General features: G+C 43.6%; 3 protein-coding genes and 2 long non-coding RNA genes across 21 annotated transcripts in view; 2 read left to right on the top strand and 3 right to left on the bottom strand.

The window, feature by feature from the left end:
* Nucleotides 1-93,629, top strand: part of EML1 (EMAP like 1) — a 136,242-nt gene extending 42,613 nt beyond the window's left edge. Inside the window, exons 1-24 of one of the 5 annotated variants that reach the window (XM_079948202.1) lie at nt 28,706-28,978; nt 43,448-43,630; nt 45,123-45,255; nt 52,031-52,078; nt 54,079-54,213; nt 57,394-57,422; nt 59,037-59,063; nt 63,344-63,473; nt 65,027-65,176; nt 67,320-67,389; nt 72,606-72,716; nt 73,533-73,628; nt 73,937-74,071; nt 75,367-75,466; nt 76,538-76,692; nt 78,558-78,683; nt 79,411-79,542; nt 83,220-83,287; nt 85,581-85,669; nt 87,328-87,425; nt 88,715-88,802; nt 88,999-89,094; nt 89,400-89,530; nt 91,373-93,629. In XM_079948202.1, the coding sequence (XP_079804328.1) occupies nt 28,909-28,978; nt 43,448-43,630; nt 45,123-45,255; nt 52,031-52,078; nt 54,079-54,213; nt 57,394-57,422; nt 59,037-59,063; nt 63,344-63,473; nt 65,027-65,176; nt 67,320-67,389; nt 72,606-72,716; nt 73,533-73,628; nt 73,937-74,071; nt 75,367-75,466; nt 76,538-76,692; nt 78,558-78,683; nt 79,411-79,542; nt 83,220-83,287; nt 85,581-85,669; nt 87,328-87,425; nt 88,715-88,802; nt 88,999-89,094; nt 89,400-89,530; nt 91,373-91,498 (2,526 nt within the window). In that variant the 5' untranslated portion in view covers nt 28,706-28,908 and the 3' untranslated portion in view covers nt 91,499-93,629. Of the gene's footprint in view, nt 1-28,705; nt 28,979-43,447; nt 43,631-45,122; nt 45,256-52,030; nt 52,079-54,078; nt 54,214-57,393; nt 57,423-59,036; nt 59,064-63,343; nt 63,474-65,026; nt 65,177-67,319; nt 67,390-72,605; nt 72,717-73,532; nt 73,629-73,936; nt 74,072-75,366; nt 75,467-76,537; nt 76,693-78,557; nt 78,684-79,410; nt 79,543-83,219; nt 83,288-85,580; nt 85,670-87,327; nt 87,426-88,714; nt 88,803-88,998; nt 89,095-89,399; nt 89,531-91,372 lie in introns of those variants that run through there. The other 4 variants (XM_079948204.1, XM_079948205.1, XM_079948203.1 and 1 more) reach the window with 4 other exon arrangements.
* A 15,283-nt stretch (nt 93,630-108,912) lies between these two features.
* EVL (Enah/Vasp-like) lies at nt 108,913-257,801 on the top strand. 13 transcript variants are annotated; one of them, XM_079948327.1, is made up of 15 exons: nt 108,913-109,376; nt 189,569-189,737; nt 192,782-192,962; nt 234,073-234,136; nt 238,605-238,663; nt 239,269-240,144; nt 245,229-245,443; nt 247,127-247,242; nt 248,884-248,944; nt 250,849-250,912; nt 251,594-251,663; nt 251,763-251,825; nt 253,844-253,910; nt 255,154-255,211; nt 257,146-257,801. In XM_079948327.1, the coding sequence occupies exons 1-15, from the start codon at nt 109,372-109,374 to the stop codon at nt 257,181-257,183; spliced, it is 2,106 nt and encodes a 701-aa protein (XP_079804453.1). In that variant the 5' UTR covers nt 108,913-109,371; the 3' UTR covers nt 257,184-257,801. The 13 variants fall into 13 exon arrangements, with proteins under 13 accessions (XP_079804453.1, XP_079804448.1, XP_079804447.1 ...); XM_079948322.1 differs by lacking the exon at nt 108,913-109,376 and adding an exon at nt 127,723-127,985 and having other exon boundaries at nt 248,887-248,944; nt 251,597-251,663; XM_079948321.1 differs by lacking the exon at nt 108,913-109,376 and adding an exon at nt 127,723-127,985 and having other exon boundaries at nt 248,887-248,944.
* On the bottom strand, nt 225,423-227,009 carry LOC307200814. Its single transcript, XR_013832438.1, has 3 exons — nt 226,403-227,009; nt 225,935-226,043; nt 225,423-225,793 (listed from the first exon to the last, which is right to left on the bottom strand). It is a non-coding gene; the product is annotated as an uncharacterized lncRNA (long non-coding RNA).
* On the bottom strand, nt 257,291-258,269 carry LOC307200805. The gene is made up of 2 exons (XR_013832436.1): nt 258,162-258,269; nt 257,291-258,022 (listed from the first exon to the last, which is right to left on the bottom strand). It is a non-coding gene; the product is annotated as an uncharacterized lncRNA (long non-coding RNA).
* A 1,283-nt stretch (nt 258,270-259,552) lies between these two features.
* DEGS2 (delta 4-desaturase, sphingolipid 2) lies at nt 259,553-287,122 on the bottom strand. Its single transcript, XM_079949393.1, has 3 exons — nt 286,993-287,122; nt 272,597-273,339; nt 259,553-259,776 (listed from the first exon to the last, which is right to left on the bottom strand). Exons 1-3 carry the CDS (start codon nt 287,072-287,074, stop codon nt 259,630-259,632), a joined length of 972 nt encoding a protein of 323 aa, XP_079805519.1. The 5' UTR covers nt 287,075-287,122; the 3' UTR covers nt 259,553-259,629.
* Between the last annotated feature and the right edge of the window lie 1,236 nt (nt 287,123-288,358).

The following is a 288,358-nucleotide window of genomic DNA, read 5'->3' as shown; positions in this document are numbered from 1 at the left end:
CAAAGCCATTTTCGTTTGCCAGGGAAAAGTTCAGCGACACAACACAGCACAGTCCTAATCATGCCTACTCAGAAGTAAGTCCTAATTAAATCAATGGGGCTTGCTTCGAGGTAAGTGGGGTTGTTGTTGTTTAGTCATGTCTGACTCTTCGTGACCCCATGGACCAGAGCATGCAAGGTACTCCTGTCTTCCACTGCCTCCCGCAGTTTGGTCAAACTCATGTTAGTAGCTTCGAGAACACTGTCCAACCATCTTGCCCTCTGTCATCCCCTTCTCCTTGTGCCCTCAATCTTTCCCAACATCAGGGTCTTTTCCAGGGAGTCGTCTCTTCTCACGAGGTGGCCAAAGTATTGGAGCCTCAGCTTCAGGATCTGCCCTTCCAGTGAGCACTCAGGGCTGATTTCCTTCAGAATGGAGAGGTTTGATCTTCTTGCAGTCCATGGGACTCTCAAGAGTCTCCTCCAGCACCATAATTTAAAAGCATCAGTTCTTCTGCAATCAGCCTTCTGGGGTTAGGTTTGCAGCTTTAAAAACAATGGGACAGCCCTGGATTCCACCAGAACTTTATTTACCGTGAATATGGTAATTCAGATGAATGAAAATGAGCTTTCTTGTGACAATTACATTCTCCAGCTAATTGACTGGCAAGAGATGGCCTGGGAATATATGGGGGGGGGGGAGAGATGACTGGCTATTTTGCATTCTGCATCGTGAGATTATCTGGATCCTAAAATACTTTGGGGGCATATGTGGAAATTTGATTCACAGGGTGCAGTGATCCAACGGAGGCATCTCAGTTTAAATGAAAGAATGCTGTCTTTGAAAATTAAACTTCTCGTAAATATCAGCATTAATTTGAGAGAAGGAATAGGGAGAGAATCCTGTTGACCTGGACACTTTTTCTGTGGTGTACTTATTTCTCTGAATGATTTATACTGTGGCATGGATTCTTTGGGTTAATCCACAGAGGCTGGCAGGAGGAAAGCCTGGCCTTAGGCAGGGAGTGGCGTTTGGTTATATTTGACCCATTCCCAACATATCCCAGCTCAAAAAAAACAGGGGAACTCCTACCAATTTATTATGAAATGTTTGAAATAAAAATAAAGCACAACTGTCCTTCATCGGACTGAAAACAGTTCACACATGCTATAAATACATGTTTAATATTCTCCCTCAAACCAATACCACCCTTAAGAACAAAAGAAAAGGCAAGCCAAAAACATAAAATTGAGGAAGAGTAGAAGCCATTCCCACTAAAATTTCATCTATTATTTTGTTTACTTATAATTAATCATATGAACATGAAGAGAGATGTCTAACCCCCCTAAAAAAACCAAAGACAGAATTATAGGCAAAAACAACAGCAAAGCCACTGATGGTTTTTTATATTCAGAATACAGTAAATCCATAATCTATATTTGGGACTTATTTCCTGATCCTGTTACACTGAACAAAGTTTTATCCATTTCCTCATAAATATGTTCTCTCTCTCTCTCTCTCCTTGTCTACTTCTCATATAATAAGCTGTTTTTGCCATTGTAGCAAATTCCCAGACCTTCTCCTACCATTCTCTGATAGGAGGCAAATACCCGCTTGCCTCCACTTTTTTCTTTTTTGCATATATTATCCTAGCAGCTGTTACCCATACAGGATGCTAACTCTCTATGCTCTCTCCTAAATTCCATCTAAAATTGTCATGCTGTTTTTTTTAATGGGCTTACTTTATCAGACATTTTTCATTGCGCATGTTTATTTTTATAGCATTTGAAGGAACAGTTTCATTGTCTGCTTTAATCATGGGTGTTTGTATGTATTTTTGTCATTGGATTTTACACTTGTAAACTGCTTAGAATCCACTTTGGCAACTGAGTTGTATACTAGATAGATAGACAGATAGATAAATAGATAGATAGATGATAGATAGATAGATAGATAGATAGATAGATAGATAGATAGATGATAGATAGATAGATAGATAGATAGATACAGATAGATAGATAGATGATATAGATAGATGATAGATGATAGAAAGATAGAAAGATAGAAAGAAAGAAAGATAGATAGATAGATAGATAGATAGATAGATAGATAGATAGATGGCATGTGCAAAAATAGCATGGAATGCTGAATTGAATGTTTCTCCTTGGGGAGAAATTCTTCAGCTAGGATCTTAAACTAGGAAAGGATTGATCCTCGTTTGAGATCCTAGTTAGTAAACCGCAATTAAATCACACTTTCCCATTTTGGATATAAAAAGGAGCCATGGCTTATTATAACGGAAACTGCTGCACTGAAGTGAAGCGTCCTGAGACCTCCAGGTATAGGGCAATATATATATTCAACAAACAACAACAACGGGAGCATGTGGACCCAAAGCTCATTCACACCTTCCTAAACCATTGTTTAGCAAGGCAGGATGGTTATGTGCAACAGTGGGCGTTGCGTTCAATTAAACATTGTTATTGGTGGGGATGTATTCTTATAGACACTGCTACATCTAAATTAATTATTTTAATTTTAAGTGGGACTCTTAAGTACTGTTCTGATAGAACCCTAAGGTTCAATAGAAACAGTGCTGTAAACACGAGCCTAATGAACCATTAGGTAAATAGCCTCCAAGGTAGACCCTGGGAAACTGTGGTTACAGGACAATATGAGAGTGTGTCTCTATCCCTTTCCCCTTTTCCTATCACCCTATTGCCGTGAATGTAAATTATTGTAAGAAATCAAATAAATCTTGATTGTAAACTTGAAGCTATTTTAACCCTCTGCCCCTGCACAGCTGAGAACATGGTAGCTGTTTCTGTTTCCGCATGAAAGTGGAAGCACTGGTTACATTCTTATCTGGAGAGAAATTGTAAGTGTTTGTAACCTGTGCAGCAAGCAGAACAAATTCACTGTTTATTTTGTGATGGGTGGTGCAATATAAGTTTAAAATAGCCCCCCCCCCAAACAATAGGTGACTTGACTGCATGATTTAGTCAAGGAAGAGCGGTTATCTTCACGATGTAACCTCAAAACACCCCCTCTGTGGTTTGAACACGCAACCACAATCCATGTATTGAACAGAATACGGTTCAAAGCAAAAATCAAGTAAAAATCAGGGTTGGTTTTTGGTTTCGGGTGGGCTATAATTGACTTGCTTCCTGTTGAGATGCCAATGGGCACATTGCAAGGATGCCCCCAAATCGGCATCCATTATTTATGAGTCGGCAAGGCAAAATACAGTATTTTAAAAGATTAATGAAGCTCCCAGTTTGCACTAGAGTTTCGTGTTGCCGGGCAACAGTCCTGACGGCTGGTCATTTTGAGTTGGAGGAATACTTGTATAATCATATTGATGCCAAAGGGGCTCCGTTGTACCTTCTGCCACCAAACCCCATGGGAGGTGGGATCAGACAGTTTCCCTTGGCGACAGGCTCATGAAAAGGCCACACCAGGGAGTGCGGAACTTAAGCTGGAAAAGCAGTGGGGGGGGGGGGGAGTAAGCCTCACCCATGGGATATGAACCAAAAAAAGAGAAGAGACAGTTGCGCCATTCCAGTGCAGGAAGTGTTTCTTGGGTGAGAGAGGAGGCCAAACACAAAGATAAAGCACGGTTTTGATTGTAGGAGGTTGTACTTTGTTGTTGTTGTTGTTTAGTCGTTTAGTCGTGTCCAACTCTTTGTGACCCCATGGACCAGAGCACACCAGGCACTCCTGTCTTCCACTGCCTCCCACAGTTTGGTCAAACTCATGCTGGTAGCTCGAGAACACTATCCAACCATCTCGTCCTCTGTCGTCCCCTTCTCCTTGTGCCCTCCATCTTTCCCAACATCAGGGTCTTTTCCAGGGAGTCTTCTCTTCTCATGAGGTGGCCAAAGTATTGGAGCCTCAGCTTCAGGATCTGTCCTTCCAGTGAGTACTCAGGGCTGATTTCCTTAAGAATGGATAGGTTTGACCTTCTTGCAGTCCATGGGACTCTCAAGAGTCTCCTCCAGCACCATAATTCAAAAGCATCAATTCTTCGGCGATCAGCCTTCTTTATGGTCCTTCTTTATTGTACTTAAAGAAGTACAAAAACGATGCAGAGGAGATCGATTAAAGGTGAACCTAGACAGTGCTCATCTGAGCATCCTTTTCATTGCAGTCTACATATCCTCTGTCATGGAAACCAGAAAGCGGTACTTAATTAAATGTATACACCAAAGTTGAGAAACCTTCTCAATGTCGTTCCCAGCATTCCTGGCCATTGGCCATTCTAGTTGCATTGGAGACCAGCAACACCTGGAGGTTCCCCACTTCTGACATGCCCCTTTATTTAAAGTGCCAGACCTACAGCACACAGACTTGGGTGTAAGATCCATAGGGCTGGCTCCAGAAAAACACGTTTGGGGAGAAAACAGGTGACCAAAACTGTTGCTTGGGGAGCATGGGTGTGGAACGAATGGAGTAGTGGGCAATATATTGGTGGAGTTAATTCTGGGAGTCCCATTGAACACTTTTGATTATAGGTGCACAGAACTGGGAAGCACATGTTCAGGGTTCAACTGAAGTCGCTAGAGGATGAGAAGAACGGGCCTGCGCTCGAATCTCTCTACCTTCTTTCTGTCTGTGCCCTTTGTAGCACACCCATGACACCACAGAAAGAATAACGGATTATTTGGCTTATTAGCCATTTCCTGCAAAGAAGTCTCTCAGTGACCCGAGAAAAGGTTAAGAGCCATAAGGGCATTGCAGGATGTCAAAATGCTGGTTCAGCAATGGTACAACCCCACCAATCTGCTATTCCCCACCTGCCTGGCTTCTGTCTTACAAGCAGTGAGTCTGTGGCTATACCTGCCATAAGCAGTGATGAGATTGCTTCAACCCTCCTGATAGTTTTCAGCTGGGCTAGTAAAGGTAAAGGGACCCCTGACCATTAGGTCCAGTGGTGACCAACTCTGGGGTTGCGGCGCTCATCTCGCTTTATTGGCCGCGGGAGCCGGTGTACAGCTTCCGGGTCATGTGGCCAGCATGACTAAGCTGCTTCTGTCGAACCAGAGCAGCACACAGAAACGCCGTTTACCTTCCCGCTGGAGCGGTACCTATTTATCTACTTGCACTTTGATGTGCTTTCGAACTGCTAGGTTGGCAGGAGCAGGGACCAAGCAACGGGAGCTCACCCTGTCACGGGGATTCGAACCGCTGATGTTCTGATCGGCAAGTCCCAGGCTCTGTGGTTTAACCCACATCGCCACCCGCGTATATGCCTGCTTTTCCTGCTCTTGTTATATTTGTGTATGTTCTAATTGTTGGTTTTAGCTGTTTGGGTGTGGGGTCCCCCCTCTTTGTTTCCTAAGTTGCCTTGAGTGCCTTGGAACTGGGTGACTGTTATTTTCTAAGCAGATCACTTTCTACTATCGGGTCTCCCCGAGTTTAGCTTCCAGCACCCCCAGTTAAAAGGATCTCAGGGGGGTCTCAGGGCTGGGAAACACCTCTTCCTGAGACCTTGCATAATCACTGTCAGTCAGAGAGGAGACAGTCCTAAGCCAGAACGGCTATTGGCCTGATTTAATATAAGACAGTGTGGTAAGAGTGGCAAGAGTGCTGGACTAGGACCAGGGAGTTGTTGTTGTTTAGTCGTTTAGTCGTGTCCGACTCTTCATGACCCCATGGACCAGAGCACGCCAGGCACTCCTGTCTTCCACTGCCTCCCGCAGTTTCGTCAAATTCACGTCAATAGTTTCGGGAACACTGTCCAACCATCTTGTCCTCTGTCGTCCCCTTCTCCTTGTTCCCTCCATCTTTCCCAGCATCAGGGTCTTTTCCAGGGAGTCTTCTCTTCTCATGAGGTGGCCAAAGTATTGGAGCCTCATCTTCAGGATCTGTCCTTCCAGTGAGCACTCAGGGCTGATTTCCTTCAGAATGGAGAGGTTTGATCTTCTTGCAGTCCATGGGACTCTCAAGAGTCTCCTCCAGCACCATAATTCAAAAGCATCCATTCTTGGCAATCAGCCTTCTTTATGGTCCAGCTCTCACTTCCATACATCACTAAGAAAACCATAGCTTTAACTATATGGATTTTTGTCAGCAAGGTGATGTCTTTGCTTTTTAAGATGCTGTCTAGGTTTGTCATCGCTTTTCTCCCAAGAAGTAGGTGTCTTTTAATTTCGTGACTGCAGTGATCATGGAGCCCAAGAAGGTAAAATCTGTCACTGCCTCCATTTCTTCATCTTCTATTTGCCAGGATATGATGGGGCCAGTGGCCATGATCTTAGTTTTTTTTTTATGTTGGGCTTTAGACCATATTTTGCACCCTCCTCTTTCACTCTCATTAAGAGGTTCTTTAATTCCTTCTCACCTTCTGCCATCAAAGTTTTGTCATCTAGGACCAGGGAGATCAGGATTCAAATCCCTGTTCAGCCATTAAACTCAGTGGGTGACCTTGGGCCAGACACTCAGTCTCAGCTTAATCTACTTTACAGGGTTGTTGTCATTGGGGGGAGGAGACTATGCATGCCACCTTGAACTCCTTAAAGGAAAGGTGGTATAAAAATGGAATAGAATAAATAAATGAAATAAAAGGCAGCTGGACTAGGATATCGGCCGTCTCTGAATTTGTGCATTGCTGTTGAAACATGCTGGTGTACAATTTGCCCAATGAGACTTTGAATGCTCTTTCTGTTCTTTCTGAATCATAGCCTCATAATTCCTATACATCACAATATTTCCCCATTGCCATAGTGACTGCTTGGTAGAAAGGCAAAAAACTTTGAGTTGTGGCAGGGTTTCAGCGCACCCAAGACCACCCCCCTCCCAAAGACTGAAGCTTGGCTCGCATTATTTGTTTACATCATCAAGCTATTTATTGCTCCCATCACCTTCTTTAATGAGATCATTTAGTTAAGATGATGTTCTTTATTGGAGTAGCCTCAGCAAATTACAGAAGCATCTGTTTCTTTGGGGGGGGGGGATTTCTCTTAGTTGCTGGAACAAAACTAGCCAAAGAAAATTTTGTCACCCGAGGAAATAACCTTGCTTCAATACACTGCATTTAATAATTATTATTTTTTTGCAGTTATGGTTTTCCCTCTTCTCCCTTGTTCTTTTCTTAAAAACAACAACTCCACAGAAAAATAATGAAGGTGACGTATGCAGCTAAATATACAGAAATGAGAAAACAATATTAACAGATAGCAGGAATGACATGAAGCAATATGATGGTGCACGATCACACTGTTTTTCTTGTATTTATGAGTTTTGGCTGGCTTGATCACTGTGAATGTGTGGTCAGGGACAAAACTAAAATGTTCATTTTCACCTGCAGGGGGTAGGATCTGAAACAAATTATCTGCAAGGGAGGGGGCATGTGAAATACAGTAGTTTGGGGTTTGAATGGACAGAGAAAAATAGAACAGGAGAACTGAGAGTTATAGCTGGACTTAGCAGAAACCGAAGGTACAGACTTTCATAGGTCTCTGGAAATCTATTTGCTGCCTTTTTTTCTTTCCTTTTTAAAAGAAAACTGGTTTATTCCAATAGGCTCTCCTCGTTAATATTTGCAAATCTAGCAAATACTTCAAAGGGACCGTAAGTCCCCAGTGTTTTCATCCTGAAGAAACTAAAGAACAATTAATTAATATATTACATTATAATTATTATTATCATCATTATTGAGTCATTAATCATCTCAGGGGAGCACATGAAAAACAGCAGTTTGGGCTTTGAATGGACAGAGAAAGATAGAACAGAACTGAACTTGCATCTAGATTTAGTGGAAACTGAAGGTGCAGATTTTTGGGGGTTTGTCTGCTTTCCTTTTTTGAAAGGAAACTGGTTTATTCCAATAGGCTTTGCTCGTTTATACTGGTAAACCTAGCAAATGCTTTAAAGCAAAGTCTCCAGTGTTTTCATCCTAAAGAAACTACTACTATTATTATTATTATTATTACACATAACACTTAATATAATAATAATAATAATAATAATAATAATAATAATTCATTGTCGTCATCATTTATTTAGTAGTAGCTTTCTATACAAGAGGGACGCGGGTGGTGCTGTGGATTAAATCACAGAGCCCAGGACTTGCCGATCAGAAGGTTGGCGGTTCGAATCCCCGCAATGGGGTGAGCTCCCATTGCTCAGTCCCTGCTCCTGCCAACCTAGCAGTTTGAAAGCACGTCAGAGTGCAAGTAGATAAATAGGTACCGCTTGGGCAGGAAGGTAAACGGTGTTTCCATGCGCTGCTCTGGTTCGGCAGAAGCGGCTTAGTCATGCTGGCCAAATGACCCGGAAGCTGTTCACTGGCTCCCTCGGCCAATAAAGCAAGATGAGCGTCACAACCCCAGAGTCGGCCACGACTGGACCTAATGGTCAGGGGTCCCTTTACCCCTTTACCTTTAACTTTCTATACAACTGTCTTAAGGGTGATATAGGAAAAGGTAGGGAGGAAAGACTGGATGAAATCTGAAATGTTTCCCAAAGGGGTTCAGTTTTTGCAAGTGTTCCAAGTATTCACCACCCCCTCCCCCAAGGCCCCAAACAAGTCAAGATGGCAACAGTGGGTGATCCCAGAATCAAGCCCAAGAATCCCTGGCAGGAAACTGATGTAATGCACATCATTTCCACAGAGGGGAAAGTGTCCTGGGGCAGAGGAAAGTACAGATGGAGCCAGAACCCTACACAATTGAGACAAGCACAACGTTGCCAGCAGTCTACCTTGATCCTGCTCACAAGCATTTGGGCAGGCGTGCTCCTACCTGCCAACGTCCCTTTTTGAATGCTTGCAATGATGTCATTATAAATAATTGCTCGGAAATAGCTGCTTGTATCCTCATCTTTGACTTTACCTGTTCCAAGGCTTCCTTTGAAGCGATAATCATTTTCATGCCTGACGGCTTCATATTCAGCTTCAATTCTCTTCAGGCATTTTTTTGCTTCAGCGGCTGCTTGTTTTACGTGCCCTCCCACCTCCTCAACCTGGGTTCTTGGCATTTCTGCCACTGCCGTCTAGGAATTTAATGCATAGTCTCTGCTCTCTTACTCTCTGTCTCCTTCCCTCCCTCCTTACACTGAGCTGGTTTGCTTGCCGATTTGTATTTATAATGCTTGCATTCATACTTCTCTGGAATCAATTCCAGAGGATCACAGAGGTTCTTCCCAACACCTGTTTGCAGATGATTATCCGCACTTGTGAAACATAGATGAGCAGGATATTTTCGGTAAACTTCCTAATTTGGTTGCAGCCAAAGAGACAAGCGAAAGGTAGATGAGCTTGTTCTGCCGCCCAATTGTATCTTTTCCCTACAACGTCACACACTGTGACAATTGCAAATTGCGACTCACATTGGCCCTTTGTAATCATAAGACTTTACTTTATTCCTCAGTCTTGGATAGCAGCCAAGGGAAATGTAAAGCAGCAGAACTGTGAAACATGCCATTCACTGGAGTCTTCTGATGGGTGACCTCTTTGATACCCAGTGGTTGGTGAGCTGGGATGAGTGTCAAATTGGCACCATCCCCTCGTCTGAAAAAAAAAAAAGGCCTTTGCTTATTAAGCTGCTGATTTATGCTTCTGTTCATTGATGCACTGTTTGTTTGGCGCTAATTGTGTCGAGGCTAAGAAAACAATGGCCATTCTTCTGTGTTTGAAAATAGCATATGAAGGAACAAGAGACACTAGGAATGGGTCTGGGGCAGAAGTAAAATCCAGGTCATTAGGAACCCTTACTGCTTGTTCCAGGCTCACACCAGTTTTGTGTGCAAGAGAGATGGAATGCCAGGAAAACACAGGAGTATCAGGGGTCACATTAGAAGGGCCTAAAATAGTCACTGCCTGTATACCCAAATGAAAAGGAAGTATGTCATACAGGGGTTTTGTGCAGTGTTTTTTTTTTTTTAAAAAAAAACCTGACTGAAGTTTAGTTCATTATTTAAAATGCCTCCTTACTAAGAATAACGCCCGCTGCACCGGTGACAGCTTTTGCAAATTCCCCACTGTCCCGCTACGTTGATTCTGCTACCACCACCCCGGTTTACAAAGCAAATCCCTGATTATGCAGCAAGCAATATCCCGAAGAATGCAAACGTTTATTGTTAGCAAACACAGAAAGACCACTGTTCTTGGTTCTGCTTCAGTGGTTGTCAGGCAGATATCAGAAAGTTGGGACACTTGCAGTGTTCAGAATTGTCGTCGTTGATAGGGCTGAGCAGTTGTATACAGGCATGCCTTGTTTTATTATGCTTGGCATTATTGCACTTCACAGGTATTGCTCCTTACGAGGATGCGGGTGCAACTGCAGGCAGGTCGGCCACTTCCAAGGGAAGGAAGCCCCCCGCAAGTGATGCCCCTCTTCTGGTCATGGGAGTGCAGCTGGCTAGGGCTGGAATTGGGTTTTTCCCCTCCCGCCCCGGCTTAATCGATGCAGGGTTTCCCAAAGTGGGGTCTCTAGCTGTTTTGGGGCTACAATTCCCATCATCCCTGACCACTGGTCCTGCTAGCTAGGGATGGAAACCCTGGACTACAGTCAGTGTACACATAACTTTTATATGCACTAGAAAACAACAACAACAACAACAACAACAACAACAACAACAACAACGTGTGATTTGCTTTATTGCAATATTTGTTTTATTGTGGTGGTCTGGAACCGAACCCACAATATCTCCAGGGTCTGCCTGTATACCCTTCTCGGCCTTCTGTTCTGCCTCCCAGTTTAATTAGGAAATTTTCCAGAACTAATTTCAGAATGGGAGCATGTGCTGTTCACTGTAGTTTTCAGTTTGCGTCCTTCCCCCCACCCTCAGAGGTTCTCACCGGAAGGAGCACATATAATGCAATCTGAACCGTGTCTACTCCCAAGTAAGTCCTGTTGAATTCAGTGGGGCTTACTCCATGGCAAGTGGGGTTAGGACTGCAGCCTTAAGTGCATCGCTAATAAACATCCAGACAATGAATCCTGGTAGGATTACAGGAGCTGGTTCTTTTTGTTTTAATTAATGCACCTGTGTTTCCACGTGTAAGAAATCTGTATGGAAGAAAGAGGTGAACACTCCATATATTTCTGGCAGCTCAGCTATTACAACCCATAATCGCCCCCTCATCTTACTTAATCAGAGATTTCCAGCTTGGAGGAGGGAGGATGGCCACCTGCTTGCAACCCATCACCATAGCTGGAACCAGATGAAAGGAAGAAAGTGAGGAATCCTTGGAGTGTTTCAGGGCTCAAGCTGGGGGAACAGATTTGTCTTTGAGCCAAGCACTACTCTCTTATTCTTATTTTGGAAGCCGCTCAGCTTATTTCCGAGCCAACCTGTCAGAAACCAGGGTTCAGACTCCCTGGACCAAATCCGATGATTTTTTAAAAAGTGGACAAATGAACGAGAAGGCAAATTAGGATGGGAGAAACTTACTTAGTCACATTTGAAATTTTTTTAAACTCTCTAGTAGAAGATGGAACGGCTTCATTTCATACTTTGAATCCAGGTTCCTTGATAGAAATTCGGTATCCGTAGGTGGAAAAGCTCATCATACCATTAAAATAAAAGAGCAAAGAGCAGTGTGGTTGTATATGCATGGATCACAAGAGCACATGCGGCTGAAGCTTTCTTTGTTGATGGTGACACAGCAGTCCCCACCACTGAAACAAACTGCTGCTCAATTCCCGAACGCCTCTTTGGCAGCAAAACCAGCTGTGGGACCAACATGAAACGAAGCTTTGGCTTGTGTGCGCATATTGCTTGGATTTTGGCCAAATTTGAGAAGACAGAGCACCCCTTTGCCACATGTTAACCAACCTGGCTGCGCAAACAAAAGGCGGACAGAAATACATGAGAGGGTTAACTAATCCACATTAATTCGCCCTGCGAATGCATCCTGATGTGCGGAAGACTAATTGTAAGCCATGCTTATAATTGCAAAGGTATAAAAGAAGATGGTGGGCTTTGTGGCACTGTTAATTGCAAATAAGTGAATCCTTAAGGTGGGGCGCTTCAGCGGCTGTACCAGCACAACCCTAGAAAAGATGGCATGATGCAAGGAGGACAGGTAGGTTTCCCCAGCTTCCCAGGCGGGTACAAAGTGGCACAAATATCTAGGGTTCAAATGCTAGTGAGGAGAGGGAACTCGGTAAAAAATTTCAGGTGAAAATGATTAAAATCAAGGAAGGCAAAAAGCTGCTTCACACTGAGCTATACCATTGATTCACTCAGCTCAGTACTGTATTGTTTACACCAAGGTGAGGAACTTTTTGTCAGTTTGCATTTCTTAGTACAGTGGTACCTCGGGTTACGTACTTAATTTGTTCCGGAGGTCCGTTCTGAACCTGAAACTGTTCTTAACCTGAAGCACCACTTTAGCTCATGGGGCCTCCCACTGCTGCCGTGCTGCTGCTGCGCAATTTCTGTTCTCATCCTGAAGCAAAGTTCTTAACCCGAGGTACTGTTTCTGGATTAGCGGAGTCTGTAACCTGAAACGTATGTAACCCGAGGTACCACTGTACAGAAAGTATTGATCTAATGTGTAGAGATCTTTCCTATTCCAATTAATTCAAGAGGGTTCTGGAAGCTTCTCTGTATGAAGGAAAGAAGCAGAAGGTTCATGATGTTTAGGTTATTCCGTCAGAGAAGCTGATTACAGCTGATTTAAGCTGGTTCTGTTATCTCTTCAGTCAAGGTCATGGTGACTATAAAAGTAGGGCCAGAAGGAGCCTGGGTTTCACTCCCTTCCTTCCTTCCTTCCTTCCTTCCTTCCTTCTGGTGTGGTGTTCTGCAAACAGTATGCTTAGTGTTAAGGTTTTGTTTTATTTTATTATAAGTACCGTAATTGTAAGTTTAAGTTAAGTCTGCTGCAACTGCATTTCCTATGGACAGTGCCAATCCTGAACATATTGGATTTGTGACCATTATGCTCATTTGCCTTCAGTAGCAGTAAAGCTCTGCTGGATGAAATACAATTGCCTCAGGTCTATTTTGGGGGGATCTTGCAACATGTTTAAGTTTTTACTCTGCATACTATATGTCGGAGTTCTGCTCTGGATCATATTGAGTAGAATTCCATCACATTTTTTGCAACGCAAGGACCTCATTCCCTCATGGGCAAGCATCCAAGGCCCACATGCAATGAGTGGACGGAGCCAGAGTCACATCTGTTCCCTTAAAAGCAAGCAGCATGGCCTTGGACACTGTCTCCATTCCATACCCAAAGTGTCATACATTGTGTCAGAACACTGGTCTCAAGTCTCCATTCTGAGTGTAGGTATGACCTGTATTCCATCAACATCAACTGCTCCATAAATTTCAACTTACCACAAATGCCCGACAGGAGGGAACCAGCAGTAAATCACACGGAGCAAATTGGAGTTAACTCTTTCCTAGCAAAAACAGGATCAGAACAGGACTGTTAGGCCTAAGGAGCACAGCAACTCATCTCCAGTAGGTCTTGCCCCCATGAAGCAGTTGCTGAGACCGAAGGCCCCTGTCTCCTAACAGTTGCCTAATTCCCGCCACCCTAGGGCTTTCCCCAAGCAATCTGAGACTGTGTCTTCATGAAGTTAACTTCTCCTCCACCTGCCCTCTTCATCCCTCTCCTGGTTCTGGGAGAGCAGCAGGGAGGGGAGCTTGTTGCAGCAGCAGGAGGAGACACTTGTGACTCTTCACCAGCCAGACCCATATCTGCCTCTTGGCCTCTCTCCTCTCCAGCCTCTGCTTCTGCCTCTGATTCTGGACGTCTCTCTGCCACAGACTTCCTCAGTTTACTAAACCCTGTTACCTCTTCAGCTTCCGATACCTCCTCTTCCCAATCTTCTCCCTCTGACTGCTCATCCTTCTCTGAGCCTTCTTCCCTTGGGGGTTCCCCATCTGGTTCCTCCCACCATTCCTCTGCATCCAACCAGTCCAAAGAGATGGCCCTTTCTTCACTTATACAACAGAATGCACATTGCTTTGAGGGTGAGCCATGATGAAGGCAGCTAGCTCTACCCTTGTTGTAGGTAAAAGGTAAAGGTAAAGGACCTCTGGACGGTTGAGTTCAGTCAAAGGCGACTATGAGGTTGCGGTGCTCATCTTACTTTCAGGCCAAGGGAGCCGGCCTTTGTCCACAGACAGTTTTCTGGGTCATGTGGCCAGCATGACCAAACAGCTTTTGGCACAACGGAACACCGTGATGGAAACCAGAGTGCATGGAAATGCCATTTACCTTCCCGCTGCAGTGGTACCTATTTATCTACTTGCACTGGTGTGCTTTTGAACTGATAGGCTGGCAGGAGCTGGGACAGAGCAAGGGGAGCTCACCCCATCGTGGGGATTCAAACTGCCAACCTTCTGATCGGCAAGCCCAAGAGGCTCAGTGGTTTAGACCACAGCGCCACCCGTGTCTCTCACCCCTGTTGTGTACTATTCTAAGCTCTCTAGAGGGAAGAAAAATATATAAATAATATTTAAATTGTGAATATGATGAAATGATGCTCAAATTATTTTTTAAAAAGTGCTCACACTGTTGCATTTTCTCACAGCTAACCAAGAAAATATTGGTTTCTTTCCTTCTTGCTTTGACAGTGCCTCTGCTTCATTCGGTTCAGCTTGCTTTTTCTTTGCTTTAACCACAAGCCACGGAAATGTCGAGCCACGGAAAAGTTGCCACATTAAATAATGCATAAATCCAAGCAATTATGGAGAAGAATCATAAGCAGCAACTCTTAAATGCACATAGCAACGGATTTAAAAGGAAGAACATTCTTTTAGAGGCTGTACCTCAATTATAATCCACTACATGCAAGTCATAATGGATTTACTGTTGTTTCGCAATTGCCTCGGCAAAAATTGCCTCAGCTGTGTCCATGGAAAGTTTTACCTGCAGGCAAAGAGAAGCGGAACAGCTAATAGCAGAAAGGAAGGCATCTCATTGACACCAAGGGAATAGAAAGATAAGGCCTCAAGGTCCATTTACCTTGTCGTGTTTTCTGTGTGGCACAACAGCCATGATTCATTTTGTGGTACAAGGCTGACATCATCCATTTCCCTGTGGTTGCTCTTGAGACATTCCTTAATCCTGTGACAATGTTGTGGGTTGCCTTGATGGATGTTTCTGCCCACAGAAAGAGTCTCAAATATTCTGATTTCTCCAGTGTAGCTGGGAGCAGTTTAGAAGTTCTCCAACATAGCTGGAAATGCTTTGATGAAGTATCTGTACAATTCTTGTTAAGTGCTTGTACATTTCCAAGCACAATTCAAAGTGTTGGTGCTGACCTTTATAGCCCTAAATGGCCTCGGCCCAGTATACCTGAAGGAGCATCTCCACCCCCATCATTCTGCCTGGACACTGAGGTCCAGTGCTGAGGGCCTTCTGGTGGTTCCCTCACAGTGAGAAGTGAGATTACAGGGAACCAAGCAGAGGGCCTTCTTGGTAGTGGCACCTGCCCTGTGAAACGCCCTCCCACCAGATATCAAGGAAATAAACAACTATCTGACTATCTGAAGGCCGCCCTGTTCAGGGAAGTTTTTAATGTTTGATGTTTTATCGCTTTATTATTATTATTATTATTATTAATAATAATAATATTCTGTTGGGAGCCACCCAGAGTGGCTGGGGAAACCCAGCTAGATGGGCAGGGTATAAATAATAAATTATTATAATATTATTATTATTACTAAGCAAAAACAGACATGCAAAATTCCAGATCTCTTGCTCAGGGGTGGGGGACCAATGGCTCTCCAGATGTTGTTGTACTCCCCAATGCCGATCGGCCCCAGCTAGCCAGACCAGTGGTCAGAGAAGGTGGGAGATGCAATCCAAGAACACCAGGAGTATTATAGGGTCCCCGTCCTTAGCTGATGTTCATTGACTATGGTTAGCCCTGGTGCATTGCAAGTAAACACAATTCTGAATTCTAAGTTTCCGTGAGAAAATAACCCTCATACTACAATACCAACGGTCCCTCATTCTTCAACACAAATGATAGCTTGCTCTCACCGGGTGGATAATTTACAGCATATAAATGTATCCACGCGGTATTATTTATTGGCACTGATTGCTAATTTAACCAAACGTGCAGCTGTTCCCCGGAGATGGCCCTATTTACCTTAATTGCATTGTGCCCTAATGAGAAAATTATTTTACAATAACCTCAGGAAGCTGCAAAGTGGCACACGCTGGCTAGTCATAACCCTTTATATTGAGCTTGCGGGGCCTGCTTGCCAGGTGGGCAGAGAAATCCTGTGCTAGACTCTTGAGAGTCCCATGGACTGCAAGAAGATCAAACCTCTCCATTCTGAAGGAAATCAGCCCTGAGTGCTCACTGGAAGGACAGATTGTGAAGCTGAGGCTCCAGTACTTTGGCCACCTCATGAGAAGAGAAGACTCCCTGGAGAAGACCCTGATGTTGGGAAAGATGGAGGGCACAAGGAGAAGGGGGCGACAGAGGACGAGATGGTTGGATAGTGTTTTCGAGGTTACCAGCATGAGTCTGACCAAGCTGCGGGGGGCAGTGGAGGACAGGAGTGCCTGGCGTTCTCTGGTCCATGGGGTCACGAAGAGTCGGACAGGACTAAACGACTAAACAACAACAAAGAGATATGGGGAACGCCAAAGTGTGATCAGCCCTAGAAGGGGATGGGAGGGGGGAAACATCCCACCAGCAGCAGAAGATATTAGCAAAGTGCTATAAAAACAACTCACACACCTTTAGAATCTCTGGAAACACAGTCAGGGACTGTAATGGCACCCACTTGCTGCCCTCACACAGAGGGAACCCTCTCTATTAAAAATACGCAAAGTGGAGAACAACATTTAAAAAATGAATGCAATGAAAGAGAAACTGCAGAACCAGACAAAAAGAGCCAGATCTCCCCAAATATGGTGTTAACTGATGACTCCCCCCAAAGAATACTGGGAAGTGTAGTTTGTTAAGGGTGTTGGGGAAAGTAGCTATATTAAGGTAAATTACATTTCCCAGGATTATTGGGGGGATAATGTGGTTTAAATGTATGGCATGTGTACTGCCTAAGCATAAGTAAAATGAATACATATTCACACTGCTATATCTGGTTCCCTCACCTTCCTGTGTTGTCTCCATGCTAAGTTTTAGACCAGGCATAGGCAAACTCAGCCCTCCAGATGTTTGGGGACTACAATTCCCACCATCCCTGACCATTGTTAGCTAGGGATGATGGGACTTGTAGTACCAAAACATCTGGAGGGCCAAGTTTGCCTATGCCTGTTTTAGACTGTAAATTCCACAGGGTGGGGACCTGTTCTTTTGTACTTTGGCGTCACGCCTGTTGATGGTGCCAGCTTTCGTATGCTTACCTGTTGCTGGTGAGACTATTCCATAATTGTGGCACTGCCGCCATCAAATCCTTACTGTGCATTTTGAATGGGTGGCACTCAGAACAGCACTTCCTTGGCTGATCTCCGAGTCCAGCTAGATGACTGCAGGAGCAGCTTTGAGTTAACTTGCTGTCAAGAGTTCATAAAGGAGCCTGGTTTGAATACATTAAAATATATATTTTGCAGTTCCCACAGGTCCTTATTTACAGGAATGGTTGCATTTTATCAGATAGGCAGTGGAGCACCAGGTATGTAGATATATTGCCATATGCCTTTGTATCTAATTTGTTTCGGAGTAGCTATGGTAATAATGAAAGATATGAATCTAACTCGGAATGAATTACTTTGAAAACGCTGAATAACAGTACAGCTCGTCTGAGGCACTTGCTCTAGACAGACTGTTTTTAAGCTGAATGCTCAAGGAAATGTTTGCTGAACCTAGTTGTGTTTACTCTGAAGTAAGTCCAGTGTTCAAGTAAGTGTGGACAGGAGCACAGCAATTTGACGTCCCCTTACTCAACTCTCTTTGAACTCAGTGGAACTAATTTCTGTATAAACATGTGTCGGGCTGGGTGGGTTCGGTCTGCTTCTCATGCTGCTAAAGGCTAGTGATGAAATTTACGGCTAGGGAAATTTGATTTAAAAGGAAACCTACCGAATTCAAAAGGCTGATTTTGATTCATTGGAAAGATAACACTATGGCCCCCTTTGATCAATGGATAGAACATATGATAACCCTTGCAACATACGAATGGATTGCTTTTAGATGCAGATCGTGTATGGATAAATAGAACAATATTTGGTATGCATTTATAAAAAATATAATGACTTGTTAATCATTTCATACTTGTCAAAATAATAATATTGCTCATATACCCATATTTCGTATTGTAGCACAGTTTTAGGCACTTTTTTGTATTTGTTTTTAATTTTGCATTTCCTTCACTTTATTTTTATACTGAAAAATTTCAAATATATATATATATGAATATTTTAAAAACCCCATCCAATTCACACAGTCCAAAACACAATGCAAACTGAAACATGTGCATCCTTTGGCGTCTGAAGCTCTCCAAATTTTGGATTGCAGTTCTGCAATCAAGTAAGGTGTACAAAAATGCACGTACAAAAATGTGTGCATATAATGTATCTATAAATAAAAATAACATCCTATGCAAAAATGCAGTACAGTGGTACCTCTGGTTACAGACTTAATTCGTTCCAGAGGTCCATTCTTAAACTGAAACCATTCTTATCCTCAGGCGCGCTTTCGTTAAGGGGACCTCCCGCTGTGTGCGCGCCTATGGCACATGATTTCCATTCGCATCCTGGGGCAAAGTTTGCAACCAGGAGCAGCTACTTCCGGGTTAGCGGAGCTCATAACTTGAAGCGCTCGCAACCAGAAGCGTTCGTAACCAGAGGTACCACTGTATATTAAGGGAAACCAGCACCAAAATGCTGATAAATTTCCATGAGGACTTGAAAAAGAAAACTTATGTTTGATTGTGGAGAACTAAAAGATCGAAAGGAGGACAAATTGTGAGAAACTGAGATTGACAGATTTATCCATCCCCGTTTGAGATTAGCCCAGCTTAAAAGGTAGTGATTCATAATCAATTCTGGATTTGAGCTGCAAACTTCATAAAGTTTACTACTGTGTAGATAGGTCCATAAGGCCTCCACTTCCTGCATGTCTCCTCCCCACCCCTTACAAATGGACCTTGAGCTGCTTTGGAGGCTCTAGCAGGAAAGCATAGCTATCATAAACTGTAGTTTCTTTCTACCTGGAATGCTCAAGCTCTTCAGGACGGAGTGAAGTGGGAAAGACCTGCCATGCCAACCCGTTCAGCTGAATCAAACCTGGAAATCCATGTGATAACAGGTACCGTAGCCAAACAGTAGTTCTTGGATACAGTATATCTTCTCCCATTGAGCTAAGAGTAGCTTTTAGGGGGTGATTTATATTGGGGAAATAGCACAGCGGGGAAGATTCATCCTGCACTGCAGTCCTGAGCCAATCCTCCCCAGCTCCTACTGCTTTTATCTTTTGGAATCCAGCCTGCCTTGAGGGACTTCTTTCCTTCTTGTGTCTCAGCCTGGCTTCCAACCTGGGTATGCATATAAATTTTCACAAACCACATTTTCATCTAAAATATTGCAAGGCAGCACACAACTTTAAAAAAAACCCAGTCAAAAACATACTTTAAAAGCCAAGAATGTCAGATACATCCGTAAAAGCCAATGGGCAAGGAATCTCAGGTTTGAAAGGCCTGTCTGAATAATAGTTCCCAGAAGATGTCAAATGCGAGCGGGAGCAGCTCCTGCTGAACCTCTATTGGCAAGGAGTTCCACAGGACAGGACCTGATACGCTGGTGAAGGCCAGATGAACTTTGGGGGCATGTGGGATCGCCACAAGTGCCCCATCACTGAGAATGCTTCAGTGCAGGGTTGGGGAGCCTGAAAATGTTCTTGGATTACTGCTGCCATCGTCCTTGACCACTGGTCATGCTGGCTGGGGCTGATGGGAGTTGGAGTCCAACAACATCTGGAGGGCCACAGATTCCACACACCTGCTTTAGTGGTCAGGTTGGGTGTTCTTTATAAGTCAGCAGGACCAGCCCCCTCCTCCCCGTTGATTCTTTTAGTCTTCTTGATGGCTACGTCATGCGCCCTGCCCAGTGATATAACTGATTTGTTGTTGTTGTTTAGTCGTTTAGTCGTGTCCGACTCTTCGTGACCCTATGGACCAGAGCATGCCAGGCACTTCTGTCTTCCACTGCCTCCCGCAGTTTGGCCAAACTCATGCTGGTAGCTTCACGAACACTATCCAACCATCTCGTCCTCTGTCATCCCCTTCTCCATCTTTCCCAGCATCAGGGTCTTTTCCAGGGAGTCTTCTCTTCTCATGAGGTGGCCAAAGTATTGGAGCCTCAGCTTCAGGATCTGTCCTTCCGGTGAGCACTCAGGGCTGATTTCCTTCAGAATGGAGAGGTTTTATCTTCTTGCAGTCCATGGGACTCTCAAGAGTCTCCTCCAGCACCATAATTCAAAAGCATCAATTCTTTGGCGATCAGCCTTCTTTATGGTCCAGCTTCTTTATGGTCCACACTGATAATTTTAGCAGCTGCCAAAATTGGTGGGAGAATTGAATTTTAAAACAAAACACAAAACAACACCGTACCTAAATGCAGGCATATGAGCCACCCAGACTTGTTTGATTTTTGGTTTCAAATGGATTTTGTTGCGGGAAACTTGTTATGAATGACATGATGAAGATGTTTGTTGCATTGACTTCCAGGTATTTAAGCATTTTAAAAGATATAATTTGCACTTGCAGCTTCGTAACGGCGCACAATGGAACTCCTTGCTCTTGAACTAAAATTACATATTTGTCGCAATTTCGTGTTACAATGCCTGTGGGGGATCCCAGAGATATGAATTACCATGCTTTTGATGTGGAAATGCTAAAGTGTATCTTTCGATACGCAGTACATAGTAGTTTTGTTAATCAGTCATCTTGCAACAAGGTTAGGGATAATGAGGGAATATGGGGAACAGCACACTCTATATCCAAATGCTCTTAACACCGAATTATGAAGGGGGTAGGGTGGGAGAAAAAATTCCTTTGCCTTAAAATCAGAATCAATTATGCACTCGCATTAAGCTATGGAGACAATTCTTAATCATATTGTACCAGACTTTGCAGAAGATCTTTGAAAGGAGAGAGAGGGCCTGAGCATTGTTTGCATTCTGATCCTTCGCACTGAAAAAGTTTTAAGCTATGACATTTAACCACTTATGTGTATACCTCAGAGGTTTCGACAAGACATGTTCATATTGCTCTATTCATAAGGCTTTCAACATACCATAGTTACAAAGCAGAGTTTCTCAGAATGGTTTTCCTCAGAGATACAGTGGTACCTCGTGTTAAGAACTTAATTCGTTCTGGAGGTCCGTTCTTAACCTGAAACTGTCCTTAACCTGAGGTACCACTTTAGCTAATGGGGCCTCCCACTGCCGCTGCACCACCACCGTGCGATTTCTGTTCTCATCCTGAAGCAAAGTTCTTAACCTGAGGTACTATTTCTGGGTTAGCAGAGTCCGTAACCTGAAGCGCCTGTAACCTGAAGCGTCTGTAACCCAAGGTACCACTGTAATGTCACATTTTCTATAATTCCAAGGCATATGTTTACAGTCAGGTGGCTTCCAATTCTCTCTACCTCCTCACCCCCACTTAACTAATTTGGGCTTGTACAAATCTATCAGCTATGTCATTTACTGAACAATGGGTTACCCAAGGCTGTTTCAGTGATCTTTCCCTAGTTCTGAAAGATCCATTAAAGATGCTTTCAAATCTATCATACTGCTGTGCGCACTTGTGAGCAAATCATTTCTTCTTCTTCTTCTTCTTCTTCTTCTTCTTCTTCTTCTTCTTTTCATTTTGTGCTTCAGTAGCCTAACAAGATTGTAATGCATCAAGCAGTTCATGCAGCTCCCATAATCTGGAGTCAGTTTAGCCAATGATCAGGGAAGATGGGCGGAGTAGCCCAGCAACATCAGAGGACCTGAAGAACAAATAAGTGTGCACACTTATTTGCACATAATACTATGTTGTGGTACATTTAATCCTATTAAATGCATTTATATCCCCACTTCCCCTGAGCTCAAAGTTGCCTATCCAAGCAGGCTTCCATTAATATACTTATCAGACCTGAATTTGTTAGCTTCTGCAAGGAAGTTGCATCATGTGCCTTCAAACCACTCACTGGGCCCACATGAAAGTCAAACATTTGTGAGATACCACCCAATTCTAGTTCCAAACCTGTTCTGGTGTATAGATTATTAGCCCTTGAGAATACAGGTCAGCTACATAGAGGAGGGAGAAAGGTTGTTTTCTGCTGCTCCAGAGAAGCGGACACGGAGGAATGGTTCCAAACTACAAGAAAAAAGATTCCACCTAAACATTAGGAAGAACTTCCTGACAGTAAGAGCTGTTTGACAGTGGAATTTGCTGCCAAGGAGTGTGGTGGAGTCTCCTTCTTTGGAGGTCTTTAAGCAGAGGCTTGACAACCATATGTCAGGAGTGCTCTGATGGTGTTTCCTGCTTGGCAGGGGGTTGGACTCGATGGCCCTTGTGGTCTCTTCCAACTCTATGATTCTATGATTCTCCTCCAGTCTGAGCTGATCCTGTGTTGCACCATTCCTCCTCTCCTACTTTTCAGAATATGATGAAAAAAGCCTGTTTATCAGCAAACCTGCTGTAACCCTGGAATTCTACTGTGCTTGATCTCGGCAAGAGGGCATCTTTTACTAAAAGGGTAATGTTTCTCGATGCAATGATTCATTAACCTCTCGCTGCAGTAGGATCTCCACTGGTACACACAGAAATTGTTTTGTCATCAAAATCAGACATGATAATGAGATTTTCATGGATTTATACAAAAAAGTGTTTGACATCTTAATGAAATATAGATTACACGTGCATTGACATCTCACCAAGAGTGCTGTAATTATATTAAATCTTACTCTACTTAGTGGGAAATTATCCTACTTAACCATTATGCAAGCAATAGAAAAATATCACCCAAATTCAGCTCTAGCAGTTTTAAAAAGGTTTGTGTACATCGTACCAGGATGTGAACAGGGATGTGTGTTCAGATGTGCATTCCATTGAAATAAATTAAGTGAAGGCATCCACGTTCGAAAGCTCATTCAATTTGTACCTGTGGTTTCAGAGCCAGCCAGGAAGGGACCTTTTGCACAGATACCTCCTTAGCTGCACTGGGGAGATATTTAAAACCAGAAGGCCAAAATGAGCAGCTTTGTTTTCCATTAAGAGATTGATGACTGTGTATTAGAAGCAACAGAAGAAATTACAGCCCCTAACATCCTTGCAGTATGTATCATTTTATAACTACCCTGTCATACTTTAGCTTTTGTCATCTATGGCCGGCATCCAAACCATGTCACTGAGCAAATCTGCAGAACTGTGAATTATGCCTTTTTGTTAAGATAACATTGCTTTGACAAAAAGTTGTATGAACGACTTTTATTGGATTGTCAAATGAACACTGGGGAAACTGGGAAGTACTTGTTTGTTCTTGCAAGTACTGCAGTCTGCAAAGCTCAGAAAGCTGGACTGAATAAGCAGCAACGATTTAAAATACTGTAAATATCACATTCACTTGTACACTTTCTGTCCTAATCCTGAATATTTGTGCCAGCAAATCTTCCAGCATCTCTGGTGTAATGTTTTAGCAGTGCCAAGGCAACATCTTATTTTGCAAAAGCAACCTGGCATTGTTTCGGTGTAGCAGTTCACTCTAAAAACATATTTGCAGAAGTTAGGGTTGCAAGCTCTGGTGTGCAAGGTCAAGGAGCAGAGTCACTGCAAAGCTGAGAAGGGAAGCTGGGGGTCCAGGGGGTGGAGCTGGACCTAATAGGATGGGCTATTGCTGGAGCACAACCTGGAGGGTCAGGGAAAAGCCAGTATGAATGTGAGAGTTTATTGCAGGCGCAGGAGGAACTTTGAGCCTCTCTTGTGCTATTAAAGCCACATCTGACTATTGTTAATGCAGGCTGGAATGCACAAATAAATCTAATGCACATTGTCACCTATGTTTGTTTTGAATTCATGTTACAGATAAAGTGAAAGGCTCAAAACAGCTTATGGGTGAAAATGCTCAGAGTCTTGAGATGAAGGGTTTCACTTCCAGGGTAATCGCCACTGCCTCTCTGTTGTTGTCATGCTTGCGCAAGATGGAATTTCTTCTATAAATCAGCCAGCTGGTCTCTATCTGCATGCAGCTGTTTGTTTCCCAAATGGCCTACCTTCCTCCTCTGAGAAACTAGGGTATTGCTTGCTTCTCTGCTTCACCAGGTGTCTTTCAGGACAAATAGTTCACAAACTGCCATAATAATAAAGTGATGATACATTTTTGAGCGCTTTGGACTTTTAGGAGTTGGAAGGCAAAGCTGTGAGCTCCTGAGAGGCATCCAAAGGTTGTGGGTTCACACTTCACTGTATTCATAGATTATTTCTGAGTAGCTATGGCTAAGATTGCATGTGCATTGCCCCTACATGTGCAACTGCTTTGGTTTTTGCCTAGTCGTAGTCTGTGTAACATAGGGAGGAACTTTTTATTATTATAAAGAAACCCAGACCTTCTGCCAGTGCTTTTACATGAGATCTCAGTAGTCTCTGTAGTTGTATTTATACATTTCCAAGAACAAATCTAGCCTGCTCCTGGTCTTGCATGTTTCCCCCCTCCCTCTCCAATGTAGCAGTGAGATAGGAAGTTTCCAGTTTAGACTAACAGTAGTTTAGCATGCCATCAAAGCCCTAAACTGTGGCTAATTTTAACTACAGCTAGTAAGAACAAGCTACCGTCATAACCTAAGGTTTGATGTTGGCGTCTCCACTAACCATAGTTAAGATTAATCAGTTAGTCTGAGTTCAGATAAAATGGTTATAAAAAATAGAAGTGACTTCTTGCAGCTATGTCAGAGGAATGCACAAACCTTGGCAAGTTTTCTGCACCCAAATTCTGTGTATGTCAGTAACAGCCCAAAAGCTATTTGAACAGAAACTAGTTTTCTACTAGCACAAATTATCCAGGGCATAATAGACTACAGATATATTATGTTTGTTAATCAGCTTCCTGTGCTACTACTGTATAGTCTTGTTTGGAAGTTCATATAACATGATCTCTATTGCAATAGGGAATCCCTGCACAGAGATTCCCTGCATAATTTAGAACTCTGCACAGTCAGGAGGATCCAGAGGAGATTGATGGGGCCAAATGATCCTGATCTTCCTTTTATGCAACAGGAATTGTGTGAGCTACAAGCACCTGAACAGGGCATGTTTTCGTGGGAAATGTGAAGGAAGAAATGCTGTTTCTGCATTTCACATATAAAGGCACAAGGGTTTTCTCACCCACAGTTATGTTTGATATTTTGGAGATCCTAACGAGGATCTTGCTTTAAAGAAGAAATGTTAGGGATTGCCGTACTTTGCTTGTACGGCTCCAAGTCTCTCATCTAAATTGAAGCAAGCATTCTTGGCTGCATCTTCTCTTTTCATTAAAAACATTTCCCGAGGGCTGTAATCCAACCCTGGGACTAAGCCCAGTTTTAGGTCACTTATGCTGGCCTAAGTGCGTTGTTGATTCAGCACCACAGTGCCTTCCAAGTATGGTGACTGCACAGTATCTTCTGATGAGATAAGACTAAGACAAAGTCAGTATAGTGGTACCTCAGGTTACAGACGCTTCAGGTTACAGACTCCGCAAACCCAGAAATAGTACCTTGGGTTAAGAACTTTGCTTCAGGATGAGAACAGAAATCGTGCTCCGGCGGCGCGGCAGCAGTGGGAGGCCCCATTAGCTAAAGTGGTGCTTCAGGTTAAGAACAGTTTCATGTTAAGAACAGACCTCCAGAACGAATTAAGTTCTTAACCCGAGGTACCACTGTAGTTCATTTTGTCATATACTAGAGAAAAGAGGACTCAAGCTGTACCCTCTGATGCAGAACCTTGTCCTTCAACTTCAGGGACATTGGTGCTCATTAGTAAGAGGAAAATGTTTAGTGCATGCTCAGAAGCTATCTCTTTCTTACGCCATACGTTCCAAGACTGATATGTATCCTTCAAAACAGGGCGTGGCATTTGCTGTGCCTAAGCTATATAGCTCATCTGAACTTCATAACAGAACCACACCTTTCTTCTTTACATTACTGTGGAATTAAACTTCCATCCTTTTGTTTCTCTGTCCACATTCTTGTGGACTAGAACCCGCACTCCACAGTCCTGTCGTACATTGAAAGAGTAAAATAGCTTCACCGGTTTACTACCACTCTCGCATCAAAGAGTGTGGTTCAAGTGTGTGCCCCGATAACGAACAAACCTTAAGGCTGAGATGCTATACTGCACACACTTACCTGGGAGGAAGCCCCACTGAATTACATGGGTTTATTTCTGGATAAACGTACCATACATGTGCTTAAACTGTGTACACGTTGCTAGCTTAAAACGTTGTTAGGTCATTCTTTTCCTCACTTCGGATAGCAGCTGGTAATGAGGGAAAGCACATTAAAAAGCAGTATTTTGTAAAAAATGACAGGTTAGATACAGGACAGATATGTATTATGGCTGATAATGTACACCACTTCGCAAACCACAAATGGGATCTCACTGGATGCAGAATAAACAGGCTTTTGCACACTGACCGAAGCTATGCAGCCCAGTCTTATGCATACTGCTTAATGAGGCTTATTGCAATTTTTTAGAGATCCTCTTTCCCCCTTTCCCCTTGTAATAGGCAGAATCAAACTTTGGATGGGGAAAAAACTCATCAGCAGTACTTTCATCTTTGTCCATGGTACAATAAATAAATTGCAGCATTCTTTTCTAAGTGAATAGGCAGTTTTATATTGTCTTGCAAATAAATAACCCACTTTGAAGGAAGACTCACTGTCTCAGCTGAGGTTTACTTAAGAGTAAATACGCAAGTAATTGATCTCCACCGGCTGAATAGCGTTTTTAAAATCCATGCCAGCCAAGCACCCCTCAACTCCACCCATTCCCCAGATCTACCGTATTTTTCGCTCTATAACACACACCAGACCATAACACGCACGTAGTTTTTAGAGGAGGAAAACAAGAAAAAAAATATTCTAAACGAAATAGTGGATATATGATTTTTGTGGTTCATGCTGTGGCCACAGACATGTGATCTGACAGTGAGTTTGGAGTAGCCCAATGCAAAAATCCTGAGGATCCATGCTTTGTAACCACGGAGGAGGGAAGGAAGGGGAACCATGGATCCTCGGCTCACGACTGCAGCAGATCCCCCCCCCCCCCGCCACCCACAGGCATTCGCTCCATAACACGCACAGACATTTCCCCTTACTTTCTAGGGGGGGGGGAGTGAGTGTTATGGTGCAAAAAATACGGTATTTGTTCGGCTCTTCCTTCGGCAAATCTCTTTCCTCCTTTCACTTTCCTTCCTACTGGACTTCGCTCGGCCCTTCGGCGCCTCCCCATCCTCTCGCCCCCTTCTTCGCTCCAGATCCTCCCTCCCATGCCTGTATCTTGAAAGCGGGGTTGCAAATCACTCGCCCCGCGCGGCTGGCGGGGTCGAAGGGAGGAGCCGCTCGGCTGAGGCTGAGCTCGATCGGGCCAAGGGGGGCGCGGCCAAAAAAATGGGCTGTTCCTATTTCCTATAAGGAGGCCAGGATTTCTTTGGGAGGGAAGTCCGTGCATGTTGGAACCTACGTTTGCCGTTCTGGAAGTGCTACTCCTCGACGACCTAAGAAGTGCGCGTGTAATCATGGTGCGAAAAGGCACTCTGCGCATGCTTGGGAGCGCGGTTTTCATTCTTCAGCGCGATTTCACGCCCAGCCGGCTCAGAGTAATTAGCGCAGGCTGCAAAGCTGAGTCGAATCCACACGCAGTCAGTACTCGTGGGATTATCGCGCGTCGTCCCTTGCTCTTGGCAGCCCAGGCTGGATCGTGACCCGTCTGGCAAAGTTGGAAAGTGCCTCCAAAGCACAGCTGCTTAGGCTTCCCGGGTAATTTGTGGAAGCCGGGCCCGTTCACACGAGCCCAAGACACGGCACGTGTCTTGGGCTCGTGTGAGCGGGCCTGGCTTCCCCCGCCCTTAATCCCTGAGATAGAAAGCTGCCAACCTATTACGACTCCCATCGTCGGTTTCATCCCCGGCGACTTTTACGGGGCAGAGGAAAAGAAAAACGGAGAAACCTCCTTGCCCAGCCACGCATGCATTTCTCCCCACCAGCCTCCAAAAAACGCCGCCTTTTGGCCATTACCGGCCTTACCAATGTCCCCCCCCCCCCATAACCATTGTTTGGAGGGAAGTCGTCCTCCTCCTCCTCCACGCGCGCTCGGGGCTCCCTTTCCTTCGGCGTCATTCAAGAGTGATGAATGGGTCGCGCGAGCCAGGCAGCGTCTTCCTCTCCCCAGCGCCACCATGCTCACCCCAAACACCACCTCCCCAAAGGATGCGACCCCAAACCATAACATGGGCGCACCCCGCCCCCCAACCATACATAGCAAAAAATACATAGCAAACTGAGGTGTCCCCCCCCCCCAGTCCTGGCTACGCCCTTGCCTCCAAAAAAAGAATTCCCCCCGCCACCTTTTATGTTAGGTGGTCCCAAATTTCGGAAAGCAGCGAGGAGGCTAAAAGCTCGCTAGACTGGAGAGAGAAAAAGCGCGTTCTTAAATATATACATATTAAAATTTCAGAGGGAAGCCGGCCGCCTGCCCCATCCTCTCTCCCCTCGCAGTGGAGGAGGAGGAGGAGAAGCGGCGGCGGCGGCGGCGGCCCAAGCCACGGTGGAGTGACTGCGTTGCCGTGGCAACCGGCGGAGGCAGGCGGGCAGGCCCCAGCCGCCTCGGCGCGGGGTGTGTGCGTTGTGTATGTGTGGGTGGGCGAGCGAGCGAGAGGCAGGGAGCGGGAGAGGCGGCAGCGAGAGGCAGCGAGAGCGAGAGAGGAGCCGGGAGAAAAGGAGAAGGGAGGCCGGGGGCTGGGGGGCGACGACCCCTAAGTGGGGGGAAGACAAGGAGGGAGGAGGCGGCGGCTGAGCTGGCTTCAGGATGATGGAGGACGGCTTCTCCAGTTACAGCAGCCTCTATGACACCTCCTCGCTCCTGCAGTTCTGCAACGGTAAGAAGAACGGTGGGGAGGGAGAGGGGGGAGAGAAGTGGGGTTTCTCTCTCAGATGCACACACGCCCATGGGTTGTTTTTTTTTTTTGGGGGGGGGGGTATGTGTGGCAAAGAAGCCCCCGCCGTCCTGGCTCCGGTATGTCGCCTTGCATGCAAAGTCCGGCTGCTGCTGTCTCCGCCGCCTACTTCTGGCCAAGTAAGGTGGATTGTGTGGGGCGAGAGGAAGAAGCTGCCCAGGGGAGGAACCCACAAGCTACCCCACCAGCTCCCCAGTTATCCGGGTGAAGCGGGGCCTTTGCTCGACTCGCCTATTCCCCCCCCCCACCACGAAACGGGGGGACACGGGAAAAGAGGAAGGGAGGGAAGGACTTGGCTCCTCCAGAGCCACAACCCTGTTTTTGCCTGACAGCACAGCAGAGAAATAGTTTTCTGTTCCTGTGTGTGTGTATGCATGCACATATATATATATATCTTTGCATGCTTGGGAGAAAGCTCATGTCTGCTGTGCAGAACTCCCCCCCCCCCTTTCTGCTTTGCAGGAATGTGTAGACGTGTGTAGTGGAAGATGCAATACAGAGTTGGAAAAGAAAGTGAAAACTCCCCATGTTGTGTGTTTGGAAAGGGATTCGCTTCTTCTGGGGTTGACTTGTAGGGACCACCACTTTGTAAACCGAAAGGCTTGTCTGGGGCGACCTGTTTTCTGGGTTTTTTTTGCAGACCTTTTGGTTTTGAATGAGCAAGGGAAAAGCCTTCCAAAACCTCTGAGGAATGTGTATTTGCCAAACCATATTTTTCATATGAATCGTTGACGTTTTGTGTAATTCTGGTGATGGGTTCAGTTTGTTTCGAAGGCAGCACAGTGTGGAAGAGGTGTCGTTCCTAGTGAGGCTATTTTCAAAGTAAACAGAAGACAGCTTTGAGATGGAAGAATGCCTGTTTCTAAGTTCTGTAGATTCTGGCATGTTTCTTTGGGATTATGTTAAGTCAGCTAAATTTACAGTAAACTTTTGCAGTAAAAATTTACAAGGCAGGGAGAGTCACTTCCATTGGAGGAATTAATGTTCAGTAACTGGCTCTATATTATTTATGTGGATTGCTACTTAGGCAACATCAGTGGGATCATTATTTTTTTTAAAGGACTCATTCTAATAAAATATTCTTACACTGAAAGAAAGCCTCACTGAACTCAGTGGCACTTGCTGCTGAATAGTCCTGGCACTGTTAATTGCAGAGAGCTCTGGACTTGTGACTTTAGAGCTTGTTTCTCTCCCCCCACCCTAAACCATGATCACTAAATAGCAGCAGGTATCTTATAACTCTTAGTAAAATGTAGGCAATTTTTTATTGCTATATATAATTGTGTGCCTGCTGTCTGGACAAGAAGATATGTGAAATACTGCATTTGTATAGTACATTATTAGATTCTATATTTTTCTCAGTATTAGAAAACAGGAGGAGCAGATCTTCTAAGACAGAGACAAAGGATGAGATTCCATAATCAAGGTACAGGCAAGACAGCTCCCTGTATCAATAGCATGGAAGCCCTGTTGCAGAATAAAAATTCTGGAATACATCTCTGTAGATGTGCTTCATGAAGTCTGCTGTTTTCTAAAAACACATTAGCTAATTAGCATTTTTTGATGGATCATTCTCCATGCCTATGGTTTTCCTCTCTCGCAGAGAGCACAAATAGTCTGATTCACCCATGCCTTCCTCACGTGTGTTTGGTTACAACAGGATTAGCTTGTATGATAAGATGTTGCAGAACTGGACCCACAGGCACTTCCCTGAAGAGATTGGATGATAGGGTACACAGAGTCTGGTCCCTGACAAAACAAATCAGAGGTAATTTGTTACAGGGCTAGTTTAGAAGGAAAATGGTTGGCAGGTGGGAACTTTGGGAAAGTGTTCTAAGTATAGAGAATTGTGTGAAGGACGGTAGAAAGTTGTGAATGCAGAGTTAGGGATTATCCACAAAGCCTCTTGTCCCATTCCATCCCCGCCCTGGAAAATCACACTTTTGAGCAAACAGCAATTTGGGTTTTCTCCAGATTGATGTTTGTTCCGATATAGAGCAAAAGAGCAGGTTTTCCCTGGGAAAAATGTGGGGCAAAGGGGAAACTGCTCAGTGGGAGTGTGGACAAGCTCTTAGCTTCAGAGAGTTTTGTTATTTAGTATGAGGAAACAAGGGATCCTGGTGGCGCTGTGGGTTAAACCACAGAGCCTAGGACTTGCCGATCAGAAGATCGGTGGTTTGAATCCCCGCGACGGGGTGAGCTCCCGTTGCTCAGTCTCTGCTTCTGCCAACCTAGCAGTTCGAAAGCACGTCAAAGTGCAAGTAGATAAATAGGTACCGCTCCAGCGGGAAGCTAAACGGCGTTTCCGTGCGCTGCTCTGGTTCGCCAGAAGCAGTTTAGTCATGCTGGCCACATGACCCGGAAGCTGTACGCCGGCTCCCTCGGCCAATAAAGCAAGATGAGCGCCGCAACCCCAGAGTCGGTCACAACTGGACCTAATGGTCAGGGGACCCTTTACCTTTATGAGGAAACAAATTTGAATGAAGCTTTTGCAGAGAATCATAACGTTTTTAGAAGCTGATGGAAAACAGCTGAAGGAGAATTCAGAAGGAAGTGAAGCTGAAGGCCTAGTTCAGACATCTCAGTTCAATAAACCATGGTTTATTGGACTAAGAACTACGGTAGCTTTGTGTCCAGGTCCCAGGCTTGTGATTTGTTTAACCACAGCTTCCTGTAGTATTTGAACTAGGAAACTATGCATTAAGCACTACTTGTAAACCAGTATATGTGGGGTTATGTGGCAGGAAGAGGAAGGTCAATGAAAGGTGCACAAGCAATAGTTTATCAGACAAAAGTTCCTTATACCTGAACTGGTTGTCTGTGGATCAGCAGTAGGACACAGAGGGATGTCGTCAAGTTTTTGTGTTGTGAACAAAAATGGGAATATGCTTGAGCAATTCAGACTGAGGGAGAGAAAGGCATTAATACGTTTTGATGGAGGATATTTTAATAGCAAGAATTATGAGAAAATGGAGAGAAGTTGGCTTTAAATCTTTAATGTTCAACAATAAATTTTCTTCCTTGTAGTGGGGTAATGTAATTGCATTCTTAGTATTATATGTGGCCTATCATCATGAGGTGTTTCCCTTAACATCTCAGTCCTGTCTGGCAGGTTTACAAAATACTTCATTCTACAAACCATCCAGGATGGCAAAGCAAGCCTTTGTTTGTTTGCATTGAGTTCTAAAACGAAGACTCTTGGGAGTGTGTGTATGTGTCAGGAGGCACAGTTTCCTACCCCCCCTGGGTTTTCTGTTGCTTTACAATTTTTCATTTGTCACTTAAGTAATCATTGTTCACTTTAGCTTTATAAGTAAGTTTATATGACACTACTGTGAATACTCAGCTCTCATATTTTGGGAGGGAGGGGGATAGGAAGACTTACTTTAAACCACACCAGCTTAATATTATGAATATTAGGGTGAATGTAGGTGATTCCTAATTGAATGTGCAGGTGAAAAATTACAAAGAGATTTATTGCAAAACAAAAATCCAAGTGAAAAATCAGATATATACACGCTAGTCGCCAAATGGCTCCTTAAACAAGGGTTACAGTTGCCAAAGTGGAAGGCCTAGTTGCCATTTTTGGGCCAAATGGCTCAAAAGCCGTATTTTTCAATACAGTACTACTTTTTGGTTCCTCAGATTCATTCTGATTGTGCAGATAAAATATATCGGATAGAATTTCTGCTCTCCCACCTTAAACTAGTAAATCTTGCATTGTAAATAGACCATCCCTGTTCTTTTGAGAGAGGCACAGGAATGCTGCTGCACATGTATGTCTGCTTGCCTGCCTTCGCCTGAGAATGCAACAGGTCCTCTGTGTGTCACTTTTACTTTATAGTACCAGAGCTATGCAGGTGCTTTGCTGATTTTATAGCGACAGAGTGTAGCACTGAAAGTCAAGAATGCTGGCCAGAATTTCCACTGGCCATCAGTAATATGCTGTTCAGCCCACTGCAGAAGGAACAGCTGCTTGGGTCTCCTTCAGTAAGAGGGCCATCTCTTCTCTTGGTTGTGAGTCGAGGCCCCGTCCCCCACTTTATGATGAAATAAGACACATGGACACAAGTATTTTAGGTTAATGGGCTAAAAAAGGCCACAACTTTATTGGTTACAGAATTTGAGTGGTATTGGCTTAGGCATTGGATCTGAACCGACTATACTTGACTCCTGCCCACTCTGCAGGAAGTCACACAAGGGTTAACAACCTATAGGGGGAGCTTGTTGATGCAAATGGTCCTAGCCACCACCTGGGCTTCAGACAGGAACCACGACCACCAGATTCCTGTAAAGGAATACCCTTCAAGGGGAAGAGTAGGTGATGGCCACAACCTCTCCTCCAACACACAACACATTTTCCAATGCCTAACTGCCAAACCTTACAAAGTTGTGATGATTTGCTACGAGGTAGGCAAAAAACCAAGTGGCTGGTGCCAATCTGCCAAGTGGAAGAACTTTCTACCAGGCCCCTTCAACATGCGACCAACCGAGGTCCATAGCAAGGTCAGGTGTTGAATGCACAAGGAGGGAGGGAGGGAGGGAGATCTGTGTGTGCAGGAAACAAACAGGCTGAGCCACAGTGCCACGCTCGCTTAAGAGCGGCAAACCATGCCCCCCCCCCCAGCCAGCCATGTAGGCTGGCTATGGGCATGATGCAGGCCAGGGACTCTCAGTGATGCAGGGGGCTTGTGTGCCAGCCATGCCCCCCTGCGAAGCGCGGGAATCAAGACTCGCTCACAACCCCTCCCCTTGGGGAAGAGGAGAGACTTTGTCTTTTCAACCTGTATACAAATGGCATGGCTGTGGCAATGAGTGGCAAGTTGCTGGCTAATTTTTTTGCAGTATCAACATTTTGGATCTTGAGGAACTCTCTTCCTCTCTGTACGAGGCAAGAAGATCCAAGATTCGGCATTCATTAAGGGATCATCCGCACTTCCGCTTGCCCTGATGCTTCTGTCCAGGAAAACCTGCTGTTTACCGCTGAATCAGAGCAAAAGTCATTTTGGTTGGTGTTTACTCTGATTTACAGTGGTACCTCAGGTTACAAACACCTTGGGTTACAATCACTTCAAGTTACAGACTCCGCTAACCCGGAAGTAGTACCACGGGCTAAGAACTTTACCTCAGGATGAGAACAGAAATTGTGCGCCGGCGGCAGCAGGAGGCCCCATTTGCTAAAGTGGTACCTCAGGTTAAGAACGGTCTTAGGTTAAGAACGGATCTCCGGAACGAATTAAGTTTGTAACCAGTACAGTGGTACCTCGTGTTATGGACAGGATCCGTTCCGTAGGCCCGTCCGTAACGTGACATGCCCGCAACTCGAAACATTGTGTCTGTGCAGGCATGTGACGTGATTTGGCACTTCTGCACATGCGCGATTTAGTGCTTCTGCGCATATGTGAGCGGCGAAACGTGGAAGTAACCCTTTCCGGTACTTCCGGGTTACAGTGGGATGTAACGCAAAAAGACGCAACATGAAGCAGGTGGAGCACGAGTTATGACTGTAGTTCTAAAGAGCAGGTTTTCTGGGGGAAAGCAATGGGACAAGTGTAAGTGTGGACGAGTCCCTAGTTACCTCAGTGTTTGCTTCTGATGGCTGTATTGAAATAGCAGTGTTAAGCGTGCTTCCAGATGGGAACTTAATTTGCAAATAGGCCGTTGAGATACTGCAACAGAATCAGCAAGGCTTTTCCCCCTTTTTACTTATCGGATTTTTCTTGCAAAAGGTCAGCTGAAGTTGGGGAATAATGGGCAGGCATTTTGATGCCAACAACATTGTATGAACACTGTGAAAAACTAGCGTGAGGAGCACTGATCCCACAGTAAACACCCATCTGGAAGCACTCTTGTGTGTTGGCGTGCATAAACAATGCAGAGCTGTACATGGGAAAGAGGAAAACTGGAGAGAGAAGTGAAGATCAGTTGGTTGTTGCTGTAGTCAAGCCGTGAAAATGAAGAACATGAGCACAGAGGAGCATTACACCATTTTTTGTAATGACCTATATTTAGTTACTTATTAAAACATTTATGTGCTAGATTTTATACCCTTCACCTGGAGTCAATCCATGTATTCTTTACATAGCAAATGGTAAAGAAATATGTTCTTAACCAGAGGAGATGAATACAATCACTGACCAGCAATGCCACATGCAACAAATTCAGAAGTTACCAGAGTCAAATGTATAACTGCAGTACATGTGACAGTGGAACATTGATTAAATACTAAAGAGTGTCCAGGAAACCCAAGTTTTCCAAACGCTCCAAAATAAATGCAACTCTGGAAAACGGATACGGTAGCAAGCAACGGTAGCAAGTACTTGAAGGCTTTTTTTTCTGGAATGACTCTTGTCAGGACTAGGCTGGAGATACTTGAATCTAGACCTGGAGCCTGTGGAGAAGCTGGAAGCAGCAGAAAACTGGAAACATCTGGAGTCTGAAGGTCAGCTAGCATTCCTCTGATGAACAAGTAAGGGCAGAAATCCACACTCCTAATATAGGAGATCTTCTCAATCCAGAGCTCTTGGTTTGCTTGCCAGGCACAGGGGCTGATGTTGCACATTTTCTGTAGACTCTTTCTGTACTGGAAGAGATCTCAGGTTTGAGTGCACAGCCTCACTTAATTAGAACAGCCTCTAACCAAGAGGTATCTTGTTTAAGCTCCATAGTCCTTGACAGTCCACAATGAATGGCTGAACACATCGTTTATTTGATAAGGCAAAACCCTCATATGAAGATGCCCCATATGGAAGCAAGAAGTGTGGCCTGGGAACATGCCAGGTATATGCAGAATGGGGTCATGAAAGACAAGACCTGACTCTTGTTTCAAAATAGAAACCACGCAGAGGCAGAGGCACATTTAAACTATTGGAAAGGTTTTGGACACTTCCGGTACCAGGCCTGTGGGAGACATTCTGATATCACACCAGGCAAATACATTGGTAAAATTTTGCATTTTTCTGTTGACATTCCTATCCCTTTTCCAAAACATGAATGTTATATAGCCTAAGGGTTGTATTCAGCGTAGCACTAAGAAGATGGTGCTGTCAGCGCAAGCATTTCTGCTTGACCCAACAGAACAATCGTCCCTCTTCTGCCCCTGCCCGCTATTCTGGGGGTTCTCCCTATCCTCCACAGGAGATTTGGGGAGAAGGGAAAGTCCCCTTGTGCTACTGGGAGTTGTCGTGATGGCTTCTCCTAGCATAACAGTTTAACTGAATGTAGCCCTAACAGCTTTTTCTTTAAAGTAACCATCAATCATCGACTATCAGTTTCCACATAGGCAAGTGTGTGTGTGTTTAAAAAAGTCCGTTTGTCTTGTGAAAGATTAGATATTTAGATCATTTTGGACTTTGGCTTGGAGACGTTTCCTAAAGCTAGTATAACTTAAAATTATTATATACTGCATAGTATATATTCAGTTAACTGCCAGTGTTGCTGAATTATTTAGCGCAGTGGGGATCCAGAAGCTTCTCTCGGCATATAAAGTGGAGTGGAAGACGTGTCTTTATTGTTGGCTGCCAAAAAACTTGTAATTCAGCTTTTTCAGCAAATGTTGGTTTTGATATGGGAGGGGAGGTCTACGGCCCAAGCTGACCAACACAAGAAATGTCTATTATCGTTGCCTGCTAGATTGTTGTCAGGCATTGCCAGGTTTCTTTTGTTTTTATATGGAAATATTTCCTTAGTAGGAATCACAAACAGCATATTCTCTCTAAATGTTTACATTTTAGGGCCAAACTAGAGGCAATGCTAAATACATCACTTGAATTTGCATATTTGGTTGTTTGCGAATGTTTTTTTTTTTTTTTTTTTTTTTACAGTTAGTAGCAGTTACAGGATATGGGATCATAGTGAAAATATTGACCTCTTTCTCCCCCATTGAAGTCTGAGGAATTCTTCAGTGTTGTGGTGGAAGAGGACAGGGATAACCAACCCAACCCTGTACACCACAACCCTGATAAAAATCATGTCCTCCCAAGGTTGCTATTAAGTATGAAAAACAAAAGCAAAAAACAAAGATGGAACTTCCAAGTGATGCATTTAGCGTTTTGTCTGGTTTGGTCTTAAGAACAGAATTCCACATATACGATTAAACCAAAGTAAAGTACTTTAATAGACTTGTTGCTTATATGGGGTGGCGGGTGTGTGTGTGCTAAAAGCAGGTGCTTAACTCTTCTCTTGAAACTCATAGAAAGATGCTTAAGTCTGGCTGTATCACATGTGATAATATTGCTGCATGGCGCCCTAATCTCCAAGCTGTACAAGATTCCAGGCACTTACCCAGACTTACCCAGGCCCCGTGTTTCCTTTTGGAAATGAGGCACAGCGGAGACCGTGGTATCCTTAATATACATGGTTTATTTACACATATATGCAATATATATATATATATACAGAGAGAGAGAGACTTGGATAATATGTCGCCCTGAGCAAGGACAAAATCTGGCCCTCCTTTCTTATTTTCAAGCTCTCCTTCTCCTTCTTGCCTTCTATTTTGGACTCCATGGGCTTGTCGCCCTGAGCAGGGAAACCGCCTGCATTGCCCTAATTCTGGCATTGGCTGCAGCCTTGGATTCAATCAGAAATCAAACAGAAATCAGACTCTCTGGCTTTCCAGCTTGCTGCTTTTTGCATCCAGCTTCTTACTCCCTTAACTCCCAGCTCTACGTTTGTCTTCTAACTATGAATTGAAGGAGCCCTAAACATTTGTAATCTCTCACAGAGCTCCCTTTCCTTAATGGCCCATCAGGTAGGTGATCGTCTGAACACACGAAGGTAGCCTGGCTTAAATAGCCTTTAACATGTACTGGAACCAGAGATTTAGAGGGATCTGGCACCCTCAAACTCTTAACAACATTTTGTGTATTTATATACATGTGTGAGTGTATTTTCACTTGTGAGTATATTTTGTATAGTTAACTAAAACCCTTATACAGAAAACCCCAATATTTGATGACATACAAATAATTAAATGTTGGGGAGTGGAGGAAACAAGCCCCCCACAGCTAGTGAAATTCATTCATGTCTGTTAAATACCGCAGAAGAAATGTATGTAATGAAGGAATGATACTACTACTCTAACTCATTCCTACATATTGATTACATTGCATTTAGAGTTCACTGTAGGTTTTTAAGAACAAACATGCTTTTGAGTGCTGTAGGCTAATATCATGCATCAACATGTGTGGGAATTTAATACTTAAGCTATCCTTCCCTAAGAAAACTAGTAGGAAAAAGATAAGCATTTTAGTTATGAATAAAGCAACATTCAGAATTCTAAATTAAACCATTGGATCTTCACTAGGAAATCATACTGCTGCTGCTATTCAAGGGACTCTTTAAATAGTAATTGTACTTCATTATGCCGGTAATATATTTGTTACTTTTTAATTAAGTATGCCATGCTTCTGCCCTCTTCCCTTTTAAATAGTTTACATAAAAATCATACAAGCTCCACAGTTCACCCTCTCTATAGATTTAAATTTAATAGAGTTTTGTAGTTCTATTTTGATGTAGTTGGTATTTCTTAAGAGTGTGGCATGGGATACTCTCAGGAAAGGTATAAACTACCTTGCATGTCTTATTGGGAGTAGGCCTTTCAAGAGCCAGGGCTTAAGGTTCCCCAAAATGCAAGTTGTGCCACATTGGGGTTACTGAGATGGAGGAGTAGGTGACAAATTACCGTATGCAGCACCAGGATGTGTAGAAGCTTCTGGGGGGGGGGGGGAGAGAATTAGCATAGGAGTTTTAGATGCTGCATTCAGTTTCTAAGAGTTGGGGCATCTGATTTTGAAATGTTTGGGAAACAGTGGGCCAGGTGATATATCTTAAGTTTGATGTTGGCTTATGCACAAAGGTGTGTGCATGTGTATCTATTGCTTTGCTTTTCGGAGGAATAAACAGCAGTGTCTATTCAGAACTACATTTTTGCAAGCGGAAGTAACTAAAATCGTAACTAAAATTGTGTGTGTGTGTGTGTGTGTGTGTGTGTATTTGTACTCCTAACTGCTCTGTAGTCCTCCGAACACTGAAATACTTTCCTAAACAGTGGGATTCTTTGGCTCCCAAGGTGGCTTACAGCATTAGATGTGTATCTCAATATGACAAAAACCAAGACCAGCAATTAAAAATAATACATTAAGCCTGCATTTCAATGAGGTCTTTTAACAAACAATTTAAAAGCTGTTAAAGGTTTGGTGGGATAAAAAGACATTTGCTGCCCATCTAAAACCATCAAAGACAGCATTAGTTGATCTTTCCTTGAGAGAAACTTCTCTAGCTTGGGTGCTGCCATAAAAAAACCCCCCACATATGTCTCGTGTCAATGCCTAGTGGGCCTCTCTTAGCAGCAGAACACACAGCAGGGCTTCTGCTGATTTCCACAACTGTTGGGCTGGTTCATATAAGAGGAGGTGGTCCTTCAAGTACCCAAGTCCTAAGCCATTTAGGGTTGCGTAGCACCTTGAAAAGGCCTGGACCTAAACATGAAGCCAGTGCAGATGGAAGAGGGTGGATGTAATGTGGTCTGAATAGTGAGGATCCAAAGGCATTCTGCCCCTTTAAAGGCCTTCTTAATGTGTACATGAGTAACACTAGCCAAATGGCTGCTCTGTGTGGTGAAAAGCAGCTTCAAGTGGGGCTTAGAGCAGAGAAACAATAGGGGTGTATGTGTGAACAGAACAAAATGTTTGGATCCAACTCCTTGTACTATACTATTTATCACTTTCAGCAGTGTGAACTTTGGGTGAAACTAAGCATTATGAGATACATAGGACTACAGCTGAAAATGTCAGCCCTAAAGTAAACTCCCTTCTCTCTAGTATCGGGATAGTAACACTGGATTTCCCTTCCCCCATGAGTAGAAGTCACTGATGTGAAATGGGCGGTTAAAACATATCTGCCTGCTAACTGATTCCAGAAAGCTGCAGCTGCAACACTAAAGACCCAGATGAGTGCATTTCATGAGTGCTTAAAAACACAGGCTGCAGACAATATTAGGGGAGACCTCCCCTGCAGAAAAACACCAGGCACCCTTGGTTAGAGAACCATTTTGTCCACACAGTCCATTGTGCCTACTTTCAGTGGTAACTGTTGGCTTCAGATGCCACAGTGAGTCGTGGTAGTAGCAATGGGGAACCTATTGCCTTCCAGATGTTGGTAGACTCCAACTCTCATCAATGTCAAATGTTCCATAACCCTTGAGTTGTAGGATGATACTGAGTTTCCTACAAAAAGAAGCCCAAGTTCCCACAGATGCCATAGTTCAGTCTCCTCTCTCTACCTGTTCTTGAGCCTGTGTAGCCATGAGACCCCTGTTTGAAATGAGGCATCTTGGAATACTGTAAATATTCCGCAGGTTTAGCTACTGCGGATATTAGTTTCCCGGTGGCTGCTCAAAAAGTTTTCTTGCTCTTGTGTTCTTAAAATTTATCTGCCTGCTCAAATAGCAGTGGAAGATATTTCTTCTAAACTACCTTTCTTGGAAAGCCTTGATTTTATCTCCATTATATATAAGTCGGGCCTCCTTGTGGAGAGCACAGCTTTTGTTAGTATCACATTTCTGATACATCTTCATGCCCTGCTCAGTTCAGCAACAAGATGGCTTAAAATTGGAAGGTACTGTGGGGATGGATTAATCACCCTGTATTGTCCTGGAGAGAGTCATGCGGAATCTTTCCAGTGAGATCATGGATTAATTAGCAGGGAAAGAAAAGGAGCAGCGTGATGAGCATTCCCATTTATACAGAACACTCTTTTGGGAACATATGGTCCTCAGCGATGAGCTAAATGTCAAGAGCGTGTGCTTTATGTCTGTAAAACAAAAGCCAGGAAATACTATTTTTTAAAAATTTTGTCTAGGCAGTATTTAAATTGAAAAACTTTTTTTAAAAAAATGAAGACATTCTACAGCTATTGACAGCTTATACGGTGTATCCAGAGATACCTGGCACACCTCTCTAGTGGGTTTTTAAATAAACATGTGTGATTCTCAAACGTTATTTGAAGAATATTTCTTGCTATATTATTTATTGTTTACTAACTTGTGAATTGCCTACCACATAGATCTCCCAAGGCAATTTACAGGCATACATCATATGACTCTTATCATTCAGGCTTCAGTCCCGGACATACGTGCCGTTGAACACAGTTGGAATTCATTCCAAGGAAATATGTTTAATTCCTCCCAACTTGGCTTGGAAATTGTCTTCTGGGGTCTTAAAAACCTTTCCCCGAAGGAGAGCTTGACTCTAGGACCCATTAATCCCCCCCTCCCCCCGCATTTTGGATTATGATCAGAGGATGTTTCCCTACCCATCTGCCCAATCCGATCCCCAAAACAACCCTCCTCTTTTCCTGGAGTGGTGTGTGAAAAAAGTGGGGAGGATGTTCTTTCCCCCTGAACATCCCAGTGACTCGCTTGTAGCAGTGCAACAGTGTGTCTGGACTTGGTGGCTCATTGGAGACATAGTTCCCTCAAAGGTTCCTGCATAGTAATAATGATGATGATGATTTATTATTTATACTCCGTCATCTGGCTGGGTTTCCCCAGCCCTCTAGGCAGCTTCCAACCAAATATGAAAAACACAATACAGCATTAAACATTCAGAACTTCCCTAAACAGGGCTGCCTTCAGATGTCTTCTAAAAGTCAGATAGTTAATTTCCTTGATATCTGGTGGGAGGGTGTTTCACAGGACAGGTGCCACTACCGAGAAGGCCCTCTGCCTGGTTCCCTGTAACCTCACTTCTCACAGTGAGGGAACCGCCAGAAGACCCTCGGCGCTGGACCTCAGTGTCCGGGCTGAACAATGGGGGTGTAGACACTCCCAAAGTATTGTTCTTTGGGGGAGGATTCCTAATGCGTGCAAATCTAGGAGGAACGATGCACAAAGGTGAAACTTATGAAGATAAGTACAAGAACAGAAGGGAGGAGAAGGGATAACATTAAAATGTATTGGATAGGACTCAAGACATAACCTGTATTGCTGTCTCATTGTTTTCAGTAGCTGCTGTCTGGCTTCAGTTCTTACAATAAATTTATTTCTCATTTAGACCTGCATTTGTACTGCGCCGCCCTTAAAAAAGTAATATGTCTGCTGAGCCGCCACTACAGCTTAACTTCACGCTGGCACAACTTCTGTTCTGGGAATGAAAAATGTTGGATGTATGTGAGCTTCACGCCCACCCAAATATTTAGTATAAAGGGTTGACCTAGCACAAAGTACAGTCCGCCTCCCTTGTTGTCTTTTACCCCAGCCATTTTTGCAGAGGGTGTTGGTATCAAGGAATTAGGGAAGGGGGCTAAATTGACAATACTGATGTATTTCATTTCAAGGTAAATTTTGAATCTAACCCATGCTTGTGTCTGTATTTTTGCTGTGGACAAGGAGAAGGCTGTGAAAAATGCATTAGGAAGAGTCAAGTGCATAGGGACCACTGTTGATGGAATTGCTGGAGTGGGGGGGGGGGAACGACCAAATTCCAGTCAAACTCATGTAAAGTCGTATTGAATTTAGAAGGATGCTTGCTAAGTTGAGTTTGTTTTATGATGTTTTACATCCAGTCTGTGATGGGGTTGTCTGTCCAGTATGCTAATTCTTGTTACTTCCAGCTGAGTTAAAGTACAAGCTTATTAGATCAGTGTAGGCCTTATGTCTCTTCAAGGCATGCTTCATGTCTGTGGAATCTTATATGAATGCCAAAGTGCCTGTTAAATCTTAATTTTGGGATTAATACCTCATACAGCTATATTGCAAAATGATCTGCTGCTGAGCCCCGTGGCGGTTTCTAAATGCAATTAGATTTGGCTGAGGAATTTTCTTTTACTTCACATTTCAATCATTGGGGCCTGTTTTAGTATCAAACCCTGATGACTAACTGGTGGTCAGTAAGGTTGCTCCATAATCTCACTATAACTGTTCCTATATAAAAATAGCCATGTTTTAATGTTTTGTTTGCATTTGTATTGGGCTCTTGAACATGTACTGTGTTGACTTTTGACCAAGGTGAAAAATACCTTGCTGTAAAGTCTTTCATTTCATTTTGTCATTTCACATCATGTCGTAGATTTCCTGCTTTTACACCTTAAAGGAAAGAGAAGTGATGCTGGATTGACTTCTTTGTTACAATCTAGTTCTCCTTTGAAAATAAAAGTTCTGCATAGCAAAGTACAATATAATGAACAAAACTCTGAAGGTTGATTTTGTAGGTTTTTAAGATCTAAAATTTAGCTTGGCTTCTGACAACTTGCTGCAATTGAATCCTAACATTGATAATAGTGGAAAAATAGTTTGTATCGTTAGTAAAAGTTCTCAGGTGACGATGTTTCCTTATACCTCATGACAAATTTCCAAAATAAAACCCCATCTTTCTAAAATATTCTTTTTAGATGACAGTGCCTCTGCCGCTAGCAGCATGGAGGTGACAGACCGCATTGCTTCACTGGAGCAACGTGTTCAGATGCAGGAAGATGACATCCAGCTGCTCAAGTCTGCTCTGGCAGATGTTGTTAGGCGCTTGAACATTACTGAGGAGCAACAGGCCATGCAGAACAAGAAAGGACCTACCAAAGGTATCGATTTCAAACACTCCCTCTCAAATTCATTCCTTAGACCTGAGCAAATGTTGCAATAATTTTGATATTTTTCGGGCCAGTCAAGTATATTGAATCCTTGGAATTATCTGACAGCAGTTTGTGGTCTGAACTTTTCATGGTATATAGTTGATCAAACTTGCAGTTTGATTTTGAAATGTTTAGTCTATCTGTAGCATGCTGTGGCTAGGAAAGTGTTCCTTTCCCTAAGGTACCCGACAGTGTCATGCATAGTATATGAAGAAAGCTTGTTCAGCATTCCATATATGGAAAGACCTATGTATTTGTGGCTGCAACACTCTTGCAGGTTGACCACATCATTTTTCTTCTTTTCTGATGTCTCAGAAGGTGAGGCATGAAATACTGATAATCTAGTATATATCCTTGTACATGCTTTGAAAAATGAATCATTTTCTGGATGAATCAGATCTATGAATGACAGTTCATTTAACAAATTTTTATTAGGTAAACTGTTCATTATTACCTTCTGAGGGACATCTTTGGGAGAAGAAACAACTAAGGAGTAAACCTTACACAAATCTTGTACACCTCCTTCTGGCAACTTTTGCCGCTAAGCAGATGTATTGCTCTGCTTTCCTTTGGACCACATCAGCGAGGCCGAAAGGGGTGTCTTGTTGTCTCCATACATACGGCCCAGGCTTGTGCCCCAGAGATTTTCAGTTGGAAAAGTCGGGCAGTTGCTTGATAAATGAGTTGATCTCATTGACAAGGCTGGGACTGAAGGGGGCATAGCTGCTGCATCCTTCTCATGCCATCCTGTCAGCCCTGAACCACTTTATGAGGCTGGGATGATCCAAGGACCACATTGACAAGCCGGGCTTCACCCTGCTAGGGCGGGCAGATGGCACAGTACAGCCCCATTTGGTTCCAATCAGGGTGGTGCTCTGGCAGCAGTGAGGGTTGGGCTGGTGTGGCGGGCTTTGTTCACCCTCTGCTCCCCACCTGCCCTGGCGCGCATGTGCACCTGTCTGCCCCGGAATCTGGCAAACCATGCTATGCCACCGTCTAGAGCTAAGGTCTCCTGTGCAGCCCCCAGCGAAGACCCACTCCACTTCCTGCTTTCTGTGCACAGAGCACGTAGGATTGCAGTTTAGAAAGCAATTTCTAAGGCTACTGACTTGCACCCTGAATGTAGACTGAAATAATCCTTATTTCTCATAATGCGGGGGAAGTGTCATAGCCCAGAGGTAAAGGTTCTGCTTTGCATGCATAGGGTCCAAGGTTCAGTCAGCAGGTAGGGCTGGGAGAAACTTCTTGGCTGAAACCCTTGAGAACTGCTGTCAGTCTCTGTAGACAGTACTGGGCTCGATAAACCAGTGGTCTTACTCAATGTGGGCAGCTTCAACTACGAAGACACACAGAAACATTTGCAAACCCTTTATTTTTTCCATCAGACAGACTGTATACTTGTAATCCTCTATTTGATCATCTCTTTTTCTTTTTTTAACAGCAAGACCCCTTGTACAAACACTGCCTTTAAAGACTACTGTTAATAATGGAACTGTGCTACCAAAGAAACCCAGTGGCTCTCTACCTTCTCCATCAGGAACCAGAAAAGAAATTGTGTCACCAGCAGCAAAAAGGTATTCAATATCTATCTATCTGGTGTATGTATATTACTGCCTGCCTTCAGCATCTAAAACTGCTCCTCTGAGTATTTTTTGCTCTCTGGGTGAAACTTTCGAGATAAATTTCTAGATAATTAAGCCAAATTACAATTGGAAACCTTGTAGAAATATCTTCAACTTTATTCATGCTAGATTAATTAATCAGGATTAATGTTGTTGCAAGAATTCTAAAGGAGGGCATAATTAGGCTGTTATTTTCTTTCCTCTGTAATTTGAGGTTAAGAGCAGGAAATGTCTACTTAGGGATTTTGTAATCTATTCTGAAAATGAGTCCCTTTGTTTCTTTACAGAACCAACAAAAGTAGCAAATACGCTTGATAGGTAGCTCCTCCAGTAGTTTTCTTTCTACTGGCAAATTGTATAAAATTACGGTTCCTGTTCTTCCATTACTTTCATTTTCTGAAGTTTGCTTATTTTCATCCATGACAAGCAGTTAGTGAAGCCCCTCGAAAGCATAGTGAGATCAAAATCCTAACCCTTTCTTCCCACTGTTCACATGTGTAAGGGTACTTTTTAAAGATCCTTTTACAATTCCCAGTCATATCTTCTAAAAGCACTTATGCTAAATTGCCACGTTGCTTGACTAGCCTCTGCCCAATATTTTAATCTGGAAATGTATATATATTTTTAAATAACGAATGATTTCTTTGAGTGGCAAGTGACTGTAATGTTCTTTGGTTCTTGTGCCAAGCCACTTGGCAATGTGGTCGTGTTTTGAGCAGGGCTTCTTTTGGGATGACAGTAAGATATTCATAGATGAAGGATTCTCTGTGGTGGGGGGAGAGTTGAGAGTCTGTACAGCATAGAGATGGTACACTAACCAGAAAGTGAGCCTGCAATGTGCTATAACAATTGCCCTGGTGTAAAAGGGGTGTGTGTGATTCCCCACAGGATTCAAGTTTCTTGCCAGCACAAAGGAACATGCATATGCATGTTGGTGCTTCTTTCTCTAATATGGCAGGCAATGGGAGGCAGATTCATGAGGCATGTTGTGTCTGTAAAAGCAGGAGTAGTGTTAACACACTGGACCCTCCCATCCAGTCTAACTTACCATGGGCAGTGAAGTCAGATCAAGAACTCATCAGTGTAGTCATCGTGCACCTGCCATACTATGATAGAGCATGTTTCAAAGTCCACGTGAGCATTCACACTCTACAAATAATGAAATAATTTTGGTAACTAATGCAGGCGCAGGCAATGCTTACACTTTCAAATCCACCTGAATCTATTAGGAGTGAGTCTCTCTGTAACCTTGCCATCATCACTTGTTTTGTACATTTTTTTCTGAGGCTCAGAACACTTTGTCAAAGAGGCAGATATAAGTGTATGCTAAGAACTTTAGTTTACAGTAGGCTGTAAAATGGTGTCTTCCCATCAGCGCCAGCCAGGAAGGAGAACACCAGTTAAGAAAGGTTGGTTTAGAGTAGGGGTCAGCAAACTTTTTCAGCAGGGGGCCGATCAACTGTCCCTCAGACCTTGTGGGGGGGCCGGACTAAAATAACCCAGAGATGCATTTTAAATAAAAGGGCACATTCTACTCATGTAAAAACGTGCTGATTCCTGGACCGTCCACAGACTGGATTTAGAAGGCAATTGGGCCGGATCCAGCCCCTGGGCCTTAGTTTGCCTACCCATGGTTTAGAGGAATGATAGTAGAATATACAAAGACAGATGCAGCAAAACATGCATTTCAGAAAACAACAACTTATTTTTAACTTCTGCTTTATTTATGAAGTTGTGTGTTAGCCAATACACTATTCATAATATTTTGTGTGCGCACAGTGGGTTAGGAAATAACTTCAAATGGTAATAGTAAAACAGAATTATTGACACTAACCTGGACAAATTCCTATAAATATCTACATCCATAAATAGCCTTTTTATATCTTAAATACAAAGATTGGAAGGAAGAGTATGTTCACCTTGCTCTGACCCTCTGAGCAACAGCAAATGTCGTTTCCCACTAAAATCTCTTTAAGAGTCAGGGAAGCTTCAGAGACTGCAGATTCAGCCATGGGGTGCAGAGCTAAAGCTAACAGCAACTCCCTGCAGCTTGTACAGATGGTGAAATAAACAAATGCATCCACTTTGCACATTATAGGGCACACCAAGGGTAAATGCTCTGTGCCTGTTAATTTGTAATATATTACATGGTCCTCCAGAATTAAGACAGCCAAACTCCTTGTGAAAATGTCCTCCACAGTTGAAGCTTTGCTGTAGATTGTAACATTGAGAATACTTCCATGTTTTCAATCTTGTCTATCACAAGATTTGGAGATGAGCTCAGTCGTAGAGTACCTTGCTTTGAATACAAAAGGTTCCAGGTTCAATTTTTCCCTGGGAAATACTTCTGGCTAAGGTGATGCTCACACAGAAATTTAAAGCGTATTTGTGCATATGTGCTTATTTTTTTGCATTGCCCACACAATGTTGTCCTCATCCAAGTGGCAACCTGCTCTTCTCCCCCCCCCAATTTAATGTGGTAAAGGGGAGGGGAGTACATCATAAACTTGCATGCTACTCAATCAAAGCACATGGTGTGGCAAGCACTTTTTTTTTCATATGTGGTGACATTTTGCTGAGTGCCATCTGTCACCGCACCCCCTCCTTCTGCTGGCAAGGTGCTCTTTGGTTGGCTAGTGTTGGTCCTGGCACACACTACTTATGCTTTTTAATCAGCTGTTTTGTACAAGTCTGGCACATATATGTGTCTGTGTGTGTAGTAATATATATATATAAACCTTGTATTAAAAACAGCACTGTACACAGGTCCGTGCACTTGCCTACAATGGACCTCAGGTTTCTGGAATTCAGGGAGGGCGGAAGAGCAATGCAGCGGTACCTCTGGTTGCGAATGGGATCCGTTCCAGAGCCCTGTTCGCAACATGAGCAGAACACAGCCTGCGCGTGCGTGGGCCGCAATTCGCCGCTTCTCCGCATGTGCGTGACGTCAGTTTGCGCATCTGCGCATGCGTGAGTGGCAAAACTCAGAAGTAACCCTTTCCGGTACTTCCGGGTCACCGCGGGACGCAACCTAAAAAGATTTAACCTGAAGCAAACATAACAAGAGGTATGACTGTAATTGAGAATCAGGGACAACAGCACACAGTGCAAATGTATCCCACCAAGCGCAGCGTATCTGTGTGGATGGGAAACATTAAGGCAGAGTTCAGCTGAAAGCACTTGTGTGGTTAGGCATGCACAAAAGAGCACACAGAAAAATCAGATATGTGCAACCCAAATGTGCGCTAACAGTCTGGGAGTGTTGACGTTCTGAAACCCTGGAGTGTGGCTGATAGTACTTGTGTATACTGCTGCTGATATAGTAGTAAATAATAGTGAGGTAAACGGATCAACGGTCTGACTGAGTACAAGGCCGCTTCTTATCACAGCTGATATCATATACTGTGTTTTCACTTTTGAATAATTTATCTGAATAGAGGAATGGGGAGTTGAGAAGTGCCCCATGGGTAATAATGACACTTCCTGTCGTTCTTAAATCGTTGGCTCTAGGCAAGTGTTATTAACCTCGGCTTGAATCGGTGCAGATCTTTCATTTAGTCACCTTAGGGAGCGCAAAGGTAACTTGGCTAGAAAACATCATTAAATCAGCAGGGGGTGGGGGGAACCCTACGATATTTGGCGTGCTCATGCATTCTATGTGCACGGCAGTTTTTAAGTATTCAGTTCTTATTCAAAGCTATTTAAGTGATTATCCTTACAGGTTATAAATGTTTGCAATCGCAACCATGCTTAATTACTCTGGGAGCAAGTATGTAATGAGACAATGCTAAGCCTGTTTCCTTCTCTCTCTTTTGTGTGCTGTTTGCACACTCTTATGTGCTGTTCTGTGCTCTTAAGCACTTGGGCGTCCCTTCCCTTGTTCCATAGTCTATTGCAGGGGTGGCCAACATGGTGCTTCCCGGACATTCTTGGACTACAATTCCTACCTTCCCCAGCCAACATGGCCAATATTCAGGGTTGATGGAAATTGTAGCCAACAACAACTGGAGGTCACTTGGCTGACCCACCTGTGGTCTATAATGGGACTAACGAAATGATGCTAAATTGCAGAGTTAATTGCAAAGAGATTACATCTGCGGGCACATTGGAAATCTGAAAAACAGCTGTGGGTACCATTTCACAGAAGAAAAAGTGGGGATGCTCGGAACCACTAGCACCACCACCCCAAAACAGACAAGGAAAAAAACCCTGCACCCACCCCAAGACAAATAAAGCGGGGCGGGGGGCGGATTAAGAGGGGCAGGAAGACCAAGATGTCTCTGTTTAATACTTTAGCCTTCATTTTGTATTTCAGCCTCCTTTCAGGTTACTCAGAGTGACATTTTAGTCTCTTAGCAATCTTGTGGAATAAGTTAACCTGAGAGATAGGGAGCTGATTAGGGTGAGCTTTGTTTGCTGCGTTTGGTTTGAATGTTTTGGGCTTGCACACAGGACATAGATTAGTAGAAGTAGAAAAGGCAGAATTTATGCATGTCACACAATCCAGCTTTAGTGTGGAAGTGGGGGTTGTGGGGCAGGTAACACAAAGTACATGCAGCCCCCTCTGTGATGCATGTCTCTACTGCAGTTTCTTTGCCAGCACCGTACACATCCCGTGAGTTTGTTAACCCAGTTGCAGAAAAACGCAAAACTGATCTTATTCTGGTTGCCCAAGTGTGAGGAAGAAAATCGAGGCTCCAACGTGGTGTCTTTACAATATTCAAAATTATGAATTTTGTGCTCTGTATCAGGAGTACGCGATTGCATGGGGCAGTCAGGTTGTGCAGTCTTGGGATGCCTGCTACTTTGATTGCACGTAGTTCAGGTTTCCTGAAGCATATGCATGCGCTCTCTCTCTCTCTCTCTCTCTCTCTCACACACACACACACACACACACCTACACACGCACACACACACACACCCTAACTAGTATAGCAGCCGCTTCCACATGGTGCAGTCCCAAACGTACCCACCACATTCACACACACATATGCATGCACACTCTTCCATGGTTTGGGATCAAACTTTGGGGAAGCATCTGCCAGCTGCTGTGACGGGGAGGAATTTGGATGATTATACCCCTCTTCACTTATTTAGCGTGCAAAATGGGAGGGTGGGAGATGGAACATCATCCATGACAACTTTTACAGATCCAGCAGGTAGGATACGTAGTTTGAGCCTTCAGCACCCCAAGAAATCACTAGGTGGGTCAAATCTGCCCCCGTCAATACCCTCAAGAGTGTGGCATGTGGTTCTTAGAGGAAACTAACAGGCGTATTGCCTAAACTGGGCCAGAAAAGAAAAAGGGACAGCACTGATAACTAGAGTGATCTTAAGGAAATAATATAACTAAAGTATTCAACATAAATATGAAAGAAATTATTGTCTTCAAAGGAACCCCAAAATGTAAATAATTTCTTATGTGTTTATACGAGGAAAAAAACGTGTTGGTCCACAGAGGGGTCAAACTTAAAACCCCCAAAAGTCATACAAATACAGCATTTGCCTCCCTCTTACTTAAATAATGCTAAATTTGAGAAGAGATGGTGGTATATGTTCCTAGAAAACAGCACTGTCAACTGTCCCTTGATATGAACTATACTGATCATACAGAAATTTACTCAAGCTAGGGCAGATTTTCTCTTGGTTACGAAATGTTCCTCTTTTTTATATAAAAAAACATGTCCCTGTGTGCTGTTGATTCTTTAAAAACTTAACTCCTGTGTATGGTTGTCCCCCTTTTCATCTCATTTCCCCCCCAATGACCTGAATTCTATCTTTAGCTGGAATGATTGGAGAGTATTTGCTTCCTTTCTTGCCTGACGTACTGTGAAGATATTTTGAATGTCTGGCATTTCAAATAATTATACACCACCATTCATTATTTCTATGTCTGTCTGTGTGTATAACTTATCCTGTCCTCCTTGTCTCTCCCCCAACCCTTTACTGCTCTAGTATTGAGTTTCCTGTCTGTCCTCCATTGATTACTGCTGGCTGTATTCACCAGTTTTTGTTGTTGTCTTTTTTTAACTTTTTAAACCAAAAGATCCTGAGATGTCTACATACAGAAAGCATTGCTTAATGTATTAAAGTGCTTTGCAAACTCTTTGTGGGGCTCTCAGAATCTTTTGCTCAAAGTGCTACAGTGGTACCTCGCAAGACGAATGCCTCGTAAGACGAAAAACTCGCAAAACGAAAGAGTTTTTCGCTTTTTGAGTTGCTTCGCAAGACGGATTTCCCTATGGGCTTGCTTCGCAAGATGAAAACGTCTTGCAAGTTTGTTTCCTTTGTCTTGCAAGTTTGTTTCCTTTTTCTTAAAACCGTGCATTCACTTCGAGGAGCAACTCATAGCACGCGGTGTGGTAGCCTTTTTTGAGGTTTTTGAAGACTTTGGTGATTTTTGAAGCTTTTCCAAAGTCCGCAAGACAAAAAAATCGCAAGACGAAAAAACTCGCGGAACGAATTAATTTTGTCTTGCGAGGCACCACTGTATGTTTATCGGTTAGCTTGAGCAATCAAGGTAGCTGAACAAGGAACTTGTTAAATGATTCAGTTCCTTAATTCTGCTTCACATAATATGCAGGATTGTATATTGATTGCATGAAAAATGTATACGTCTTGTATTTTAACTTTTTTTTTATATGAATGTTCTCTGTACATTCTTATTTTTACTGCATTCACTTTTATTCTGCTTTGTTTATGCACTTCTCATTCATGGATTAAGCAGGTCTGTGAGTCTTCTCAATGCATGCAAACTGAAAAAAACTGCTCTAAGGTGAGGGAATTCTTACAAGTATTGTAACATGTCATTTTCGTTAGTCCATCTGTCTCCCATCATTCATAATGAAATTAGCAGTTTGCATCACCAGTAGTATGTATTTGTAGTAATAAGTAAAAGCTTGAGTAGTTGAAAGAAAGAAAAAGGAAGTTCCCATAACCAGCACTTTTCATATTACATTTTAAGGAGTATTAACTTTGTTTCCTCTGTTTCTGTACTAACGTTCCTATACTAACGTTTCTTGCTTCTTTGTGAGGATTTCTTTATGATCCGAATGCCTTTACATGCAAACATTTTATGTGCAATGAAACTGTGCTTGTTAACATAAGAATATAAGAATAACCTGCTGGATGGGGCCAATGGCCCGTCTAATCCACCATCCTGTTCTCACATTGGCCGACTCGATGCTTGGTGGGAAATCAGTGAGCAGAACATGATCCCAAGAGCACTCTTCCTTCCTGTGGTTTCCAGCAGATGCTATTTCGAAACATTGCTCCCTCCATTTGTGGAGGTAGAACAGCAGCCATCATGGCTGGTAGCCCTTGATAGCCCTCTCCTACAGGAATTTGTGCTTCTGTTGGCTTTGAAGCCGCTTTGAATCTGCTTGCGTTTTTTTATCCAAGTCCTAGATGCAAATGTATGGGAGGTGTGCGGCCTAATCGGAAAACCCAAAGGTGCCATTGCTGAGCTATCCCACAAGGGCAAAACCCAGGGAAGCTCTCTGACCAATTCTGTAAAGGTTTATCTAGTTTATATATTCTTTATTTATACCATATGTAAGGCCTTCTCAGTTCATTTGTCTGGAAACTTTTGGGTACCCGAAGAGGAATTTGACTACTACCAATCAGTATTGTGAATTGTTTTTGGAACTTCTCCCCATTTTCCAAACTGGTTTGCTAAAGGAAATAACCGCTGTTCTCAAAACAGAAATCCAAAGTCCTACTGAGCTTTAAGAGTTTGTTGCATGGGTCACTGCATCGTGGTCTCAATTGCCCTAATGAGAGCAATCTAAAGTGTTGATATATTTCAGCCAATTCACAATATGACTATGTTTCAGCAAAAAATATTGAACTGTGACTGAAATATTTATGACCTTGAACTAAACCCAGTTAAATGACTTACGACACAAAACATTTAACTTGAGTTTAGTTTCAGGTAAAAATACTTAGAAGCATAGATCCATATGTTATATATTCTTACGTAACATGCCTGTTGACGTTGTATCAGCATGACTAGGGACGTCACCAAAAATGGCAGAAGTGAGTGCCCCTGTTCCATTGATTGCAAGTAGGTTCCAGAGGGCTTGATTCAGTCTTCCTTTTAGTTATAAACATATTAATAATAAACAACAAGACTGAAAGTACAAAACGTTCCAAAAGAGTCAAGTCAGTTCTGTTATTTTTACAGACTACCTGTTGATGAAAAAGGCAAATGACCTGTTAAGACATGAAACAAAGTATGAAGGAAACCGCTTCCCCCACCTCTATAACTTCCTTTCCTCAAAGAGCCACGCAACATGTCTCTGGTGATGGGAAAGTTGATGATCAGTCCGCCAGATCCCTTGTGAAGCATACTTTCTGAAGGTCTGGAACTGTGATAACAGATCCCAGCACCCCCAGTGGGAAAATGATGCCATGTGTATCAGTTTCTGCTGGGGTGAAGACCCTCTACACACCCACACAGATTCTACATTTTCCCCACAGAATATTGGGTTGCTTGTGCATCCCTGAGAATGACTGAGACCAGGATGTGGTCCTATATTTGCATTTATGTTTATAAATTATTTTTACTCTTGTTAAAAGTTATGCATCCTGAAACAGTGAAATATAAACCTCTGCATGTTTGCCCATGTTTCTTTTCTTTTCTTTTTTAAAAGGATTAATAATTTCAGCTCACCATAGATTACTGTTTGGGGATTGTACTTCTGAAGAGCTTGACATGTAGACTCAGACTAATGTATTATTTTCCATAATTGGGTATGCTTCCTTTTCTATTAGCACTGTCAAAAGAACCAACTCAGCTGAGCGTGTATCTCCTGGAGGCCGAAGGGAAAGCTATGGAGATTCCAAAATCAGCCGCAATCGAGCTGGATCCACAAGCAGTTCATCTAGTGGTAAAAAGAACAGTGAAAGGTAGGGAAGGAGCTCTTGTTCTTGGCTCTTAAGGCTAGTCACAATGTTTGGTGGTGCTGCGGTTATTAAAATACTATTAAATCCCATGTGCATGGCACTTTAAAGACTTGGCAAAAGCAAAAAGACTGACCCCTTGTCACAAGAAAGTTGCAAACTACATGTTGAAAGTAGGAGGAGACAAAAATGTGGTATGGAATAAATAGGGACAAATAGGGATGGGGAAGAAATCTACTTTGGTTAGGATTTGCATTTCTCAGATTTTTGTGATGTAGTTCTCCAGCTTAAAAGAAATGTATTTAAGGAACAAGTGTGCATAATAATACATATATTAGGGAAATAGGATAGAAAGTGCATTATATCAGGGGAGATTGCTTGCAAAAATGTCTGTGTCAAGCAAAATGGCATAGAAAAATGGAGTACATTAGGAGAGATGTGCAATAAATGCTGATGAATTTTCATGAGGACTTTTTTAAAAAATTGCAAATGTGGAGATCTGAACTGGAAAAAAGCAGAAACTGAGAGAAACAAAAACTGATGGATTTGTCCATTCCTAGTGAGAAATGAGGGGGTGGGGAAGGAATGGGAAGGGCAAGGATAGATTCGGTGGAAGAAGACTGGAAAAAGTTTAAAGATTATTTACGGAAATATTGTAAAATTAATGAATGTTAGGAAAATGTTGGAATGAAGCTATATGGCTTTAGTAGAAATGTTATAAGGAATTAACTATAAATAGATTAATAGAGTATCAAAGGAAAAAATAAGGTTAGAATGTGTTAAGATAATTATAGGATAGAAAACAGAGAAAGATGGAAAGGAATTGCTGAAACAGTTAACAGAAGTGGAATACAAAAAGGGAGGTGTGAGGAGGTTGCGGAAATAAGTGAATGAAAGATAAGATACTGAAATTATTTGATGTGTTTTAAATTGGTTTTTTTGTCTGTTTTATTAGTTTAAATGTGTTGGTGTTGTGTAGTGTTTTTGTGTTGTATTGTATTGTTCTTATTTTTTGTAGTGTTTAAATTGTTAATAAATATTATTTAAAAAGAAAAAAAAGGGCAAAGATAACCAGCAGTGAACATAAACAAATGCAGAAGAATGCAGTGCGGCGGGGGAGCCTGAATGAGCAGCAGCATTTTGCAGCATGCATAGCCCTGCGCAAATAAGCTGGCACCCCACTCCTGCCATCCTTGCTAGTCTTCCCTCCATCTTCAGGGAGGGGAAAAAGCCTTGCCTTGAGGAAGGGGGAGAGGGTAGCAGCTGATAGAGGGTTCCAGTGAACCCAGGAAAGGCCTGGCAGGCTGCTTTGCTGGTGGCAGATGATCTCATTGCATCTTTTTTTTACTGGGGATTGTTGATGCTTGTAGCCAAGCAACTATTCTTGTCGAATGCTTGCAAAACCGATTGAATTGTTTTCACTGAAAGGGCTCGATTGTTTTTTAGGGCAAGCACTTTGGTGCTTTCCCAACCCTAGTTACAGGCACCCAATCAGCAATCTTACCTGGTCTTTCATATTTAGTGAACTTATCCCAGAGAAAATGTTTAGGCCACAGTTCTACAGCAAAAGGTGAAGTCAGATGCTTCAGAGATAGTTTCTGAGGAGGGAGCTGGAGAAAGATAGAAGTGGTACCATGCAGCTGTGTAGAGCTGAGTTCTAGGCATGTGGAGGTGCAGGGGTTGAAATTTAATAATGTAAGACAGCAGGATACTTCTTGGCAGTTATGGGGTGGTCCATTTGGAGACTGGCGTGCTCTGGTCCATGGGGTCACGAAGAGTCGGACACAACTAAATGACTAAACAACAACCATTTGGAGAAAGGAAAGTCCCAGCCATGGATATAAAAGTGAAACTGGCAGAATTGCAGGCTGGGAAGAGTCCATGAAGAACTTTGGTGATAACGACAAAGTGCTTGCCTTAAGATGCAGAAGAGGATGGGAAGCCTTTGTCTGGGGTTGAGGAGAAGCGTCCCGTGGTCTCTGTGATGAGAAATGTGAATGATTTTGGCAGCAGAGTTTTGAATGGAAGAGAAATCACTAGGAAGTGACAAGGGAAGTCGAGAGAGAACTTTAGTTGTCAAGGCAAGGGAGCACAAGAGCATGAACCAGAGTTTTAGCTGAAATGATGGCGAGGAAGAAAAATATTTTTACAGTTTTGTGCACAGATGAGCAACATGACTTGGTATGATTTATAAGTTGTATTCAGTCATTCAGGGCCATGAGACTATAATCACATGAGGGAGGAGAGTAGGGCTGTGCAATTTGCCCTGCATGTGCCCGTCGCTCTTTTCTGTGAGCTGCAGACATGCTCCCCAGGGCTGAATTAGTGTTAGGGAGCGGAAAGGATGGAGGTTAAATTTGATTCAGTTCACATTTAAAGGTGAATGTACCTCATCTGCACTTTCCAAATGAATATGTGAACCGAAACAGCCATTCTTTTTTTTTTTTTTAAATAATTTCTCTGAATTTTGCAGTGCTTTTCTCCAGCCAAGAAAGATGTCAAAGATACATGTAAGCTGTACATAGAAAAGCATATGTTCAGTAAAATAGCATGTATTGTATTTGTGAAAATTGCTATGAAAAGAAGTTTAGATTTGACAAAATTGCATACAAAAACGTGCATATTAGGAGAAATTCACACTAAAATGTTGGTGACCTTTCATGATTTGTTTATTTTCAATTGCACTGAGGTGGAAATGTTGAGGAGCAACGTTACGATTGGGAAAATGAGAAACTGAGAGACACTGAAATTGTCAGATTTTTCCATTCCTAGGGAGGGGCCAGTGTGGGACACTGGGGATGGACAGACATAGGACAAACATGTACAGCTCCATTCTCTTGCCTCATTCAATTATAGTTGCATGAATTTGAACAGTGCAGGGGGGCAGCTGGGTACACCTTGCACGGAGGGCAAAGCTGGCCAGGGGCCCCTTCTGAGTCCCGCCTTAGTCATGCCAAGAATGCCCCATGCCTCCCAGCCATCCGGGGATTCCCACCCTGGGCCTCAGACAAGCTGTGCACGGGCCTGCCAGAATCAAAAACAAAGCCAGTACTTCATCCCTGCTGAACTGAATGGATGACAATGTTGTTTTGTTTGAGATGGATGGTCATGAAGGAGAGTAGGGCTTGGGAGGAAAGATGGGCATGCAAGTCTTGTTAAAAGGATGTTTCTTGATTATTTTCACAGCAAGCCTAAGGAACCAATGTTCAGTGCAGGTAATTGTTTTGTTTTCTTTATTCTTATGTAAATGGTGTTTTCATGATGATATAACCTTTTTCTAAACATGGTTTGAATGTTTGTAGCTAGCTAGGCTTTCTACTGAGTTAACTGGTCAACAGAACTGTCAACAGAACTATCACTGTTAATTTCCTAAAACACGGCCTAGTCCTACTTTACAGTGATTAACAAATGGTAATAAACAGTTTCACATTTTCTGGAAATGAACTTGATATGCTGGTTTTATCAGGTAATACTTTTCTTTTAATTTTATCTTTTTCAAGAAGCATGTACAGTGTCCTTAATTCAGTAATTAATGATGAATTTTGGGGGGTTCATTTGGGATTCAGAGTAGCATCAAACATTTACTTGTGCCTCAGTTTTAATGATCCTCACTTTAGCATCTATTGGAGGGAAGGCGAAATACAAATGTAACAAGTACAGAAATTAAAAAGGTCTGCAGGTGTGTTTTTTGTAGGCAGGTTAATCCTCCCTACAAATGCAGGCACACGGGAAAGAGCCTCATTTCCAGTTACACACCCACCACACTTGACAAAAAGCAGCACACAGCAATATTTCTGATTTGTGACCGCCCACCCGACAAAACCAAAGCTCCAAGGAGAAAATGGGGTTGAGGTGGAAAGGACAGTGTTAGAACCTGTGAATACTTTCCTTGAATCAAGCAGAATCATTCCCTAAATCAATAACAATGCCTTTTTTCTACTTCTTAGGAGCCAATATTGGGGGGGGGGCATACTTTTTAACATACTTCCCTGTGTTTTCTATCTATTCTGCTTTTAAAAAGAGGAGTACACGCTACTATTGTTGTATAGAAGGATTGGCCATTAAATGCATTCAATCTGTTGAGAGCATCAGCTACTAAGCCCCGCACTAATGATCATTTTACTACATCCAACATGTGGTAAAATCTTCCTTACTTCTTGGCACAGTGAAGTAGATGTCTTTATGTGAAGTTCTGATTATCTCAACTGTGAGCATCACATCTGCCGTTGCAAATAGAATAAGCAAAAGTACCCACAGTCCTCCACTTTCAGCCTCTCTTGCAAGAATGGTTGCATGATGGTGTGGTTCAGGCAAACCATGATTTATTGTGATACCTGAACCAGTACCATCCAAGAAACCATGTTTTGCAAGTGGCCTCCAGGCAAGAAGCATGGTTTGAAGCTGGTCGGCAAACTACAATTTGGGGAAAATATTCTGGGTTAAAAGATAAATAGTTTGGGATATTCCTTTGCGTCCCCGTCCCCCCCAGCTACTATTTGGAATAGCATCCTGATATTGTTCTGGATGGTAGGAGATGATGGAAACCGAGTAAACCCATGGCTGGTCTGTACATCTCAAACACAACTTGTCATTTGCAGTCTAAATTGCAGTTAGTGCAAACAGCAACATGTGAATCAATCTAGGGTCATCCTGTTCACTGGTTGTCTGTGGAAGATTCAGACCGCTTGCATGAACCAAAAATGGTATTCCCTGAACAGGACATCAAAGAGGACGGTTGGGGAGTCCATAGAACAGGGATTTAGGTGAGCCTGACTGTTCTTGAATGCATCTTTATCTAGCCCTTCTATCTCTGTCTCTGTAACCACAAGGGAAGCGCCGTGTGACACATTGTAAAGGTAGGTAGGCCTCGCTTCTGAAACCTCATAGCTCTCTAAGCAATCTTATTAACAGAGCCAAAGGAGTTTGTCTCCATTGAGGCAACATCTTTCTTCTACTGCTACAACGCTAAACAAGTTCGGTTTCTTCTGACCAAAGTTCTTGCAGGGCGCCTACTGGGTTGTAAGCCTTGTAGAATAATCCAAATGGATTTTCGCTTTGATTTTTAGTTGATCTGGTCAAATAAATGGCCAAGGAAAGAGACAAATGTTAGAGAGCTATATGGCAACACATGAATGTACCATTGTGTGATAATAGTTGCTTGGCACTTCAGCTGAGAAGCCATGTGATAGAGCCTGCACTATATAGTTTGTTTGGTTAGTCTCCTAATGTGTGCCTAAATAAGCATTTAGAGTGGCATTGCAGTGCTTGCTCACTTCCTTAATTGTCCCTGGTAAATCATAGACTTAACCTGAATTGCCAACGAGCATACAGCAGTGGCTAACAGATATTTCAGTGCTGTTAACGTATTAGGTTGTCTCCAGTTGTGTCCCTCTGCTTATGCAAAGACTGTTAGGTCCATTAGAGTCTTCTATGAATGGAAACAGGTGACAAGAAGCAATTTTTACTGATTTCCCCGCTTCTCTCTGCAGCTCCTTGCAAATCTGCACTAGAGGGTTTGGGGAACTCCCCCAAACAGAGTGGGAGGTGGGCCGCAGGCCAAAGGGGAAATTGGTGAAAATCACCTCCCTCCTCCTTCCATTCATGGAAGCTTCCATTGGAGCAAAGAGCCTTCCATGAGCAGAGGGATACGGTTGGATATGTATGAATGCCAAATTAGGGTTATTGAATGTATTATATTGGATGTGCTTGCTCATAATTAACATTTAACCAAGTTTTAATCGATGCACAATTGTTTTCATTGTAGCTTGTGTAAACAGATTTGTGTTGCATTTGTACAAATGGTTTATTCCTAACTAACTCCTCATTAATCCGCATCTCCTAAATATTATGTGAGGCTAAGTTCTTAATCATGGTTGCTTCTATTCTCGTGGTTCATATTGTTCAGCAAGCCGCATGTAACTAATTTTGCAGTCTCTCATGGAAGCAACTTGAGGCGTTGCTAGTTTCAACCTTTCTGCTCAGTTCTGTTTCCCACCTGTTCCTGCAGTAGTATAAGAATACTGCAGGTGCTTTATCCAGCCTTGCTTTTAACAATTTAACAGTCTTTCACCTTTTTATATAGTGGCTTCACTTCCATTAGCCAGTATCTTCTCTTGCAGTCTGTTATTCTAAGACATTGGCCGTCTGTTGTTCTTTCTGTGTCTTTGAATACTAAAGCAAAAAAGGCTACATAAATATTTTAAGTGATGGTGGGCATGCCACTGTCTGAATTAGCCTATCAGTATCTATGTCTGCTGCCACACACCTGTTATGAACGGGTGGTCTGGACAATAAGTTTGGGTAGATGTTTGCCTGGAAAGGATTATTAATCATTCCTGGCGTGTGACTGATAGCAAGGTTGTTTTGAGTTAATTGTGTGTTCTGTGGACAAGAGTTTAGTACCGTACCTTGGTATTCGACCAGCTTATTTCTCGAACGTTTTGGCTTCTGAATGACGCAAATCTGGAAGTGACTGTTCTGGTTTGCAAACTATTTTTGGAAGCCAAACGTCCAATGGGGCTTCCAATTGGCTGCAGGAGCTTCCTGCAGCCAATCAGAAGCCGCACTTTGGTTTCCAAACGTTTTGGAAGTCTAATGGACTTCCAGAACGGATTCCGTTCGACTTCCAAGGTACGACTGTACCCTGATTCTAAATGCCTGTACCCATAATGTGTAAAGTAGTGATCTAGTGCAACAGTGATTGCTGCTTACCCATCTAAGCATTTACTTGCTTACATGGTAAATGTTAGGTTAGCACAGGTTCCCCAAAGGCAGCTGTCTCACAATGCTTGGATGCAATTAGTGGTTGTGTGCTTACGCTAAGTGGATGCCTAACACATTTCAGAAGAACAATACGCTAGTAAGCATAAATTTAAAACCCAATCCTCACATTAGGTGGGTGCCATGCAAATGTAGCGCTGCCAGTGCCTGAGAACTTGGAAGCAGGGCATATACTACTACTCCTTCTTCCCAGTGCCAAGTCCCCCCCCCCAAAAAAAATCTCCTGTTGGCACTAGGGAAGGAGTAGTCAAAGTGATGCCCTCCAGATCTTTTGGACAGCAATTCCCATTAGCCCCAGGAAGCACAGCCAGTAATAGTGTGTCATGGGAGTTGTAGTCCAAAACATCTTGTGTTTAAAACCTGATGAAGATAACCGTGGTTCTTCTCACCTGGCTTCCTGATTAAGAGTGGAAGCCAGGTGAGCAGAATCAGGGTTGTCATGGTTTAGATGGGGGTTGAGGACCTCCATGAACTCACAGCCTCTTGATTGTGCTTTGGAGATTGGCAGCGTTCCATCAGCATTGGACTTTAACATTGGCTACCCGCATTATTTTCTGATAAGTGATCTTTTGAGCTTTTGATGTGTGCTACATAGTCCATGTTTAAGGACAGGTGTGCTTTGTTTTGTTGTTGTAGGCCTAGAAATGTAGCTACCTGTAACTTTCCTGTACAGCTCGGGAACTGTCAAGTATCCAGCTATTCATTGTGTACTTTGTTTTTCTATGTGCAGCTGTAAAGTACTGTAGCAACTTTTCATGCTTTGAAAGAATCTCTAGCAATATGTGCAAAGTACAGCTTTGTTAAGCTTGCAGTTATGTGTTCGCTTCAACACGTTTTGTTGCTCTTCCTTAAAAAAAAAGAGAAAAGAATTAGAAGGTGTTTAGTTAAGCTTCGGTTACATTCCATATGTGCATTGCGGGTTTTAAAAAAACACTAACCACTGCAACAACTGTTAAATTGTTATTGGCAAATAAGCTTATAACATGATATTGTTGTTCTGTGAATTCTGATTAAAACTACAATGACAACACATAAATTACCGTATTTTTCACTCTATAAGACGCACCGGATCACAAGACGCACCTAGTTTTTGGAGGAGGAAAACAAGGAAAAAAATATTCTGAATCTCAGAAGCCAGAACAGCAAGAGGTATCGCTACGCAGTGAAAGCAGCAATCCCTCTTGCTGTTCTGGCTTCTGGGATAGCTGCGCAGCCTGCATTCGCTCCATAAGACGCACACACATTTCCCCTTACTTTTTAGGAGGGGAAAAGTGAGTCTTATAGAGCAAAAAATATGGTATCTTTGTCTACTAAAACAAAGCCTTCCTCCTTTAAACACTGGCTCTTTTTTAAAAAAAAATGTGTTTGAAAATCCTTAGCAATGCTTTTAGTAGACCTAAAATTCTCTCACTGATTTACATAATGTTATTGCTTCTGCCCTTCCATTTTCTCTATGCCCACGATTATTCCGTCTAGTAACTCTGCTGATGTCATTGACTCCAAAACTGCCCGATTTGGATGAGAACAAGGCTGGATCCCTTGATCTGCCGATGGAGCAGCAGGAGGCAGCAAGTTCTGAACCTCGAAAAGCTTCACCAGCTGTTCGCAAGAAACCTCCTTTGGCTTTGCCATTTCCTAAAAGTCCTAGTCAGACTATCATGACATTTCCTAGATCACCTAGCTTTTTAAGCCCCATGAAGTCCCCAAGTCAGTACTTCCAGATCTGTTATTAAAGTTCCTCTGGCTTCATACTTCACTTAAAGCACCGTTGACTGGAGCATTTCTGATGTTCAGGGTGTTTACTTAATGTCAGCAGAGTTCAGATCTGTCATTCTTTTATGTTTCTCTCTCCTTTCTCTGTGCTGTCATTGTTGCTGCTTCTGTTTTAAAGCTTAGCCTTCTTCTTTCTTACATGTACTTCAGCGCAGATCTTTTACTAATTGCCTGTCCTCGTTGTGCTTCCAGTGTATCTCTAACAATATAAACCGAGTGCAAAGTTTGTCTTTACACTAAGATGTCGTGAATGTTAAAAATTGTAGATGCTGACACCCAGATGTGTAAATATCCAATAAAAATAAATAAAAGAATTTCATGTGGCATTTTTTTTTTTTTTTTGGTGTTAATTGTAATCTTTGGAGTTTATTCTTCAGTATTGTAAAGAGATTTAAAGCAGAAGGGGACTTGGTGTGTATAACTGATTATTTCACATTTTGCTTGCCAGGGTGGGGTGGGGAACAGCATCCCCCCCCCCAATGTAACTTCAACGTGTCATTAGGCAACATATTAGTGGGCTGGGATTAGTACATGACTAATGGTGTATGTGTGTAATTCTTTCTGTCTTTTGACCTTTTTGTAGAGGAAGGATACGTTAAAATGTTTCTGCGTGGACGCCCTGTTACCATGTTCATGCCCAAAGATCAAGTGGAATCTTACAGTCTGGAAGCAAAAGCAGAACTACCAGCCAAGAGGCTAAAACTGGAATGGGTGTATCCTTTGCTTATGGCTGCATGTTAAACGTAGAAACTGCTCATTTATTGGGTTCGGTTATGTGTTGTTGTTTTTTTGTAATGTATCTTGGAAGGTTATTAAACATAGCGGGCATCTGGGGGTTTTTTTGGAAGCAATTACCATTTCACTGATAAAACAATCAAATGAGTATTAATAATATGAAACTTCTGCTGCACATCTTTATCCCATTAAGCAGCTCTAGGAAGGCTTCAGCTGAATGTAGCCTGAAGGTTTATGTTTAAAACCAGTTAATTATCACACGGTTAAATTAGGCACATTGCAGAAAAGTAGGGCGCTATGGTTACTAATTATAATGTACTTAAACAGCTTTTCTCTTTTACTGGCATATCAAAGGGTATTTATATGTCTCTGCAGTTTTTAAGGAACAGAATTCTTAGAAAATACATCATGATTTTGAGCACATCCATTTAGGTTGTATAAATACCGTCATTGCTTGGTCATATGCTACACAGAAAGACAGTTTATGCTGGTTCTCTTTTTATTTACTCCTAGAATTATTTTTCAGATTCTTTCTTAAGCACACAAGTCACTGTTGGCCAGTCTTTTGAAGACAAATCAGAAGTACTGTACAGGGCCTCTGCCTGTCTGTCTGTCTATCTATCAATTTATCCATCCAAAGTTCATCTTGGCCTTCAATAAGCAAGAAACCATGTATGACAAAGCATGCTGCTGCATGATTTTAAATGTTAAATAGCATCATGTGCCAAATAGTACCATTTAACATATAGATTAATTCCCACGATTAGATTAGATCTGCCCATGATTGGCACTGGTGGTTGGAGAATGAGATTCACTGCTTCTGTATTGTTGTAGGCTCCTTCAGTTGCATCATTTAAATTATTTCAAGGCAGATCTGTACAACAGACCGAATACAGGGGAAGGCAGGTGAACTGTACATTGCAAAAGTCCAAAAGGGGAGCTATACTCATCTGTGTTGTGGTTTGGGTGATAAGTCTATAGGTACACTGTGCTAGCATTTCCCGAGGGGGTGGGCTTATACCTTCTTGCTTTGTGGCTGTGGAGTTGTCTCCAATGAAGAACAGCAGCAGGATATTCCAGGTCTGAACTGCTTAAAGGTGAGGAGATCTGTTCACTGGGAAGGTCCCAGTCTCTTGTTTGAAATGGAGGTTGCCCCACCTGCAGGCTTGATGGGGGAGGGGGGAATCCTGTTTCAAATGGCAAGCTCTCCTTCTGCCACTTGAAACCAAACCCACCTCAACCAACAGGGAGGGCTCCCAGACAGCATACCTGATGTTGTACATCATGTCTGCTGAGATACAGCACAGAACATCTGAAAGGAAAGCCCATCGCTCCCCAAAAAAGAAATCTGTCTCCACCAGATTCACCAGGAAATGGAACAACGGTTAGTGAACTGTGTTCAGCATCTGGTGCAAATAAACTAGCGCAGTCATAGAGCCTTACAGTATGGACCCAAATTACCACATCAAATGGCGCTTGCAATTTTTGAACGGCCGCTTGCAAACTACTATGATCTTAACTAAGATGTCAGCTATGGCTACAGGGGTCGGGACTGCCGTAGTAACCTGTACCTCCTTCCGACGGGTGAAACCGTGTATTTCATTGCGTCTGTTGTTGTGTTGTACAATGTTGAAGAGCAACTACAGCGGCATTACACTGCTCACAATGACGATGTCAAGTGGTAAGCTGTGTAGGGCATTGATACCTTGGCAATAAAACAAGGTGGAGGAATTGAAACTATAGCGTGTCCCATTTCTCATAAAGCAGGGGTGGGCAGAAAGTAGATTGGGATCTACTGGCAGATCTCTAGGTGGTTTGCAGAAATCTGCAACAGTTTCTAACCCCTTAATAGTCTTAATAATGGCAGCAACTTAAAAGCCCTGTCCGTCCAGTTAGATTGCTTGTGATAGGACTTGAGAGCTTGGTTCTGGTACAGATCACAAATTGCTGGGCTGGGCATTTGTTCAAAGGTCCCATATTCCTTAATTCTTAGTGTATGGCCATCTCGCTGAAGCACCATTTTGCACCTGCCTCTGGCTGGTAGATTTTGGTGTTCCAGTAAAAACAGAGTAGCCTGAAGTTTGCCCACGTCTTGTAAATACAGTCGTACCTTGGTTGACAAACGCCTTGGCACTCGTTTGGGCTTCTGAACGCCGCAAACCTGGAAGTGAGTGTTCTGGTTTGTGAACGTTCTTTGCAAGCCGAACGTCCGACGCAGCTTCTGCGGCTTCCGGTTGAGTGCAGGAAGCTCCTGCAGCCAATCAGAAGCCGCGCCTTGGTTGTCAAACGTTTTCAGAAATCGAACGGGCTTCCAGAACAGATTCCGTTTGACAGCCAAGGTACGACTATAATGTACAGCAACAGAGCCATATTTTTTTGTGGGGGGGGGGCAGACACAGTACCCACATGGGCCTCCACCTGGTGATGCTGGTGATACTGCACCTGCCTTGCCTTAATTTTCCAACAATGCAGTGCCTAGGTAGAAATGAGAGCACAAAAGTTAAGCCATTCATACTTCTTCCATTACTCATGGAACTGATGTTGTAATGAATGGGAGATTCCTGGCTAACAGCCCACAGTTGTAACTACTACCACCCTGGAGCTGGAGAGCAGGAAAGAATCACATTCTGGCTCCATGAGAAAGAAGACCTAGGATCACTATGAGGCTGCACTACTGCCTTCTAGGAATCAAGGCAAAAAGGAGACCAGCCTAACCTCATCCAGGGGCCAGAGAAGGAGCAGCTTCAGGGAACCTCACTTCTTGCTTTCTTCCCTGAAATAACACACTGCTCTAACTCCTGTTGCCTTGCTGTTTTCTTAGTTTTAGATTTTATGATTTATGTGGAAATGGTTTTCCATTTGGTTATGTATGGTACTTTTTGATGTTTTATTTATTGCTCATGGCTTTTGTTATGTTGATAATTATGTAAATCTTGTCATGTTGTAAGCTTGAGCATTGTTTTAACTATGGAAATATGGCATACAAATAAAATGTTGGAATACAAATGATGGCATACAACTATGGCATACAAATAAAATGATGATGATGATGATGTTACAGATGTTGCAGAAGCATGGGGAGCCCCCCTTATCTTTTTAGTTTATAAGTCTGGTGCATGGCTTTTCCCCTTTCTTTTTCTTTGGGCCACTTTGGGAGACAGGCATCTGAAAAGCAGGACCACAATATAGGGTTGCAGCCAATTATTAATATTATTATTATTTATTTTACCCCACCCATCTGATTTTATTGCCCCAGCCACTCTGGGCAGCTTCCAACAGATATAAAAACAACTAACTTTTACTCAGAACTAGACCCATTCAAATTAATCGCCACAACTCATTTGGGCCAATAATTTCAAAAGGGAGTTGAAAGCGACCCATAGTAAATAATACCCCACATCAGTTCTCATCACCAGCTTTGCATGATTACAAGAAATGGAACAAAGAGCACTGATGCAGGCATAAATCTAGTCCTCAATAGTTGGTGCATTTAGTGTTAATATTGATTTGGTTATTGCAAAAGATTGCAGGTTGGGGACAGTGCAACTTTGAGCATTTGTCATGGGAATTAAATTATCAAATTTAAATAGTTTATGAAAAGCATGTGCAAAATATTGTAATTGTTTGCACCCCTTCAGTGTCTTGCGATACTTGTCTTCACACATTAGACATGGCAAGGGCTGAAATGAGAATGTTTCCGTATGCATTGCAATAAATGTTTGGGAAACCATCCAGTCCAGGGTGTTCAAAATTCTTTTAGCTTGCATTGTGAACAGTGTTTGTAATATGAGATTTGACAAAGGTTTTTTCCCTCCCTCCTTCAGCCTAGCTGTCCATCCTGACAGGATCACCATAGCAACTGGTCAGGTTGCAGGAACATCTAAGGATGGGAAAGTAAGTCGGCCTATTCATCATGTTCAGAATTTTGCTTGTTAGAAATCTGTTGTTTTTATACTAACGTACTAATGTGCTAATAAGGAGCAGGTGTGTTAAAAGTAAACCTCCAGGATTATATGTTGAAAGGAACTAGAGCTCCAATGTAGTGGAAATGATAGAAGAAATGATGTTAGTAGGGATATATAAATGAGGATAAGTTTGTTTTTTTAAAAAAAAAAATATTTATTAAGGTTTTTTAAGTACAAAATGCAAAAATTATAAACAATATAACATATATCATAACATATTTTCAAAGCTTCTTTGGACTCCCTCACGTCTCCCGCTCCCACTTACATCATTATAAACTTTTACCAGCAATTTATCATCTTGTTTAAATTCTTAAATCCCGTTCATTTAATTTAGTCTAATAGTTCTCCCAAAGGTTTATGTTTCCCTCCATCACACTTGTCATCCAGATTACATCTATTTTAGTGGTGCTCAATTATTTATAGTCTGGCATCCTTCTTAACATTCAACCAAATTACAATATTTTTGTAAATAAATTCTAAATTTCTCCCAGTCTTCTTCAACCCTTTCCTCTCCCAGGTCTCGGATTCTGCCGGTCATCTCAGCCAGTTCCATATAGTCTATCAGTTGCATCTGCCATTCTTCCAGTGTGGGTAGATCTCGAGTTTTCCAATGCTTGGCGATGAGTATCCTTGCTGCTGTTGTTGCATACAGGAAAAAAGTTCTGTCGTTCTTTATCACCCTCTGGCCGACAATACCCAGGAGAAAAGCTTCTGGTTTCTTAGGGAAAGTATACTTAAATACCTTTTTCAACTCATTATATATAATTTCCCAGAAGGCCTTCACTCTAGGGCACGTCCACCAGAGGTGAAAGAATGTTCCTTCATTCCCTTTACATTTCCAGCATTTGTTATCAGACAAATGGTATATTTTGGCAAGTTTAACTGGGGTCATGTACCATCTATATATCATTTTCATTACATTTTCCTTCAAAGCATTACATGCAGTGAAGTTCAACCCAGTGGTCCACAACCTTTCCCAGTCCTCAAACATGATATTGTACCCAATGTCCTGTGCCCACTTTATCATAGCCGATTTAACCATTTCATCTTGTGTATTCCATTTTAACAGCAAGTTATACATTCTTGAAAGTACCTTAGTCTTAGGTTCTAACAGTTCTGATTCCAATTTCGATTTCTCCACCTGGAACCCTAACTTTTTGTCATTTTTGAAAACTTCTTTAATCTGAGCGTAATGTAGCCAGTCTCGCACTTTATCCTTCATTTTCTCCAAACTCTGCAATTTCCAATTGTCTCCATCTTTTTCTAAAATTTCCCAATATTTTGGCCATTTGGCCTCCATATTGGGTCTTTTTCGGGCCTTAGCTTCCAGAGGTGATAGGAGTTTTATTTTCCAATAAGTCTTTATATTTTGTCCAGACATTAAACACTGCTTTTCTGACAATATGGTTTTTAAAGGCCTTATTGATTTTAACCTTATCATACCATAAGTATGCATGCCAACCAAAAGCATTGTTAAAACCTTCCAAATCCAATACATCAGTGTCTTCGAGAAGTAGCCAGTCTTTTAGCCAGCAGAAAGCTGCGGCCTCATAGTACAATTTTAAGTCCGGCAGGGCGAAGCCCCCTCTCTCTTTCGCATCAGTTAATATCTTAAACTTAATTCTGGGCTTTTTGCCCTGCCAGACAAATTTAGAGATATCTCTCTGCCACTTCCGGAAGCACTCCGTCTTGTCCACAATCTGTAGTGTTTGAAACAAAAACAACATTTTTGGCAATACATTCATCTTGATAGCAGCAATTCGGCCTAGCAAAGAAAGTTTCAATTTTGTCCAACTATCTAAGTCTCTCTTAATTTCTGACCAACATTTTTCATAATTATCCTTAAATAGACTCAGATTTTTTGCTGTTATGTTTACCCCTAGGTACTTTACTTTTTTAACCACATTTAATTCTGTCTCTCTCTGAAACCGTTCCGACTCTGTAACTGTCAAATTTTTTCCCAATACCTTGGTTTTCTGTTTGTTTAGTTTGAATCCCGCCACCCGACCAAAGTCTTGAATCAATTGTAATACTCTTTTCGTACTAGATTCTGGCTCCTGCAGGGTCAAAACTAGGTCATCTGCAAAAGCTTTAAGTTTATATTGTTTCGCTCCGACCTGAATTCCTTCCACCAACCTGTCCCCTCTAATCATATTCAGGAGCACTTCCAGAACCGAAATGAATAGCAAAGGGGAAATAGGGCAGCCTTGTCGTGTTCCTTTTTCAATTTTAAACTCTTCTGTAACCACATTGTTAACTATCAGTTTAGCCTTTTGTTCTGAATATATTGCATCAATCCCATTCTCAAAACCCCGTCCCACTCCCATTTCTTTTAAGTTTCCCTTCATAAATTTCCAGGAGATATTGTCAAAGGCCTTCTCCGCATCTATGAAAATTAACACTGCTTTTGTATTTATGTCTGTTTGCAAAAGTTCCAAAATGTCAATAATATTCCTTGTGTTAGCAAACAGGTGTCTACCTGGGAGAAAGCCCGCCTGGTCCTTGTGAATTACTTCATTTAAAACTTTTTTAAATCTACTTGACATAATATCTGCAAAAATTTTGTAATCCACGTTTAGAAGAGAGATGGGACGATAGTTCTTAAGTTGTGTCTTTTCAGCTTCCGATTTTGGTATCAATGTGATAAAAGCTTCCTTCCACGATTCTGGCGCCCTCTTCCCCTCCATAATTTCATTGCTAAAATCCATCAGTGGTTGTATCAAATAGTCTTTTAATGTCTTATAATACTTGGAGGTCAGCCCATCTGGTCCTGGAGATTTGCCCAATTTCATATTTTGAATGGCTTGCTCCATCTCTTGTCGTGTTATTTTACAGTTCAGGATTGATCTATTTTCTTGTGACAATTTTGGCAGTCCATTTTTTTCCAAAAATTGTTTAATCTCATTCTCATCTTGCGGCCCTTGGGTATATAATTTTTTGAAATATCTCTGGAAGCACTTTCTAATATCCACAGGGTTCTGAATGTTTCTTCCTTCAATCTCTAAATTTGTAACTGTATTTAGTTTTTGTCTCCTCTTCAACTGCCAAGCTAGCAGTTTTCCACATTTGTTCGCCGATTCAAAGGTTTTTTGTTTCATTAATTTAATCTTCCACTCTATTTCCTGGTTTATCAATTTAGAATATTGTGCTTGATGAAGCTTAATTTCTCTCAGCGTCGGCTGTGACTTCGGGTTTGATCTTAGCTTCTTTTCTAATTCTTTAATTTTCTCCAGAATTTTATCTTTCCTCTCATTTTGTGTCCTTTTCTTTACAGCATTCTGTTGTATCAAGAACCCCCTCATCACTGCCTTGCTTGCGTCCCAGATGATTCTTTTTTCCACCGTAGTATTCAAGTTTATCTCAAAATAGTCCTTTAGAGCTTTTTGGGCCTTCTTAATAATCTCCTGATCTCTAAACAAATTGTCATTCATCTTCCATCTAAAGGAGCCGGTTGGTATTAGTGTCAAGTCCATCTTTACTGCATTATGGTCGGAGCAGGTCTTTGGGCAGATTTCCACCTTCTTGACCTTGGGTGCCAGACCTCTAGATATCCATATTTGGTCGATTCTTGTCCAAGTCAGTTGGGCTTCAGAGAAAAATGTTCCCTCTCTTCCCAAGGGGTTCTTTGTCCTCCAAATATCAATCAAATCTTTAAATCTTCCAAAGGATTCTCCCTGCAGAGATCTTTATTGATAAAAAGACCAAGAACAATTCTGGCTAATCCTTTTAGTATTTATTCAGACTTTGCGTGAATAGATTTTCTTGCTTATAGACAGAACTGCCTCTCTGCAACTTGGGACTGCAATCATCAATAGGCAAATACTGTCTGTCAGTTGGCCATGGCTTTTGCTATTTTAAAGATTTGCAAAGATTGCTCTCTAGCGTTCTGACTCTGCATTGCAGACGTTATATAATCCTGTCAAACTCCATTAGCTGTCATTGAAGGGAGCACCAAATGCAAGTTGGATAGGCTGTGCATTAGTTATAAATTGAAGCGTTATAAGACCTGTCTTTTTCATCTGACTTTTAGAGGGCAGAGTGAAGCTGTCAGAAGGTTAAATCTTTTTATAATGTATTGGACCATTTTGGAAGTTTTGTATGGTTTTGTAGTTGAATCATACTCCTCACTTTCTGGGAACAGCAAGCATGCCCCTTGCCCCCAATAATTCCAGGATGGGATCTCAAAAATGCTTCACGTGTACATAGGGAATTGATCTTTCCAGATTTTTCCCGGCATGACCTGACCTAATCCACATTTCCGAGGCTAGTGTGCAGGTTGAACCACAGCTTTCTATTGGGTTTTGTACCTCTCTGTATGCTGTGACACAGTTCTTCGCTAAAAAATTATCAAAACACATTCGAAAATTATATATTTTAAGAGAAAATTAGAAAGGAGTAGAAACAGAATGGAAGGAACTTACACTTGCAAAAGTGACATGCACTAGAAATAGAGTAAAATGCCCATCTGCATATCAGTGTCTCAGTAACCCCGACAACCACACTATACGTTAGACCACTATTACCCCTATATTGCAGATGAGAGGCAGAGGTTGAAAGAGAATTGGGCCTTTTCTCCTGTACTTATGTGTTTCCATGAACGGAAGAAGTTAAATATGGCTAAGATGCATTTGCAGGTATTTTCACATACTCTGATTATACAGTGGTACCTCAGGTTAAGTACCGTATTTTTCGCTCTATAACACGCACCCGACCATAACACGCACGTAGTTTTTAGAGGAGGAAAATCTGTAGGCATGCCACCCGTAGGCATTCCCTCCATAACACGCACAGACATTTCCCCTTACTTTCTAGGAGGAAAAAAGTGAGTGTTATGGTGCAAAAAATACGGTACTTAATTCGTTCCGCAGGTCTGTACTTAACCTGAAACTGTTCTTAACCTGAAGCACCACTTTAGCTAATTGGGCCTCCTGCTGCCTCCGCGCCGCCAGAGCACGATTTCTGTTCTCATCCTGAAGCAAAGTTCTTAACCCGAGGTACTATTTCTGGGTTAGGGGAGTCTGTAACCTGAAGCGTATGTAACCTGAAGCGTATGTAACCCGAGGTACCACTGTATTCAGATTCCTGCCGCACCCCACCCCTAAATCTAACTGCAGCTGTTGCTTATTGTTTGTTCCATTTCTGCAGCAACTCCTGCCCCATGTCCGCATTTGGGACTCTGTTACTCTGAACACGCTGCATGTCATTGGGATGGGATTCTTTGACCGGGCTGTCACTTGCATTGCATTTTCCAAATCGGTAAGTGATATCTCTTTATGTATTGTTGATGCGCTTTTTGCCGTATTTGCAGTTCTAAAATCTGTTGTCATAACTCAATGGGACAGCTTCCTCTGTAAGCAAATGCTATTCACTTCTGTGTTAGGTTGTCCCCAGTGGAATGCACCAAATATTATTTTACTGGATTCTAGTTTTGCTGAGATAGTTTTGCTTCAGTGAAATCTTTTTCTTAGGCAAGAAGGGTTTAAACAAACAAAGAAACAAAAAAGGAATTCCCAAACATTTTTACTTCTTCTACAAGTGGAATTTTCATTTGTTTGCTGCAGATCTGTCTGTCTGAATTTGTGACCAAGAAGTCTGCTCATTCTTCCCCTTTCTCCCCTTAAAGTTTAGGGCCAAATTAGTTGTAATAAAACAGCAGAGGGCCTTCTTGTGATGCCCTCCCATCAGATGTCAAAGAGATAACCAATTGCATGACTTTCTGAAGACATCTGAAGGCAGCCCTGTATTAATAAGTTTTTAATGCTTGATGTTTTGTTGTGTTTTTATGTTGGAAGCCACCCAGAGTAGCTGGGGCAACCCAGTCCGATGGGTTGGTTATAAATTTGTTGTTGTTGTTGTTGTTGTTGTTGTTGTAGTAGTAGTAGTATTTTTGCTAAACAATTTTTTGTATATTTTCCTCAAACCTGCCAATAACACATCTTCTGTGTGGATGATGTTGTTTTGGTTTCATAAGGACTGGCTCGTAGAGAACTGCCTTTCCAATTAGAATCTGTGGTGATATTAAATCACTTTTTGGTGCATTCCTCCAGTGAGATATTTCATGTTCTATTTCAGAATGGAGGGAGTAACCTTTGTTCAGTGGATGACTCCAACGACCATGTGCTTTCAGTGTGGGACTGGCAGAGAGAAGAAAAGCTAGCAGATGTCAAGGTATTTTGCAGTGAGATTGCTTTTATGCTACTTGAGACCCACCAGGTTTGTTCCCTCGCGCCTACCCCATTGGTGCCATATTCAGTGTAACATCTTGTAAGCATTGCTGCTAGCCTCCATTGTGGTCCAGCAGCCTCCCCTTATCTTCTTATTTGGCCTATATCTATACAAATTAATGTATTGCAAGGCACTTAACATCCCTCAGCAGCATATGAACTGACTATTGATGCTCTTAATGTTGTCTGTGGGCATTTTGACATGTCTGGGTTTTTTTTGCAAATGTTGAAATAATTTTTCCCTCCTTCTAGTGCTCTAACGAAGCCGTATTTGCCGCTGATTTTCACCCTACAGACACTAATATAATAGTTACTTGTGGGAAATCGCATCTTTATTTTTGGACGCTTGAAGGCAGTTCTCTCATTAAAAAGCAAGGCTTATTTGAGGTAACAAGTGCTTATGTTCATGGGGGTTACATACGGAAGTTACATAGAAGAAGCCTATAGCCAAAGAATGGGCTGGCTGGTTCAAATCAATGTATGAACTTCACCCGTCTTTCTCCCAGTGTTGTATCTCTGGTCTTGTTGTCCTCCTAGTGTCACCAGGTCACAGTGCTGAAGGAGAAGCTGCCCATGGCAGGATTCATCCAACAGGGTGTAGACCAGGGTTTCCCAAACTTGGGTCTTCAGCTGTTTTTGGACTACAGTTCCCATCATCCCTGACCACTGGTCCTGCTAGCTCAGGATGATGGGAGTTGTAGTCCAAAAACAGCTGGAGACTCAAATATGAGTTGTTGCTCTCCGTTCTTGGGTAAAAGCATCACGTTACCTACTATTGCAAACATGACTCTGATTCATCACACTTGCTCTTCCTTCTTCTAGTCAAAACTTGTATATCTTTCCAGCATCTTAGAATATTGGCTGTGATGGTATCTTTATAGTGCACAACCCAAGATCTCCATAGAGCCAGTTCCACAGGTCCAGTGATACTTTGTGGCTTGTGTTTCTCAAACAGCTGCAGACTGCTACCATTGCTGCATTGCAAACTACTGTATTTTTCCGTCTATAAGACACCCCCTATTTTGGGGGACTCAGATTTAAGAAAATGGGGAGAGATGTATCCACGTATAAGATGCCCTCTAATTTGTGACATTATTTTTTAGGGAAAATACCTAGTCTTATACATAGAAAAATATGGTATTTGTCAAACTGAGAGTTCAAAAGCCACATGATTTTTAAAAGCGTTCAAAGGGAAGTGCTGAAGATCCACTGGTCATTTGCATGACTTTGGGTCTACCTATAGTTGACTGTTGAGTCCAGGCCAAGCATGTGGAATGTGGAATTTCCCCCATATTTTTAGGGACACAATCTGGAATGTCACTACTTTAAAATAACAACAAAACCTTACATTCCACAACCAGGTATTTTAAATGCAGTTTTGATTGAAAGGGATTTCTTCAGAAAGGAAGATAGCTTTGAATGCATTATTAAACAGGTGTATTATGGCATGGATAAGGCATATGTGCAATGTATTCTATTTAATATACTTCAAGAATTTGTAAACATATGTTGATGTAATCTGTAAAACTTGCAATCTCTTGAGTGTTACTTATTTCTCTTGATTTTTATCTTGTGGTAAGCATGCAGTTTTGAAATTATCTAAATTGAATAAATAAAAATATATCATAAATATGTTATTCCCCTGTGATTATTATAAATATATCAAATCTCTTACCATACAGAAACAAGAAAAGCCAAAATTTGTTTTGTGTGTGACGTTTTCTGAAAACGGTGATACGATTACTGGCGACTCAAGCGGAAATATCTTAGTATGGGGGAAAGGTAAGAAGAGTAAGCTTATAAAACAGTAAATGACTACGTATGACAGAGATTTAACAGTTATTTCTTCTGGATTTATGCAAGTGCTTATTTAATTTTCCCTGGAAATAAAATGAAATAGAATTTATTCAGAATCAATTGGGGGAGGGGTATATTCTGTGAGCGTTATTGCCCCTGCAAAAAGTATGCTACTTCTTCGTAATGGAAGGTTTGAGTAGAGCGAAAAATGCTTCCCTTTATGAGGGAGGGGAGGAAGCATTGCCCTGACTCGGAAGCCATCTTGTGAAGTGGTTCTGGCTACGTGGCCTAATAATTACATCATGCTGGCTATGGGATTCCTGATTAGCTGGGATTATGTTGTCAGCCTTTTGATGGTGATTGGCAAAAATGGCGTTAAAATACCTGCCAAGAGGGGGTAGCGAACAGGCATGAAAAAAACAAGATGTGCAAGGAGCATTTCAGTCCCCCGGAAGCAGAAAATAATCACCTGCAAAACATTTGACATGGTCCTAGATTGATAGCAGACACCTTGCATGTTTCAATCTTTACTACAAACATGGTTTAACAAATTAAACAGCTGATTAAGTTCTGTGGCTACATTTAAGAAATAAGCTCCAAGACTCACTGCAGCCACAAATATCTACTGGCCAACTTAAACCTGTTGGTTTAGACGAAAGGTATCGTTCAGTGTCCACAATATTACTTATTTACTTACGTTTCTGTGGTTTATATACGGCCGTTTGCACAAGCCCCCAGGTTGGTTTACAACCAAATAAGAAAATCTGTATTAAAATACATAAAGGATATAAAACATTACAGTTCTTAAAATGCATAGCATAACAACTTTAAATAGCAGCTAATCCAATTATCTAATCAGGTCTTTCCTCCTCCAGACACCCTCTGAAAAAGGTGTGTCTTAAGCAGCTGCCTTAAACTACAGGGTGAGACCAGATGAACTTCAGAAGGGAGGGAGTTTCATATGTGACAAAACAGGCTTGCCATAATAAATAAATAACTGAATCACCAAATAAGATATACTGCTTGGTTAATAATTTGTTTTCTTCCCATATCTAGGTACCAACAGAATAAGCTCTGCAGTTCAAGGAGCCCACGAAGGTGGCATTTTTGCACTTTGTATGTTGCGAGACGGAACGCTTGTGTCTGGAGGTGGAAAAGACAGAAAGCTAATATCTTGGAATGGGAATTACCAAAAACTTCACAAAACAGAGGTGATGTCATCAATCCTTCAAAAGCGACATCTTAGCATTTCCTGTTTGAGAAGAGAATTGTTTTGCAGCTCGAATCCTGAAAAAGCTTTTCCCCACCCTGTCAACTTTTAATAGACATCACTGTTTCTCAGACTAAGAATATGAATATCAGAAGGGTCATACAATGCATAGATTTTGAATACATAGATACAGATCCCAGACATTTGCCCAGCATAGTTCTCTACCTTGAAATACATTACATTGCTTGAATCATGAGAGGGAAAGGAAACAAGAAAACCCTTCAATGCAACCTCTCCTTCTTGTTAACCTCACCAAGTTGATACCTTTATTTTTCTCTGCCTGCCTTCACTAAACAGCCCTGGACTGTAACTGGTCTCACATACTTCCAATACTTGGTAGAGTGGTATGGTACTTGAGTAGAAAGAATAATAGAGCCCCAAACTATCCCCAACAAAAAATACCCAATTACGCTTTTACTGAATAGTTTCGTAGAATAAGAAATTAAGCAGGTTTTGAGCAAATGGTTTTAAGTTACTCATAAGAGCAAATTGAAAAACCAGGTAGAGGAAAAAACTCACCCAACCTTGCGTATTCTGGACTGTTCCCTTAAATCAGCCAATATTTATCAGTTTGCACCCTTCCTGGTCATCTCCTGGTTTCTTCCTTCCATAGTTCCCAACTGTGCTTTCTTTTTAGTATTCCAGCTCTCTTACAGCATTTAAGCCCCTTTTCTCTCTTTTGCAGCTCTTCAGGTGTCTGGCTCCACAACCTTCTGTCTACCCCATTTTCTAGCTTATCTTAATACAAGCTAGGCTGTGTACACTCTCACCATTTTCATCAAAGATTCATAGGAACATGTATTATACTGAGCCCAGGCTATTGGTCCATCTGGTTCATTGTCAACACTTACCGACAGCAGATCTGCAAATCTTCCAGCCCTGTCTGGAGATTCTGGGGATTGACCCCTAGGACATCCTGTATGCAACGCTGATGCTCTACCGTGGAGCTACAGCCATTCCCTGATTGCATCCAGTGTGCTCCAAACACTGGTTAGGGGAAGCAGTGTACACACAACTTCCGCCGCCACCCATGCCTGTCCTGTTGTTTCTTACAGAATGCTGTGGTTTCCCCAACCTCAAACCAGCTTTGATCCAAATTGAGAAAAGGGGCAGCCTGTCTCGTTTTAAGCTCATAATGTGTATGCAGCTTTAGCCAGTCTGTATTGTTTCAACCATGGGTCTCGCAACAGAGAACAAGGTGTAAAAAAAATAATAGTAATGACAGCAAAGGAGAATATTGGCCTGGGGGTGGGTAGCTCAGTCGGTAGAACACGAGACTCTTAATCTCAGGGTCATAAGCTCAAGCTCCATGTTAGGCAAAAGAATCAAGCCTTGCAGGGGGTTGGACTAGATGACCCTCATGGTCCCTTCCAACTCTATGATTCTGTAAAGGGGAACAAGGAGCAGGAAGTGATGGCAAGCCCACTGCTGAGCAACTCAAGTGTTTAGATGAATTACTGAATAAAAATGAAAATCACTACTTTTTTGCAACACTAGCACAAGACACTTCCCTTAAGTGTCTCATTGGAGGAGGGAAATGGCCGTTACACAACAACAAACCATGCAAAGAAAACAATAGATATCTTTCGTAGAATTGTAGAACTGGAAGGTACCCCGAGGGTTATCCCTTGTGATGCAGGAATCTCAGCTAATGTATCCATGGCAGATAGCCATCCAACCTCTGCTTAAAAACCTCCAATGAGAGTCCACCACCTTCTGAGGAAAGCAGTATAGAAAATGTACACTTGAGGGGGGAAACTACATGCCAGCTTGATTAACCAATATGCTTTTGAATTTTGAAAATAGATTCCAGAGCAATTTGGGCCAATAAGAACAATAGCAGAAGGGAAAGGTGATGTTGTGTTAATCGGCACCACTCGAAATTTTGTTCTACAAGGTTCCCTCTCAGGAGACTTTTCTCCCATTACCCAGGTAAGTACTTTTTTGAGCCCATTCCTTCTTAAGACCAAAGTTTTTAAAAGACAAAATCATAGCGTTCATTTTTTAAAAATCTGAATTACAGTGGTGCCCCGCAAGACGAATGCCTCGCAAGACGGAAAACCCGCTAGACGAAAGGGTTTTCCGTTTTGGAGGTGCTTCGCAAAACGAATTTCCCTATGGGCTTGCTTCGCAAGACGAAAATGTCGCTAATAGCGCTAAGCCGCTAAGCCGTCAATGGGCTTGCTTCGCAAGATGAAAAAACCGCTAGACGAAGAGACTCGCGGAACGGATGAATTTCGTCTTGCGAGGCACCACTGTATAAGAGGTTCCTTGATCTCTACTCTGGAGGAGCTGAGAGCTTGCTGAATGCGTAATTGCTGCTGTCACATGACGTACGAAAGGGGAGGTGGACAGGACGCTGTCCCTCAAAGCTTACGAACTCCGTTTGGGTAGTAGAGAAGGAAAGGGGAGAGGAGAAGGGCAGTGGGGCAAATATCAATAAGCGAAGTTACATCCGCATAGGTTTCATTTCAGTTGTGGGTGAAAGTCCTAGAGTTAAGCAAAGCTATTAATGAAAAAGAGGAACCAGAAGGGGGATTTGAAGGAAGAGGGAGAAGGATTCTATGTGCCCCCCTCCCATTATTACCAATAAAATGTTAGAGAAACTCACAGTGTTCTGTTGTTCATGTTCTGATGAAACATTGCTGTATTTATTAAGGGTCATACTGATGAGCTTTGGGGACTAACAGCCCATCCTTCCAAACCTCAGTTCTTCACTTGTGGGCAAGACAAACACATTACACTCTGGGATGCCATCAGTCACCGTCCGATCTGGAACAAAATTATAGAGGTATGATATCCTTTTTTCATAACCCCACCACCACCACCTTTAACAACTACAGTGGCAGTGTTCAGACATCAAGGTAAACTGTCGTTAACGGTTTACTCTGCACAAGCTGATCGTGCGCTTCACTTCTTCTATTTTTCTAGTACTGGAGAGCAACGTCTCAATTCCTGGTTTAGTTTAACCTCTGAAGCAGGGGTCGTGGATGCTTTAGCTTGGATGTAACAGGAAGTCAGAGCTTGGAGGAGAAGCAAACCATTAACAGTGTCTTAGCATAGCAAGGATACAGTTTTGCCTACAAAACCTACAAATGGGGATTTATACTGGTCCTTGAATGTGTACTGATTGACAAAAACTAAATAAGACTCTGATCTAAACTTGTAGAAAAGGTACTCTGATATTAAGTGGAAATGGAATTAATGTTGTGGTATTGCTTAGGCTTGTCAGTTCCCGTTTAAGAACTTACATCTTGCTTTTTGAACTTACTCTTCAGAATGCAGAATTATATTGGTTTTATACCAAGTTAATAGTCCTGACTTCCCCCAAAGAATCTTGAGAATGGTAGCTTGCTGATAATTTTCTATCACAAGCCTCTACTGCACCTTCTCACAGTTGGCTTAGCAAAGGGAATCTGTAGCTGAGCTTGGTGTCAGAAAGGCTGGAATGAGGTGGCTCATTTGTTTCCCCCAGCAATAATGGCTTCTGCCCCTGTCTGCTTGCGTAGTCTACGTGACCGCTTGGAGCAATAGCCAAACGCAGTTCAAGCAAATATCATGTTACTGGCAGTGAGTCTGATGACACGGATGAGTTTTTATTTCAAGAATGGTATGCTTCAACTTGAGAGACTCTTAACATTTGAAATCCCATCCAGTGCAGCACTGTGCAGGCATTCCTCCAAGCTGGATATACCTGCTGAGCCTTGGTCATTTCTGAAGTTACATTTCAGCCCGCTAATGGCAAATTTCAGTTTGGCAAATCTCAGTTTATGCTGATGAGGGTGACCTTCCATAGTCTGTGAGGAATCAACTGCTTTTACAGATGAGAAATTATCTGATCAATTATGGTTTGGTGCCTGGATGATAATAAATAGGTCTGCTCCAAAACTGATCTGTGTTGCATTGGGACAAAGGTGGGAATAATATTTCTGTTGTGAAATAATGGTGGTCGTTAGGTATGGTGTTGTATCTCGTGCTCACTGAACAAGCTCATTCCTCACTGGGCTGTTTTGAGGGTGGGGGATGCTCCTGAAATTTGTTTGTTTTCCTCCTGAACATATTTTGCACTTCTGTAAACCTTGGGGTTCCTGTGCATCTGCTGATCATATATACTGTAAATATTAAGTGGGCGTGTTTTGGAGATAACCCAGCACATAAACACTGTCAGTACACTGGTGGAACAACAATATAACAGAATAAAAGCTCCCAATTCTCAAAGTGTTGGGGGGGGGGCAGGACCATGGACATAGCAAGGATTCTTGTTTGGGGACGCAGGACTTTGTTGGGGGGCAGGACTGACATGTTTGGTCAGTTAGTTAAGTATTTCTATTGTTTTACTTGATGTTGGGGGGGGGCAGCTGGTCCCCCTGGCCCCCCTTAGCTATGCCCATGAGCAGAGCTGGTGACCGTGTTCGTAGTCCCCGCCATGTGTGTCTGACAAGAGGGCAGTTGAAGTCACTGGGTTTAAACAGGCTTACTCTGTCGCAGATTGTGGCCGTACATTTTCAAAGTGGAAAAAAGCACTTCTCTTATAGTGAATGGACATAAAAACAAGCAGGAAGAGATTAATATTTATTAACTCTTATTTCCCATTCCTCTTGATTATCACTTGTACCTCTTAGGTTGAGTTCACCTCTTACTCTATAAGAATAAATGTGCATCAACTGCTTTGTGAGCATGGTGCTGATGAAGGCAAATACAGTGGTACCTCAGGTTACATACGCTTCAGGTTACAGACTCCGCTAACCCAGAAATAGTGCTTCAGGTTAAGAACTTTGCTTCAGGATGAGAACGGAAATCGTGCTCTGGCAGCGGCAGTGGGAGGCCCCATTAGCTAAAGTGGTGCTTCAGGTTAAGAACAGTTTCAGGTTAAGAACAGACCTCCGGAACGAATTAAGTACTTAACCCGAGGTACCACTGTACTTAATTTGCTCTGAGCAGCAGAAGCCAATTTTGTGTGGCGGTCGGCCTGTTGTTTGTTAGGCATCACTTCACCTGAACATGAAAATTAGCACCTTCAGGAGATACTGGGGTAGATTCCCATGTTCTCTCCCAAGCACCACTAGGGGTTCCCAAGGCCTGCAGAGGTGGCTTTGTCTTAGAGCCCTCTTAAGTATATTTCTGAAACCCTGGCACCTCCACTGCAGTCTGCTTCCCAAGTCAGTCACTTTTTAAAAGAAGGAAGCATTTCTTTTCTTAAATGGCAGATTTCCTGAAAGATGTTCTCATTTTTGAAAACAGTTCTACTACTATTACTATTGCTATTACTATCACCAATAATGACCATAATATTCTGGTCGCTTTATGCAAAAGTCTCTTAAGCGAATTAACAAAAGCAAAGCAATGAAATCAATTAAAATACATTACGCTTTGTTGTTATTGCTAACAATTAGATCTCCCTCCTGCCCCTAACCTTCACCCAGGGCAGGTTACAACAACGAAAACAGTGCAATTTAAAACAAACTAAAGCCATCGAACTATTAGCCAAGGGCTCTTCATCCCAATGTATTACATATTGTGTATATTTCATATACACAGGCGGAGAGCCTTCTCGGTAGTGGCACCCACCCTGTGGACCGCCCTCCCTTCAGATGTCAAGGAGATAAAGAATTATACAACTTTTAGAAGACATCATCATCATCATCATTATTAATAATAATTTATTTATTAATGTGTTTTTATTCATTTGGTCAATTTCTGTAGCGCTTAATATCTAACAATATCTCTGTGTGGTGTACAGAAAACTAAAACAGTAACAGCAAAATAGTACAAAAATGCAAGTTGGTAATAAATAAATAAATAAATAAATAAATAAATAAATAAATAAATAAATAAGGCTAAATTCCTTCTTCTGACACACTTCCCCACTCAACATCTCTCAGTCTCCTGGCTCTCACCCTCAGGCTGCCCACAACTGTGTCCCACCAGCTGCATTGCACACACCCAGTTTCAGGCAGGTTGTAAATTTTGTGAATTTACCAGGGGCTCCCAAATTGGACTCTCCTCCACTCTCAGTTCTTTCTCTGGCCTCTGCACAGGTCTCCTCTTCCAGCTACACACACATATATCATGGATGCCACATCTGTGTATTTCTTTATATATCTAAAATATCTTACATTATTCATTTCTCAGTGTGTATTAAACATCTACATTGTACAATAATAATATTTCTTTACACCATCATGTTTCGGTTTTAAAAAATAGGTTAGGTTTTTGTTCAGATTCCCCATCCCAGAAGCAAAACAGCCTTTGGCATTTGACTTGGTAACACTGAGGCTCAGCTTCTGCATATAGCAAGGGTACAGACCATGCCTGCTGTTGCATAAGCCCCACTCCTTTCAAAGAGGACTCACAGGTGACGTGCCTGGTACAGTGAGCTCTTGGAAACTTAACCATTCCAATATGCATTATTGTTACAGATTGCTATAACTGTTGCTGTAAATATGCAATTTCTTTGAAACTTCGTAGGATCCAGCACAGTCTTCTGGTTTCCATCCTTCAGGGTCCGTGGTTGCAGTAGGAACCCTAACTGGAAGGTAAGAATAAGAAGAGCAGGGGCATTTGCTTTGGGGGTAGTGGGCATTCGTAAACCCTGGATACGTATTCATATAACCCCTCATGCAGGCGTGCGGTGAAACTTTTCAAAGGGGAACAGTGAGAGCCAGATGCTCTAGCTTGCAAGCCAGATAGGACAATGTCGCATGTGTGAACACCACACCTCTCTTGCTAAACCAGGCAAAAGCTTCCTGGGCTTTGGGAAGGAGGCGCCAGGCTTTAATATTGTAATACTCTAATTTACCAGGAACATTTAGGGGACTGGCTTAGTCCCCCTAATCCACTGACTGCACACCACTGCCCTCATGGGGACAGCCTTCATAATTTTTCATCCAAAAAGTTCTCTTCCTAATGTCCATCCACTACTTGAAGTGTTTTATTTCCTGGTGAAATATGCAAAGGATGGAGCAGAAACTGAGTTCCCATCGTCAAAGTCCACTTCCTGTCTGCCCCATCTCCCTGGCGTCTTTCTTTCCAAAGGACCACATAAAACCAGTGATGTGGGTTTTCTGGGAAAATTTCCCATACAAATTACCATAATTTGAAGAGGGTACTTTGCATAAGACGTTTGCGATGCTTTGGAGAGTAATCTAGTATAGCATGCTTATGCTACATGTTTTTAGCAAGTAAGGCTAAAAATGCCAAGCTTCCCTAATGTTGCATTTGGAAATTGACATACGTTCATTATATGAAGCACTGGAGACTTTCCCACCCCATAGGGTCTTAGTACAAGGTGCAAAGTGGTTTGCATTTGTAAAAGGCAAATATTCCACACCAGCAAAATATTTCCCATGTGTCAGATGATGTTAATCCTGACTGTCTCAAAGCAGTAATGAGCTACGGTTTAGTAACATTTGATAATATATTTTGATGCTATAATGATGAAAACACTTCTCGTTTATCTTCTGCTTAACAAAGCCTTCTCGCCTTTCATTGTTCAGTTTCTGGTCCCCACACAAAGCTACTGTTCGGAAATGGAGAATGGTTTGGTGGGGGCAGTGGGCTAAGGGGTGGCATGATCAAGGTTTATAAAAGATGCACATGGTTTGCAGAAAGACAAGTTTTTCTTGCTTCTCATAATACTTGGAACTTGAGTTTGTTCAGTAAAATGTATCCACAATGGATTCAGGACAGGTATGGTGCTTGCTTATCCCATCATCCCTATCTCTGCCCACTCTAGCCTTCCTGCATAATAATAATAATAATTTATTATTTATTATTTATTATTTATTATTTATTATTTATTATTTATTATTTATTATTTATTATTTATTATTTATTATTTATTATTTATACCCTGCCACTCTGGTTGGCTTCCCCAGCCACTCTGGGTGGCTTCCAACCAAATATTAAACTACAGTAATACATCAAACATTAAAAGCTTCCCTAAACAGGGCTGCCTTCAGATGTCTTCTAAAAGTTTGGTAGTTGTTCTTCTCTTTGACATCTGGTGGGAGGGCGTTCCACAGGGCAGGTGCCACTGCCAAGAAGGCCTTCTGCCTGGTTCCCTGTAACTTGGCTTTTCGCAGTGAGAAAACCACCAGAAGGCCCTCAGTGTCCGGGTAGAATGATGGGGGTGGAGACGCTCCTTCAGATGTACTGGACCGAGGCCATATAGGACTTTAAAGGTCAGCACCAACACTTTGAATTGTGCTCGGAAATGTACTGGGAGCCAATGTAGGTCTTTCAAGACCGGTGTTATATGGTCTTGGCGGCCACTCCCAGTCACCAGTCTAGCTGCTGCATTCTGGATTAGTTGTAGTTTCTGGGTCACCTTCAAAGGTAGCCCTAAGTAGAGGACATTGCAGTAGTCCAAGCGAGAAATAACCAGAGCATGCACCACTCTGGTGAGGCAGTCTGCAGGCAGATAGGGTCTCAGCCTACGTACCAGATGGAGCTGGTAAACAGCTGCCCTGGACACAGAATTGACCTGTACCTCCATGGACAGCTGTGAGTCCAAAATGACTCCCAGGCTGCGCACCTGGTCCTTCAGGGACACAGTTATCCCATTCAGGACCAGGGAGTCCTCCACACCCGCCCGCATTGAGGGGAAAGTACTGAAAGGGGCTTCTGCTGTTCAGCTGAACATGCTTAAATGCCTCTCGTTCGTTGGAAATTGTGAATTAGATCAGAATCAGAGATGGACCCTTTGTCTTATCCAGCAGGGTTGTTGCTATGTTTCTTTGTATTGGGATCCCTGACTGTCCCACTTCACCCCCTTGCCGGTTCTATCTTATACGGCTTGTTGACTTTTCCTTCCACTGTTTTCAACAGGTGGTTTGTGTTTGACACCGAAACAAAAGATTTGGTCACCGTACATACAGACGGAAATGAACAGCTCTCCACAATGCGTTACTCACCAGGTTTGGCATTCTTTGTTCAGCTGTTTGAACAAAAAAAGGGGGGCACTGAATACTGTATAAAAAAGTGTTTGTCAATCCCTAAATATCACAGTCTTATATTTTTATGCTTTTCTGTCAGCGTATTTAATCACTGGAGATTAAAAGGTGCATAGCTTAATGATGGATTCATTTTTAAATCTTCTCTTTCTTGAATAGAAAAATTGAAGCCTACTTTGGGCCAGCTCAAGTGACCTGTGGTTCCCTTAATTTGCCAATTTACAGGAGCAGTTTTTAATATGGCAAAGGTGCCATGAGTTGACCTTTTCAGTCAGCTCGCTTAATTTTAGTGTGGTGCCAGGATGCAGCTCATGCATTGTGTTTAAGAATACATTTGAAAAGCATGTGAATCATGTACCGTGTCACAGTGTCGGTGTACAGAAAGAGAAATTTGTTTAAGGCTTTAGGGGAAAGTATTCCATCTTGTTCTATATACCATGTTATTGTCACCAAAAGTATAAATTTATATTCTGCCTAATCGCCCTGACAGGATCCTTAACACAAAATATGAACTAAAACTCCCATGTGTAAAACAGATCAAAACCCCAATTAAATAAATTTCATGGCTAATATTAGCAAAAAAATAATAATCATAAAATGGTGGCATAGAACAAATTAATAATGTATTTAATAGGTTTTTTTAAAAAATTGTGATCCACCTTGGAATTTTCTATGAAAGGCAGTATTAAAACACTTTAATTAATTGATTAATACATCAGTCACCTTAGCCCACAATTTGAAAGGCTTCCTGAAACAGCTTATATAGAGAATCCCACAACACAGATTCCACCACAGAAGTCCTGCTTTTTATAGATACTGGTATAAAGGCCAGGCTGTGGCACCTGAAACAGGGCTTTCTCGAATTCTTTCTTTTAAGCCCATGTGGAGAGGTACATACGTGAGAGGGCAGCCTTGCCACTATCCTGGTCCATGTATCCTATAAAATTCATGTAAATTTATGTAAATTTCAAATGTTCTTAAAATGCTTGGTTGGGACTAGAAAGAGGACATTTCTGTGGCTAGGCCTAGGCTCTGAAATTCCCTCCCAAGAGTGATATGTCATTCCTCTTCCAGGAGCTAGTGGAAACCTTATTTTAAGAAAGCTTTCGGCTTGTAGATATGTGTCTTACAATACTGGTTTTAACCAACCTCATCCAATCTGGTAGCCCAAAATATCCAGAGGCCACAACTCCCATCCAGCACAGCCAGTATGAGGCGATAGGAGCTGTAGTCCAAACTTCTTCACTTACTAATAATAACTTCTGATGCTGCTAATGCTGTATTGTTGATTTTCTGATGCTGCACGTAGTATTTTAAATATTTTGGTTGCTGATGTTTTAGATTATTAATCTTTTGTTATTAGACTTTTGTGAGGAAATGTAGGGTGCGGATGTTTTCAGTCGGGGATAGGAAACGTGGTCCTTCAGAGGTTCTTGGATTCCAGCTTGCAATTCTGACATCTCTAGGTCCACAGGTTTCCCATCAATGTTTTGAATAAATAAACAAGGAAGTAGTTTTGCATTTAATCTTATTACTGAAATTCCAGTCCGAGGGGCATTGCTTCTTCCTAATCAGTCTGATTTCAGCCTTATGGTAAAATATGTATTCTCTTTGTTTTGCAGATGGCAACTTCTTGGCAATAGGTTCTCATGACAATTGCATTTATATATACAGTGTTAATGACAATGGGAGGAAATACAGTAGAATTGGCAAATGCTCAGTAAGTGATCACATAACTGTTTAAAAATCATCTCCAGCCTTTCCCTTTTTTCCCCTTTTTTTGTAAAGTTGTTTAACATTCTCTTCGTGATTTAATTTAATATCCCTAAAGGTTCGGAAATGGCAACAACCCTTTCAAAACATTTATAAAATAACTTTAACAAATAATATTCTGTAGACACACTGCTCATTCTCCAATGTTAAATATTTATGCAAGCATAATTATTTCCAAAACTTGCACAATATATTCTTGTGGAAGAGTATTGCGTGAGAAGTTTGGTAATATTGAAGACATATTTTTAATATATTTTTTTAAAAAACAACAACAACAACAACAACAACAAAAATACACCATCTGGAAATGGATTTTGCCCTCCACCCAAGAGGTGGAAGAGAGTCGAGGAACACAGCATGGAAAAATTCTATCAAGGACCACACATTGGTCTGGATAGGAAACAGCAAAATACCTACAAAAGCCTAAGGCTTAAAAAAGGAGTGTGTGCAGCTCACATGCCATTCACACAGATAGAAAAATCAGTTCTGGATGACCTGCTTGCAACACAAAACTCCTGTCTGGAAGCATCCTTCGTTCTTTTAGCTGCAAGAGACTAGCCCACAGCTATCTCTCTGAGAGATGTGAACTGATCTCAATTCCGTTCCAGTAAAATTACGAGCAACTGAGAGACTGAACCTTTGACACTTATTCAATATACCTAGTTTACAGTCAAGATGGCTACAAGGTGGATCTATATAACAGGCAAAAAAACCTTTCTTTGACATTGATAGAGGGTCTAGAAGCTCCTAGTTCCCCTGACAATTCCACCAGTGGAAGGATAGGTTGTTAGGGTTGTAAAAGGTAAAGGTAAAGAGACCCCTGACCATTAGGTCCAGTCGTGGCCGACTCTGGGGTTACGGTGCTCATCTTGCTTTATTGGCCGAGGGAGCCATATCTAAATACTGATGCCTATTACCTTTTTGTGCTTTGATCTGTAGCCCAGATGGCATTTGAGCCACTACATCCTCCCCTCTGGTTATATTACATGTGAACTGAACTTTGGGAGGCATGTACCACTATTTTCTCCCAGCCCAAAGAGCACCTGGAACGTTGGACTGGAGCCTATGCTTCCAATATGGTGACCTGGGTTGCTACCAAACACAGGTCACCCACTGCTTTGAATGTAAACAAAGCTTCAGTGTGCCTTTCCATGCAGCTTTTTATATGTGCTCCAGTGTAATTCTATTAGGGGATGTTATGTCGCTGGAATTAATATAATGCATCTCTCTCTACAGGGTCATTCCAGCTTCATTACTCACTTGGACTGGTCTGTTAATTCTCAGTACCTTGTGTCTAATTCAGGGGACTATGAAATCCTATACTGTGAGTAACAAATAGTATTCTGCCCTTGGTACAGGGTTCATGCTTGGCTGCTAATAGATTCCTAATATGAATCACAAATCACTGCAGAGCAGACATTCGTTTTTGTCTCTTAAGTTTCTTTGCTGTACAAGTTAATAATCGATGTCACCCCCCCCTCTCTCTTTCTCTCTCTTGTGCTCCTCCCCTTATTTTATAGGGGTTCCGTCAGCTTGTAAACAAGTAGTAAGTGTTGAGACCACTAGAGATATAGAATGGGTTACTTACACCTGTACTTTAGGATTCCATGTTTTTGGTAAGTATATAATAATAATAATAATAATAATAATAATAATAATAATAATATGTTATTGTTTGTACCATGCCCATCTGGCTCGGTTCCCCCAGCCACTCTGGGCGACTTCCAGCAAAATATTAAAAAATATTTAAAAACTTCCCGATACAGAGCTGCCTTCAGATGTTTTCTAAAAGTTGTGTAATTCTTTATCTCCCTGACATCTGATGGGAGGGCATTCCACAGGGAGGGCGCCACTGCCGAGAAGGCCCTCTGCTTGGTTCATCCCAAACATTTCAATAAAGAAGTTCTCACTCTTGTTTCAGGTGTGTGGCCAGAAGGTTCAGATGGCACAGATATCAATGCTGTCTGCCGCTCGCAGGGGAGGAAACTGTTATCGACCGGTGATGACTTTGGCAAAGTACACCTCTTCTCTTATCCATGTTCACAGTTTAGGGTAAGGTACCAGCCACGTTATCCTTGCAGTTGTAAAAAGGATTATTTTGTAAATAGCCATCAAGTAAAAGGATTAATTATTGTAATTTGATTTTCTTGATGTTATTGCTGCTAACCATTTTATTGGCGATTTGAGGGGAAAGTTAATCTATAATAAAACATATAATTATCATAATTAAAACTTTCATGCAAGTTAACCTGAAGATTATTGACAAATTGCTTCTGATATACTGTATTTTTCCATATATTGGATGCCCCCATGTATGGAACGCCTCCTATTTTTGGGCACCCCAAATTAGGAAAATGGGGGAAATTGCCCTGACTTGTTGAAATTTGGGGGTGGGGGAGGATTGCCCAGAGGCTAACAGCCCCACGCATCTAACAGGCCATCTATCAGCTGTTCCCTCGCCGGCAACTGCTGAGCTTTGGGGGGGGGGCAGAGCTGAAATTTTTTTTTGGGGGGGGGGAGAGTGGTGAAGCTTTTTCTTCAATTACTTTTAGCACTACTCGCCTTTCCTGCAAAGCCTCCGTATAGCATTCTGCTTGCCTCCTCCCACGCTGCCCGCCCTACAGCTGGGAGGGAGGCTGTTGGCAGTCCGTTTTTGCTGTGCGGTGTCTTCGCACGTCTCCATTTGTGCATGTGCGGTGCGACGTTACACAGGAAGAGCGCGGTGATTGAAGTAATATCCCCCCTCTGCGCCTTTAACATCAGTGAAACATTGCGCCTTATGCTCCTTCTGTGTAGCGTTGCACTGCCGCACACAAATGGAGCCGCACAAAAATGCCATGCAGAAAAAACAGACCACACACGCAGCCTCTGCCTGTAGGGTGGGCAGAGTGGGAGGAGGCAAGCAGACTGAGAATGCCCCACAGGGCATTGCTAGAGCAAGTTCCGTATTTATTTATATATTTAATTGCTATATTCTGTGGATAAGACGACCCACGTTTTTAGACCTAAAAAATGGGGTAAATTAATAATAATAATAATAATAATAATAATAATAATAATAATAATATTTTTTTATTTATACCCCACCCATCTGGCTGAGTCTCCCCAGGCACTCTAGGCAGCTCCCAATCAAATGTTAAAAACAGTACAGCATTAAATATTAAAAACTTCCTTAAACAGGGCTGCCTTCAGATAAAGATAGGATAACTGCTTATTTCCTTCACATCTGAAGGGAGGGTGTTCCACAGGGCGGGCGCCACTACCAAGAAGGCCCTCTGTCTGGTTCCCTGTAACCTCACTTCTCGCAATGAGGGAACCGCCAGAAGGCCCTCGGCGCTGGATCTCAGTGTCCAGGCTGAATGTTGGGAGTGGAGACGCTCCTTCAGGTATACAGGGCCAAGGCCGTTTAGGGCTTTAAAGGTCAGCACCAACACTTTGAATTGTGCTCAGAAATGTACTGGGAGCCAATGCAGATCTCTCTGGGAGCCAATGCAGAAGACACCCTTGTCTTATAGACGGAAAAATACGGTACATGCCCCCCCCAACCAACTAAGCCCAATAAGACATTATCGCTTCATGTGCCTGCTGCAAACAGCTGGATAAAATCTGTGAGCACCTTGTCAAAGACAGCACGGATTGCTGCCTGTATCGCCCCCAGTTAGACCACACAAAATGAGTGTTGTGCAGAGTGTCTTTGTTGGGAAGTGCAGTTAACAAACACAGGACAAATAGCTTTCTCCCCCCCCCCCCCCATATTGTGGTTTGATTGATTGAAGCAATGTGACATTACTTCTTTGTCACCAGGCATACAGCTATTGGTTACCGTAACTTCTTGTGTTGTCAGTGTTTACACTTCCATTGCTAATGACCCTCTCTTTTCACAATGTCTTCCAGGCTCCAAGTCATGTGTATGGTGGACACAGTAGTCATGTAACCAACGTCGATTTTCTATATGAAGATACTCATCTCATTTCCACAGGTGGAAAAGATACCAGTATTATGCAGTGGCGAGTCATTTAGAGTAAACCTTGTACGAACATACATGTGTAACCAAGGACTGGCTGTGAACCTAAGTTCTGTACGCACTGTATATGTAAGAGTTAACAAATGGTTGCCGTCTAGCCTAGTCACTGTGATTTTTAAGTTTCAAATCCTTACAAACCTCAGGAAAGCTAAGTTCTTGGCTGGCTGCCGTACTTATTTCAGTAATTCATAAAGTATCACTTAAAAAGAAAAAACAGCAACAGCAGCAACACATCATTACTGCTCTTTTTGTTGTACAACCTATGAAGCAGTACAAGTCTAAAATGAAGTATTGACTTGGATGCTTATGCAATATATATGAACAGGACTTTTCTATTAAATAGTCACAAAAAAGCTTATTGTAATATTACATATATGTGCTTCACAGTTTCATTATTTATACTTTGTGCTGTCTAGCTGCGTAGTTAGAATATCTATAGTCGGAAAACTGATGGCATTCCCATAGATGGCAGCAGCAAAGAATTTGTATGGAAAGCTTAACCCAAGCTCAAAAAACAGAGTGAACACGCCACTCAGCGTGGCTGTTCCGTGGTAGTCATTTTAATGGGACTTGCGTAAGTTTGTCATATGAAATGAAACAGATGTTTCACTCAGCAGTACTTTCTGGGTTTTCTGGCTCCCACAGTAAAGAACTTGTTTAAATAATGTGAATGTTGGAATAGTCATTAACTTGCAATTTTTCCTGGCATAGCAAAATATTAAAAGTTCAAGGATACAATCTAGCAAAAGTTGGTTAAGACTTGACTTCCATAGAAAAACTGGAATGGGGTTTACTTGTAATCGACTTGAGTCTTAACTGGTTTCAGTGGAATAAGCATTTGCTAGATTGTACCAAGATTTTCTCTCTCTCTTTGAAATCGAGCAATTTTAACTTGAATATCTCAGCAGGGATTACAGCTTCAAGGTGGAAGCTTTTCTCACATATATGTTCACAATTCCTTATTGAAAAATAACGAACCAATATGGCCACATCTCCGTTATTCAGTTAATAGAGTGAACCCTAATCTGTATATTGATCAGCATGAATGCAACTACCTTATACACGTGTAAAAAAATAAACAAATTAGCAATTCATAAGAAATAGTAAAGCATTCTAAGCTTTACTTGCCTGTTGCTTATGGATATTGTATATTCGTATTATAAGGTTAAGTAGACAAAAATATAAAGGGATCCTTTGAAGCGTACCACTCACCTACAGAGGAGAGATGGGGAAGTAAACACAAATAACTGCTAAGAAGACCAGCTGGACTGCACAAGCAACCCAAGTCTTCTCTTGGGGCTGCAGTGTTTTTAGGACTATCAACAAAGTAATGTGCAGGTCATGACATGTGTGCCCCAGGAGCCTTTGCAGTGTGGCAGAGGGTGCCTGACTTCAGATCATGTGCTGGTCATAAGAGTTGGATCTGCAATGGAGGGTGTGACCACAGCTTCCCTGAGAGATGCCTGTCCACCTTTTGCTTGGATAGTTCCACCGAAGGAGAGGCCACCCACCTCCTGAGGCCATAGTTCCACCCTTGAGCAACTCTTGCTGTTAGGAAATTTCTCCTAACGATCAGCCAAAATCCGCTTTGCCGCAATTTCCACCCGTCGGTTCTAGTCCTTTCCTCTGGCGAAGCAGAGAGCAAGCTTGCTCCATCTTCTGATGCAGCCATTTGGGACAGCAAAACGTGGGGGGGGGTGCCCACCATCGCAGTGCATGTTCCACCATACCCCCCCCCCGTGTGTTTTGCATGGACCAATATTTATAATATGAAATAAGATTGTGTTTTGCAATGAAGTAAGAGAGGAGGTAGCATAAAATAGTTAAGAAGGCCTTATTCGTTTTGATTGTGACACAGACTGAAAAATTATTGTTTACATTGGGGAATGTATCTAAAGACTTTAAATGAGCAGTGTTGTTGTAAGCAGGCTCTGTAAAGCTCAATAGGAAAGTTTTTCTTTTTCTTACAAAGGATAGGAACATGCGAATTAATTGAGCTCTGAAGCACGGGTTGTTGAGAGTTACTTTGATGAAGATTTAATAAGTTTTTGAAGCTTTTTTTATTACATCTTCAACCTGCTACACTGAAAGTGCAGGACACCAATAAACATCATGTATCAAGAAAAATTGTTCTGATTCGTTTATATCGCACGACTCAGCGTGGTTTAAATTCTGCATTGAAGCTGTGATATGCCACAGCAACAGCAAGAACATTTCCTTTGTGTTTTCAATTACAAATTGGGATAAAATTTTCTGAAAATATCGATGTCAGATTTACCATCATGGATTATATTTTCAAATTCCTGTTCAATCCTTGATTTTGACAAGAAGCAAGTTTTTTTTAGGGGGGGGCGGGAATAATTTTTATTTGGTTTTACAAATCTGTTCACATTCACATTCATCCATAGTAAAAAAACAAACAAACAAAAACCATTCACAAGAGTCTTCAGAATGTCAAGACTTCCCTTCTTCCCTCTGTGGGTTCTTTAAGTACCTTTTAAATCTATCCAGTTTACTGTCCTCCATTGTATCCAAAATCTATGTATCACTGCAAGAGTTATTTAAGACCTGCTAAAGAGTTTAAGTGTTTACAATGGTCTTTCAAATATAATATAAATTTGTCCCAATCTTTATTGAAGTTTTGATCCTCCTGTTTTCCGGTTTTGCTGGTTAATCTTGCCATCTCTGCATAGTCCAATATTTTTGTCTGCCAATCCACCCTGGTAGGTTTCGTATCATCTTTCCAGCAGCCATAGTAGCACATATAAAAAGTTTTTTCAGCTCTTTCAGTATCTCTGCCCCTACAATTCCTAACAAAAAAGCTTCTGGTTTTTTATAACAAAGGTTATTTTAAACATTTTCTTCGATTCATAATATATCATTTCCCATAATTTCTTTATCACTGTACAATTCCACCACATATGATAAAAGGTCCCTTCCATTTCCTTCCATTTCCAAGAAACATTTGAGCTTGTCCTATACATTTTTGCTAGTTTGGTCGGGGTTAAATGCCAGCGATACATCATTTCCATATAATTTTCTTTTAATGTATAGCACACTCTAAATTCCAAATCTTCTCTTCATAATTTTTCCCATGCTGTATAAACAAGTTTTTTTAAAAAAACAACAACCAGTTCTTCTAAAAACACAAACAATTCTCACATATTAAACACACACACACACACATATAAAACACATATACACTCCAGGTTTCCTACTGTAACCAGCACATAGTACTGGATACAGGAATATAACTGTATAAATATAACTTACATATTCATAAAAAAATAAGCTGCAGAATTACAGAGTATTTTTTGGTCTTTAATTTTGCAAGCAGTTTGCATATAATTACTTGGGCTTTTTTTTTTAAACAAAACAACAATGCATGAGCATAAGTGAATGCTCAATGCAGGAAGTACTGCAGTGTGACCAAGGAAACAAAAACAGAGACAAACTCTCAGAAAAATGCTAGAAATGTTTGTTTGTTTTTAATGTGCATTTGGGAAAATGCAATTTTCTAAAGAAACCAGGCACATTAAAAATGCCTTTTGAGGAGAGAAGAAACTGAGAGCAAAACCAAAATCACAGGAGATCCTGAAAGAGATAAAGTTATATCAAGTACAATATATGAAATTGATGAATCAAGAGATAGAATGGAAGATTAAACAGATGAGACAAAAGACATTTGAATCGGCAAATAAGTGTGGGAAATTGTTGGCCTGGCAAATGAAAAAAAGACAAAAAATACTATTACGAATTTGGAAGTGGAAGGAAAAAATATACAGAATCCAGTGGAGATCAGGAAGTGCTTCCAGAGGTATTTTAAACAACTCTATACACAGGAGAAGCAGAAAGAAATGGACATTGATCGATTTTTGAAAATAAATGGTCTACAGAAAATCTCTCAGGAAAATAAGTTAATGTTGAATTATAAAATAACGGATCAGGAAGTGGAAGGGGCCATACAGAACATGCAGTTGGGTAAATCTCCAGGACCGGATGGTTTGACTTCAAGATATTATAGATCTTTGAAAGAATGGCTAATACAACCATTGAAGCAAGTCTGTAATGAAATATTGGAAGGGAAAAGGGCACCAGAGTCGTGGAAGGAAGCCTATATTACACTTATACCGAAAACAGAGACTGAAAAGACACAGCTTAAGAATTACCGCCCCATATCGTTGCTTAATGTGGATTATAAAATTTTTGCAGATATTTTGGCTAAAGATTAAAAAAGGTGTTAGTAGAAGAAATTCATAAAGACCAAGCGGGCTTTCTCCCGGGCAGACATCTGTCTGACAATATGAGGAATATAATTAACATTTTAGAAAAACTACAAGTGAATATTAATACTAAGGCAGTTTTGATATTTGTGGACGCGGAGAAAGCTTTCAATAATATTTCTTGGAGCTTTATGAAGAAGAATTTACAGGGGATGGGGGTAGGTCAAGGTTTTGAAAATGGTATAGGTGCAATTTATTCAGAACAAAAAGCAAAATTAATTGTGAACAATGTAGTTACAGAAGAGTTTAAGATTGAGAAAGGAACACGACAGGGTTGCCCAATCTCTCCATTGCTTTTTATATCAGTCCTGGAGATATTGCTAAATATGATTAGAAAGGACCAATTGGTTAAAGGTATACAAGTGGGAGCTAAACAGTATAAACTGAAAGCATTTGCTGATGACCTAGTATTGACTTTACAGGAGCCAGAATCTAGTACTAAAAGGGTACTGGAGCTGATCCAAGAATTTGGACAGGTAGCAGGTTTTAAGTTAAACAAAATGAAAACTAAGGTTTTGGAGAAAAATTTAACTGTGAATGAGAGAGAGAAGTTCCAGGAGGAGACAGGATTAACATTGGTCAAGAAAGTGAAATATTTAGGGGTTAACATGACTGTCAAGAATGTGAATCTGTTTAAGGATAATTATGAAAAATGTTGGATTGAAGTGAAAAAGGACTTAAAAATATGGTCAAATTTGAAGCTATCATTGTTAGGTCGAATTGCTGCGATAAAAATGAATGTATTGCCAAGGATGTTGTTCTTGTTTCAAACATTGAAAATTATAGACAAGACGGATTGTTTCAAGAAGTGGCAGAGAGATATTTCCAGATTTGTCTGGCAGGGCAAGAAGCCTCGAATAAAATTTAAGATATTAACTGATGCTAAAGAAAGAGGTGGATTTGCCCTGCCAGATCTTAAACTTTACTATGAATCAGCTGCTTTTTGCTGGCTGAAAGAATGGCTGCTTCTTGAAAACACGGATGTGCTGGATTTAGAAGGTTTTAACAATGTATTTGGTTGGCATGCATATTTGTGGTATGATAAGGTAAAAGCACATAAAGCATTTAAAAACCATATTGTTAGAAAAGCATTGTTTAATGTTTGGATAAGATATAAGGATTTGTTAGAAAATAAAACCCCAAGATGGTTGTCACCAATGGAAGCAAAGGCACAGAAAAAACTCAATATGGAGGCCAATTGGCCGAAATATTGGGAAATTTTGGAACAAGATGGAGACAGAGTAAAACTGCAGAGCTTTGAAAAATTAAAAAACAAACTGCGAGATTGGCTTCATTATTACCAAATAATGGAGGCATATAACTTGGATAAAAAAGTTGGCTTCCAGGTGGAAAAATCAAAATTGGAAACAGAATTGTTAGATCCCAAAATTAAGAATTTGTCAAGAATGTATAACTTGCTGTTGAAATGGAACACTCAGGATGAAACGGTGAAATCTGCTATGATTAAATGGGCACAAGATGTTGGACATAACATAATGATGGCTGACTGGGAACAGTTATGGACCACAGGTATGAAATTTACGGCATGTAATGCCCTAAGAGAGAATTTAATGAAAATGATTTACAGGTGGTACATGACACCAGTCAAGCTCGCAAAAATTTACCATTTGCCCGGAAATAAATGTTGGAAATGTAATGAGACTGAAGGTACATTCTTTCATCTTTGGTGGACATGCCCAAGGATTAAGACATTCTGGGAGATGATTTATAATGAATTGAAAAAGGTATTTAAGTATACCTTTCTGAAGAAACCAGAGGCCTTTCTCCTGGGCATGGTCGGCCAATTGGTGCCAAAGAAGGACAGAACTTTCTTTATGTATGCAACAACAGCAGCAAGAATACTCATCGCGAAGTATTGGAAGACACAAGATTTACCCACCCGGGAAGAATGGCAGATGAAGTTGATGGACTATATGGAATTGGCGGAAATGACTGGCAGAATTCGAGACCAGGGAGAAGAGTTGGTGGAAGAAGATTGGAAAAAAATTAAAGATTATTTACAGAAATATTGTAAAATTAATGAGCTATAGAAAAATGGTGAAGTTATATGGCTTTGGCAGAAATGTTATAAGGAACTAGGTACAGTTAGATTGTTAATGTATTAAAGGGAAAAATAAAATTAGAATATGTTAAGATTAATTACAGGACAGAAAACAGAGGAAGATGGAAAGGAATTGCTGAAACAGTTAATTGAAGTGGAATACAAAAAGGGAGGCGTGAGGAAGTCAATGAAACAAGTGAATGAAAGTTAAGATTGAAAATATTGGAAGTGTTTTTAATTGTTTTTGTTTTGTTTTGTTAACTCAATGTTTCATGTAGTGTTTTTGTTTTTGTTTTTTGTATTTTATTATATTGTCATGTTTAATTCTTTTTCTTTCTTTTTGTAATCTTTAAACTCTTAATAAATATTATTTTTTAAAAAAATAAAAATGCCTTTTGATACTACTGTACATTTTCCCTTGGCTTCTAAACGGTAGTTACAGAGTATCTAGGCAAATCTCAGTCAGGAGTGCAGGCAACACCACCAAATGGGCACTCAAAAAATATCTCCAACTTGGCGCCATTAAAAGAACCTGGGTCTTCAGACAACCTTTGAGACCAGGTAACCTAGTTATTATCAGATGGCACTGGTCTTTTCCTTTAGTGTGTATGGTTTTGTTTGTTATACAGTGGTACCTTGGGTTACAAACACTTCAGGTTACAGATTCTGCTAACCTGGAAGTAGTACTTCGGGTTAAGAACTTTACCTCAGGATGAGAACAGAAATTGCGTGCCAGCGGCGCTGCGGTAGCGGGAGGCCCCATTAGCTAAAGTGGTGTCTCAGGTTAAGAACAGTTTCAGGTTAAGAATGGACCTCCAGAACAAATTAAGCTCATAACCAGAGGTACCACTGTATTTCTTTTGCATTAATGTTTTGCTTCCAACTTGAGTCTCTCTCTCTTTTTATAAGGCAAAAGTGAGGTACAAGCATTTAAATGAATAAAAGTGCAGTGACTTTCCTCCCAGGACTGAAAGCCCCCTCCCCAATACCCAGACTCGAGAGAGTGATGCTGAGGGCAGTGGTAGTCTTGGCACTGTGCCTAGTGAACTGCCAGGTGGAAACTTTTAATGTTCCAAGTTTTGATTTTTATTTTTTTAAAAAAAAGAAAGATTAAAAAGATGAATTTCTCTGTTTACTCCCAGCTTCTGTATTCCAGTATTATATTGGACCAATTAGGCATTACTGGCATATTTCTGTATTATTTTAACAACCTTTTTATATAAAAAAAAGAATTAAACCATTTCCAGAGGAGGAGTAATAGTGCTCAAGCAAGCAGCAAAGAGGGCACAGGTCTGTTCCTTAAAGCTCTGTATCCAAGCACAATTTTTTTGTCGTGGAGTTTTCCCCACGGAAACCCACTCTTCAGCTAATCCAGAATGTGACTGGTGACTGGGAGTGGCTGCCGAGACCATATAACACCAGTCCTGAAAGACCTACATTGGCTCCCAGTACGTTTCCGAGCACAATTCAAAGTGTTGGTTCTGACCTTTAAAGCCCTAAATGGCCTCAGCCCATTATACCTGAAGGAGCGTCTCCACCCCCATCGTTCTGTCCGGACACTGAGATCCAACGCCGAGGGCCTTCTTGCAGTTCCCTCACTGCAAGAGGTTGCAGGGAACCAGGCAGAGGGCCTTCTCGGTGGTGGCGCCCTCCCATCAGATGTCAAGGAAATAGACAACTACCCGACTTTTAGAAGACATCTGAAGGCAGCCCTTTTTAGGGAAGTTTTTAATGTTCGAAGTTTTATTCTTTTTTTTCAGGTTTTGTTGAAAGCTGCTCAAAGTGGTTGGGAAAACCCAGCCAGATAGGCAGGATAGAAATAATAAATAATTATTATTATCATAGCACTCAATCAGAGCAAACAGCAATTCAGGTTTTCCACAGATTGTCGATTGTTCCGATTCAGCTTTAAAGAGTGGGTTTTCGTGAGGAAAGCTCCGAAGCAAAAACCACATTGCTTGGATAAGGAGCTTTAAAGCACGGACCATGCCTGGAAAGCACATAGGAAAAATGGATAAGCCCAGAGCCTGGTTTGCCTTTTCACCACTCGCTGTTTACCCACTTCAGATCCCCCTACCCCAGAATGTGGACAAATGCAAATGCTTCTCTTTGGATCGAGAAAATTGACAAAGGGTTTGGCAGTGCCCATCATTCAAGCAAGCTAGCCCAACAACCCCTCCACCCTGAAGTTAGGAATCAGAAATAACAGGGGGGTGGGATCATGTACAACATGGTTGCATATACCCGACAAGAAATATAATTGTTGGGAAATCCATATTCCATTGGAAAAAGCCATTGCCTGCCTGAAAGTGTGAAGTCTTTAACAGTGAAGAGAATCTTCCCTCACTCGTAAGTTGGTTCTGTATTGCGTTATGTGGCTTCCCATCCTATCCTTTCTTTTAGGATTAGTTTCACCCTTACTGATGAGGGTAGCCTGTATCTGTTTGGCTTTTTTAAGGGAAAGGGCCATAACTCAGTGGTGGAGAATTTGGTTGGCATGCAGAAGGCCCAAGGTTCATAGAACTGTAGCATTGGAAGGGAGCCTGAGTGTCGTCTCGATTTACCCCCTGGAATACTGGAATGTCAGTTAATTGATTTTCCAAAACAAAGATAAAAAAAAATATACTCTTACATTCAACATTTTTTTAAAAGTAATATTTATTAAGAGTTTAATGATTACAAAAAGAAAGAAAAAGATTAAACAAATCAATATAATACAATACAAAAACAGAAACAAAAACACTACATAAAACATTGAATTAACAAAACAAAACAAGAACAATTAAAAACACTTCCAATATTTTCAAGCTTATCTTTCATTCACTTGTTTCATTGACTTCCTCACGCCTCCCTTTTTGTATTCCACTTCAATTAACTGTTTCAGCAATTCCTTTCCATCTTCCTCTGTTTTCTGTTCTGTAATTAATCTTAACATATTCTAACCTTGTTTTTTCCCTTTAATACATTAACAGTCTATCTGTACTTAGTTCCTTATAACATTTCTGCCAAAGCCATATAACTTCATTCCACCATTTTTCTAAAGCTCTTACATTCAACATTTTTGTGTCTTCTTATTTACCATGCGCATTATCGCGCCCGGACTTCCTTCCTTCCCTACATCGGCTTTCACAATTAACATCCTCTCTTACAGATTCTTACTTACACTCTGTCCACGTCACAAGATTTATATTAACCCTGCTATGGTCTTTAAGCTTCTACAATTATTTCGTAGGTACTCAACAAATTTACTCCACTCCTCTTCGAACTTTGTTACTTTTTGGTTCTGAATCTTATAGGTCATTTTTGCCAATTCTACGTATTCAAACATTTTCGTCTGCCACTCCATTAAAGTTGGGATTTCCTGGGTTTTCCATTTTTGAGCCACTAGGATCCTAGCGGTGGTCGTGGCGTACATAAATAATTTATGGTCCTCTTTTCTTAATTCATCCCTATTATCCCTAGCAAAAAAGCCTCTTGTTTTTTTTTTTTTGGGGGGGGGGATGTATTTTAAAAGTTTTTTCATTTTGTTATAAATCATGTCCCAGAATTTTTTCATTTTTTTACATGTCCACCACATGTGAAAAAATTCACCATCTTTTAATTTACACTTCCAACAAGCTTTGCTACTCTATATATTTTTGCTACTTTAACCGGAGTGATATACCACCGGTACATCATTTTCATTAAATTTCATTAAATTGTAACACGCCGTAAACCTCGCACCTTCAGCAGTTAAAGCACCCATGACAGATGGCCATCCAACCTCTGCTTAAATATCTTCAAGGAAGGTTCGATTCCTGGGAGGCACCGTGGGTGCTGAGGTGGATAGGCCAGCAGAATGATTTGGCTTGGTATAAGGCAGTTTCCTGAGTTCCTTCGTAATGGCAACTTGTCTACTGGACAGTCGACATGCATGTATAAGTAGAAAAGCCATTAACATTTCACCTTCTGAAAGAAATAGCAGTAACAGCATGCATACGTTCAGTCCTGAGGAAACATTCCAGAAGCTTTGGAACAACGTCAAAATTGGCCGAATGACCTTGCAGACTGGAAGTTGGCTGGTGGCTATGCAGATTCCTGCATGCGGTGACCTAGCAGCAAAGATAGGCACTAACTCTTGTTGAGTCTTGGCAAGGATTTTATTCTCTCTAGATTAGAATGTGCAGGACCACTCTTTTCTAAAGGAGCTGCAGGATTGCTTTCAAAAACATGCTTTTGGTCCAAGTAAGTTTTCTCAGAAGAGCATCTCTCGTGAAACTCTGAAGAAGAAGAAGAGTTTGTATTTGATATCCCGCTTTATCACTACCTGAAGGAGTCTCAAAGCGGCTAACATTCTCCTTTCCCTTCCTCCCCCACAACAAACACTCTGTGAGGTGAGTGAGGCTGAGAGACTTCAGAGAAGTGTGACTGGCCCAAGGTCACCCAGCAGCTGCATGTGGAGGAGCGGAGACGCGAACCCAGTTCACCAGATTACGAGTCTACCGCTCTTAACCACTACACCACACTGGCTCCACACTGAACCTGTGTGTATGAGCAAAGTATGCCCCAAACACTCTACTCCACAAAAGTTAATGCTATAATAAACTCACTGGTCTTTTAAGTTGCCACAGGGCTATTTGAAGTTTCCCAACCAGACAGTGACTGGTGTCATACGCCTGCCGATACTTATTTTATTTGGATGTATTTATTGAAAAAATATTAACCACCCTTCAACAAAAGGTTCCAGGAGGCGTGCAAGAAAGACGTTCACAAAATATGGTGCGCCAAAGTGAATAAAAGGAATTCACGCAACGTACGTGTTTATTTAAATCGAACAAACATTTGAATACTAGGGGCTGTGCTCCTCACCCCACTTGCCATCACTAGTACTTCCCTAGACAGCATCTTAAAAAGCAGACACATCACCTTGCCGACAAAGGTCCGTATAGTTAAAGCCATGGTTTTCCCAGTAGTGATGTATGGAAGTGAGAGCTGGACCATAAAGAAGGCTGATCGCCGAAGAATTGTTGCTTTTGAATTATGGTGCTGGAGGAGACTCTTGAGAGTCCCATGGACTGCAAGAAGATCAAACCGATCCATTTTGAAGGAAATCAGCCCTGAGTGCTCACTGGAAGGACAGATTGTGAAGCTGAGGCTCCAATACTTTGGCCACCTCATGAGAAGAGAAAACTCCCCGGAAAAGACCGTGATGTTAGGAAAGATTGAGGGCACAAGGAGAAGGGGACGACAGAGGACGAGATGGTTGGATAGTGTTCTCGAAGCTACCAGCATGAGTTTGACCAAACTGCGGAAGGCAGTGGAAGACAGGAGTGCCTGGCGTGCTCTGGTCCATGGGGTCACGAATAGTCAGACACAACTAAACGACTAAACAACAACAACACTTCCCTATTGCACCCTATGCAACTATTGAGCTTCCCTTTTCTTTTTTCCAACTACATTTCTGAAGCCATTTTTCTGCAATGTCACTTTGTACCCATTTTCACCTTCAATCGCATATGCATGCCTCCCCCTCCTTTTTGTGATTCCCCCTTGCATGGAGACACCCCCACCCCCCACTATTCTGCACCTTCCTCCTTCCATACATTGTAACTATTAAGCACTCTTTTCACCTTTTGACCAATTATGAAGCCGCCACACACACCCATCCCTTGACCCCTTTTGGACCCCTGCTTTCATCTTCACCCCCCATTTCCATGCCGCTGCCTCTCCTCTCATATTCTGCAGTTCTGCCCTTTTGCACAGACAACCATTATTACAATCTATGTTACTCGGAAGATGTAGAGAATCTAAATAGCAAACCTGCCAGTTTGCTTGTTCAGTTGGAGATGGTTAAGTTCCGCTGATGGATGTTGTTCCATGCTCACCCAAATAGTTTGATGCTCCCCCAAGCATAATTCTCATTCAGAAATGGAGGCAGCCCTTGGCCAGCAGGGGTGAGGTGCCTAAAATAGGGATCTCAATATAAAGAAAACCCATAGAGAAAAATTAGGGTTCCCTTCCCATTTGGGGAGCTGTCAGTTCTCCGATCCAGATATTTCCAAAGGTGGCAAATTATGGACAGGATTAAACTAACAAGTCCCATCAGCAGTAGTGTTGCACATGGAAGGAGAGGAGGATAATTCCATCTGTCTAGCTAAAATGCTTGCACTAATGAAATAATAAATATATTAATAAATAATAATAATAATAATAATAATAATAATAATAATAATAATAATAATAATTTATACCCTGCCCATCTGGCTGGGTTTCCCCAGCTACTCTGGTCTGCTTCCAACAAAATATTTAAATACAGTGATCTGTTAAACATTAAAAGCTTCCCTAAACAGGGCTGCCTGCAGTTGTTCTGGTAGTTGTTCTTCTCTTTGACATCTGGTGGGAGGGTGTTCCACAGGGTGGGTGCCATTACCAAGAAGGCCCTCTGCCTGGTTCCCTGTAACTTGGCTTCTCGCAGTGAGGGAACTGCCGGATAGCCCTTGGAGCTGGACCTCAGTGTCCAGGAGAACGATGGGTTTGGAGATGCTCCTTCAGGTATCCTTCAGGTAAAACGACCAGAAGAGCACGACATTGATTTCCTCCTTTTGGCTGAAACTCCACAAACATGGGGTGACTTCAATGCATTGGCATATATGTATTATGATCGATCATTTTTTTACGCATGCAAAGACTGACCTTGTACATAGTCTATGGATGATGCTGTAACTTCATCCTGGGGCAAGTGATGGTGGAAACGATATCTAACGCCAGCTCATAGTGGTATGCACTTGTAAATCCTGAGTTGATTTGCCGAAGAGGGAAGAAGTGCCCAACTAATGCACCTACTGACTACCTCCGCTGAGCATTGACAAAGCAAAAGAAGGACTTATCAATGTGGCAAGTAGGTTGTGATGCTCCACTGGCGCATTTTGTCATGTCCTCTTACCACCACACTCACACAATGGGGACAAGAGAATTGCCTTACTGGCTCAGACTATGGTCCACTGAGTCTCACATTCCCTTTCCAAAAAATGGCTGTCGCAAAGCCTTTTGGTACTCGAGCAGGGCATGAAGGTGATAAGTACAGTTGCTGTTTGTCCTCTGTATCTGCACAGCTAAGTCCCATTTAACTATTATGGCTAAGAGCCAATAGGAATATAAGGCCAGTCGTAAATTCATGCTAATACAAGATGACATCGTTCCCTACGGTGGCATTTTCACTGCAAGGAAGAGGCACTTGTGGGATTCTCTGCCCCGGGTGCCAAAATAAATTGGCTGTCCTTGGGTAGCAAAAGTGACCTATTGCATGAGGTGGTGTGTGCTTGTCTAATGCGTGTGTGGTGAATTTGGGCTCGGGCTTGGTAGTGGGAGGTGGAAATTTGCTCCTCCGCCTCAGGCAGCAAAATGTCTTCAGCTGACGTTGCAATAAGACTCCAAGTCCAGCGTCCAGTATTTTCACCTTAAGATGGCAATGGCTAACCTATGTCCCTCCCAATGTTGTCCAGCTCCTCCAGCTCCCATCAACCCCAGCCAGCATAATCATCATCATCATCATCATCATCATCATCATCATCATCATCTTTATTGTCATTGCCCCCTCTCGGGGACAACGAAAATTACTTGGCTGCTCCATCCACCCAGGTAGGGCACTCCACACAAAATCAGAACAACTATAAAAACACTAATTAAAACAATACAGTATAATACAGCAAGGAAGATTAGATAACTTTCAAAGTCCAGGTTTCCCATTCAGGGCCGAGATCGCTCTGGAGAAGAAGCTGTTCTTGAGACGGCTCATTCTTGTCTTCATCGTCCTGTATCTCCGTCCTGACGGCAGGAGCTCGAAGAGACAGTGACCAGGATGCGATGGATATTTTACTATGTCCAGTGCCTTCCTATGGCACCTTGTGGCATAAATCTGCTCTAAGGTGGAGAGTGGGCAGCCAACAATGCTCTCTGCTGCCTTAACAACTCTGCACAACCCCATCCTGTCCTGGGTAGTACAACTTCCGTACCACACACATAAGCCATAAGTGAGCACGCTCTCAATGGCACAGTGATAGAAGGCAAGCAGCAGTTTCTGCGGAAGATGGTTTTTCCTTAGGATTCTCAGAAAGTACAGTCTCTGCTGCGTCTTCTTCACAAGCCCCCTTGTGTTGACATGGCCTGTCATGGGAGCTGGAGTCCAGGAACATCTGCAGGGCTACAGGCTATTCACTCCTAGTTTAAAACAGGGAAAGGGAGGACCACTGCCTGAGACTTTGCAGAGTCTGAGAAGACAATGCAGTGGGACTACCAAGTTCTCAATCACCACCACTCAAGGCAACTGGAATTGTATTGCTCAGTGCAGTGGCAGACCTTGTGCCATAGTCCTGTGCTGCTAGCCAAGGCAGAGCTCAGCGGAGGGAGAAGCCAGCCAACCAGCCAAGTCTCAAGGAGGGTACTTGCCTGGTGGCAGAGTCTGTACACAAGGTCCAGTCCAGTCCTAAGTTCACATGGTCAGACGATCCGGGGGTTCAAGGAAGCCGAGGGTTCAAGATCATAAGAAGCAAGAAGCAGTGAGGTCTGGTCAAGAACAATGAATGTTGTTTCCAGCAACTGACCAAGGCTGGAAACCCTGCCTGAGAAAAGCTGGAGCCAGCTGGTTCTCATCAGGAGCAAGAAGGCTGATCAGCAGCAGGTGGAGTGTCACTTCGCCTTCTGCTCCTTCAGGCTGCTACTCAGCAGGTGAAGCCAACTCCTGGCCCATGACCTTGGGGTCTCAAATTTCAGCAGTGCCCTGTGTGACACCAAAATTTATCACCTTCACGACCAAAATGGTCACAGTCACCTAAATCTGCCTCTGTTCAGTTCCACAGGGGCCACTGCTTACATTATCAGGCTTTTTTGTTGGGAGTCATTCTGCAAAGAAACAGTAAATATGTTTGTACCTTTAAGAACTGTTTCTGTGAGCTTTGGGCAGATTGGGCACAGCTGGTCATGACTACGAAAGCAGGAAAAGTTGCAGTTTGGATTTGCCCGCAAGAAAAAATACCCACAAGCTTTGCTGTTTGTTGTTTTGTAATAAAACCTTTTATTTAATTTGGTTTTACACTGGCCTCGTGGTGTCATAGCTTCTGTCATCCGCCACCAGAGGAAAAAACCCCTCTAACATTTTCAATTTTGGCATCTCAGCCACAATCCTCCTTCCCAAAATATCTCCTCCCTTTTGAGATAAGCGTGTTTAGGTGACAGGTGTGGCTGATCCATGACCCAGGAACCACATGCAGTGCCCCCGCAAGTCCAGAGAGAATGATAGTCAATGGAGAAGAATGAATGGACGATGGATGAATGAAGAAGGGAAGAGTTTGGGTGCTTAAGAGTGAATGGACGATGATGATGAAAGAGGAATGAATGACAAGGAGGGGGACAGATGGGATGTTCCACCCACTTTTCACTTTGCCCCACCCACCATCAAGTGGTGTGTTGCCTCCACCAGTTCTCCCCAAGGGACTGCAGCCTTCAACTCTGAAAACGCTGCCCACACATGAATTAGGACTTTAGGCTTAAATGGATAATAATCAGGGACCTTTGAGTGACCCAAGACAAGACAGTCAATAAGGAGGAGTGCCTACAATTGTCCTAGAAATTCTTTGTAATTCTCAGGATAATAGTTCTGGGCTCACAAGCCTGAATTAAGAACATCTATGAACTTTACTTAAACAAGCCTGTTTAAAAATATGAAAGGTTTTAAGAAATGAGAGGGTTCCTGTCTATCAGCATTGGCACCTTTGTGATGTCCAAACAGAGCAAATGTGTTTTGGGAAAAGATGTATTTTGGCATCCATGTCTTAGGAAGTTTCTGCGAGTGGGCATTTGGGAGACCACCCCAAGGTCCTCTTAACAGAGCAAATACTGGGTTGCCCAGATGGGAATGTGTCCCTTGAGCTGGAAAATGTCCCCCACCCCAGTCTGAGGGCCCGGGACAAAAATTACTCCAAGAAATTGGTTTGTGTTTGTTTTTGTCACTGGGGTGTTTTGTTCTTCTCTTGGCAATGTTAATGTATTGGAATAAAAAAGTATATTTTTCCCCAAACAGAAACTGATCCAGAGAAGCAGGCGCTTCTGAGATATCCCTTGCTTGGTTTTGAGACCTTTCACTACTCCTAGGACACTTCCAAACACCAGTTTATTGTGGCACTGGTCCTTCTGAAGCCTGCAAGTTCCCAGCCTCTCCAACATCTCCATGACGTCACCCTCACCAAAGCGCCGCCCTACATTACCCCCTCCCCTTTAATCCGGATTAACTGCTTCCAGCTTTTATTATTATTATCGGATTTTCCTGAGAAACGGCAAATCCGGGTAAAATCGAGGGGCGGGGGGGGGGGGCGGCATGTGATGGCATTTTGATGAGGACGACGTCATACAGACGCCGTGCAATATGTCCATGCGTTACGCGGAGCAGAGTCCACAATAAACTGCCCCGTTACATTGCAACATACATTGCAACCACCCCAAAAGGGTTTCGTTTTTGTTGTTGTTGTTGTTGTAAAATAAATAAATAAATCTGGATTACTGATCATAAAAGAGCCCCAGCCCTCCCCGGTATGCGCGTGAATTTCCAGATTAGGGTCATAGGCAGGGACTTTCTTTTTTTCCATTTCAAAAAATAGTTTTTTTCCACCTAAAAGGCTAAATCGGGATAAAGGCGAAGAAGAGGGAAAGGGCTGCAATGTCGATGCCAAGGCGTCTGGTGCGCGCACGAGGAGCCCCCCGCCCCCACCCCCCAATATCCTGCAAGAATCCACGACCGCTCGGGGTGCGGAGGCGCGCCTCGCTTCGTGGTGGCGCGCGCACGCGCCTCGCCGCGCCCGGGCGCGTTGCATGGCCGCCTCGCGTGTGCGCTTTTCTTCCCCGCCCGCTCTGTGCGCGTGCCTGGACGGGCTCGCCAGGTCGGCGATGCCTCTGCGAGAGCCGTAGCGACGGCAGGCAGGCAGACAGACGGGCGGAAGTGTCTGTCAGCAGCAGCAGCAGTGGGCAGCCGAGCCCCGCGGGCTTTGTGCGCTTCCTCCTCCTCCACCTCCTCGTCGTCGCCGCCCGCCCTCCCGCCCGCCCCACGCCCACCACCCTCGCCTCGCCACATCCCGGGAAAGCGGAGCGGGAGGAGGAGGATGGCCGGGCCCCTGGACCGCTTGCCCGGCGCCGTGGAGAAGCTCCCCGGCAGCTAGCGCCCTTGGCCGGCGGGGACGAAGATGCCATTGCGCGCCAGCCGCAGGCCGCCAGCAGCAGCAGCAGCAGCAGGACGACTGAGCAGCGGATGCAGCGACGCCAAAGCCCGCCGGGCTCCTTCCTCCTCCTCCTCCTCCTCCTTCTCCCGGGCGCCGCTCCTCCATTGAGCATCTGACAGCCCGCAGTAGCGCGAGACGCCGACGACGCTTTTGCAGCCGCCGCCGCCGCCGCCGCCGCGCTGCCGAGCCCGGAGCCCGGGCAAGAGCTTCCCGCTGCGCAGTGGGAGCTGGCGGGGAGACGCCGGCCAGAGGCGGCTGCGCAGAGCTCGACTGCGGGGAAAATGAGGTGAGTCAGCCGAGCGAGCTGCGGCTGCCCGGTCCTTCTTTCTCCTCCTCCTCCTGCTGCTGCTGCTGCTGCGCGCCGAGCGCCCTCCTTTCCTCCCTCCCGGATGCTGCCGGGAGAAGGCGAAGGGAGAGAGGCGCGCTCGGGCAGGCGGGCGGGCGGGCAGGGACCCCTCACCTGGCAGCAGGCGGGCAGGTGCAGGCAGCGCCTCGGGAGGAGAAGAAGTGGCGGGCTCGGGGCAGAGACGCGCCGCTTGGGCCGGAATAGGCTGGGCATGCATTGCCTCTCTTCCTCGGGCCTAGTAGCTGCTTTCGTTGGAGCCCCAGCACCTACCTTCCTTCCTCCCCCCCCTCTCCGTATCTAGGAGGGGAGGGGAGTTGCCTGTGCCCCTTAACCGCTGCTGCTCTGAGCAACCTTTATTAAAAATAACCCTTTGTTTGCTGTGGCACAAGGGTCAGCTTCCCAAGGGAGGACTTTTCCTCGACTGTCAGAATATATGCCTCAGTTGGGTGCCAGGAGATGATCTACTTTTGGGGTGTTTCCTTGTGACAGGCAAACATGGCTTTGCCTCTGGGATCTGCCACATATCCTTGTTGATCTCTGTTCTGCTGTGGGAAGCTGGTTTCTGTGGATGAAGCTGCTGTGAAAGACACAAGAGTGAGCTAGACTCCAGCTGCCGCTGCCTCCCTCACAGTTAGCAACCCTAAAACTGAGATGATGGGATAATAGCCAGGGAGGGAGCCTCTGAACACATGCAGAGTGCCTTGTCCTCAGTACAGAGGCCTGATTCATGTGGTGCATGTCTTTCTGGCTCGCCCACTGCAGGAATTAGTGATGCCATAATTCGCCTAGTGTTGGACATTGCCTGAGCCGTGCTTGGAGTAGTCCCACTAATCTCAGTGGGTCTACTTTAGGCACGACTAAGTCTGGATCCAACTTAAAGTCTGGAGGCAGCAGAGAGGCATGTCTTGTTTCTTCAAACGATATAGGCTTCACACTGTGTTGGAATCATAACCAGCCCTACAAAGTCTTGAGTTGGTTGTAGGTAGTAAAACCAGCCACTTGGGCACCTGAGATTAAGGGGTGTGTGTGTGTGTGAGAGAGAGAGAGAGAGAGAGAGAGAGAGAGAGAGAGAGACACGAGGGTGGCACACTTCCAGGTGGGATTCAGCATCAGTGCTTCTCTTGGAAATGTAAGCAGAGCTATTCTGGCAGTGTGCATCTCCATCCTTCCTCCATTGAAAAAAAACCTAAGCGTCACTGCGCCTCCCAGCCTTTCACCAGAATGGATCCCATGCTGGTGGGTGGTGTGTTTTAGACACGATTGGCTGTCATTCCTCCAGCCTTCTGACAGATTGCACACTCTGCATCCTGACAAGCGGTTGTGGGGTTTTGTTTTTACATCTCATTTCTGCCCCAGCCCTTGTTTCTGCTCTCGTGTGCAGCTTCCGTGAATGTAACACAACGCCTTAATTTCTGTGCTGGAAAAAGCAGTGGTTTTCTTCTAGGTGCCTGTGCTATGTACTCTTGAGTATCCCCAGGAAAAGGAAAAAGCACTGGGGAAAAGTACTGTGTGTGTGTGTTGTGGCCTTTGTTGCTAAGTGTCCATGTCTGTGCATATGTATATAGATTTCCATCCTAATCCGCAAATAAATTTGGTGGCTTTCCAAGTAACACGAGGTCTTCCACCAAGGTGTTATGTGTGTGCATATAGGTGTACTAGCTCTCCCAATCCATGCAGAGGGAGACGGAATGGGCATCAGTATGCCAAATGACTACGTAGTGCATCATGTGGAGAAACACAGAGAAAGGTGCATAGCAACAGAGATGGAGGAAACGCGCAACTCCCCTCCATTGGCAAGAATGTGGGTGTGTTCATTCCTTCCGTTGCTGCAGCCTTGCACACCCTGTGCTTGGGTGTGTTTGTGTGTTCAGAGGCTTCTTGCTTTATCTCCGTGGTGTGATGTTCGTCTACGGCTTTTATTTGTTTACAGGCAATGTGTTGGGTAGAGGGGAACCTTAATCTCTCCCCTCCCCTCCCCCTTTTATAAAAATGTGTGTGTCAGATGGATTCTTGCCCAGCTGATTCTCACTCCTTTCCTTGCCCCTTCCACCTCCGTATTCAGTTCTGCTTTCTGTGCCTGTAAGATGCAGATGTTGGCTAGGCATATATTTGCATCTGGGGATGCAGGAAACAAAAACACTCCTGGGATCTTCTTCCTTTATAACAGTGTGGCTGTCTTGGTGTAGTTAGAGATACTGCAGCTTGTGTGATGGGAACACACTCTCCCCCACCCCCTTTTTTTGCCAGTGACTTTGGAAAAGATCCAGGAACAGAGTTCTGGCTGAGGCTACTGGTTTAGCAGTGCAAATTCTGTGCAGATGGTATAATTGCTCTTGTGTGCGTGGCATTTCATTATTTATATGACAACCAGTTGGGGAGAGATCAGAATAACTTGGGAAGGAAAGAGCCTATCTTTACGTGACCTTTGTCTCTCTGAGATAACTTCTTCTCCCGATTCGGAGGTCCACAATAACAGAACCACTCATATTTACAATGGCTGGGCCATGTTATGCTGAGATAATTATTCAGTGTCAGAGAATTTTGCTTCTTCCTCTTAAGGGCAGGTTATTTATTAGGGAGGAATTGGGCATCCTGGAAAAAATGAGATTGTCTCCCAGTCTTTCACCAGGATAAATTGATAGAATGCTAGTGGGTGATGTTTTGGGGGTTGTTCCCCCCCACCCATAATTGACTGTCATTACTTAAACCGATATGGCAGATTATGTCAGGGGTTATAAAAAGCTGCAGACAACACATCAAAATAGCTCACCACCAGCATGGCGCTGTGTGTGCCTGTGCACATTTTGTCTCCTGCTAATCCTTGACACTTCACATGCTATTTGGTGCGTTTCTCAACGCTCCAGTTTTACCCATGCCTTTTAGGGTTGTGGTCAGTAGAACTCTGTGTTACAGTGATCTAAAAAACGACCAATCTTGATTACAGCCAATTTAAGGATGTTTGTTTGTGCTCGGGACTTGAGGCCTCTTTCTGTTATACATTGTCCTATTTCGTTAAACCATGTTTAAGCTCAGTTCAGACATCACATCAAAGATGTGGTTAAGGAACCTTAATTATTGATTCATGTGTTGTGTGAAATAGACAAACTATGGTTTGTGATTAACTGCGGAACCAGAATTTGAAACCATGGTTTGAAGCGGCTTTGGAAAACATGGTTTGTGCTAACTGGCCTGTTGTTATTTATGAATCAACCAACTGTAGCTCTGGCCGCTGTTTTTTGCAGGATTGGACGTATGAAACAGGGTACAGAGACAGTTGAAAACCAAAGCCAGCAAGCTCCTCTGAGCCATATTTTGCCTGCTGTGCACTTGAAAGCTTTGAAAGCATGGTTTGGGCTCTTTAATATGGTTAGTGTGATATCTCTATGGTACTAGGACTTATATGCACAAGTATTTGGGATGGAGGCTTAAAAAGCTACAAAAAAGACATAGAAATAGCTGCTGTGTGCTCAACCATCATAGCTGCTTCCTGATGACCAAATTGCACTGTTTATCCTCTGTTGTCCAGGTCCATTGTGCCTGCCATAAAAAAGTGGTAGAACTTCAGGCAAGCCAGGTTATTCCACGTTTTCTGGTGGGTTCTGCACAAATAGATGTTTTGCACTGAAATTTCCTTGGGATCATTTCCCCTCCAGTTGTCTTCTTGTGAAACTTTAAGCAAAACTTTGGGGCAGAGAGGGAGGGAAGTGGACACTGCGCAACTAGATGTTCTATCAAATAAGTCAGTGATGTTATGAGCACAGTGAAGAAGAAAGATAATTGATGAGGGTGGGAAGCAAGAAAAATGAGGTGCCAACTGGGAAGAAGCTTCTTGGGATGGGATTAGCTCTCTGCTGTGTACACACCACAAACAGTTCACTTCTAATCCGGAAGCAAATCTCAAAAGTACACAGCCAGCTAACAGACCTTAACATTCTCCAAAGTGGAACAGGCTCAAAATAGTTCTGAGGTGGCTCAGGACTTCATGGCTGCCATGACGACCATGGGACTTTCCTAACATGCCATTGGCCCACACTGGACCTTGTTTTCACAACTGGGCAGGAAGAGGGTGATCCGAAAGTGGGGGGGGGGGTATTGACACCAGTCCCTTGTCATAGTCAGATGCTGAGATTTAGGCTTTCAGCACCTTTTCTCTGCAGAGGCAGGGGATATGTTAGGATGGTCTGCCCTTGGAGGCTGATGGAGTCAATGGGTTTCCAGTGGTTCTGGAGGATTTTCTGGTTGCTATCACTGGTGCTCCTGTTGAAGCTCTGGCCGACTTCTGGAACATCCAGATGGCTAGGGCTGTTGACCCTGTGCCTGCTACCGCTTGGCCCTCTGGTATACTCCAGAGTTTAGGAAACAAGATGGGAGATGGCTTGAACATGAGTGGAGGAAAACTGCAGTTGAACACTGGTGGGTTCTCATCAAGCAGTGGCAGTAAAGGCATCCAAGAAGGCACAAATTGGGGCTTAGGCCCAGTTTTTGTACAGAAACTGCTTTGATCGCCCTGTAGGATGACCTGTATTGGAAAAGAGAGACAGGGGAAATGCATCCTTGTTCATTCTCCTTGACCTCTCAGCCCTTTATGTCCAAATGCCATTTTTAAAAGTCATTCATTTTCCCTGATGGGCTGTGCTTATTTAGTGGAAATATTTTCTTTTTCTTTTAAATATGCTGCTTTTCTTAGGGGCTAAAGGGCCAGCAGTGTTCAAAACTCCCATCGTTCTAGGCGCATTTTGCGACAGGGAATTTCATTAGCGCGAGCAGTTTCTGAGCTCTGTGCCTAAGATTTCAGATTTAAAACTGCAGAGTGGAAGGAAAGGAGGACCTTTTTCTGCCTCCCCACTTCCAGCTACTCTCTGAAGACTGGAGAAGAGACCCTCTTAGAAATATTAGGGGGGTGGACAGGGGAAGGACTAGACCATGTGAAAAATGAACATAATATTTTAGCTGCAGTTCATTCATTTTCAGCTTTGTATTCTTGTTATAAAAAGCGTGCCTAGACATTCTATTGTTGCACCCATAATCTAGGTTTAAGGTGCCATTCAGCTCCTAACTTTCAGATTTTAGCTTCTAACACTGAGGGCCAGGTTATATATGGAAATGTAGTACATTGAAAGGTCCGCTGACTCTGAGTTAAAGCAATGAGTTTGCCTTATTGAACATTGGGATGCCTCCTACACTTTTGCGCACTACCTGTTCTACCCTGGTGTGTTCCCTGTCCTACGATTGACTTATTTCATAAGCAGTGCCTGCCCGGGTCAGATTAAGTCCCAACAGGTTGCTGCTTGCCCTGAATCCCAGGCCCGTTGCCTGTCCTCCTCCGCTGTTACAGAATGTCTTGTGCACAGCATCCAGCCCACTGCTAATTTATTTACCTCTGTCCTTGAGCTGCAAGAGCTTTATACACCAAGGCGGTACAGTATTTGGGAAGGGAATGTCCTGCCCATTTAAATCTGCAGCCAAAATGTTTCCCTGCCTACCAAATGTGGTAGGGCTGCAAATACCCAAGAATTTATGCAAGATACTACAAAGCAGTGGTGGGATGAGCAAATATTGTTTACTGTAGCCAATCCAGCATTGACCAGATTGCAAATGCTCTTGATGCATTTGGCCAATTTAATTGGGCTTTTTTTTTGGGGGGGGGGGACAGGGGACAGAGAGAGAATACCTCTTGGATATACATGCCTGCTTCTAGAAAGCATACTTGCCAGTACAGAGTTTAGTTCATTCTGCTTTTTCTGTTGTATGCTGCAACAGCATCAAGAACAGACTGTAAACCTAATTCAGCTTGTAATATATCAGAGAGATGGGGGTGTCTTTACATTTCAAGCCTGGTTTAGCTGTATTATGGAGCAATAGTATGCAATCCTATGGGGTTTACTCTCAGAGGAGCAACAAACTTGAGTCTCGTTAACTTTTGGTGGGCTAGTTTGCATTTGGGCCATCATCTGACTTTGTAGAGCTTGAAAACATACAAGAACAGGCATAGGCAAACTAGGCCCTCCAGTTGTTTTGGGACTACAACTCCCATCATCCCTGACCACTTGTCCTGTTAGCCAGGGATGATGGGGGTTGTAGTCCTAAAACATCTGGATGGCTGAATTTGCCTATGCCTGTACAAGAAGTATTAAATTGGTGCTGATGTAAGTCAGAGGAGACTGATGGATATGACAGCCTAGTTTATGTTACCTTTTTCCCATCACAAAACTCCTTCCATGTGCTTGATTGCATAACTACTTTCAATGCCAACACCATCAGCTGTCTTGATGAAGCCACTGGATTATCCTAGCTAGCTACCCACATGACACAAACATCCATATGGAGCATTATAATCTACCGTACCTTATACAGGCCATGACATTTATTCATCTAGCCCAGGACAGCATTGCCTGTTCTTACTGGCAGTGGCTTTCCAGGTTTTTGCAGACCAAAAGTCTTCCACATCACCAGTTACCTGCTTCCAGGAATTGAATTTGGGATGGTTTGCATTCAAAGCGCGCACTCAGCTACAGAGTTATGGCCCCTCCTCCACTGATATGGCATAGGAGCCATGCATGACTTTGCAGCAGCAACTGTATTGCAGAAATATTGTATGATTTGGGCCTGAGAAGGTTAAAGGTGCAATATTTGGTATTTACCCCTTTTACCTGGGAGGAGAACGTCAGATAATCTCAAGAGTCTTTACTTGATGATATGGGATCAATTGTGCAATTGGTTTTTATACCTGTAAACTGCTTAGAAGCCTGTTTTTGCATTAAGTGGCATGTAGCTCCAGGGTTGTGGGAGGTCAAAGACCTGCTTCTATTTCTGCAGCAGGGTCCGTACCTCCAGCCCCCTAGAGCTGCCCAATCAGCATGAAAGGGGAAATTGTTTAGCCTCTGAGAATATGTATCCTCACCCTTTATGCTGATTGGAGCCAATCAGAGCGAAAGGAGGTGAGTCGGCCACTGTGGATTGGCTCCTAGGGTCACTGTGTGGAAAGTACATGGGAAGAAGTTTGAGGAGTTGTTGTTCTGCATGCTCCAAAGCTAAGCATGTAATAACGTTGAAAATACAAGTTAATTTCAGTTTCAAGAGAATGGTGTGCAAGTTCTGTCACATACCACAGAATACCAAGGAGAATACAAAAGTCACGCCAAATAAAGATATTGGCACACTCCAAATCATTTGTCCGTGTACATGCACAGAAAACAATAGATCTGAAATCAGTGCTGAGAACTGTATTGATTTTTGCAATGCATCCCTAATTATTGTCGAATAATCTTAGAAGACTGTAGAATCTTAGAAAGGTGTGCTGGGGAGGGATGCCTATGGCTAGCAAGACAGGAGCCTGCACTTCTGAATTTGTCATTACGCTACTTGTGGCATGTAAATTAATAATAATATGGAAGAAATATTTACAAGCTGGGTATAGGTTAATTCTTTTGTGGCTGCCTTCTGATGCATAGTTAGGCACACCTGATTTTTCTCTAGTTGGCAGAATTTAAGGAAGCATTGCTGAGCTTAGAGTTAACAGCCCCTCGATGCCTGTTTAATCAGCCTCATTTGTATTACATTTTCAAACTGGCTGCCCTGCAGAACTCAGTATTAAAATAATAGTCATCATCATCATCATCAACTATTATAAAAGCTACCATTGAGGGGCAGCATCAAGCTTTTTAAAAAAAACACACACCAAAAACCAATGGTTTTTACAGTGATAACACACAAGAGAGTAAGAGTACAAGCAAACAGCATAAGCAGATAAACAATTGCCTCCAAATTTAAAAGCATTGTGATAACAAGGTGGCTGTGTTTGGGTTGTGGAAAGCTGTTCACAGGAAGAAGATTATGCAGTTGATCCCAGAGACCTTGTAACTGACAGCAGGATCCTTCCCTTTGATCAGAACTGAGCTATAGAACTGAAAGCAGTAATGAAGTCAGCTAATGCTGTGGCATTAATACTAGAGATTAAAACACTGGCTTGGCTTTAGCACACAGGGATTTAATGAAAACCAAGGGAATATTTCCCTTATGTTGCATTTAGACCTGCAGGAGAGCAGGTTTCAGCAGAGGACATCTTCTACAGCTGAGAGCTAGGAAAGGGAAACCTTTTTTAAAAAAATTGAGTGTCGTCTTGTCAGTTTTTAACTGGGCACTGAGAAACATTGAAGGATGCATTTATATGCTGGGCAACAGTACTGCAGATGCAATTCAGAGCAAGTAAGTATAAACTTAAGGGGGGAAACCCACACTGGGGCGAAATGATGATAATAATAAAGCCCCAAACCACACAATACACTAATGGGCTTTAAATAGGCTTCAGTTTTCCAGGAAAGAGATATGGAAATCCTAGTGCAAAGTTCACTAAAAATATGAAATATGTACTGTGGCAGTGTAATCAGTCATTTCAATTTTAGGACTTCTTAAGAAACAGATTGGAAATCAGTAGAACACACATTTTAGAATTATTACGTTTCTACTTAGAAGTGTGTTCATTATGTTCAATTGCCCTTACACCCTAGTAAATGTGTTTTAGGATTGCAGCCTTTTCATATACAGTTGTACCTCAGAAGTCAAACCCCTTGTGAGTTGAACGTTTTGGCTCCCGAACCCTGCAAACACGGAAGTGAGTGTTCTGGTTTGCTAATATTCTTTGGAACCCAAATGTCCGACATGGCATGCAGCTTCCGACTGGCTGCAGGAGCTTCCTGCAGCCAATCAGAAGTCACGCCTTGGTTTCTGAACATTTTGGAAGTCGAATGGACTTCCGGAATGGCTTGCGTTCGACTTCCAAGATACGACTGTATATGGCACTTTAGATGAGCCTTTCTCAACCTTGGGTCCCTGTATGTTGTTGGACTACAACTCCCATCATCCTTAGCTAGCAGGGCCAGTGGTCTGGGATGATGGGAGTTGTAGTCCGACAACATCTGGCCCCCCAAAGTCGAGTAATACTGCTTTAGAGAGTACCAAAAGGAAAATGAAAATAACAGTTTAAAACGGTATTATACCACTTTATAGTGCGGATGGGACCTAACTGAACAGGCCAAAGTCCACTCCCTGCTTTAAGGGATGATGTGGCTCCCTATTACTGTAGTAATGATCAGAAATTTCCCCTCCCACCACTGATCTGATCAGTTAGAATCTAATGTTCCTTCTTTGAATAAAGGTTTGACGAGAATGGTAGGTTAGGCTTGAATTCCTTGTGGGATGATCAAAGGAACTGTGATCAAATTGGAACTCTATTCTACATATGTCACCTGCAGAACAGGGAATTTTTGATTACCGGTGCCCTAAATATGACATAATGCATTTGCTGAGAAGGCTTTTGCTGTTGCCTCCAAGCTTTAAGATGGAACATCTGTGGAAGGAAAAGCAACAGCAGAGCAATACAACAGATATACATTATGCACTTGCTTGTGTCAGTGTGTACCTGGTGAGTTTTGTTGAATCAATAAGAATGCAGAATGAGCGCACCAAAGCCCATAGGGACACGTTTTTAGTAAAGAAGCAATTCACTACAAATGAATGAGAACTGGAGTAGGGAAAATCGCTGGTAAATTGTGTTACCTTTGCTTAGAAAAATAAATGGCCATGAAATTTTCTCCAGCTGTCTCTATTCATTATCTTTATTTCATAAATTTTATATACTGCTTGATTGTAAAAAGCCTCAAAGCCGTTTACAAAAGGAATAGAACAATAAGATTATCAGTAAAAACAGTTAAAAACAACATTGGGGGGGGGAATCAATATCACTGATAAATTAAAAACAAATCAAATTCCTGCATTTCAGGGGGTTAGGCTAGATGACCCCTTGGGGGTCCCTTCCAAATCTGCAGTTCTGTAATTTCATGATTCTGAAACGCACACCAGCATTCTACCTACTGGGGCAGGCTTGTCTAAACAAAAAATAGTTTTGACATGCATCAGAAAGGGTACAGTGAAAGTGCCTGCCTGGTGTCAGTAGACAGGGAGTTCTAAAATTTGAATGCCCGCTATGTTTGAAGACTGATTTCTTACAGATGCAGGATGAGAATTATGTGGCACTTGTAACAGTGCCCGTTCCTCAGATGAAAGCGGTTGAGTGGGTGCAGTGGCATAGCGTGGGTTGCCAGTGCCCGGGGCCTCCTGAAGGGGAGTGGGTGGGTTGGAGGGAAACGGAGTACGCATGCGCATTCAACTGCCTGATGGCTTCTGCATCACCCAGGAGATCACAGAGATAAGAAAAGAAGAGTTGTTCCCTTGTCTGGAGAGGTCACTTCCTGGTTCACATGGAGAAGCCGTTTTCAGCAGAGTCCAGCGACGGAAGTGCACAACTGTATTGAGGCAGCACCGGGTGCTGAAATTTCGCACCCCTAACAATTTTGCAACCACCCCATGGGCCCCCGCCCACGCTATGCCACTGAGTGGCTGTATAAGGAGTAAGGCAATTCTGCAGGTGAAATATACATACTTAGAGTCGAGTGTGGATTTCATGCTCTTTATTCAGCTCATAGTAGTGAGGAATGCCAGTTCCCCCAAAATGCCTGCTTTATATACATTATTTACACAATGGGCCCCACGTGATTGGCTAATTCTGGGATTCTCCTGTAGGCCAATCAGGTTGCGGATTCACTTCCACCTGGAGCTGGATTGGGTGGCTCCTGCGGACCAATCAGACTGCTGCATTCTGGATCCTATTGTTCTAGGACCAATCAGGCTGCTGCCTTTTGGATCCTATTCAACTCAGTACATAACAGCAGGTAAACTGGTCCCAAGTTGTTCAGGGCTTTATCGTAATAGTAGTGCCTTCAGCTTGGCCCGGTGCTAAATTTGCAACCAGTGCAAGTCACTGAGCACAGATGTTATATGCCGGCAAAGTCTCGCTCCTGTCAGCAATTGCGCTGGAGCATTGTGGGCTAACTGCAGCTTCTGGGTGAAGCACAAGGGAAGCCCCACATAGAACACATTGCAGCAGTCGAAGCTTGGCATCATCTGCACCATGCTCTAACCAACTCAGCTCTTCTCCATTGTGTACACATTGACTGGTGGTGGCTTTCCGGTGCCTCAGGTGGGTCTTTCCCAACCCTACCTGGTGATGGCAGGTATTGAATCTGGGGCCTTCTATTTGCAAAAGCACTTTCTCTTGCCACATGAGCTACAGCAGACAAAAGGAGTACGGGGCCAGAATTGTGAGAAGATAGGTCAGGCCCTGACTCAAATGGGAATAAATGGAAGCTCTGGTCAGATGCAGATTATGAAGCAGTGGCTGCTTATGAAGGCATTCTGGAAACTGCAGTTGATTCTGAAAATAGTAGCAAGGATGTTAAACAGTATTCACTGACAGATAGCATGTCTCACTAGTACTGAAAGGACTTCGCTGGCTACCAGTTTGTTTCCAGTTATAGTCCAGTTTATTATTATTACTATTAATTTATTAATGGCCTTCTAAACCACCACCTCAAGGTGATTTACACATAAGATAATTAAACACAGTTAAAAACACAAAAACAACAAATACAATTTTTTTTTTAGAAACCCTAACGGAAGTGGACACTCATTTATCCACCTGGGACAGTGTTTTCCAAACTTGGGTCTCCATCTGTTTTTAGACTATAACTCCCATCATCCCTAGCTAGCAGGACCCAGTGGTCAGAGATGATGGGAAATGTAGTCCAAAAACAGCTGGAGGCCCAAGTTTGGGAAACGCTGAACTGGGGAAAACGTGCTGGAGCAAAGATGTCTTCACTTGTTTCTGGAAAGTGCAGATAATGAGAGCCTCAACAGGAATGCTGTTCCATAGCACATGGGAAGCCACACTAAAAGCCCTGCTCTGAGCTGCTTCTGAGATCCTTGGAACTTGGCAAGCATAGGAGCCAACTCCTAGGGGGTGAGGGTTTCTTTGGACCCCCAATAAAATATTTGATGGGCATTGCCATTCAGATGGTGTGCGTGCACTGCATCATGTGACCTCTCAAGTGTTGGCACTAACCTGTGAAACCCCCAAAGTCTGGGACTGGCTTACCGGAGGACCCGCCCTGTTATTAAGATTTTGACCAGTGGCTTTGCTGAGGAATGATGTAAAACATGGGTAGGCAAACTAAGGCCCGGGGGCCGGATCCGGCCCAATCGCCTTCTAAATCCAGCCTCCAGACGATCCAGGAATCAGCGTGTTTTTACATGAGTAGAATGTGTCCTTTTATTGAAAATGCATCTCTGGGTTATTTGTGGGGCCTGCCTGGTGTTTTTACATGAGTAGAATGTGTCATTTTATTTAAAATGCATCTCTGGGTTATTTGTGGGGCATAGGAATTTGTTAATTCCCCCCCTCAATATAGTATGGCCCCCTACAAGGTCTGAGGGACAGTGGACCGGCCCCCTGCTGAAAAGGTTTGCTGACTCCTGATGTAAAAGAAGACAGAATGATGGCAGCCTAGAAGAAGAAAGCTTTGTTTTAAAAGCATTTTTTTTTTTTGTGGGTGGGTGTTTTTTTGTTTTTGTTTTTGCTGCACAGTCCTGTCCACTTAAGAGGGCAATTCACTTGAACACACGAACACACACACACACACACACACACACACACACGTGTAAAGTTCTTCATTTCTCCTCAGGGCGGGGGCACCATCTTCCCAGTTTTAAAAATACCAGTAGATTATATATTTCTAAACAGTTAGATTTTTTTCCCCCATGAGGCGATGACAGTTTGTAGGGCTTTAAAGGGATGAGTTGTTTAAAAAAATAAAAATAAATTCCCTATATGGAAAGCGGTTCCAGTCTTGGCTGCCTTCGCTGTGGAATATTTTGGCTTCCCAAGACAAAAAAAGGGGGGGTGAAAGCCTCTTCAGTGTTTGTAGAGATCTGATGTCTATAGTTTTCCTAGGATGTCTTTCAACTTATGGTCTGGCAACGGGATCTGAGGAGTCAAAAGCAGACACAGAGTTAAGCTGGAAACTCTGAGTGTCTCGCTTCTAACTTGAAAGTGTGTGTGTGTCGTACGAATTTCTGACGGAAATGTCACCTTAGAGACTCCTTCGCCTGAAAAGGCCACACGCATTCCAAAAGCAGCAAAAAAGTGGTTTTAGGGTTAACACTTGAAGTGCCTGTGCCGTTCTTAGCTGTAGGAGGCTGCCTTAGCCCTTCTAGTTTAGCATTTTAAAATCTTAATAGCTAGAATGTTCGAAAATGAGACTTTGTGTATTGCTTGGAACTCCATATTGTGCACCAGACTGTACGATTGCATGGTAGCTGTACAGAAATGTGGGCTATGATTTGGCAGTATCTCAGTTTCTCTCTCCCCACAACTGCCAGCCACCCCAGTGACTCACATGAATGAATAAAGCAAGGCTTACCCAGTTTCCATGTGGTTTTCTGGGTCTGCCGTTAAAGTACTGGATAATAAAGAACTGGATGGTGAATGTTTGTAACCTTCCAACATCCCCAAAGACGCACTCCTCCGCCGTCTCCCGAGACACACGGATGCCAACCAACAACGAATGATTATATTGCACGTAATGTTATTTATGTGCATCTTTTTTTTAATTGTTGGGGCACAGTTGTGGCAAAAGCAGGAGGGAGAAATATACAGGTTGTATTAAGCAGACCAAAATGCACATCCAGTTGGCACGTTTAAAAACCTAGGCAACCCAAAATGGTGGTGGAGCCTGTTAGCTATCAGCTGGGCACAGTTGATGTTTACGTATTAAGTCATCTTATTTCAGTGTCAACGTGTTTAAAAACCAGCAGAACAACATATAGACAACATGAAGAAAGGTGGGTGTGGGCAGAGACACATACATGATCTTACATTGTCTCGGTATGTCACATTAGCGGTTGGTTGGCGGTGTTGTTCAAGGAGGGTGTGGAGTGCAATGTGCATTTTCATTTTGTTTCATTTCTCCATTCCCTTTTATTACTAGAACCAGCATTTGCTGATCAAGAATTTAGGATCCTTCCTCTTATTATCAGTACAGTGGTACCTCAGGTTACACATGCTTCAGGTTACAGACTACGCTAACCCAGAAATAGTGCTTCAGGTTAAGAACTTTGCTTCAGGATAAGAACAGAAATCGTGCTCTGGTGGCGCGGCGGCAGCAGGAGGCCCCATTAGCTAAAGTGGTGCTTCAGGTTAAGAACAGTTTCAGGTTAAGTACGGACCTCCGGAACGAATTAAGAACTTAACCTGAGGTACCACTGTATCATTTATTATTTAGTAATTTTGTATACCGCCCTTCGTCCGCAGACCTCGGGACGGCTCACAATATAAAGCAGCCTTCTTAGCTGCTGCTACTGCTGTAGCGACCAATTTCTGTTTTGGATTAATGACCTGATATGGAGGACGGGGCGGGGATGGCGGGACTGTTGACTGTGGCCCAGATTTTATTTATTGTCACGGTGTGTAATAAGGTGAAACCTGAGAAACAGTGCAGCATACTAATTGATACCAATAAATTAATCAAACTAATCAAAACATCCAGCATACTAATTGATTTTGAAGGATCTTCAAGTTTAATTTTGAGACCTCAGGGGAAATTATCCCATTACTTTCCATTCATCGTTAATTACCATGCAGGAATATAAAAATGATAGGAGGACAATGAGGTTTTGGGGCTTCACGGGAACACGGGAAGCTGAGTCGGCATTGATCCATCTAGCTTAGTATTGCCTACACTGACTGGCAGCTGCTTTCTGGGGTTTCAGAGAAGGGTCTGTCCCAGTTCTACCTGGAGGTGCCAGGGATTAATCTTTTGCAAACTTTTTGTGTGTACAGCTATGGCTTACAAATAAAATTATGCATGTATATATGTAGCCATCCTTGTGTTAGACACAAAGGCTGCTAAAAATTACGTTAGGAAATCATTTTACTGATCTTTATTCATGTGGACGATATGGTGTTGCATAATCTGCACATGCTAGGAAGCACTTTAATAATAATTAATGACTATAAATTACACTATTAACCTTCTGTGGGTTGGAGACTATGCTTGCTTTGGATGTGTAATGGTTCTAGGGGTTGCTCGTGCGTAAGCCGGTGCAAACACCTGGCTGGGTTGCCTGAGTGAACCTTTTCTGTCCGGACAGCCACTCACCTGTGGCTACCTCAATCGCTGGCAGCATCCGTCAGTGGGCGTTTCTTAAACTTCTTCCAGCAAAGAAGCTCTTTGACGCCCAGTCTCCTCCTACTCTCCCTGCGCGAAAGCCTTTTGCGCGAGGAGGGTGTAGGCAGCGGAGGACCCCTACTCTCCCCGCTGGTCCCCGGCAAGGAGTCATGGGACCGCCTCACCGATTCCCCCATCTGCCCCCCTTCTCCACTGGTGCTACGCTGATTCTCTTCCCCAGAACATGGGCTGCCTCTCCCAATCCCAGGATGCTCTCTGGAATCTTTCTGGATTTTGCTCTCTCCCTCCGGCACTGATGGCAGTTCCCTGACAGGATGCAAGGCTCCTTTTGGTCTCACTGCAGAGACGTGAGGTTGAAATTTAAAATTTAAATGTTCCTTAGAATGTTCATGCAGCCAGACTTTTCTTATACAGGAAAGGTCCTTTCTGCTCCAGCTATTCAAGAGACGGTGCAGATTAGTTGACAGGACCAAGACTGTTGCATTTATCTGTTTCGTGCTCGCAGATACAGTCTTCTACACGGGGTGTGGGAATAGGCGCTATAGTTCTGTGGCAAGTAGAGCTGAAATTAATTTACTCCATTAGATCTGCCTCAGTGAATTTTGACAGCAAGTGCATTCTATGGGTGGATGTATATTTGGAAAATATTTGACACTGAACTTGCAGTAGGAGTCAACATATGACAAATTTCATCTGTGGCAATTAGTGTTTGACAATCTGGCCTGTGAATGCAACAAGGCCAACCTCTAGTAGTGTCTCTTTTTTTGTAGATGTTTTCTTATTTTTAGAACTTGTAGCTTATTTTTAGAACTAAGAACTGGTACGCGAGATTGCTTTGTTCCTCCTCCCTCCCAGTCTATTTTCCTTTCGTGTCATGTCTTTTTAGTTTATAATTCCAAGGGCAGAGGCTACCTTTTCTTTTAGTGATTTGTGACCTGATCTAGGAGCCTTTTCCAGCTGAGGGGTGGGATAAAATTTCTTAACCAACCAAACAGAACATCACCTGAATTTCTAGAGAACTAAGGGAATTTTTCACCTCCAAAGAATCAGCCTATGAACACATCTTGTAATTATTCGGGATTAGTCACTCCATGTGAGCAGATTTGGGGAACGCCTAATTTTGTAATCTTAGCTCTGGGGCATACCAGAAGGTTCTTGGTGCCAAGTCATTTGCTTCTCTTAGAACTGGCTTTCCAATTCCATTGGCTGAAGTAAAGTGCTAATTTTCTTTTATGCCTTTTGAGTTGGTCATACGCTCTGAGAAAACATATCTGAGCAGAAATAATGACTTCTGTGAAAAATGAAAAGGCTTAATGATGGACTTCCCTGTTCCTCAAAAGCCGGGATGGACAACCTCCGCGTCCCAGGTCTGGTTGGACTCCGACTCTCATCAGCCCCATCCACCTTGGGCAATGTTCAGGGATGATGGGAGTTGCAGTCCAACAACCCCTGGAGGGCTGCTGTTTAGCAAAATGCGCACAATTGTTATTCGATCTCAAGAGGACAGCCAATCTCAAGATTTCTTTGTTTGGGAGCCTTTGCAGTTAAAAAAAGAAGGATATTCGTACTGTAGTGTAAACATGCACTTGGAAGACTTTAAATGGACATTAGCAGAAGGTGTGGCAAGAATCCTGGGTTGTGACTTCTGTTGGGCCAAATTTTGTCCCTAACGTGCTTCAGAGTAAATAAGTGAGGTATTGTTTTCAACCAGCTGTTACTTATTTGTTTGGAAGTACAGTGGTACCTCGGGTTACATACGCTTCAGGTTACATACGCTTCAGGTTACAGACTCCGCTAACCCAGAAATAGTACCTCGGGTTAAGAACTTTGCTTCAGGATGAGAACAGAATTTGTGCGGGAGCGGCACAGCGGCAGCGGGAGGCCCCATTAGCTAAAGTGGTGCTTCAGGTTAAGAACAGTTTCAGGTTAAGAACGGACCTCCAGAACGAATTAAGTACTTAACCCGAGGTACCACTGTATCCTGGAAATGTTGCTCTCGGTGCTCCCTCCTCCCTGCCCCTCTCTTATCTTACAATACATTGCCCTTTCTAATTGTCCTGTCATTCAAAATGGCTTCTTTCCCCCCCAGGCCCTCCTGCCACTTGCGCTAATGTCATTTTTTTTTTAGTAGCAAGCCTTGCTCATGTTTCAGTGCAATTTCCCTTTTGTTCCCATGACCCCATGTTGTCTTCTGACCTAGAATGTTCCGCATTGCTCCTTGCTTGGCGGTTCAAGCATCGCCGCTAACATGCTTCTATTCCCGAGGCCTTCCAACTTCCCTCAGCCTTGACCCTCTCAGCGTTATTTTCAAAAAGTGGCTTCGTTGTTTTGACCTTTTTCTCAAGTCACGCCATCTCTTCTGCTTTGGCTGTATTCCACAATAATACCTTGACACGCTAAGAGCCAGAAGAAGCTCTAGCGACATTTGAAAATGGCGGTTTCTAGGCAGTGACGTGGAAGCAAAAGTGTGTTGTTGAGCAAGACTTCTATTTCTAGCTGCTTTAACAAGTGGGTTCAACTTCCCTGGTGTGAGGAAAACACACCATTGGTCCTGAAGGTGATACCATTGGTCCATCTAGTTTAGTACTGTCTACACTGACTGGCAACAGCACTGCAGGTTTTTAGTCAGGGATATTTTCCAGCCTTCGTTGGAGATGCCAGGTGCTGAACCTGGGACGTTGTGAATGTGAAACATGTGCCTAACCCCTGAGCTACGAGCCTTTCTCACAGATAACGGTTTGCAACATTTGCATAACCAGCATGATCTGTCTGTCTCAGGAGACAATGGAGGAGTGCGCCTTTGGGCAAGAAGTCAAACTGTTGGTAGGTGTGACTGTTGAGCCTGATGGAGGAGAGACATGTTTTGTTGCAGCTGGGGCAAGTGAAGTGGTCCAGTTCTTCTGATGCTCTGTGTCCTATTGATTAAAATCAGCAGGAGTTAAAATACGCTCAGTCTGGACTGCAGCGTGCCCTTAGTTTGCAGGGGGTGTAATGGATGCAAACTGTTGAAACACCAGACCACCTCCCACCCTGTCTTGCTTCTTGTTCTGTGAATAAATTCATTGTCCACATTTAGAATAAAATAAAAACCGTCCATCAAAATCAGATACGTTAACTGTCGTGCATGCCAGGTTCTCTACGGATGGCCCTGATTGGGCTTGAATAATAAAGATATCAGCCTGTATTCTTGGAGTAATGCTGCATTAATCAGACTTGCTGGAATGATCACATGGTATTTTATCGCCTTTCCCTGCGAGCTGCTGCTTGTCAGCAGCTGGTTGAGCTGCAGGCTGCAGGCCAGTATCTGCAGCCTCCTTTCTCCCAGAAGCTTCCCAGCACACAGCTCTCAGTTATGTCTGCAGCTTGACCAACTAAATGTTTCTCCTGCGCCTTACGGAGGGGATTTTGCAGACCTCAGAGGCCTGTGCATTATTCTTTCCTGGGCCATGTATGCATTTGAAGAATTCAGGTAGGCTCTGCGTAACAGCACAACCGGCTCTTTTCTTTCTTTTTTTTGTTCTTGCAGGAATTTTGCTGTGTAATGTCAGGCTGCTTGTACGGCCGCAAAAAGAAAAAAGGGCTTCTGAGTTGTAAAAGGGGGGCTTTTGCCTCCGTGTAAGAATCGTAGCCCTTCTCCAGTGCCTGGGAGGTGGGTGTGTCAAGGATGAGTTGCAGGTAAACAATAGCTAACTGCATGATGAAGTGCAGAGATGAGTAATAGCTTCTAATCTAATGCCTCGTTCAGATTTTTTTTTTTTAAATCGCTTTTGCAGCCTGAAACTGCCAAGTATAACCTAGAGTCATAAACATAAAAACATGCTCTTGTACTGGGAAAAAATGAAAAGTATTTTGTTGTTGTTGCTGTTTTAGCTCATGGCAGATGCTTCTCTTCTGGTTTTTATTCATTTATTCTTAAAGGATAGTTAATTTTGTGTGGGCTGAAATATAGTTGCTTGGATGGAGCATGTATGGAATTAGGCTGGGGAGCTGTTGCTCAGTACATACGGTATGTCTGCTACTTGTGGTTTCGTAGCTGCAGTATTTCAGCAAAACCACTTGGTGAAAATAGAATGCTCTAGATATCAGTAGAGGTGTTGTATTTTTGGTGAGATTTTAATAGGTGCAGAAAGATAATATTTTTTATTAGTGGTATTAAATGCTGTGTTCTACATACTGTAATTCTTTTTTGAGAAGTGGAAGGGGGGGAGGGCTTTGGTAAGTCTTTTCTAACTCTTTTCCTTTGCAGCCCTGCAGATTTTAAAAAAATGCATATGAAACACAGTGAATCCTAGGCTTGTTCTTACCTGCAACAAAACAATACAGTGATATGTTCAATTTTCTGACCTTCATTGGCCTTTCACTTTGTGGTTGCAAATAAGAAGGAAGCTCACCCACTTTTTCTTCTTCTTCTTCTTCTTCTTCTTCTTCTTCTTCTTCTTCTTCTTCTTCTTCTTCTTTCAAAGCTAATTGGTGAAGATCATGGTGGGGGTGGGTATCATTAGCCGCTGCTCTTGTTGTGCAGATGCCTTCATTATAATGTTATTTCAATAGTCGCATACTGCAAAAAGCTAACTTGAACCTTATTTGCATGGGAGGTGGGATTTGATTAACTGAAGACATCATCAGGCTGAATAAGAGGAGGGGGTTTGCTCCTCGCAGGCACTGGTGTTAAAAGCACTGTTTTCCTGCTAAAACACATTTTAATGTCAGGCATGTCATTGTCACTGTCATGTTCGTGTTCATTTGGCTGAGGTGTCCCTGATAGCAAAAAGGATGATTAACAGCATTTTGTTCTTGATTGGTCTTGAAAAGTAAGCGGTCGTTTTCTGCACAGTGCAGGGTGGGTGTGGGGGGGGGGAATAAGAGAATTTGTGCTATTTTTGAAACATAGGATAATACTGTTTTGGGAGCAGGAGGAGGAGGAGGAGGATTTTGGCAGAAGCCAGTGCAGTGCTGTGTTATAACTGCAGTTTGTAGCATTGTTAAGAAAATGCTTGCAAACCTTGAAGAGGCCAATTACTGTCACCAAGTTAAGCTGCAAAATGTAGACGAGGCAGCAAGCCTCGCGTCCTTTTGTCTTAGTCATTCTGTGCAGATGGGAGAGCAAATGATGCAAAAGTGATTTTCTTAATGATTTTGCGATCAGGTTGTCACGCAGATACAAGGTTCGTTTTGATACGCCGACTTGCAAAGGGCATGGGGGCACAACTGCTTTCCATTGACAGTTTCTGTTCATCTCAAAGGCATTTCACTCGAGGCGAGCTTGAACTTAGTAGCCTTGAAGTAACATGCATGTCATGCTTTTGGATTGTGGCTTTTGGGTTCCTTGCATTATCCTTTGTTAGGGAGGTTTCTTTTGGAAAACAGTGCCTACTTTTCCTAGTCACCGTGCTTGGCGTGTAGAGCTGTTGCTATGGCACTCCCTGAAAAAAAGCAGATTTGTTACTCAGGCGCGCTGTTGATTCTGTTAACATGGTGGAACTTCTTAAGCCACGCAGAATTCTTCACGCGGAATGGGAAGGTAACAGTTAATCTATCAAAGCAAGTGCAGATGGTTATGAAGGGAAATGTTTCTAGTCATTTCACATAAACAGCAGCCCACTATGAAAAGCACATGAAAAACACGGAACAGCAGCCAACTATAGATTTTAACAACCATTGGTGAACTAGGGGACTTCCAAATTATTAGCCTTTTACACCTGAGCTCTAAAGCCAAAACTCCATTAACTGGATTCTAACTGTTGCACTTTGAGGGGCAGGTACAAAACAGACCACATAAACCTTCCAACTGGCCTAGTTTGTATTCCTGCCGCCTCAAGCAACAGGGTAGTATCCAGTGCCAAACCTACTCAGGGTAGACCCATTGAAATTAATAGACATGGAACAGTTTCTTTCCTTTAGTTTTGGTGGGTCTTCTAACCTACTCAGAGTAGATCCATTGAAATTAATAGGGGATGGAGCTATGGGTCCCCTGTGAGGGAAGGTGAGTAGATGGCATGATAGAAGGGAATAAAATGATGCATTGTGTGAATAAAGTAGATAGAGAAAAAGTTTGTATTCAGTTAACTTCTACTCAGAGAAGACCCACCAAAACTGAAGGAAATAAACTGTCCACTAGATCTCTCCTCTCCTGGAAATGAAGAAGCTGAACGTTGGGAGATTCGGGACAGACAAAATAAAGTTACTTCTTCACGCAGCGCAAAGTCAAGCTTATGTTGCTCCCCAAGGAGCAATGGCCACCAAATTAGATTTCTTTATAAGAGGATTGGAGAAATTCATGGAGGAGAAGGCTTTCAATGGCTACTAAGCCTGGTGCGTTCCTTCACTATTGGAGGTAGTATATTTCTGAACGCCAGTTGCTGAAAACAGCAGAAGGGAAGAGAGCAGTCGCACTCAGGTCCTGTTTGCAGGCTTCTCTTGGGCATCTGACTGAGAACAGCATGCTGGACTAGACAGGGCCTGATCCAGCAGGGCTCCTCTTCTTATGTTCCCTTCTCTGAAGTTCTTCCCATGTAGGGACGTTCTGACGTTTGCGACAGTTCTAAAGCATTCGCAAGGCAACAGAGCTGTCCCCTTTCCGACTGTAACAATAGCGAGCTTGGGAATTTAAGGAGTTAAACACGTTGGCGTTTGATGGTGTCAGCGAAGGAGAGATAGCAAAAAGTGTTTTAAAAATAAATGGTGTCTGGGGTTTTGCAGATGTGGGTGCTATTTTTGAACAGTGTTTGCTAGACAATATTGTCTCGGGCTCTGCCAGCCCACCATTGGCACTGCAGTTGGTGCAGTGCATAAAAAAACATTGTAGGGAATATTGAAAAACCGTGCCGTCTACAAGTTGGTAGAATGCAGTATAACGTTTTGAAACCTGTTCGAGCTGCAATCGGAATGTGGTTCATTCCCTCCTTACAAGTGTTACCTCTGGCACCTTCTATTATTGCAGTGTATTTTCCAATATTTCCAGCGCTTTCATTTTTCATTATCATTATCATTATTACTGTTGCAAATAAGGGCATGTCCCTGCTTGACAGCTTTTAGGTACACAAAATTAGCAGACCAATCATATATTTTCACCATTCGTCCTAAGGAAAACTTTTTTTGTGTAAGTGAAAGCAAGCGAAGCATTGCACAAGGAACAGAGTGAGTATTGCGCTGCATAGGAAACACTTGAGCTGTATGGTGTCTGCGCTTGATGCATCTAAGAAGGGGCCTTGCTCCTGCAGACTATGTGGATCGTTTGGCAAGATCAGGAGCTCATGCAGCATATATATGTGTGTGTGTATATTTGGCTTACATGACCTTATTCCTTTCTGGTAGGGTAGAGTATATCGAATTTTGTACCTTAGGAAAAGACAGTGCAGCCTCTTCCTTCCTGCCCAGTGGCAACCCAGTATATTGTAAACTACCCTGAGATCCTTGGATGAAGGGTGGTATAGAAATTCAATCAATCAATCAATCAATCATACTGTTGTTGTTGGGCTGCATGCGGCTTCATGAGTTTCATAGGCAGGGACCGGCTGGATATTAGATTTCATAAGCTACCACATTTCATCTTGTTTTGTGAACATTTACTCTTTATTTTACTTTTGCCTTCAGTGGCTATGGAACTTGAATGCTCCAGCATATATCCAACCTTTTTCAAAATGGTGAAAAAGAAGTTGGAGCACCCCATTCCCTCCTTTACATTTTTTGTAAACCTTTTTTTAAAAATATATAAAAAAATGTCTTTTGCTAGTCCTTGGTAGTAGTTGCTGCCTCCTGATGTGGAAAACCAGTATTAATGTGCCCATGTACACCTATTTGTAAAAAGTTGGGGTGAACAGCCAGACTCTCGCACGAAAGCCAGGCTATTCCCCATCTGCCAATTATGTTGTGAACGGATATTACTGTGTTTATATTCAAATGAGACCTAGTCAAATGCCACATTAATGATAAATATGACTAGGAGGCTTTGTGTTTTCTGGAGCTGCAGGGAGGTTTTGAATGCAGAAAAATAGTCCTGGAAACACATAGGAATGTTGCTTTAGCAAGTTCATAAAATATATTCAGAATCTTGGACTGGAGGACCTTTGAAATCCTACTTTCTGTACTGTGGAACCTTGGTTCTCGAACTTAATTTTTTTTTTAATAGATTTTTTATTAAGAATTTAAACAAAACATATTATCTTAAAACATATCATCCTTTATTTTTTCCCCATTTCCCCTCTCCCCCTCCCTCCCATAAAACAACCCCCCCTCCCCACCCCCCTGACTTCCCTCAGTTCCAATCACTGGTTTCTCTATAATTGCAATTCTCTACATGTTACAAATTTGTATAGATCCTTAATTTGTCTAGCTGTTTGTTATCAATAAAAAGTTTGTGAGTGTTTATTCAAAACCTGCCAAGGAGTCCAATTCACTTTGTTGCGTCTTTAGGTACTTTGTAAAAGGTTCCCATTCATCTTTAAAGTCACAGTTATCCTTGGCCCGTAGTTTATGTGTCAATTTTGCCAATTCTGCATAGTCCATCAATTTCTCTTGCCATAATTCTTTAGTCAGAGTTTCCTCAGTCTTCCATCCTTGTTCTTGAACTTAATCTGTTCCGGGAGTCCGTTCGACTCCTGAAATTGTTCAAAAACCAAGGTGTGGCTTCCGATTGGCTGCAGGAGCTTCCTGTATTCAATCAGAAGCCGCGTAGGATGTTCAGCTTCCGAAAAACATTCACACACTGGAACATTTATTTCCGGGTTTTCAGTGTTCAGGAGCTGATTTGTTCGGGAGCCAAGCTGTTCGGGAACCAAGGTACCACTTTATTGGTTACAGAGACTGATAGTTGTTGGTGAGGACAAAGTTTGAAAAAGTTACTGTGAAGCGCACAGCAGAACAATGAACTAGATTTCACACAACCTTTTGCACATGGGAGTAAACTGAGACTAAGCCATACATTAGAAGAACAAGGTAGAGACAAGGAGCACTTAAACAAGGCTGTGTACACATTACTATTTGCTATGGCTCCAGTGTACTCCTACCACTGGTATTTGAAACTGAGTACACATGATATTAGTTGCAATCCATATGTATTCTGTAGTTTCTTGAGAAGCACTGCTATACTTTGATGTGTTTCCCCTCAAACCAGCTTCCATCTGATTTGGGAACATTCGAGACAGCTGTTGCGAATGCGCAGATGATAGCTTCATTGAATGAGGAAACAAAATCAGGTAATGCACATGGAATGAAGACATTCCTGCCCTCCTATCTGGTGTGCACAACAGCATAAAAAAGTGACTTTAAGCACAACAGCAGGAAACATATGATAGCCAGTGAATTTTCAGAGTTCACGGCAGAAATTCAGTGCGTATTGAATGAATATAATACAAGTCAACTTGAACAAAGGGAATGCATACAATACCAGTCACATCTAAAATCAAAGTTGTAATTAACTTTTTTCAGGTGACTATGCTTAGGAAGCAAATGTATTTTCGCACGCAGCTTTTTGGGGCATGCTAAAATTAGTAAGTTTTTAGTCCTTTTATTTCTAAGCAAAGCAAAGGAAGTGTATGTAGGCTTGCCACTAGTTCCTTGAAAAGGTGTATTATAAAACTAGAATCATGTAATTGTAGAGTTGGAAGGGACCCCAAAGGTTTTCTAATCTAACCTCCTGCAGTGCCGGAATCTCAGCTAGATCGTATATGTCAGATGGCTATCCAACCTCTGCTTAAAAACCTCCAAGGAAGGAGAGTCCACCAATACATACCTATACACAACAACAACAACAACACCCTGCAAATACAACCTAAAACTAATGAAACAGCAGCATAAAACCATATAAAACATTTAGATTTTTGGGTATTGAATTACAAGAGGATCTGTCCTGGAGTGTCAACACAAGGGGGCTTGTGAAGAAGGCGCAGCAGAGACTGTACTTTTTGAGAATCCTAAGGAAAAACCATCTTCCGCAGAAACTGCTGCTTGCCTTCTATCACTGTGCCATTGAGAGAGTGCTCACTTATGGCTTATGTGTGTGGTACGGAAGCTGTACTACCCAGGACAGGATGGGGTTGTGCAGAGTTGTTAAGGCAGCAGAGAGCATTGTTGGCTGCCCACTCTCCACCTTAGAGCAGATTTATGCCACAAGGTGCCATAGGAGGGCATTGGACATAGTAAAAGATCCATCGCATCCTGGTCACTGTCTCTTCGAGCTTCTGCCGTCGGGACGGAGATACAGGACGATGAAGACAAGAACGAGCCGTCTCAAGAACAGCTTCTTCTCCAGAGCGATCTCGGCCCTGAATGGGAAACCTAGACTTTGAAAGTCATCTAATCTTCCTTGCTGTATTATACTGTATTGTTTTAATTAGTGTTTTTATAGTTGTTCTGATTTTGTGTGGAGTGCCCTGAGAGGGGGCAATGACAATAAAGATATTATTATTATTATTATTATTATTATTATTATTATTATTAACAGAAATTAAGGGAATTCAAACTCATAAAACAGGGTCTGATCTTATAGGTCAAGGAAATCCTGGGCAAAAAGGTGTGTTTGCATACAACATCTACAGCGTGTTAATAGTGCAATAGAGATTATGATGATATTTTATTTCATTTTATTTGTACCCGGCTCATCTGTACCCTGCCCCAGCCACTCTGGGGTCTTAATGTCACACTCTTTGATAAGGCTTGCTGCCAAGTAAGCATGCATAGGATTACAGCCTAGCAGAACTTTACTGAATTACCCCCTCCAAACAAGTATGTTAGTCTGGACTACTTTGGACTATGTTTCTAAAGAGAGAGACAAAGAAAGGGCGTGAGAGATTTATTAAGCCATGTAGCATTAAGATGACATATTTTATTTCAGTTTTGTTTACCAAATGTAAGTCAAATAATCATGTTGCACAAGATCAGTTTGGGGGAGGGGAGAGAAATCCCAGGAATTTTTTTTTTTTTTTTGGGGGGGGGGGAATTTATGCAATTCATAATTTTCCAGAAAACTCACCTATGGAAACAAATAAGGTGAGATGAACAAATTTTAGAGTCCAAATAGTCAACTGTCATTTGATGCCCTTCTGCAAAATGAGGTACAGTGGATGTCTCTGGGACAAAAGGCCTGGGGGGGCCTTTTTTTGGGGGGGGGCTCTTCCTGGCAGTGAAGTATTTTCAGGCTGTGGACTACCTTGATTGACCTCACCTGGCCAGTGGTTCCTCCTAGACAGGAATGCTTCTTGCTTGGGCTGGGATCTTATCTGCTCATTCTTGCCTACAGATGGGGACAAGGTTTGATTTGTGTTTGTGTTCCTCTCTCATACACCCCCAGAATGCCAATTTTTTTGAGCAGCTCCTAGGTCAAATTTGCCACTCTGTTATCCTGAGCTTCAATTCTGCGCACGGTTAAAAGGTAAAGGTAAAGGTACCCCTGCCCGTAAGGGCCAGTCTTGCCAGATTCTGGGGTTGTGCGCCCATCTCACTCAAGAGGCCGGGGGCCAGCGCTGTCCGGAGACACTTCCGGGTCACGTGGCCAGCGTGACATCGCTGCTCTGGCCAGAGCCAAAGCCAGAGCCAGAGCCGCACACGGAAACGCTGTTTACCTTCCCGCTTGTAAGCGGTCCCTATTTATCTACTTGCACCCGGGGGTGCTTTCGAACTGCTAGGTTGGCAGGCGCTGGGACCGAACGACGGGAGCGCACCCCGCCACAGGGATTCGAACCGCCGACCTTTCGATCGGCAAGCCCTAGGCACTGAGGCTTTTACCCACAGCGCCACCTGCGTCCCTTTATATAAATAGCTGGTCAAAATGTGTGTAGCTGTGTGAACGATGTCCTTGACTTAGCTGCTAAATCATGTATCTATAGGTGCCTTTGAAAAGCTCAGAGTTTGCTTTTTGCGAAACTCAGTATCTTATCTGTATGTAAACATTGAAATCTGCAGGGTGTTTGAGGGTGTCTTCAGACTGTCTTTTGTTTGTGGGAGAAATCTGAACATGTAGTGGATCTGTAGAATTGCTCAATTAAAGTGGATTAAAGCTCTTGGGTTGCCCTATCACAAAACATCCCCTTTAAAAAAAACACAGATTTTTATGCATTGAAAAGTGTGGAATGAGCAAGTGATTAATGGGAAGATGTGCAAACGCCTCATGAGCAAATCAAGACAAGTGCATGATGAGTGTTCATTGTTCTGTAAAGCTGCATGCACCCTAGACATTTGAAGCACATTATTCCCCCCAAAGAATCCTGGGAACCCGAGGGGTGTGTATTTTAGGTTGTTGGAAATTGTAGGTCTGTAAGGGATAAACTACAGGGACCGGGATACTTTGAATGTGCATCCCTGCAAATACATTGGGATGAATGTTCAGCAAAGACTAGACATAGTCTAACCACTGCAAAAGCATTGTGCAAGCAAATCGGAACAAATGCTGAATATACAGGTTGTCTGGAAGAGCCCGAAACAGCATGAAAGTTCCAAATGCTGCAGTGCTTGCAGGGGTCCCCTCCCCCTTGCCTACAATCTTGCTTTGCCCTTTTCCCCTCATCTCAGAGCACGTTAAGTTTGTAGTGACAAAGCAAGGCAGACTGAGAGTTCATCCGTCAGTGCACGCTTAACTTAGCATACAAAGTCACAGCTGTTTTCAGAATTGGTTTTTTTTTTTAAATCAGGAAGTGAATGGCTATTTAGGACTTCTAAGTTTTAAGATCCATTTGCTGTTTCCCTTTCTTTCTTTCTGAATACAGGCGATGATTATAGTGGCGATCAAAGTAATGTGCATGCATTTGAAACAAGGCAAGGCCCCTGCCAAGGAAGGCCATTTCCAGTCCCTGAGAACAATCTAGTTTAAGTGGAGTGACATGCACACTGGTGAGCTCAGTGACCTTGTAACCAGGAATGGCTCAGGGCAACTGCATCTATGCATGCAAGCAAAGGCTTCGGAACTCTTGGGAGCACATACAAGCATGTACGAATTATGCCAAATGACAACAGCATCGCTGCTTGTGCTTTGGAAACAAAGGATGCAGCCACAGCGTTATCATGTTCCAGCCCAAGCAAGGCAGAACCTCTGAGTCTGGCCAAGGACACAGACATTTACAACCGCAGGAAATGGGGACAAAGGGCAGCCTTGTTTGGACGTAATCCAACATCTAGCCTGAGCAACACAGGTACTGAATAGCAAAGAAGGGAGGAAAAAAAACTTTCTTAGATTGGGAAAGGATATCGGTTCAAGTGCTAAGATGAGATTTCAAGGAACTAATTTGCAGTAATGCACTCATTGAATCAAATCTCAGCTGGCTTAAATCCAATAAAATTGATGGATTTTTAAGGCAGTTTCACTTCCTAAAGTGCCCCCCCTGACCTGCTGCTTCAAATTCATCCATTTATTGTGAGTGCAATCAAAATCTTTGGTCAAATACTTGGCCTGTTCCCAGAGCAGTGACCACACATTTATTTATTTAGTATCATCGTTCATTTGTTGTGCTTCTAGACCTAGCCTGTCTTTTTCAGCAGACCATTAGTCTTTCCAGCTACCGGGACATGGCCTGATCTGAGGCAGGTTGCAACAGCGGCACTCGCACTATAAAAATATTTAGTAAAGCGAAAGAAAGAAAGAAAAAAGAAATGGGGTCCCCAAATGCATATTTGGGTTAAACGTGTGAAAAAACTACTGTTCTAGACCATCCTTCATCTTGTAGGATCCCAGGACCCTGTAAGGATGAAAAGACTCAAAACAAACATAAATGCATAATAATAATAACAATAATAACCACAACAGCTTTCTTATTTATACCCCCATCTCCAGTCACTTTTATTTATACCCCCATCTCCAGTCACTTTGGGGAAGATTAACTAACCACCCTAAAACCAGTTTGTGTGTGTGTGTGTGTGTGTGTGTGTGTGTGTGTATACACACACACACATATATCCAAAACTCACTGCTAGATGTGGCTGCATTCACAAAACAAGTTACGGATGCTTGCAGCCCTGCTTAGACAATACGAAAGAACCTTGTCCGAATTGTCTGGTTGGAGTCTAGAATGATGGGGAAACAATGTGACCGTCATTATGATTACATCATCCATGTGCAGAGGTCAGTAGGTCCCTGCCCTGAGGAGCTTACAAGCCTAAAACCCATGAAGCTTCCTTGCTTTTCCATCTGGGGAGACCCTGGTGCTGCTGAGTCTGCAAACTGCCATCTGAAAGAAGCAAAGCTAAGACCGTTGTAAAAATAGCAAAGATTCAAAAGTCTGATCCTGCTTTAAACTCGAATAAACGAACAGGTATATGTTAAATCTCTTCGTCTGAGAGGTTATTCCCAGGAGAATATTGTAGTCAGCACCAGAGCCATTTGCTTGACAACAGTTGTTCAGGGTACTCTAATGTGAGGAGCAGAACGCCAAGCAGTGGTAATAGGCCATTCAGAAAGCCTTCCCAATTGTGTGGATGAGCCTTTGGCGAAGCGTGGCTTGTTCTTGCTTACTGGAGAGTTCATAATGTGATAAATCACAGCAGATGGGATTACTAGAATGTTTAACTACTGAAAGGCCACAGTGAGGGATAAATGTCTTTATTGTGACAGATGAGGCGTTTTGCCTTCATAAAAGCAAGCGAAATATGGACTGTTGTTTGGCGATTCCAACATCTGTGAGACAGCGTGGAGATTGCACATTGCACCATCTGTGTGACTGCACAAAGTGGTCGGCATTAGGCTGAGAGCTATAAGTGTGTGTATAGATATGCATCTACATATGCTCTGGAAAATTGTCTGTCTGTCTGCTTGCCTGTCTTCTGTGCATTTCTTGCCTGAATTGGGTGTCTCTGTGTGCAGAAACCTTTGACTTACATGGCTGGATTGTATACAAACGTTAGAGTCGTATCCAGCGCTCTGTACACTTTTTCCTCTGGCTGTGCTCACTTTCGGCTTAGGCCTTGCCCATCAGTGCTGTGTGGCCCCTGGAAGGTTGCCTATGAGGGAATCTGATGCTCTTCCTGAAAAAAGATTTGCAGCCCCCGGTGTACAGTGTTTAAAAAAGGTAAAGGTACCCCCAACTGTTAGGTACAGTCGCAGATGACTCTGGGCTTGCATGCTCATCTCGCTCTATAGGCCGAGGGAGCCGGCGTTTGTCCGCAGACAGCTTCTGGGTCAAGTGGCCAGCATGACTAAGCCACTTCTGGTGAACCAGAGCAGCGCATGGAAACCCCGTTTACCTAAATAGCGGTACCTATTTATCTACTTGCACTTTGACGTGCTTTCGAACTGCTAGGTGAGCAGAAGCTGGGACCGAACAATAGTGCTTTATTTTATACTTTTTGTCTGCTGTATGCGCTGCTTTTTGCTCTCTCTTTTTTGGAATTATCTGACTTCTAGATGGTTCTTTGCATTGGGTTTATATGCGAGCCACCTTGGACATTTGCCTGAGGGGAAAAGACAGAATATCGTTTTTTTTTTTAAAAAAATGAAATAATTGAAGGCAATATGCAACCTTTACCTGTGCATTAAATGATTTGGCCTCAAGGCACACATCTACATAGTCTGCTAGTTGGTAATAAGGCAAAGCGTTGTGAGGAATACCTGCTCAGAGCCTTGGACTTTTAAATGGATCCGAAAGGAGAATGGCAAAAAGTTCTTCTATTCACCATACAGAAGTCGGGGACATGGCAGGAATGAAGAACTAGGCCTCGCTTGTCAATAGTTATGTGGCTGCCATCATCCTGTGTGTGTGCCTTTATTTTTATTTTATTTATTAAATGTGTATACTGCCCTTCACCCCTACATCTCAGGGTGATTCACAAAAACAAAAATACAATACAAAAAAACACAAAATCCATAATAAAAATAAGAACAAAAATGAGGCAGTACCCCTACCTTCCCACAACACATTTAAAAGGGTATATAGGATGTTAATCAATCAAAGGCCTGGTTAAAGAGGAATGTTTTTGCCTGGTGTATAATGGAGGCATCAACCAGACCTCCTTGAGGACAGCATTCTACAAATGGGTCGTTCCATATCAAGTGATCCAATTTTTTTACCTCACGCCATCCAGCTTTCTTAATATAGGATATAAATATATTAGTATTTAAAGTTCAGGCTAGCTTTATATTCCAGAATTTGCCAGGCATGATTGCCAGGCCATTCTTGGCCATTGCGTCTCCTTGCCTCTCGAGTCTATCTTTGCTGCCTGTTTAAAATTTGAATGCCCTTCCTCCCCTAGGTTTAGTGTCTCTGCGAATTTCAAACAAGTCCATTGCAAGGATACATTGCCTAAATAACATTTTGAATTTGGATATTAAGGTGAATTGACACACACGCACACAGAGCTACCTTTACCTATATCTCCTGGGGATGACTGTGGATTCGAAGAACATCATTCATGACAGTTTTGCACACAGATGGATTGCAGAGATCTTGCTTGGTTAAGATTCCATCATGGCAAATGATTTTACATGTTTTAATTGTGTGTTTGTCACCTTGGGAGGTCAGGTGGGATACAAATTTAATAAATAATAATCAAATGCTTTAAAAGAGGATAGTACAAATTTGGGGAGAATAAGGCTATCGGTGACTGCTGGCCGTGAGGGCTATGCTCCGCCTCCATAGTCAGAGACAATATGTGCTTCTAAATACCAGTTGTCTGAAACCACAGGAGAGAAGGGTACTCTTCTGAGCAGGTCCTGCTTGCAGATTTCCCACAGACCTCTGGATGTGAGAATAGCATTCTGGGCTAGAGGGGTCATGTCAGGGACTGGGCAGAGGAGGAATGGTGGAGACCTCCTCCCCAGCCTTAAAAGTAGGAGAGCAAAAGTATTCTGAGAGGCTGCATTTCTAAGCCTCTCTCTGTGACTATTCAATAAAACACAGTTGGTAAGAACTTTCCCTTGTCTTGTACCTCCCTGGCAACCTACTGTGGGGCTCGGTTCTTCTGCTGCCTGGCAGGTCATTGGTCTGATCCTGCACGTTCTTCTTATGTTCTTAATGGAAAGAGGGAACCTTCTAACAAGTGAGGGAGATTCCTACTGTTTCTTGCCTTCTGCAAAAGGACAGTGCAAAGTGACATGATGGGACTGTTGTGCTGGACATGGAGGAAGGTGTGTTAAGCCAGAGAGAAGCAGTCATAATTGGCCATCAGTTGACTGGATTTGTAGATCCCTGGTGAATTGAGGAGGTTGGTGCTGTGGTCTAAACCACAGAGCCTAGGGTTTGCCGATCAGAAGGTTGGCAGTTCGAATCCCAGTGACAGGGTGAGCTCCCGTTGTTTGGTCCCAGCTCCTGCCCACCTAGCAGTTCAAAAGCACGTCAGGTGCAAGTAAATAAATAAGTATCGCTCCGGCGGGAAGGTAAACAGCTTTTCCGTGCGCTGCTCTGGTTCACCAGAAGCGGCTTAGTCATGCTGGCCACATGACCCAGAAGCTGTCTGTGGACAAACGCCAGCTCCCTCGGCCTATAGAGCAAAATGAGCACACAACCCCAGAGTCATCCGCGACTGAACGATCAGGGGTACCTCTACCTCTAAGCATGAGATACTGGCTAACCTGGACTTGCAAGGATGATGGACGCCTGAAATCTGAAAGATACTTTTGAGCATAAACAGCCTCCAGATTGTTATTAAAACCTCAAAAATACCTTTGTGCCTCGGATATCAAAATAAAAAAATTGATTCCAGTAGCACCTTAGAGACCAGCTAAGTTTGTTATTGGTATGAGCTTTCATGTGCATGCACACTTCATGGCTACCTACCTATAACCAGAACTACGGATATCAAAAGTCAGAGAATGTTGTTTCCCCTTCCCCCCTTTTCATAATATATTGCTATCATCTTTCTTTTTGTTATGTATAACTTCTGTTTATATTACTTATATACCTCCCCACGGCTGGTGGACCAAATTTGACAGGTAGGCAGGGCCTCCCATAGTCTGTCCACTGACATCATAGAGTTGTCTTCTCCTTCTGACCACTCATCGTTGTCCAACCACCAGACCCCTGGCTCTGAGCCTTCCTTCCCTCGGGGTTCCCCAACTGCTCCCTCCCACCACTTCTCTGCACCCCGCCCAGTCCATGACATCCTGGTGGGCCAAATTTGGCCTAGCCATCAAAGGTTCCCCACCCCTGCGTTGGAACATGTTCAACTCTTTGCGTTCCATGGTGGAAGTGTTGTCAGGGGTGTCAGGGAAGGAGGAGGAGGAGAGACACAAAGATGGGAAAATTTAGGGGAGAGACAGATGTGAAGTTTTTCGAATACAGTGGTACCTCAGGTTACATACGGTTCAGGTTACAGACTCTGCTAACCCAGAAATAGTGCTTCAGGTTAAGAACTTTGCTTCAGGATGAGAACAGAAATTGTGCTCCGGTGGCACGGCAGCAGCAGGAGGCCCCATTAGTAAAAGTGGTGCTTCAGGTTAAGAACAGTTTCAGGTTAAGAATGGACCTCCAGAACAAATTCAGTACTTAACCCAAGTTACCACTGTAAAACTATTAATGAAAAGATTTTGGAAACCTTGCATGGGGCCTCGGAGGACAAGACCTTATCTTAAGTTCACAGGTTGATCGTCACCTGGTTTAACTATATCTTGTCCATAGAATAAATTTCATAATGACCTAGATCAAACTGCATCTGCATATTTTATTATGCACCTTGCCTTGCAGGCACACATAGCTCAAGTCATTCTTTCTGACTGAGTAAATTTTGCTCTCTGCATGGGTGTAAGTTTGTTTTCCCTGCTCAGCGAATATTAATGAGATTATATGTATTAATCAGAGGTATGTAAATTGCTCTTATATAAAAACACACCCTTTCTTTCAGTTTGGGAATATATTAGGGAAGGGCTGTTTCGGGGTTGTTTTTTAATCCACTAAGATATGCAAGAAAATTCATTAGACAACATTTTTATCATGCAGGAGAGGAATGTCTGTATATGGAACTTAGTTCTGAACATTTCACTGACTTTCAAATAAAGGCCTGTGTTCTTTAAATCTTCCTTTACTTTTCAACAGGGTTTGAAAAACAAGTTGACCTATTTTATTTCAAAATAAAATCAGCAATTTTACATCCTATTCGGGGGGGGGGGGTTACATGTTAAAATACCTATCAAATTGATATTTCTGGTTAGGTTTGCCTAAGTCAGAAAACCTTTTAGCAGGTTCTGAGAACGTTAAAGGTGCGTACCTAATATCCATGAGCAGGCATTTCCACAGGTTAACTACCCCACTAAGAAACTAGCTTGTAGAGCATGAGACTCTTAATCATAGGGTCAAGAGTTCAGGCATCACATTGGGCAAAAAGATGCACGCATTGCAGAGGCTTGGACTACTAGATTATACTTGTGGGCCCTTCCAACTTTACAAGTCTATGATTCTATGAAATGACACATGACACTTGTAACTTTTTTAAAAAAGTTTTTATTTATACTTTTCAAGTTTATACATTACATTAGTTTTACAATCAATTTAACATTTCAAACTTTGACTTCCTTCCCTCCCCCTCTTTTTGCGGTTTCTTAAATTTATTTTTTAATATCTTCTGCATATCCAAATTCCATTTAATTCGCTCATTTAGTTATCTACTTTAAATATATCCTCTTACGAAACTGCAGGTTATTACAATAATCCTGCCAATATTTTTATCTGTTTGCAATTTGTCTGTCCATATTCAGTAAACCATTGCCATTCTTTTATATAAAAAAGTTTGTGTCAGGGGCTCAGGAGCAGAAGCACAGGGAAGAGGGGAGATGGAGAGCGAAGGGGAAGAATCTGAGGGCAGCGTAGGAGAAGATGACATTGCCCCGAGAGATTCCATGAGCCTCTCCAGCGAATCGGAAGATTCACAGAAGGGGGCGCCAGTGGCCAGGGCAAGGGGATTCCCAAGGGGGACACTCCAGGAGCAAGGGGCCAGCAGGGACTCCCAGAGTAGCAGTTGGAAATCAGGACCAGCTTCCCCACCAGAGCATAGTGGGGGGGGGAAGAGTCCCAGGTATCGAGGCCAGAGGATTCCACACCAGGGAGTGAAGATAAGTCAGGGCTGGCCACGCCTCCATCGGAGAGCCAGACAACAGAGGGGAGGTCAGATCCGGGCAGTATCCCGGAAGAGGGAAGCAGTGACAGAAGCAGTGTGACGGTCAGGAGGAAGGTCACTGGGTTGGCGCGAGAGGCAAGTTCAAATGTACAGGAGCGCGGGACAGCAGAGAATGAGGATTGGGAACCGGGTCCTAAAGCCCGCCGGAGACAGGGGGAGGAGTCAGGCGACTCAGCGTCGGAAGAGTCCAGAAAGGGGAATGCCCCAGCGGGCAGGAGGACCCAGAGGAGAAGAGAACAACGGAAAAGGTGGAGCAGGGCTAGGATCTTAAACTGGTGTCAGAGGGGAGGAGATTCAGACGGGACTTCGCCGGTCTAGGGTTTAAGACGTAGAGCTGCGCGCTGCGGCTTTGGAATGGAAGTTGAACTTCAATAAAGACTTTTGTACATAACGACGATCGGGCGTTGGTCCTCTGTGAGCTGGGACCTAGGGGCAGCTCTGACAGTTTGTTATCTTGATTTCTTATTCTTCTGGTAGGTTTCACCATTTCTGCATATTCCATAAGTTGTTTTTTTTTAATCCATTCTTCCTTTTCAGGGACTTCTGCTTCTTTCCACTTTTGGGCAAGTAGCATTCTTGCTGCTGTAGAAGCATACATAAATAAATTTCTATACAATTTAGGTAGTTCTGTCCCTGTAAAAGGCACTTGTACGATTGGCAGTTCTTTGGATCAAAAGGGTTGAGTTGGCATATTTAGGGCAAAGTGATCCTTCAAGCAAACTGGTCCCAAGGTCTTAAAGGCTTTACTGTTTATACTAACAGTAACTCCTTTAATTTGGCTGGGTAAAGAAGTCTTCTATCAGAGATAAGGTAAAGGTAAAGGTACCCCTGCCCGTACGGGCCAGTCTTGACAGACTCTGGGGTTGTGCGCCCATCTCACTTAAGAGGCCAGGGGCCAGCGCTGTCCGGAGACACTTCCGGGTCACGTGGCCAGCGTGACATCGCTGCTCTGGCGAGCCAGAGCCGCACACGGAAACGCCATTTACCTTCCCGCTGGTAAGCGGTCCCTATTTATCTACTTGCACCCGGAGGTGCTTTCGAACTGCTAGGTTGGCAGGCGCTGGGACCGAGCAGCGGGAGCGCACCCCGCCGCAGGGATTCGAACCGCCGACCTTTCGATCGGCAAGCCCTAGGCGCTGAGGCTTTGACCCACAGCGCCACCTGCGTCCCTGTCTATCAGAGATAGACAGGACCAAAAGCAGGACTCTCTGGTCTACAGCTCTTCTGCTTTAAATGGGTCCAGGATAGCCTGCCTTGTGTTACAGCTGTGTAGGATGACTCATCCTCTAATATGTGGGCCATTCTGCCATCCTAGTTAGGGAGAGACATAAATGCATGATGTAAGCATCTGACCATAATAGTCCTAACCTGTAAAGAAGATTACCTGTGAGTATCAGCGACATGTGTTTATATTTGTAGGCATAGGTGGGGATCTCGCCACCCCGCCCCCAACTCTCAAACTTCTCTCAGAATGATTCCTGGATATTGCTCAAATCAAACGTTGAAAAGCTGTGGAAGTCTCCACTCACTGTTTGAGAATGCTGCTACGAAGCAAAACCAAACTGCTAGCAGATAATCTTTTGTGTGTCTTCCTAATCCAGCCGGCTATTTTTATCAGTTGTCTTCTGGGGTCCTTAAGAAACTAGTGCAGGAGGCTAGCCTCCTGACCCATGACTTAATTAACAAGCTATTTCCAGCCATTAGAGTGTGCAAATCATGTCTCTGCACCCTCCAGGCCACTGTTTTGATTTCCCAGTCCCCAGCCTCAGGAGCACCCAGCTTTTAAAGTATTTTGCTGAATCAGAGCCTTGTCCAGCATATGTATAAATCTGGCCAAGTAAGTGCTCTGCTAAATGGGACCTGATGGTTTAAATCAGGCTTGAATAGGACGTGATTTCTGATTACCTACTACAGAGTTGCCGGAGAATGCTAGCCTGATTGATGCTGCTGTTTATAAGAAGAGGAGATCACTGTGTATTTATGTGCTTGCTGGGTATGCATAATTAAATATATCTAAGCCAAATGATGCACAAGACTCAAGTACCTTGGCACTGTGAGATGTCATGTTTTAAATGATCTGCGTTCAACGATTGCATTGAGCATTATCGTTCTCTGTTTTTCCTGTTTTTTACCGTTTTGGTCACTTATGATGAACTGAAAAGAAACGTTTGTTGAAATTGCTGGCCAGGGCTTACGGAAAGACAAGCGACCTTGTCCTGTTGAGTTTATTTCAAGGTGAAAACTTGAATGCTCACTTTAAACCATTAATTTTATATTTACTGGTAGCAGCCTGGTTGGTGTTTGCCAGATTTTGGAAGCAACTGACCACTGTTACGACATTGTACCCAAAAGTGTGGCAGATTTCTTTAAATGAAAAACTTACAAATAAGCTAAAGGGGGCAAGGGGAAAAGAGAGGGAAAGCCACAAACAGATTCATTGAAGAATGGTACTGTTTTATTGCACACATAAACAAGACAGTCGATAGAGGACTTCCTACAGCATGTAAAATCTTTTGGCTGGTGTGATTCCTGATATTGTACTATTTTTCTTTTATTGTGTTGGACTCTTTCTTCTCCTTTGGTGTGCTATGTAACATGGCTTCATTCTGCGCTGCATCATTGTAACTAAGGGGGATGCTTTCTTTTGTTGTATATGTACTGTTGATTCACCCATAAGAAGAAAAGCAATCAAAAATATTTTTTTTTAAAAAAAAGGAAGTTGAACAGATAAATTGTGGCTGCAAGCTTATGCACACTTAGCTTGAAAATAATTTCTGCTGAACCCAACGAAACGTACTTGGAAACATAGAATTATAGAATAGGAAGGGACCTCAAGGGTCCTGCAATGCAGGAATCTCAGCCAGATCGTACATGACAGATGGCCATCCAACCTCTACTTAGACACCTCCAAGGAAGAAGAGTCTACAACATCCTGAGGGAGTCCATTTCCCGAACAACTCTTCCCGTCAGAAAGTTCTTCCTGATGTTTAGTCAGAATCTCCTTTCTTGAAACTTGAATCAGGTCCTAGCCTCTGGAGCAGGAGAAAACAAGGTTGCTCCTTGCTCCATGTGACATCCCTTTAGGTATTCAAAGATGGCTATCATATCTCCTCTTCTCTTTACCCAGGCTTTTGTTGTTGTTTAGTCATTTAGTCGTGTCCGACTCTTCATGACCCCATGTTGGTAGCTTCAAGAACACTGTCCAACCATCCCGTCCTCTGTCGTCTCCTTCTCCTTGTGCCCTCAATCTTTCCCAACATCAGGGTCTTTTCCAGGGAGTCTTCTCTTCTCATGAGGTGGCCAAAGTACTGGAGCCTCAGCTTCAGGATCTGTCCTTCCAGTGAGCACTCAGGGCTGATTTCCTTCAGAATGGATACGTTTGATCTTCTTGCAGTCCATGGGACTCTCAAGAGTCTCCTCCAGCACCATAATTCAAACATACTCAATTCGCTCAACTGTTCCTTCCCTAAGTAGACACGTATAGAATTGATCTGTAAACCGCTGAATGTTGCATCTTACTATGTGGGACAAATTCATCCAGTCCACGAATGCATAGCTTGCTGCTGTACATATAAGAACAGAAGGAGTCCTGCTGCCTGTCTAGTCCAGCTTTCTGGTTCTCATAACAGCCAACTCTGGGAAGATCTGGGTGTGTCAACCACAGCCAAGCAAATATTTAACTGATTGCTCCATCATTAGACCAGCATGTGATTTAGCATCTTTCCACAAATCATTCTAATGTGGCATTGGTATAGTGCCTGGAAGGAGATTCTGGGTCAACTGTTTCATCATGGGAATATCAGAATCCAAGCTGATGCGAAAAAACAAAGAAAAGAAAAGCCCAAACCCAAATTAAAACAAAAAAAAACAAACCCCAGGTCAACCAAGAAAGATTGTTTTTGTCTGTTACTGAGTTCTGAATTGGCAGAGGACAGGGACTGGGTCTGAGGAAGGCCGTCTAGGTAAAAGATAAAACATCTATGTGCTACTCTGTAGTTCTTCGTTGATGCCAATAAAGAGTTGTTCGCAACAGACTCCCTCTGGTGGCATGTTGGCCATGGACAGCAGTTATTTTTATTCATGTCAAAATTTCATCTCCCGCTTTTCACCATCTAGGTCTCAAAGTGGCTTACAGTGATTTTAAAGAATGTAAAATCATAAATTGCAAAAAAAAAACACAACTCCAGAAATTTAAACAAAAAAACATGGAGACCTGAGCTTAGCTCAGTTGGCAGAGCATGAGACTCTTAATCCCAGGGTCATGGGACTCGACTGAGACAGCCTTGTAGTGGGAGGGAGTTCCGCAGCATTTCCATGACACCTGCATTGCCGCAATGGTGCGCAGGATCCTGACAAATTCTGCAGCCATCACAGCACATTTGGTACACATATAAACTAGGGATGGTGCAATAAATGAGCTGGAGCAGCTCGCAGATGCAGGAATGTGACACGGCTCTCTCAACAAGACTGAGCTAGGGTGTTATTTTTTAACGTTTTGTCAGTGCTGGTGCCCAGTTCTGAGGGGGAAAGGATTAACTGGACAGTCCCAGGATTCCCAGCCACATATACATGGAGTCTTAAAGATGCACATGCCCCAATGCATTTGTTACACACAAACACACTTACACAGTTCACTGTGGAAAAATACCAGTGTGACGCCCAGGTTACCCAACTTGGGAGGAGTGGGGCTTGAGGGTGCTATAAATCCAAGTCCTGGCTGATGTCCTGGTTTTCCATCCCTGCAGGATACTTCGGGGTGTGGTGGAGCAGGCATGCAAGTAGATTAATAGGAGAGAGCAAGAGACATACCTTCTATTCCCCATACCCTGGGGTCCCTGTTCTTTCCAATTTTAGTGTTTGCCGTGATCATGATTAGGCTAACAGGATATCGAAACCTTTCCAGCCCCCAGTCATTATCTAATCTAGTGGTAGCCAATGTGGTGTCTATGTGCTACTCTGTAGTTCTTCGTCTTCCACATGTTGTTGGGCTGTCGTTCTTATCAGCTTCAGTCTGAGGAAGCCCAAAGGTAATTGGGGTTGTGTGAAGCATCCTCCATGTACTCACCAAGTTTCAGGCGTGTCAGATGTTGGACCCTGTGTGCAGAGAAACACCATTTGTGGCCTTCCAGAACAGGGTTCCTCAAAACTTCATTCTCCAGCTGTTTTGGGACTACAATTCCTAACCATCCTTACTTTGCACAGTCTGATTTCATATGGATCAAGGAGTTTTTAGCCTCTTCCACTTCTCTAAAAGCTCTGCAAGAAGCAGCCCTGCTTTTTAATTTGCTCTTTTTTAATGTGCAGTTCCCCACAAGCCAAGATGCAGCTGCCTTTCCGATTATATTCCAGAGATAGCTTTTGCTGGGATAAGCATGTGTAGAAATGGCTCTTTCATGCTTCAGATGCTGTTGTTTGTAGGAATAATATACAAAATTAGTCGGTGAGTCACAGCATCTCCAAACTGAACCTTGCACTCCAGAAACCAGTTCCTTTCAGCCTTGCAGCAAGATGATCTTGCAGGCGAATCGCTTAGGTTTCAAAAGCCGTCCACCTAGTGAGTGATTTGCCCAGGGGTTTATTGGAGCCACAGTCATGTGACAAAAAAAAAAAAAAGACTAAAGGCAGTTATAGAAGTTTCTGGGAATTGCAGGTGGGCAGAATGCTTTTGCGCTCATGCCAAGCTTGCAGACTTCCTGCAGACATCAGGTTGGCCATTGTGTGAACAGGTTGCTGGGCTAAATGGCCCATTGGTCTGATCCAGCAGGCTCATATTATGTCCTTATGGTTTCTTTGAAGAAAATTGCAGTGACCTTGGCCATGAATTGGTGATCGTGACCATTGGATGATCCAGGACAGGTATTTTTAAAAAGTACTTCTTCACACAGTCCGTAGTTAAAACTCTGCAACTTGCTCCACAGGAGTGGAGGCAGTGATGGCCACCAAATTGGGAGGGCTTTCAAAGAGGATGAGACAAATTAATGGAGGATGCAGCTCATGATGGCTACTCCACCATTGACTGTTGGAGGCAGCAGAACTTCTGAATGCCAGTTTTTGGAAACTGCAGGAGAGGAGAGCCCTCTCGCCCTTGGGTTTTCCCACAGGAATCTGGTTGGCCACTGTAAAACGGGATGCTGGACTAGATGGGCTATTGGCCGGATCCAGCAGGCTCTTCTTACATTCTTAATGCAAAATGGGGGCAATCATGAGCAATAGAAGACCACAACGGCTATAACTTTTGACCAGGATTCCGAACACATTAGATCCACGTATGCCAAAGTAGTTACTTATTAATGGATGAATGTGCTACCCCTTTGTTACTTGCGCTTTGAAGACAACATGGTGCATTTGGGTGGGTGTCATCCTGCTAAGATCATGCCCTGCTTGCTTGGCACAACCAGGCTAGTGTCTGAACAGACCCTACACATATCTGTATATGTGCACGTTTGTCTAGATGAAGGGCCTGTTCAGATTCATATCTGTTCATATCTGAACAGGAGCTGTGTAGGTTGGGGTGGGGCCATTGGGCATGATCCAGCCCATCCCATGCTCCAGTCTGTGGGTTGTATCCAAAGCAGTACCAGGTGGCTGTTCCATCAGTGTAAGGATTTCTACTTGTGCAGCGTATTATTCTCCCCCTCTGCTCTCATCTCATATTCTCCCTAAGTCTGTTCTAGGGGTTCCCTTCTGGAGGAGACTTGGGGAGGAGGGAGGGAAGTCCTGTTACACAAGTGGAAATCCTTGCAAATACCACCCTATATGCCATTTTGCCTGAAAACGCCCTTTGCTTCAAAGTTGGTGCTTCGTCCTGGGTTTAATTTCCTAGATGTGAGCGGAAATGTATAATTAAGAATACATTCCTGAAATGTTGTAGCTTGTAGAATGCTGACAGATTAATATTTCATAGCTGACTCCACTCATTTGGAGGGGGGGGGAGAAATCTGTTATCTGGGGTTGTGTTTTTTTGGCGGAGAGTGGGTTTAACAGCTGCAGCAGCTGCGAAATTGTGAATCAAAGGGGAAGCAAAAGCATGAGACCAGTGGCCTGAGATAAGTGTGAATTACAGAAATGAAATTTGGATGCATTCTGAAACTCAGAAGCAACAAAGGGATATATATGTCTTCACGCATTCTGCATGACTGACTAGCTGCAGATTCTTTACAGTGGTGCTGTTAAGGCTCTGTTAAATGAATTTCACGCTGGGCTTAACCAAACCTGGCAAAAGAGATTTGCAGTTAGCTTGCCCTAGCGGTGCCACTCCCCCAAGTGAAATGATGAAATCTGACATTAAGCAATTTCAAGCAGTGTTGGGAATTATTGAGTCCTGGGCCACTTTGCCAATAGTAAATGGACCATTTATGTTTATCTGTTTGTATAACCTTTTTCTGCCTCCTCACCCTGCTCCAAATGCATATTGAGGATCATACTGAGGGCCAAACTAGTTATAGAATTACAGCATTGTAGAGTTGGAAGGGACCCCTGAGGGTCATCTAGTCCAACCTCCTGCCATTGCATTGCTTAGGGCTGCAATTCAGAGGGAGAGAACATGCTTTGAGTACAGGTGGTCCCAGGTTCAATCACAGGAATCCCCCAGGTAATGTCCCTGGAAACTGCTGGCAGTCAGTATAATATAGACAGCACTGAACTAGATGGACCAATGGTCTTACTTGGAACAAAGCAGCTGCCTATATTCCTAACAGACTGCACTATGGAGGACCCTTAATTGTGGCTGCTGTGGCTGCCTTCTCCTCTACATTACTTGCATCATGATGGACATTACCACAGTTTGATCTCTGTGAGTTGACTCCTCCTTTGTCTATGTCACACATAGGTGGGTGCACAGTTCCTGTTTATTGGGCAGTGGCAGAGCTTCCATGGGTGCTGGGCATCTGGACATATTGTTTCATGCACCTCAGTCCCTCAGCAGTGAGAGACTTCTGAGGTTTCAGCGATTACACCAGATTTAGTTTCCTTAGAATGGAGGTCAGTGGAGACTTTGTTCACACTTCTGTATGAATTGAGCATAAGATGGAAGGGCTCGCAGCATCAACTGTGCATCTTCTAGCCCAGTTATAAGCTCACCTACAAAACTAGCCCCTCCTGACCTATAGGATGACCTGGTATCCCACCAGGTGAGGGGTGGGGAAATGTCTACCCCTTCCTGGGGAGCTCCATCACTTAGTTGTTGCTATGGCAACATGGCCCTGCTGTTTTAGTTATGCAGAATGTGGTGCTTAGGCCATTAGCCTAAAAAAGAAAGTGGTCTGACCGCTTCAACGGCTTCTTCTGCTAGATTGTAAGCTTCATGGATACAGAAACACGGAATTGCTGCGTAAAATTGGCCTCTCTTTACCTCTGAAAATGACAGTGCCTGTTAAACTGGATCCAGGCATGTGCAGAGGCTTCGCTTTAACTTTCTGGAGAAGGTTTGCCCTCCTACCCTGTGGGAATATGGTCATTTGTCCATAAGAGCATGGGCAAAAGTTCATTATCGCAAGGATGATTTCATAGCAGAAAGCATTGCTTGGAGCATGATCAACGCGTGGACAGCTCATGCTGTCCTAATGATTGGTCCACGTAACATAGCCTGATGGTCTACGTGGTCTAGTGCGATGGCCCTTATCTGCTGGCTGAGAACAAGTGGGATTCCTTGTATTTTGTATCTTTCTGACTTTACACAATAAAGGCTGTGCTACAGCAGCTTCTGAGAGAGCTGCGGCCAGATTTCTGCAACCCATCATGGTGTGAGACTGATTATTTACAGATGGCGAGCGGGTTCTCGTCATTTGGTGCCCCGTGTGACTACCTTCGGACTCCATGTTGTTTCTCATCGTCCAGCGCTCGCCACACTTTTTTCATCCACTTCGGATCCCAGTGAGCGCTCCCTGTCCTTCTGCCTTTGTGGGGCAGTCTCTTTCGGACTTCGACTGATTTCGGACTTCAGGGCTGCGGCCCTCTCAGCACTCACCTCGTCCGGCACGGGTTTCAGACGCGTCTTTCATCCACTTTGGATCCCCGGTGAGTGCTCCCGCCCTTTTTGCTATTATGGGGCTATCTCTTTCTGCACCACAGAAGAAGTTTTTTGATGAACTTAAATTTCTCTTGGCCAGTAACAACCTTGTTGTCCTGGATGCCGATCTCAAGGCACTCATAGAAGCCCTGGACACCCACTGTCCCTGGTATCCCCAGGATTGCACTTGGAATTTAAAAGATTGGGGAAAAATAGGACAATTTTTCCAGAACCATCCTCAAATTGATGTCAAAGTGTTACATGCCTGGTGTAAAGTCTACAAAGCTATGTCGAGTTTAACACCTGCAAATATTCTCCTGGCTGCTGCATCGGCTTTTTCACCTACCCTCCCTCCTTCGTCTCTATATCTCACGTTGCCTTCTTCGGAACTACCAGTTTATGTCCCTCCAAAGCCCCCACCTCCTCTGCCCAAGGCTTCTGGCACCGCTTCCACCCCACTTCAAGAGGTCCTTCGCGCCGCTGCTCCATTGCTGGCCTTTGATTCTACAACTCCTAATCTCTCTCCTGTGATTGCTCCTGCCGCCCCGGGGGGAGGCCCAGCCCGGCACGAACAGTTTGATTTGAGATTCATAAAGGAAGCTTTGTCTTCTGTACCTGATGACAAAAATGAGCGAGATGGCCGTTGGGGCAGCGTCAGACAGGATCCTACAGAGCCTTCTGGACAATTTGTCGATCGCTTGTATAACACCCTTAAGCGGCAAGTTCAAGACATAGCAGCCCAAGAAGTGATTGTTCGCCAGCTTGCATTTGATAATGCGAATGAGGACTGTAAGCAAGCACTACGCCCTTTGATGACAACTCCCAATATAGCCATTGCAGATATGCTTAAAGCCTGCCAATCGGTGGGGACTGATTGCCTGCTAGCCACGGCTTTGTCCACCACCGTGTCCCAGAATCCTGCCAAGGATAAAATCTGCTTTGGATGTGGCGAAGTGGGTCATTTTCATGCGCAGTGCAGATCTATCGCACAGCAATGTCACCCCAGCACAAAGTGCCCCATCTTTGATACAGGCCAGGACTTGTCAATTTTATGAAGCACATCTTAGATCTCACACTGGCCACCCTGGGTATTTGGCAGAAGGGATTTTACGCCTGCTGAACTTCACTTCGTCTTCGCCCAAGGAGACACCAGGGCCTTGCAACCGTATTTTACGCTGTCTGCCTGTGGGAATCTGCCTTCTGACCTCAACCCGCCCTGCAGCTGGAGACATCGCCACATTGACGTGCCCTGGATGGAGTCACCTTCTACAGCTGTTCCAGTGTTTCCCGGCACGTTGAAAGGCCATCTTCGTCCCTTTTCCCTGGGACGCCACTTCAACCACCAAATATCATGACAGTTTTGCTGCCTCTTGTTTGGGAACTGAGCCTGGCTTTGAAGGATGCCCTCGCTATATTGGCATCGCTTGGATTTTACCCCCCAGATCTCTTCTTCTTTTCTCCTCCCTCAGGAGTCCTGCCCCGTGGTGTGTTCCCCTGAGCATGTACAGAAAGCTGTCTTGGAACTATTGTGGACTCTTGGCAGGACAGGGGGTGAGGAGATTTCAGTGTGTTCCAGTTGTTTCATTCTTGTGCTTTGGCATGGTTCCCGGACAGAAAGCAAGTTGCAATGTGGTTCTTTAGCAGGGCCTGAGAAGACAATGGGCTCTGTTCTCTACCTTGTTGCAATCTTTTTAGTTACAGCAAGCGGGATATGCTTGGCTAGTGCCTTTCAGCTGCTGAGAAAAATGATTTTGAAATAAATGTCAGAAATAAGAGATGTAGCGCTTAAAATTTTTTATGTAATCCTTGCTTCCTAAGATGGAGTTTGTGCCTTGATTCAATTTCATTGTTGTATGTATATATCTGATCAATTGACTAATATCTCTGCTACTATTGATTATTGGAACAAATGATAGCCCATAATCCTTTGAATGTACCCAAAGGTTTTGATCCATGGAATGGTTGTTTTCTTGGCTACCTAATAGAACATAGTTAAGAAAAATATTATTGATTGTAATTGCATGTATTGTTGGTTTTATTATGGTGTGCTGTTGTATTCAATGCTTGCCCTCTGAGATATATGATTCTGCTTAAGGTTCCCTCTTATAATATAAATAAGAAAAGAGGGGATGTGGGAATATGGTCATTTGTCCATAAGAGCATGGGCAAAAGTTCATTATCGCAAGGATGATTTCATAGCAGAAAGCATTGCTTGGAGCATGATCAACGCGTGGACAGCTCATGCTGTCCTAATGATTGGTCCACGTAACATAGCCTGATGGTCTACGTGGTCTAGTGCGATGGCCCTTATCTGCTGGCTGAGAACAAGTGGGATTCCTTGTATTTTGTATCTTTCTGACTTTACACAATAAAGGCTGTGCTACAGCAGCTTCTGAGAGAGCTGCGGCCAGATTTCTGCAACCCATCATGGTGTGAGACTAATTATTTACGGATGGCGAGCGGGTTCTCGTCACTACCCTTTTCAATTCTAGCATTTTCAGCCCCGGAACGAGAATTCAGCGCTGCGGCAAAGGTCATCTCCATCACCGCATTTCTCGTTCTGTCCTTTAGCCAGACAGTGTTAAAACTAAACCCACAGAATGTCTGACAGTGCAGACAAATGGAAGAAAACAGGCTTGGCAGATTAAGATAAGATACATAATTTTGCATGTGCAATGTTCAAGGTGTTCAAGTCTCAAAAGTGGGTATGATGATCTACAATACAAGTCTCTTTATTTCCCTCCCTCCCCTGGTTGTTGGCTTGTGGTTCTGAAATATTTTAAGATAGTTCTGGTTGGAATGGATGACCTTGGTCACATCCAGGCAACCTGTTAACTGAGTGTCCATCCAGATTTGTTTGTAGGAAGGTGTTTGTTTAGCATTACTTCCGATTTGTTTCTGGGGAGGTTAGATGGTGTGTTGCGCTGGAGCAGTTGTCACCCCACACTTTCCAGTCTGTTTTCATGTCACTTTCCTTATTGCAGAGTCCAGTTTTGGGTGGAAGAGCAGATTTGTTGCTCAAGGGCTCCAAATTAACCTGTAAGTGGTTTCTGGCACGTGACTGAATTCCACCTGAAAATGGTGACAATCTGGAACCACCCCAAAATAGAGCTCTTTCCCAGCACAACCTATAGATCACAGGGATTGAACCTGTAATGTGGAAAGTGTGTACTGAGTTGACATTATTCTCACTGGAAGGAAACCTCATCATTGTGACAAAAAAAGCATATATGCATGTGTTTTCACTTGCAAAAAGTGAAGTTAAATGGAACCAGGCAGAGGGCCTTCTCGGCAGTGGCACCCTCCCTGTGGAACGCCCTCCCATCAGATGTCAAGGAGATAAAGAACTACACAACTTTCAGAAGACATCTGAAGGCAGCCCTGTATTGGGAAGTTTTAAATGTTTGACATTTTACTATGTTTTTATATGTGCTGTAAGCCACCCAGCCAGATGGGCGGGGTATAAATAATACAATTGTTGTTGCTGCTGTTTCCTTTTTATATAATAGCTATACCCTGCTTTATCAGCAATACTGGATCCCAAAACATTTTTTAATTAAATATATGGGTAAAATCATAACAAGGATATGTCTAGACCCTGATGAACATATGCATTTCCGTAACATATTCTGGGATGAGAGGGGTTTTTTTGGGGAGGGCGTGTTTGTTTTCCTTGCTGTAGAAAAATTAATAGTACCACCTTGTGAAATTGTGTGTTAGCGGTGCTTTACTAGCATTTGTGTCCCAGTGCAATGTTTGACATCAGTTCCAATAAATGGTTTGCAAATTGTCTTAATCTTGGCTGCTTTTAAAGACTCTAAGCATGTTCGAAAAGTGCACAGTTATGGGACGGGTGGACACAAAAATGCGTAATGTTGCCTTGGGTGACAGGCAATAAATGCCCACGTGGTCTGCAAATCATTCCCCTGCAGCCATTGGTAGAAATAAGGCCTGATGTCTGGAATGTCATCGAGGATTTTGATATGCTAACCTTTCAGCCTTGCAGCTACAGTGTTAGCATGCAGTTCATATTCTGCGGCAGAAGTTAAAGGTTGATTTGCCCGGGATGAAATTCTCACATGAGACTCTGTGGCCAAACTAGACATGTGCCTAAAGACATTGCAGGCAGATAGTATTATTGCTTTTCTTCAATTTATCATCCAGGCGGGAAGGGGAGCCTGACTCTCATTCTGAAGGAAACGTCGGAATGGGATGTTTAGCCCTTTTACTGCTGCACTGAGATTGGAATGGAGATTGGAATGGAGATTGGAATGGAATGGAATGGAATGGAGATTGGAATGGAGATCAGATCAGATCTTGGAGATCAGCCAAGAATCAGATACAATGGTACCTCAGGTTACAGACGCTTCAGGTTACAGACTCCGCTAACCCAGAAGTAGTACCTCGGGTTAAGAACTTTGCTTCAGGATGAGAACAGAAATTGTGTGGCGGCGGCATGGTGACAGCGGGAGGCTAAAGTGGTACCTCAGGTTAAGAACAGTTTCAGGTTAAGAACAGACCTCCAGAATGAATTAAGTTCTTAACCAGAGGTACCACTGTAGACAAGAAGAGCTCTTACCAAGTCTTTTATTCAATATTCACAGTGAGAGACTTAGAAACGGTTTCTCTGTTTCAGTAACAGCATTTCTCCGAGTAAAGTCCCACCCCCTCTCTCCTATTATACGTCATCCCTTCGTTGACTGATCTCTGCTTTCTGCCTCTTGAGCTTTCTGTTCTCCTACTCTCAATGCCCGCTGGGTCCTGGGAGGGGAGGGTCAGGAATGCTTTCTAAAGACACAAGTCTGTCAGCTGTCTCCCCCCCCCTGGTGCTTCTTCTTCCTCCTGCCCCTCTCCCAATATTTCCCAGCTTCTCCCGTCTGCAGCCTCGGAACTGTGACCTTCTGCAAACCACTGTTCTAAATCTATATGTCCTCTTTTCAGGAAGGTTCAGGATGGGGGTGGAATCTCCACCATTCCTCCTCAGTCCAGTCCTTAACGCGCACGCACAAGCACACACCACAGCTTAGTGGTGGTAAGGGAGCCCCCCTTGACACCAATAGGGATTTAACCTGCTTTCCAGTCTCACTGTTGCACTCAAAAAGACAAGCCTCCCTTTCCCACCCGCTGCCGTCAGAGCAAATGTAGGGCTCACGTACCCCAGCAATAAGGAAAAAGAAAAAAAAAAAAACCAAGATGTGCATAGTACAGGCATGGGTGAATTTCTCAATGAGTCCCAACTAAAGAATCATGGCAAGAAAAATTGATGGACTATGCAGAACTGGCAAAACTGACATATAAGCTACGGGACAAGGATAACTGTGACTTTAAGGATGAATGGGAACCCTTTACAAAGTATCTGAAGACGCAACAAAGCGAACTGGACTCCTTGGCAGGTTTTGAATAAACATTCACAAACCTTTTATTGATAATAATTAGCTAAATAGTTGGAGGATCTATACAACTTTGTAACATGCAGAAAACAGCATTCTTAGAGAAACCAAAGACTGGAACTGAGGGAAGTCGGGGTGGGGGGTGGGTTTTGTGTGGTAGGGGGGGAGGGAGGAAAAATGGGGGGGGGACAAGGATGATATGTTTTTGGATAATATGTCTTGTTATAATTTTGAATAAAAAACAAACAAACAAAAAAACCCAGTATGATTTAAATATTTATTCATCCAGAATAAAACCATTACTTGGGGGGGGGGGGGAGAGACTTTCTCCATGAGTGAGATGCAGATTTGAGGAATCAAGGGAAGGGTGATTAAGGAAGATACGGGATGCAAACTTAGAACTGGGTATCTCGAAGGGAATGACGGGTAGTGGGAGCATAAAGGAGTAAAGAAGCACAAGAAAAAATAAGATTACAGGTAAACCTCACCATTCATTTAAAGCACTTTGCTTCCCCCGGATAATATCGAGAACTTTTGTTCATTAGAGGTGCTGTGAATTGTAGCTCTGTGAGGGGAGAACTACAGTTCCCAGAATTCTTGGAAATGTTCTTTAAATGCATGTTGTGGATGTGCCCAGAGTCTAAGCTGTTTGGCACTGGCAGGAAACAGATAAGCCTGCAGGGGGGGGGGTAGGCTTCCTCTTCCTGTAGAGCGGCAAAAAAAAAACCTTTAGAAAATCTGGGAAAGGGCTGCATTCATATAAGCAAGGAGAGAGCCCATGTGTCCTCGCCTGTGGCAGAGAAATCTGTTATGGAGCTTTCGTGCTTGCAAACAGTTTGGCTGTTAACCGCGCATGAAAAATGTTTTCGTGCAAACTGGCTCCGGCTCTCTTCGTGTCGCCATGTAGTGATTTATGCCAGGATAAAGTGGCTGTAAAACTCTACTTAATTAAAGTGCCAGCATTTAACAGTCACAACACAGTGGCAGAAACGACAAGGTCGAGGGAGAGTTGATCTTTGCGACCCAGAGTTGTCCTCTTGCCAGGCAGTTAGAATCAAGGTCTTTGAAATGTGCTTCTCTTTCCTGCCCTAAAACATGTGGTTCTCTCTGCCTTTTTAAGTCTCTTTAAATGTGTGCATCCCATTCTTTCTCAAAAGCTTAAGGCAAGTCATACGCAGAAGCCTACATCATAAGGGAACACAGGAAGCTTTATAGCTAGTCAGACCTTGAGCCCATCTGCCTCAATATAGTTGACATTGGCCAGAGAGTCTTATCAGTATCTGCACAGACAGACGGCAGCCATGCCTTTATTGTGTGTTGTTGCTGCTGCTACTAGTGCTCTATCTTAAGTTGCAAAACGCATTGATTAAAATTAGTAAATCAAGTGGGAAATGGAATTAATATCGGGTGCAAAATGGCCCGAAAGGCGGTAGTTTCGTAAAATGTGCATCTACAGAACAAGCCATCTGCCTGTTTTTTAAAAAAGTAATCAGGGTTTCCGTAAGTACGTTGAATGCATAAAGGCCACAGCATGCAATGCCAGCGATGCTGTGATTGTTAGAGGCACTGACAGCCTCCCCTCCAGCTATTAACATTGTCTCCTTTCAACAACATAAATGTCAAAATGTCTGCTAGCCTAATTAGAGCAGTAGGTCAACCAGTGCTTTCTCTTGTGTAGCAACCTGGGCCGTTAGCTACATTAAAAAGGACCACCTTGGCTTAATCTTTATTTTCTCCATGTTTTGGTGTAGAAACTCAGCAGGATTATTTTCCCATATGACCTCATGGATTGTTATTATTAAATTATTTTAAATGCATTTGCATTCATATGTGTTTACACGCAAAGTCACTGGCAGTTTCACAGGGGACAAATCTGCAAAAAGTCAGCGGCTTTTTGTTACAAAATATTTTGCAACAATGAAAGGGTTTATCCTACATGGAAGCAATTTGCTCCCACAAAGGAAAAGGCATATTTCAAAATAGAAGGGTAAGCCAGTCTCCTCTTTTCCAGGCTAAATATACCCAGATCCTTCAACCGTTCTTCATAACGCTTGGTTTACAGACCCTTGGTCATCTTGGTCGGCCTTTCTGCACATGTTCCAACATGTCAATGCCCTTCTTAAATTGTGGTGCCGAGGATTTAACAATACTTGAAACAATAATACTTAAAAGTATTTAAAATACTGTATTTTTCTGTGTATAAGACAATGCTTTTTGCTAAAAAAAAAATTAGGCAAAAATTCGACGTCATCTTATACATGGATAGTGAATGCAGAGGGGGGACGTGCGATTAATGGCAGCAGCAAGCAGGAGATTGGCAGCGGTGATTGGGCGTGTGATTGGTGGCTGCGGCAAGGCCTGCTGGCGATTGGCTGTGGCTGTGGCAATTGGGCAGGTGATTGGTGGCTGCAGCAAGGGGGCGGGTGGGCTGTTGGTGGTGGCGAGCAGGCAGACAATTGGTGGCTGTGGCGAGGTGTCTGATCGCCAGTGGTGAGAGATTGGAGGAAGTGACCACCCCCACCCCCCAAAAAAGCTAAACAACTTAATTTCTTAATTTTGGCTCTAAAAAAGTAGGGGTCGTCTTATACATGGGGGCGGCTTATACACAAAAAAATATAGTAAGTAAAAATATCAAAAGCCTTTTGGAATGTTATGATTTAGTATGTTTACTTTATAGACTAAACCAGTTTCCCTGGCAAAGGGTGAAATTAGGTATGTCTTTAAAAACAAACAAAACTCCCTCCAATGTATTGGAGGCAAGTACCGTATTTTTCGCCCTATAGGGCGCACCGGCCCACAGGGCGCACCTCGTTTTTTTTGGGGGGGGGGGAATGAATAAAAAAATTTATTTCCCCGCCCCAGCCGCGGGGCTGGGGCGGGGGAAGCCCGAGCTTCCCCCGACCCCAGCCCCCAGAACAGGCTGCCGCCCCAAGCCTGGGAACTCCCCCCGGGCGCGCAAGCCTTGCGGACACCTGCGCAAAGCACAGGTCGTCCTCCGGAGGGTGCCCCGTGCTTCGGGCTGCAGGCTGCCGCCCCAAGCCTTGCGCGCCCGGCGGCACCTCCTGCCGGGCGCACAAGGCTTGCGGACACCTGCGCAAAGCACGGGGCGTCCTCCGGAGGGCGCCCTGTGCTTCAGGCTGCAGACTGCTGCCCGCATGCCTTGCGAGCCCACGGAAACTCCCCCCGGGCGCGCAAGGCTTGCGGATAGCTCCCTGAAGCCTGGAGAGCGAGAGGGGTCGGTGTGCACCAATGCCTCTCGCTCTCCAGGCTTCAGCGAAAGCCTGCATTTGCCCCATAGGATGCACACACATTTCCCCTTCATTTTTGGAGGGGAAAAAGTGCGTCCTATGGGGCGAAAAATGCGGTAATATTTCCATCATTCTTTTTTGATGCTTATATGTTAGATGCACTATGACTTTTTCTAATAAGACCTGGAGACAGAAACTGAAGTAACAGCCTTATGATTCCTCAGTGGTTCCTTTGCCTTTCTTGAGAGAATTGTAATGTTTTGGTGCTTGAGTAATGTCTGAGAGTCTTCCCTAGCTAGACGACAATTAGCAGTTCACTCTTTGCTGTGCAGTGGTGCTGAAATGGGATAAAATGCACTTAACTGTGGTGCGAGGCAAACTGGTTTTGTTTGCACGCTTCTCTGCTGTCCCACAAGAGTGTTCCGAAATGGAGTCATTTTCTGGTGAGGATGGGTTAAGTAAATAACAACCGTCATCCGGGTGTAAGAAAACACTGAACCCTAACCCACAATGGGCTGACATGGGCAAGTAAGGGAAAGAGGGAAACATTAAAGACGGAAGACAAAAAGACCTGCAGCAAAAAGATAAATAAAAACGCTGACGTGTGTTAGGAAAGCCCCCCCCCCCCCTTTTTCCATCTCCAATGCTCCATAACCCAATTCTGCTGTCTGTCATGGGACTGCAAAGTGGATTTGGAAAAGGATCTTGGAGGTCAGTGTTTCATCTATTAAGCCGTTAACTGCCCAAAACTCTGTATGCAGCACATGACTGGCAGGACGAAGGGGTGTGGGCTTTCTTTGATTTTTTATACTGTTTGTACTGCAAAGAGATGGTTTTGCTCAGACCAAAAGAGCAGGAGAACATCTCTCAGATGATAACAAACCAATTATATTTGACACGTTCAGTGCATGAGGTTGAACGGCAAATTAATTAGGGCTTCAGTTTGGGTTGAATTTTCCAGGGGCTGGGATGTTCCTCAGCTAATCAAATTCCCTTTTAGGTAAGATGGCAATGACTATGGTGATTTAATGCCTATGTGATTTCCGTCAATCTTTCTGAGGTCTGCTTCTGAGCAAGCAGGATAATCAAAGTTTGCCATTGGATGGTGCATTGCTTCTGATTGGGCCTCAGAAATGTCATCAGCTGAACTCAGAAAGCTGCTAACCCCCCCCCCCCCCGCTAGCAGATGGAATGTTTTTAAGCATTATCTTCAAAAGCTGAAATGCAGGCTGTGAGCTTTACTGATGGGGAGCAGGAAGTCTGTATCAATACCTGATTGCCTTTGGAGTGTTCTTTCATCACAGCAGATGAATGCTTTCTAGTTTAGTTTCTGAAGGGAAGGTAGAACTCTGAACTGAAGCAATGGGGAGGCAGTGGGGGGGATGTTGTTGTTTAGTTGTTTAGTCGTGTCCGACTCTTTGTGACCCCATGGACCAGAGCATGCCAGGCACTCCTGTCTTCCACTGCCTCCCGCAGTTTGGTCAAACTCATGTTGGTAGCTTTGAGAACACTTTCCCACCATCTCATCCTCTGCCGTCCCCTTCTCCTTGTGCCCTCAATCTTTCCCAACATTAGGGTCTTTTCCAGGGAGTCTTCTCTTCTCATGAGGTGGACAAAGTATTGGAGCCTCAGCTTCAGGATCTGTCCTTCCATTGAGCACTCAGGGCTGATTTCCTTCAGAATGGATAGGTTTGATCTTCTTGCAGTCCATGGGACTCTCAAGAGTCTCCTCCAGAACCATAATTCAAAAGCATCAATTCTTCGGCGATCAGCTTTCTTTGTGGTCCAGCTCTCACTTCCATACATCACTACTGGGAAAACCATAGCTTGAACTATACGGACCTTTGTCGGCAAGGTGGTAGGGGATGGTCAGCAATAATTCCCCAGCTCCACCTTGCCTTTGAAATGGAAGCTCACCTGAGCCCCCTTTTTCTGAATCTAGCCTTTTTGTTGCCCCTAGAAAAGGAAGCAGGAAGGTGCTCACAGGCCGGTCAAAAGTTCATGTTGAGAATTCTGTGGCTGGTCAAATCCCCACTCAGGCATGAAGCTCACTGGGTGACCTTGGGCCGGTCACCATCTCTCAGCCTAACCTACCCCACAGAGCTGTTTTGAGGATGAAATGGGGAGGAGGAGAACCATGGACACCATCTTGAGATCATTGGAAGATAAAGGTGGCATATCAAAGAATCGTAGAGTTGGAAGAGACCCCAAGCTTGAAGTAATCCTTGAGATCCTACTTCATCCTAACTTTTTCATAAAGGTTAATGTACTTCAGCAGCTGTGAAAAGAATTATCTCATGGATTACTTTTTTGTATTTTAGTTTCAGTACCGGGATAACAAGAGTGAACTTCAGCTCTCTCAGAACTGCATGCTGTTTCATTTTGAGCTCTCAGAAACTATGGATGGGAGCAAAATAAAATAGAATAAAAGTCAAGCATTTTAAAGTATTATTGATTTTAGTGGAAGAGTTAAGTGAAGTCAGTGGTACTTAAAAGTACTTAAATCCTGAGTGGACCGTGCGTCTCCATTTGTGTAAAGGCATCAAGTGTTTACAGGAAAATTAAGCTCTGTAGAGATGACCAATTAAAAATAAAAGTAGTGTTGTACCAAGGCATGTTAGCAAACATTATAAGCCTTATTTTCCAACATCTTATTTGCCTGTAATTCTAAACTATATCCGGACTCTTTTGCTCAGGTCTCTGCTTGCCAGCTATAGCCAACAAAAAATCCTATCGTTCTGTGTCTACCGAGTGTTTACAAGATGTCCTGGAGGAAGCATTTGGGTTGGTATTCAAAGCACAACTTCAGGACTTATCTAACAAAGTATAATGTATGGCACCTATTTGCCAAAGTATCAGGTGACTTCACAACAGTCAGCTGACCTGCAGAAGTGTAACAGATGGCTTTGGGTCTAGCCCAAAATATATAAATGAGCCCAAACTAAGGTGTTCTAACGAAACCACTGGGCTTAAACCTCCAACTGGAGCCAACTGCTTTCAAGGAAGACCATCTCAGCGGAAAGTTTCTCACAACTTAAGGATAATTCTCCACTTCAAACTAGTAGCATGAACAACAATCCATACGTTTCTGGTTCAAGATCAGCTGTCCTCTCTCTGCCCCTGTGATTGAAAGAGCTGATAGCAAGTCTGATTTTGTATTACGCGTCAACAGTGTTATTATAACACTTTAACTCAGTGGGTGCCTGAAAATGCTCTCTCAATAAATGGTGGTATTTATAATGAGCCCAGACCCCACGCTGAGCAGCAATGAAACAATTTATAGGCCATATGGAGAGCAATAATCTGCCACTTTCACGCACACAACGAAGTCTCCCGAAGCAGAGTCAACTCACTGCACACCCACCGATTAGCCAACGCATGGCAAATGCCAAGTCACAGTTGCGGCACTATGTGGAAATGCATTTGACCTCTTCCAAAATGGCTAAAATATTTCGTTTAAAAGCATGAAAGGACTGGGGGGGTGCTTGAGACATTCTACAACATATATAAAATAAACATTTCCATACGGCTCGTCTCAAGTCCAAGAACAAGGCAGGTTTGAGACAGGAGCAGTGCAAGAAATGAGCCAGACTGATTTTACAGTGAGAGAGAGCAGTAAGACTGGCCTCTGTGGAAGATAAAAAGGCCTGAGATGAGGGCAGTCCTTTTTCATCTGTTTATCCCTGTATTCACCATTTTTGGGGAAATGGGTGGAGATGGATCAAGCCAGGGTGTTGGCAGCATAGCTAGATCAAAAGGGGGAAAGTTTGGGCAGGATTTTGATAGGAAAAATTACAACACACAGTTAACTCATCAGGCAGGCAGTGGACCCCTTCAGACTGGTGATTTTTTTTTGCAGGCAACACGTCGTGGCACAGTAATAGTGCATTAAAGGTGAATTTATACCGGACTGTCTGCTTTATGAGTTGTCCATAGGGAAGCTCTTGTATTATAGCACAACAAAAGCAGAACAACACTGCCGCCACCCCCAAAAAACTTTAGTAGACTAAGAGGTTACAAGATTTCAGCAGGAAGTTTATGGGGCATGCATTGTTGTTGGAAAGAAAGCAGTATGCCCACCTCAAAAAGTTTGTAGGTAAAAATAGTATTGAAAGCAGGATCTACTATATCTGCCCTGGTACTGCAATGAGATCATCAGGTGGCAGCTGGTAATGATCTTGAAGAACGTTCTAACTGACAGGCAGGGTGGCCTCATAAACACTGACACAAAAGATAAAGAGATTTGCATACAGTCCACATATGTAAACATGCAAATTTAGAAACGATTACTATAATTCTTGTACAAATACAACACGTCTCATCATATAGGGGAAGACTGAAACTAGGTGACCTGTCCAGGTGCTAAGTATTAATGGGCAACATCCAGACTATCATTATTTTGTGGGAGGGATCCAGGAGCATACCAGAACTTTATGTGTGAGCAGCTGAAGTAGATTAAAGTGCTCTATTTCCAGGGTGCAACAAATCCACTTATAAAAGCCAGATGTTTTGTTGTTAGGATAGTGCTGGAGAAATGCAACACCAAAGAGAGAGGTGGTTTTGTTCTCCCTGATCTACAATTATATTTCGAAGCATCATGTTTATGCTGGTTGAAAGATTGGATTTTACTAAAGAACAGCCAGACCTCTTAGAGATCTCTAAGAGGTCTGACCCTCGGATGATTAAACTGGATTGCTGTAGTGGTTACTGTGAGGTAAGGAATCAGGAACAGATACTCTATAGGAAAAGGTTAACCTCTTTTTAATATTACTAGTACCCCCAAAAGTTAAAGTAAAGTTATGCCTCTATTTCTGCTTTAAAAAATAAACGTTTTTTCCAAAAACGTGCTATATAAAAAGATGAAGAAATTTATCTTCTTGGTTATTTGAAAAAAACTGACATGTAATTAAAGGGAAAATAATATCATAAGTGCAGAACTACCATAAAAACCATAAACTACAATTTAAGCACTAAATTTAGAATAATGGCAGAGCTATAGCTAGAGGCTGTTGCCACTTACCCCTAGGGAAGTCATCTGACTCTGTCTAACTGCAGTGCCGACCCAGCTGTGAAAACTGAAACTTTTGATATTTTTTCTCTTTTGATGTCAACTGCTTATTGCATTGTTAATAAACTTATTGCAGTGGACAAAAAAGTACCTCAGAGCCTAGCTTAAATACCAAGGAAGTTTTGATTTGGGAGTGGTGTGCCTTATTTAAAGTCAATTGGGAGAAAATGCAAATGGCTTACTCTAGCAAGTTTTAACAAATTTATCGTGAGACAGTTTTCATGCCCCATCCTTAATGTTGGTATGCAACTGTTTGCAGTTTTATTCAGCTTGTTCTCATGCTGGATCCAAGGGCTCCAGTAATCTGTATACATGCTGTCATGATTGTTTAAAGAAAAGGTTAAAAGAGCAAAACCTAAATAGCATACATTAATTAAAACAAACATTTTAAAGACAGGAGCTAATGTAAACCAGCCAACTATTTTCCAACTATTTTCCAGTTGGTGCTTGTCAAACTCAGCCTTGGTTTGCAAACACCAAGGACCGTTCTCGGAATAGTCATCTTTTGTGTACATATTTCTTACAGAACGGTCTAATGATGTCGTTGTTAGCACATTGCTGCAGTTTTTTCTGTGTTGCCTTCCTGTGGGTTTCTTTTGGGGAAGGGAACCTGATTTGTGGCAGCTTTTTTGTAACAAAATACAATTGCACAAATACAAGCCTTTTAAGGGCTTGTTTGCTCTTTCCATGTAGGTTCACCCCATTTAAGGAATGTCATGGGTGGAGAAGGTTAGCAAATTGCAGTTACTCCAGTGTCAGTTTCTGTTCATGCCAGGGGAGTCAACAATTATTTAATTCCTACTTTTCATTCCATTAGTTATCTTCCTTTCTTTTTCTTAGTAGCATAGCACTACTTTATTATTTCTTAGAAAGTGAGACGCAGCCAGCAAGTAAATCCCGCCCCCTGCAGAACAGAAACTGACATTGGGACAATTGAGGGGCTCCAGTGTGAAAGTAAACTTGGAAGGGCCAACTGGACTTTCTCGATTGATTCTCAAATGAAGAGATAGGTGATCATGGAGGAGCTTTCTGAACCACTGGGTCAAAAGCTAAGGGAAAGTACGGACTGTGATTTTAAGATCTGGCAGTGATTTAGGAAAGTCCCTTTCACCTCAAGCTACTCGGCTCAGTGAGACAGAACAAAAATATTTGCAGCTGTAAATTAGGTCATTTTTTACATTTCACTTCTCTTTAGCACAGTTTGAAGTGCAGCACTTCCCCCCACCCCACCCAGCCTCTGCCTTGCAGATTTCAAGTATAACAACAGGAAGAGTTTATAAGGCTGCCATGCGGTAACTGAAAGGAGATAGAACATCTCAGGTTGCTGAAGAAGTAAACCTGAAAGGCCACCCACGGTTGAGAGGTCTGGATCCTAGTTTCAGTTTGCTGTGTGTGCCTTGTCTTGCTGTTTATCTATCAGAGTTTCCCACACTTGGGTTTCCAGCAGTTTTTGGACTACAATTCCCATCATCCCTCATCTTTGTAGCCCAGCACAGTCTTCTTTCACTGGCAGTGGCTCCCTGGCACCTCAGTGTAGAGCAATGATGGCCAAACTTGGCCCTTCAGCAGATTTTGAACTACAACTCCCATCATCCTTAGCTAACAGTGGTCAGGGATGATGGGAATTGTAGTCCCAAAACAGCTGGAGGGCCAAGTTTGGCCATCACTGGTATAGAGGTTCCTTTCGCATCGCCTGCTCTCTGATTCTTCAAACTCAGGTGTGAAGAATCTGTTGCCCTCCAGGTGTTGCAGAACTACAACACCCACCATCCCTTGCCATTGGCCATGATCGCTGGGGCCTATGGGAGTTGTAGTACAGGAGCAGCTGGAGAGCTGAAGGATCCCCACACCTGTCCTAACTGGGTTGAACTTGGGACCTTCTTCATGCAACAGCTGAGCTATAGCCCCTAGTCCTGGGCCAAATATTTTGATCCTTGTCAAGTAAGTGGAAAGTTCCTGAAAGTTGTTTTCCTCTATCTTATGGGGAATGGGAGAAATTTTAATATTTAAATGTGTTTTGGAGGGGAGAGGGTTATTAGTTTGTTCTTGTTTTTATTCTGTATTTTGTGGGGAGGTTTTTTAATCTTGTGTCTTTAGGTTGTGAACCACCCTGAGGTCTATGGATGGAAGGCAGTACTGTATACAAATTTAATAAATAATAATAGTAATATTTTAGAGGAGGGGTGTTCCCATATTAGAGGAAGTGTCGGAGGGTCTCACACTCTTTCCTTGCCTACAAAGCAGTCTTGCTGCTGCTTTAGGAGTGGCAGCAAGGAAGCACTGTGGTAGCAGAATGGGCCGTTGGGAATACCTGCTACACCATGATGTAACATCATTCCTAGTGATGTTAAATTTTCGAGAATAATCTTTTGGTGGATATTCTCGAGAACAGTCTCGATTAATGAGAATATAAAGCATATTTGTTACCAATGAGCAATAGTGCTGAACTGCTTAGAGAAGCTCTGCCACTTTTGGAAGCTGCAGCAAAGCTGGGTTGTTGTTGTTGTTTAAAGTGAAAGACTGTGCTACTGTGTGTCTGTGTATTTTTGGCCCAGCATAAATAGCATTCCCAGCGTGGATGCTATTTCTGGACCCTTACCTTGCGGCACAGATGGATGCAGTGAATGTTTTCACAAGTGCTCTCTCACGCACAGTAAACGCATTATACAGTGGTACCTGGAGTTAAGAACTTAATTTGTTCTGGAGGTCCGTTCTGAACCTGAAACTGTTCTTAATCTGAGGTACCACTTTAGCTAATGAGACCTCTCGTCGCCTCCGCACAATTTCTGTTCTCATCCTGAAGCAAAGTTCTTAACCTGAGGTACTATTTCTGGGTTAGCAGAGTCAGTAACCAGAAGCATCTGTAACTTGAAGCGTCTGTAACTCGAGGTACCACTGTACTGTCTGCATGTATGTCAACATTGTTCATGTGAGACAGGGTTGTTTTTTTTAAATGTTACTTGATGCCTGAGCTTGGAAGCCCAAGCTATGACTCCTGAGAAGTAAGCAAGCCTTTTCATTTTTGCCTTGCTTTCAAATGTTACTTGGTTTGGGGTGTTCTGCCCTACCTCTTTGTTTCCTTGCTGTTTTCAGCTGGAACTTGCATTTGTCTTATGCTCACCCAGGGTGGGGGAATAAGGAGAAGGTGAACTCTCTTTACAACGCCTCCCTGGTAACTTGTGCTAGTGTGTGACATAAGGGGTTAATTCTGTTTTTGGTCCAGACTGATTGGCTGGAGGTTCGAGTCAGTTGGGATTCAGTAGTCGGTGACGAAGACATTTGGGATTTGACATTTGGAAGAATTGGAAAGTAAACTGGTTCCAGGGGGCGCCAGCTCCTAGGGGCCGAGCCCTTTCCGGGTCCCCTATATTTTGGGGGTAGGGGCCAGGGAAGCCCATGTTCCAAAACCACGGTGCTGAAGAATGGAGCCCAGCATGGTGTCAGAGCATCCTCCCATCAGTGGCAGTGCTAAGAGGAGGCGGAGGAGAAGCCCCCAGCCAGTTAGGCATGTGGCTGCCACTTTTGGCTCCGCCCCCAGCTCCTCCCAACATCCTGACATCACATACACAGTGTTGCCTCCCCCCCATTGCCTCCACAAGCTGGTGCCTCTGACTGGTTCTGATTGAGTTTCCCTCTTATGAAGACCTGATCTAAGAACGACAGTGCTCTCAGTTTATTATTATTATTATTAATAACAATAATAATAAATTTTATTTATACCCTGCCCTCCCCAGGCAAGACCGGGCTCAGGGCGGCTAACACCAGATATAAAACAATGGATTAAGATACAACTTAAAAACAAGATTAAAATACAACATTAAAATGCAGCCTCATTTCAATAAAAACGCAAATCAAAAACTTTGTGGGGATGAAAACGTCAAATCTTCACCAATAATAATAATAATTTATTATTTATACCCCGCCCATCTGCTGGGTTTCTCCAGCCACTCTGGGTGGCTTCCAACAAAACACTAAAATACAATAACCTATTAAACATTAAAAGCTTCCCTAAACCAAGGCCAACTATTCAAACTGGTCCTACATGGGCCAGAAAAAAGCCAGGGAAGTCCCCAAATAGGATTTGTCCTCCTGTCATACACTGTTTTGTTCTGTTTACCCTCTCTCTGAAGTATTATCAGTTTCCTTATTCTCTGGACTCCCGTCTGTTTTATTCTAGTCTTGGCTAACCACTTGCGCATAAGACAGCTGCAGGTTCCTGCTCAAAACGACAGGAAAACAGAGGTAGAGTCACACATCTTTAGACCCGGCCAATTTGGCCAACTATCGCCCAGTCTCAAATCTTCCATTCTTGGGCAAGGTGATTGAGCGGGTGGTTGCTGAACAACTCCAAGCACGCCTGGAGGAAACGGACCATTTGGATCCCTTCCAATCGGGATTCAGGCCTCACCATGGGACTGAAACTGCCTTGGTCGCGCTGGTTGATGATCTCCGGCGGGCTAGGGACAAAGGTGAGAGCTGTTTCCTAGTTCTGCTGGATCTCTCAGCGGCCTTTGACACCATCGACCATAACATCCTTCTGGACCGTCTAGAGGGGCTGGGAGCTGGGGGCACTGTTATACAGTGGTTCCGCTCCTTCCTCCTGGGCCGTGTTCAGAAAGTGGTGGTGGGGGATGAGTGTTCAGACCCTTGGGCCCTCACTTGTGGGGTACCTCAGGGTTCCGTCCTCTCCCCCATGCTTTTTAACATCTATATGAAGCCGCTGGGAGAGATCATCAGGGGGTTTGGACTGGGTGTTCATCAGTATGCAGATGACACCCAGCTCTACCTCTCCTTTAAATCAGAACCAGTGAAGGCGGTGAAGGTCCTGTGTGAGTGCCTGGAGGCGGTTGGAGGTTGGATGGCGGCTAACAGATTGAGGTTGAATCCTGACAAGACAGAAGTACTGTTTTTGGGGGACAGGAGGCGGGCAGGTGTGGAGGATTCCCTGGTCCTGAATGGGGTAACTGTGCCCCTGAAGGACCAGGTGCGCAGCCTGGGAGTCATTTTGGACTCACAGCTGTCCATGGAGGCGCAGGTTAACTCTGTGTCCAGGGCTGCTGTCTACCAGCTCCACCTGGTACGCAGGCTAAGACCCTACCTCCCCGCGGACTGTCTCGCCAGAGTGGTGCATGCTCTGGTTATCTCACGCTTGGACTACTGCAACGCGCTCTACGTGGGGCTACCTTTGAAGGTGACCCGGAAACTGCAATTAATCCAGAATGCGGCAGCTAGACTGGTGACTGGGAGTGGCCGCCGGGACCACATAACACCGGTTCTGAGAGATCTGCACTGGCTCCCAGTACGTTTCCGAGCACGATTCAAAGTGTTGGTGCTGACCTTTAAAGCCCTAAACGGCCTCGGTCCTGTATACCTGAAGGAGCATCTCCACCCCCATCGTTCAGCCCGGACACTGAGATCCAGCGCCGAGGGCCTTCTGGCGGTTCCCTCATTGCGAGAAGTGAGGCTACAGGGAACCAGGCAGAGGGCCTTCTCGGTAGTGGCGCCCGACCTGTGGAACGCCCTCCCATCAGATGTCAAAGAGATAAAGAATTACCTGACATTCAGAAGACATCTTAAGGCAGCCCTGTTCAGGGAAGTTTTTAATATGTAATGCTGTATTGTTTTTAACACTGATTGGGAGCCGCCCAGAGTGGCTGGGGAAACTCAGCCAGATGGGCGGGGTATAAATAATAAATTATTATTATTATTATTATTATTATTATTATTATTATTATTATTTTCTGTTCTTTGCACATGCCATTCCATTGATCTGTTGAACACAGGAGTCTCTGGGTGGGCTTCATAATTATGTCCTAGAGAGCAAGATTGGCAGGCATGGAGTGAGTGTGAAGTTTTTTTCCTGCAGCAATATAATAAATGTGGATTGCTCATCTTTCACCACACCGCTAGAGTGGCAGAAATGAAAGTATCAGAGCTTAACAGATAAATGGGAAACTGGAAAGGTGCTTGGGGGGGGGGGAGTAGTAGAATCATGGAATTATAGAGTTTTGGAAAGGACCTCAAGGGTTATCTAATCCAACCTCCTGCAGTGCTGGACTCTCAACTAACCCCTCTGACTGGGTTGATAAGGAATCAACTCAAATTTAACAACACACTTAAAGAGATGGTGTGTGTATGTGTATATGCACAAGAATAAGATGAGGGCTGGTTTGTGCCTCAGTTCTAAAAGATTTGGCCTCTGTGTGAGTATGGCAGAATTCTGTGTGGATGCCCAGAAAAAAAAGCTTAGACTGAAGGACGGTGCAGAATCCAGCTTCCTTGAAAATCTATGCATTCGGTTTTGCTTTTTTAAAAATAAAATTTAAAAAATCAGGTCTCTGGGTCTTATGACAGTGTTTGCATGTGCCCGGGCAGTGCCTGCTGAAATCTCAGCAGCTAGAAATTGGCTGACCCAAATTACCAGTGGTTTCCTTGCCAGCATTGCTCCTTGTCCCTTCCCAAACCAGTACAAATTACTGCAGCTTGCACATATTGCAGATTCCAGCTTAATTTCTGTGACCCTACACATCTTGGAGAATGCTGGCAAGTGGTGTCCATATTGAGTTCCACTGATGGGTGCTTTTATTGGGGAAACTTTATATATATATATCCTCAACACTCCCAATGAGGGTGGCACTATTTGTGCCCCTCGAATTTGGGCTATTTTGGTCTTCTTTTTTCCACACTGGCCTTTCTGCTGAACAATAAATTTTGCTAAGAAAAAATATCAAGCCAAAAACGCAGAGTTGCTTCCTGCACACATACGCTCTCTATTTTGGTAAAGCTTCCTTTTCCTGTTTGGTTACAAGACCTAGTGTAAACTTTCAAGTTAAACTGCTCGGCTTACTTCATGTTCTGCTTTGTGTAATGTGGTGAAGTTACAAGGGCGACATGTTTTAATGCAACAGTTGTGCTGGACAGATCGTTAGTACTGTTCTCCCCAAAACATAATACCAAGTTATTTCTGTGATGGCAGCGAGGTAAGTACTTGGCAACTTTACTGAGAATGCATTGCACTGATTCACTGGAGAACAATAGTCCTGTTTTATATGAAGCATAGGGATTCATATCTGGTAGAGAGTAAAAAGTGAGTGGGGTTCATTTGATGCAAAGGTGTTTGTGTGCAAATAATAACACACATGAGATTGAGATCTCCAGACAAAAAACTGATTTGTTGGAACAGCGGTATAACTGCTTCGTTTTATGTCTGCATTTGTGAATTTCAGTTGGAATCCATTACAGATATGATCTCTTCTACCTCAGTCTTTTTCAACACACAATGCAGGGCTGAATGGCCTTCTGTTTAAGTGTATATGTTTTCTCTAACTTCATTATCTCTTTTGCCAAATGCTGTTATTGCTTTGGATTTGGAAAATGCACAAAACTGTTAACGAACTTTGCAAGGTTACAAACCATATAGCTTTCTGTTCTGCATTAAAAAACACAATCAAAGTGGAAGGGACTAAACTTGCTGATCTGGTTAATCAAGTAAATTTACAAACCTTGAGAAGTGGCTTATTTCCATGTGAAAGTTTATTCTTGGCTCTGATCCACGAGCGAGTTTATTCATGACACTGATTTGAATGATCTGTCTACATCTTTTCAAGCAATATGCTTTAAGATGATTCTTAAGATCAATTTCAAATTGTGTGCGGCATAATTAAGAGTTGAAACTAAAGCAGTAAATTTGACTAAAAACTTCCTTAATTGGTTAGCGTACTGTAGGAAGGCTCTCTTTGACAGTAGCAGCTGGTGTTTCCAGCAGCTGCTGCAGTTACCCATTTGTTCACCTTCCCACGGACAGGGCCTGCCACCTTCTTGGATGTGGGCAGCAGAGAGGAACAAGGAAATTGCTGTTTACTGCAATTTCATTGCATCTTCTTCCTCTTGTTCCAATTGCACGGAGAAGCCAGGTGCTTTCCGAGGAAGGAGCATGGTGGTGCTAAGACCAGTTTTGAAGCAGGGCCACTTGACTGTTGGAATTGGTAGCTGCTACAGTCATCTGAGGGCTTCCCACCATAAGGAGCCTCCAGTTCTGGGCACCACAATTTAAGAAGGATATTGACAAGCTGGAACGTGTGCAGAAGAGGGTGACCAAGATGGATAAAGGGTGTGGAAACCAAGCCTTATGAGGAATGGATGAGGGAGCTGGGTATGCTTAACCTGGTAAATAGTAGACTGAGAAGAGATATGATAGCCATCTTCAGATATCTCAAGGGCTGTCACTTGGAAGAGGGAGCAAGCTTGTTTTCTCCTGCTGTGATTCACCAAATCCTAGGATTCACCAAATCCTAGGATGGCCATCCAACCTCTGCTTAAAAACCTCCAATTTGAATGCATTGGTTTGGGGCCTAGTCTCTGTAGCAGGAGAAACAAAGCTTGCTCCATCTTCCCATGTTTTGGTTCACCACATTTCTGCATCAGTATGATTTATTTATTTATCTATTTATTTATTTTGAATTCCTCACGGAAATTCACCAGGATTTTAGTAGTCATTTATCCTGACATGAACAGTTTGTATGCAATTTTAGCTATTGTACAAATTTTTTTGCAAGCAGTTCCCCCTCACTGTAATGCATTTTTGTTTTCACCAAAATACACTTTTAAAAATTATTATTATTATTTATTAAATTTATGCGCTGCCCCCTAAAGTCTGCATTAAATTCGGAGAACTGCAAATTTTGAAGGACGGCTGTGTTTCAGCTTGCGTATTGTTTCGCCGAGTATTTTAAGAGACTTGAGTGAAGTAAAGTGTGAACTGAACCGAATTATTCCGCCTTCCTCAGCTACGAAGGAAGAAAATTAAGGAAGTATGCCCTGAGAATACGAGGGTGGCACACGAAGATTCTCAAGGGTGCATTTGTGTGCAGTCGCTCAAATTGTCATAACAGTTGAGTTTCCATTTATATAACACTTCATGTAATTCTGATAGCAAGGGTTGTGAAGCTGATCATGGTTACCCCATAGGAGATGCTGGGAAGGAAATGGAGGCTGAGGAATTGTAATTTACGCAGGGTCAGTGAGTGTATGACAGAGGTGAAATCTGAACCCAGGGCCATTTGATTTATAGCTTAAGCTCACAAATAAACATTTCAGTACAGTGGTGCCTCAGGTTAAGTAGTTAATTTGTTCCGGAGGTCCATACTTAACCTGAAACTGATCTTAACCTGAAGCACCACTTTAGCTAATGGGGCCTCCTGCTGCTGCCATGCTGCCGGAGCCCGATTTCTGTTCTCATCCTGAAGCAAAGTTCTTAACCTGAAGCACTATTTCTGGGTTAGCGGAGTCTGTAACCTGAAGCGTATGTAACCTGAGGTACCACTGTAATGTTGATTCAGTGGTAAGGGAGGCAAGGTGCTTTTTTGGGTAAATTTGTGGTTTTACGTTTGATCTTACTTTCCTTTAGGATGATGATGATGATTATTATTATTATTTTGCTTTGTAGAGGAAATGTGAGATATTTCATGCATCTTGTGTTGGCATGTTGATTTTTTTTTTTTTTTTGCTAGTTTTCAGTTGTTTTTATAGTCTGTGTTTTGTTTTTGTCAAGTCACTTTGAGACTTCCATTTACTGTAAAAAGCGACTGACAAATGAAATAAATAATATAAATACTTGAACTAAACAAGATAACCAATGTGAATGGAAAAGGAGAGCTCTTTCCCTTTGTGCCCATGGTGGCAGTGTGGGGTTGCTGCTGTTTGCCAGATGTTTTTATGCTTCCACATAAATTGTTCAATGGCAGAGGATGCAGGTATACTAGCAAATAAAATGTATTAAAAAAATACTGAGAGGTGGAAGATGGAAGGTGGTCTTTCTATTAAAGTATTTCTTCTCCCCTTTCATACTCTCCTGCACAATGTCTCTGTTTTTCTGGCACCCTTCATGGGCCCAAGGTTCATTGTTGTATTGCTTGGCTTTTTTTCTTTAAGTACTTCCAAATTTTCACTGTCTTCTGGTGGGTTTCTGTTACATGCTGGCAAATTCAGGTTGCACAATAATAGTTGAGCGGGGAGACTTCCGGGTTGGTGCCTCCGGTAATGGCGGAATTCCTCTGATCGGGAGGAATTTGCCTCGTGGAAATCTGGGTCTGGCCGCCACGGCAAAGGCAGAGACCCACTAAAAATCACAGGCGGGTGAAGCCTGTGAATGTAGGATTCGGCTGGCACCTTTTGCGCCTCCCCTACTCGCGGGGAAACCCGGTTTCGGAGATCCAGAGCGACGTGAGGTGAGCGGCGCGGTGCTTCGAATCGACTGCTTCTTCCACGGAGCAAAGCCGCATAGCTGTTGCCGGAGAGCGCTGACTTTTTCCTGTGGACAATTTGACTTTAAAGTAACTACCCGTGAGTAGAGCTGAGGCGGGAGAACTGGATTTTTAAAAGTTTAATTTGGTATCGTAACGGGGAGGTTCAATACAGGAAGTCCACCTTCCCCTTTTGTAAATAGACTGAAGCAATAATAGTTGATCGGGAGGTCTTGCGTAACAAAAAAAGTTCCCCAAATGAATGGAGTTTTCCCAGTAAGAGAAGTCACATAGCAAATGCACTGGAAAGCGTATGCTTGCTTTGACACAATATCACCCAACCTCCTCACAAACTTGAATGAATATTCATTAAATAGCCAGTGTCCTCTAAACTCGCTTCAAACAGATTGCGGAATGCCTTCCTCAGGGGGGCTCACCTGGCACCTTCATTACATATGTAATAGGCACCAGGTGAAAACATTTCTCTCCGACCAGGCTGATTAACATTCTATGACTTATTAAGTGTGTTTGTGGGATTATTGGCTTATTTTTGTTTTATTATGCATTTTGTATTTTGTTTCTGTTGTGAACTGCCCTGGGATTTTCAGATGAAGGGTCGTATGCATTTTTATTTCATTTTTTTTTTACAAAAAATAAGAATAACAGATCAGCATGAAAGCTCAATAAATAGGAAGTGCTCTTTCTGCTTCTTACCTGGGGAATACTTTTTGGTTTCCCTCTCTCCTTTGCTTGCTGGTGGCCTGTTAAGATAATGAGAGTTTGTGTGCTGAATTAATCTCCTTTTACGCTTTCCCGAGGAAGGCCTGACGGGCACCAACACCAAGACCTTTGTGGCACCAGTTAAGGCTTTCCTCTTGTCTCACCCCCAGACATGGCTTCCTCTGTGCACAAAATGTCCAGCCCCTGTTTGAGGATTTGTAGTTCCAAATCACGATCCTGGATTTGCACGACGTCAGGGCGGGATAGAGGGAGCAAAGGAGAAAACGGGTTGCACAACGCCAGCGGCCATAGCATGGGAGGGAGAAGGCAGAAACACTCACTAGTGGTAGTTTGAAACCCCAGAAATTTGAGTAAAGCAGGAATGGGGGAAATGGTGGTTTTAAGCGAAGGCAGAAGTTTGAGTAAACTGCCTTCATGTTATTGTCATCTGTCTGTTTCAGGAGACAATGAAGAGGTGCACCTTTGGGGGGTGAAGTCAAACTGTTGGAGAATCTCAAGCTCCACCAACCGAGTTAAATTGTTGACTATACTTGTTAATAAGTGGAAACACGCTGCCCAGAAACATTTCGCCCTCTCCAAAGATGAGCATTATGTCAGGTACACTTAAAGAACCTCCTTGAATGTTCCCTACAACCGCAGCTGCTACTTTCATGAATATATATAATACATAGAGTCGTACTTTGGTTATCAACCGCTTAGTTGCTGAACAAATCGGCTCCTGAACACCACAAACCTGGAAATGAGTGTTCCGGTTTGCAAATGTTTTTCAGAAGTCAAACTTCTGAAGCGGCTTCTACTTGAGCGCAGGAAGCTCCTGCAGCCAAACAGAAGCCGCGCCTTAGTTTTCAAACGGTTTCGGGAGTCGAATGGACTCCCAGGACGCATTAAGGTCGAGAACCAAGGTTCCACTGTATGTCCATTTCACGTTCGATCTATTTGGGGTGAGCAGTTTGTGGCAACAGATCTGTGGCCTCTTTGTGCTCTCTCACACGAACCTGTTAAGGGTAAGCAGAGCAGGGCGACCACATATGTCCTGTGCAAAATACCATGTCTTTTTTTTTTTAACAAATGGCTAAAACTGGTTGAGGTTTACTGTGGCTCTTTTTACTGGCCTTTTCAAGCGCAGGAGATGTGTCATAGGCCCTGTGACTTCCTCTAGGCTTGGAAGAAACAACAAGAAGCGATGTGAAAATATGATGTTGTTATTTCGTCCACTCGCATTGGTTAACCGATAGAAAGTAGACCTGCTAGGTCTGGGTCCTCACTATATTGGTGCGGAAAGAACCCACATTTTCAGCTGCCTCCTCCTGAACTGCAGAATTTCCTGGTTATGCTTCATTGTGGATTGCCCCTGTTGTGATAAGTGAAGTCCTGTGGTCCAATGTGTGTTCGCCTTGGAAGTGAAGACACTTCATTGTTGCAGTTACGCAGTTTTCCATGCACCTGCTGACACGACTTGTGTGGCTGGAGTGAACCCAAATGTCAAACCATCCTAGCCTCTTCAGCACTGCAGAGCTGGCTGCACTGCCTTCATATATCTCTCTCTCAGCTTTTAAAATGCCAGCACTATTTTCAGAAAGAAAGCAATATCAGCAACACAGGCAGTTTCTGTGGAGGACTTCCATGTTTCCCCACTCTGCCTTGTGGCTTTTAAAGAACTACTGACCCTTTTAAAACGCAGAGATGTTCATGCAGCCGCCATAGTACTGTAGCGACTGCCTCTGGGCTTCTCGAACCCCATCATTCTGCCCAGACACTGAGGTCCAGCTCCGAGGGCCTTCTGGCGGTTCCCTCGCTGTGAGAAGTGAAGTTACAGGGAACCAGGCAGAGGGCCTTCCCGGTAGTGGCACCCACCTGTGGAACGCCCTCCCACCAGATGTCAAAGAAATAAACAACTATCCGGCTTTTAGAAGATATCTGAAGGCAGCCCTGTTTAGGGAAGCTTTTAATATTTGAGGAATCCTTGTTTTTTAATATTCTGCTGGAAGCAGCCCAGAGTGGCTGGGGAAACGCAGCCAGATGGGCAGGGTATAAATTTTATATATATATCTGTGCACTCATAACTCAAAGAAGGAGCTTCCCCTTGCAACGTGTGGGTAACGCTTGCCGTTCTTCCTCCCCGAACACCCACCCTTCAGATTCTAGCAAGATGCACAAATACTTAGGGGACCTTAAAATGTAGTTAGCCACTGACTCAGAAACCTTGCACGTGCAGAAGGGCTGTGTCTCTTTGGCAGAGCACATGATTTGCATGCAAAATGTCACAGGTTACTAAAACTTCATTACAGGTGCCGTTATAAAACATTGAAGGAAATATATGATAACATTTCAATTAATAAACCAACGTTATTCCTTTTTTAGAGGGAAGGATAAGCTTTACAATCTTTTCCTCATTCATTCCCTGCTGTAAAGCCAAAATAGTCTCAGATAATAAATGAGCACACTAACTTGCATCACCACCATTTATTTATTCATTCTGCTACATGTATTAAAAAATAAATAAATAGAATTTTCAGTTATACATTTCCCCCAGTATATTATCCACCAGTAAAATAGTACATTCATCAACTTCCCTTCTCCTTCTTTTAATTTTCTCATTATTACTCCATTTTCTATTCCAACCATCTATTTCCCCCCCCCCCCTTTACATATTACTTCAATTTAGATTATACTGTTGCATTTACCTTAATCCTGCTAGGATTTTCATTTGCTTACAGTAATTTTCCAAGTATTCCACGAATATTTTCCATTCCTCTTTATAAACTCTGTCTTCTTGTTCTCTTATTCGGCTGGTTAAACCTGCTAACTCTGCATACTCCCAACATTTTAAGCCATTCTGCCTTCTTTGGGACTATCCCACCCTCCATTTTTGGGCTAACAAAATCCGAGCTACTGTAGTTGCGTACATAAATATTCTCCAACATGTTATTGGTGCAGTAATAGTGCATTAGTAGTTAATTTATATGCACAATTGTTAGGGATTTATTTTTATTTATTTTATTACTTATTATTGTTTATTATTATTTTTTATATATTTTATTATTTCACCACAGTTTTATCCTGCTCCATTGCATTGAAAACTTTAAGATTAAAACACTGAAGACAGTTATGGTGAGAAATTTAGTGCAGCAAATTCTGGAACACCACAGATGTCCCCGTCCCTGTCTTTAGACCATTGGCCCATCTGGCCCCAGCATATATTCCACTGTGACTGACAAGAGATTCTCCAGAGTGCCAAGGAGAGATCCACCTTTCCCAGTCCTACCTCCCAAGATCTTTGTTGCTGGAGGTGCCAGCATCTGAACCTGGGACCTTTTGCATTCAAAACAGCGCAGCACTGCTGAGCTGCTGCTAAACGTGAGGTTATGGTCTTTGCATGATGATTCTACTTTGGTCCTTAATGATTTAGAGAATAAGAGGCACCACAATCCATCTCCTGCATCAGCTTGACTGGAAAGACTATGAGCTACAGCACTCTTCCACAGCTGTGACTCATTTATCACCAGATGTGCCAGCAGATGTATGGCCTCTGCTTAAACCAGCAACGCTACATCTCCTCCTCCTCAGTAATGCCAGGGACTACAAAAATGCATTGCATTGCATCATTGTACTCCAAGAATTTCCCTGCCTGCTCCTCAACTTCATTGGGGTTCAGGAAACCCGGAATTTAATGATGTAAAATGACATTGCAAAAAACTCAGGCATCCCTGGCAGAAGGAGTCGGGCTGCTGTTTTGTTTTTTGCAGCAGTCCTATGTCTGTTGTAGCATCTCGTTCTGGCCTATGGGTTGGAAGAGATTATTGTGCGCCAAGTGTTTCCATGTGTTCTTAGGGACTGTCTTACCCATTCATTCCAGCCGTCTCCATTAATCACACAGCACACTACAGTATCCCTATTGTTAGGATGCCATGTTTGGGGTTGTTCCAGTGGAAAACGTTACTGCAGCCATTGTTTTTGCCCATTTTGAAGCTTTGGGAGAGAAATGTGTTCTGAGTGACTATCCCATTTCTGTGAACCAAAGCCTTTGTCAGCATTTACTAAAGATGCTGTAGGTTTTCCTAGTGCAATTGCCTGGGTTCCCACCCTGCATATAAAAGAAACAAAAGCTGAGTATTATTTTGAACAAGTCAGATCAAGGGTTTATTTGGTCCAGAATCCTCTTTCCAACAGTGGTTATTTCAGTTTGGAGGGCCACCTGGACTAAGTTCATTCAGTGCTCGTGACAACGCTGATGATGTCATGCGCTTTGGGGGCGCTATGCCACTCAATGGGAATATAATTACACAAGAACAGGAAGGTCTGTAGCTCAGTGATAGTGCATCTGCTCTGCCATCAAAAGGTCTTAGGTTCAGTCCCCATCACCTCCAGGTTGGCTAGCCATTGCCAGTCAGTATAGAAAAGATTAAGCTAGATAGGCAAATAATCTGACTACCACATTTCATGACAGGATGCTACTACTGCTGAGTCCGTAAAGGGAGGACTTGCATCAATGCGTGTATGAAGGAGACTTTGAAATTGGGTTGTGTGGCTTTGCTGGGGACTTGACCAAGGCTTCCTGCAAAGCTGAAATAGGGGAAGAAGGCACATCCTGCCTTTTCAGAGTACTGATCCAATCTGAAACCATTCCTACCCTGATCAAACCAAATAGGCGTCTTTGTCTCCCGGTCGGAAAGTACAGTTTTGCAAATTTGAAAGCAGCTGGCAGATCCTCCACACATGATGTGACCAGTAAGCTTGCTCCTACCTTGAGAAATGAGTTGTCATTAACAAAAAAATTGATAAGGATAAACACATTGACATTCATATGTGGCACATTGAAGTTTATTTTTAAAAAGGAAACTGGCCCACCTCGAACTATAGTTGGAAAGAGAATATTGATTGCTGAGTTTCAGTTCTACTAATATGCATGCCCGTCATTTCAGCTGAAGGGCGCAGTGTCTTCTCTTATAGACATATATTAGTTTTCAGCCTGACAAGGGGATTGTCCAGACCTCACCTTGAAACTAGTCAGGTTCAGCAGTTGTGCAAGCTAAATACATCTTATTTGGTACATGAGAATGCACACTTTGCCCTTCCTGGGTATATGTAATGAATGCTGTTGCCTTTTTTCCCATCGAGTGTTGCAGGTCCAGCCTACCAAAATTGAATGGCTGGGATAAGTTTTTGAATTACACGTTCTTGATTATAGCCTTAGCAGCATTTACCAGGATGATGGTCAATTGCTCAGAAATCTTACTAATTTTATTTTTTTTTATCTTTCTGATATAACACTGCAGCAGTATGAGAATTCTTCCGCTGTTCTGAACCAATTCCAGAGGGAAGGGGATGATGGCTTCTGGTCTCAGCCTGTGGAAAATGCACGGCTGCGTGCATATGGCTTGTGGAAGGGATGTCTCCTGTGGGTTCCAGAGTAAATGCTGCTGATTTGCAGCAGCTGCGTTAGAAAGATAACGCTCCCCTGCCAAAAAGAGAAAAGGCACTTCTGTTGCAGTTGGGCTTTAGAAGCTCTCCCTGTGTAGCAATCCAGAGAACTCTTTTAACGTTATGCTTCCCTGATTGTGGAAGCAGCTCGGGTTATAAGCCCTTTAAAATGAGCTAGGCATTGTGCTGCTGCTGCTGCTGCTCCTGTCTTTAGTGAAAGTATGAAACGGCCTAAGCAGATCATGCCGGCACAACTTAAAAGGTTTGCTGTGCTTGAGCTGCTTCCAGTGGCTTCCACAGGCCCACCCAATCTCCTGCTCTGATTATTTACTACTGCTTCCTAGCACAAAGTGGCCTGATTGGTGTATCATCGCTTTGGTGGCATGGATAGCCAGTGAAAACTACATCTGCAGAGCCAGAATTCCACATTGCAGTGCGTCAGTTATATGGTTGGGCTGGTTCATTCCCATGCTGCAAGCCCTAACAAAGATACAAAAGGGAACCCTAATGCCAAATTGTGGGTTCTTCCAGAAACCTGCTTGTTTAGTATTCGTCTTAGTTTGCTTGCAAAAGGTTATACTAAGTTATACTAAGTTTGGTCTCTGCTGAGCTACTGCACGCTACTCCCTCCCAGATCTTGACACGCTGTCAGCTTGGGATCAACATAAAATCTGGGCCTGGATTCTTACAAGAGACGAGGCCATGGACCGGGCACAGTCCACCACAGCTCGCCTCTCCATATGGCTCCCTAAAGTGAAAGTGGTAAGATCACTTGCCAATTACTTGATAGACCTGACGGAGCCTAATTTGAGAAGAGCGTTTACCATGGCCCGTTTCCATTCTATACCCACGGCCTTCCTGCATGAGATTTACTCTAAGACCCCTATTACTCAGCGTCTATGTTCATGCAAAATGAATGAAGTAGAGGACTTCATACACTTCTTTTTCTACTGCCCTATTTATGAGCCAATAAGATCTAAGCTCCTTCGCTTGATCCCGTCCACCATCACACCTAAGGAAGACTGTTTGAAATCGCTTCTTGTGGACGCAAATCCCCAAGTTTCACGTGGGGTGGCAATCTTTATAGTGCAGGCCTTGAAACTCAGGGCTACTCTGACTGGGTAGTGTGTTCTAGACCTTGACCGGTTTTAATTCTTTCATTACCTTTTTAACCTAATGTGCCGAGCCTATTTTGGGGCCATTATATGCTTTATATTCATCCGCACTCTAGATTCCCGGCGCCGGCAACTAAATTTTTACATTATTGTCTTAGGGTAATTTAAATGTCATAACCCCAGTAATATCGTTTTGAATCTTGTTTGGTTGCTTGTCTACACCATTTTTAGTTTGTTTTATCCTGCTATGGCTGTATGCTAATGCAATAAAGGTTTGATTGATTGATTGTCTCTGTTGAGCATTTGTTCTGGTTTGCTTGCAGGGAGGTCATACGACAATTAGCATTTGTCCTGAATTCATCCTGAATTATACATCCTCCCATTAATCATTTCCCCACCCCATACTTTTCCATCCATTTCCCCGTCACTTTCCTAACCTCAAAAAGTCTAGAGGTGATGGGCGCACAACCCCAGAGTCTGTCAAGACTGGCCCGTACGGGCAGGGGTACCTTTACCTTTTACTATTGCCCCAGAGTGCTATAATCCACTTTAATTTCACAAACCTACATATCCTATATTCATTTTGGTCCCTCCCACAAAATACTGACAGTCTGGAAGCAACCACAGTGTTATGGTTATGGGTACCCAGGTGCATTAGACATCCTGTACTTGGGTGGGGGCAGTTTTCAAGTGTGGAAATAGTAAACCTTAGCTTCTTTCATCAATTTTTTTTTAATCTCTCTGGGCTTCCCCCTAAAATTATGGCCACATGGATACCGTTGCTGTTGAGTATAAGCAATGGGGCCCTCTGGGGATGCTCTACTCAACCACCAGAAATCTTTCTGGACTGACCTGTGCCCACAACTGGTTGGTTCTGTAGTCTGTGTAATATAAGGCAATTATGAGCATGAAGAAACTCTACTCCATACAATGTCTGTGTTGTTGTTGGTTATAGTTTGCATAGTGGGAAATATTGTCATTTGTTACAAAAGCACCCCGTGTCTCAGAATGCAGGTTACACTATGGATTGTAAAGCAGTGGTGTTTCATTGGGTCAGCTGCAAGCTGTGAAATGCTAAACCAGTCCTCTGTCTACTGCTTCAACACCCTATTACTGAGACACTTCTCTCGGACTAGCTCAGCTAGGAGGAAGTGGCCTGGATCGTGGTGATGGTGGAAAACAGTGGGCTGATGAAAAGTCACACCTAGGGAAGCAGCAAAAATTTGCTTCAGTTCATATTTAAAGTTGAATCTGCTTGATTTGTAATGTGTGAATTGAATCTCTGAATTTTGCAATGCACTTCTCAAACCAAGTATTGTGTACAGAAATGCATCTGTTAGGGTAAAGTGTGCATAAAAAATGTATATATTAGTGGAAATAACATACAGAAATTTTTGCCTTGCAAAAATGTGTATGTTGGGCAAAATTGCGTACAAACACAGACACCCATACGCGAAATCTGCCGTAAAATGCCCATGAAGTTTCATGAGGACTTAAAAAAAAAAAGCAGACTGCTGTGGAAATATGAAGAACTGAATTTAAGATTGGAAAAAGGAGAAACTACCAGGTTTGACAGATTAACTCGCCCATATACACACAACCACTTGCTTACCATTTTGGAGTCATTCCCACCACACTTTTTAAATTTTATTAAAATGCAAAATCAAGCATACAACAAAGTCATAACCGAAAACAGGTATGACATATCAAAGCAGACCACTTCTTTAAAAGTGTTGACTGCATCCACTTTCTAAATCATGGGTCTACATCCACAACATCTAGATTTGGTCCTAAGTTAGGGAGTGATACGCCAACAGCATGGTTCTGGGAAGATTTTGCAAAATAAATTACTCCTTCTTCACATTGAAAGGCAGCAAAATTGAAATGCTCTTTACAAAAGCTTGTTTTAGTGTTTATGAAACTGGCAAAAACACACTCATCCTGTCTGCTTTTGATGTCCTGCCCACACACTAATTTGGGTTGTGAAATGATTATTTTTAATGGAACATTAGCTGGTTTAATGCGCGCAAATGGGTTCTTATTGTTCCTTTCCATTCTACATTTAAATGCTTTATAATGGAATACTTCAAAACATAAATTATAAAGTTTGTAAAATATCATCATATCTCATGTCTTTGCTGCTTTGAATTTGCCAAAGACAGCCAATATTAGAACATTACACAGGGCCTTTGTAGAACTAAGATTCCAACAGATTTCCCTCAGCATATTTAGAGGGGAGATATCAGGGAATTCCCCATATGGATCGCAAATATATATATATATATATATATATATGAATGCAATAAGGGTAGAGGACATTACATACTATCTGCTGATTTGCCCCCTGTATACAACGCCCAGAGGAAAATTTATATTGCCTATTCTTAATTGCCATCCAGGTCGATCCGCACAGGATCAGTTGAACTTCTCGCAGATAAATATCTATACATTACACACCAGGTAGCCCAATTTTCAATGGCAGCCAAGAAGCTCCGTTCTAGCTATGTGAATGCACTGCAGTGTTAAATTTTAATGTTGTAAATTTCTTTTATGCTGCAGGTTACGTTGTATGATTTTAGAAGTTTTCCTTTTATTCTCTGTCGTCCATTGTGCAGGCCTTTGGCTATCTACAATGAAATGGGCTGGTATTGATTTAGAACATTAGAACAAATAGCTATTATGGGACTACAAAATATACCGTTATGCTAGGGTGTAACTTCTGTAGTTTACCTAGCAGCCATAAAACTCTTCCCAGAATCTGTAAGAACCAGATTGGAGGCCCTTCTTGAAACTGTGGATTTTCTCCAACCCAGTAGAGTGACCCAGTACCAAGGACTTGAGTTGGAGATGTGATAATGGCCAGCAGTGCTTCTACATGGCAGTTCCTGCAGAGAAACTGCAAGCAGCCCGGGCAAATTGAATGCCATTAGCAGAAGCCAATACAGCAGAACATTGAAAAACACACACACACATTTAAATGTACTAAATTGGGAAGATGGGCCCATGTCCTAGTGGAAACACATGTTTCTGCATGCATATGACCACAGGTTCAATAACTACCGCCTCCAGTAAAATGATATTTGGTAGCATGCTGGACCCTGCATCTATCTGTCTGGGGTCTTAGAAAGTCTCTGGTGGTGAGAGTTGGTAATACTGGACAAACAGGATCAAGGGCCTGACCCTTTATAAGGCATATCCATATGTGCATGGATATAGAATCACAAAAATAACCAAACTTCTTATCATTTGCTCAGCATCTTGTAATTGTGAGAGTGGGCAATTCCTATTAAGTGGCCATCTACACAAAGTGGTTTTCATCATGCAATGTAAGTCCGTGTTGTAGCAGTACTGTCCAAAGATAGCTGAGCAAGTACTGGAATGATCAACTACGAGCATAAAAAGCTTCTTTACATGAAGTTGGACAATTGGTCCAACTAATCTAGTATTATCTGCATCAAGAGCTGTTCGACAATGGAATGGACTCCCTTGGGATTTTGTAGACTCTACGTACTTCATTGGAGGTTTTAAGCAGATGTTGGGTAGCCATCTGTCTTGGATGCTTTAGTTGAGATTCTTGCATTGCTGGGGGTAGGCTGAGATGGCTCTCGGGGTCTCCTCCAGCTCTACAATTCTATGATTCTATAATTCTTATAAGGAAGGAGAACCTATCCTTTCAACTGTTGTTAGACTCCAGCTCCAATCTGCTCAAGCCAATGTACCCAAGGGTCAGGCGTGATCAGAGTTGGAATCCAATGACATCCATAGGGCCATAGGTTCCCCATCCCTGATTTACATCAACTAGTTTCATACAAAGGGATGCGGGTGGCGCTGTGGTCTAAACCACTGAGCCTAGGGCTTGCTGATCAGAAGGTCGGCGGTTTGAATCCCCGCGACAGAGTGAGCTCCTGTTGTTTGGTCCCAGCTCCTGCCCACCTAGTGGTTCAAAAGCACATCAAAGTGCAAGTAGATAAATAGGTACCGCTCCAGCGGGAAGGTAAACGGCGTTTCCGTGCGCTGCTCTGGTTTGCCAGAAGCGGCTTACTCATGTTGGCCACATGACCTGGAAGCTGTCTGCGGACAAATGCCAGCTCCCTCAGGCTATAGAGCGAGATGAGCGCTGCAACCCCAGAGTCGTCCGGGACTGGACTTAACTTTCAGGGGTACCTTTACCTTTACCTTTAAAGGTAAAGGTAAAGGTACCCCTGCCCGTACGGGCCAGTCTTGACAGACTCTGGGGTTGTGCGCCCATCTCACTTAAGAGGCCAGGGGCCAGCGCTGTCCGGAGACACTTCCAGGTCACATGGCCAGCGTGACAAAGCTGCATCTGGCGAGCCAGAGCCGCACACGGAAACGCCGTTTACCTTCCCGCTGGTAAGCGGTCCCTATTTATCTACTTGCACCCGGAGGTGCTTTCGAACTGCTAGGTTGGCAGGCGCTGGGACCGAGCAGCGGGAGCGCACCCCGCCGCAGGGATTCGAACCGCCGACCTTTCGATCGGCAAGTCCTAGGCACTGAGGCTTTAACCCACAGCGCCACCTGCGTCCCCTACCTTTACCTTTAGTTTCATACAAAGATGCAGACAGAAGCTTTTCCCAGCTGTACCTGCATGTGGTCTGTCACTGAACAGCAGCCCCTGTCCCCACAGCAAACAGCTGTAGCACTCTGGAATATAAAATGTTTTAATAAAATGTCAAAGTAGTATTGTTATTTCTCTATCTCTCGGACTATAAGATGTGTCACGGATCCTATGCCTTCCATTGCCTTTTGTTAATGCTTTCCATTTGCTTCCTTTGCAGTGAACAGAGTATTTGCCAAGCCCGGGCGTCAGTTATGGTCTACGACGATACCAGTAAGAAATGGGTGCCAATAAAGCCCGGCCAACAAGGCTTCAGCCGAATCAACATCTACCACAACACTGCCAGTAACACATTTAGAGTAGTCGGAGTTAAACTACAAGATCAGCAAGTGAGTAACTGCGGCTTCTTGCAATTTCCTGTCTGTATGTTTTAAAATAAAAACCAATAAGCAGGGAGTGTGGTTCTGTGCTTTAAAAAAACAACCCCCAAACCGATAGGTGATAGATAGATAGATAGATAGATAGATAGATAGATAGATAGATAGATAGATAGATGATAGATAGATAGATAGATAGATAGATAGATGATAGATATAGATAGATAGATAGATAGATAGATAGATAGATAGATATAGATAGATATAGATAGATAGATAGATAGATGATAGATAGATAGATAGATAGATAGATGATAGATAGATAGATAGATAGATAGATGATAGATAGATAGATGATAGATAGATAGATAAATGATAGATAAATAGTCCCACCTTGAAGCCTGTAGCCAGAATACATTATGTACGCTGAGCATAGATGTACAGAAGTCTGCAAAAACCCAAATTATCTTTCCAAAGGCTGACAAAACCTATGAAAACAAAAAAGAAACTATTTTTTCTGAAGGAGGAAAGGATGATGAGTACTATCCCAGAATACCTACTCACTGGCTAACAGTGGGGTGGCGGACACATGATACATTTATTGCACATTCCTCCTACCTCCAAATCCTGGAATGCCCCTCCCAGAGCTACAATTCTTAGCACTTTTAAACTCTAGTTTCCATGATTATTGGGGGCCCGGAATGTGCTTTAACTGTATGGTATGTATGCAGGCTGAAACTACATTGGATTTTTTATTTCACAAAATGCCCAGATGGCTACACTGTGTGCTTTCCACTTATCTCTCAGCAGCTTGTGGTAAATAACACAGACTGTGTAACATTCCACTTCTCTGTCCCCTCTGAGGGTTTGGTGAGTGGCTGGAAAGAGCCCCCACCCCAAATCTTTCTATTTGTATAAGAGAGACGAAATCAGTATTTTAAAAGCCAGAGAAGTGTCTTCATCTGATTACAGTAGAATGAAGGGAGAGCTTTGGGGCTTTAAATTGAAACCGCTGAGTGTGTATTTTTAAATCTGCCGTTTCATTGGCTCCAACTACTTAAGCCCCCCGGTTCTGATAATCTTACATGTGTGACCTCGTCGTAGTTCACAAGCTTTGTATATTTGCAGTGGCTCCCAATTTTTATTGTAGACTATATGACTCGAATGGGTGGATGCAATTTGCCATGGTCAATGTAATTACGGGCGAAGCGGAATAGGTGCCATTTTAATGAGGTTCTACTCAGAACATCCTGGTATTCGGAAATGAGGTTCACAACTACTACAAAGAGTGTGCCCCCCCCCCAATGCAGGGAGCCTGTTCTGCATATTTGTTTGTTTCATATAATTTATACACCGCTTGATTGTAGAAAAAAAAACCTCAAAAGTAGTTTCCAGGCTCTCTGTATGTTAGGTTCCTGAGCAATACGGAACCTAGAGCATAGAACAGACTCCTCACTTCAGGCCTTCTGGAACCAGTACATGGGGTGTAGCTCAGGCCCAGAATAAGCAAGGAATGGTTAAGCAAAATCTGGGGGTGCTTCACAAATGATTAAACTGACAAATAATTTTAGGGACAGTTTTCTTTGTATTTATAATGCTTATCCTGTTAAATGTGTCTACTTAAGACATTTTTAACATGTGTGTGTATCACTTAAATATGAGTAAAACACAGTTTTTTATTCATGTTTAACTTTTTAAAAATTTATTAGATTTATATACCGCCCTTCATCAAAAGATCTCAGGGTGGTTCACGAGATAAAAACACAAGATTAAAAACGCAAATAAATAGTTAAAAGAAAAACAAGAAAATAGTAGCCCCCTCCCTCTCACAAACACATTTAAAAGGTTCCAGTTACAGATAGGTAGCCGTGTTGGTCTGCCATAGTCAAAACAAAATTAAAAAATTCCTTCCAGTAGCACCTTAAAGACCAACTAAGTTAGTTCTTGGTATGAGCTTTCGTGTGCATGCACACTTCTTCAGATACACTGAAACAGAAGTCACCAGACCCTTCTATATAGTGAGAAGGTGGGGAGGGGTATTACTGCTGAATTGCAACTTATTACCAAACTTAAAACCATGGAGAGACCTGGTCTGAACAAAGACATTGGATTCTTATCTCATTATACATGACAAAGCCATTTTTCACCTTCTCACCCCTTGCTTTTTCCTGTAAGACCTATTGCAGTCGTTAAGAGTCGTCAACAGGCTCATCACAGCTATCTGCCAATCACCCAATCCCACCACCCTTCTGAGTAATACCCTTCCCCACCTTCTCACTATATAGAAGGGTCTGGTGACTTCTGTTTCAGTGTATCTGAAGAAGTGTGCATGCACACGAAAGCTCATACCAAGAACTAACTTAGTTGGTCTTTAAGGTGCTACTGGAAGGAATTTTTTTATTTTGTTTTGACATTTAAAAGGCTGAAGGATGTTAATCAGCCAGAGGCCCAGTTGAAGAGGAATATTTTCTCCTGGTGCCTTAAAATGTATAATGAAGGCGGCAGCCGAACCTCCCTGGGGGAATTCCCAAATGGGGAGCCACTTCAGAAAGGGCCTCAGAGGATGAACACAGAGTCTGGGTCGGTTTATATGGGGAGAGGTGGTCCTCGAGGCCCCTTTAAGCAATAACAAAAAAAACCATTTACATGGGCAATAGCGTGGAGAGAGAAAACAGCCTCCCCACTTCATGGAGGATGGCTAGGCCGGGGCAACAGGGGTGTAATGAAGGAAATGGCAGCCCCCCACATCATCCCCCCCTCCCCAAAATTAGAATTGTATGAGGGCCTTAATGTGCGATTAGAGTGAGGGATAAAACTAAATTTCATGATGTCTTTTGTTGTTGTTGCTCTCTGATATAAAAGCATGTGAGGTATTAATACGAGGAAGGGGGTGAGGAGACAGGCCCCTCCCCTGCAACTGCTTTTACGTAACACTGATGGAAGAGGTTTCTAAAAAGAGGAAAGACCTTCCCCTCCTTCAGCAGTCGCTGATTTTCTCCCTTCCTTCCATTCTTTCTTGTCCCTTTAGTATTCATCTTCCCCACTTTATATTTCAGGTAGTGATCAATTATTCAATTGTGAAAGGACTAAAGTACAACCAGGCGACGCCAACATTCCATCAGTGGCGCGATGCGCGGCAGGTCTATGGGCTGAACTTTGCCAGCAAGGAGGAGGCGACCACGTTCTCAAACGCCATGCTGTTTGCCCTGAATATCATGAACTCTCTGCAAGATGGAGGTAAGGAAGACTGGCAGTCATCTGCCTCCCTTTTCCTCTTCTTTCTTACCTGTTTGCCTTCTTGCCGTGACAGTGCTTTGCTGGACATATTTTTGTTTTTTTGCTGCGTTCTTAGCGCAGGATCTATTTTCCGCTCCAAAGCAAGTAAGGGTAGAGAAGATGGGTGCCTTGGTTTTTAGAGTACATTTTAAAATGTGCATTCCGCCCCTTTCTGGGGCATGCTCTTGTAAGATTCTGGAAGTTTTCAGGGTGGCACAGCTCGAATGGCTTAAAACCAGCTGTGGAAGTTGCGCACACTTCCGTTATGCAATTGTGGTGCAGTTTGCAGTGCTGGGAGTAAAGTCAGTCTCGCCGTGTGAATGGCAAAGCCAAGTGGCTGCTCTTTGCCCAAACATAAAGGGGAAACTTCAGGCTGCCATTGAAACAATAATCAAGGAATTTACTCCTTTCACGGACAAAAGCAGGGCTGTGGGACAGTTATGGCAGCCAGCCAACCTCTTTCATGTTATATTTCTCTTCGGGGTTCGTATGAAATGACTTGGTTATTGCCTTTGACATGTGTGCTCCAGAGCTGTAAATCCATTGCACAAACTTTTATTACAATGTCTGACCACCCGACATGGAGGTCCGTTTGTGTGGCAAAAAAAGAAAAACACTTCTGGGCAACAGAATTCTGCTGTCCCCATTATAAGAGGCTATAAGATGACACACACACACACACACACAGAGAGAGAGAGAGAGAGAGAGAGAGAGAGAGAGAGAGTTTTGCAGGGCCGATGTGCAGTTATATATGAACAGCATGGAAGACTTCACATCTTGGCTAACCACTTCAGCTGCAGCCAAAAACAGCATCTTTGGACACTTGGAGTCGAAGAGATTCTTGCTGTGAACATGATCTTTAAGCTGTTCCATTTTTCCAATAAAAACTGCACATACCTCTGGCAGCTGTTTCATCCACAGGGGGGAAATACCTCCTGTGTGGAAAACTGCAACCTGGGCTGGCAGTTTTAGTTAGTAAAACAGTACAGAGGGAAAGTATAAAATGCCCTGTCCTTCACTGCTGCAAGGATATTTGCTGCAATTCTTTTTTTTTTTTTTTTTAATGCACGCAACACTGGGAGATGCAGTAATGGTCCTTGTTACTTGAAAAGCTGAATGCAAGGTTTGGGTGACTCAGGTACTGCTGTGTGACTTCAGGTGCTGATTGTAGGGTGATTTATTTACAAAGGAGCAGTCTGATCATAATTAGTGTTGGGGAGAAATGTGGTTAAGTTCATACCTTACTTAAGTAACGATTCCTAAAGCAATAGATAAATGAGTAGGCTGCCATCCTTTGAAATTTGCATTTTTCTGAATTTTGCAGTGCAGTTCTCTAGCCAAGCTATGCGCACAAGAATGCACATTTGTATATATGTAAATGTATATATTGGTGAAAGTAGCATACTTAAGGAAAGCAGCATACTTAAGGAAAATGGCTTGCAGAAAAATATGTATATTGGGCAAAATAACATACATAAAATTGATTATTGGGAGAAATTCACATTAGGAGAATTTTAATAAGGATTTTGAAAAAATGCAAAGGTGTGGAGAAATATGGAGAACTGAAATTCAGACTGGAAAAATGAGGAGCAGCGAGCAACTGGAATTGACATATCTAATCATAGTATTTATTGCTTAATTTATTTCGAGTTGCTTTCCAGGGTGCCTTGTTTGTCTTCTTTCTCATGACATTTCAGTAGTTAATTCTGAAAACTAAAATTGAGCTTGCTCTCTCCCTCTTTAGATACGTATCTTTGCTGGTATTCTGTGACTGTTTAACAGCATGAAAAATGCAAAACTTAGATAGATATTTAGCCTAAAAATTTTAAGCATGCTAATTTGGAAGCCAAGCCCTAATTAAATCAGTAGGACCCAGGTTGAAGTAAACTTGTTTAGGTCTGTAGCTTTATGAACCTCGTGAAAGTTTATATGTTAAAGCCAAGGCTCAGGTTTCCCCAAGTCTATTTACACTTGGCTGCAAACATTGACCCGGCTGCCTCCCACAGTGGAAGAGCCTATGTACACTATGTGGCTTCTAGTAACATGACCCTGTAAGCCCCAAAGTCTTACATTCTGGACATCAGCATACGCTCTTAAATGCTATGTAGACTGAATTAAAAGTTCTGTATCATGTGTTCAGGTGATTGGCTGCGGGAGGTTTGTGCCACAGGCATAAGAAGACTGGTTTCCAGTTGAATGGCAGAAGGTTAACTCAGGTAGCTGCAGTTAAGTTCCCACGTCTCCTCCATAGGCTTCGGAGAGGATCCCATATCATTTGTGCCAGGCACTTACAGTGCAATGCTGGCACACTGCCCATTCTGTCCTTGCAAGAACCCTACGAGATGGTAGATTTGAGAGGGATCGGCTGGTCCAAGCAGTGCCATATCTAACCATAGCTGTTCTTGGTGCACATCATAGATATTGTATGCCTCCTGTTTGACTATGAGCAGTCAAACTAAAAATGAGGTTTGAAGGACAGTCTCGTTTTTTTAATGGGTAATCACAATATGCATAAACTCTTTAAATGTTCCTCTTCAAGCAGGCCTTTGCCTGATTGACATCCCATGCCCTTTTAAATGTGTTTTGGGAGGGGGAATTATTGGTTTGTTGTTCTTACTTTGTTATTCATTTTGTGGTTCTTATATTGTAATTTTGTGTTGTGAACCATCCTGAGATCTACAGATGAAGGGTGGTATACAAATTTAATCAATCAATCAATAAATAAATAAAAGTAACAATGTTGTAGAAATAGGGAGGGGTCCCCCTAAACACTAGGAACAAATAAATACTAGGATTTTGATTGGGATATGGATTAAAAAAACTAACTGCAGAGCTGTGCCAGACAGGGAATTCCTGGGCTGCCTTATGCAAACCAGCTGAGGGGAGAGCAGACTGTTGGCATTACAGTAGAGAGCCATTGAGGGTCGTCAACAAGGCAACAAGGAACTTCTTGTCTCAGGTGTGACCAGAGACTGGAGATTTGGAAGGCTGTCAGGGTCACTGCTCTGGCGGAGAGCAAGGTGCTTCTGGGAAGAAGGAGAATGAAGTAGGGGGGAGATCCATCTTAGAGAGGGAGACAAAAGGGTCTCCTGCACTGCTATGGACCATGCAGTAAGATCTGGACTTCCTCCATGCAAACTGAAGGTGTAAATAGGTGAATAAATCCTGTTTCTTAAAACACGACAGTTTCAGCCATGTCTTCTATTCTCCAAAGGGAGACAGACCCTGTGTGTGTGCCTGTGGCCCCATGCACTGTGGCCACAGCTTGGCGGAGAGAGAGGTCAGGTACCGGTCTTTTGCGATGATGATGATGATATATGATACGATAATCTTTATTGTCATCTTCCCATACAGAACAACGAAATTGAAAAAATCTACATCAGACATTCAAAAACCAACAAGCCTGCTATCCTAGCCTGGTTAACCCCTAAAAACTCTGATACCCCATAATTAAATACAATATACTTCCATAGAGACTACCTTACACTGCGTTTAAAACCAAAATCTCATTTGGATAGAAACAGTTTCTCAGGCAGCTAGTCCTAGTCTTTATAACCCTGTACTGTACCTTCTTCCAGAAGGCAGAAGCTGAAAGAGATCATTTCCAGGTGCGCACTATCCTGCACTATCTCTGCAGCTTTCTTATGACCTGGAAGCATAGATTTGATCCAACGTGGGAAGAGTGCGCCCAATTATTCTCTCTGCAGTCTTTACAACCCTGGACAGCATTGCTTTTTCCCTGACTGTGTAGCTCCCAAACCACACACACAGACCATAAGTTAATGCACTCTCAACAGTACAATGGTAAATTGCCATCCACAGGTGCTTTGAGAGATTATTTTTCTGGAGGATTCTCGGAAATATAACCTCTGCTGTGCTCTCTTCATCAGGTCTTTGCTGTTTTCTCCCCAGGTTAGGTCATCTCTCAACTCCATTCCCAGAAATCTAAACACCGAGATATGTTGCACAATGAAAACCATAATGTTTGTTTAACATCAATGATAGCAGCTAGTCAGACACAACAGAGAGAGATTTGGTGCCTTAGAGAGAGAGAGATTTGGTGCCTACACCCCTGGGTCCAGGGTCACCAGCCATGACAGAGAAGGGATTTGAATTTTGGCTTCCAAGTCTGATACACCACATTGGACTCTTCATGAACTCCCCCAAACATGGAAATATATATAGTTAGGACTGTGAGCTTGGAAGTACCTGATTTGTATATCATCCCAACTATGAACTCACCAGTTAGCATGCCACCGCTGTCTGAATTAGTTCCCACCATCTATATTGGCGGTGGGGGTGGGGGTGGAGATATTCATGGTCTGACAGACATTGTCATCATCACTGTTTTTATTTATTAGTCTCTTGCTACGTAAGGAATCTCTAAGTCACGTGATTTTTACAAGATAGAGATAGATAATTTCACTTATAAAAAAGAAACTCTACCATGGCTATTGCTTTCAAAATAATTATTGTCTTTTGAAAGGAGGAAGGTGCTTAACAGCTCTTTGTTCACAAACCAGAGTGTATTTTCAGAGTGTCATAAGCCTCTTTGTGAGGGCAGCGTGCCCTGAAAGGAAGGTTTAAGAATCTTTTTAATAAATAAACAAACTGCAGGCAAGTTATAATTTAGGAACAGACAGTTTGCCCCCTAAAATTCTCTACAAGGAAAGTTTCCAGAAGCATAGCCGTGCTTGAGTCTGTTACAACAAAACCCAAAAGAGATCTAGTTGCATGTTAAAAGGTTTATTCTGGCATCTTGCTTTTGTAGACAGTCCTCAACTGGCAGATGTAACAGCACAGAAACAAGCATGTCCACACAAACAGACACATATTTATATGAGAGAAAAGCTGTCTCAGAACTTGTAGTCCTCCTCCTGGCTGTATTCCATCATTACTGAATTTGAATCCTAGGAAATGTAGTTTAAGGGTGCTGGGAATTCTGGTTCTGTGATGGGTAATTCCGGTTCGTGATTTTGAGGTGAGGGTGGAGAAATTTGCTCAAAATGTGCTTAAAATGTATGGTCTGTGTGCACAGTCAAAGATAAGACAAAGTTTTCACTTTGTTACGTTGAATGTGAATTCCAGATTGGACTTTCATTATGGGTCCTTATTGTGATTCTCAAAACCAGTTCCTTTGAGTTAAATACAAAGTTCTTTCACAAATGCATATAGACATACATTTCTCTCTTCCCCCCCCCCCCAATATTCCTAGAAAAGAGGGGTGAGTGCTGTCTAAAAGAAATGGAAAGACAACCTACAAAGTAAGCTGTAATGTTGGCAGTTCAACAGAACACTGGAGAAAAAGTAAACATATCAAATTGGTGTCTTGAGTTTCTTGGAATATTCTTGGGTGTCCTATTTTTAACATTGGTTTGTTTCATAAAACTGGCTTGTCCACCCATAATGTTTAGGCATTTGCGTGGCCTACAGTAGTTCAGTCAAGTCTTTGACATCATCACTCTGCCTGCTTACTTAACTCAAACACCCACTTGTATGACCTAAATTAATCAGTTTTGTGGACTGGGGTAGCGGGAGGAATTCTTAGCACTCGGCGTGCTTTCAATAGAGAGCCTGTTTGTTTTAACTGCAGAGGAACTTTTTGGAAACGGCGTGTGCTTAGGGTGACACGCCAGCCTTAAATTTAGAATGCTAAAAGAGGGCAGTGCTGCGCAGTTTTTTCAGTGACTGAAAACGTCTCTGTCAGTTTTTAGGTTTTTTAAATTACAGGCATCATAGGCTTACAATTTCTCCAAAATAATAGCCACGCAATGGGAATGCCTTAAATTAGTTTGTTGTGCCGTGGATATGCTATCTTTTTATTTTTATTTTCCACCTCAGAACAAAGTCTGTTTTTTGTTAGCTCATGTCCAACATGAAACGATTTCGGCTGTTAAAATAAAGCTTGCCGTAAGTTAAAGCAACATAATCATTTTCCCCTGCTTGTGAGCTTCCCATTGCGACGTCTGGTTTGGCACTGTGAGAACAGGATGCTTGAGTAGATAATCCAGCTGGCATGATCCAGCAGTGCTTTTCTGATGTTCCTATCTAAGGGTCTTCTTGTTAGACAATTTTACTAGGTTTTCTTGCTGGCCTGTACTGAGGGCAGGGGGAGAGACTGTAATAAAGCCCAGGGCTTGTTTTTCTTTCCCACAGAACACAGTGTAATGTTATGGCATTCAACCTGGAGGTCACAAAAATCCTAAAGAAAAGGCCCTGGTTTTTTTCCTTGTCACTATTTTGTGGGTGAAGGGGATTAAGACACATATCATGAATTTTAAAGGTAAAGGAACCCCTGACCGTTAGGTCCAGTCGTGGACGACTCTGGGGTTGCAGCACTCATCTCGCTTTACTGGCCGAGGGAGGCGGCGTACAGCTTCCGGTTCGTGTGGCCCGCATGACTAAGCCGCTTCTGGTGAACCAGAGCAGCGCACGGAAACGCCGTTTACCTTCCCGCCGGAGCGGTACCTATTTATCTACTCGCACTTTGACGTGCTCCTGCTAGGTTGGCAGGAACAGGGACCAAGCAACGGGAGCTCACCCCATCGTGGGGATTTGAACCGCCGTCCCTCTGATCTGCAAGTCCTAGGCTCTGTGGTTTAACCCACAGTGCCACCTGCGTCCCTACCATGAATTTACCGTAGGTTTGCACAATTAATGCAGATTGAAGTGCATTAGTGCTGCAAATCCACTTAAAAAAAATAAAATAAACCGACTTTTTGCATTTAGGAAAGTGACAAGGAAATCCTTTTTTAAAAACTGCAGGTTGAAAGAATGATTAATGGGGTGGTGAGTAAACATCCCACGAGTAAATCAGAAAAGATTGTTCAGTAAAGATCAGATATAGTTTAAACCCTCTGTAAGCTTTGCAAAAGCAAATTAGGGTGAATGCTCAAGAAACACATTAAGTGGACAAACCCAATATAATGGATTGTTTTATGTAGGGTTGACAGTGGTCAAAACTCCAGGTAGTCTCTCAGTTTTTATTTGAGCTACAGTGATGTCTCTCTCTCTCTCTGTATCAATCTGCAGCATTGTCCTAAATAGAACATCTTTTTGATGTGAATCTAGAAAACCCAAGACTGATTTCCACCCCCATGATATCACCGTTTCCTTTTTTTGCATTAACCATTCATTGAGAGGCATATGGAAATGTTACAATGCAGAGTGTGATCTAGAGACACCCTGTATTAGGCAGGCTTAAGAATATAAGAGCCCTGCTCTATCACAACTTCTACAATTATAACAGCAATCGAAGTGAATTCACTTTAATGGCACTAATATCCCAATAACTGTATGAAAGTAGAGGGGATTTATTTATTTTTTTGCTCTGCCTTCCTTCTTTTTAATTGCAAACTTTCCCCTTAATTTCTTAGAATTCAGAAGAGATCTGGGTGGAATTGACTAGACCAGAGTATCTTTTGGTCTAGTTAATTTCAGCCATAACACAAGCTGTGCTTATCAGTCGTGCTAGTTCCACTTTTGAAGGTCTTTCTTCGGCTTTTCCTTGAAGTGCTAAGGCAGTCTGCAAAACAAGACGTTGTGGTGAAACACAGGAAATAAACGTACGCACCACAGGCAAAGCCCAGCTATGCAACATGGCCTCCAAGTGTCTGAAAAGCTTTAATATTTGCACAGTATTTAGTGGCAGTTTGGATGCAATTAAGACAGGATGAAAGAGTAGTATTTCACGAAAAGATCAAAACACTTATTAGCTGATGTCAGGAGCCAAATGATCACAAGCCAAGAAATTAGGGACATCAGAGGTTTTGTTTTTAAGCAACTGATTAATTCTGGCTTACTTTATTTATGATAGTTCTCTTTTTGGCAGTATTTACAAGGAGGCACCGTAACCAGTAATACTAGAGAATCGTGGCAGGAAATGAAATTTATATATATATTAAAAAGAGAGTAGCATGGAAGGGTACAGCACAAAAGCAAAGAGAAATAAGGAAACCGAGAAACACAGACTCACACAAAACCCAATAGATACATGCAACAAAATGTTGCAGAATGTTAAAATATCAGGTTCAGCGTTCATCTTGCTGTGCTGAAATGTTTCTTGAATTTGAGTGGACAGATTCTCTTCCAGTTGTCTTTAGGGGTATGTGGCAGGGAATATTTACTTATTTTTATTTCATAAAATTTATTATACCTCTTGATTGTAAGGAACCTTAAAGCAGTTTACAAAAAGACAATAATAATAATAATAATAATAATAATAATAATAATAATTAATAATAATAGTAAAAACAATTAAAAGCAACTATTAAAATATTCAAAAAAGATAAAAATTGATAAACTGAAAACCAAATACAAGTCCACATTCTACATATCTGGGCAAGCGAGTCTAAACAAAAATGTTTTTAGCAGGTGCCAAGAAGAGTACAATGAAGAAGGTTCCTGCTTGGTATCAATAGGAAGGGAGTTCCAAAGTTTAGGTACTGGCACACTAAAAATATTACAATACAGAATGGGTATTATGGGACACCTGTAACAGATCCACAGATCAAATGTGGTCAAGTGGATATATATGGGATTAAGGTGATCACAACACATAATCTAGAACAGGGGTCAGCAAATTTACCGCGCCTTGGGCCGGCGTTTCCTGCACCAATTGCGCGGCGGCTGGAGGGCGGGGGAGCGTGTGCCCATACGCGTGCACACATGCTATTTCCGGCGCACTTCCAGGTCGGAGGAGCACCAGAAATAGCTTGTGCGTATGTACACGGGCTTCCTCTGACCTGGATGTGCACCAGAAATAACGCTTGCACATGCACATATAATGCTTGCACAAGCTATATTCGGTGCTCCTCCGACCCGGAAGCGGGCAGCCGCACAGTGCAGCGCCGGTAAGAGCGGGTGGCGGGGGTCACCGCGGGCCGGATAAATGAGTCCCTTGGGCCTTATCCGGCCCGCGGGCCTTAGTTTGGGGACCCCTGATCTAGAATGTCCACTGTTCCTGTTTAGAAATGCAAAATGAAAATAATTGTCACTTTGAAGCACATTTTTTAAAAAAATGTAATCACTTTTAGGGAAGCTTCTTGAGGTTTTCTCCACACTGTCAAAAACATTCTTCAGAAACCAAGGTTTTGTCTGTTTTTCTAAGAGAGAGGGAGAGAATTAAAAGGGCTTGAGTAAAGCCAGTGAAGAGAATAGATTAGTGTTGCCTTGAGATTGTCAGCATTGTGTGTGGGGATTTGATTGTATGCTGGAAATTTAGGTTTGTGGATTAAATAACTCTGGCACAACAAATCTTTAAAAAATTGACTCTTCATGTTGGGAAATTGACAGGGGAATGCACTAAAAGTGTAGGACAAGCGATTGATGGGAAGACTGCTACTGACCCAAATTTTGAAGACTGTGCATTAGTTAGGAGACTTTAAAGAACTCCACACAAACGAATCAGAATGAATGTTCCTTGTTGTGTAATGTCCTAGCTCAGCTGGTAGAGCACAAGGCACTTAATTTCAGGGTTGTGGGTTCGAACCCCACGCTGGGCAAAAGTTCCCTGCATTTCAAAGGGTTGGACTGGATGACCCCTGTGTTCCTTCCAACTCTTATGATTCTCTGAAATTAGAATGAAGAACAGGCATTGTATAACCTCCATGCATATTAAGGTTGTCAGCTCAGACATTCTTCCCTTGATCTAGATGCTATACTCCTATTGATGCAGCCCAGAATTGCATTGGCTTTTTTAGCTGCCGCGTCACACTGTTGGCTCATGTCAAGTTTGTGGTCAACCAAGACTCCTAGATCCTTTTCACATGTACTGCTCTCAAGCCAGGTGTCACCCATCTTGTATTTGTGCCTCTTCAGGAACTGTTTCTAGTTCCTGAAACGCATTTGGAAAAGTTGCTCTTTCAAAGCATGTAGCACATTCAGGAATGAATGAATAGCAGGCCTCCCTGGCTGTTATCTACAGTTTAATCTGATCTGCTGAGTTTCTGAGTTACATCTTTGGCTCAGCCTGTGGGAAGCTCGCTTGTGCATTCATCAGATGTGTAATTTCCTTCAGCCTAAGAGGGATTGTTCTCACTAATAGGCTTGATTTTCAAATCCACTTCAGTTTTATCTGGGCTTCCTTTTGGCCTGATTTCAACAGCAGCACTTTGATAATCAATATCTTCTGTTGCTCTCTAGGAAGAGATGACTTCATTCCATTTAGGCATGAGAATGAGTTGAAAATAATAAATGATAATGCCCTCCCCCTTTTTACCCCCTTTTGGTTTACTTTCCTTTTGTCTCTGTGCCATGAATCAGTGGCTTTCTGCCCCTTATTTGTTCCTATAATTAAAATTTCCTGACTTTCAGTAGGTTGAATTACCGTATTTTTCACTCTATAAGACGCACCAGACCATAAGACGCAACTAGTTTTTGGAGGAGGAAAACAAGAAAAAAAAATTTCTGAATCCCAGAAGCCAGAACAGCAAGAGGGATCGCTGCGCAGCGAAAGCAGTGATCCCTCTTGCTGTTCTGGTTTCTGGGACAGCTGCACAGCCTGCATTCGCTCCATAAGGCGCACACACATTTCCCCTTACTTTTTAGGAGGGAAAAAGTGAGTCTTATAGAGCAAAAAATACGGTAGTTCTTGTTACTGCTTCTGTAAGTTGACATGATACCTACTACAGTGCCCTGGTGGGGAGGGGAGAGAACCCCACTTTAAAACTAGGTTTCCCATAGTGGGTGGGGAGAAGGTTGTGACCATACACCCTGCAAACCAATTCTTCCTTTGCTGAAGAGATATAGCAACCCAGGTTCTCAGAACAATCTGCTGCTAAATGCTGAGTGGTAACATACCTGAATGCCGGAGTTTCTTGCAAGCCATACATTATTCAGCTGCTAATGGCTTGATATGTTGTTGTTGTTGTTGTACAAATTTTCATGCTTTTTTAAAAAAAAACAATAATAGTTGTTCAGCTCAGCGGCATACATGTACAGTGGTACCTTGGGTTAAGTACTTAATTCGTTCCGGAGGTCCGTACTTAACCTGAAACTGTTCTTAACCTGAAGCACCACTTTAGCTAATGGGGCCTCCTGCTGCTTTCACGCTACCGGACCACGATTTCTGTTCTCAACCTGAAGCAAAGTTCTTAACCTGAAGCACTATTTCTGGGTTAGCAGAGTCTGTAACCTGAAGCGTATGTAACCTGAAGTACCACTGTACAATGGCAAGTTATGTTGCTGAAATAGGATCTGGAATACGTTTAGCCAGTATTCAGTTGATGAAAGTTGTCTATTTTAGAATCTTAGGTGCCAGCAAGACAAACTGACCTGTCATGAATGCATTTTTTGGCTATCATTTGACAACCCTGTTACTGACTTCTGCCAGGCTGGAACTTGTGACTCAGGAATGAAAAGCTTCCTGCCCTATTGCTCATCGGCACAAATCTGGCTAGTGCTATTGCTTTCGGTATGGTGGTGTGTGTGTTTGGTATAGCATGCACATTCGCAGAGACAGGGCCCGTGTATATCTATTGCATTAATTAGGATGGAACAAATGAAGCAGTTGTCCACCAAATGGGCAGAATTAAAACATGCTTAGCTCTCTCCTACTAAAAGCAATGGGATATGAATGTGTTTCATATTTTCCTGGATCTTGCCTGTTGTTTTTTTTCCTAACTGCTGCTTTTATTCCATTCTAGCTAAAGCAATATTTGCTTTACTGGCTGTTATGTTGATTGGGGATGCGTAAGCGGTACTTAATTAATCATTTACATTAGTCTTAAAGCACGTGATTCCCCCCCCCCCCCAAGAATCCTTTGCAGTGCTATAGTTCCCAGGATCCTTTAGGGAAAGCTATGTGCTTTAAATGCGCTATAAATGCCCTATTTACTACGGTGGAACAACTGCTTTGTGAAATGAACCCTCGGTATGTATAGCCTAGTGAATGACGTTGCTAGTTAAGCGAAGTTGAATAAATGCACCCAGGCCTTTAAAATGACATTTGCTAACATGATAACCTTTGGATGTTTTGGGCCACAACTCTCATGGCTGGAAATGGCTGCTTCAAAGGGCGGACCTTTAAGTGAGTGTGGCAGAATATGTGCAGAAAATGCAGGTGCTCTTCATAGTTGTAACTGTATGTGCAATAGGCAATGCCGCTAACGTATCTGGGGTTTAAATGTGAGGGATGCCACATTTGGATAGGGCATCTACACACTAAAGTGTGAAGTCTTGCCACCACCCTATATAATTACAGTGATACCTCGGGTTACAGACGCTTCAGGTTACAGATTCCGCTAACCCAGAAATCGTACCTTGGGTTAAGAACTTTGCTTCAGGATGAGAACAGAAATCACATGGCGGCAGTGTGGCGGCAGAGGGAGGCCCCATTAGCTAAAGTGGTACCTCAGGTTAAGAACAGTTTCAGGTTAAGAACAGACCTCCAGAACGAATTAAGTTCTTAACCCAAGGTACCACTGTATAGTGAATTCGTCTGAGCAGGGACATATATATAGCTAAAACAGCACCATCCATGCACAAGAGGGGAGGTGTCAGCAGACTGCAAGGAAAATCTTTGGAGGGGAGACCGCCAAAATAGCACAATGAGGATTGGGCAGGTTCATCAGCCATGAAGTGCTGACTGACTATTGGAGTGTCCATTGTTGGCTGGAACCCTGAGCAGGAGCACTTCATGTTGCAACATTTTGCTGCATGCCCCACAGGTGCGCATTGAAAGCGCACCTGGATGAACTGACTGGAGTGCCTCATTTAAAAGTATATATTTCACTCTCTGTGTGTGTACACACAAACACACATGTGTATATACATATAACAGCATCCGGCTGTTAAACCAGATCAAACCCACTCAGGGAAAGCTGGGAGCAGGAGCATGGGGGGGGGGTTGGACTAGATGAGCCTCAAGATCCCTCCCAAGTCTATGATTCCTGCAACGCTGTTTCCTTGTAATTTCTTCATATTTTTGAAGCACATTGCCCCAAGTATTTTCTGACAAAGGGTAATTAGTTATGAAATTATTCGGTCTTACTGGTGCAAAGATGCCTGCAGGGAACCATCCTAAAAAAGAATTTGCACAGAGGGGACAGAATACGGTCATTGCTGTGTGGCAAGCATTGACTGAATCACACACACACACACACCCCAGCATTTGCTTAAAACAACAACAACAACAACAACAACAACAACTTTGAGACTGGGTTCTGGAATTACTCCAGCAGGAGCATGGAAGCCAAGCTCCTTCCTGCCCCATTGAGATAATATGGGGTGCCCTGGGACCAACCATGGGGGTTTGTACTCAAATGGGGAAGAGCCATGGCATTGGTTTCTCACCTGTGGCATGAAGGCTCTTGTCTTACACAAGCAATTGGCTCTCCAATGGCTCTCGCACCATCAAGAAGGACATTAAGAACCTCTCAAAGGCTAGGATCTAGTGAGGCCAATTCACATGCAGAAACACACGCTCAAGGCGCTATGTTACCATTTTAAATGGTCATGGCTGTTGCAAGATTCTCAGTTGCAGCCCGGAAACTGAGAAGAATGTTCATCAAAAAATATGACAAGCAATTTAATATAGAAACTTGTTTGTGCAGGTCTGTATTTTAAGATAGATAGATAGATGATAGATGATAGATAGATAGATAGATAGATAGATAGATAGATAGATAGATAGATATTCTGCACAGCAAGGCATAGAATATTTTTATCTCCTTTTTCCATTGGAACGACCGGGATGGCCGCAACAACAAATAAACTTTGAATTGAATTGTAACAGTCATGGCTTGGAGCTGTCGTTTGTTAAGGATGCTGAGAATTGTAGCAGACCCCTTTAAGTTCCTGCAATTCCCAGGCTCCGGAAATTGATTCCTCTTCACAAAGAATTCTGGAAATACTGTATCTCTGTGAGGAAAAAGGGGGGTCTCCTAAAAACTCTCAGCACCCTTAGCAAACTACAGGCCCCAGAATTCTTTGAGGGAAGCTGCGGCTGTTTATAGTGGTATCGTCACAGTGCTTTGAATGTATGATATGAACATACCCATGGCAGGCATTGTTAGTTTGTGCCAGCATGTTTTCATGCAAAAACCAGGCGTTTTCAAAGCTCTAATGATGCGTTTCCTCATGCACTCTGATTGATTTTGGAAGAGTCTTCTATCAATGACTCCGTGTGGATTTTATAATTTCCCTCTCTGCTGGTGAATTACACATAATATTACGCCAGAGAGAGACAGTTTTAATAATAAAACACTAATTGAAGAGTGGCTGCGATAGATTTCAGAATTTCTGCGCAGCCTCCCCTTCCGGCATCTGTTGATTTGGGACTCTTGTTTCCTTCTGCAGATTAATTGAGATTAATCTCATTAGAGAATTGGCCAGGGAAATAAGTGCCTGGGCAGAAGAGAGACCTTGGCAGCCAAAGCCAGGCTCTCAAGAATGTGCTACAGATTCCCAATTCTTGCTTCCAGATTTGGCAGTTGTTTGATTCCTTATGGCTTCCCTGATCCGCCCTATAATAAAAAGCTAGTGTTTTCTTTTTTTAACTTTGAAAAGTTTAACAGTCCTTTTTTTTTTTTTGCAGGTAAAAAAAAACCCCTACCACCACTTAATTGAAACTAGCTGTATATAATTACTGTTGTTGTTGTTGCTGCTGCTGCTGTTATTATTATTATTATTATTTGAAAAAGTTTGACACATGTTCTCCCCTCCCTAACCTAATTCCGCTTCTCAAAACAGGACCTCAGAACTCTGCAGTATTTCACGTTGACAAGTGACATGTGATGCCGGTTGACGGGTCTCGAAGACCCATCTCCTGTTTCAGTCCCTTCAAACTCTGCCTAATCTAAGACATATATGGTTCAGGGAGGCATGTGTCTCTTTTCTCCTGCCCCCGCGGCTCTGATTGGAGGGTTTTTTAGGTCCAGAATATCCCAAGGAATCTTTAGGGTTATTGGCTGTGTTTCAGGTTTACTCTTCTCTCTCCCCCCCCTCCCCCACCGTTTCGGAGGTGGTTGTTTCTCCCCCCCCCCCCCCACTTACCCGAGGGATTTCCCTTGTTATGCTGCAGACTTGATTCTGTGGCCTCTCAGCTGCAAAGCCCCTCTTCCGGATGTGTCATTTGGATATAGTATCCCCTATGCCTAATGCAGGAATCAATCGGACGTCGTTGCTTAAACGACCCACGCTCTCCATGCCGCAACACGGGAAGTAACTCAGTTCTGCTAACATGCCAGTCCGGCGGACTCGGCACGGTCATCTGAAAGGAGTCAGCTGGGCCACCATCAGCCTCAGCACTCGGTGTAAGTACAGCTTTATGTGGGTTTAAAGCATTGCAAGTCATGCAAGGCCCCCCGTCAAAGCACTCGGCACTTTTTGTGGGAGGGGGGGGGTGCTTCCTTGGGGAAATGACAATAATGAAATCTTGCTGTGGCAGTCCTCGTGGACTCCCCCCTTCCCCCCAAAAGAATTCTTACTTTCTTCATAGCTAACAATGGTTTTGATCAGCAATGACAAGGTCCAAGCTAACGTCCCTGTCGCAGAATCGCCCTTGTATGATGAGAACCGTAATAATAGCAACGCTTCACTTAAAAAAACATTTTTTGGGGAGGGGAGGGGGAGACCAGATTGGGTTTGATTTTATACCCTGCTTTTCTATTAAAACGGCACCCAGACCTGAAATAAGAGCAAATAATAATTGTCGGATTATCATGCATTAACTTTGGTATAGATTTTGCTCAAGGTGCAGTATGCACCTTCTTGGAAAATCCCCTGTGGGTTTTAGCAGATATGGAATGCAACTTAAAACAATTATGGAAAAAAGGGGGGGCAAGTAAGCAAACCAGGAAAGATGGGAAAGAGATGGACAGGGAGTAACTGAGATTTGGGGGCTGGATATTTGTGTACTCCTAAACATGGTTACTGATGAGGGATACTCTAAAAATGAATTGCTCATTTTTAAAAACTCCTTCATGTACAAAAGTGTTCAGAATATTGTAGGGAGCATAGAGTATCCGTATGAAGGTGCAATCCTTACACGGCAGTAAATCCCAGTGAACTTGCTGTGGCTTGCTTCTGAGTAGGCATGCCTGGGATTGCAGTGTAAGTCACCTTATTGCGCAGATATTTTTCTGAAAAGCTTGCTAGGGTGAGACCCGAGCACTGAAGGGCTCCTTGCTCATGCTCTTGCAGAAATAAAGTACGGCGAACTCGGTGGAGTCGTTTCAGAGTTACAGCCCTGTGAAGCAGAGATGACTTCTTGAGGCTAATTTGGATTGTAAATTATCCCCACCCCAATCAACAGAGGAGTAACAGGAGTAAAGCCTGAAGTAACCGTGACAGAGCTGTTTTCTCTTTGCCTGCTGCAAACTCCTTGTTATGTCTGCCCTGCTTTAAAAAGACAGAGATTCTCTCACCCCACCCCACTGCCCTGTGGTGCAAGTCAGCTGACCCCTTTAGTAGTCTGCGGCTTTTCAGAATAGTCATGCCACGTGATAAACTTTATGGAGCGCCTGGTGGCCTGAATGAGTCCCACAGGGATTGGAAGGCACATTTGTCTAGTGTGCTGGTTTCATTCTCACCCCCACCTCCCGGAGTCTGTCGTTCTGGGTTGACCGAAATGCGGTAAGAGAAAGATGGAATGCATCAGAGATGGAGAACAGAGCACACGATGGATCTTAATAAGCTGCCTTTCCATGGGATGAGGGTATTTGTTGGACACAAAGCAGACAAACAGGAAGTACTTCTTCACAGGGCACCTAGTTAAACTATAGAATTGGTCCCCACAAGATGTGGCTGTTGACACCAACTTGGATGGCTTTAAAAGGGAATTAGGCAAATCCATGGAGGGTTAGGCTATCAATAGCTGTATCTACCACAGAGGTCAGGAACCTTTGAATACCCATCTCCAGGGAGAGGGAGAAATAGTGGGAGAGGAATAACATCAACAACAACAGTCTGTGCTTCAACCTTAGGTCCCAGGACAGGCTACAACAATTAAAACACAATGTTGAAAACAGTTCAAAACAACCTACAATCACAGAAATCAGGTGGGTCCTAAACATAATACATCGCTAGTATCAAAAGCTAGGTGTGTCTTTGGCATCCGCTGAAAGCAGTTTAATGAAGGTACCTGGTGCACCTCTGTGGGGAGGGCGTTCTGCAACCAAGGGGCTGCCACAGAGAAGGCCATCTCCTCAGCTACCTACCTACCTACACACACACACACATACACACACCAGTTTCTGAGGGCAGTGGAGCAACCAATAGGGCTCCCTCTTCCGAAATTAACTCCTGAGAGGGTTCTGTAGGGAAGGAGGCAATCTTTCAGATACTTCGGATACTCTCTGCACACTGCTCATGTATATATTAAGCCGTATAGCGATGGTCTGCATAAATAAACAGCATCAGCATCAGGTTGACCACCCCCGCAGCAAAGGCTCATCTGCTAAGGCAAATGGGGCACTTCCTACCAACTCCAACCAGCCAGGCTCCACCTACCTGCCTTCCTACCTGCAACCAGTCTAAGGAGGGTAGCTTCCTCCTCTTCTGTCTCTCCGTGTTGCCCTTGTAGAACTTAGCAAGGAGGACGATAGGTGGCAAAACTAGAATTAGTTGCCTCTGCCTGTTGTTGGCTGTTGGTCTTTCTGCCTTCTCCCTTGACAGTAGCAGTAGTAGTAGTAGTAACAGTAATAATAATAATAATAATAATAATAATAATAATAATAATTTATATGCCACCCATCTGGCTGGGTTGCCCTGGCCACTCTGGCCAGCTTCCAACAAATTACAAAACTACAGTAAAACATCAGACAGTGGGCACCAGCCCCACCAAACCACTGTGAGAAACCGGATACCTCACTACATGGACTCTTGGTCTGATGCAGCACAGCTCTTTTAATATTATGTTTAGTTTTAAACATGTAGTGTACAGTGGTACCTCGGGTTAAGAAATTAATTCATTCTGGAGGTCCGTTCTTAACCTGAGGTACCACTTTAGCTAATGGGGCCTCCCGCTGTCGCTGCGCTGCTGCCGCACAATTTCTGTTGTCATCCTGAAGCAAAGTTCTTAACCCGAGGTACAATTTCTGGGTTAGCGGAGTCTGTAACCTGAAGCATCTGTAACCCGAGGTACCACTGTAGTAACTGAGAGCATGGGTTGTGAACTGGAATTCCTGGTTCAAACCTAATTTTACAGATAATCACACTAGGTGGCCGTCGTCAAGCCACGGTTCTTTTGCACTTGCACCCTCCGCTCATCTGGGTCACACTTAGAATACTTGGATCGTAAGGACCATAGGTCAGTGGCTTTGCATTCGGGTGGCGCTCTGGTCTAAACCACTGAGCCTCGGGAGGCTGATGGAACTGACGGCAGGGGCCAAGACCGGGGAGGGGAGACGGTGGAAGAAAATTGGGAACTTAAAGTGTATATATGGAGACTTTAAAAAAAAGATTAATGAGAGATGGAAAAATCGTGGAAGGAATTTTTTATGACCCTAGGGGAAATGTCTTAAGAGATTAAGTTCAAATTTATTAGTTTTAAGGAGAAATAAGATTAAGCAAAGTAAAAATGAATGATTAATTGGTAAAAGAAGAGAATGTTAAATTATAGTATATTAAGATAAATTATTAGGATAAAAACAAAGGTGAAGGATTTGCTGAAATATCTAACTGAACTAGAATACAAAGAGGGGAGGTGTGAGGAGGCCAAGGAAATAAGCTAAAGAAAGAAAGTTATGTAAAGGTTTGATTTGTTCCTTTTTTTTGATTGTATGCATTTTTTTCTTTTTTGTCTGCTCTCTTTTTTATTTTTTTCTCTTTGAGGGGACTTGTTTTTATGTATTGTTATGCTTTCTTTTTTGGTCTAATTGGGTGTTTTTTCTGCTGTTATTTTTCTTTTTTATTATTCATGTAACCTTTAAAACTTCAATAAAAATTTATTAAAAAAAATAAATAAACCACTGAGGCTCTTGGGCTTGCTGGTCAGAAGGTCAGCGGTTCAAATCCCCGTTGCTCTGTCCCAGCTCCTGCTAACCTAGCAGTTCGAAAGCACACCAGTGCAAGTAGATAAACAGGTGCTACTGCGGCAGGAAGGTAAATGGTGTTTCTGTGCGTTTCCTTCACGGTGTTCCATTGCACCAGAAGCGGTTTAGTCATGCTGGCCACATTACCCAGAAAGCTGTCTGTGGACAAACGCCGGCTCCCTCGGCCTGAAAGCGAGATGAGCGCCACAACCCCATAGTCGCCTTTGACAGGACTTAAGCGTCCAGGGGTCCTTTGCCTTTTACTTGCATGTGGATGATGCCAGGTTCAATCCTCAGCATCTCCAGGCAGGGTTGGGAAAGTCTCCTGTCAGTTGGAGAAATGTTGAACTGAATTGGGCTGCTTCTGACAGATGTGGGACTTGTCTGAACAGAAGCAGGAACTCTCCAAACGAGGGACCCCCAACGTGCTTCAAGATGATTCAGATGCAAGAGAAAAACTGCAGACAGTGCACCTGCACAAACTGAAACATACATTTACTAAACATAAAACATGGGCATTAATTTCCATCCATGCATTTAATTTCACATCTAATTTGACTTGGCCCTTTAAGGAGGCAGATATGGGAAACAAGAAGAACGAGGAGAAAGGGATATGGATGAGCAAGACTGAGAAATGTGACTTGTCTGTTGAGTAATTATTTGAAAGGCTGGGTGAAATGACTGCTTCCAAATACTTTGCACGTTAATTGGTATCAAGCATATTGGACTTGACATGATTTTCTTTTATACTTTTTGTTGTGGTCAGCATTATTCAGAGGTCAACAACTGCATTAATTTAGTAAACAGTCTTTGTTTTGGGCAAATGCTTCGCTTCTTTATCTCATTCCTCTTGACTATTATCTGTGCGCCTTAACAATACTCCTCCAAAAAGAGAAGTGAGTATTAGAATAGACTGAAAACATTCACCCAATTGTGTTCTGAAATCTAGTGACAGACGTAGCTTATCGGAGCAAACACAAGGCTCTATTATTAGCAAAAAAATATTAATTAACCCTCAGAGAAGGTAGAACTGAACAAGAAATTTCTTGGCTGGCATTTGCCTAAGTAGTTTGCCCCAACAGTTCACATGCTAAATTTAAAGACAGCATTGTGTCCCGTAGGGATTGGCTAATGTTTTGATACAGGCAGTCTTGCACTAAGTTTAACTCTCTTGTTATTGGCTTCTCACAGCCTCCGTTGGACAGAGGTGCCTGTGAAGAGAACTTGCATGACAAAATTTCACAAAATGGCAGTGTGATCTCAACTGAGCAGCTTGAAGTTCATAAGAATATAATGGGAAAGAAAATGCTTTTGTGTTGGGTAATGGCTTGCACCTTGTCTTCCGTAAAAGGCTGTATCAATTGCTTTAGAAGCAGTGTACAATATATATATATATATTCCAGAGTGGCTGGGGCAACCCAGTCAGATGGGCAGAGTACAACTACTATTACTACTACTACTAATAACAACAACAGCAACAGGTAAAGTCACCAAAATGGAAAAAAGGATACATAACTCAATAATATGTCTGGGTGGGCTTGATGAAATAATAATAATAATAATAATAATAATAATAATAATAATAATGGTTTTAGCGAGCATCTAAAACAATATTGACTGGTCTCTTATAATATAAAGAGAAGCCTGCCCAACTAAGTGGGAAAAAATGTATTGGGCAGTATGTTTATTTATTTTATTAAATTTATGTACCTGCTTCATCTGAGGATCGCAGGGTGGTTTGCAATATAAAAATACATAAAATAGTAGCAGGCAAAACAATACACCCCTCCCATAGATTGCCTGAATAGCCAGAGGCCTGGGAGAGGAGGGATGTTTTTGTCTGGCACCTAAAGATATGTAATGAAGGTGCCAGGCGAGCTTCCCAGTGGAGAGTAATCAACAGTCAGGGAGCCACTGCAGAAAAGGCCTGCTCTTGTCTTTCCACCCTCTGGACTTCTTGTGGAGGAGGCACATGAAGAAGGGCCTCAGATGATGATTGCCTCAGAGGATGGGTACCGGTTCATATGGCGAGCCATTTAAGGCTTTATAGGTCAAAACCAGCACTTTGAATTGGCCCAGAAACTAATTGGCAGCCAATGCAGTTGGGCCAGAATTAGTGTTGTATGCTCTAATTGCCTTGCCCTGGTACCCTGTTTGGTTAGTGCACAACAGAAACCTCCCTTCCCTGTGTGCCCCCTGTACCCTCCCCCAAACTGCTTCAGATGGTTGGGGGAATCCCCAGAAGAGGTCTAGTGGGTGTGGAAGAGGAGAGGGGGAGGAAAAGTTCTGTTGCTTAGCCAAAAGTCCTTGCAGTGATGGAACAAGTTAATGGGAAAACCCCTCTGCTTTCCAGTTCTGTTGCACCTCTATAGCACATTCAGAGGCAACAGCAAACAGCTTGCTTCAGCATGAGACCTCTGTGGTTGTGTCAACACCAGCAAGTGAACTACCATCACAACTGCACATATTTTTTATCAGAAAGGACCCACAAGCTCATCCACTAATGGGTCAGACTACCATTTTCTCTAGTGTCTGCCCCTGTACTGAAACTTCCAGCACAGAGATCACTTCTCTGTACCAGATTCCTGTATAAACAGTTGTGTGGTTTATGCGTTAGAGAGCTGGACTAGGGCCTGGGAGACCAGCGTTCTAATCTGCACTCAGCCATGAAGCTCACTGGGTGACCGTGAGCCATTCAACATCTCTTAGCCTAGCCTACCTCATAAGGTTGTTCTGAGGATAAAATGGGGAACGGGAAAATGAGGAATGCCACCTTGAGCTCCTTGGAGCGAAATGTGAGATATAAATCACATAAATAAACCTGATCAGATAGGGGGGAACCTTTGGCTCTCCAGATGTTGGACTCTGCCAGCATTCCCCATGGTCTGGGATGATTGAAGTTGCAGCCTAACAACATCTGGAAGGCCACATGATCCCTATCCCTGATCTGGACCAAAAAATCAGTAAAGATATTGGCTCGGGTTAACAACCCTATAATGCAAAGTGTTGCTGCTGACCTTGAAAGCCCTAAACGGCCTCAAAAGCCCCAGTATACCTGAAGGAGCGTCTCCACCCCATCGTTCAGCCTGGACACTGAGGTACAGCACTGAGGGCCTTCTGGCGGTTCCCTCCCTGCGAGAAGTGAGGTTACAGGGAAGCAGGCAAAGGGCCTTCTCGGTAGTGGCGCCCCCCCTGTGGAACGCCCTCCCATCAGATGTCAAAGAAATAAACAACTATCTGACATTTAAAAGACATCTGAAGGCAGCCCGGTTTAGGGAAGTTTTTAATGACTGATGTTTTAATGTATTTTTAATCTTTTGTTGGAAGCCACCCGGAGTGGCTGGGGAAACCCAGCCAGATGGGTGGGGTATTTATAATAATAATAATAATAATAATAATAATAATAATAATAATAATAAATAATTCTCTTTAGTATAAATGGTTCAATTAGCATGGAAGTATTGCACTTCAGTGCATTTTATCTGCCACTTGATGTCTGCTTAAAACTTCTCTCAGCTAAACATCTGGACAGTGAGATTTATCAAAATCCATGTGTGCAAAAACGGCTTCGCGGTCAATTTTAGGTCAATCTGCGTTCCAGATTCCGATAAGTCGGTCAAGGAATCACCTGCTTGAAGCGCAGAGCTCAGCACTTCCTCCAATGCAATTCCTCAAAGATCAAAAGAACCTTGGGAGCGGTTGCTGTGTTTGAAGATTAGGCATTGCTCAAATGATATAAGACAGTTAATTATTTAGTTCCATAACTCTGTGGGTAATGTGATCTAAGGCCTTAATTTGAAGATTGTTTTAGGTTTCTTCTTCTTCTCCCTCCTCCTGTCTGCACCTCCCCCCCCCCCCAATAGTAACCAGAAGGAAATGCTTTAATTTGTAAGGCAGATGAAATGAATAGAGGAGGGAAAGTAAGGCTCCTGGCCCAGTTTCTTCTTCTAAATTGCACAGAATATTTTTTTCTCCTCCTCTCTCCTTCCAATCTTCCTTTGAAATGTCAGGTTTTTAAAAATGAAATTCAGTGGAGTGGGTAGAAAAATACAGAGGAGTGAAAGAGGATGTAAGAAGCCTGGAGATTTTAAAAGACATTTTTAGGCCATCCTGTCGACCCAGCAATTGACAAGACAGCTCTGCCTTTCCAAAGCCTGCTGACTTGACGACTGCAGTTTAGCAAGCAGACAGAAGCTCTCCTTTTCTCCCACAAGCCAATTGCTGTTTGCAGCCAGGTGATGGGGCTAAATTTCAGGTCATTTGATAAGTAGGACAGTCAGCCATGTGTTGAGGTTCGTCTTGGGTGATGGGTGGACGGAAGGAAGTGCACAAAGTCAACACAACACAGATGCACTCAAAGAGTTTGGGCATCGAGTTAGGGGTCAACTTGCCTTGTGGCTTTGCCACTCTTTTGCTGACTTCCCTGCCCTGGGCCCTTCCCACTCCTGTTTAACGTGGTTGCTTGGGAACAACCAACACTCACTTTTGAATGCAAAAAAGCAACCTAGGACATCGGGACTTATCTGAGGCAGCTGCTAGGTCCCCCTGCTAATGATGCACTGAAAGGGCAAGAGCAATTAAAGCAATCAGCACACGGCTTCTGAAGACTCCTTGTCGTCACTCGGTCACAGCAGGTGCTGTTGAATGAGAAAGAAAGAGGGGGTGCTGAGAGGAGGGAGGGGAAAGGGAGCTGGAGAAGTCTGAACGTTTGCTGCAAGCTTTTCCAACTTTATCTTTCCCCCATTAACTTCAACATAATGTACATTGGGATTGCGCTGTCTGCACTGCAGCTTCAGCAACAACTGCTGTTCTCGCTTCCCTTCCCACCCCCCCACCCCATGTTGAGAATAAAAGGGATTTCCTTGTATTGGCAGCACACATACAAACAAACACTGCTTTCCTGTATCAGGCTGTCAAGCTATACAGTGGTACCTCGGGTTAAGTACTTAATTCGTTCCTGAGGTCCGTACTTAACCTGAAACTGTTCTTAACCTGAAGCACCACACTTTAACCAATGGGGCCTCCTGCTGCCGCCGTGCCGCCGGAGCACAATTTCTGTTCTCACCCTGAAGCAAAGTTCTTAACCTGAAGCACTATTTCTGGGTTAGCAGAGTCTGTAACCTGAAGCGCATGTAACCTGAAGCATATGTAACCCAAGGTACCACTGTATTGGGTCCAACATGGGCACAACTAAAAAAAGTATTTTGCGTTTTCATCTTGTATTCTTATGCTGTGAAGCACCCTGGACTCTATGGATGAAGGACAGTATACAAATTTAATTAAAATAAAATAAAATACAGCAATCTCACAGGTAGGGAATTATGAGGATAGGTTCCCCCCCTGATATTTTTGCCAGTAGTTTTGAGACGTAATGCTTCCGAGCATTAAGGCGTCATTCTTCACTATATTTCATTGAGAGATGTTGTTAAGATGGTGAATGGCTCCTTTCCCATTCCTCTCAAGACAGATTTAGGCATGCAGATCTCTCTCGCCTTAATCTCGTGGTTGGCACCCTATTAGCCTCCTTGTCCGGAAACTTAATTTCTAGCACAGGAAGGAGGCAGGTATGGTAGTGGTAGTGGTAGTGGCAGCAGTGGACGCTCCCTAGAGCATCTTTTCTCACCAGAGAAGAGACTGGACCTTGTAGGGCAGGCATAGGCAAACTCAGCCCTCCAGATGTTTTGGGACTACAACCCCCATCATCCCTAGCTAACAGGACCAGTGGTCAGGGATGATGGGAATTGTAGTCTCAAAACATCTGGAGGGCCGAGTTTGCCTATGCCTGTTGTAGGCCTTTCTCCTTGGTGGAAATAAAATGCACAGCACCAGGGATTCCCAGCCCCATTCCTGACGGGAACAACGCTCTGCTGGGATTGTGTGTGTGAGTGGGAATGCCTGCGGTTACTTGCATCCTTCCCATGCCGCAAGATAACGTACTGGGTCCTTGGGGAAAGTGATGGGGGCAGCAGCAGCAGCAGGAGGAGGCTGAGTGCTGGACCTTATTTTTACCGCAGTGCTTGTAAAATGCGAATCTCTGTTGTGATCTTTCAGCATTAAATTACTTCTGGGAGATTCAGCAGCGGTTTTCTGTAATCTCCCTCTGAATGCTTGGGAAAGGCTGTGTGTGTGTGTGTGTGTCATTCTGACGCACAGTATTAACTACTCCTGTGCTTCCAGGCAGAAAAGGATGGGCAGAGCACCCTTTCAAAGGAAGCTCCAGCTATATTTGATCCCACCGGACAAATGCAAATAGGACTGCAGAAGGGAACATAGGGAGCTGTCCTCTATAGAGTCACACCATTGGTCCAGGCCTTCAGAGAGGGTTCTCTCCCAGCCCTACCTGGAAAGGCCAAGTTTCGAACCTGGGGCTTTCTGCATTCAAGACCCCTGAGCTACAGCCATCAGTAGACAAGTACATATCCTGTAATGTTGGAAATGGCAGCGAGTGCTTCTGAGTCAATCACACACAGGGGAAGAGTCGTGTGCTTTGCAGAAGGTCTTCAGCTCCAGCCCACGGCGACTCTGTTTAAAAGGATCACATAGCAGGTGATTCCTTCACCTGATCAGGTAGCAGGTCAAAGACCTCTGCCGGAGACGATGGAGAGCTGCTGCAAGTCAGAGGGGGACGGTACAGGGCCAGGTGGACAAATTGTTTGAACTGATATGAGGCCGTTTCCTATGTACCTTCCAGCTGGTAAGAGATGGAGAGGGCAGCAAAATAACTAGGGAAGAGATTGTGCAGCTCCAGTATCGGCTCCTGGGGAGGCGGCTGTTGGTTAGCCATGGGAAGTTTCATTGGCATTCATACTGATGCAGACGCACAGTATTTGCGGTGATCCAGTGGCAGAGCCTTCAAGTTGTTTCCACCTCCACAGCAAAAACTAGAGGATACCCAAAGGAACTGTGGAATGCTAGTTTTATTCTTCTTTTCTTTTTTAAAGAACTCTGCTCCAGACTATTTAAAGAAATATTTCAATATGATGAATCTGCAAGCGGGATTTGAACTATGAACAACAGTAATGATTAGAGATCATTGTATTATGGTTGTGATTTATATTAAAGATTGAGGATAGGGTGCTGCAATGAGATGAATTCAGCACACACACACACACACACACACACACACACACACACACACAAAACACCCCATGGAAAATGGGATGGGAAGTCGATAAAGCAAAAGAAAAAAATATTTTGTATTGGAATTTTAAGTGAAATTTGTGGAAATTTAATATAATATTTTTTTGTATTGAACTCTGCTCTTGGGATTTACAGCTCTGTAGTTTTGTACTGCAGCCCCTGTCAGGGGACTGCCATTGGCTCAGAGGCGAGAGATAGAGGAGGAGTTGCGTTACAGGGAGCCTCCGAAAATCTTGCGAAGCAGTTCCTTTTCCGGCGAGGAGGAAAGCCCCACCTCCAGTGGAGACGAGGTTCAAGGACCAGAGGATGCTAGTAGGAGCCTTAACACCGTGCCTGAGCAAGCCGGAGAGGAGAGAAGCACACCCCTGCCCTCGCCCATCATGTGCAGTAGCTTGAGGCGCAGGGAGGGGCAGAAAAGGCTGGGGGTGATGAAAGTTTTATGCTGGGGGAGGTACAAGAACAGACCACTCCCGGATTCTGCTAGCGATTGAGCCAGACATGAACTTATGACGCTCTTCACTGTAAATAGTTCGCACCAAAATAAAGCCTGTAAAAAACAGGTCGGTGTCCTGCCTGGCTACTCTCGAGCAACCACAACAGCATCTGACAGCCCCCTAAAAAACCTATGCATTATCGTGGTCTTTTTGCATGCATAGCCACAGAGCGGCAGCCTTTTCCTCTCTGCTGATATTTGACCACTGCTGGTCTAAGGAGAGCCCTGGGGAATTTTGAAGGCTGCCGCTGCATCGGACTATTCTACTCCCTTACAGTTTTTATAGATGGCAGGCGGCCTCCCCACATTACCTCCGTGGCTGTCAGGTTTCCTCCCATGCCATTTCAGCCATCTTCACTCTTGCCTTCGAGACGGTGTGTTGCATTAGAGAACCCTGCAAGCATCCCTGATAGGCCAGGAAGGCTGCCTCCGGTTAAATAATTAAAGGCCGAGGCCCAGTCGGCTGCTGTGCGGAGGGATCGATTACACCCCGTGTAACCTGGCCCACTGCGGGGTGCTAGAAATGCCCAAGGCCATGGAAGAGTTGCATTGGAGTTTGTCCTAAACAAAAGGCGCCGCCATACTATGGTTAACAGGGAATGGATTTGCCACTGCTTCTGCCTCTGTCAGTGTGACTGCATCCTCCTGTTCAGGATGTCTTGTAGGTGATGGAAAACTTCCACTTCTTCTCTCTTCTGTGCCTTGAGGGTCTTAAAGTGCTGCTGCTGCAAAAGGGAAGAGTGAGAGGCATTGCAGACCCCTTCCTCTCCCCCCCCCCCTGCCCCACTCCCAATTCTGTACGTTAGGACAGTGTCAGGCTTTGAAATGAAAACTTCCCTTTCGGAATCCCTCCCTGTTGGGAGATATGTTTCCTGCCATAACGTTACCTCCGATTTCCCCCGTCTCTTTGTTTTCCAGTGGATGGTGGTTGAACTGCAGAGATGTTCAGATGAATTAATACCGGGAGGTGTGGGAGGACTAAACTCAGCAAGTTCTGGGAATCCTGATTAAAATGAGAGTTGTTGGTTGTTGTGGTTTTTTTTTTAAAAAAATAACCAGATTAAATTATTAACTCTAAAGCTCTGTATCCTTGATTGCCATATTTTGTTATATTTGCTGTGCATCTGCTGTTTTATTAACTGCTACTGTTACTGATGAGCTCTTACTGATTAACTCATTGTACGTCATATTTTTCAAATGCATCTTAAAATACGTGTTTTTCTTCATGCATCATTTAAAGCACAGAAGTGTTGGTGTGCGAATGTGTATAATAGAGCCTCAGCAGGGGTGTGTGTGTTTAATGAAAAACTGCTTTGCGATGCTGCCATTTTGAGAAGAAGCAAGGTGCTGATCTTGTGCTTAACCCTTTTCCTGCTTGCCATGTTTTGCTTAAATTCCACTTCCTGCTGCCTCCCCTTCCACTACAGAATTCTGGAATAATATTGACTCTTGTAAATATATGTCAGAAAGCCTGAGGTGTGTTTTTTTAGGGGAGGGGGGGGACAGTTTTGGGAATGGTTTTTAGCAAAAACCTGCCCTGCAAGGGTACAATTAACCATGTACACACTATTATTCCTCCGCTAAAGACTGCAACCTCTCAAGGCTACTTTTCATGTAAAAAAAACCTGTTGCCAGAAATCAGTAATGGAGATTAGGGATGGGCTACATCAGTGGCTCTTAGACTGTGGTCCAGAACCTTAGTTGCCCTAAGAACATGATGAAAATAATAAGATAATGCTGAAGTCTTGGCGCTTCCTTGCAACTTTTTCATCATTGCAAGCAGCCCAGTTTTTTGGTGTGCATTTTAAAAATGAAATGGAAGTACAAGGAGATGAAGGAGAAATTCGGACAAAATCCACAACTGTAGTTGCGATCCACACCTGTGAGGGTGGCGCCAGATACAAAAGAGCACAGGGCTCCTGCGCCTTAACTAGTTCTGTAAAAGAAGGGATTTCAGCAGGTCTCTAAATTTCTTGCTCGCCACTTCTTTGGGTTTTGCCTCCTGTTTTGGATTTTTGGTTAGTGGTTGATATTGTTACTGTTATTCTCCCTCTCCTTTGCTCTCTCATATATGGGGCTTCTGCACCTTTGATAGTGACTTCTTCTGAAATGTCCTGCTTTGTACAACTATTAAAGGTGCAAAAGCCCTGTTCTCCTTTCCTCCTCCTAGTCAATCTCCTGTTTGCATGATTACAAGCACAAAAGAATGTTTCATTCCCCCTCTCATGGACTACTTGTTCTTTCCAAACAATCACCATGGAAGAGGATGCTGGGAAAGCTTATGAATTAAGACATAGAGGCAAATTTGCCTAATTAAAGAATCTATGGCTTTTTAAACTGTGTTTGGAGGGGGTGCTGTTTTTGTTTGTTATTATGGCATGCATTTTTGTGTTTTAATATTGTAAATCGCCCTGTGGTACAGAAATCTAATAAATAATGATAATGGTAACATACAGATCTGTCCTGGCACTTTCTATAGCCTAGAATCCTCAGTACTGATGTAATTTCATTTTCATTTTCTAGGATATCAGCTGTTGTTAGGGTTTAAAAAAACCACAATTTTCCAAATTTAGAGAAGCTGGCAAGTTACCTTGTTGTTGTTGTTGTTGTCATTGGTGTTTGATCTGAATTACTTTTCCCTGTTGCATGTTTTTTAATTTATTTATTTGTGGTTGCGTTTCCCCTTTGCTTTCCTCTAGAGAGCTCAAGGCAGTGTAACCCATTTCATTCCACCCCTGCATTTCTCACAACAGCCCTGTAAAGTAGACCAGGTAGAGAGACAGGATCTGGCCCAAGGCCACCCAGTGAAACTCATGGCTAAGTGGGTGTTTGAATCCAGGCCTCCCCCAGATCTCTTCTGAGACACTAACCAGTACACTGCACTGCCTCTCATGTGGCTCAAGTTGCTTATAAAGACATTTGTTAATTGCTTGTCCTACAGAATCTCTCTTGTGGTGCTTTCTGGATGTGGGGCCTTATAAGGAGGGTGATAATGTTAGGGCATGTTGAGTTTTTCAACTTTCAAATTCCAAAAATGAGGGCTGCTAAAAAGTTGCCACCTGCCTTGCGAATTAAAAGATGTTTTGCTTAGATTAATATAATCCAGTTGTGTGTGTGTGTGTGTGTGCGTGTGTGTAAAATTGAATAGAAAACATTAAAAATGATTGCCAAGTACTTGCAGTTGTATTAGATATTAATACTATTTATTATTGTTATTTGGCATTTTCAGAAGGTAACGTTAAAATCGTTCGGTTTACCGAAAGCAGTTTATTTGCTTCTTCGCCAAATGTAGACTTGCCATTCTAAATTTTGTTCAGTCGCAAAAAAATAATAGCAGATTCCTCACCCCCCCCCAAAAAAAGCCACATCACTGAAGAAATTTGGGGGGGAAAACCCCCCAAAAAACCCCAAGTTTCTCCCCCTAGAATGGCATGCCCCAAATTGATGTGTGATGCTTTGTTGGGGAAGTCAGGTTCTGTGTCCGTGGTTGGAGTTGCCCTAGGTGAGCTTTCTCCCAGCTCTGGGTCCCCAGAAGTTGTTGGACTACAATTCCCATCATCCCTGACCATTTTCTGAGGACTCAAGGTTGGAGAAAGCTGCTGCAGATGAGGACATTTCTGTGGTTTACTGACAGTTGCTGAATAAACTCTTCAGTTGCTACCTGAGCGAAGAGGCTTTGGAGTGGAACAGAGTTAGATTACACTTCTACAATGCTTTTCAAGTCAGTGTGATTACCATAGCCTCTCATAGCGTCTTGGGGAGGCGGACAGGCATTCTTCAGAGGCAGGTGCAGACCTCACGGGGTAGCATTACACTGTTTTGTCCAGAAATGGGTCCCCTGATAATTTGATACTCTCTTTGGTTTTATTCTTACTAGTTATGGAGCTTCCCTAGCCTAAAGGACAACCAGCACTTCATAAGTTTTAACCTTTCGGGTTTTAAATTGAAGACTGCATAGGGGTGAAGTTGTGGGGCTAGTTGTCCCCTCCTGTTACAGAGACGCAGGTGGCCTCAACTAGACATTGGCCACTGAGTGTCATTGGTCCCATGCTTTGAACCCTCTTCCAGCAGAGATTCAGCAGGCATCTTTGCTTTTGACTTTCAGACTTCTCTTGAAGACAACAGGCCTATGTAACTGTTTAGATTCTCTTGATGAGCCAGCCACCTTAATATTTATTTATTCATTTTAGATTTTGCTGTATGCATTGTTGTTACATCGCCATGTGATATCGTATGAATTGGTGGTCTATAAGAACTTTTTAAATAAAATAAAATAACCGTTCTCTTCTTCAAGCCAAATTTGCGGAACGCAGCATGGAAATATCATAATATATATTAAGATCCTGACCAAGAAACGATCACTATATGCAAAGCCTTATTATTGAAGAGGAAGAAGGCTGCATTCATTGGACAGAGGTGGATGGAATTGGGTGTGGCTATGAGACAAAAAAGGGGACGCAGGTGGCGCTGTGGGTTAAAGCCTCAGCGCCTAGGGCTTGCCGATCGAAAGGTCGGCGGTTTGAATCCCTGCGGCGGGGTGCGCTCCCGCTGCTCGGTCCCAGCGCCTGCCAACCTAGCAGTTCGAAAGCACCTCCGGGTGCAAGTAGATAAATAGGGACCGCTTACCAGCGGGAAGGTAAACGGCGTTTCCGTGTGCGGCTCTGGCTCTGGCTCTGGCTCTGGCCAGAGCAGCGATGTCACGCTGGCCACGTGACCCGGAAGTGTCTCCGGACAGCGCTGGCCCCTGGCCTCTTAAGTGAGATGGGCGCACAACCCCAGAGTCTGTCAAGACTGGCCCGTACGGGCAGGGGTACCTTTACCTTTACCTTTTATGAGACAAAAAGGTGATTCAGTATTTTGGAACATGGTCCATTCAGGTATACATGTTTCCAGGCTTCACCTGGAAGCCCAAATCCCTGCTGCTGTCATTTGGCTACAGTATTTTGAGGGCATCTTCCTACACCTGTGGAGGAAGGTTCCTTCTATAATACTAAGGAAAGACGCATCACACACATCCCTCCCCAGATCACCCTCACATTATCCCTCCTGCACAGGTAACCCAGACAAGCAACAAGCAAAGGAGATGAAAGGGTAGGCCAAGTAAACTGGCTCTCACCAAGGTGACTTCTAAGTAGGGTTTCAACATCACAAACGTCATGATATAGTGACACAACTTTTCAAGTGGGGATTATTTTCTTTCCGCTGGTTAAACGAGTTCTAAACATCCCCAAAGTTGCATTTCTTTCATATGTGATTTGGGGAGGTGGGGACAACGTGGTTACATTAATCTGTTTTTGCATGTAATGCATAGTTAGCTCCTTATTTCTTCACTTCAAGCTTCTTCATTTCAATTTGGCGGGCCTTGTGTCCACCTTCCTTGTGTCCACCATTTTAGAACCAGAGCACCACAAAGCAGCATTCTGCATCACAGTTCAAACAGGGGGTGTGCGTAAAGGTAAAGGGACCCCTGACCATTAGGTCCAGTCCAGTCGTGACCGACTCTGGGGTTGCGGCGCTCATCTCGCTTTATTGGCCGAGGGAGCCGGCGTACAGCTTCCAGGTCATGTGGCCAGCATGACTAAGCCGCTTCTGGCGAACCAGAGCAGCGCACAGAAACGCCGTTTGCTTTCCCGCCGAGCAGTACCTATTTATCTACTTGCAGTTTGATGTGCTTTTGAACTGCTAGGTGGGCAGGAGCAGGGACCGAGCAATGGGAGCTCACCCCATCACGGGGATTCGAACCAGCGACCTTCTGATCGGCAAGTCCTAGACTCTGTGGTTTAACCCACAGCACCACCCACCCGTGGGGTGTGCATAGTGAACTGTTAATTCAATTGCACTTTTGAGCAAAAGGGTTGCACTTTTTTTGGCTGTTCTCTTTGCCCTCTCTATGCATGAGGAGTCAGAGCCTTTTCACAGTGACCTGAGAAGTCCAGAGTATTTTGATGGGTGTAATGAAGTTTCAACAGCTCTTTAATGTGGGGAAGGGGGTTTGCTGAGCATCTTGATGCTGCTTGGCTAGGTTCCAGCAACAGGTGGCAGGCTCATTACCCTGTATTCCGCTACAGCATAATTGATCAGCTGCTAAATTACTTATGTCTGGCTCCGGGCACTTCATCTACCATAAGCAAACAGGTGATTCCCAGGTTATTCCAGTTTGACTCTTCCGTAAATCAGGAGAGACGCTGTAACGGAGACAGTTCGACTCACTTAATACTTTTTCCTTTATTTAATCCCACCCTACTTCAAAGTGGCCCGCGTCGTCATTGCCCCCCTCTTATTCTCACAACAACCCTGTGAGGGAGGGAGGTGGGACTGATACATACCTACTGACCCAAGGTCTTCCATTGAACCCCATGATTGAGTGCAGGTTTGAACTCAAAGGTGTTGATCAAATTCCGACACATGAGAAGCCAAAGTCCTGGAGACCAAGTCCTGTGAGGAAAGGGTGAAGGAGGTGGGTATCTTTAGCCTGGAGAAGAGGCGATATGATAGCCATCTTAAAATATTTACGGGGCTGTCACATAGAGAGGATGGAGCAAATTTGTTCCGAGTTGCTCCGGGGGTGGGAGGGGTAGGGCCTGAGCCAGTAGATTCAGCGTAAAAGGACGTGGATTTCGACTAAAGGAAAGAACATCCTGATAGTATGAGCTGTACAACAGTGGAACAAACTGCCTTGGAAGGTGGTGAGCTCTTCTTTTCTAGAGGGTTTTAAGCAGAGGGGATGCTGTAGCGATGGATTTCCTGCATCGACTGGGGTTGTTTTTATTCATTTATTCATTACATTTACATACCTCCTATCATCTGAGGACCACAGTCCAAGGCTTGGCCTTCTGGGTCATTCCCAGCTCTGTGATTCTGTGAAGGGAAAGGAATGGAACAGTACAGAGTGCAGGCCCACCCCCCATTTTTTGGGTCTGCCCGGACACTGAGGTCCAGCGCTGAGGGCCTTCTGGCAGTTCCCTCACTGCGAGAAGCCAAGTTACAGGGAACCAGGCAGAGGGCCTTCTCAGTAGTGGCACCCGCCCTGTGGAACGCCCTCCCACCAGATGTCAAAAAGAAAAACAACTACCAGACTTTCAGAAGACATCTGAAGGCAGCCCTGTTTAGGGAAGCTTTTAATGTTTGATGCATTACTGTATTTTAATATTTTGTTGGAAGCTGCCCAGAGTGGCTGGGGAAGCCCAGCCAGATGGGTGGGGTATAAATAAATTATTATTATTATTATTATTATTATTCATTTTCTTTTTGTACTCTTCCTATCCCCAGTCCCACTAAAGAGATCTGCACCCATATCCATTACCAGATCACATTGGCAGCTGTCAGACAATGGTTTTTATCTAGCTTGATATTCTTTGCAGTGACTGGCCACAGCTCTCCATTGCCCAAGTACTTGCAGTTGTATTTTTTATATTCTCTTTATTACTAATATTAATACATAATATGACTGTAAGTACTTGATAACCATTTTCTAGACAATTTTATTTATTATTATCATTATTTTATTATTATGCAGTTATGTATCAATATTTATTTTATTATTAAGCATTAGCTGACATTTTCAGAAGGGTAAAATTAAAATACTTTGGTTTTCCGAAAGGAGTTTATGTGCCTCTTCATCAAACATAGACTTAAATGTTATCCAATTACAAATATATATATATATAGCAGATTTGAATTCCTCACACCAAAAAACATATTTTTTAAGACCCTTCGCTGAAGAAATTTGCAAACATTACATTTCACCCCCTAAAATGACACGCCCTAACAGCGCCTGATTTGCCCCCTACTCTTGGCCCAGTAAGTGGTACCCCCCCCTCCACCCTGAAGGCTCTTTCCACATATGGTTCTTCTCACTTAGATCAGGACCACAGACTCCTCTGAGCTAACTTGGGGAACAGCTTCCAGCACTCCTCTCCTCAAATCGAGATGCACCTACTTCAAGAGAGGGGTTGCAGTGGACCTTCTGTGACAGGAGTTGATCTCTGAGGGAGGGCAATAATTTTCAGGTGTCACTCTATCCTCCCTGCAGGTCTTTACTGGAAGAGGGCCTTGGCCCTCGTAATTTAAAGGATCTTTGGCAGGTAGGCTGGGAGGTGCCTTCTTGAGGATGCAAGTTGTCTCCGCCCTAGCTGGCTGAGAGCTGGTGCCTGCACATTTCCGTCCGCTGCCAACGTTTGAAAGCAGCTTGAAAAACATTGCTGAAATGTAGCCCTCAGCCCTGGTGGTTCAGGTTGGAAATCCCTAAGGGATTTCCTGCGTGCCTCAGTGGGTCCCCGTCACCCCTTTGCAAAGAACATAAGGCCCATCTAGTCCAGCATCTTGTTCTCACAGTGGCCAACCAGATGCCTGTGGGAAGTCTGCAAGAGGAATCTGAGTTCAACAGCCTTCGACTGTCCTCCTGTGGTTTCCAGCATTCAATACTCCTCTTCTTTGGTGATCACTTGTAGCCAAGTAAGATTGTCTTCCATGAACACGGTCTTAAGAGTGAGTCTGTAGTGACTATGGAGGCCAGTTCTGGATCCACACGTCCTTCCAAGGTGGGGACATAGGTTTCCGGGCAGGTGTTGATCATGGTGAGGGCGTGCCTTTCTCTTAGCGCATTTCTCCCTTTCATCCTGAGTTCGAGCGTCTTCAAAGTCCATGACACCTTTGCTGGAGGCTTTTCTCCAATTGGAGCACTCGCAGGCCAGTGTTTCCCAGTTGTCTGTGTTTATACTACATTTTTTTTTAGATTTGCCTTGAGAGAGTCTTTAAACCTCTTTTGTTGACCACCAGCATTATGCTTTCCATTTTTAACTGCCTCCTCCATTACGGTTAGATACTGTCAAAAAGAAATAGCCTCCACGAATTTGTCTAACCTTTTAAAGCCATCTAGGTTGGCAGCCATCATTGTCCGCTGTGGGAGCGAGTTCCAAAGTTTAACTATGTGCGAGTGAAGAAGCACATAGTCCTGTCTGTCCCAAACCCCTCAACATTCAGATTCATTGGATGTTCCCTCGTTCTCTGCCCACTTGTTTGCAGAAACTCGCTCCAGCTCCCTCCCAGATCATTTTTCTGTCCTTATGGATAGTCTCACACTTTTATAAATAAGTGAAGCAAATTCATGGTATGTCAGAGGGAACAAATCAGTTTCCCAGAACCCTGGGAAACGAGAGAAGGGAATAAAAGGGGTTTTTAACAACAACAACAAAAGTTCAATCTAATTAGGAAAAAAAATTAAACTCCAAATAAAACAGCTGTGGTCAAGTATCAGAAGTGTTTCAGCACCAGAGGGTTTGGTTTACAAGTGACCTTGGGAGCTGCTAATAGTCTTGCTTCTCGCTATGCTACCATTGGTTTGTCTTTGCCCAGTGGCGAGGTGGCTTTTGAGCAATGAGCCTGTTAGCATTCTCCAAAGTCACTGGATAGAAGACAGGAAGTAGCCACCAAAATGAAAGTAACCTAGGTTCCCTGGACCTGGGGGGGGGTGTTGTGGCTAATTGCCATCAACTGGAAAGGGGAGGCAAAACTTAATATAGTATGTTTCCGATATCGTTCCCAAAAATACACTGAAAGCTGAGTCATAGGACACTTGTGCAAAATGCAGGGGTTTTGTTACAAAGCTTGGAGGAGACTCGGAGGTATTAGGAAAGCAATTCGTGAATGAATTGCTGCAAAGACTGAACTGCGGAAAATGGTATATCCTCGCAGAAATGTCCGCGCATGTGGTGAAAGCTTTTGGCCAGTTCCTCAAACCTGTCACCTGTGACTGGTCATGTTGCAGCTCGAGAAGAAATCTTTAAAGGGGAGGTTCCAAAAAACCAATAGACCATATTTCTTGTAGTTATTTACAGAAGATGAAATTTGTGTAGATTTCTGTTTAGTTAAAAAGAGACGCACCATTAGGTCTGGCACGCATGCATGCGGCTGGGCTCTGATGACTTTACAAAAATGAAGGGTGTGTGGAGGGATTTGAATGGAGAACTACCAGAGGGACATGGGAATCTCATAACCTCTGCGCAAATCACCTCCACCCAGGTGCCACCTTCTACCCAACAGAGTTCTTAAGCAGTTTTTCCTTCGGTATGTTTGCCCTTAAATATGTTTGCCTTTGGATGGACATCCAATGAAACTGAACATTGGAAGATTCAGGACAGATAACAGAATGCTCTTCTTCATGCAGCCCATAGTTAAACTGTGCACCACTGCAGCAGAAGGCAGTGGTGGCCACATAAAATTCATGGAGGATGAATACCAGTGGCTGGAAACCACACGAGGGAAGAGTTCTGCTCTTGTGCTCATGTTCCACTTGCTGGTTTCCCACAGGTATCTGGTTGGCCACTGTGAGAGCAGGATGCTGGGCTGGATATGCTATTGGACTGCTCCTCTTCTTACATTCTTAAATTGCTCAAGGAAGGCAATTTGGGGCAGAAAAAAGCGGTGATGGCCTGGCTAAGTGCCCTCTCCTTCCCACATTGCTTCTCTGCTATAAATTATCTCCTCCTGATACTGCCATTGGGACTCAGTTTGCAACACACATTTACGTGTGACGTGCCACCAGTCCCTGAAGAAAGCGACTGCTCTGCCTCACGCAGGTCGTGCGCATGAGAAATTGGGCTGCTGCTGAAAATACGGTAATTCCATGTTCTGAATGTGTGTATGAGGTTTGGCAGAGCGTAAAGGCGAAGCTGAACTTCAGAAACCCAGAGCAGGGCAGCTCTCTGCAGCTGACCAATTGTAAGAACGCAAGAACTTTCTAATTAGCCACTGTTTGCAAGCAATTTGTAGCACTTTTGGTCTGCCATGACACAATCTGCATCACAATGTGTTTTGTTTCTGCTTAGCTGTAATAACGAAAGAGACTTTGCCCTCTGTTATAAGGGGAAGGGTGTAGCTCACTGAGCACCTGCCTTTGCATGCAGAAGATCCCAAGTTCAATTCCTGGCATGTCCCAAGTAGGGCTGGGAGAGACTCCTGCCTGAAATCCTTGAGAGGTATAGATGGGCATCTCTGTGCTCCAAGGGTCTTTGAAAAGTGCATGACTCCATCACCACCACCTCCTCCTCCATCATTGTGAGGATTCTCACAATCTTGCCAATCTCAATACAGTGGTACCTCGGGTTAAGTACTTAATTAATTCTGGAGGTGTGTTCTTAACCTGAAGCACCACTTTAGCTAATGGGGCCTCCTGCTGCCGCTGTGCTGCCGGAGCCCGATTTCTGTTCTCATCCTGAAGCAAAGTTCTTAACCCGAGGTACTATTTCTGGGTTAGCAGAGTCTGTAACCTGAAGCATATGTAACCTGAAGCGTATGTAACCCGAGGTACCACTGTATTGTCTTAGAACTAGCAAAACACCTGTCGTCGTGCGATGTGCAGAGCATTTGTGGAGAGAAAGCCTGTATATTGTCACCATAGAAATATGGCAATCAATCAATCAATCAATCAATCAATCAATCAATAAAAATTTTTATTTATACCCCACCCTTCCCGGCCAGAGCTGGGCTCAGGGTGGCTAACACCAGTAAAATTACAATAAAAACATAAGGGGGGGAGCAATTTAAAATACAGGTTAAAAATACAATTTAAAATGCAGCCTCATTTTAATAATAGCCCATAGATCAAAACCATAAGGGAAGGGAATCATAAGGGTCAGACTGAGCCCAAATCAAAGGCCAGGTGGAACAGCTCTGTCTTGCAGGCCCTGCGGAAAGATGTCAAGTCCCACAGGGCCCTAGTCTCTTGTGACAGAGCGTTCCACCAAGTCGGGGCCAGTACTGAAAAGACCCTGGCCCTATTTTTTTACAGTCTGAGCATTCAGAGATCTCAGGAGTGGAAATAAACCTGCCTCCTGGCTTACGCAGCCTCTGCGTCATGGGCATCTAGGGTTTGCTTTCTTTTTGTTCTGCCCTGTAACTGACCCCGTTTAATTTCTCCATGGGATTCATTGGGAGCCATCGAGCCAGCTGCCCTCCTCCTGGAGCCTCCCGTTTATCTGGGTTCCATTTCTTGATGTGTGATGGACTCTTAGGTGTTAACATGAGATTCTAGGCCTTTTTCTTAGGCTCTAGAATATGTGTATTTGGGGCAGGGGAAATGACAGGCTTCACCCATGCAGTAGATGCATCCATTGGCACATCTTCAAAATATGGCTAAATGCATGTGGATTGTGGTTTTGTTTCTTTTTAGGTCCCTACGTTTGTAAAAAAACACACCTATAAGTACAGGCAAGTGTACTAGTGTACCAGCAAACAAGTGAATGTTTGTGGGGGAGCACGGAGACACAAACCCTCTCCCTGTGATTCCCTTCTCACATGTCCATTGAACACACAGAGGCGCATCCCAAACAAATTAAAGGTTTAAGGAGAGAGGATGTTGGCCAATTGGTGTTAAAGAAGGATAGGAATTTCTTTATGTATGCCACTACAGCAGCAAGAATTCTACTGGCAAAGTATTGGAAGATGCAAGAACTACCTACTCTGGAAGAATGGCAAACAAAGGTGATGGACTTTATGGGACTGGCCGAGATGACGGGCAGAATCCGTGACCAGGGGAAAGAGACAGTGGAAGAGGACTGGAAGAAATTTAAAATATATCTTAAAAACAATTGTAAAATTGAGGAATGTTAAGATGTCAGGGGGTAAGAGGTAAAGAATTGCAGCAGTAACTAAAAAACTAAAGGAAACTTTATGAAAGGGAATTAAGACAATGGACTTAAGGGTTGCTAAAGAATCTTTAAACAAGGATGCAGGGATGGGGAGGTATGGGGAAGTCAAAAGAAAGAAGAGTATGAAATGATGAATTTGAAGCTACATGGGTTTAATTGTTTTGTGTGCCTTGTTTGCTTTTTGTTTTTCTTTTGTTTGTTTTGTTGTGTTTTTACTATCTGTCTGAAAAACGAATAAAAATTAATTTTAAAAAAAATAAAAAAATAAAAAAAAGGAGAGAGGATGTTGGAATCCATTGCACAGCAAACAAACAGGCACCAGGCTTTTAAAATACTGACTGGTAGCTGCTGGTTTTATGGACCTGTGTTTCTGGTTTTGAATTGCTGCTGAGGGGATGCACAAACCTGTAAATTTTGCTTTCTTTCAGATTCACATTTTTCTAGCTTTAACTAAAGTTCTCCACTTTTCTTCATCAGCTTGCAATAAAAAAAACACACACAAAAAGTCAGGAAATTTTGGCTGCAGTTTAGTGTTCATTTCTCTCACTGAGCACATTTTTCTATGACCTTCTAGCTAATGTAATGCATTTTGTCAGTTATGTTCACTAATACATGCGTTTTTGTGTACACTTGCCCCAAATACATGCATTATTTGTACACGTTATGTGGTTGGAGAACTTCATTGCAATATTTGGAGAAGTGATATGTTCTGGCTCACTTGCTTCTTCTGTAAGTGCGAATTAAGTAGGTTCACGTAAAAATGCTGGACCAAACTGAATTTCTCCTCCGATTCTTGGGAATACAAATAAATTGCAGGGGAAGTGATATGGAAGGAAGAATCAGTGGGTGATGGCACATGTAAAACACCTACCTTCCTTTCCCCCTCTCCTCATTCTCCTTACAAGGCAAACATGAGATTGAGATTCTTGTGTTTTCCTCTTAATTACCGTATTTTTCGCTCCATAAGACGCACCTAGTTTTTAGAGGGGGAAAGCAAGAAAAAAGCAAGAAAAAATATATTCTGCGCAGAGCATGTAAGCAGCTCTTACTTTTCTTGCTTTACATGGCTTCTGTCCTGCTTTGTGCAGCTCTCACTTTGCTTGCCCATCCCTCCTCCTGCCTCACTGTAAAGCGCGGTGACACCGGAGCAAGAAGAGGAGGAGGAGACACTGGGACAGGTGCTTTGCTTGCTCCTGGGACAGAAGCCATGTAAGCGGCTCTCGCTTTGCTTGCTCCCGTCCGTCCCTCCTCCCGCTTCGCTGTGAAGCCAGCAGAGCAAGAGGCGCTGCGCAGCTCTCGCTGAAGCCAGCAGAGCAAGAGCGGTAGCTGCTCTGCGGCTCTTGCTCTGCTGGCTTCACAGCGAGCAACAGATGGGAGCCATGGCTCCAGCAGCAGAGGCATCCCTCAGCTCGCGACTGCAGCGGTAGGCAAGGGATCCCTCTGCCGCCCAGTGCATTCGCTCCGTAAGACGCACAGACATTTCCCCTTACTTTTTAGGAGGAAAAAAAGTGTGTCTTGTGGAGCGAAAAATACGGTAATAGTTCTGCATTAGGTCTCCCTTTATCACAGGTGTCTTACTCCATAATACTTACCTTTGTGCTGGCACCTGATAATGGCTGGTTCCTGTATGTCCTGTGTTGCCTTTCAAGTCATCAACAGAAAAAACAAAATCAAGGTCCATTGGCATTGACACTTCACTTTCTCATGTCTGGCCAATGAGTGCTGCTTCAATGGCCTTGAATAATCTCCTTCAGGTACCATAGGACAAATTCTTACCGCCTTTGCAATGATTACTGTTTTGTTGTTTCATCTTCTAGGTCCAACAACCCAACGCCAGGTTCAAAATGGACCTTCTCCAGATGAAATGGAGGTTCAGAGACGGTAAGGAGCAAAAACAAATAATCTGCAAAGCACTGTAATTTTTTTAAGCACATACCAACTGTTGCTAATATAATTGAGCCTATCAAAACACCAGGGCATTCTTTCAGAAACTGCGCTACTGTACAGGCCAGTTGTCGCTATGAAACGTGATGCAATAAATGGAATTGTTATCCCATCAAAGTGGGTGGTTATTTTAGCCTCTGCTTCTATATTTGCATCCTGGTCTGTTAAAACCAATCAGTGTATTTGCAACCCGTGAGATTCCCTGTGTTGATAAAATATGTTTTGCCCATCAGGATTGTAGTACTCTGGGCTCCATCAGTTCTATTCTGTACTATAAGACACTATAGGAAGAAGAAGAAGAAGAGTTTGGATTTGATATCCCGCTTTATCACTACCCGAAGGAGTCTCAAAGCGGCTAACATTCTCCTTTCCCTTCCTCCCCCACAACAAACACTCTGTGAGGTGAGTGGGGCTGAGAGACCAAAGAAGTGTGACTGGCCCAAGGTCACCCAGCAGCTGCATGTGGAGGAGCGGAGACGCGAACCCGGTTCCTCAGATTATGAGACTACTGCTCTTAACCACTACACCACCATGACTCTTCAGCATGATCAAGATATGTGTGAGACAGATCTGCACTCCAATCACTGCTTTCGCTTTTATTTTTCTGGGAAGCCTCATCCCTTACCTCTTTAATATTTATTGATTAGATTTATACCCTGCGCTTCCTCCCAGAGGAGCCCAAGGTGGTCAACCCATCAAAAACAATTATTTTGAAATATTCAAAAAAATCATTCAAAATCCATTCTAAAACATTTTTAAAACATTTTCCGAACTGGTAATTTCGGGGTTGCCAGGAACAGTTTCTTTCAGCCATCAAACACCTGGGTAAAGAGGATTTTTTTTTTAAAAAAAAAAGAAAAATCCTTCTGAGAGTCAGTAATGAAGGAGATGGATGCACCTCACCTGGGAGGGCATTCCACAAATGGGAAACTACCACTGAAAAAGCCCTGTCAAGGGGCGTTGCCGGCTGGGAAGCCCCCAGAAGTGACACCATCAACAAGGCCCTTAGTGGTGCATAGGGCTGTTTCTACAGAAAATGGAGGTGGGGTGGTCTCAGAGACCACATGGCATATATGCAATTTATAATGTGGATCTTCCAGTTTGAGCTTGTGATGATTATGATGGTACTTTGCTTAGGTGATGGGAGGCAACAGGGTTAGTGAAGTTCCTTGCATGATTAGTTTGGCCCATCGCAAAGTGTGTTGGAGTGAATCAACAAAGCTGACGTCCATTCCTAAGCCATCTTCACAATGTTTTGCTCGGTTATGTTTGTGTGTTTATTTTCTTAAGCTGCTTAAACAAGCTTAAGGTGCTGGGCCTCTAATTATCAAGAGGATCACATTATGTAGAGAACATCCTGCTGGCTACATCTACCTTAGTGATTATTTCAGACCATTGTGTATGGTTCCGTTTCCTAAAATGGCATGTGATCCCCTTATTGGCTGCTCCCCAAGATCCCAAATGAAATACTTTATAAATCAAAATCAGGACCATTTAGAGGCATGGGTGGTTTTTCCCAGTTTTCATGCCATTTGTAACAATTAATTCTGCATTTTCTCAGTTACTGGACCTTCCAGAGTTCAGGACTGAAGCGACCATGGGATATTTCCAGAAACTCTTCTGAACTATCCTTGAGGGGAGATGTGTGCAAGTTACCAAGATATGTGGGCAAGGTATTCACAGATCAGGGCAATGCTTGCATCCGCAGCAGTGTCTTTGACTTCACAAACCAGAGCATGTTGTAGACAAGTGCAATGACTGGACATCCGTCTCTCACTCTTCCTATCACTTTTGGTGCAGAGATCGTGACTTCCATTCAGCCAGAAATTTCATCCAAATGAGGGACCTCTGGCTTCATGTTGGTCACCAAAACTGTGATAAGAAGCCACGCTGAAGATCCCACAGGGATTGGCCTGGTTAGAGTGGCACTTGCCACAACCGATCCTTTAAGATGGCCTCTCCAAGTGGCAGAGCTACTGCACTCAGCTAGCTGGTCCAGACAGGAGCAGGGTAGATGCCAGCTACTACCACTATGGACATCAGAGAATTCTGATGGAAAGGACTGGAAATTGCCAATGTTCCTTTTTGCATCCCCTGTCCAGAACTTAAAACAGTCCAGCAAATAAAATCAGTAGTCTCTGTTGTTGTTTTTAGCCCTCCAGTGATATGTAAATTAGAACCATAGAATTTTAGAGTTGGAAGGGACCCCGAGGGACATCTAGTCCAACCCCCTGCGATGCAGGAATCGTTTTGCCCAACAAGGTGCTTGAACCCACAACCCTGATATTGAGAACCTCATGCTCTACCAACTGAGCTTTCTTGATTATGTTTCTCCCACATTCGCCTTGTGTTTGCTTGCATTGAAGTAAATGGTGTGGAATAATTAATTGCATAAAATTCTGCCATGGCGGGCAGCGAGACTAATAACATTGGGGGGTAGCAATGTCTAAATTAGATTTACAGTGCAGCCCTACGCATGTGTACTCAGAAGTAAGGCTTATTTCCAGGTAGGTGTGTATAGAGGGGGATGCAGTTCAGCAGGGCTTACTTCTGAGTAGCCATGCAAAGAATTGCTTTGTTAGTGTATTGCTCATATGTTAGCTCAAACAAGTGTGCTACCAAAGAGCACAAATTATAACTGCGAGCAGCAAATCTCCAAGGCAGTTTTGACCTAAAAGGCCCTCTGGTGGGAATTCCTCAAAACTACATGCTCCTTTAAAAGGCTATGGTTCCATCTCATGAGAATGATGCTGGGATACCTGCTACTTTTCCAGCCCTGAAGCAAATTGTAAAAGGATGTGAAGGAAATAGTTCCTGAGGAATAGTCCTTTTTGGGGGGCGGGGATGGAGGGGACCAAGCTATATATTCTTGCTATACCTGGACTGCAGAAGCAGATATATGTTCCACAAAAAAGGTGTTGCTTCCTATACCTGAGATCCACTTATGGAGGAATATTTTGGGAAATATGATTAGGAAACGATTACATTTGGGGCTAATATTATTTACTTATGTTGCTGAAAGCCATTTCACACAGATAGTTAGCCATCGTATTTTTGCCAACAACTGCTCTCGTATTTTCAGATGAAAAACCAGAAAGACAGATCATAGACAGGGATCTTGAATACGGGATCCTAACAAAGCAGTTTCTGGCTTGTCCAAGAGCATGGTAATACAGTGGACACTCGGATTGTGAACGTGATCCATGCAGGATGCACGTTTGCAACCCACAGTGGCACGTCTGCGCACGTGTGGGTTGCGATTCGGCACTTACGTGCATGCACAAAGCACGATTCAGTCTTCTGCGCATGCGCGACCGCCGAAACCTGGAAGTAACCCGTTCTGGTATTTCCAGGTTTCGGTGGTCCGCAGTCCAAAAAAACGCAACCTGTAACCCGAAGTAGGACTGTAGTTTTCCTGTCCCTGAGGGGAGAAGGAAATGAAGTATAAACACTAGGTCCTTAGAAGTAGGGCTTAAGCAAACAACCACCCCCAGCTGCAATATGCTGTTGCTCTTGAGCCAGAAAGCCAAATGGCACTGCAGGTATTAAATCCTAATAGGTAACAATTTATCCTATAAAACCAGCCTTCACTAGGGATCTTAGGCCTATAATACCCAGTTCAGCAAAGGTTGAGCTTGCTGGCATGCCATTGAAATCCGACTGAAACCTATTGAATTTAAAGCATGCTTCACTTTCCCCTGGATTACATCACATTTCCATGAGGGGTACTGTGAGTAGAAACAGCTTTCTACTTGTATATCCTACTAAGAGTAACAAAAGGTGCACATACCTGGAGAGGAACCTTGTCAAAGCCTGCCCTGCAGCCTGTTCCAGCTTGACTGTCCCTTCTCTGCCACAGGGCCATTCAAATTTCCCTGAGGGAAGGACCCGACTTTTTAAAAGGTAGATAAAATACTGTTCATTGCAGTTCTTTTTTAAAATGCAGTTTAGGGTTTCCGCTGAATAAATCCTCCTTGCGATGATTTGTATGCTTAGTGCTGGCTATAAATACCTTGTAGCCTTGTACCTGGCATTGCATGGAAAACCTAAGAAAACAACAATAACAACAAAAATTCAATGCGGTTTTGAAAGGTTCAGTCCTCCATCTTGGTTCAAAATGGTGCCCAACATAGAGAGAAACCTACTCCTTGAAATCAGCCACCATCATGCAAAATTGGGTTACAGTCTATTAAAGGGTGTTCCACATATAGTAAACAGGCAAACAATATTCCAGAATACATAGTAGATTGTAATAAATGAACAGTGCCGCAAGAAAGCTGTTTTGTGGGCATCATCCCCCTCCCCAAACAAACTATACCCAGCGCAAACAAAGCCAAAGTGTCTGGTCAAATGCACATTAGGAACTAAAACTTGATTTGTTTTTCCTTTTTCCCTTTTGTTTTAGGCAAGTCATGGAGCAGCAGCAGCGCCAGGAATCTCTGGAAAGAAGAACCTCTACCACAGGCACGTATCCAGCTTTTGTAAGCAACGCAGGCCTTGCCTTTCCCCTGCTTGCCTCCTTTAACTTTCACCTGCTCCCTGGAAACGGTTTGGCCTGTTGAGTATTGCTGCAATTATCCTGTGGCTTGAAAACATTTCAGTCAGACACGGGAGGTACAAAGAGGGATGGCAACTGCGGCGCAAGTGCAGCTGACGTCGAAACTTAGCTCATTGTGCCCTGGGATTTGGTTGCTCCTCGTTTTTCTGCAAGGAGTTTTCACACTGCAGGATTAGAAACCGACTTCGGCTTAAATGGCATGGGATGCAAAGGGAAAGCCTGGAGTGGCTGTATTCTGTTCCGTCTTCTATGTTATAGCAAACAGGCACGGCCCAGATGAAGGCCAGTGCTTTGTGGCGTGTTGGTGTTTCACTGTCCTGGCTTTGTTTGGGCATCCTTAAAACCTATACCTGTACTAATCTTTATTAAGTTTTGGCTTTGTTTTGATTTGTTTTTGATTTAATTCCTCCTTCTCCCCATCCCTAGTCTTTCTAACCATGGTGCCATCTGTCGTTCCTCAGTTCCAACCCATCTTATTCTTTCCCCCCCTTTTCTTTTCTGTTATTTTTAGTTTCCACCCTTCAGATAAAAGTGTCTTCTTCCCCCTTCCACTGCCAGTCTCCTCCTCCTGACTACAGTAACTACAATGCTTCCACTTCTACGGGTGCTGTCCCACCTCCACCTCCTTACGCCAAAGTTATCTCGTCGGCATCTTCTCCTCTCCCTGACCCTGTGGGCAAAGCCTCTTTCAAACCCCCTCAGGGGCCCAGGGAACCCCCTCTGCACTGCCACCGACATTCTGCCTCTGAGTTCTCTCCATCTCCAGCTTCCTCCATCCCTCCGGCCTGGCCAGGCTACAGGACTGTGACACGAAGCACCAAGCACATTTCTTTATCCCCGCCACCGGCCCCGGCTTCCCATTACCCCTTTGCCCCTCCTCAGCCCACCAGGCGCTCCTCTCTCTCCTATTCCCCTCAGCCTCCTTCCCCACCCGTGACCCTGACGCCCCCCGTACAAAAGGGTCTGTTCCTGCAGCCCCATATTCCAGTGGTCCTCCCTGCCCAAAACGGCAGGATGCGGGGGCCCACAGATACCGTGGTCCAAGACACCTCCGCAAACGTACCTCAGCTAGGTCTGAACGGCCACCACGACGGACATTTTGCCACGCAAATTCCTCCGAGCTCCTCTAGGACCCAGGTAAAGAGAACAGACGAGTCCTATTTCTCGTACTTGGAAGCCGTGCCTCTTTCGCATCTGCCTGTCATAGCCGACCCAGCGGGGTCTTACATCCAGGCTTTCCCCCGGCCCTCCCAACATTCGCCTCATTCTCCACACCAGCTCTATCCATCCATGTCACACTTTGTTCCTTATTACGCTGCTGTATCTGAGGTGAATTTGTCCAAGAGGAACCTTCCTTACATGACTTCATCAACCATTTCCCACTTCAGTAAGTACTTGGTTTGAAAGAATTGCGTTTATTTATATTTAGGCGACACCTTTGGGTTTTAAGCAATAGGTTATAAGCCCAAATTTTTGACCAGGCTTTCAAGAGCATGCTTAAGTGCCTGTGGAGGGTGCAGGACAGAGGTGGCAAAAACCTGGAACTCTCCAGGTGTTGTTTGATTCTCATTGGGCCCAATTAGCATGATCTGCAGTCAGGAATTATGGGAATAGGGAGTCCCATCAACATCTGGAGGGTATAGGCTCCCCCAAAAAGATGTTATATCCCAGAAAACTACATACGTAACTAGTATAGTATAGAACCTTTTTCAGGCCAGGGACAAAAAAGTAAAATTTGCAAAAGAATTTTTTAAAAGCACATTCAGTGAGAGAACAGGGAGTGCTGATGTAAGGGAGGCAGACCGCGCCCCCTCCCCAGTTAGCATATGTTAATTCAGTGGTTCTCAAAGTTTTCCCCCTGTGCCAGAATAAAAATTGGCTCACGCCACCCTTACTCTTTTATTGAAAGGAAATACATTAGAAAACAAAAAGGAGCAACTCCTAGCAGTGGCTGATTTAGAACACAGAACACAACTACTTTATAATGTGGCCATTTGACATTCAGAAAGTAATAAGACAGTGAAGCTACATAAAAACAGTTATCATTCTTGTACACTTGATGCTCCTGCTTTCATTTTGAAAAGATATCTATCCATATTCTGTAAATAAAAGATGTTTTGATACTATACTACACTGAAATGTAGAAATGTTTCTTTGATTGGCCTTGAGTCTTCCTTCCGCAATTGCCACCCTCTCCTGCCACCACACCTTTTGAGAACCACTGTGTTAACGGATTGTCTGTACAGAAGTCTCATAGGCTGAGGGAGGACTTTAGTGCAATGTGCCAGCGGAGAGCACAAGCCGTAATCAACAAAGTTTGTGATTCTTAGCTTTCCTTGGAAGTAGCTAGGTGGCCTCAGGCAAGCCGCAATCTGCATTATACAGCTAACAGTACTGACCTCCCTTACAAGGTTGGTGTGGGAATTACTGAGATGACTTAGCATTTTGAACAGCCTAAAGCAATCCATAAATGCTACGTAGTGGCTCTGTTTAGCTTAGGGCTCTGGGTCTGCAGCAGCCCCTTTTATGCCACAGAAAAGGGCTACTGAAATATTGAGGGGAGGTGGGCAGTTTGAGTTGCAGAATTGGAAGGGAAGTCTTCTTTTCCTAGAGGGCAGGGAAGGCAAAGCACATCTGAAGCAGTGCTTTCATTTGTGGTGATGCTCTGTTTCAGTTCTGTGCTTGTCATCTGAGGCACTTTCTTTATGTCCCCCCATCCCAGAGAGGTTTGGAGGGTGGCAACAAAAGAACAGGCCTTTTCTGTGGTGGCTCCCTGATTGTGGAATGCTCTCCCCAGAGAGGCTCTCCTGGCACCATCATCACATGTCTTTGGGTGCCAGGCAAAAACATTCCTCTTTATCCAGGCCTTTGGCTATTAATCTATGGCCTGTGAAAGTGTGGGGGAGAGGGCTGTTATTATGATGACTATTTTATTATTAGGCTGTCAGTATGCTTCTTTTTATTTTATTTTTTTATCATTGACGTTCTGTGATGTGTTTTTAATGTTGTAAACCGCCCTGAGATCTTTTGATAAAGGGAGGTATATAAATTGAATAGATAATAATAATAATTCTCATAAAAGAAGCAACATGCTGCAAGGGATATGCATAAGGTAGCTTCACAGGCAGCCTGGCTAAAAGGCTAAACTCATTTGGGTGGGGGGGGGATAAAGAGAGCAGGAGTTTTCATTTGGAGAATTCTGAAATCTGCCGAGTTGTAGATCTACGCCGCTTTTTCGTTGTGGGCTTGGACGGAAGTTACGAACTGGAAGACAACCCCAAATTAAGAGGAATACCAAACACTGGTGGTTTTAGAGAGCAATGTGATTTAAGTGACAGAAACAAAGCTGTAGACAGGTAGAAATTAACCCAATTGTATGATAAGGAATTCAAGGGGAGGGGGAGGCAGAGAATGCACACATGAGTGATGGGAGAGTCTCTCGCTGAGTAAAAGAACTTCCGAGAGCAAGTTTAGTCAGCGGTTGCATTTGCTCAACATAGTAAGACATGATGGAGACCCCTGCTGGTTGTTCCATGACCAATTGATTGTCAAAGGGCAGCACAGAATTGGCTCTTCTCAGAGGCAGCACCTGTTCATATCATCATCATCATATTTATACCCCGCCCACCTGGCTGGGTTTCCCCAGCTACTCTGGGCGGCTCCCAATAGATTATTGAAAGCACAATAAAACATCAAACATTAAAAACTTCCCTAAACAGGGCTGGCTTCAGATGTTTTCTAAAAGTTCAATAGTTGTTTATTTCTTTGACATCTGACAGGAGGGCATTCCACAGGGCGGGCACCACCACCAAGAAGGCCCTCTGCCTGGTTCCCTGTAGCTTCACTTCTCACAGTGAGAGAACCACCAGAAGGCCCTCGGAGCTGGACCTCAGTGTCTGGGCTGAACGGTGGGGGTGGAGACTCTCTTTCTTAATATAAGCCCTGAGGACTCAGATTATAGGCACAGAATGAGATTGTTTATGGGTTAGCACAAAAATGCATAGGGAAATGAAAGTAGTCACCAATGCTTTGCTTCTGGGGGGTGGGGGAAGGTGCTGGTACTCTGGGTGGCTGCCCTGGGCACAAAATTTCCTAGGGGCCAGGGAAAACAATTACATGTAGAACCACTACATGTTTACCGGAAGGAACTTCATTAAGATCTTGCTATGTAGTTCTTACATGATGCCTGTTAAGTAAATGACCATACCTTTTTTCTGTACTCGCAGTACCTGACTGTGCATGCCTTATTTTCTCCTTGGGTCCTACCGTCCAACATTCTGCCAGGACATGGGCTCACAGGCTTTGGGAAGGAGGCAGTGATTCTGTCAGAGCCTCGCGCTTCCTTCCCCAAACCTGGGGAGCATTTGCCCAGCTCAGGGAAGGAAGCATGATGCTCTGGGAGCACCTGAGAGCATTCCCACCTCCTTCTCCTCCGAAAAGGTGCCAGTACTGTGTACCGTTGCGTACTGCCAGAAAAAAAGCACTGGTAATCACAAGAAGAAGCTAAAGGGTGGGCTTTTATCTCCAAGCCATAATGCAGCACCCACCTCCCCCAGGTAATTCACGAGATGTAGACAGTATTTATTTTTAGACACCTATAAATGAGTGTTTGCCCAAATTTTCATGGAAACTTTGCCCAACCTTAACTTTTTAATTCTTTGTATTTGTACACTATTCCGTTTTAGTTGTGATTAGATAGATGATGATGATAGATAGAGAGATAATTTTGCTTTTATCTTGGGTTTCTAATCTAGTTTTTCATAAACTTTTACTGAATGCCCATTCTTAATTGGTTTATGTCAAGGAACAGTCAAGGATTTTTTTAAAAAAATATATATGAAGTGGTATACTTTTTAAAAATAAATAACATCTTTCTAAGTGTCCCAACCTGGTGGCCGGGAAGCAATTTTGATTTGCCAAAGATGACCGAACGGGTGAATGTTTACAAGTTTGGAATAATGTAAAGTTAAGTGTGATGCTGGGACATTTTTGCATATACGTTAGAACATAAAAATGCATTGACCCCAAATATCTGTCCAGTTGTGTCTTTTTTGCAGTGGCCAAATTCAGTTGTGGCCCAGGGTGAAATGCAGAAGCCTCTCAAGGCTACAAATATCTAAACAAGAGAACAGGTTTAGCTGCCTATAAAATCTGTGGAATCTACTTTATTGGGAGAGTTTTGTGTGAATGTATCTTTCAGTGATTTATGTCTAGATAAAGGATTCCCAAACTATGGTCCGCAGGTGATGCATATGTTGATTTGTTGTTGACGAGGGGAGTTGGGGCACATCCATCTCATGAAATATTCATATTCAATTTTTTAAATTATATTTTATTGCTTCTTTTATTTCGTATATTCTACTTTATTGCGATACCATTTGAATGACCCAAAGCATGGCAGATGCCTGGGATCTGAACCCTGGGAAAAGAGTTGCTAACTGGTGACTAAGGGATGAGGAGAGAGAAGATCAGTGGTGTATTGGCCTAAGTCATGGTGGGTTGAAGACCCCCTTACTATTTCTGCAGCAGGGTCCCTATCTCCAGTGTCCTAGAACCACCCAATCAGCATGAAAGGGGAGCTTTTTAGCCATTGTATGTTCCAAAGCTAAGCGTTCGGAGCACTTAAAAGACAATGTGCTTCAGTTTTATGAGAATGGTGTGCAAGTTCTGGTTTACATATGATTGAAAACACAACTTAAGTCACTCTGAAAGAAGATATTGGAGTGGTCCAAATCATTTGTCCAAGAGATCTGTGGGTGAAGAGTAATAGACAGTAATAGACAGAGAGCCAGTGTAGTGTAGTGGTTAAGAGCGGTGGACTCGTAATCTGGTGAACTGGGTTCGCTTTCCTGCTCCTCCACATGCAGCTGCTGGGTGACCTTGGGCCAGTCACACTTCTCTGAAGTCTCTCAGCCTCACTCACCTCACAGAGTGTTTGTTGTCGGGGAGGAAGGTAAAGGAGAATGTCAGCCGCTTTGAGACTCCTTAAGGGGAGTGAAAGGCAGGATATCAAATCCAAACTCCAATTAATAATAATAATAATAATAATAATAATAATAGCACAGAAAATAGTAGCTCTAGCTGAAAGACAACGCGCAGAGATCTACACTGATCGTTGTGAGAAATCCCTGATTATTATATTGTATAATTATAAGATTATTGTAAGGGGGGGTGTCTTTGAGTGGGCTTTGGCTGTGACTATCTTGAAGGGCCGCTGCATTTGCCCCTGTAGAAGATCTGTGAATATTTGCTTGCTCAGGGCCCAAACTATTCCACAAGGGCCTGATAGTGGCAGCAGCAGTGAGTTTTTGACATTTGGCGTATACTGTTTGCTGGGTGGATCATGGGTACCTGAGAAATTTGGTGTCTCCTGTCTACATTGACATGAGCAATGATTAAGGAAAGAGGGGCAAGAAGTATGCAGGGTGGAGCACCATGTGATTCCTGAATTATTGTTCTTTTATGTTCCAGGCCCCGTCCTTCCACCAGGCCATCCCTCGACTGGGATACCGACTTCCTCTGGTGGTCCGCCTCCACCTCCTCCCCCGCCTCCTCCCCCTTCGGGCACTGTGCCACCCCCGCCGCCCCCGTTGCCAGCAGGCGGTGGAGGGTCCGGCACTGACGATGGGTCCGTGTCGGGACTAGCGGCAGCTCTGGCTGGTGCCAAACTAAGGAGAGTACAACGGGTAAGGAATGAGGGCTGCTGCTGCTGCTGCTGCTGGCGGTGGCTGTGGTGCCATAGAGTTTAGACCGGGAACCCAGTTTCAAATCCTAGCTCTGCTGAAGGAAGTTGCTCACTGCCCATCTCTCTCAGCTTTAGCCTTCCATCTAAGGGCAGATATTATAGGGGCACCCTCCTGCTTGCCAAGGCATAATCCTGACACAAAATATGCAGCACTCACTCCAACACATACGCATTACACTAAATTCTTTGGTGTTCCAGATGGGTTGTTGTTGTCATCCATCTGTCTCGAGAGACAGTGGAGTGCACCTCTGTGGGTGAAGTCAAACTACTGTGTTAGTGGCACCGAAGTGACTTCCCCAGGACACAAGCCTGGGCAGTGTGTATGGAAGTCCTGGGCTGCTCAGATGACAAGACCCCCCTCTCGGCCTCACTCATGTGGTCCAAAGGAAAGCAGGGCAATGTGTTTTGCATCAGCTTGGCTGCAGGAGTTGCTGGGAAGCGGCATAAAAGGCTCCATTCAACTGTCTTAGAGACTCCACTCTGGATTTGCCGATCAGAAGGTCGGCGGTTCGAATCCCCGCGACGGGGTGAGCTCCCATTGCTCGGTCCCTGCTCCTGCCAACCTAGCAGTTCGAAAGCACGTCAAAGTGCAAGTAGATAAATAGGTACCCTCTGGTGGGAAGGTAAACAGCGTTTCTGTGCGCTGCTCTGGTTCTCCAGAAGCGGCTTAGTCATGGCTGGCCACATGACCCGGAAGCTGTACGCCGGCTTCCTCAGCCAATAAAGCAAGATGAGCACTGCAACCCCAGAGTCGGCCACGACGGGACCTAATGGTCAGGGGTCCCTTTACCTTTTTAACTCCTGAGCCTTTTCTTCTCCCGAAGATGTCCCACCAGGCAGCAGAGGTTTAGAATCAGAGTTTTCTTTCTTCTGGCTGTGCTAACTTCCCAGTTTGGCAAGCCCTATCTGCCCCAAGATGGGTATTGCCCTTGTTAATACTTCACGGTGGAGTTTAGAACCCAGTCCTGGAGGAGTGTTAGCATGGACATGAGTGAATGAAGCTGCCTACCCAACTCAGCAAGCATAGCTCTGGATTAGATGGCTGGCCGCTCTCAAGTCACATGATGTGTGTGCAGGCAATAGCACATTTAGGTTTTTCTGCCCCTGTGTCCCTCAGCAACTCCCAGGCCAATAGGTTAGCCCATTTGTAAAAGATAAACTCAGTACAGTGAATGCATGTGTGTCGTATTCACACTGCAGATTGCTGCTGTAATTTATGCTTCTCTCGGTAAGGCTAGTGTTCATGTGATGTGGTTACAACTAAGGTGCTTTGTTACTGAATTCAGTCGTCAGTCTCTATAAAATAGGCACACATCATTGTATCATATCACTTCATAGGTGTTCATGTACACACCAGTGCAGCGAACAAATCTTCCTTTAAAAATAATAATGATAATAAGATAATATGAACATTTGTGTCCTGCAAACAACAAATTAGTAAAGCAACACACACACACACACACACAAAATTCACAGATGGCCTCCTATTATGTTTCAGCCACTAGTTGTCTTGACAGCGACAGCAGCCCTTAGTGCCTTGGATTTTTTTTGTCGCCTCTGCTTAGACAGCGAAATTGGACCCCCTTAGTGCCCAGATCTAAAATTCTGGTTTCTGTCTTAAAAGCCAGAGGATGCCTCAGGAGGTTCTAGTCCCAGTGGTGCTTCCAAGGGCGATGCCAATAGGACGAGTAGCGGTGGAGGCGGACTAATGGAAGAAATGAATAAACTACTGGCGAAAAGGTTGGTGGTTCTCACTCCTGCCTACAGTAATTGAGGGGTGGGATGTTGTGTATTATCCGCGAGTCACACTGCCTCTTATCTAATTCCCCCACCCCCAAACAGTTCCAAGAATCTTAGCGAGGAGGGAGAGGTAGATTTGGCCCTCTATAGGTCTCATTAACCTAGTTGCTAATCTCTAACTTAGGGAGACTAGGGCAACTGTCCTTGGAGGTTTTCAAGCCAAGGAGCTGCCCAAATTCCACAGCGGAGGGCGGGGGATTAGAATATAGGTTGGGATCTACCAGTAGATCCCTGGGTGATCTGTAGTAGTAGTTTGGCAAGAGTTTATGACTCCTGGGTGCTTAACCATAGCAACAACAACACATCTTTTCCCACCTCAGAGATGGTGCTGAAGTGAAGAACGCTAACCAGGAGTGGGCTTTTGTGTGAAAATACTGTAAGAGACGCGGGTCGTGCTGTGGGTTAAACCACAGAGCCTAAGGACTTGCCGATCAGAAGGTCGGCGGTTCGAATCCCCGCAACGGGGTAAGCTCCCATTGCTCGGTCCCTGCTCCTGTCAACCTAGCAGTTCAAAATCACGTCAAAGTGCAAGTAGATAAATAGGTACCGCTCTGGCGGGAAGGTAAACGGCATTTCCGTGCGCTGCTCTGGTTCGCCAGAAGTGGCTTAGTCATGCTGGCCACATGACTCGGAAGCCGTACGCCGGCTCCCTCGGCCAATAAAGCGAGATGAGAGTCGCAACCCCAGAGTTGGTCATGACTGGACCTAATGGTCAGGGGTCCCTTTACCTTTACCTTTATTTACTGTGAGGGTCAGCTCAATGCTGATCCTATAAACCAGCATCTAGGCTCAGAATTTGGCCAGGCACCATGTTCACACAGTGCATAGTTAATCTACGGCATGGTTTCCCAAACTTGGGTCTCCAGCTGTTTTTTGGACTACAACTCCCATCATCCCTAGCTAGCAGGACCAATGGTCAGGGATGGTGGGAATTGTAGTCTAAAAACAGCTGGAGACCCAAGTTTGGGATACCCTGCTCAATAGGATTTGCTCCCAAATAATATGTCATGATGGCCAACAACTTGGGTGAATTGAAAGAGGATTGCAGCAGTTCAAGGAGAAGGTTTCCAGTTGCTACCAGCTACAATGTTCTACCTCCACTCTTGAAAGGGATATGCCTCTGAAATCCATTGTCATCGGCATCTGGTTGGATGCTGAACTTGATCAGCAATTGCCCTGACCCAGCAGAGCTCTCCTGGTGCTCTTTGTGTTCTTAATTCCAACCATATGTCTTCTGCACTTAACTCTGGTTGGTAGATCTTGGGGTTCTAGTAAAAACAACCACCAAAGTAACTCTGACAGGCCTTCCCAGTTCTGCTTTACTATTGCTTTCCGCATTGCCTCTGGAAAAATAACTACAGTCGCCATGTTTAATAGGGATTACTTGTTGTCTAGTACAGATTCTCCTCTCTGCCTTCTGTGCACACACACACACACACACACACACAAATTCAACTAAGTAAGGTAAGGGGATGGGGGAGGAAAGAGCACGTATGAACTCGCAGGTTCTCTGAATTCTGTGGTCGGTGAATATTTATCCGAGGAACTAGTTTATAGTCTCTCCCTTCACTCTGTCCTAAGGAGGAAAGCAGCATCACAGTCGGACAAGCCAGCCGACAAAAAAGAAGAGGAAAGCCAAAACGTAAGTGGAACACCACTTCACACTGTGGAGTTTGCAGAGTGAAAAATGTCTCCCAAACCAGCTGGTGTAAGAAGGCATTATTTTCCATTCCTCTGTGCATTTGTTGCTTGCAACCCCATTTCTTTTCTGCTGCAAGTTCGCCTTCTGCACAAGATGAAGTTTTCAATCTCACTGTCTGCTGCAGTCAAATGAAGCGATTTCAGCTGCCTAAGAGTGACTGGTCGCCGAGGTCCTCTTTCCACACACGTTGACATCATGACTTGATGGCATGTCATCACTCTCAGGGACAGGTGGAGGGGGGTTAAGTAATTTTTGTGTAATTTACAAACATTGTTTTCAGCTCACTTTTAATATCGAGGGAACGTACATGAAATTGCTTTCTTTAAAAAAACAAAGGAAAACAGGCGTTTGGCTCTCGCACCACCCGTGTATTAAAATTTGTAAGAGAGTGAGAATCTCTCAGTGTGTGGGTTTCGAAGTGAGCTGCAGCTTCGATATCTGCTTTGGTCCAGGCAGATCAAATTAGGTGTGTCCACTTCAATTCGCCAGATCCCTCTGCGATCTCTGAGCTTGAGCTGCATAAACCAGCACTGAACTCGCACACGGACTGATTTGCCGAACAATGGTTTATGGCTTAATGTTTTGTTGAACACAGTCATACACACAAACATATATGGAGCCGTGTAAAACACTCCTATATTGCTTTCTATGTGAAGGGAATGAGACGGGTTCCTTTGGGGGAAATGCTCTGTAGTACAAAAGAGGTGAGGCCCAGTCCTGTTGTATTTTGCAGAGGGGAAGGAACCCTCTGATCTTTAGAAGTAGGACAGAAAATAAAATGGCCACTAGCCATTAATACAAATACAAGCATTATTTCTGTAGCTGAGGCCATTGCAAAATACATAAAGCAGAATGAAATATATTACACAGTTAAAATAATTAGTAAAACAAGGCGTTCTGCGTTCTTTTTCTCCCCCGAATAATTAAACTTATCCCCAGAAACCTTTCTTAAACTGACACTATAATAGCACAGCAGACCACTTTTTCAAAGGTGTAGAGGGATCTGCCCCCTAATAAAAAATTAATCAGATACCCAACCAATCTGTCAACTGGGAGATTTAAATCCTTGAACAAGAATGCTCTTAGGTCCTTGTAGACTGGACAAACCAGTAAGTAGTGGGGCAAATCTTCAGGGACGTAACCTCCATGTGGGCAAACTCTTTGTAAGGAATCCTGCAGTAAGGAATCTTCAACTTTGTAAGGAATCTTCAACTATGGCAGAGTGCATAGACTGGAAGGTCGGTGGTTCAAATCCCTGCAACGGAGTGAGCTCGCGTTGCTTGGTTCCAGCTCCTGCCAACCTAGCAGTTCAAAAGCATGCCAGTGCAAGTAGATAAATAGTTACCACTAGGGCAGGGAGGTAAACAGCGTTTCTGTGTGCTCTGGCTTCCATCACGATGTTCTGTTGCACCAGAAGCAGTTTAGTCATGCTGGCTACATGACCTGGAAAGCTGTCTGTGCACAAACGCCTGAAGTGAGATGAGCGCCACAACCCCATAGTCGCCTTTGACTGGACTTAACCGTCCAGGGGTCCTTTACCTTTTATCTTTTTTCTACCTCCTCTGTCGGAGGCAGTATGCCTCTGAATACCTGTTGCTGGAAGTCGTAGCTGTGGAGAGTGTTGTTCTGCTGAGGTTCTGCTTATGAGTTTCCCATGGGCATTTGATTGGCCACTGGCACGAGAAGATGCTGGACTGCCTGTGCCTTTGGTCTGAGTTCCAGCAGGACCCTGCTTATCTTCTACGTTCTTTTACAGAAAAAAGTTGCTCCTAACATAGCAGTCGCAGGAAAGTACGAGTTTTTTCCGAAACGTTAATCCAAAGCTTTGTTTGCTTGTTTTCTAGGAGGAGGCTAGCACCTCTCCTTCCCCCGGTACGCGAGGCCCTGTTCAGCAGCAAAATTCCTCAGGTATTCCCTTTGAAAGCAGCCTGCAAGTAGGTCATTGATGGAGCCTGACTTCACCGTCCTGGTACTGAACAAGCAGCCCATGGAGAGGACTGGGGGCTGCATAAAAACACAGAAGTTGCAGGAAGCCTAGAGGATTCTGGGTGGTCTCTCTGGCGGGGCGGGGTGGGGGGGGAGTCCCAGGTTCAATAGATAAATCTTTTCTTTTCTTTTTTAATGTCGTTTTACTTCTCAGCCAGTCATGAATAGCAATTTAGCAACATTTTTTTTGCAAATCATCACTGATGAACATCTTACAACTTGAAAGCGTCTTCTGAAAGATTCAATAAAAACATGCAGATTTATTTATTTTTCTTGCTCATTCTGGGGTAACATAATATTGATCTATGGAATCATTTGTATATTACAGGAACTTAAATACAACCAGTCTCCATCAATAGATAAATCTTGGTTTGTTTCCAGATGCAAGCTTAATGCTAGAAACGAGTTACTGGCATATCGTTGCCCCAGCCACTCTGGGCAGCTTCCAACATAATACAGAGACTTAATAAAACGCTAAGCATTAAAAACTGCCCTATACAGGGCTGTTGTTTGTTTGTTGTTATGATAATGATGGGGAAGAGGGGGAAAGCACCACAAAGCCAAGCTCTCTCTTGTTCACTTTGCATGGGTTTCTTTTTTAAGCAGATGCTGGAAAGAAGCCTTGGGAGAGAAGCAACTCTGTGGAAAAACCTGTCACTGCGCTACTCTCTAGGTGAGCTGCGGAGTCTCCCTTTGTGGGTCCACCAGCATGCATTGGAATGTGCGCATGCTGCAGCTGCATGCACTCATGTCATATCCTCTCTCACCATAGAAATCCATCAGTGGGCAGGAGTCCTGAACCAAAGAGCCCCATTCAGTTCCAACCATCCTTTAGGTATTGAAAAACTGCTCCGGTTCCTCTATCTTGTCTTTGCGAACTCACGCAAATCCTTTCGTTCGTCAGCTAACTTCCTGCCTGCCTTCATGCAACTTGCCACTATGTCCGCTTCCCTGCCGTTGAGCAAACGTTGGTCTTGACGACTTTTGCGTAGAGACGAAGCTCTCCCCCAAAATACTACGGTGCTAGTTTGCACAATTCTGCAAAGCGTGCAGAGCTATACGTTATGTAGCCCTCTGACGATGCAGTACATTTTTTTGAGAGCCAAACGACGCATTGTATTGAATGCATAGTTTGGCACTGTGTGATGGAGGAGGAGGAGGAAGAAGAAGAAGAAGAAGAAGAAGAAGAAGAAGAAGAAGAAGAAGAAGAAGAAAGCAAAACCTTAAATAGCAGCCCAGGGGTAGTGGTGGTCTGATCAGAATCAGGTTTGTGGAATGGTTTGTTTTCATCTTGCTGATGAAAATTCTGCCCCATGGCTGCAATTTGTCACAGGAGTGTGTGGAGCTGTCCCCGCATGCTAGCCTTAAAGGGAACTATAACACCACAAGCGGCGACTTCAATTCCTTGCCAAAGAGCAACCTCCAGGAGCAATTTTTGTTGGAATCATTTTATTTATTTGTTTATTCTACCATCTGTTTTTCAAAGAGGCTTTCGTGGGGTGGGGGAGAATAGGAAACATAAACCGTATTTTTCGCTCTATAAGACGCACCAGACCATAAGACTCACCTAGTTTTTGGAAGAGGAAAGCAAGAAAAAATAATTCTGAATCCCATAAGCCAGGACAGCAAGTGGGATCGCCTTCATCCCTTTAAAGAGCACGCCTGCATTCGCTCCATAACACACACACACACACACATTTCCCCTTACTTTTTAGGAGGGGAAAAGTGCATCTTATAGAGCGAAAAATACGGTAATATACAAAATTTAAAATATAGAGTAATAGATTGTTAGTGCAAAATTCACGATGCAAAGCCCTCTTGAAATAAAGCTGTGTTAAGCTGACCAGCATGGTGCTGCAAGAAGGAAAGGGTTTGGATGTAACACTAAGCCTGCTAGCCTGTGGTTTGTTTTCAGCTCCAGGAACAAAGGAGCAAAGTGGCGACTGCTTCAGTCTTCAGGCAGCTCATGCACAAGCTAATTTTCCTAAGCATGGCTTAGGGTGACTGTTACACCCAAGCATGGCCAGTTTGTGGCTTTATGAGTGTGTGGCTTCATCTTCGGGTGAAGGGCGCTATCCAAATTTCAATAATAATAATAATAATAATAATATCATCACATCCTGCAAAAACTGGCCACATAGTTTGGCCTTCCTTTTTGCACCTGGCAACTTGTAAAACCATTCTTCGTGCACTGCACAGTGTTGGCCACATGAGGTCCTCCTGCCTCAAGTTCTGCAACACGTAGTGCCCAAATGCTTAAGAAGTGGCCATTGTGTGTAGATGACGGCGCTCTTTTGTGTTGGCACGTCAAGCCACGTATGACTGAAAAGCACTTTTATGGGAGGCGGAGGGAAACAAGGGCAGGTATGCCTGGGAGAGGAGAAAGTATTAAAACCGCTTTCCGGGTTGTGTTTTCAAACGTGGCATGGTCAATCATTAACAGCAGTGAAAGGGCTCTGCTGTAAAGTAGTCATAGAAACTATCTGGATTAGCATTACAGATTTTTTTTTAAAAAAAAATAAAATAAAATCCTCACGTAGCCTGATGCATTTCAGCAAACTCCTCCCCCTTTCCAGTGCGTTCTCCTCTTGGGAATGGACGTCTTTTGGGTGACGCACGGTGGATGCTTCTTAGCGCTGCTTGCTTAGCAAGATCATGCTGGCTGCTGAGTGCTTTCCCGTGATGCAAGAGGCAGCGGTGGAGGGTCAAAGCAATTAACCCCTCATGAGCTCCTTCCACCTGCTTTTATGCACCTCTTTGTGCGAGGAAGAATGGCCAACATCATGGACAGTGGCTTTAGAAAACGTTGAAGAATGTCCCTCTTTGTTTTATTTTGTTCCTCTCTTTTTCAAGGATGAAACCTGCAAGCAGCAGCAATGACGTGGCCATGGACACCTTAGATTTTGATCGCATGAAACAAGTGAGTTGGGAGTTTTTCACACAGAATAATAATAATAATAATAATAATAATAATAATAATAATAATAATTTTATTATTTATCTGGCTGAGTTTCCCCAGCCACTCTGGGCAGCTCCCAATCGAGTGTTAAAAACAATACAGCATTAAATATTTAAAACTTCCCTAAACAGGGCTGCCTTCAGATGTCTTTTAAAGATAAGATAGCTACTTATTTCCTTCACATCTGAAGGGAGGGCGTTCCACAGGGAGGGCGCCACTACCAAGAAGGCCCTCTGCCTAGTTCCCTGTAACCTCACTTCTCGCAATGAGGGAACCGCCAGAAGGCCCTCGGCGCTGGCTCTGGATGCAGATAAGAGCAGTTTTTCATTTATTCTTTGGGTTACAGCTTCTTGCTGTAAATAAGAACATAGGAAGTAGCCTTGTTATACCAGGGCAGGCCCATTGCCCAGTACAGTGGTACCTCAGGTTTAAGAACAGCCCTGTTTACAAACTATTCGGTTTACGAAATCCGCAAAACCGGAAGTAGTGTCCCGGTTTGCGAACTTTACCTCGGTCTAAGAATGGAAGCCGAACAGTGGCAGGAGGCCTCATTAGGGAAAGGGCGCCTCGGTTTAAGAACGGTTTCAGTTTAAGAACGGACTTCCGAAACGGATTAAGTTCGTAAACCGAGGGAACTGTATTGGTGACAGTTCTGTGTAATCCTGGGCAGACATAGAACCTGCAGCCTTAGTCCAAAGTTTATGCTAGGTGCTATGCCAACACTTTCACCATAATAAACTATGGAAAACAAGTACACGTCCACACATGGCTGCTTCAAAGTCAGTGACTGATAAAAACAATTCTGCATCTCATGCAGGCGATCTCATGCAACATAGAAGAAGAAGGAGTTTAGATTTGATATCCCGCTTTATCACTACCCTAAGGAGTCTCAAAGCGGCTTACAATCTCCTTTCCCTTCCACCCCCACAACTAACACTCTGTGAGGTGAGTGAGGTTGAGAGACTTCAGGGAAGAGTGACTAGCCCAAGGTGGAGGAGCGGGGAAGCGAACCCGGTTCACCAGATTACGAGTCTGCTACTCTTAACCACTACACCACACTGGCTCTCATAGGGACGAGTTAAGTGCTTTCTTAGGAGAAGTTCCATTTATACCAGTGCAAAGGACTTTTCTTTCTTTCTTTCTTTCTTTCTTTCTTTCTTTCTTAGGACATTTTAATTTTTTAATTTTTTTTTTGTCTTTCAAGGAAATATTGGAGGAAGTTGTAAAAGAATTACACAAAGTAAAAGAAGAGATAATCGATGGTAAGAAGTGAGGAGGGGTGGTTGGGCATGAAATGCATTTCTCACTTTGGCCAAGGGTGGAATTGCAGTGTTGGAAGGTACCTCAAAGGTCACCTAACCCAGTGCAGGAAGCCCATTGCTACAGCCTCCCTAATCATAGAATCATAGAGTTGGAAGAGACCACAAGGGCCATCGAGTCCAATCCTCTGCCCATTGCTCCAGCCTCCCATCCTCTGCTTACAAACTTGCCCATCACTTTCTGAGAGTCCACCTCCACCTGAGGTTGTCTGTTCCACTGCTGAACTGCTTGATCAGTAATCCAGGTGCGTGAGCATTATAGAACTGTTGAATTGGAAGGGGACCCTGAGGATCATCTAGTCCAAGAGTCGGCAACCTAAGGCCCATGGGCCCCCTCCACCTGCTTGTTCAGCTCCCGTGCGCCATGCTGAACCAGCGCGGAGCAGGGACCGCCTTCCGTGACCCTGGGCAGCTTCCCATTGGCTGCAGGAAGCTCCTGCAACCAATGGGAAGCTGTGCATGCCTCCTCCGTGCTGGAGGGAGTGTTAGCGCATGTGTGTGTGCGCTCTGGCGCACCGCGGCGTCTGCAGGACCGTAAACTGGCCCAAGCGACAAAAACTTTGCCGAGCCCTGATCTAGTCCAAGCCCTTGCAGTGTAAGAATATTCAGCTTCCCCATACAGGGATCGAACCTGCCACCTTGGCGTTATCAGTACCACGCCCTAACCAACTGAGCTATCAAACTCTCTAGTGTGCTGAGATGCCTTTGCTTAAACATGGAGTGTATGTATAAGACACATTGATAATTTCTTTTATTGCATGACGCTCAAGCCAGTCCGTTCACCTTCCCGCATCCAGTCCTGGGAACTGGAAGTGCGGCTGAAAACACTGTGAATTACCTCTTAGGACAGGAACAGCCAACACGGTGCCCTCTGGTTACTGTGGATGACAACTCCAACATCCCTGACCGCCGGCTGTGTTGGCTGAGGATGATGGGATTTGTGGTCCGTATCCAAAGGGCACCACACTGACTACCCCTGTATCTGCAATTCCTAGCCCAGTACCCACAAAGAAATATTATTCCCATGGAGAAGGAAATACGATTAAGTCTCCCCAGAGAGACACCTGGAATAGTCTTTTTTCTGCCACTCGGTCTGGAACGTTTGTGAATCCTGTGCCAGAGAGAAAGGTCAGCAGAGCCTCATGTCTCATAAAAATCCAGTTTTGCGCCCGTGTTTATATTTGCTCTCGCTGCCACATCAGCCCTGCCTTACACACACAACTGAACAGCCTTGCCTTGGCATCCTTCCAGGCCAACCCTTGCCACTTGATATGTTGCTGGAGCCAGGGGTGGCTTACCTGCGACTCTCCCATCATCCCATCTGCTGTGAGCCAGATGTGGGCAGCCTGTGATGCTGTTGGACTCCATCTCCCATCAGCCCCTGCCAGCCAGCCAGGACAGTGGTCAGAGGTGATGGGAGTTTGTAGAGAATTGTACAGTTCGAAGGGATATACCCCCAAGGGTCCTCTAGTCCAACCCCCCTGCAATGCAGAGCCGTGGTCTGGCAACATCTGGAAGGGCCACAGGTAAGCCAGCCCTGAATCAAGCAGCGAGGGAAGGATGGTGTAGATACTGCCTTCATACATTTAAAGCATCACACACACACACACCCAAAACGAATAGCTGGAACTGTAGTTTAAGGGTGCTGGGAATTGTAGCTCTGTTGGGGGTAAGCTACAGCTCCCAAGGTGCTTCAAGTGTATGGTGTGTGTGTACCGTCCTTCTCTTGCTGCTGCTGCCACAACTTTTATAATCTTAACCACTTCCCAAAGTAGAGTCAGTGGTCTTTAGTTTAGGTGTGAAGCTATGACAGTATAGTGCCTTGACCGTAAGCTCTGGCTTACTCCCTTCTTTTTATTGTTTCCTCTTTTTTTCAGCCATCAGGCAAGAGTTGAGTAGAATCAGCACGACATAATGGCCATGGAACCATCTAGAAGCCACATAGGATGCGAAAGGCAACTGGATCGTTTCCGAGCATCCCAAGACCATGCAAGATGGTGAAAGAGGACACCTGGCTCTGTCTTTTGTTCTTAAATCCTTTTTATTAGCAGACTCAGCAGACTTTGAGGCTTGCTGCTGCCTTGGATTTGCTTCATTTAAAAAAAAAACCAGAGAGAGAGAGAGAAGTCTTAAAATCTTTAAAAAAAAGAAAATATTAAAATTTAAATTTCTGGATTTTTTAAAATTTCATCTGACAATGCACATCAGAGTTGGTCAGCCTTTTTTGTATTTTGTATTTGCTTATTTAAATGTATGACTTTTTTTTTAGTATATAGTAGGTAAGGAAACACGTGAACCATTCGCTTTTACTAGATGACTTCAGAGTAATTTTACTGGTAGACTGCAATGTAAACGAAGACCTTTTTTTTTTTTTTTGCCAACAAAACCTTATTTGTGGCATCGCCTGAAGAGGCCGAACGATGCCCAGCTGTCAGACAGCAAGTCCCTGGTCTCAGAGCTATCACAATATTACAGCGGTACATCATTGCTTCACAGTATCTGTGTTCATATTGGTAATAAACTGTTCATTGTCCATGTGGCATTGCTTGGCTTTTCTTTCATCCCTCTGCAGCACACTTGGACTCCACTGTGCTTCTTAGCAAAATCAGGGGTAGCCGTACCCTGGAACTAATCTGGCTCTCCCAGAACATTTTATTTCTGGTCCCTGGTGGTGCTAGAAAAATGGGGTGTTGTAAGAAGTACAGTTGTTTACACTTTGATGTTGCGATGGCCAAAACTGACCAGCACCTTAAGCTTGTTTAAGCAGCTTAAGAAAATAAACACACAAACATAACCGAGCAAAACATTGTGAAGATGGCTTAGGAATGGACGTCAGCTTTGTTGATTCACTCCAACACACTTTGCGATGGGCCAAACTAATCATGCAAGGAACTTCACTAACGCTGCTGCCTCCCATCACCTAAGCAAATTACCATCATAATCATCACAAACTGGAAGATCCACATTATAAATTGCATATATGCCGTGTGGTCTCTGAAACCACCCCCACTTTGTGTAGAAACAGCCCTATGCACCACTAAGGGCCTTTGTTGCTGGTGTCACCTCCAGGGGCTTCCTAATCGGCAGTGACCCGTGACAGGGCCTTTTCAGTGGTAGCTCCCCATTTGTGGAATGTTTCCCAAACTTGGGTCTCCATCGGTTTGTGGACTACAACTCCCATCATCGCTAGCTAGCAGGACCAGTGGTCACAGATGATGGGAACTGTAGTCCAAAAAGAGCTGGAGTTTGGGAAAGCCTGATCTAGTCTAACCCTCTGCAATGCAGGGCTCTTTTCCCCAGCATGGGGCTCAAACCCACAACCCTGAGATTAAGAGCCTTATGCTCTACTGAGCTGTCCCTGCTTGATAATTACAATGATCCCCAGGACTGCTGGAGTCTGTGTTATCCAGGGGAACGATCATATGATGCATGTTTGCAGGGTGTAATTAAGAATTATTTCCCCCTAATGCAGGCATCTTCAGTCCTTTCCCATATATTTGCATGGTAGTAGCGCTCCCTGTTGCAACCCACCTTGGGTCAGGTTGTGACCCACTAGTGAGTCCTGGTTCTGCCACTGTTGTCCTTGGACATGCTCCCCTAACTCTTCAGTCCTTTCTGGAGGGGCAGGCAGAGAACATGAGGTCTCTGAAGAGAAACATTTTGATCCTGATATTCTTCGGGGCCGGCGGAAGAACAGGAGACTTCTCAGCTGGAGAACTACTCTTGTGTGTCTGTCCAGAGGTCTCCCTGTTTGTTGTGAGAAGGAAAGTGTCTCACCTCTCCATTGAAACAACCCTGGAATATAGATGTTGAGCTCACAGATCCCACTGTGCCTAACCATGTCTGATGAGCAATGTAGTTCAAAGCATCAGAAAACCAGGGTGAGCCAGGCTGTCAAACAGCCTAAGGTAAAGGTAAAGGGACCCCTGGCCATTAGGTCCAGTCGTGACCAACTCTGGGGTTGCGGCAGGGACCGAGCAACGGGAGCTCACTCCGTCACGGGGATTCGAACTGCCGACCTTCTGATCGGCAAGTCCTAGGCTCTGTGGTTTAACCCACAGTGCCACCCGCGTCCCTATGTCAAACAGCCTAGTAAAGAAAAAGAAAAAGGTCTGTTAATTTTTTTTAAACTATACTTTACTATACTATACATTTTCAGGCGCTTCCCACTGGTTTCATTGTAATATTTCTTCATATCACAGTTACAAAAACTCCTTGAGTGTCAGAAATATTACATCAGCTCTTACGTGATTACCGGGCACGCTCTGCTCAGAGAACAGACTCGTTTGTTTGGATGAGGGAAGTATACAGGGTGCAAAGGTCCATTAAGCTTATAAAGGGGGAAAGGGCAGAGTCTGCAGCTATCGAGAGTCTGATGCCAGCTTGCATATTCTCTTCACCCTTGAATAAGGACCGATGGAGTCATCAAAAATGAAGTCCCAGAGAACTCGAACCCAAGACTGGTGCTGAGGCAGGGTGTCATAATATTCTGCTGCTATCTTCTTTACCTGCAAGAGCAAAAGAAAAAAATTACCCACTGTTCTTTTATCTGTGAAACATCTATCTTAGAATGCATTTCGACATGAGGTTTGTTGCTTATAATGCTAGCACTTCAGTCCTGGTTTCTAATGCTGCTTTAAAGCAGCAGTACCTGCTGTGTTATGAAACTCTGCCCTTTGACCAAGAGCGTCATGTCACCCTAAATTTCATTCACACCAGTGAGTGTAGTGTGACACAACAGCTGACACTCGTGGATGTGTTGCCACCCTTTATGCACATGCACACTTATGCTCTCCTATGATTTACCCATTGAAACAGCAGGAAAGAACTGCATTCCAAAAAAACACCCCACCCTTGAATTTTGACACATGCAAACCGAGCACAAAACTCCTGTGTCCCCCCCCCCCCGCAAAGCAGTTAACGTGGAAATGTTTGCTAAATTTCTGCAGTGACTTTTACGTGGCATGACAGATGATGTAAAAACGCTAAAATTGTCATGTCCGGAAAATGGAATGGAGTGCTGTCTGAATGCAGGCTAGTAGAATTTATGCCAAGAGTAAACCCAATGAACAAATGAAAGCGACCCAGATTACTTTTGAGAGCGAAGAGATTTTTCATGGTTCATACACCTTGGAATTCAAATCCCATTGCAGTCAGTCGAGGGGAGAAGGGAAGAGGGAAGGAAAAAGTCCTGTTGGATCCCTCATCCTTTGGCCTCGAGGAGCTCTGAATGTGGCAGAGCAAGAATCTCCCTCACACCATGGCAGCATTGCAATCTAACCTGAGCATTCATTTGACAGAACCGGGGCAGTCAGATAATTTAGATGATTAATTCTGTTTTCTAGACTGGGAATAGCCAGCTGGCAGCTTGAAGGCTTGTTGGCTGGCAGAAGCCCTACCAGTTTTAAGGTGTGCTAAGAAAAAATAAAAGGCTTTTTTTAAAAGGCTCCATTGTTTCTGTCTTTCCCAGTCCCAGCACAGATTTTTGACCTTCACTTGCCAGCTTCCAAGTTAAAATGTAAGCCAAAGTTGCAGGAATCTGTGACTGTCCAGGTAGGACATAATCCAGCTTGCTGGATTTGTACTGTGTTTTCTTGCCGATCTGGAACGTGGGTGGCGCTGTGGGTTAAACCACAGAGCCTAGGACTTGCTGATCAGAAGATCGGCAGTTCGAATCCCCGTGACGGGGTGAGCTCCTGTTGCTCGGTCCCTGCTCCTGCCAACCTAGCAGTTCGAAAGCAAGTCAAAGTGCAAGTAGATAAATAGGTACTGCTCCAGCAGGAAGGTAAACGGCGTTTCCGTGCGCTGCTCTGGTTCGCCAGAAGCAGCTTAGTCATGCTGGACACATGACCCGGAAGCTGTATGCCGGCTCCCTTGGCCAATAAAGCGAGATGAGCACTGCAACCCCAGAGTCGGCCACGACTGGACCTAATGGTCAGGGGTCCCTTTACCTTTACCTTCTTGCCGATCCAGACCTAGGACAGCCTGCCCCAGACTACAACTTCCATCAGTCCCATCTGCCATGGGCCTTGTCTTCCACACTCCCCCCTCCTCGTCCCATGCTTCATAGCAATGGAGCAAACATCTGCAGGAAGCCCAGTTGTTGTTCACTCCAGTTCAGTGCTAAGCCATGGGTTTTCCTGGAGGAAAGCAGCAGGGCAAACTGAAGTGTGCCTGAGCCCATGGCGGGTGAGTCAGAGAGGATGGGAGTTCTAGGCCAAAACATCTGGTGGGCGCCAGGTTGAGAAAGGCTGCCCCCCTTATCTTGCAGCTGGTTCCCCCAGCTCAGCTCTTACAACAGTTTCAAAGGCTCCCTCTAGAGGGAAACAGTTTCTATTTGTGTCAATCCTTTTAAGCACAGTTCAAGCAATAAAGATAGTTTCAATTTTCAGTTACTTTTCCTCCTTTTTAAACGCAGAAGAGGACAATGGAAACAATATATTTCTCTTATTTAGCTAACTGTCAACATACGTTCTATTCACAGCCAATGAACTTCAAAACACCAATCTTACTGGCAGCCCCTTTCCAGGTTCAGAGCGGTGGTGATTTAATTTTCATCACTCTCTCCTGCAGGCTTGCGCGATCCAGAATTTCCCTCCTCTTCTCCTGCTTCCAAGAGGGGTTTAATAGTTTAATCGATGGAAGTTTAATCCTTTGCGGAAGACTTTCCAAGACCTTAGCTTGCAGCGTCTTTACTTCAATCTATTTACAAAAGGGGAAGGCGGACTTCCTGTTTGAAACCTTCCCGTTTTGGTGCCAAATTAAGACATTTATAGATCCAATTTTCCGTTCTACTCACGGGTAGTTGTTTAAAATCGAGTTGTCCACAGGAAAAAGTCAGCGCTCTCCGGCAACAGCAATGCACCTTCACTCCGTGAAAGAAGCAATCAATTCGAAGCACCGCGCCGCTCACCCCACGTCACTCCAGATCCCCGAAACCGGGTTTCCCCGCGAGTAGGGGAGGCGCAAAAGGTGCCAGCCGAATCCCAGGTTCACAGGCTTCTCCCGCCTGTGATTTTTAGTGGGTCTCCGCCTTCGCCGTGGTGGCCAGACCCTGTTTCCACGGAGCAAATTCCTCCCGATCAGAGGAATTCCACCATTGCCAGAGGCGCTAACCCGGAAGTCCTGTGAGAATCAGGGATTGACCTTGGACTATTTGAGAATGTCGACAGAAGAAGCTTTAGTGATTGTATTATGCAAGATAAGTCACTCATTGGAACAGCTCCATAAGAAGACAGAAGTTATGGCTACTAAAATTGATAACTTGGGACAAAAAGTGACTAATTTGGGACAAAAGGTGAACATCAATACAGAAATTATTCAGGATCTGATACAGGAATCTACTTTGACAGGGCAAATTATCGAGAAGGCGAAGGAGAAAGTTGTTGTTGTTGAACCTAAAGTAATACAAGTGGGAGCCCCAGCCTTACAGAGGCAAATTGAGGACCATAAGTTGAGGCCTTTTATGATTGAATTTAGAAAAAGTCAGATTTTGAGGATCGGAGCCCTGCCTGGACTGGAGAAGGAAAGTTGGATAGATCCCTTCATGCAGGGATTTACTGACCTTTGGGATTTGGACTTGGGTCGTGAGGAGATTGGAGCTGTGGGGGCCTTTAGATTTGGAGGAATTTTGAAACATCCTGAAATACCTTATGGATTTTAGATTTAACCATGGAGATTTGGCTGACCTGTCAAGAAGGAATAAAAGCATTGCTAGGTTGGAGCTTCCCCGAGATCTGCTCATCAGCATCAAAGGAAGGAAAATAAGAACAAGATCAGTAGAAGACAAAGTAAAAGTGCATGTATAAATATGAAGACCTGCAGAAGGGACTTGGAAAAGAGTTAAGAGCCTCAGACAGAAGATCACCAGGTTGATGGACTATATGGAATTGACGAATGACTGGCAGAATCCGAGACCAGGGAGAAGAGATGGGGGAAGAAGATTGGAAAAAGTTTAAAGTTTATTTATAGAAATATTGTAAAATTATTGAGTGTTAGAAAAATGTTGGAATGAAATCTTATGGCTTTAGTAGAAATGTTATAAGGAGTTAAGCATAAATAAGCATTATAGTATTAATGGAAAATAAGGGTAAAAATATGTTAAGATATTTAGATGACAGAAAATAGAGAAAGTTGGAAAGGAATTGCTGAAACAATTAATAGAAGTGGAATACAAAAAGGGAGGTGAGAGGAGGTCGATGAAACAAGGGAATGAAAGATAGAGTACTGAAATAGTATGATGTATGTTTTTAAATTGTTTTTGCTTTGTTTTGTTTAGTTTAATGTGCCAATGTTGTGTTTTGTATTGTTTATATATTGTATTGTATTGTTTTTTCCCTTTTTTGATTTTTTTCTTTTTGTCTTTTTTCTTCTATTTCTTTTTTGTAAGTTTTAAAAGTAATAAATATTATTTAAAAAAAAATAATAAGTTACTTATTTGTCCCCAGGGCAATAACCTGAAGTGGAATACAATAGATGAGACAGTGAAATCAGCTATGGTTAAATGGGCACAGGACATAGGTCATGACATTATGTTTGCTGACTGGGAGCAGTTATGGACCACAGGTATTAAATTTACGGCATGTAATGCCTTACGAGAAAACATTATGAAAATGATTTACAGGTGGTACATGACCCCAGTCAAGCTTGCGAAGATTTACCATTTGCCCAATAACAAATGTTGGAAATGTAGAGAATGTAGAGAGACTGAAGGTACCTTTTTCCACCTTTGGTGGACCTGCCCAAAGATTAAGGCCTTCTGGGAAATGATTTATAATGAGATTAAGAAAGTGCTTAAGTGCACCTTTAACAAGAAACCAGAGGCATTTCTCTTGGGTATGGTCGGCCAGTTGGTGCCGAAGAAGGATAGGAAAAACTTTTTTTTGTACGCTACTACGGCAGCAAGGATTCTTCTAGCAAAGTATTGGAAGACACAAGAGCTACCCACGCTGGAGGAATGGCAGGCGAAAGTGATCGATTTTATGGGACTGGCAGAAATGACCGGCAGAATCCGCGACCAAGAGAAAGAGACTGTGGAAGAAGATTGGAAGAAGTTTAAGACGTATCTTAAGAACTATTATAAAATTGAGGAGTGCTAAAATGCTGAGGGAAAGGAAGACGTAGAATTGCAGCGGTAATTTGTGTTTGATTTTAGGGTGGAATTGAAAAGGAGAACAAACTTATATTTAATTGGCTAAAAAGGGTTGCTGAACAATTGTTTAAAATTAAAGATGCAAAAAGGGGAAGGTATGGGGAAGTCCGGGAAAAGAGGTTTATGGAAATAAGGTAAAGAAAATATGATTTTTTGTGTTTGTTTTTATGTTGTTTTTGTGTATGTTAAAAATTTGGAAATCAATAAAAATTATTTTTTAAAAAAAAGAAAGATAGAGTACTGAAATAGTATGATGTATGTTTTTAAATTGTTTTTGCTTTGTTTTGTTTAGTTTAATGTGCCAATGTTGTGTTTTGTATTGTTTATATATTGTATTGTATTGTTTTTTCCCTTTTTTGATTTTTTTCTTTTTGTCTTTTTTCTTCTCTTTCTTTTTTGTAAGTTTTAAAAGTAATAAATATTATTTTTTAAAAAAAAAATAATAAGTTACTTATTTGTCCCCAGGGCAATAACCTGCCTGAAAGTATGACAAGCCCTATTGTATTGCTTGTGGGGGGGGGGGGGGAGAGAGCCGATCGCACCACATTCCACGAAGTAGCTGATAAGACTGGGCTCTGTTGGGAATATGTGCGCAGGAAAAGGGAAGGGGCCAGCTTCTGAGCTAAAGAATTGAATGCACGACTGCAGTTTATATACCTGGATTTGTGTCTTTTTAAACATACATCGGGGGGGGGGGTGTCAACTGGGACCACGGCACATGGGGAAGACAGGTTACTTTTTTTATTTAAAAAAATTCTTTCCTCCTGTATCGCGGTCCCAATGAAAATCCCCTTTCCCAAAGCAGCTTTTCTTGCAGATATTAGCTTTTGGGTGTAGGGAACCTAGCCACAGAACTCCCTGCATGCCACAGAACTGGGTGTGTGCGTGTGTATGTCCAACTAAGTTAAGAATCAAAATGAGTCATGCTCACATATTTGCATGAAGTCTATTTAATGAGTTGAACAAACGTTGGATCGGTAGCCCTTTTTTAACAAAAGCCAGCTACCTAAAAAACCCCCACCTTGCTGTGCTTATGGGGGAAGCATTGGTCACACTAAGGTCTGTGTTTGTTTTTCCTTTTCCTTTTCCCCTCCTCAACTGCTATTTAAACAGACGCAGAAACAAAATGGAACACTGCTACACAGACATACAAGAAGTATGAGCATGCATTTGGCCTATCATCCACCTTGACCCTTAGTCTGTTACAGCAAAAAAAGCAAAAACAAAAGGGAGTCTAGAGATGTATTGTGCCTTCTGAGGACTGCAACACACCTTTGTAAAAGTGTTGCTCAACCATGTTTTCTTTCCCAGCCTATACTTTTTATCCACTTTCTCCACAACATGCAAAATCTTATAAACCTCCATCATGTCACCTCTTGATTGCTTTTTCCCTAAACACTGCAACCTTTCTCCTTAGGGGAGTTGCCCTTTTCTGGACCCTGATGATAAATGACACTTAACTGGTTACACACTGTTATTGTTTTGCTGTGCTTTTATTTCGTGAACGTTTGCTTATATATACTACTAAACTTAATAAAAAAAGATCTGGGAAAAAGCAGCACAGAGTGTCTTGAGGTTGCATCTATTTGCCAGTACAGTGGTACCTCGGGTTACAGACGCTTCAGGTTACAGACTCTGCTAACCCAAAAATAGTACCTCAGGTTAAGAACTTTGCTTCAGGATGAGAACAGAAATTACGCGGCGGCGGCAGCGGGAGGCCCCATTAGCTAAAGTGGTACCTCAGGTTAAGAACAGTTTCAGGTTAAGAACAGACCTCCAGAACAAATTAAGTTCTTAATCCGAGGTACCACTGTACAGTGGTACCTCTGGTTGCGAACGGGATCTGTTCCGGAGGCCCATTCGCAACATGAAAAGAAAGCAACCTGCAGCGCGTCTGCGCATGCGCAGGTCGCAATTTGCCGCTTCTGCGCATGCACGTGACGTCATTTTGTGCCTCTGCACATGCGCAAGCGGCGAAACCCAGAAGTAACCCTTTCCGGTATTCTGGGTCGCCGCAGGACGTAACCTAAAAGAATGTAACATGAAGAGGACGTAAAATGAGGTATGACTGTAGTAACATAAAGGTAAAGGTAAAGGGAGCCCTGACCATTAGGTCCAGTCACGAACAACTCTGGGCTCATCTCACTCTATAGACCGAGGGAGCCGGCGTTTGTCTGTAGACAGTTTCCGGGTCATGTGGCCAGCAAGACTAAGCTGCTTCTGGTGAACCAGAGCAGTGCACGGAAATGCCATTTACCTTCCTGCCAGAGCAGTACCTATTTATCTACTTGCACTTTTTGCTGTGCTTTTGAACTGCTAGGTTGGCAGGAGCTGGGACTGAGCAATGGGAGCTCACCCCGTCATGGGGATTTGAACTGCCAATCGGCAAGTCCTAGGCCTATAATTCTCCTCACTGCCCTCAGATTCCTATTAATGCATCTTTCCTAAGGCCTAGAAGGTATTATTTTCATCTAGAGTAGTGTTTTCCAAACTTAGTTCTCCATATGGTTTTCGACTACAATTGCCCTGTATCGGGAAGTTTTTGATGTTTGAGGTTTTGCTATGTTTTTATATGTGCTGTAAGCCGCCCAAAGTGGCTGCTATCATCATCATCATCCCACCATCTCTGACCAATCGTTTTGCTAGCTAGGGAAGATGGGGGTTGTAGTCCAAAAACAGCTGGAGACCCAAGTTTGGGAAACGCTGATCTAGAGTATCTTTGGTGCTTGGGGTTAAGCCAGCTACAAAATAGTGTCTGGCTAGCAATCTGCATTCACTTACTTTATGCTGTATATTTAAATACCATTATTCCCACTGCATCCCCCCGAGCAGCGATGACATTAAGGTGCAGGTATGAGCAGGGAGGCTCCCAAACACAACAACGCTGGCTTATCGCATTTTGAAGTTAATGCATGCTACTGTCTAAATAGATGCCTTCCTACCAGGTCGTTAAGTCCGGAGTCTAAAATTGTTGGTTTCTGCTCTCTTCACTGTGCAGCGAAAGGCTTGTCACGAGACAGGTGTTTACATTCCACAGTCAGTTGCTGTTGGGTTTTCCCACGGGAAAGGGAGACTGGATGTGACGTGCACTGGTTTCCTGTTTTTCACTGTTCTCACTGTGATTCTCTCCATGCTTCAGAGAAGAGAGGATGCTTTTTCTGCTCCGGCAGAGGCAAGATGTTTTTCTGTAATCTACCAGCTTTGAAGTGTAAATAAAGCAATATAGAGTATGTGCACGTATTCCTCATCATTCCGCTGTGCACGGGACACTACAAATCAACATTTTTGGTTATGGGCCCAGAAAGACGCAGTCATCTGAATGCCGGCAAAAGGATCGGAATGCAAAGGGACGGGTCGGACGCTATCTCTGCGCGTCAAGATGATTGATGAGGTATGTGCTACTGCTCCGGGCAGCCTGCCAGCTTCTAATTAATGGCTTTATGGCTGGACTCTGAACTTTTATGTCCGTTTGCCGGGCACAGGCAATGGATCAAAGGATCAAGTTCCTATGCTGGGGAAATCGAAAGTAACTTTTAAAAGTGCTCTTGGAGTAAAGCAGCTGCAGAAAATAGTGACGCAGTTTGATTTAAGGCAGCAGAGAGAAAGCACTTTTGAACTTGCCTTTGGAATGAGGCTTGCAGCAGCAGAGACGCAGCTTGTATAAAGCAGCTTGATTTAAAGCAGCAGAGATGACGCAGAAGGCTAATGCCAGAGTCATGATGGCCCTTCAGGATGCTTGTGGGATTCCCAAGCTCAATAAGAATAACTATGCAGACTGGGTTCTCTATGCAGAGGCTATTCTGCAGAAAGAGGGTCTGTTTGAAGTTATAACAGACACCCCCCCAGCTCCAATTACAGATGCATGGGAAGCTTAAGATTCCAAAGCAAGGGGAACTCTTACATTGATAGTATCCCCAGAAGAGCTCTGTCTATTGCGTGATAAGACCTCAGCCAGAGAAATTTGGGACGCTTTGAGAGAGGCTCACTTGAGGACAGAAGCTGGATCTACTATGTTTTACTTTAACAAGCTGCATAAGATGGCTAGCTGCAGAAGGCTGGCTGATGCAAATGGGGAATCTGATGCCAATCAGCCACATGCTCAGCTCAGAGTAGCTTGTGATACTGCCATGATTCAGGAAAAAGCAGACCGCCAGGGTGATAGCTGCATGGGAAAGGGGGAGTCTTCACAGACGTCATCCCAGAGTGCAGTGGAACCACCAGATGGCGCCAAAGCTTTGAAGGCAGTGAAATGCTACTCATGTGGACGTCTAGGCCATATGAAGAGGGAATGCAAATATCCCAGGGCCAAGACAGAGCAGCGCAGCGGAAGCTCATCGCGTGGAAGAGGCCAGAGCAAAGGCAAAGGTCCGGTGTCCAGGACAACGCAGCACAAGGCAATGGTCTCACGCTTCACTCCAAAAGTTGCAGAGGTCCAGAAGACGTCTAGATCTTTCTTCGTTGTTGATTCGGCTGCAACCCATCACATGTGCAACGATAAGCGACTGTTCGTGTCTTTTACACCGCAGGAAGGTGCGATTCACCAGGCGGATGACCACACAATCCCCAGTAAAGGCTACGGAACTGTTGTTCTTCACAGTTTGGACTTATCGATACAGAATGTACTTTATGTGCCAGATGCCAAACATAATCTGCTCAGCGTTGGACAGCTGAATGAGCGGAAAATTGACGTTTCCTTTAAGAACAAAAGGTGCATCATCACAAAGAAAAATGATTATGTATTGTATGCTGAATATGTTGATCGTTTATATGTTTTGTATTATGATGATGTTGTGCAGGATGACACTTGTTGCATTGCAGGTTCTAACAAAAGTTTGCATGCAGAATGTATTCATGATTTTCACCGAAAATTCGGTCATTTGCATTTTGAGGCAGTATCTAAAATGCCTGCCTTGGTTGAAGGTATGACTATTAAACCCTGCAGGTACCACATGAAGTGCAAGGCATGCGCAGCAAACAAGGTGAAAATGGCTGCGAAAGGTAAGGTGTCTAGTAGGCAAGCTACAGAACCATACCAAATTGTTCATGCTGATTTGGTTGGACCACTAGCGCCCTCTTTGGGTGGAAATAGGTACTTCATGGTTCTCATTGATGCATTTTCCAGGTATATTTATGTGTACAATCTCAAGCAGAAATCAGAGGCTTTTCCTAGGTTCAAGGAATTCTGTGCTTGGTTGGAAAATGTGCAAGGTAAGAAGGTAAAGACTCTTTTCAGTGATCGCGGAGGAGAATTCACTTCTCAGCAGTTTGAAGTTTTTTTGACTGAGAAAGGAATTCAACACGATTTGTCTAGTCCTCGCTCGCCATGGCAGAATGGACTTGCGGAACGAGCAAATCAGACATTGCTTCAAGGGTTAAAAACCTTACTACATGATGCAAATCTTCCAGAGAGTTATTGGGCCGAAGCTCTCTCATGTTTCACTTACAGTTATAATCGCAGGTTATCTTCAGCGATTGGTTGTACCCCCTATGAGAAGATGTTTGGCAAAAAGCCATACATCAAACACATGAAAATTTTTGGTTCTGACATGTGGGTTCACTCACCACAAAACTCCAAGTTAGACAAGCGTGGTTTGCATGGTATCTTTCTAGGTTATGAGAAAGGTTCTTACAGAATAAGGATGACTGACTCTAAGACAATTAAGCTCACAAGAAGTGTTGAGTACAATGCCAAGTGGGGGGAGAATGTGGGAATTTTCCAATGTTACCCTGATGACAGTGATGAGACTGAGGATAGTCAAAAGCAACCACAGCAACCCATACCCACTGATGAAAGTTCTGATTCTGAGTCTGAAACTGAATCAGGTGATTCAGAGGATTTCAAGAGTGCGAAAGCCTCTATGCGACCCTCTGAAAGCTCTGATAAAGAATTGGAAGAACCATTGTTCACAATAGGTCGCTTTTCTCCTAAGAAGGAAGAGGAGAGTGTTGAAGACTTAAGGCTAATTCGCAGGTCACAAAGAGCCACAAAAGGTAGACCTCCAAAGAGATTTGCTGATGAGTTTGCCAAGATAGCAGTAACAGCTGTTAAAAGCTCCAAGAAGGTATTTGAACCTTCAAGTTTCCAAGAAATCCAGGATTTGGATTCAAAGGAAGCTGAGCCATGGTTAAATGCCATGAAGGCTGAGCTTGATTCCTTGGAAAGGAACAAAACATGGGAACTTGTTCCAGTAGTTCCAGGAATGAAACTGCTTGGAAGCAAATGGGTCTTCAAAGCGAAGACTGATCAAAATGGCAAGATAGTCAGACACAAAGCCAGATTGGTAGCCAGAGGTTTTGCACAGGTACCAGGTGAAGACTATCACGAGACCTACTCACCCACAGTGAGGTATGAGAGCATTAGGCTTATGCTCAAGCTAGCTGCAGAGGAGAATCTACACATTAGTCACCATGATGTGAATACAGCTTTTCTGTACGGATCTCTAGATGAATCACTTTATATGCTTCCACCTGATGGCGTACAGGTAAAACAGGGATTTGTTTGTGCTCTGAAAAAGTCCCTTTATGGTCTCAAACAAAGTGCACGGTGTTGGCACACAAAACTCACTGAAGTATTGTTTTCTCTAGGTTTTAAGCAAGGGAAAGCTGATCCATGTGTATTTGTCAAAGAGGAGGGGCAAAAGAAACTGTATTGTTTGTTTTATGTTGATGATTTATTATTCTTTTGGAAAGATGTCACAATGTACAATAACGCCCTAGCTCAACTGAAAGAACATTTTGACATGAAAGATCTTGGAGAGGTAAACAACTACCTATCTCTGGAAATAGAGAGAGATCAAGATGGTAACATTCTAGTACACCAGTCACGGAAAATTGCTGATGTGTTAAGCAAACTAAACCTGATGAATGCTAACCCTGTAGACACACCGATGACAACAGGTTATCAGGTAGATGACACTGAAGAAGCATTTTCTGACACTACACTGTACAGAAGTGTGCTAGGCAAGCTAAACTTCATTGCCAGATGTTCAAGACCTGACATTGCTGTTAGCTGTAATTTGCTAAGCAGACAAGTCAACAATCCTACTGTTAAGGATTGGAAAGCTCTGAAACGCATAGCGCGGTATTTGAAAGGCACTATGCATTACAGACTGAGATTTAACAATCAGAAGTCTGGTGGTCTTGAGATATTTGCAGGTGCAAGTTTTGGAAGTGACACTACAGACAGGAAAAGCACGTCTGGAGTTTGCTACATGTACAATCAGGGTCTATTTGATTGGTCATGCAAGAAGCAAACAACAGTTAGCTTAAGTACTTGTGAAGCTGAACTGAATGCACTGTCTTATTCACTTAAGGATTGTGAATGGTTGTTACAATTGTGCAAAGACATGAAAATTCCTGTCAAATGTCCAATCCAGGTAACCAGGACAACAAAGCATGTTTGGCTTTGCTGAATTCTGAATGTTGTAAGCAAAGCACGAAGCACTTGCAATTGAAGGTGCAACATGCTAGGGAACGTATTCAGAAGGGACTCGTAACGGTGTCCTATATGCCAGGTAATGAAATTCCTGCTGATGTATTATCCAAGATTGTATCAAGGGATCAACACTGTACCTATGTGCAGAAGTTGGGTTTGTACTGAAATTGTACGAACACGCTGCCCAGTGATGTTCACAGAAAGGGGGAGGATGTTGGTTTCTGCTCTCTTCACTGTGCAGCGAAAGGCTTGTCACGTGACAGGTGTTTACATTCCACAGTCAGTTGCTGTTGGGTTTTCCCACGGGAAAGGGAGACTGGATGTGACGTGCACTGGTTTCCTGTTTTTCACTGTTCTCACTGTGATTCTCTCCGTGCTTCAGAGAAGAGAGGATGCTTTTTCTGCTCCGGCAGAGGCAAGATGTTTTTCTGTAATCTACCAGCTTTGAAGTGTAAATAAAGCAATATAGAGTATGTGCACGTATTCCTCATCATTCCGCTGTGCACGGGACACTACAAATCAATTACCTAACTGCACCACCTCTAATTTCAGGATTCAGGAGCCACTTTTCTTTCATAAGCTGCATATGTAAACTAGCTTCACAACCTTTGGCTCGTCCAGATGTTGCTGAACCACAACTCCCTTGCCACTGCCATGCTTGCTTAGGGCCGAAGGGTGTTGTACTTCAGCAACACCCAGAGAGCCAAACCTGTTTGCAAGGGTCAAAAACTCTAGAGCTTACCATTGGCAGCTTAGATCCAGGAACGCTGGGGAAATCATGGTGCTCCATATGATAGCCCACGTTAAAGGTGATCCAGTTGAGGGGTCCATAGTAGGAATACGTTTCATAACCTTTCAGGAACATATAGTGTTCTGCTATGAAGTGCCCCGAAAAAGGGTGCAAGCCCATGCAAAGCAACGTCCCTGATATTAAATAAACAACAGGCTTCAAACCCCACAGGTAGTAGATGATCAAGTCGACAGAGAACTGGGCCAAAGCGTTAAGTATTTCCATCTCAGTAATTGTTTTGGGGTTGATGTAGAGCGGTCTCAAGGCATAGAAAAGGGGCTGGAAGACAAGCCAGATCATCTTCCGAAAGGGAGTGCAGAAGAACCAGCCCTCAAAGTCTGTGGGGATGTCCACATCCAACGAGTCTCCGCCAAGGTATCGGTGGTGGTCTATGTGGTACTTCTTGAAGGAGGCCGAGTAGGGGAGTCCAATGGGCAAGTTGGCAAAGACGGCAAACCACCGGTTCCACTTGATTTGCTTGTTGCCAAAGGCCACGTTGTGGGAGATGTCGTGGATGGCCAGGGTCATGGAGTGGTTGATGCAGCCCCCGAAAGCATAGGCCCAGCAGAAGATCCACTTCCAGGAAAGGTCTCTCACAAGGTAGCAGGCCAGAAGCTGGGTGAACACCATCCCCGTCACTATCCATTTCAAGTAGGGATCTGGCCCCATGAGAGACTTGATGGCTGGGTACTTCGCTGAGGAGGAAAAAAAACGTTAGGACAAATGTAGCCCAAACTGCCTGGCATCCAATCGTGGAATTGTGGTGCCAACTAGACAAATCCCTCTGCCCCTAATATCCATCAGGCTACCTACCCGACATAAACCAGGCCTCCACGAAGGTCTGGCCCACCCATTAGGCAAGGTGAGGCGACTGCCTCAGGCGGTAGGATCCACAGAGGCAGCAGATCTGGCCTCCAAGGAATACATTGCCTGCTGCTGCCACCACGGTGGCAGCAATGGCTGTGGCGTATTCCTTGGAGGCTGGGCTTCTTGTCTCCCCGGCAAACACCCCACCACCCTCCATTCTGCCAGTACAGCATCCTCACAGTGAATAGGGGCTGCTGGTTTCCTCCCACCCATAGGGAAGAAATGGTGGGGGCTGCCCTGCCTGGTGTGGTTCAGAACAGGCCTCTTTCTCCCCAAGCTTCTGGTGAATGGTGGCTAAGCAATGTTTTCAAACAGACAAGTGAATAGATGTTGACAGGATGGGATGGGAAGGGGAGAATCCAGCAGCTCCTTTCCAGCTCCCCATCCATTTGCAGCTCCCTGCATGGAAGGGGGACTGGTAGAAGAAGAATCCTGCAAGAATTAGAGACAGATGTGCAGCACAGTGGTGGGAATCAGAAAAGTTGTTGCCTGGACTCCCTCTAGTGGCATCCAAGAATAGAGCAGTGGAGGAGAAAATCCCACATAGCCAAGAGGTCTCTGCACATTTCATTCTCAGCATAAAGCTAGCCCTTCTATTTTCTCAATAAGCCTCCCTCTCCCTGTCTCTTTGGCTGCCAGGACTGAAATGACACCATTCCATTCAACTGCTGCCCCATCAAGTTCAGACCCTCCAAATGCCCCTATTTTCCAGGGACGTCTCTGATTTAGAGAAGCCATCCCAGTTTCTGATTTGACCCCGGAATGTCCCACTTTTCCTTAGGATGTCCCTGTTTTCACCAGGAGGGTATGGAGTTATCTGACCCCTGAGCCATCTGAAATGAAGTGTTTTTTTTTACTGTTTAATGTTTTATTATGTTTTTACATGTGTTAGAAGCCACCCAGAGTGGCTGGGACAACCCAGTAAGATGTGTGGGGTATAAATAGTAAAATAATTGTTATGGAATGGGAGGTCCCTATTTTCATCGGAGAAATGTTGGAGGGTATGCAAGTTACAATTAGTGCTGCTTTCCCTGGTCTAGACCTTCTCACAGGGTATACTGACACCCAGTGCAGTCCCAGCATTAAAAAACACACACACACACACACACAAAACACACATTTGAGGATTCTGAGTTACTGAAGTGAAACCTGAATTGCAGGCTAGCTACACTTGCTGCAAATAAAATAATGGCCTAGTTTGTCATAAGGCAGGTTCTTGTGTCCCATGGAGGTTCTGTACAGCCAGCATGTTTTTATCTGCTATAATCACCTGAGGTCCTTCTCTGTGTGCCACATCCATGGGAGGACCAGAGGGTGGGAACACGAAAAGGGGCCTTTTCAGTGGTGGTTCCCTGCTTGCAGAACATTCTCCCCAGGAAACCTGCTTGGTGCCATTGTTGTCTGCCTTTAGCTGCCAGGCAAAAACAAACCTATTTAGTCAGGTTTTGAGTTTCTAATTGAGAGGGTAGTGGGACTTTGTGGTGTTCAATTGGGGTAGGTAGGACATATTTCCTTTAGATATGCTTCCAGAGGAGTATTTAATTTTTGCTCATTGCTGTTGTTTTTTTATACCTGATTTTAATGTCTTTGTTAGTTCCATTTTTAAGGTGTACGCTGCTTTGAGGGTAAAAATGTGACTAATAATTAACAACAACAAGATACGGAGGGAGGGACCTTTGGGGCTCGGCTCTGCCCACAATGATAGAAGGAGATCAATGGTGCTTGACAGCACCACACCCAAGCAGGGCTTGCTTGCACAGAACCCTTTGTGGTGCTTTGAAGCGGAAAATCTGCTTTGCCTCACACAGGTGGGGCAGCTGTGGGGGGGGGGGCTGGGGGAAGTGGCCATGCAGGCTAAATTTGAACATTCAGTTTGGCTGGAGGTTTCCCATCCCTGCTTAAGAGAATAGTAGTTGGTTTTAATTATTCTTATTTTGAATGGTTTAAATCATTCTTTTTGTAAGAAGCTTTGAGGTTGTTGTTGTTGTTTACAATGAAACCTTAAATAAATTCAAATAAATAAATAAAATGCCAAGTTTTCCAAGCCTTGATTTACAAAGGACATGCATCAGCCTGATTCTGGTTTTTTTTTGTTTGTTCCTGACATTTCTGGTTCTCTCTCCCCCCCCCCCCATTTTTATTTTTTATTTTGACAAAGTAATAATCATAAATAGGTAAGAATAAAAATGTGCACTCCACCACCGAGACCATTCCATTGCAACGATCCAACCTCCCAAAATTTCAACATCTCTTGCAAAGGTTTGACCCAGGGGTCTGCAACCCGCGGCTCCGGAGCCGCATGTGGCTCTTTTACACCTTTGTCGCGGCTCCGGGGCGGATACTAGCGAGGGGAGGAGGTGCATTGTGCGCGCCGACACTCCCCACTGTGGCGGGCGCTGTACTGGCTGTGACGTCGCATGGGGGCGGTGCGTGCGTTAGTCATGCACCGTCCCAACGTCACCTTCCCACTCGCTGTCAGATCGCGGCTCCGGAGATATATTTGTTTTAAATGGTTTAAATGGTTTTGCGGCTCCCGGTTTTTTTTTCTTCGGAAACGGGTCCAAGTGGCTCTTTTTGTCTTAAAGGTGGCAGACCCCTGGTTTGACCCCTTTACGTTGTAACGGTACAAATTCCTTCCATATCTCCTCAAAATCATTTCTCTTGTGTATTCCCTCTCTTACCTCAACAGCACAGAAATCACTGGGTTAAAGCTGACTGAAAGTCCAAAGGTAGCATTATTGTCAATTTACAATGGGGTGGAAGGTTTGCAAGCTATGAAGAACATGCTCACATATTTTATTGACAGCTGCATGAATCATGATAGCTAGGAAGTGGAAGGGGCAAGCAGAATATAAAATGGAAGAATGGTATAAAGAGGTGTGAGACATAGGTTATATGATAAATTAACATGAGCCCGATTCTGTTTTGGTAAATGACGCGGAACAAATTTTTTCAAAGACTGGCTCTTTGGAAATGTCTGGCATGTCTAAAATATCTGTGTGTACTGCCCTCCCCCTTTTCTCCCACCTCCCCCCCCCCATCTTATAATGCCTATGACAGCAACGTCTCGCACCCAAAGCAGCTGACCTATAGGAAGGACTCTGTGAACTGAAAACAGAGACGTTATATGTAGCTTTGTTATCCATGAAACTCTTTCAATAAAAACATTTTTTTATAATAATCATAAAAATATATCTGTAGATATGTGCATGCTCACATACATGCATGTGCGTCTCTGCAGTGTGAAGTGGTCCTGTTTAGCCTTCCAGCCAGCCATGCCCTACTCCAGGATACTCCATTAGATTCCTCCACCCACCTGGTTTTCCATTTTCCCCAGCCAGGCAATCGTCAGTCAGTCTTCCTTGGCCACTGAAAATGGCCAATACTCATTAGGCAGTTTGGAGTGTGCATTTCACTTTCCAGCTGCCATCTGCCTGTATCTAAGAGAATGAGGGAGGTGCACTGATCTGACCTGCACCAGAACCAGGGGTGACCCCCCAAACCAGCTTGACGTAGTTTTTAGCACTTCCAAATGACCACTGCTGGGTGACATTTGATTGCAGGGGAGTTCATGATGCGAAGTCCACCTGGGAGAAAACCACGCTTAAGGCTCCTAATGTCAGCACTGCCAGGGCTCAGAGATATGTGCTAGCAGTTGTTGAGCCCAGCCTGTCTACTCTGACTGGCAGCACCTCTCCAAGCCCTCACAGACAGGACGGATCTAGGAACTAATAGCTGGGGAAACACCAAGATTTACAGAGTTTAAGAGGGATGCCCCCAAAACAGCCCAATGAGGACAGTGACCTTGGAATGCTAACTGCAGGTAGGACATGGAAATGGAATAGAGCATCTTGGAACTGAGTATGGCTGGCAGACTGGAACTCGGAACATTCTGTCGCAGTTCCTGTTATTATTATAGTGCAAGATTACCTGATGCAATCAAATGATGGGTGCAGCCTTAAAGGACTCATTCCTCATTTTTTGTTTTTGTATCTTGCTTTGAGTTTTCTTTCCTGGGGGAAAGCGACCAATAAATATAATAAGGTAAAGGTAAAGGGACCCCTGACCATTCGGTCCAGTCGTGGCCGACTCTGGGGTTGCGGCGCTTTATCTTGCTTTATTGGCTGAGGGAGCCGGCGTACAGCTTCCGGGTCATGTGGCCAGTATGACTAAGCCGCTTCTGGTGAACCAGAGCAGCGCACGGAAACACCGTTTACCTTCCCGCCGGAGCGGTACCTATTTATCTACTTGCACTTTGACGTGCTTTCGAACTGCTAGGTTGGCAGGAGCAGGGACCGAGCAACAGGAGCTTACCCCGTCGCAGGGATTCGAACCACCGACCTTCTGATCAGCAAGTCCTAGGCTCTGTGGTTTAACCCACAGCACCACCCACGTCCCTTCTATGCCCTAACTATGGTTTCATTCTATTGTTGAGTTCTGATTTTCAGAACAAATGCAAGCTATATTTTGCCAATCTACATGAAATGGCAACCTATGGTTTGCCTCAGACCAGAAAAGGGAACCATCACTCATGACAGGAGAAGAAGGTACATAATGTATATGTCTAAGATTTGTTGCTTGTTTGCATAGCTATGAACCACGGTTTGCATGACACCTGAAACCATAGACTGTACTGAACGTAGCTTATGAACCAAACCATAAAATGAGCCATAAAATGTACTGGCAAGGCATGTTTCAGAACTGCTTCTCTGCTTTTGCTTTCCTGCTCAACATACCTGTCTCAAATGCACAGCAGCTTTGAAGGGTGATTGCAAAGACGTGACTATGGTTTGTCAACAGAAACATTACAAAAACCCACAATTAAACTTCGTTAGTCATTATTTGGAATAATGTCTGAATCACAATGTGATTTCCCAGGCTAGCTGGAGCTCAGGAATGTCTTATAAAACCCTGCTCACTTATAAGCAAGCAAGCTTGGGACTGCAGCTCTAGACAGCAGATACTAGTTCAATCCTTCTGTAAATAAAGTAGTCAGGGAAACACCCAATAAAACATAACAGCACATTTATAAGTATCTATGTATACCTTCATTGCAGTGAAAGGGATTAAACTACATGGTTAACAGAACACAGTTTTGGAAGCAAGTCAAATGTACAGTTTTCACATTTTTTGCAATCCTAAGAGGAATGATTATTTGAGTTTCTCACAGAAGTACGCTTGACCTTTTGAAGCCACAAATAATAGAATTAGTCACACACTAAGCAAACAAACGTATCCTTTTGAACTATCTTTTTAGCAACCATTAGCCATGGTTTCATTTTGCATTTTGATATTAGAAATTCTCTTCTCACCACCCATTTTGAAATGGATAATAATTTAGAAAGTTTTACATCATAGCATTCTCATGTTCTTGCTGATAGATGGAAAAGGTATTTCTGAGCTCAATACAGAAAGTAATTCTAACAGAAACAACACTTATACAGTCCCCAAACAAGCCAGTGAAAAATCTGGAGTACAAAGATGGATGTTCAATAATATGAAACTAGTCTCTAATGCTAGAAACTCTGAAATATAAGCCACCTTTCCTGAATATCAGGCTTTATGAAGGTCATTGGTTGTTTTTCTACAGAAAACACTGCCACATACTGGTAATGTGGAGTAATTAACAGTGCATAAAAAAGATCATTTAAAAGGAATTCTGGTTGAGGTTTAAATAATCATTTCCAAGGAATATTTACAATAATCACCAGCCCCAAATCAATATTCACACCAAGATTTTAGCCGGGAAGTCAGAAAACCAGCAGGTTCATGACAGAAGAACCCATTAAAGTAATAGCACCGTAATCCTTGACATGTTTATTTTGCAAGCCTTAAACTTACTTTGGTGAGAAAAGTGTGCATGGAAGTCAAATCTATTTATTAGCAGAAAGAGAGGAAAACTTAATTATATTTCAAATACATGGGTAACTTTTAAGGTGACCATGTGCAAAGGACAATAAGGCATCTCTGCACCTTTAATAAATACATAGAAGGGAGAAATTCAGCATAGAAGAGGGACAACAAAAATGGGTTTTTACAAGCCCTTATGGTCGCCAAGCGACTGATACTTTGAGCCTGGAAGTATAAATACTCTCCATCTATAACACAACAGCCTGAAGAAGTTAATGCCCTTGCCACATACTTTCTATAAACATCAGCTTCAAGAATACCTATTTGGACATTTTTGGATGGAATATATCAACCTGTAGCAGGTGGCGCTGTGGGTTAAAGCCTCAGCGCCTAGGACTTGCCGATCGAAAGGTCGGCGGTTCGAATCCCTGCGGCGGGGTGCGCTCCTGCTGCTCGGTCCCAGCGCCTGCCAACCTAGCAGTTCGAAAGCACCTCCGGGTGCAAGTAGATAAATAGGGACCGCTTACCAGCGGGAAGGTAAACGGCGTTTCCGTGTGCGGCTCTGGCTCGCCAGAGCAGCGATGTCACGCTGGCCACGTGACCCGGAAGTGTCTCCGGACAGCGCTGGCCCCTGGCCTCTTAAGTGAGATGGGCGCACAACCCCAGAGTCTGTCAAGACTGGCCCGTATGGGCAGGGGTACCTTTACCTTTACCTTTACCTTTACCTCCTAGAATTCCAAAATTTGCTGTTATCTCTTTCCCATACAAGTGTCAGTGACTTAGAGTCCCCCTGTTTCTGGTATTGACTTGTTGGCTTCAATTCGCCTCCTCAGGGATCAAAACGAAAGTTGCCTGTCCCAGAGATGTGGTTGATAGAACTACCTTACTAATTTTCTATCTGTTTGTCTGTCTGTCTTTTAATTTGTATACTGTCCTTTATTCAAAGATCCCAGACTGGTTCACAACAGAAAAATACAAAATAAGAATACAAAATACATAACCAAACAGAAACAAACCAATAACCAAATAATAACTACTATTATTTTTATTTTATTTTTATTATTGAAGCACCCGTGAGGATTGTGCTTTTGAGCAAACAGCTTAGCATTCTCCCAGCCAAACTTATTTAGCAAACTGCCGGGGGGGGGGATCAGAAGCCCAGAAATTATTTGCAGACTCGCAATAATGCCAACCACAGCAATTCCAAACTACGTCATAAATTACGTACATAGAACCCAGGTTTGCCTTGCAATAACACTTTGCCTTACAGTCATAAACCGGGGAAGGAGCAGCCTAAAAGATGTTCACCAAAGTATGTGCATTTATCTATACCTTCAGCATTTTGCCTGTTGACAAATGAAGAGGCTCAGTGGGAGAATATAGTCCTGTAGGCACACCTGTCTGCAAACCAAAACACAGATGCTGGGTCTAATTTAGTCTAGCTTTGCAGTGTCCAATTAATGTGTTGTTTTTTTCAGAAGTGCCGCCATGAAAACGACACCTTCTCAAAAAGTGCTTTGTTCCCCATATAGTTGCTTTCTTTGGCTCGGATTCTGACAGCTCTAGGCAGGTCGAAACTACCTTAACATCACAAATACCATAGCGGTGTCGTTTGCTTGGAATAATTCCTTTCCATTGCAAATGTGAACATGAGTAAGAATTAACTTTGGCCAAACTAGAGATGAGATACTGAGATGGTAATAACTTGATTTATCTTCAATAATTCCATTGACATCCAAGACTGAAACCAGCATCATACGATAGTTGTGATCCAGGATGTGACAACAGACAAGTGAAGTTCCCGTGGGGTTGGGATGGGACAGGGAAAGCAAGTGATCGTTTCACACATCACAGGAGTTATGCAACTGAGCTGGGCAAAAGGAGGTGACAGGTATCAATGGTTGAGGGTTGCCCACTGACTTCAGTGGGCATGTTTTAACTTATTTATTAACCTACTTAAAATATTTGTATCTCACCATTCCATGCAATAAGCCTTCAATGTGATTCGCATAATTAATACATTTAAACACAGCATTGGATCCAGGTGGTTAGTTCAACTTAAGACCCAAGTCCCAATGATTTCAACTAACTGAGGGAGCAATCTGCACCCTAGATCTGCCAGGGTTTGGTGTCTGGAATAGCTGGATTTCCAAGTAAGCTTGCACTCAGCTGTGGCTACATTGGCTGAAGTTCAACATACCAGCTCAGCTGGAAATACAAAAGTTGAAGTTCTCCATCCAAGGTCAGTTGGGATTTAATCAGAGTTCAGCTGAATATGGCTGAGTTGAGGTTGGGGTAAGCCCTAGCAGGGGGAGGCTTACCCTTATTCCAAGGTCTGTTCAGCTCAGTCACATGACCTAGCAACATGACCTAAGAACTGGCAAAATGGTGGCCAGGTTCAGGTACATTGGCATATTTTACCTTGGCCATAAAATGTGATGGCTTCCAATAGTTTTGATTGCACTGCCTGTCTAGATCCAACCCATAAAATGCAAATTCCACCAGAAAAACAAAACAAGTTAAAACTCTTCAAATAAACGAATAGACCAAAAAAAGCAGTAGAAGCATAATATAAAATTGGTTGAGCAAATGAAACTATTTTTTTACTTGGCGCTGGAGGATTAAGCTGCCTGGCGGAGATGTTCCACAACCAAGGCACCACAACTTACAAGGCCCTATCCCTGGTCACCACCCACCTCTAAAGGTGGGCCTCAGAGGGTGGGCAGGCAAAATTCCCCATGCCCTGGTTGCAGTTGTTTAGAACTTTATAAGTCAAAGCCAGTTCTTTGAATTGTACCCAGAAACAAACTGGAAGCCAGTGGAAGTATTTTAAGACAGGAATAATATGTCCTGAACAACAGATTCATCAACTGCATCAAGTTCACCTGGTACAGAATATGGCAGCCAAGGTGTATAACAGTCTTCAAAAGCAATTGCAGATACAGCTCATTGTAATAATCTCACCTGCATGTTACTGGGATATGATTAGCTATATCTTGCGTCCTAACCTTGCACCTGTTTTGCAAGGATAGCTATGCCATCACAGGATATCTGCAAACCCTGAGAAAGCATATGATCCCTCCTAAACTCCTCTCCTCCCTCACTATGTCCCTGCTCCTTTTTCTGCCACTTTCCCCTGCAATTTCCCACCTGCTTAAAGATTTTGCTGTCTGTAGCATCCTGCAGATGCAGGGACATCATTATGTTGATGTGATGTTCTTCTCCACCAGTATCATGTTTTGTGCTGCTGGATCAATCCTGTCCAATATAACTCAAGAACAGTATAATTCCAGGGAAGTTTCACCCTGTGAAAATTCAATAAATACCTCATGCAATTAATTTTACAAGGGGGAAATTAATCTCAAATTTCTTTAAGGGAAAACAGAAAGAGTACATGTAAGCAAATACATTTGCCCGGTCCCTGACAAAGCCAATACAAGGCTTATTAAAATTAATGGTCTATACCACCAGAAAAAATTACTTGAAACTTGTGACCTCCGCTTTCTAAATCAGGATGTCAGCCCACGAAATAATATTCTTCAGTCCCAGAATATTCTGAACTAGACAGATGTCAGCCAGGCAATCCTACACAAAAAATTAAATATTTATCATAAAAATGAACTTTAAAGACATGCTGACAAATCCAGCCCACCTTCCTTATGTTTCTTTTCCTCATTAATGTTTATATATGAATATGTAATTCTTGTCCTACTACTGAGGTGAGAATGTTCAAAACAGGAAGCCTGTTTTCAGTGTCATTGCATACTTTTGCTAGAATCCCTTAGGCGGCCAGAATTCAAAGCCATCCATGCACACATGAACAAGACCTCCCACTTGTGTTTATCTGACTACCAACAGGACTTTAACCACAATTCTCTCAAAGACCACTCTAGTGCCTCTCAGGCTGTCTTCAGACCTGGTCTAGTTTCCTCAGAACTAACAGTGAGCTTAGCCTTGGCCCTTTGGAATTTGTGAGCTTTAAACTTGATACTAGGTCCCTGCATAATTTTATTTTTTTATTACTGTTTCAGTCGCTCGCTCTTTCCCACCCCCACCCCAATGTTTATGGTGCACCAAAGCTTATGGAGCTAAAGCAGCAGCAGCCGCCCACAAAAAGGAGATAACAGATACATACCCTCCAACACAACACAGCCTAAATCTGGGACACTGAATCCCATGTGACTCATGCAACCCGCACCGGTTTGCGGACCCCCCAAAAAATGCTTTACGGGGCAAGGTCTCAGCCCAGAACGGTCAGCAAGCAAGGGGCCCAAAATGGTTGCCATACTCTCACAGGGGAAAATGGAATGTCCTGTATTTTCCAGGGCAGTTGAAGGGTATGCAAGCATGCTTAGCTGAACTCTGAGGTTTGCAAAATCACAAAAATCGGAGGACAAGGGAAGCAATAATCATGCTCCCCCCCCAAAAAGGGGGGCTAGGAAACAAATATTCATGTACAGTGGATGCCTAATTCACCCATGTCAATTGCCAGTAAAAATAAAACTGTTGGACTCACATAACAGACTTTTTGCTAGGAGAAATAGGAGAAGGGAGAGAAAGAGATACACCTAGAGACATGAGATTGAGGAACCAGGAGAGAAAGTGGGGAAGAGATACATAAGGAAATGTGGAATGGATGAGGCAGGTGCAGAGATAGTTTACATGAGGGTGCAAAGGAGGGGCAAAGAAAGCAGAAACCAAAACTGAGGTGGGAAGAAGCAAAGGGGTGGAAGAAGATGCATTTGGGTGATGGAGATAGGGGCTGTTCCACACAGCAGAAGATCCCAGACTCAATCCTCAGTAGGACTGGGATTGACTTCTGTCCAGAACCCAGGAGACCACGGCTGGTCAGTTGTCAAGCGTGGCAAGTCCTCCCCCTCCCTTCGGTAACTTCACAGGTAAGAATTAACGAGCAGTTGGTATATTTATAGTCCTTTTATTATAGCATTGTGTTGCAAGCACAATATACAGCCCCCCGCAAGGAGGGTAGTTGCCTACTCTAAACCCTCCTTCTGATTTCCGCAGCAAGAAAGGCACCAACGGAAGTTCCTCCCCTCCTTCTGCCTCCTTTGTTCTCTGATTCGTTCCATTGTGGGGGAGGGGTCCCCCACACTCTTGATTGACATCTCTCCTAGCCATCCCCTCCCTTCTGATTCCCTTGCCATTATCTCGTAGCTAGGTAACTCCTCTCTAAGCTGTTCAGCTTCTGTGTCTGTGTCTGCCTCTTTCTCTGCTTCTGAAAACACTGGAGTTGGGGGGCACAAATATTTCCCCTCATCTTCTGAGAGAAGCTGATCTGCCTGCGACTGCATTCCCCAATCTTCAGATCCAGACCATTTCCTGACATCAGTGTACTGAGCTACATGGACCAGTGGGCCTGACTTGGGACTTGCTGTGTTCTTCACTGTTTTCACATATTGTTATCCTCACCAAAACGCCACCCTATATTTCATAGGTTAACGAAGCGCTGTGCAACATATCTTTGTATCTTGCTTTTCTACTCAGGAGCTCAAGGTTGTGTGTGTTATCCTCTGCTTCCCCTATCCTGAAAGACCACCTCTTCCCATATGCCCAATCACAATCCTAAAGATTAACCAGAAAATGCATCATTAGAAGCTCTGCAGCGACCAATTTGTGATTTCTTCACAGGTGCGTCCTGTCCTCCAGATAGGCTAATACTTGGTACACAATAGTACGTGATAAAACACTCTGTAACAACTGAAAGCTGCAACTGCAAACTTTGGTGGATATATTAACGGTTTCCTCACAATGAAACTGTGCTCAACCAAAATCAATAACAAAATCAATAAATATAATAAGCAATAATAATTGCTCATTATTTAATTTCACCAGCAGGGACACAGTCCATTTCATAGGAGCCAACTTCTGGGGCTGTGCTGAGTCATGTATTTCCTTATGTAGGGCAGAAGTGACCTGGGTCCTCCCCCCAAATATTTTATTCAAGTTGGCACCCCTGATCCTGTATGTGGCAACTGAGAAGTAAGCCTCGCTGAGTCCAATGGGGCTTACTCCCAGGTAAGGATTGCAGTGCAGTGCGAATTAGGATGATATCTTTAAATCACCGAGGGCTGGTTTGAACCCAAGTCACCCCATTTCTAAAACTAGTCCCCTAGATACGGATCGCTGTACCGTAAACATGCAAAAAAGAGTTGAAAATGCAAAACTGGCCCTCGGGTTAGGACACAGCAGAATAAAATGGCCCCTGCCGGGGGGGGGGGGCGGATGACAAAGCGTGTTTTGCATAGTGTACCGTGTTGCAATTCCCCATGTCATGTTATGGGAATTGATAAAGGAAGGAAGGAAAGTATGGCAGAGGTTGGGCAATTTTTCACTGCACCCACAGGCTATAAGAAAGAAAAAAAAGCTACATCTATTTAGCTATGGGTGTGGCCGGGCAGGACTTTGAATAGCTACAGAACCTGACCTGAAGACTAAAGAAGTCAGGTGCAGTGATCAGATTAGGTCTGTGGAGAGAGCTGGGCAGCTTTGAAGCAGTCTCTGCCTCCCATGATAATCTGACTCATCAGCCAACTGAACTGTGTACAGGGTTCTACTCTGACCTCCCTGGAGGAGGAAAGGTATGGGACACACGGACACACACACACACACATACATATGTGTGCACAACAAGAACAACAACAAAAATTGCCTCCATCCTTATTTCACAAGGAAAGTGGCTCTAAATGTTACCAGAACTTTCTCTCAGTAACCAAATTGGAGAAGTGGTTTCAGAGGCAACATTTTGTGCTTTCCAGGAACATTTTCAAAAAGGAACGCTGGCTGTCAGAAACTGGATGGGGAGATTATGGGGAAATAGGGGGTGAGGGGGTGCACCCCAACCTGGGAATTTCCTTCCTTCCTTCCTTAGCTTTCCATGACAAGCAAGAATCATCCAGGTGAGTCCCCCCCCCCCCCGCAATGCGTACAAATGCATGAAGAGAAAAGGCTTCACCCGTGGGATTTCTGCTTGTCACACAGCAGCCCCTTTCCAGGGGGAAAGTTTGCAACCTGAAGCGTGGCAGAGAGTGGGGAGAGAGAGAGAGAGAGAGAGAGATCATGTATTCATCAAATGCCGTGTATTTCTGGATCTATAAGGAAATGCGAGAAAGAGAAGTGGAGAAGACGATGCAAACTGGACATGACAGGAAACGCTGCCTTCCTAAGGCGTCGTCGGAGCCAGGATTTGCCCCCATCAAAGCCCTCCTTTCCGCGCCAGGACCCTGGAACTGTTCGGAAAGCAACAGCAACGAAAAGAGAACCCGCAAGCATGTGCAGAGTTCATTATCTTCACACACAGCCAGCCCTCCGGGTGTAGCCAGGATTTATGTGGGGTGGTGGTGGACAGAACCGACGTATCTGAGAAGAGGTTGTTATATATTTTTATTTATCTACTTTATTTGGAGGGGGCAGTTGCCCCCTGGCCCAGACCACCCACCCACCCCTGGGATTAAAAGGCAAAGCGATTTTGACAGAGGGCCTGATCCAGCCGGAGAATTAACCCCTAACGCCGTCCGTTTTTAGGAGGAAAGAGGTCTGGAGCAAGAAAGCAGAGGGTGGTGGGAAAACGAGGCGGGCAGTGACCTCCCAGGGGGATCCCGAGGATGGCTCACCTAAGATCTCTTTCCTGCGCTGCGTGTGGGGCTGCTCCGTGTAAACCCACTCGAAATCCTCGCGGGTAACCCTGTTGCCCATCGCTGCCGCTGCCGCTGCCGCTGCCGCTGCCCCTGCCTGCTCGACGGCCACGCGCGGGGGCTTTTATCTCCTCGGTCCACCTGAGGGGCGGGGCCAAGTGGTGGCTCCGCCCCCTTCGCCAACTCGCCTGCCTCGTGGTGATGCGGGATAGAAGCGGCCGCGGACTGGAGCGCGCTCGTTGCGCATCAGGCGCGCCACGAGGAGCGCCGGGGTCCGCGGCAGCTTATGCGCGGCAAGCGGATTTGGGAAGCCTTCAAAATAATTTTAAAAGGCTTTTTCACGATTTTCAGCTGGGAATGTGCTGCCAGAGAGAGGCGAGCTGGTATGCAATCTGCGGGCTTCCTGTAGCGCGCGCCTCCCTGAACTAGACCCAGTGGCGTAGCGTGGGGGGGGCGGGGGGGGGCGGCCGCACCGGGCGCAACTTCTGGGGTTAGGGCAAATCCACGGGTTAGGGGGCGCAAATCCACGGGTTAGGGGGCGCAAATCCACGGGTTAGGGGGCGCAAATTACTTGCCTTGCCCCGGGTGCTGACAACCCACGCTACGCCACTGACTAGATCCAACCTTTATTGCAAACTTGATGGGATTTGCGCACTGCGCGCGCATGGATAGGATTGATGGGTTGATTTTCGGTTATATTTGTCCTGCTTTTAAGCACTTGCTTTTGGCATCTCGGTTGTCTCCGGATCTGGGGAATGTGCAATAATTACGTTAGATTTTGAGAAGCTTCCCGGTCTGCATTGGTTAAAGGATCAGAGGCTACACGGGTGGGGGTGGGGGAGAATGTTGCAAGGAATCCTCTATTTGAAGTGTTTAGGGGCCTTGCGAATGAGAAAGGTGGGAGCAGAACCAGATCTGCTGTGTTGTCTCGCCCATCTCTTCCCAGAAGAAATAAATAATGAAAATAATAATAATATTTATATCCCACCTGTCTGGCTGGGTTTCCCCAGCCACTCTGGGCGGCTTTCAGCATATATAAAAACACTGTAAGGAGTGCCAAAGCGTCATTTTGCTAGGCTTCTTCCATGATTTGAAAACCATAAATGAAAAGAAATTTACATCAAGTAAAAAATGAATAAGATAAGCTGAGTCTGGCATCACTTTTTATGTTCAGTTAGGAATACGGAGAGCCAATTATGCAGTATAGAGACCTGATTATACAATGTGGTAGAATAAATGTGTACACAATGCCTTTTCCCCAGTAACAGATGATAAAATGTCCCTGCAGGAATCTGGCAGCAGATAAGGTTTAAAGTTTTTGACCTTTTAGTAGACAAATCTGTTC

The sequence above is a fragment of the Podarcis cretensis genome (genome assembly GCF_951804945.1).
Source record: "Podarcis cretensis genome assembly, chromosome: 1".
Lineage (NCBI taxonomy): Eukaryota > Metazoa > Chordata > Lepidosauria > Squamata > Lacertidae > Podarcis > Podarcis cretensis.
This window is presented reverse-complemented; position numbering and strand designations above follow the sequence as displayed.

What these genes read in the sequence shown, in the direction of transcription:
- EVL (XM_079948315.1), top strand. Translation starts at nt 127,738, where the DNA reads ATGATCACATGGTATTTTATCGCCTTTCCCTGCGAGCTGCTGCTTGTC. An exon ending in AACTAAGGAGAGTACAACGG is followed by an intron (nt 245,444 to 247,126) that starts GTAAGGAATGAG and finishes CTGTCTTAAAAG; the next exon opens with CCAGAGGATGCCTCAGGAGG. An exon ending in AATAAACTACTGGCGAAAAG is followed by an intron (nt 247,243 to 248,883) that starts GTTGGTGGTTCT and finishes CTCTGTCCTAAG; the next exon opens with GAGGAAAGCAGCATCACAGT.
- DEGS2 (XM_079949393.1), bottom strand. Translation starts at nt 287,074, where the DNA reads ATGGGCAACAGGGTTACCCGCGAGGATTTCGAGTGGGTTTACACGGAG. An exon ending in GCGCAGGAAAGAGATCTTAG is followed by an intron (nt 273,340 to 286,992) that starts GTGAGCCATCCT and finishes TTTCCTCCTCAG; the next exon opens with CGAAGTACCCAGCCATCAAG. An exon ending in CTGGATCTAAGCTGCCAATG is followed by an intron (nt 259,777 to 272,596) that starts GTAAGCTCTAGA and finishes TTGCTCTTGCAG; the next exon opens with GTAAAGAAGATAGCAGCAGA.